General features: G+C 40.6%; 2 protein-coding genes, 1 long non-coding RNA gene and 2 pseudogenes across 7 annotated transcripts; 1 reads left to right on the top strand and 4 right to left on the bottom strand.

Annotated features, from left to right (window-relative positions):
• Positions 1-12,150: 12,150 nt before the first annotated feature.
• OPTN (optineurin) lies at positions 12,151-58,690 on the bottom strand. Of its 5 annotated transcripts, XM_032349422.1 has the most exons (15): positions 56,893-57,083; positions 56,113-56,220; positions 49,832-50,008; positions 49,027-49,229; positions 44,640-44,822; positions 42,144-42,217; positions 39,565-39,699; positions 30,311-30,413; positions 28,517-28,632; positions 27,001-27,150; positions 26,285-26,378; positions 22,549-22,707; positions 16,927-17,057; positions 15,673-15,755; positions 12,508-12,635 (listed from the first exon to the last, which is right to left on the bottom strand). In XM_032349422.1, exons 3-15 carry the CDS (start codon positions 49,995-49,997, stop codon positions 12,508-12,510), a joined length of 1,725 nt encoding a protein of 574 aa, XP_032205313.1. In that variant the 5' UTR covers positions 49,998-50,008; positions 56,113-56,220; positions 56,893-57,083. The 5 variants fall into 5 exon arrangements, with proteins under 5 accessions (XP_032205315.1, XP_032205313.1, XP_032205314.1 ...); XM_032349423.1 differs by lacking the exons at positions 56,113-56,220; positions 56,893-57,083 and adding an exon at positions 58,667-58,690; XM_032349421.1 differs by lacking the exon at positions 56,113-56,220.
• On the bottom strand, positions 38,217-39,536 carry LOC116594255 (annotated as a pseudogene).
• A 67,132-nt stretch (positions 58,691-125,822) lies between the features above and the next one.
• Positions 125,823-244,565, top strand: CCDC3 (coiled-coil domain containing 3). The gene is made up of 3 exons (XM_032349420.1): positions 125,823-126,450; positions 128,794-128,968; positions 241,446-244,565. Exons 1-3 carry the CDS (start codon positions 126,077-126,079, stop codon positions 241,719-241,721), a joined length of 825 nt encoding a protein of 274 aa, XP_032205311.1. The 5' UTR covers positions 125,823-126,076; the 3' UTR covers positions 241,722-244,565.
• Positions 218,784-220,075, bottom strand: LOC116592414 (annotated as a pseudogene).
• Positions 244,566-254,573: 10,008 nt separating the features above from the next.
• LOC116594253 lies at positions 254,574-255,252 on the bottom strand. Its single transcript, XR_004287127.1, has 2 exons — positions 255,069-255,252; positions 254,574-254,785 (listed from the first exon to the last, which is right to left on the bottom strand). It is a non-coding gene; the product is annotated as an uncharacterized LOC116594253 (long non-coding RNA).
• Positions 255,253-269,229: the final 13,977 nt, after the last annotated feature.

Here is a 269,229-nt window from a genome sequence, read left to right as displayed (position 1 = left end):
TCCAAGGAGACTCTAAGCTTGGCCCCTAAATTTTAAAACTCTGTACCTTGGGTCTTTGTTTGTATTCTGGCTCCAGAGTTTTCCAGTGTAAGGAGTGGGCCTGCAGGAAAGAGATGGCCCAGGCAAAGGAGAGTGGTAAGAAGGGAATGGCAAATGTCAGTGGGACAGCAGGACTTCTCCAAGTCTGGCTTGCCGGAGCAGCAGCTTCAGCAGCCCCTGGGAGTTTTTGAGAAACCAAATGCTCATGCCTGAAGCCAGACTTTCTAGATCAGAAACCAAGGGTGGAACCCAGCATTCCATGTTCAGTCTTATGATAACTGCATCTTTCTATAGCAGTGGTTCTAAAACTTCAGAGGATACCAGAGTCATGAAAGGTCCTTTAAAACACATCACAAAACCAGAAAGGGTGAAGTTAGTAGGCTCCAGCCTTCTTCCCCCAAATGCCACTAGGCCCTATGGCTCAGTACCTCCCTTATCACCCCTGCTGGAAGTGCTCATTCTCCAGGTCCTTGTCCAGCCCTCCCTCATCTTACAGATTATCTCTTGCATCTCCTGACCCCACCCCCTCCTCTACATCCTCACTTCTGTGACGCTCCTTGACCTCTGAGCACCTCTCTCTTTTTTACTTCTAATTGATCTATATCCCATCTCATTCACTCCAATCCATTTCTCTTACTGCTCTTGATTATGACAAATTCTTGGCCTGCATTTTCCCTGAACAAAATTTGTCAAGTCCTTCAGTTCCTGTACTCACAAAGTTCTTGCCACTCAGGAACTTGAATTACAGACTTGAGTCCTGCCTACTTTTCCTTGAATCTCAGCTCTTCTCTTTCCACCTGGAACCAGCCTTTCTTCCAACCACACTGAGCTGGGACTTTAATCTTCCTAAAGATTCTGGGCTCTGGCATGCCTCAGAGCCTTTGCACATGCAGACCCCTCTGCTTGGAGAGCCTGAACCCCTGGATCACCTCCTACTCATCCACCCAAGCTCAGTGTAGGCATCTCCTCCTTGGTGAAGACCCTCTGACCCTTTTGACCAAGGATGGTGCTTAGCATAACTTGAGACCAGGAGGGCACATAGAACTTTCACACTGCATTATGGGCGTCTTCTGCTTCTTCTCACCGTGCTGTCCACATCTGGAGACAAGGGAACTGTTCTTGTTCATCTTCCTATCTCTGTCTTCCCTCCTGCTGCTGGTGGCTGACACACAATAAATGTTCCAGAATGAAAACAAATAGAGTATTTCCTCCTTAACAAGTCCTTTAGCATCTGAAGGGTCAGTTTCTTTCTCTGGAAAGTGCTGAGATCAGGATATGGATTCGAGGCTATTTTAGGAGGGCTCAAATGAGAATTTCCAGGACATCTTCACACACCAGTTATCAGCTATAATCACTTCCTGCCTCAGGGTCACACGGGGTTGGACAGAGATGTGGTCCATATTCTAAGAACTTACAGTCCAAAGTGGGAGATGGGACATATGCATAAAAGATAAATAACATAAGGTGACAACCAATGAGCTCCAAAATTGCTGAAGAGGAGGGAACAGAGAGATGAGGTAGAAACATTAAAATGCAGTGCAGAAGATGAACACCAGTCAAGAATTATATTCTGTAAGCAGTGAAAGGATTTGAGCAGGCAGGAGAGGAAGATCGATGTGAAGAAAACAGAGTGGCTAAGTGCTTAGACTTGAATTAATTAAGACTGTGTGGTTGTTAACTGCCAGCCACATACTAACTGTGCAACGTTGGGTCAGTTACTTAACCTGTCTCTCAATTGACTCACCTGCAAAACAGGGCTAGTGATAGTTATTTCATAGGGCATTTTGAGGATTGATGAGAAAAACTTGAGAATATCACATAGTGCTTTTCAATCAACCTAGTGCCTACTTTAAACAATGGGGTATGTTCCTCCATCTAGTTACCTCAAATGATGTTTTCCATAAGGAAAGCCAATGAAACCACCAGCCTTGTTGGTTTTATTTAATTCATAAGACTGTTCAACATATTTCTTCCTTGGTTTTGCAACCCAGCTAATAATATAATAATAACAATTATTATTATTATTATTATTATATATGTAATATATATTGTAATACATATGTAAAATTATATATATATTTATATATGTTATATATATGTAAAATTATTATTATTATATATGTAAAATAAATTTTACCCAGAATTATGGCTCTGTATATTTAAAAACTGCTATATAAACCCATCAACTTACAGAAAATTTCTGAATGAATACTTTTTGTATATTTCTCATCTTTGCAAGTATTTAGCTAGAAAAAAGTAACAAATTACTCAGTGGTGACTAGCATTTTTTGCAACAAGAGTACATAATGTTATTTCAGTAATTTCTAAAACGATGAACTCAGTCAAAGGATTCAAAAGACTGTAAAATTATCTCTACTTTTTGTTTGCTTCTCAGAGAAAAGCAGGTTTCTTACCTTTCATTGCTCCCCTAAGACATTTGAATGTTCGTTCACAGACTTAGTTCCTGTTATACTTAAAAGCTGCAACTAGCTCTTGTATCAGTTTTCCTCCACTGAATTAATGATGGCATAATAAATTTATTTCATTAAAAGCAATTCCAAGTTAGCCTTTTCATTATGGATCAAATGGAAGTGTTAGCCAATCTTCACAAGAATCTTGATTTTATGACATACACAACATATTTTATGTTCATATTAAATAATCTTGTGCTTCAAAGTTGTTTTTTTCATTTTTTTAGAAAATAATGGACTTTTTAAATTGTTTTTTAAAAAGATGTTATTTATTTATTTGAGACAGCCCAAAAGCAGAAGAGATCACAGAGGGAGAAGCTGACTCACCGCTGAGTGGAGAGCCTGATGCAGGGCTCGATCCCGGAACCCCGGCATCATGACCTGAGCCAAAGGCAGACGCTTAACCGACTGAGCCACCCAGGCACCCCGAACTTTATTTTCTGGAACAGTTTTAGGATTACTGAAAAATTGAGTGCAAAGAATAAAAGTTCCCATAAATCCCCTTCCACACACAATTTCTCCTATCACTAACATATTGCACTAGCTGGGACATTTGTTATAAAGGATGAGCCTTATTGATACATAATATTGGTACATAGTTTTTTTGATACGTTATTTTTAACTGAAGTCCACAGTTTACATTAGGATTGACTCTTCTGTTTCACATTCAATGGATTTTGACAAATGTAGCCACCATCACAGTATCATGCAGAATAGTCACTGCCCTAAAAATCCTCTGTGCTCTCACCTACTCATCCCTCCCTCCACCTAACCCGGGGCAATCTGTGATCTTGTTTCCATAGTACTGACTTTCCCAGAGTGTCATACAGTTCAGGTCATATAGCATGTAGGCTTTTCAGACTGGTTTCTTTCACTTAAGAGATATGCATTTAAAGTTCCTCCATGTCTTTTTGCAGTTTGATAGCTTATCTCTTTTTAGCATTGAGTAATACTCCATTGTATGGATGTACCACAGTTTGTTTATGCATTTGCCTATTGAAGGACATCTTGGTTGTATCCAAGTTTGGGCAATTATGAATAAAGCTATTGTAAACATTCGTGTGCAGGTTTTGTGGGGACATAGCTTCCAATTCATTTAAATAGATATAAAGGACTGCACACTTAATTTTGCAAGAAACCACTGAACTCTCTTCCCCCAAACTACCATTCTGTATTTCCACCAGCAGTGAATGAAAAGTTTCTGCTATTTCACGTCTTCCTCAGCACCGACTGGTGCTGTGTTTTGGATTTTAGCCATTTTAATGAGTGTATGGTGGTATCTCATTGTTTAAATCTGCAATTCCCTAATAACATGTTGTTGAACATCTTTTAAAATGTGTTTACCAAGTGCACATCTTTGATGACATATCTATTATCTTTTGCCCATTTTTAAACTGAGTTGCTTTCTTGTTGCTGAGTTTTAAGAATTCTTTGTGTATAGAAAAAAAAAAGAATTCTTTTTTTTTCTTTTTATATTTTGATACCAGTCGTTCATCAGATAATGTTTTATAAAGACTTACTTCCAGTCTGTGGCTTGAGTTTTATTTTTGTGAAAGGTATAAGGTCTGTGTCTAGATTTATTTTTTGCATGTGGAAGTCCACTGTTTGTTCCAGCATCACTTATTAAAAAATACTATCCTTTCTCCATTAAATTGCCTTTTCTCCTTTATCAAAGATGAGTTGACTACCTGGGTCTATTTCTGGGCTCTCTGTTCTGCTCCGTTGATATATTTGTCTATTCTCTCACCAATATCACAATCCTGATTCCTGCAGTTTGAGAGTAAGTCTTGAAGGCAGGTAGTGTCTGTCCTCCAACTTTGTCCTTCTTTTTCAATATTATGCTGGCTATTCTGGGTCTTTTGCCTCTCCATATTAACTGTTAGAATGACTTTGTCAATAACTACAAAATAACTTCTTGGGATTATATTAACTCTGTAGATCAAGTTGGGAGAAACCAAAATCTTGATAATACTGAGTATCCCTATACAGGAACATGAAACATTGGTCCATGTATTTAGTTGACTTCTTTCATCAGATCTTATAAAACATATTTTATTAGATTTATACATAAGTATTTAGTATTTTGGTACTAATAAGTTATTGTTATTGTGTTTTTAAAGTTCTAACCATTCATTGCTGGTATACTGACATTGGCAATTTTTGTCTTCTGTTTTCTTAACCTAACTAGAGGTTTATCAATTTTGTTCATCATTTCAAAGGGCCAGCTTTCAGTTTCATTATTTTCTTTATTGGCCTCCTGGTTTGATTTCATTGATTTCTATTCTAATTTTTATTATTTATTTTCTTTTGCTTATTTTGTGTTTAATTTTTCATTCTTCTTCTAGTTTCTTAAACTGGAAGCTTCGATTGCCAATTTTAGATCTTTCATTCAATGCTATACATTTCCTGCTAAGCTTGGCTTCCACTTCAGTCCACAAACTTTATATTTTCACTTCATTTAGTTAAAAACTTATTTAAATCTCTCTTGAGAATTCTTCGTTAGCCCATGTATTATTTATAAGTGTGTTAAACGTCCAAACTTTTTTTAAAAGTTTCCCAGTAACTTTTTGTTTTTGGTTTCTAGTTTAATTCCATTGTGGTATGACAGCATATTGTGCATATGGCTTACCTTTTTCTAAATTTGGTAAGCTGTGTTTTATGGCTCAGAATATGGTCTATCACAGTGAATGTTTTCCATGAACTTGAGAAAAATGCATATTCTGCTATATTTGGAATATGAAGTATTCCATAAATGTTAATTAGATCTTGCTGATAGTGTTATTCAGGGAAACTATGGCCTTACTAATTTTTTTGACTATTGGGTCTGTTAATTACTGAGAGATTTTGAATTCTCTAACTGTACTAGTAGGTTCATCTATATTTGCTTGCAATTCTATCATTTTTCCCTTAGGTATATTGATGCCTTGTTGTTAGGTACATATGCATTAAGGACTGTTATGTTTCTTGGAGAATTGACCCTTTCACTATTCTGTAATGTCCCTTTTTATCCCCAACAATTCTTTTTTATTTATTTATTTTTTATTTATTTTCAGCATAAGATTATTCATTATTTTTGCACCACACCCAGTGCTCCATGCAATCCATGCCCTCTATAATACCCACCACCTGGTACCCCAACCTCCCACCCCCTCCCCCGCCCCTTCAAAACCCTCAGATTGTTTTTCAGAGTCCATAGTCTCTCATGGTTCACCTCCCCCCCTGCAATTTCCCCCAACTCCCTTCTCTTCTCTAACTCCCCATGTCCTCCATGCTATTTGTTATGCTCCACAAATAAGTGAAATCATATGATAATTGACTCTCTCTGCTTGACTTATTTCACTCAGCATAATCTCTTCCAGTGCCGCCCATGTTGCTACAAAAGTTGGGTATTCATCCTTTCTGATGGAGGCATAATACTCCATAGTGTATATGGACCACATCTTCCTTATGCATTCGTCCGTTGAAGGGCATCTTGGCTCTTTCCACAGTTTGGCGACCGTGGCCATTGCTGCTATAAACATTGGGGTACAGATGGCCCTTCTTTTCACAACATCTGTATCTTTGGGGTAAATACCCAGTAGTGCAATTGCAGGGTCATAGGGAAGCTTTATTTTTAATTTCTTGAGGAATCTCCACACTGTTCTCCAAAGAGGCTGCACCAACTTGCATTCCCACCAACAGTGTAAGACGGTTCCCCTTTCTCCACATCCTCTCCAAAACATGTTGTTTCCTGTCTTGCTAATTTTGGCCATTCTAACTGGTGTAAGGTGGTGTATCTCAATGTGGTTTTAATTTGAATCTCCCTGAGGGCTAGTGAGGATGAACATTTTTTCATGTGTCTGATAGCTACTTGTATGTCTTCATTGGAGAAGTGTCTGTTCATATCTTCTGCCCATTTTTTGATATGATTGTCTGTTTTGTGTGTGTTGAGTTTGAGGAGTTCTTTATAGATTCCGGATATCAATCTTTTGTCTGTACTGTCATTTGCAAATATCTTCTCCCATTCCGTGGGTTGCCTCTTTGTTTTCTTGACTGTTTCCTTTGCTGTGCAGAAGCTTTTAATTTAGATGAAGTCCCAAAAGTTTATTTTCGCTTTTGTTTCCTTTGCCTTTAGAGACATATCTTGAAAGAAGTTGCTGTGGCTGATATCAAAAAAATTACTGCCTACGTTCTCCTCTAGGATTCTGATGGATTCCTGTCTCACGTTGAGGTCTTTTATCCATCCAGCATCCGTTTCTGGTTAAAATGCTTCAAAGTATAGGGATAGAGGGAGCATTCCTGAACCTCATAAAATCTATCTATGAAAGACCCACAGCAAATATTATCCTCAATGAGAAAAAGCTTGCAGCCTTCCTGTTGAGATCAGGAACACGACAAGGAAGCCCACTCTCACCACTCTTGTTCAACATAGAATTAGAAGTCCGAGCAACAGCAATCAGACAACAAAGAGAAATAAAAGGTATCCAAATTGGCAATGAAGAAGTCAAACTCTCTCTCTTCACAGATGACATGATTCTTTACATGGAAAACCCAAAAGACTCCACCCCCAAACTACTAGAACTCATACAGCAATTCAGCAATGTGACAGGATGCAAAGTCAATGTACAGAAATCACTGGCTTTCTTATACACTAACAATGAAAATACAGAAAGGGAAATTAGAGAATCAATTCCATTTACTATAGCACCAAGAACCATAAGATACCTGGAAATAAACCTAACCAAAGAGGTAAAGGATCTGTATTCGAGGAACTACAGAACACTCATGAAAGAAATTGAAGAAGACAAAAAAAGATGGAAGACCATTCCATGCTCTTGAATCAGAAGAATAAATATTGTTAAAATGTCTATACTGCCTAGAGCAATCTATACTTTTAATGCCATTCTGATCAAAATTCCACCAGTATTCTTCAAAGAGCTGGAGCAAATAATCCAAAAATTTGTATGGAATCAGAAGAGACCCCGAATCGCTAAGGAAATATTGAAAAACAAAAATAAAACGGGGGGCATCACGCTGCTGACTTCAAGCTTTACTACAAAGCTGTGATCACCAAGACAGCATGGTACTGGCATAAAAACAGACACATAGACCAGTGGAATGGAGTAGAGAGCCCAGATATGGACCTTCAACTCTATGGGCAAATAATCTTCGACAAAGCAGGAAAAAATATACAGTGGAAAAAAGACAGTCTCTTCAATAAATGGTGCTGGGAAAACTGGACAGCTATATGTAGAAGAATGAAACTCGACCATTCTACAACAATTCTTTTTGCTTTTAAGTCTTCTTTAAATTAATATAGTTACTCCAGTTTTCTCTCTTTTTTTTAAAAGATTTTATTTATGTATTTATTTGGCAGACAAAGATCACAAGTAGGCAGAGAGAGAGAGAGAGAGAGAGAGAGGCCAAGCAGAGAGCCTGATGTGGGACTCAATCCCAGGACCCTGAGACCATGACCTGAGCAGAAGGCAGAGGCTTAACCCACTGAGCCACCCAGGCACCCTCCAGCTTTCTTTTAATTAGTGTTACCTTGCTATTTCTTTCTCCATCTCTTTACTCGTAATCTACATGTCCTTATATTTAAAGTGGGTTTCTTACAGACAGCACATAGGTGGAATCCTGTTTTTTTTAATCCGCTCTCACAATCTGTCTTTTAATTGGCATATTTAGACTAATGATGTTGAAAGTGAGTATTGACATAATGGGATTAATATCTACAACATTTGTTACTGTTTTCTATTCATTGCCCTTTTTCTTTGTTTCTTCTATTGCCTTTCACTCTATTTCTGGGTTTCCTGCTTTTTAAAAAATTTTTATTTTAGCTCTTCATTGTTCCATGATTCACTGTTTATGCACCACACCCAGTGCTCCATGCAATACGTGCCCTCCTTAATACCCACCACCAGGCTCACCTGGTTTTCTGCTTTTAACCGAATATTTTATGTTATTCCATTTTTGCTCCTTTCTTAGCATAACTTAGCATATACTTCTTTAACATTTTTTTCTCAGTGGTTGCACTGGAGTTTGCAATATGTGCGAACATCCTGTTAACAGACTATCCCACTTCCCTGCTCCCATCCCTTATAACATTGCTATTATTCACTCCACTGGTCCATTAGCTATAATCACTGAATACACATGGCTATTATTATTTTGAACTGTTACTCTGTTAGACCAATTAAGAATGCAGAAAACAAAAGTCTTCATCTTCATCTACTGTTTCTCTAATAATTTTCCCTTTTTTATGTAGATCTGAGTTTCTGATGGAAGTAACTTCCATTTTCTCTGCAGAATTTTTCACATTTCTTACAAAGCAGGTCTACTGGAAAGAAATTCCTCAATTTTTCTGTCTATGAAAGTCTATTTCTCCTTCATTTTGTCCAATTTCCATGGACACAGAATTAGAGGTTGGTGGTTTTTCTCTCTCAACACTTTAAGTATTTTACTCCCTTCTTCCTACTTGCATGGTTTCTGAAGAAAGGTCTTATATATTTCTTCTCCTTGCTCCTTTACAGATAAGGTTGTTTTGTTTTGTTTTTCCTTCTGGCTTCTTCAAGATTTTCTCTTTGCCCTTGATTTTCTGCAGTTTGAATACAATATACCTAGGTGAAGATTTTTTGGTATTCAACCTGCTTGGTGATCTCTGAGCTTCCTGATCTGTAGTTTGGTCTCTGTCATTAATCTTTGAAAATTCTCAGCCATAATTACTTAGCACAATTTCTTTTCATGCTGATATTCTCATTGCACATATATTACATTTAAAAAATTGTCCCATGGCTCTGGGAGATTCTGTTTTTATTCTTCTTTCTCTCTGCATTTCAGTTTTGGAAGTTCCTATTGACATTGCTTCAAGCACACAGATTCTCTTGACCATGTTCAATCTTTTCATGAGCCCACAAAAGGCATTCTTCATTTCTGTTACACTGCCTGTGATTTCTAGTATTTCGTTTTGAGTTTTTCTTAGTGTTCCCATCTGTTTGCTTATATTACCCTTCATTTCCTGCATGTTATCATCTTTCCCATTAGAGCCCTTAGGATATTAACCATAGTTGTTTTAAATTTCCAGTCTTATATTCATCACATCTGATGCTTGCTCTGTCTTTTTAAGTTGTGGGGTTTTTTAGTAGTCGTATAATTTCTTGTTGAAAAATGGAAATGATGCAGTAGGTAAAAGGAACTGAGGTAAATAAATCTATAGTGTGAGGTTTTATGTTCACCTGGCTAAGAGCTAGACTATGTTTACTATTTGCTGCAGCTCCTGGGTGTCAGGCTAAAATTTCCTCTGGTGTCCTTGTTTTGTCTCTCCTGTTAATCTTTAGGATTCCCTATATACCTCTTCTTTAATAAACCCAAAGGTGAGCAGTTCTTCTGGTTGTAATCCCGTTATTAGACAGGGATCTTGCTGATATGGTGGTAACGTAGAGCTTGGGGAAAAGAGTTCCACCGTCCTATGATAAGGTCTTGGTCTTTTACTGAGCTTCTGCCTCTGAACTACGACCTTTACAAGTGCTTCTCAGACTTTTTTCTCCTCCTCAGGTGAAAGGAGTAAAGCTAGAAGGGGTGGTAGTTGGGTATTTCCTTTCCCCTGGGTCAGTCAGGTTCTGATATAACCCAGCAGATTAGGGTCTGGAAAAGCAATTTCCCTTGAGGGACGGCATCCCTAAGAACAGAGTACTTTGGTGTATTTCAAAATGGCTTTCCCTCTTCCCCTGCTAAAAGTATGGGAGAATTTTTAGAAATCTTCACTGTGGGGATCTTCTAGGGCTCCTGGAGGTAAAATTCACACAAGTGTGGGGGTGCTCTTCAAAATGGGCTCCTATTAAAGCTTTTAATTCTCAAGTTTGTCCATGCTGAGCCTTTGGCAATTCTTCAATTATAGTTTAAGTGCTCCTACTAAGATACTGGTTCCTACTATGGTTTTTGCTCCTGAGACCCTGATCTGGTAATCTGAGACTCTCTGTATCTGTCTGACTGTCTCTCCAATTTCTGCGCAGTGGTTTGCCCTGTGACGTCAGTTCTCTGAGGGATTTAAAAAGAGTTGGTGATTTTCAGTCTGTTCAGCCTTTTCCTTGTTAAGAGGATGGAGTGATGACTTCCAAGCTCCTTATATGCCAGACTAGATCAAAATTATTTTAAAATACAATACCTGAAGACTTAATATTGTAATCTTATTTAGCTGCAAACTTTTCATTGTCTCATTCTTATTTCTTCCCAATTCTCATGTCCCTATTGCTCCCATTTTCCACACTTGGAGAACACAGGATAGTGGGTTCCAGAGAGAGGCTGACATTCCAATGAAGTGTCATTACCTGGTAACATGGGAGCTGGACCTCTGAAGAGACTCAGTTAGAGAAAACATGCACAGTTTACAAGCTGTTTACCAAACTGTTTGCCTCCCTCAGTACAATGGCTTTAATTTAAACTGACTATATGAACTTGCCTTCATTTGCAATTCTTTTAATTATCCAGCAAACAATTTGATCACAGCTTTAATAAGTCACTCACATTATTACCTCAGAGTTGGAATCAGCTTATATTTTTACTTGAACAACATAAAAGGATAGTCCCTTAACTTCAATGTGAAACCATTTGGGTTGCTTTTCTATTTAAGACACTAGAGAAATCTATTTCCTCCAATACAAAATAGTAAGGAAAAAAATTAAAACTAGAAACTATAATCAAGTTAAAATGAAAATTTCATGGTTACTTTAGACATATCTTTCACAAGCATTCTCCCTGGAATGAGATGGGGGAATCCAAGCTACCAGTCAATCTGTGTGTTCTCTTGGCATGAACACAGAATTAACTGTTTTGATTCCTGGTTTAAAAAACATATATGCATAAATAAACACACACACGCACATACGCGCACACACACGTTATTAAATCAAGTTTGCCTAAGAGAGATTATTATGATAAACCCAGAGTATATCTTTTAAGTTTCTTCTAAATGTTTAGGATATAGACACACAAAGACACTGTTTACTTTGATGACTGGCTCAGTATTAGCTAATCTTGGTAAACTGTGGGTTTACAGAATAGAGCAAATCCCTATCTTTTTACCTCCTTAGCAGGAATAATCTCTAATTCAAACAACACATACTAGTCTCTAGTAAGGGGATTTGCTTGTATCATAGAATTCACCAAACAGATTTGAATAAGCATTAAGTTTATATAAAGCTGAATATGGGAAACATCCCATGAGCTTGGCCAATCATATACGAACAATGTGAACTATTCAAAAGCAAAATTTTATTTTGTAATACCTATTTTTGTGATTATGAGTATACAGCCTGATCCAGGGAAATTAATAGGCAGCTGTTCTTTCTTAGAAATTAATAAACTATCTATTGTATAAGCCCATATACGTGGGGCTACAATGAAACCAGTGAACTTAACGTATGTTCTTCACATACGCCAATACATTTTCACTCATCCGAATGATCAAGTAAAAGCCCATAGCACTCATAGGAAAAGAGCCCCATCCTAAATGGTACAATTAGTGTAGGTGCAATAAAACCACAACATACACACGACCTCATATAGATGTGTCTTAAAGGATGAAGAAAAATAACAATATAATTTATTTTAAAAAAAAAACTCCAAAGATACTATCGATTAAATCTCTGACCACTTCATTTTTCCTGCCTCCTTAAAAGACTCTCAAAGTTTATCTGTGAGGCTTCCTCCTTCAGTTATATTCCCTCTGTCCCCTGATGTCACAAGCTCATTAACTGCGTGAATAGTTCAGCTCACATATGTGAACATTAAAAAAAAAGAAAGAAAGAAAGAATCTATTATCAGAAAAGTGATATGTTAAGGATTCTAAGGAAATCCACAGAAAATGTCCCATTTAGAACATACTCATTTCTTTCTCCTAAAATAAACATAATGAGGCAAAATGTTTGTGTGAAAACAAATAACACAGAAGCACAACTCTTGGAGGAAAAAAAATCTTGATATTTACCAACAGTCTGGGGGGGAAGTGAGATGTGAACACTTAAATGATGCAGTCCATAACATGGATCTGGAGCGTGTCTATGTCAGGCAGAACTTCTCCACATTTGGGGCAGGAATGAATTGGAATATTCCGCTGCTGCTGCTGCCTCCAGTTTCTGTCCTCAGCTCCTGGGAATAGACATTAAAGAAACACTATTCCATTTCTTCCATGTTGTAAGTGGTTTTGTTTGATTTTAATAACAAATGATGAATGTTAACATTTGTTAAATTTTGTAAGTGATACCTAAAGGGGAGTGAATACAGGGAATTTTGGGGGATGGGGTCCTTAAGACATCTACACACATAGAGCAGATCTCCCAGAATGGTACCCGCTTTCCTATTACCTTGAGATTTGGGCTCTAGTCCAAATTGTAGGCATCTGAAAATATGTGGTTTCAGTTCTAGGTGCAGGACAATATGTGCTTTATAATAAAAACAAGAATATCTGAGAGAAAGAATGAGATAGATGAAGATATGAGCTAAAGAGGAGACACTGTGGAGAAAACAGTAAGCAGCACACAGAGAGGCAGCCAGAAAAGTGTGAAGCTTCTCAGAAGCAGAAACAACTGCATTCATTTGGCCCATGCATCTGAGACCCAGGAGGTGGACCAGAGGGGTACAGAGATGGTGGGGACTTCAGGTGAGACAAGCAACAGCAGGGACGTATGAGGAAAGGGCCACACTGTGTCATGCACAAGGCAGGTTAGTGGGAGGACTGAAAAGGGCCCCCTGATGAGACCCATTGCACTTGAGAGGAATTCTAGGTGTAGGTGAGGGCTGCCCAGGCAAAGTAAGTGATGAGAAAGAATGGGTCACGGCATTCCATCCAATTTTAGAACTGGAATGAGGGTCAAGTCTAAATTAAAGAATGCTTGAAATAAGCCTCGACTCTAAGTAGGTCCCACATGTGCAAATTGTGATCGATGCTAGAAGCGACTTCTGACTCCCAGGACATCTCCTTGGTCTGACCTTTTTGGACCAACACAAAGCATTTTGGTCTGAGGACTTTCAGTCAGCCCCTGAAATGTTTGCTTTTGGAGGCTGACAGTGGAGGCAACATTTAACATGGTTTTTGGCTTCTGAGCATATTATCTGAATTGAATAATATGTGAGACAATTACAGATAGTTTGTGTTCAGCAACACCCTTAAACAGAAATACTGACAAGGTGGGTGCCCAGTGGCTCAGTTGGTTAAGCAACTACCTTTGGCTCAGGTCATGATCCCTGAGTCGTAGGATCGAGTCCCACATCGGGCTCGCTGCTCAGCAGGGAGTCTGCTTCTCCTGCTGACCTATCTCCTCTCATGCTTTCTTTTTCTCTCAAATAAATAATAAAATCTTTAAAAAAAAAAAAAAAAGGAAAAGAAATACTGACAAGGCATGAGTTCATGCCCTGAAAGTGGAGGACTTTCTAATGGTCTCATGGCCTTAGATCAGGCGTCAGAGTCAGCTTTTTCTGCTCTGGATGACAACTGGCCACTGACCAGGGACTGTTCATTTTAAAACATTGTGTCCACCTGTGCCTTTTTTTTTGTCCTGGTCTGTGTTTCGAGACTCAGACTTGGGCTGTTTTATTAGTTGGTTAACTAATACCTCCTACCTCTACCTCCTGGCTCTTTGCTATAAAATAAGCTTAGTCAGTTTTCATTGTTAACACATCACCTCCTCTCTGCCTTGGACCTTTTATTCTCACATGGTACTTATGTAAATCCTAGCTTCAAGGTCAAGCTTAAAGTCACACCTTTTCAAGGCCTTTCTCAGCTCTCCTGGCCCCTAGTGATCAACCTGTCCTCTGACCTTCAGCACCATTATTCCTATTACTTAAATATTATCTTGTTTTATGAACCTTCTTTTTATGTGCACATCCTGTCTCTCCAACCAGGCCACACATCACCATGGACCTGGCCAGGCCTTGTGCTCAACTGAGTGTCCCTGACTACAACAGGTGCACTGATGGCCACAGTTGACCATAACAATGAAATACTGTCAAGAGGGGCTACTGTTTAAGGCAGCTTTGTTAGGAAGCTAACAAAATTATAATAATAAAAATAAAATGAAAATCTCAATACAGTCTGTTTGGAATATTGCTTTTTATAAGACAAAAAGCTTATTAGGATAATCATGAATAAATGTGTACTTTGTGATGATTTCTGGATTATAAATATAAGTAGAAGAGTATGTGACTTTTTTTTTTAACATAAATAGGCATTCCTTCTTTAATTACGACAAAAGAAAATCTTCTCCTAAGAAATTAAGGTGCAAGAGATGTTCTTTTTGGACCCAAAACACTGCTACAGACACTTTTGATAACAGAGGTATATGGGTGTTTCTGTGTTACTTAAAACCAGATTAGGGAAAATGTCTGGTGGTGCTCAAGTGGGTAAATACAGCTTTTGGGGAAGAACACAGCTTTACCCTGTGACAGTAAACATGCCTGAGGCCAGTGTTCATGTCAGTGCACAGTAAACTCAGTAAATGTGAACATTATTATGTGCGTAACACCAGGTAATAGGTGAATTTACAAGTTCTGGGAGAGCTTCATTAATGTGGTACTTAGATGCATATTTAGAACACATACGTAATTATAAAATCAAATAGCAGATGAGGACTACAACAGGAAGAAAGTACTTCTGAAATTCAGGAGGGCGAGGTCACATTTTGCTGGATTCCTGGAGATGATATTTGAAATGGGTTTTACAGATGGGGTAGGGGTTCACTGGAAAGCAGTGGAAGGGAGACAGGGAGATGAGTGAGTGAAGGACACTGCATAACCAAGTACACGCAGGTACACAAGCCTAGAGCAAGCTCAAGGAAAGGGGAGTGATTCAGTTGGCTAATAGCTATAGAGAATTAGAGGGAGTTGAAATTAATTAGAGAATTAGAGGGACTCATCATGTTAGCACTGAAGACCTGGTGTTGAAAGTTCGGCTACACCAGGTCTTCAGTGCTAACATGAAGAGTCTGGTGTCTGGATTCAGTTGGTAATGGTAATGGTAATGAAGAAGAGGGTACACAGGAATTAAGGCTGGGGGTACTACATTCTTCACAGTTTGATCTGGAATTTTCATGTAAAATGTAGTGTCTTTACTACATTTGTCCTCAAGCATTCTCTTTACAGGATAGTTATTCCCTGGAACCGTGATCACCTACAATCACATGCAACTCACCTCTCTGAACAAGGTAGGCCTGCTGGTCGGAGTCACTGGTTCTCGCCCCATGACGGCTCTGCATCTCCATCAGGGACTGCCTGCTGGGATGAAAAGCAACAGGATAGTGATGTTCTAATGCCCTGAACTATGACAACATTAGACAGACATTCAACAATGGGATGGAGAAAAAAAAGAGCTGAAAAATAAAAGCAAGGTTCATAGAAACCAGATATTAAGGATTAAGTTGAATGTTAAATATTATTGGCACTAAGACACAGAGTAGTGAAAGAAATGAAAAATATCAATAAGTAAATAACCACACTGTCAACTGATAATGGAATGGATTAGAAAAAAGTGGCATATTTCTAAAACAAGACACTATAGAGCAGTTAGAATGAAATAAACTGCATATATACACACAATCCTCCAACGTTTAAAATCCCAGTGTGAGATAAAGCCAGCTGCAGAATAATGCCTAGTGACCATCCTGTAACTTACACACAGAGAAACAAATATTATGTTGTTTCAAGATATGACATAGGTATTATACTGATACTATGTAGAAGTATACAACAGATGGGGATGTTACCACTCGAGATCCAGGCAGTATAAAATATCCACAATGCAGGGGGGCCTGGGTGGCTCAGTGGGTTAAAGTCTCTGCCTTCAGCTCAGGTCATGATCCCAGGGTCCTGGGATTGAGCCCTACATCGGGCTCTCTGCTCAGCAGGGGAGCTTGCTCCCCCAACCCCTGCCTCTCTCTGCCTGCCTCTGCCTACTTGTGATCTCTGTCAAATAAATAAATAAATAAAATATTTTTAAAAATCCACGATGCAAATCAATGTATATCACTGTCAATTCTGGGTGGAGCACATCATAGCGTGTGACATTCTATCCCTGTATTTTTCTATTTCTATTTCTCTCTGTTTCCAATTTTTCTCAAAATGGACATTTAAAAGACAGAAGTAATTTTAGCCCTATTTTCTTTTAAAACATGTTGCAAAATCGAAGTGTTTATGACTTTGTACCCCTCAGGACAGCAGGACAGGGCTTCGGAACACACAAGGTCATGTCTTCCCAGCATGTCTGAAAGCAAAGAACTTATCACGTTCCCACAGGACACAGCCAGGCCTCGCGGGAAGTCACGCCGAGTGTCAGGGACACAGTCAAGCGAAGTGTGCTCAGCTCATAGGGAGCACCTCAGACAGGCCCCCCATGCTCGGCCTATGCCCTGGGCTGCCAGCGTGCGCTCTCAGCCTTCCTGAGCCTCACCTGCTTCCGTCTTCAAAAACATTATCCTCTTTCAGCAGGACTGCCAGCTGTAGGGCCAGCTGCTCCTTCTCTTCGTGTATCTTCTCTCTCGCTGCTCTTTCAGCGTGGAAGTCCGAACAGTAAACCTCCATCTGGTAGATGTTAGGAGAGACAAAAGTTACTACCTAGACGAACCCATGGATACTCTACAGCCCACTGAGTGACGAGGCACAGGGGGAGTGCTGCCTTCTGTGATTCCCTCATCAGGAACAGGTGTGCACAGTCCTGCTAGAAGCCAGCACATGACTTCCCAACCTTCAGACGGAAGACAAGTTGTGTGTGCGTGTGCATGCATGCGCGCGCACACTTTAGGCAATCAGAACCCAACAGTAACATTGATATAGGTGGTTTAAGTACTGCACATAACATTTGTTCAGTAAAATTCTCCAGTCTTTTTTTTTTTTTCTTTTAGATTTTATTTATTTGACAGAGAGACAGCAAGAGCAGGAACACAAACAAGGGGAGTGGGAGAGGGAAAGTGGGCTTCCTGCCGAGCAGGGAGCCCAATGTGGGGCTCAATCCCAGGACTCTGGGATCATGGCCTGAGCCGAAGGCAGACGCTTAATGACTGAGCTGTCCAGGCACCCTAATTCTCTGGTCATTTTAAAAAAAAATCGTATTCAGGGGCACCTGGGTGGCTCAGTGGGTTAAGCCTCTGCCTTCGGCTCAGGTCATGATCCCAGGGTCCTGGGATCGAGCCCCGCATCAGGCTCTCTGCTCAGGAGGAAGCCTGCTTTCCCCTCTCTCTCTGCCTGCCTCCCTGCCTGCTTGTGATCTCTGTCTGTCAAATAAATAAATAAAAATCTTTATTAAAATAAATAAATAAATAAGTCATATTCAGGATTAGCTTCATATAGTAAATGCTTTATTTACTCTGTCAGGTATATTTACAAAGGCTGGCCTTAAATTAAATTTTAAACAACAATAATAAATAGATGTTATTCATTGCATTCCAAACATGTACAAGGTCTTATGTCAGGTGCCTATATTCTTACCTTACTTCACTTGATCAAAGGTCCTGTGAATGTATAATTGCTATGCTCACTTTACATTCACAAGTTTAACAGCTCTCAGTCTGGGGTAGTTTAGGTATGTTGTCAAGCCAGCACTTGAACCAAGACTGAAGCCTGTATTCTATGCCTCCTTCTCACGGTGGTAGCCAGCCTCCAAGATGGCTTGGGTGATGCTCCCCTCTTGGTATTCACACCCTTCCATAGCCCCCTTCCACAACAAACAGAGCCAACCCATGTAACCACTAGGATATTGCAGAAATGATGGTGCGTGGCTTCTGCCTTGTTCTTCCCTGGGTCACCCGCTGTTGGGGAAGCTTGCTGTCAGGTCATGAGAGTGTGCAAGCTGCCGTGTGGGGAGCCCCACAGGGTGAGGAACTCAGGCCTCCTGCCTGCAGCTATGTGAGTGAGCTGGCTTGGAAACGGGTCTTTCGGTCCATTTTGAGTGCAGCCTCATGAGGGGCCCTGAGTCAGAATCACCCCGCTAAGCTGCTCCTGCATGCCTGACTCACAGAAACCTAAAGATGACAAACACTTGTTGTAGCAGCTGCTAAGCTGGAGGGTAATTTCTAACCTAGAAATATATAAATATTATGTTGTGATAGAGATTTCTTCACTGTTTAAGAATTCTAAAGTAAAAATGAGCTCCTTAATAGTGAAATGAACATTATTCTAATAACAATTTTTAACTTTTTATACTTAAAATTTAGGTTTTCCCCCAAGTTTCATGGTTCTAGGATACAAATATTTATCTCTTACTTTTTTTTAAAAAAGATTTTATTTATTTATTTGACAGAGACACAGCAAGAGAGGGAACACAAGCAGTGGGAGAGGGAGAAGCAGGCAGACGCTTAACGACTGAGCCAACCAGGGGCCCCCTTATCTCTTACTTTTAAAAGTAAAAATTAATAAAAACTTAAATATCACAGTTTTAGTTACAACCTCCCGTCCGCAGCTATGTGATAAAAGGTCCTTTTAAGGGACTTCCTGCCATTTAAGAATGGTCCAACACGGTATGCGATCACTGATGCATCAGGGGAATTTTTGAGACCAATCTCAATTTAAGTTACTGTCTTACTTCTACCAATGATTAGCTTTGAGCCAGTCAGACCTGGGTCATTCTGTCCATTCCTACGTGCCCTGCAGCGACACCAGTGGCTCACATCCCAGGTGCTCAAAAAGAAGTGGCTGAGTGAACGAACGGGATTATCTATCAAAACACAACAAATGTCCGTGTACAGAAGGAAAAGGACATGACAACAATACCATGAGGTACCTGAACAAACAAAATGCTATAAAGGGCTTGGGTTGAAATTCTCTTCCTATAGAAATAAAACTCAAGACCGTACATCCAGTAAATCCAAAGGTGGTTACCTTTGGATTTAATATTTGAGTAATGAGTATATAGGTAGTCACTAGGAAATAATAAACTGTTAACTTTATTATATTAAAAAGAATTTATCTTTATCAGATTGGCAAACATTTAAAAGAATGATGCAAGGAGGTGGGGAAATAGACATTCTTATCTCCTTCGGTGAGAGGATAATTTTGGTTATGCATTTTTGGAAGACAACTTGTTAATATTTATTTAACTTAAAGACAGACATACCCAATAACCCAACCATTCCATGTCTACATCTCACTATAGATTCCACAAGTGCACAGAGACATACATACAAGACTGTTCAGTTCACCATTGTTGGTAATAGCAAGAATATTGGTACAGCCTATACATATTAAAGGACTGGTTAAGTCTATGATGGTAATGCACACTTTGGAATACTATACAACTCTTCAAAAAGATAACAAATGGCTATGAGTACTAATATGGAAGATATCATGAGTGAAGAGTTGTAGTAAAAAAGGTCTACTGCAATCCTACTTTTAATTAAGCAAATAAACAAAATAACAACAAAAGACAAAGGTTCTCTCCCACATTTCCTGTGGTTTTGTATCTCAGGCAGGATTCATTCTCACTGATAACTTTCTGCAAGTCCTCCACCAACTAGAAGCAAGAGTGGGGTCAAATAGTAACAATACGCCATGGTACACAAATTCTTCTCAAGTAAAAGAAGGAATGTATCTCAACTTATTTTCAATAAAACCTTGATATCAAAACCTCAAAATGACATTAGCAAAAGGAAAATTCCAGGCCAATCTTACTCAAGAATATAGACACAAAAGTCCTATGCAAAATATAAGCAAACCAAATCCAGCAATATGTATGAAGGATTATTCAAGAAATGTAATTTGCTTAATATTTAAAAATCAATGTGATTCACCACATTAACAAATTAAAGGAAAAAGGCATGTAATTATCCAACTATATCATTACCAGAAGAAAAAAACATTCCCTCAATAAAATTCAATATCCACTCGAAATAAAAATTTTGGCAAACAAGAAAGAAAAGGGAATTTCCTTGATTCAATAAGTAAGATCAACAAAGGCTATAGCAAACACCATGTACTTAGCAGTAAAATGTTAAAAACACTGCAAGGCTGCCTGCCATCTGCACAACACTTTGTGTAACAGGGGCCCGGTCAGTGTGATAAGGCAAGAAAAAGAAATAAAGCAAAGGAAGAACTGGAAAGGAAAATACCCCAAATAGTCATTATTTAAATGATATGACTGTGAGTGCAAAGAGGTCAAAAGAATATTCAGAGATATTATTAAAATTAAAATGTGAATTGAGCAAGTCTACTGCATACAAAATCAATTTATAAAAATCAGTTGTATTTCTATATAACAGCAGGTGTTAAAAAATGAAGATTTTTAAAAAGGTGCTATTTATAACAGTATCATTGAAATAGAGTATCTATGAATAATTGAATTCTAAGAAGATTAAAAATATTATTTAGAAGGATTAAAAAAATAATACATTATATGTTAATTTAAAAAAAAAAAAGAAAGAAGAAGAATTAAAGAAGGGATGCCCAGATGGCTCAGTCAGTTAAGTGTCTGCCTTTGGCTCAGGTCATGATCCCGGGGTCCCAGGATCAAGCCCTGCATCGGGCTCCCTGCTCAGCAGGGAAGTGTGCTTCTCCCTCTCCCTCTGTCCCTGCTTGTATTTTCTCTCTTGCTCATGCTCTCTCAAATAAATAAATAAAATCTTTAAAAATTAAAAAAAAAGAAGAAGAATTGCAGAAGCTATGCCACATTTTTGCAGTGGAAGAGTCACTGTTGTAAAGAGGTTAGTTACCTCCAAATGGATTGATAATGTATTTAATATAATTCCAGTCAAAGCTCCAGAAGGTTCTTCTGTGTTCCTGTATGTGTGTAAAATACCAAGTGGATGCTAAAATTAAAATGACAATGAAAAAGGGAAGGAAAATATAAGGTCTTCTTGACAAGTATCAATCAATGAGGTAGGAAGACTTACTCTACCAGGTATCAAAATTTTGGTGCTTTATAATAAGTCATGACAGTATGGTACCAGAGCAAGTATATAAAAATAGCTCAATGGAACAGGACAGAGTCCAGAAATAGACCATGGATACCCGAACACAATATACAACCAAGAGGGCAGCACAGTACTTAAGATGACATTATAAATAAATGGTGCCAAGGCAATAAGATAAAAAAATGAGTCTTAACCCTTACCCCACTCTATAAAGAAAAACTAATTCCAGATGGTTTCTAGATATTAATATAAAAGGCAAAACAGTAAAACTTTTAGAATACAACACAGCAGAGTATCTTCATGGCCTTGAGGTAGTGAAAGTTTTTTAAAAGGACACAAGAAGTACTAATTGTAAGCATTAAGACTGACAATGTAGACTACATTAAAATTAAGAACTTCTGTTCATCAAAAGACACCTTTAGGGGTGTGAAAAGACAAATCGCAGAAGCAAGAAACCTGCAACAAATGGAATTGTCAAGGGCTTGTGTCTGGAGTGTAAACACAGAACTCACAAAATTAAGACAGTAAACCAGAAGAAAAATGGGGAAAGACATCTTCAGGCACTTCACGAAAGGGAGCATCAAGAAGACTACTGAACACCCGAGAAAGTACTCAGTCTCATTAGTCATCAGGGAAATGCACACTAAATGAGACACCATTATGTGCCCCCCAGAATGGTTATAAATAAAAGTAAAAATATTGATAATATAAGTATGGGTAAGGATGTGGAGCAACGGGGATTCTGTTGGTTGGAGCGAAAACTGATACAACCACTTTGTAAAAGTATTGGCCACATCAACTAACATTCAGTAATACATGAACTCTAGCAATGTGCTCTTCCACTCCTAGCTAGGTATGTACCCACAGAAAGGAAGGCAGAGTCCAGCAAAGAGAGATACGCACAAGAATGTCAGAACAACCTTAATTATACCGGCCCAAACTGAAAATAATCCAACTACTTATCAACTGTAGCATGGATAAATTCATTGAGCTCTACCCTTAAAAGTTTGGTGCACTTTCCATCCATGATATGCTTTAATAAAAAAAATCTTTAAATATATTGGTGGAAATTATATAACATCCAAAAATATATTTTGAACACCATCACTTTCCCATATGAGAACAGAACCATGGTTGGCCTCACTCAGTTCATGTTTCAGAACGTAGCTTACCTGAGCCCGAAGAACGGTCATGGTTTCCAGGTCCTCCTCCTGCTTGGCGATGGTCTGCTTCATCTCGTCCATCTGAAGCTGCTTGGAAGCCAAGGCCTTCTCTGCCACTTCCAGCTTTTCACTTAGTTCTTGAAGTACCACCTTATCCACTTTTTCAGACTAAAAGAGACAAGATTATTCTAGAAATGACTGTGAAATAATTTAACCTATTTTTTAAAAAAGATTTATTTATTTAGGGGCACCTGGGTGGCTCAGTAGGTTAAGCCTCTCCTTCAGCTCAGGTCATCATGATCTCAGGGTCCTGGGATTGAGCCCCACATCGGGCTCTCTGCTCAGCAGGGAGCCTGTTCTCCCTCTCTCTCTGCCTGCCTCTCTTCCTGCTTGTAATCTCTCTCTCTTTCTCTGTCAAATAAATAAATAAAATCTTTAAAAAAAAGATTAATTTATTTAAGTGGAGAGTGTACATGAACAGGGGTGGGGAGAGGCAGAGGGACAGAGAGAGTCTCAAGCAGCCTCCTCACTGAGCATGGATCCTAACGTGAGGCTTGGTCTCATGACCCTGAGATCACAACCTGAGCCAAAATCAAGAGACGGTTGCCTAACCAATGATGCCCCCCAGGCACCTCTAATTCAAGCTATTTTAGTAAGACATTAAATGAAGTTTTACTTTTTTAAATGCCTGGCTCTAAACTGTTCTGTTAATTAGCAATGATAACTTACTCAGAAAGTTGTACTCATTTAACTTAGAAGAAACACTTAAAGAAGGGAAACGATGACAAACCCTGATCTCAGTGAGGCTGTAACTTGCTGATACTGTTACTTTCCCCACTGATGTTACTCTTAAATGGCGAAGTCAGTAGAAAAACAGAAACATGTTTAAATTAAAAACTGATCACCTCACACCTGCCAGAATGACTAGTATCAAAACCAACCAACCAACCAAACAAAACCCAACAAGTGTTGGCGAGGATGTGGAGAAAAAGGGGAACCCCTGAGCACTGTTGGTGGGAATGCAAACTGGTGCAGCCACTCTGGAAACACTGTGGAGGTTCCTCAAAAAGTTAAAAATAGAACTACCATATGATCCAGTAATCCCACTCTCCAGTATTTATCCAGAGAAAATGAGAACACTAATTCAAAACGATATATCCATTCCTATGTTTACTAGAGCATTATTTACAATAGCTAAGATATGGAAGCAATCTAACTGCTCTTCAACAGATGAATAGATAAAGAAGATGCGATCTATATACGTACACACAGACACACACACGAGAATATTACTCAGACATAAAAAGACTGAAATCTTGCCATCTGTGACAATATGGATGGACCTAGAGGGTATTACGTAAAGTGAAGTAAGTCATAGAAATAGACAAATACTGTATGATTTCACTTATGTGGAATGTAAAAAACATTTGTTTTGTTAAGGAGAGAGACATAGGGGGATGAAGGAGATCAAGAGGTGCAAACTTGTAGTTTGTAGTTATAAAATAAATAAGTCAAGGGATGTACAGTACAGCACAGGAACACAGCTGGCCCTCAAACAATGCACGAGTTAGAGGCACTGAGCCCCTGCAGAGTCACAAATCCACATGTAACTTTTGACTCCCCAGAAACTTAACTAGTGACAGCCTATGGCTGACTGGAAGGCTTACCAAGAATTTAGTGGGCTAACATATATTTTGTATGTTATATGTATTATATACTGTGTTCTTACAATAAAGTAAGCTAAAAAAAAAAAGAAAATGTTATTTAAAAAGTCGTAAGGAAGAAAAAACACGTATACAGTTCTGTATTTTAAAAAATCTGCATATTAAGCAGACCTGTGCAAATCTTTTGTTCAAGGGTCAACTGTACAGTTAATACTATTGTAATAACTCTGTACAGTGACAGATGGTAGCTATAATTATGAATGTTTCATAAGGTATATAAATTTCAGATCACTATGTTGGACACTGAAAACTAATATGACATTGTGTGTCAACTCTACTCCAATTAAAAATAGGTAAGTATAGGGCGCCTGGGTGGCTCAGTGGGTTAAGCCGCTGCCTTCGGCTCAGGTCATGATCTCAGGGTCCTGGGATCGAGTCCCGCATCAGGCTCCCTGCTCGGCGGGGGGGCCTGCTTCCCTTCCTCTCTCTCTGCCTGCCTCTCTGCCTACTTGTGATCTCTCTCTGTCAAATAAATAAATAAAATCTTTTAAAAAAAAAAAAGGTAAGTATATAAATAATGAAAAAATTTTACTAGTCCTAGAGAGGAACAATATTTTTTTTAAAGATTTTATTTATTGATTGGACAAATACAGATCACAAGTAGACAGAGAGGAAGGCAGAGAAAGAGAGAGGAGGAAGCAGGCTCCTCGCTGAGCAGAGAACCCGATGTGGGGCTCGATCCCAGGACCCTGGAATCACGACCCGAGCCAAAGGCAGAGGCCCCAACCCACTGAGCCTCCCAGGCGCCCCAGGAAGAATATTTTATTAAAAAAAATATGTAGTGTCTGGGTGGCTCAGTCAGTTAAGCATCTGACTCTTGGTTTTGGCTCAGTTCCTGATCTCATGGTTGAGGGATCTAGCCCTGTGTCCTCGGCTTTGTACTCAGCAGGGAGTCTGTTTGAAAGATTCTCTCCCTCTGACCCTCCCCTGAAAGATTCTCTCTCTCTAAAAATAAATAAAACTTAAAAAAAAAAAAGGAAAACAAAGAGTCCATTTACAAGCATATAAACTCAAAGATCCCTTCTAATTCAAAGCATTCATGATCTTTACTCATTTATCCCAGCTTTATCCAAGTAAAACTGACAAATTAAATTATAAGATATTTAAAGTGAACAATGTAATAATTTGATATGCATATACAGTGTGAGAGAGTTCCCCCCACCAGGTTAACAGGCACATCTATCACCTCACACATCTTCCCATTTTTAAACTGCCACTCCTTGCTGGTGTTATACTAATATAAGTTGCAGTCCAGTGAGTCCAGGGTCTCAAGGTCACTGGCAGCAGCAAGCTAGCCCTGTAACAGCTCCCTGGAGACAACCCCTCCAGTGGCCACCCATAGTCTCACTGTGCTCTGGTCACGTGGGAACCCATGCTGGTAGCTCTCCTATGAACCCACTCACTGTTAGAAATGCTAAAAGCTGTAACATCTGGGCAGCTCAGTTGGTTAAGTGTCCAACTCTTGGTTTCGGCTCAGGTCATGATCTCGGGGTCCTGGGATAGAGCCCGGAGTCAGGCTCCATGCTCATCAGGAGTCTGCTTGAGATTCTCTCTCCCTCTCCCTCTGCCCCGCCCCACCATACCCCTCCGCACTCTCTCCCCCCCTCTCAATAACTAAATAAATAAATCTTTAAAGATTTTATTTATTTATTTGACAGAGAGAGATCACAGTAGACAGAGAGGCAGGCAGAGAGAGAGAGAGGGAAGCAGGCTCCCTGCCGAGCAGAGAGCCCGATGCGGGACTCGATCCCAGGACCCTGAGATCATGACCTGAGCCGAAGGCAGCGGCTTAACCCACTGAGCCACCCAGGCGCCCTAAATAAATCTTTAAAAAAAGCACATTATACACTGGGGGGAACCTCAGAAGCTATATACACTTAGACATAAGAAATCAATTATAAACCGAAGAACCACCTTTGAAACCAGAGTCAGTTAAGGATTAGCACAACATTTTGCATATAAAAATGTTTATAGTTTCTGTTCCTTATGAGGCTATGAAAGTCATTTTTTTCTACGAGTACCTCTTTCCTTTTCAGTTCCTCCAGTGTTTTCAATGAATTATTGTATTCTTGAAGAAGTTTGTTATGGGTCAACTGAAGAGTGGCTAACTTGGACCTGTTTAAAAAAAATAAGAAATAGAATTTGGGGAGAAAATATAAAAACTTAGTCTTACTTTCCCACCTTCTTCTGAAAACTTGACTAGTAAAACCTTCTCTCCTACCTTTCCCATTCCACTACCTGCTAGCCTTTTTTTACTCTCAAAGAAAACAGTCTTTCAAAAAAAAAAAAAATCAACACTGGGGCACCTGGGTGGCTCAGTGGGTTAAGCCTCTGCCTTCAGCTCAGGTCATGATCCCAGAGTCCTGGGATCGAGCCCCGCAAGGGGTTCTCTGCTCCGCCGGGAACCTGCTTCCCCCTCTGTCTCTGCCTGCCTCTCTGCCTACTTGTGACCTCTGCCTGTAAATAAATAAATAAAATCTTTTAAAAAAATCAACATAGATTACAAGTAACTTAGTAATTTTGTTATAATAGAACAAAGTTTATCTCTTCAAAGAAGTCTCCTGGTACCCCTTCAAATACATAAAAGAGAATAAATACAAATACATAAATACAAATACATAAAAGAGATACATAAAAGAGAAAAATTTTAAACTTATTCTAAATCCTAATTCCAATCTTATGGAAGTGCTCTTCTACCTTCTTGCAGCAAGTGGTCATTCAGCTAGGGCATACTCACTTTTCCTCTTCGGTTTTAGCTTGCTCCATTTTGATTTCTGATTTCATGCTTTCCACTTGTAGCTCCAACTTTTTGTTGTTATAAACAAGCTCTTGCTTTTCATTCAGGTCTGAAGGGATTGCAGAATTTTTCCTTTCAAGGGACTGACATCTAGGAAAGATCATGAGGATAAACAATGATCCTTCATTTCTCAGCGGCTTTTAAATCAAACCCAAGATTATGTAGCAAACACAAAGAAATTTAGGATTGACATTTTCAAGGATTTAATGGTGCAAAAAAATATTTTATACTCCTTGCTTCTTTACTAGAAGCAAATAATATTTCTAAACCCACATGACTAAACGTTAAAAAAATACAGACCTTTTTTTGGAAAAGAAATTTACATATTCCTGAACCCTTATGCCTAACGTTAAAAAAAAGGTACAGATCTAAGGTCAAAGAAGCTATGGAATAATGGCCTTAAGTAGACATGCCAGTATATTTTTGTTCTTCAACACAGACCAAAGTAGTAATTGGCTAAAGGTGCTTTTCATAGAGTGATACATGGATATCTTCAGTATTTTGAGAAGTGTGGGTTCTGTCAAAATGCACAAAGAATATGTCCAAAGATTCAATAAGGGAAAAGGAAGTGTCTTAAGGTCTCTTAAAGATCAGAAAGAGAATTTCGATATAATCATAGGAAACATGAACCACAGTTTCCTAATAGCAAGGCATTAACACCAAGCATGGTAAACCTCTCAATATGTTACAAGGTAGGGATAATGACACAGATTTTACAAATGATAAAACTAGGGCTCAGAGAGGTTAAATAAATAACTTGCTCAAGGTAATACCACAAATAAATTCTAGATCCATGTTTCAACTAAGCCTGTTTGTCCAAAGTCCTTAGCTTTAGCTGTTATGCTCTGCTGATTTACCATAAGATGGTAGAGCCTTGGTAGGCATAACTCTAAGGCAACACACGCTCATATACTGAACTGGATTTATGTTTGCCAACTAATCCAAAAGAACAACATCAACTTAGCTTTTTAAGATTTGGGGTAATTTGCTACATTAAGAAAAATAAACGCAAGTTCTGAATTTAAATATTAGCCTTCATAATTGATTAAAAATGAATTCTTTTTCCTCAAGAAATCTCCCTGAAGTTCTTCTTTCTCTTTGCAGCTTCATTTATGTTTGCTTACATCAATATTGTCAGCTCAGGTAAGTCACAGGAAATCTGGCTTACTGTTTTTTTTTTAATAGGTCATCCCATAGGCTATAGCATGTGTAACCAACATCCTGGAGCAGCGGAATCAGATTTCCCTGGACCCCATTCCCCCACATTACAAGTATTTCATATTTATAAATGAACCTGTTTGTTAATCTAGACATTAGTGTTTTCTGAATTCATATTTTAATTAGGTTTCTATTTTATTTTTAGTAGCACAGTAATGAAACTATGTTTTTACATAATAATATATTTTGTAAAAATGTCCATTTTCTGAAGAAAATAGAATTCATCTCTCATTCTTACTTCTCTTGAAGTCTCTTCTTCATTAGCTCAGCCTCACTGAGTTTCGTATGAGCCTCTTGAAGCTCCTTAAATAGAGTCGTCACCTGAAGGTTCAATGTCTCCACTTCACTTCCAACCTGTCATTCAGGAAATCCCAAACACGCACATGTGATTCGGATCCAGACTAAATGAACCTTTTTGTGAGAAAACTGTGTGAACTATCATTGTCCAACTAAGACTGGTAAATCGATTACAATTTTGACAATTAATGTCGCAAATATCTTCCATGAAAAGAAATGTTTTAGCTACAGCTCTGTTTCCTTATATGTCTACATTTACTAATCATATACATTTTATGTTTCATAATATGTAATTTACAAACATATGAAAATATTCATATATAAAACTGTTTTTCTTACATAACTGATCAATTTGTATGCATTGTGATAATGACTTCATCATAATTTTTTTTTTTTCCTATAGACATGTGTGAAGTTTATTTAAAGGGTAGAAGAATTGTCTCCTTTTTGATTCTGGCAATACAAGAACATCCCCTCTTAAGACTTGTAGGAGTGAAAATTCACACAAACACTCCCAGACGTTAAGGTTCTAGGTTTTGCTAGTTTCTGCTCACCCTCTGTCAGACCTCAGTTAATCCTGTTCATGGTTCAGGGGATCAGAGAGCACAGCAGAGTCAAAGCAAAATCTAATTTACCCAGAGAGCAGCTTATGCTCATAGTCCTTGGCTGATTTATGTTTCTAGTTTACTCCACTCTTTTCACTGAACCGAGTTTTTCCTGGCAGCTCCAGAATGGCTGTCAGTGAGCTTTATGGTGCCTTGGAAATCTCAGTACTCTTCTACTACCAGTTGTCAAATTGGCTTTAGTCCACAACACACTATGACTCCCGGGTTGTCTCTTCATCTCAGTGTTTTCAGTGTTCTCCAGTCTCTTGAAGTAGGAAACTCAGCCCAGAGCATGGAATACAGTAGACACTCAACATGTATTTGTTGAATAAGTGAATTGGCTACAGTGAGCATCTTACAGAAATGTCTTTCATGTGGACGACTACAGCTCTTACAACTTCCTGCCTTCATCCACCCTCCCTAAGCTTAAGACTGAGTGACAGGCTCTAGGGCACAGCTCGGTGCCACAGAACACTGGCTACAGAAACATGAACCTTTACATTCAAACTATTCCATTCAAACCAGTAGTAGGGGAGAACCGAGATCTTTCAATTTTATCCCAAGTTTCTGGGTCATATTCTCAAATAATCTCACTATAAAGTGGGCAAAATTCCTTCTCCACTAGAGGGCCTGTTCACTCACAAAGTTAGGAGCGAAAATCAGCCAAGAAGGGATAGAGCCTGGGTGGTTCAGTAGATTGGACATCTGACTCTTGATTTTGGCTGGGGTCCTGATCCCAGGGTCATGAGATGGGAACCCTGTGCCGGGCTCTGCCCTCCACTGGCAGTCTGCTTTGGATTCTCTTTCTCCCTCTCTCTCTGCCTCTCCCCTCACTCATGTATACTCTCGCTCTCTAAAATAAATAAATCTACCTTAAAAAAAAAAAAAAGGAAGAAGATACAGAGGTGTGATTCCCTAGAATCACTGGGATAGGAGCACATATCACTATAATTTACTAAGGATGAAATTTGAATCAGGTCAAGGAAATATGAGAGAAATAGAATATAATATATCCAACATTATGATTATTTCTATTTCTAAATCTAATGACACAGCACAAGACGCGACTTCAGATATGACTCTTAGGTACATCAGGGGTGTGACAGCAGCCTTAGAACCCAAGTACCTACAGTTTCGAGGCCTTTTTCCTCTTCTTTCTCTTTTTCTGTGCTTCTCTCTGTCTGGGTCTCAATGTCAGAATGATCACTGGCTTTCTTTTCAAAATATGAAACTCTGAAAAATATAGAAAATGGAAAATTTACTTTGTTTTTGGCTTCAACAGGAACAGCAATTGCAGAAGCCCCAAAACCAACATTGTCTGAAATCTGGATGGAAGATCAGGGATTTCAAAATCTCTCTGTATTTGCTATATTATATATTAACCTTTTGGGGTTTAGCTCTCATTCTAAAATTGGCTAGATGTGATTTAAGGGATGAATTCATGTAGAGATAAAAGATGGGCATAAATCACACCAAATACTTACAAAAACTGTCTCTTTCCATGTACAGTAATACACACAAATATCTTAAAAATCTGTGTCTTTGTTGTACATACATGTGTGTGTGTGTTACATGAGTATGCATCCATTTATAAAGATCCAGCAGAGAAAGGAAGCCTTTTTGGACCCATCTAAGTTCACAAGTCCTTAAAAACAAACAAATGTACCAAAATTCTTACAGTGAATCATAACCACACAAAAGCCAGCCCAAGGCAAATGAAACAAGAAGAGATTTCTCGTTAAGGACAGTGAACTGAACAAAGAGATTTCTCGTTAACGACAGTGAACTGAATATATGCACATAATTTTTTTTGCCACTCTGTACTCCACCAAAATGACTTTTAAAAAGCTATCTACATACAAGAACAAAGAGAAAGGGAGAGGAAATAACAGCAAGAAGATTTGGGGAGTATGACTATGATTGGGAACTGACTTGGAAGCCTAGTAAGGCTGGGTCTGAAGTCAACATTAGGGAAAGCCAAACTTAACCTAATTGACACTGTGGGAAGTAGAAGGATCAGGAGTCAGTGACACCAGGTACCTCTGGATGTGGGGATAAAGGTGGGGCCTGTTTAAGAGGGACTGGAAGTGATGTCTGGGTGGCTCATCAGTTGGGCATCAACTCTTGATCTCATCAGGGTCATGAATTCTGCTCCATGTTGGGCTCCAACCTGGGTGTGGAGTCTACTTTAAAAAAAAAAAAGAGGGTCTAGAATATCACAAAATAAGGGCTTTCTGGGTTCAGACATTAGTCAGAAATGAGACATGGGTTCTTCTATAAGAAGAACTTACACACAGAACATTAGGACCCTCAGCCCCCTCATTTACTCATCTCAAGAACCTCCACATTTGAGAAATGCCCTCCAGGCAGGAGGCTGGAAGAGTATCCTCTGGAGTATGTAACCAGGATAAGGGAGAAGATTGAAAGTTTCTGACACAGCACTTCCCCAAGGAAACCTCCAAGCCAGATCTCTCTAGATGTGCACTGAGAGCTTCAATCAGCTTCTGATACCCTGTAATCCTGCTAAATCTAATCAAACAGCCAAGATTACTAGACATTTAAGGAAAATCTTAATAAGAAACAGAAAAAAGTAACTTACTGAAAACAGAATATCCCAGCAGGGAAATAAATGTCAAAAATATCATTAAGATTTTTAGAGAGATGAGGAAACATTACAACCACCAAAAAAAAATGGAACACAATAAAAAGTTACTACTCAAAGGTTCTCCAAAAAAAACTTCTCCTCCACAAAAAAAGGGAAGATGAAAGCTGATCAAATTTATCAGAAAGGAGAAAAAGGGAGAGACAGAGAAAAGGAACAAGGAGTTAAGAAAATTAGAGGAGGGGCGCCTGTGTGGCTCAGTGGGTTAAAGCCTCTGTCTTCAGCTCAGGTCATGATCCCAGAGTCCTGGGATTGAGCCCCACATCAGGCTCTCTGCTCCGCCTGCCTCTCTCTCTGCTTGTGATCTCTGTCAAATAAATAAATAAAATCTTTAAAAAAAAAGAAAAAGAAAATTAGAGGAGAGGAGATCCAATTAAAAAAATAGTAATGCTATAAAGAGAGAACAAAGACAATTGAGGGTAAGAGATCATCACTAAATTAATTCAAGATCATCTCTCAAGAACTGAAGGACATGAGTTTGCAGAATGAAAGATCCTAAGAGTGTCCAGGACAGATGAAAAACAGGCTCACACCAAAGTATGTGAGAAGTCCCCAAAGATGAGGAGCCAGAATGGCAGAGGGTCTTTTTAGCATTAACACCAGAAGCTAGGACACAATGAAGCAAAGCTTTTGAAATGTGGAGGGGAAATTATATCTGATAACAGAATTCTATACCTAGCCCAACTATCCATGAAGTATAAAGGCAGAAGGAGAGATTTTTACATATGCAGGTCTGAGGAAATATACTGCCCATATATTCTTTTTTAGTCAGTTAGTGGAAATGTGGTAAGCTTTGTTTGAGAAAAACAATAACAACATTTAAAAAGAGTAGAAAAGGTGTTGGATTCAGGAAGCAAGTGATGGAACACAGGAGAGCTGAAGGAATTCCTCAGGCTGAAGGCAAAGGGAGACACCATGAGACAGGACCTAGAAAGCAAGTATTCTCCAGAGAGAATATGACTAGACTACTAACATGTCTGAATGCATCTGAGAGAGTTCTGCACTGAAGAAGAGTATGGGGAAACTAAGCAAATTTTAAAGATGTAATTATGCACAGAAGTAAGAAAAAAAAAGTTGTATAAAAAAAGGAAAGGTGTTCAAGGCACAGAGCAGAGCTCAACTGAGTACTCCCTGGGTGCGCCTAATAACGTAAAATGCCGAGTAGTTACCTAACTAAATTTCAGTATAGCCAATTTCGGAGGTGGGGCAGGTAAGTCAGGTCCACAAGCATCTGTGTGTGCAACGGGAGGTCAGTAGATTGTGTTCACAATAGGGGGACAACTCAGTAGCAATTTAAGCCTGGTGCATGGAGGGAAATATCAAAATGGTCACAACGTCACAAATTGCCAAACCTAACTAGTGAACAGACACTATTTTGGGCTAAGCCAGATAAATGGGGTAAGAGCCAGCTGGTGTGGAGTTGATGGATGGGCCTTTTTCAAGCCACTCATGTATGACCCAGGGCTCTACTTTTGAATAATCATTTATCTTACTTTTCTAGGGCAAATTTTCATCTTGGAGTGACCTTCCCTGCAACTTCTTGACTCTCTTGGGCCACAATTCCTACACTCCCCCCAACTTTTTTTTTTTTAAGATTTTATTTATTTGATAGACTGAGATCACAAGTAGGCAGAGTGGCAGGCAGAGAGAGAGGAGGAAGCAGGATCCCTGCTGAGCAGAGAGCCCGATGCGGGGCTCGATCCCAGGACCCTGGGATCATGACCCAAGCTGAAGGCAGAGGCTTAACCCACTGAGCCACCCAGGCGCCCCCACTTTCCCCTTTTTTACTTGCTGTCAGTTTAAATTTGTTTAGAAAGTACAAATCACATGAAATATGAATCCTGGAAAACAATGAGGGAAATAAAAAGACAAATCTACAGTCCCCTTGCCCCACAAATCTCCTAAGAGTTTTCAGAATAAATTTCATGCTGTCTGTATCCCTATTTGATTAATGAAAACAGTTGAAGATTCACTTGTTTGAGAAAGAGACATGTTAGGTCTTGGGATGTGTTTTCATCATATCCTATACAGCATGTACAAGCAAGGCTATCCAGATATCAGGGATTTTATTTCTTGGTTTTCAGTTCTGCCATAGTGAGGGGGAAATCATCATCCTGATACCCACCCAGAGAGCACGGGTCTTTTGACTTACCCGTTGTTAAATACTGAGAGAGGGCTGGCTCAGAGAATGGAGATTTAATGCTATTGAGAAAGCAACCCTTTCTAGGTGCTCAAGGTGGGAGACTAAACACAGCCATCTCAAAGGCATGCCTGACTTCCTAGGGCCATCGGAAGAACTACTGCTACAGGGAGAAGGCTGTGATTATTCTGAAAGCATATATCATATGAATGATGAGGAGGTATAATTAGTAAATTCCTAAGTTGACACTTTCATCATGAAAGCTAATCATGTTGTCTAAGTACAGATGAATTACTGGCTCAACCTGACTTCTGAGAATGATGTGCAGAACACAGGAGGGGTAAAAGTGTCTACGAAATAAAAACATGCTGCTTGTTCATGGCTCCTAAAGGTCTCCTTCAAAGGGTAACATTTTTCCCTTTAAAAATAGCTTGGTAACTAAGGTGTAAAAAGAGTGCTTTTATTTATCTATCTATGCATTATTACTATGTTTTAGGATTTGCTGAAAAGACAGGACAAATATTTTGCTCCATTAGAATACATGCTACTAGTCTCCTAGAAGTCAACCCTTGAAATTTTCTAAGGGACAACAAGAGGATATGGTGTAAACATATAGGATTCAGAGCCAACGTGCCCTCCACACCTTTTGAAATGCGCTGATCATGAAATCAGTCATTGGACCAAAGCCGATGTGTCTTCCAGGTTAACATCATCTGAATAAGGAACTTATGTTTCATATTTGACAAAAGATCTTTCTATAGTTGAAAATTAAAATTGTTTCAGGAGCACCTAGATGGTGCAGTTGGTTAAGCATCCTACTCTTGGTTTCAGCTCAGGTCCTGATCTCAGGATTGTGAGACTGAGCCCTGCCCTGGGCTCCACACTCAGGGTAGAGTCTGCTTGAGACTCTGTCTCTTGCTCTCCCTTAGCCCCTCCCGCCTCCCTCTCTAAAATAAATAAATCTTAAGGTGTAAACTGCTTCAGTTAGAAAGTACTTCTCACAGTGCTATAATTTTAAGATTAATAAGCCATTTATAATGTCTGAGAGAATCAATGATGTCATAGTATATTTACGATTAAATGCTGCAATTGCTGGAGCCTTAAAACTATTGCATAAACTCTCCCATATCCTACATAGTTTAGCACTTTGCATTTCTTTTTTCTTTTTTTTTTTTTAAAGATTTTATTTATTTATTTGACAGACAGAGATCACAAGTAGGCAGAGAGGCAGGCAGAGAGTGAGAGAGGGAAGCAGGCTCCCCGCTGAGCAGAGATCCCGATGCGGGACTCGATCCCAGGACCCCGAGATCATGACCTGAGCCGAAGGCAGCGGCTTAACCCACTGAGCCACCCAGGCGCCCGAGCACTTTGCATTTCTTAAAAGTGCATTTGCACATAGAAATTCATTGACTTCACAACTCTACAGTGTATGAATTTTATCCCAAAGTGGGTGTGTGTGTGTGTTCTCATATATACCATATTCTATGAGGCCAGTATTTCCCTTACACCAAAACCAGACAAAGACATTACAAGGAAAGAAAACTATGGACTGATACAACTTATGAATAAAGATGTAAAAATCCTTAACAAAATTTTAATAACCTAAACTAGCAACATATAGAAAGGATTATACATCCGAGTGGATTTACCCAGGAATGAAAGGTTGGTTTAACACATGAAAATCAATCACTACAATATATCATATTAACAGAAGTTTAAAAAAAACATTAGTTGTGCCCATGGACATGGAAACAGCATTTCACAAAATTCAAAACTCTTCATGATAAAAAGTACAACAAACTAGAAATAGAAGGGAGCTTCTCAACCTGATAAAAGCATCTATGAAAACTTGCAACTAACATCATACTTGATGGTGAAAGGTTGAAGGCCTTCCCCCCAAAACAAGCATGACTGCTTTCTCCACTTTACTTAACATGTGCTAGAGAGTCTAGCCAGGGAAGTCACGCAAGAAAAAGAAATACAAGGTACCCTTGCTGGTAAGAAAGAAAGAACACTATTCCTTTGCATAGGACATGATCTTGTATAAAGAAAATCCCAAGGAATCCACTAAAAAACTATTAGTGCTAATACATGAGTTCTAGCAAGGTTTCAGGATACAAGATCAATGTACAATATACAATATACAAAAAAGTCAGTGGTATTTCTACACACTAGCAAAGAAATTTTTTAAAAATTTAAAAAGAAATTTAAAAAACAATTTCATGTATAAGAGGATTAAAAAGACTAGAAATCATAGTAACAAATTTTGAAAACTAGTTTAAGACCTGTATACCAAAAATGACAAAACATCATTGAAATACATTACAGATGACCTAATGAAATTACGGGTTATCCTTCACGGATCAGAAGATTTAATATTGTTGAGATGGCAATGCTCCCCAAACCAAACTCCAGATTCAATGCAATCCCTAACAAAATCCCAGCTGACTTTCTTTTTTTTTTTTTTTAACCAGAAATTAACCAATTTATCCTAAGATTTATACAGAAAAGCAAGAAGCCAGGACAGCCAAAATAATCTTTCAATTTAAGAACCTACACTTCCTGATTTCAAAATTTAACTGTAGGGGCGCCTCATGGCTCAGTGGGTTAAAGCCTCTGCCTTCTGCTCAGGTCATGATCCCAGGGTCCTGGGATCGAGCCCTGCATCGGGCTCTCTGCTCAGTGGGGAGCCTGCTTCCTCCTCTCTCTCTCTCTCCTGTCTCTCTGCCTACTTGTGATCTCTGTCTGTTAAATAAATAAATAAAACCTTTAAGAAAAAAAAATTAACTGTAGTAATCAAGACAGTGTAGCATATGCAAGGGATAAGCATATAGATCGAAGGAATAAAATTGAAGGTTTAGAAATTAATCTTTACATACATGGCTAACTGATTTATACCAAGGGTGCCAAGGCAGTTTACTGACGGACAGAAGGGTCTTTCAACAAACGGTGTTAGGGTGACTGGATATCCACACACAAAAGAAAGAAGTTGGACCCTGATCTCACATCATATACCCAAATGAACTCAAAATGGATCAGAGACCTGACTGTAAGAGCTAAAACTATAAAGCTCTTAGAAGAAAACATAGGAGTGAATCTTTGTGACCCTGGGTTAGTCAGTGGTTCATTAGACACAACATCAGAAGCACAAATGACAAAAGAAAAAGAGATAAAGTGGACTACATCAAAATTAAAAAAAAAAAAAGTTGTGCTACAGGAGGTAAAGAGGTAATTCACAGAATGGGAGAAAATATTTGCAAATCATATACCCTCAAAAAGGATTTGCATCTAAAATATATAATGAACTCTTAGGACTCAGCAATAAAAAGGCAATCCATTTTTTTTAAATGGGCAAAGGATTTCAATAGATATTTTCCAAGATGATATACAAATGATCAACATGAAAAGATGCTCAACATTATCAGTCATTAGGAAAATGACATCAAAATCACAATGAGACACCACTTTACATCCACGAGGATGGCTGTCATCAAGAAGGCAGATGATTACACGTGTGAAGGAGGACATGGAGAAAAGCAGAACCCTCAAACGTAAAATGGCACAGCTACTGTAGGAAACAGGTCGGTAGCTGCTCAAACCATTCAACACAGAGATGCCAACAGCCCAGCGATCCCACTCCTGCGTATATACCCCCAAAGGGTTAAAAAAATACGTCCACACAAAAAGTGCAAGAATGTTTACAGCAAACGTTATTCACAATAGATAAAAAGTGGGAACCAAAATGTTCACCAACTGTTGAATAAGCAAAATACTGACTAGTCACACAATGGACTATTATTTGGCAACAAAAAGGAAATGAAGAACTGATTTGTGCTACAACGTGGGTGACCTCTGAAAACATGATGCTAAATAAAGTCAATCAACCACAAAAGACCACATGTCATATGGTTCCATTTGGATGAAATGTCCAGAATAGGCAAATCTGTGGAGACAGAGAACAGACTGCTGGGAGGAATGAGGGATCAGTGTTAACAGGTACTGGGTTTCTTACTTGGGGAAAAAAATGTTGCAAAATTATAATGTGGTCATGGCCACATAACTGGGAATATTCTTTTTTTTTTTTTTTTAAAGACACATTTATTCAGTGTCATGATCAGACTATTACATTTAGCAATCAACAGCATGGGTGCAAAAAAAAAAAAATCTACATTAAAACCCCTTGTTGGAATGCTTTACACTTTCCACAGAACAGAAACTAAAATAACCTGTTATACAATTAGTCACAAATACAGTCCTCGAGTTTTTTTGCCCGTACACATGAGTATTGTCTAAAACATGCCTTCTTTGTAGCAGCTAGGCCCTGCCACCACTGTGCTTGGCTGAGTTCACAAATCTGTTGTAACCTGTAGCTTCCCTGTCACTTCTCTGGCTCTCCTCTCCTGCTAAGCTTTGTTTCCTGGCAGTAATTAAAACCTTCTGCCACTGCCATAGCTGCTGCTGCTGCTGGAACCACCATAGCCACCTTGGTTTCGTGGTTTGGTGAAGTATTGGCCTCCACCACCATAAGGGCCAGAGCTTCTGCCTCCAAAATTGCCTCCTTTCATGGGTCCAAAATTTGAGGATTGATTGTTGTATTGCCAAAATCATTATAGCTTCCGCCACCTCCAAAGTTGCTTCCATCATTACCAAATCCGGTATAGCCATCCCCACTGCCACCATAGCCACCACCACCTCGACTGCCACCAAAGCCACCTCGACCACTGAAGTTTCCTCCGTGACCAAAGTTGTCATTCCCACCAAAACCACCTCCACAACCACCACCAAAGTTTCCAGAACCACTTCGACCTCTTTGGCGGGATGATGCACTAGCCATCTCTTGCTTAGAGAGCGCTTTCCTTACTTCACAGTTGTGGCCATTCACAGTATGGTATTTTTGAATGACAATCTTGTCTACAGAATCATGGTCATCAAATGTTACAAAGCAAAACCCCTCTTTTTGCCACTGCCTCGGTCAGTCATGATCTCAATCACTTCGATTTTCCCATACTGTTCGAAATAATCTCTTAGATGATGTTCTTCAGTGTCTTCTTTAATGCCACCAACAAAAATCTTTTTCACACTTAAGTGGGCACCAGGTCTTTGAGAATCTTCTCTTGAGACAGCCCTCTTTGGTTCCACAACTCTTTCATCCACCTTGTGTGGCCTTGCATTCATGGCTGCATCCACCTCCTCCACAGTGGCATATGTGACAAACCCAAAGCCTCTGGAGCGCTTGGTGTTCCGATCTCTCATTACCACACAGTCTGTAAGTGTTCCCCATTGCTCAAAATGGCTCCTCAGACTCTCATCGGTTGTTTCAAAGCTCAGACCTCCAATGAAGAGCTTCCGCAGCTGTTCAGGCTCTTTGGGAGACTCTGACTTAGACATGACAGCGGTGGGAGGGGAGACTTTAACGATGCTTACTCGGCGGCGTACCCGGGCAGAAAGCATAACTGGGAATATTCTAAACTATACTGAAATGTATACCTTAAATGCCTGGATTATCTGGTGTCTTAATTTTATCTCCATAAAGCTGTTTAAAAAAAGCAATGTATGCATATTTCAAGTTACCTATTTCATACCTTTCTTTGGCTTCCTTGAGTGCAATTCCAAGCTTCTCCACCTTCTGGTTTTCCTCCCTTAGACAAAGCAGGAGCTGGCTCACAGTTAATTTCTCAAATTCCAAATAATTCCTGGCACTTTCTGTAGATTTGTTCCTGTACCAAGAACAGAATAAAGATTAAAAGGTTTTCATCAGAAAACACAAATGTCGAAGTGTCTAAGAAAGTAACTGAAACCATGTAAAGGAACTACTTTTTAGAATACTCTCCAAATAATTTTCATCTACAGACCAAACGCAGCTGGCCTGCAACCACCAGGTTCACACTCCTCCACACTGTCCAGGAAAGGGGTAGGGACTCTCAGGTAGCCTCGCCTTGCACTGTACACGCTCGCTTCCTCCAAATAGCCCATATGCCCACTATATCAGACCCCAGAACCCCCAGGAATGGTGGAGCAGAGGTGGCCCCAGTTTCCAGGGCCTGGCCTTCCTAGAGAACTAGCCTCAAAGAGGATCACAGTCATACAAAGTACATGAACACGTGTGCTGCCTGGCAATACCCAGATTGCTGACCTTTCTCCAACTTCATATTCTCAGGTCAAGAGAAGAAGGTACTTTTTGTTTTTGATTTCAAATAACTATAGCAGAGAAATGTAAGCACCACTGGTATGTGAAATATTTTCCTTGATTTCGAAATCTGATTATATCAACAAGCAGGATGATGACAAACAAGACCAGGACCACCGGTATGACAGCTACACTTCCCGGATGACTGCAATGATGCTCACATTCAAGTTCACACATTTCATACACAGCCGGGATTAAATCCCAGTTCCTGACTTTGAACTCCACACCCAGTTATCAATCTCTGACTCCTTAATATACCTTCAAATGAGGTAAGAAAACAGTTACTAAAACATAACTGTGCCTTGGAGTGTCTGGCCGGCTCAGTCAGAGGAGCGTGTGTCCCTTCATCTCAGGGTCGTGAGTTCAAGCCCCACGTTGGATGTAGAGATTACTTAAAAATAAAATCTTAAAAAACAAAAACAACCTATGGCTTAAAAGAGGAAGTAGCTTTAGCAGGTGGCTATAGCCGAAGAGGAAGTGGCTTGGAAATTTCAATCAGGGCCTTCTTCCTTCCCACCACTTCCAGGAAACTCTTTCGATATTAAAAACAGCAGGATGGGGGAAAGCTGAGGAACTGCTAAGCGAGGAAGCAACTTTCATTTATGCTGACAGCCCTGTTTAATGAAAGATTATCTATCACTTATTTTATACTTGATGCAAAGGCTTGGGAGCAAAACTGGGAAAAAAGAAACAGCCTGTTTTTCTAAGTACATTTGTCACATTATGGGAAAAAAGGTATTAAAAGCCCATGAGAGAAGAGATTCCTAGACGAATTTTCAAATAACTGTCTATTTCAAAGAGACTAACCCAGCAGTAATTTGCATCCAGGGGATGAGCCAACAGCCCATTCCAGGTGAGAGCTGTGAATGCCGAGCTCTTCTGTCATCTCTTCTGCCAAACCCCACCCCCCACCTCCACCACCATTTAAAATGTCTGCTTCCTAATGTCTACTTGGAATAGGTCACCTAGATATCTGCATCTTCTTTTTCTTCTTCTTTTTTTTTTTTTTAAGATTTTATTTATTTGACAGAGGGAACACAAACAGAGGGAGTGGGAGAGGGAGAAGCAGACTTCCCGTGGAGCGGGGAGCCCGATGCAGGGCTCAATCCCAGGACCCTGGGATCATGACCTGAGCCGAAGGCAGAGGCTTAACCCACTGAGCCACCCAGGTGCCCCTAGGTGTCTGCTTCTTAATGTCTATTTGGAACAGGTCAACTAGATGTCTGCTTCCTGATGTCTATTTGGAACAGGTCAGCTTGAGACTCCACAGGTAAGACATCTGGCCACGGGGTATGACAGCGTTTTAGAGCACTTACAGTCCTTACTGGAGATCACTCAGGATCAGTCGTCTGGGCTCATTCTGGGGAATGAACAGGGAAGACAAAATGATAACATCCCACTTTATTGAGCTGAACAGCCCAGGCCAGGGCAAAATGCACCAGTAAACAAATCAGCAAGCATGAGTCTTTTGATTAAGAACAAGTTTGTCTTCTCTTCTCATCTTATGGGAGATGAAACACCTCTAAATGGAGTGGTGAGGGTTGAGTTGGCCCACAGAGGGACCACACATTGTTTTTATTCTCTGCCAGCCTGGCTGCAACACTAAATCACATTCAAACCGGACATTCTTAAAAGGTCCTGGCATGGGGCGCCTGGGTGGCTGAGTCAGTTAAGCGGCTGCCATCTGCTCAGGTTAAGATCCCAGGGCCCTGGGATCCATCCCTGCATCAGGTTTCCTCCTTGGTGGGGAGTCTGGTTCCTCTCACTCTGCCTCTCCCCCTTCTTGCACTCTCTCTCAAATAAATAAATAAATTATTAACAACAACAAAAAAAGGGTCCTGGCATCAATTAATGAGAATCAACTTTCACAGCCCAAGATGCTTGACCTCCTAGCGGCGAGCTGCAAGTGACAAGACAGCCTGGTGGAGGGGCGGGGTAGGGGTTGTCCACTAGCCCTAGCCCTTGTCTACATACGTGTCAATGGAATCAGTTCTTGTTGGTCCAGGACTTGTCCTGATTTCTCTCACTGCCACATCTGCGTCTCCTTCCTGTAAAGGCAGAATTGAAAGGGCTTTACCATGATAATGTCCACAAGACAAATTTTTTATCAAAAGAGAAAAAGGCAGTAAGATCAAGAATGTTGATGGCCTGTAACCCAAGGAAGCTACCGACATTTAAATGTGAGATGTTTCAACGAGGTCACTGAAATGGAATGGGAATCTACCCTTCCCTTACTCTGCACATCCTGTCAGGATTATAAATATCTAGGCCCAGGTGTGAAGGTTCATGTCTCATCCAGAAGAGTCAACCTGACCCTGAACACATGAAAACTTATCTCCTCCCTCTCCTTGGCAGTTCGTTCCCTTCTTTCCCAAGTTAAGGTCACATGAAGCTAGCGATACCTCCATCCAGCTTCCCTGTACAGGCCTTTAAAATGCAAAATGTCGGGGCGCCTGGGTGGCTCAGTGGGCTAAGCCGCTGCCTTCGGCTCAGGTCATGATCTCGGGGTCCTGGGATCGAGTCCCGCATCGGGTTCTGTGCTGAGCAGGGAGCCTGCTTCCCTCTCTCTCTCTCTCTCTCTCTCTCTCTCTGCCTGCCTCTCCATCTACTTGTGATCTCTCTCTGTCAAATAAATAAATAAAATCTTAAAAAAAAATGCAAAATGTCAGAACCTGCTGAAGCAATGTTGAAAAATAGGCTGTTTTCTATGGGCAAAGCTCACAAAGCACAACATTGGCTCCTAGCGAAATCTGTATACATCATGGGCCACTTAAGCGTACAAGAAGTCCAAGACCAGTCACATGATAGGAAGGACATTAATATTCCAATGAGCTAGCAGGAAAGTCTTCCGAAAATGCATGAACGAAGATGGTTCGAAACAATTCTGATTGTGTACATTTTTCCTAAACCTTGGGCAGTGTTTTCCAGTTCACAAGAAGCAAGGCAAGAAAAGCATGTTTACACTAAAACTAACTGTCACTCATGGGACCAGTGGAGGAGCGTATTGTGCTCACCATGCGCCCCAAAGGAAGAAGCCTCATTTGGAAACTTCTCATATGCTCCTTGGCCTTCCTGAACTTTGCCAGGTATTTGGAGAAGGTGAAAGCTGTTCGATCAAACCTGCATTTCATTATCTTTGGTCATCTGCAGAAAGGGTACTCTGGCAAAGCGTGCTTTCCATTTGGTATTTCAATTCTCCTGATTTCGGCTGCTATGAATACTCCTGAAGATTTATTAGGGAGCATGGATGGCAAAGTTACTAAGAGCTGTCTCCCCATGCTACTACTCTTCAGTGCAGCAAAGGAACTGGAAAGCAAAGACAGTCACACACTAATAATTCTGACACGCCCAGGAGTTCAGCTTTTTACAAGCTTCCCACACATTACCTACAAGGTCCGTATTTCTCTCTCAGAGACACTCTCTTTTTTCCTGTCTGATGTATGGTCTGATAAAGTTAACATGCCAGCGGGTATCACAGAGGATTTTATCCTTGTGGGTTTTTCTCCCTCAACATTTAATATTTTCTAGCGGCGGTGAAGGAGAGCGGCTCTGGGGCTCACAGACACGGACACCACAGATACTCGTCAGATGTTCAGGAAGGGGCCAGCACACGCCACTTCACTGAGCTCACTTCGTTTTCAGTTCCACAGAAACGTGTCAGACACCCAGGGCTTCACCCTCAGCTCCTGGAGGTGCCCAGGCACCTGCTGTTAGAAGCGGGGGCAAAGACAAGGTCAACCCTCCACCACAACCCCAATGGCACTACTTTCTTTTCTTCACTTCTTGTTTTTAATAAACCAAGGTTCCTCATAAGGCTTGTCTGAAAAGAGGGTTCTATTATTAAAAAGTATTTTAAAGCCATCAGTTTGCCCCATCTTCTCATGAGTCTGTACACCCAAGTGCAGTGCGGGACACAGTGAAGGACCTGATCTGGAAAAGTGTATGTTTTCTGTTTTGTTTTATAGATCAGTCACAAGATATCTGATTTGTCAGTACCTATGGGAAGGAAAAGAAAAACTAACCCAATCCCTTTTGTCATAAAAGATAATCAGTATTCTTCCATTTCAGCCATGATAGCCCTCATCAGTGTTAAGACTTTTTTTTTTTTTTTTTTTTTTTTTTTTTTTTTTTTTTTGAGAGCGAAACAGAGAGAGCACGCATGGGCGAGCAAGGGTAGGGACAGAGGGAGAGAGAGAATCCCAAGCAGGCTCCATGATCCAAGCAGGATCTCATAACCCTGAGATCGGGACCTGAGCTGAAATAGAGTCAGACGTTTAACCCACCGAGCCACCCAGGTGCCCCTAGGATTATGTCATACTTAAAAACGAGAGCCAATTTATCTTGGTGATATTGATGCTGAAACTCCTGCCCTCTTTGGCTTTGGTGTGTTGAAAAGACATGATGGTAATCTAGGTGTCTAGGTGAACTTTTGTAATTTGCTGAAAATGAAATGAAAACCAGGACACTTACAGCTATCCTGATTTCAACAAAGGAGTCTTCAGAAGAGCCCCCCGAATTCAGCTTGAGCTGTAGTTCTGACACAATCCCCAGCAGATCTGCTTTTTCAGCTTGGAGATAGGCCACCTGGGTCTTCAGCTGTTCGAGTTCCTGGTCTGCTTCTGCCTTGGGGACTTTGGGGTCCCCAGTGGGGTCCTGGAAATGATGAGAAGCAAAGTGAATGAGCAAATCAAACTAACACCTGGTCATCAAACTCAAGTGTTCCCACACCCCCTGGCAAGGCAGCTACACTTTACAGAAGAAAATTCTAGCCTTTTCTTGGAGATATATTGTGATACAACATTTCAAATGGAAGATTTTACATTATTTTATTATATTCAAACAATACAAAGTTAAAATAATCTCATGACAAGAAAGAAAGGCTTTCTCAGCATACAGGATAATATGACATGAAAGAAACCAATCAGACTTCGACAACAGTAAAGTTGTCCAAAACCTCAGAAAATAAGGACAAAAAGCTACCAAATCAACCCCTTGCCTTTTTTCTTCCCACACAAAGGGAGACCCACCCTCGCTCTCTCCATACTTGTCATGTATAGTTTGAAGTCAAAGCATCAAGCCCTCTCATTACATGAAACATGAATGGTAAAGACAATGCAAAGTCCTAAATTCTCTCAGGCAGTCTGTTACACCCTATGTTGGTGTTTTTTTAGGCTGCTAAAAGTAAGCCCAGGGAGAAATAAGAAAACTGAAAATTTGGAGGCTGCTATGAAAGGTAAAAAAATTAAATTTCAGCCTATGTCGACACAAAGAACAAATACTCCTATTTACTAATACCAAGTATGTGTTGCGTTCCTCTTGTTACACTTACTACCTGAGACAAAGTCTTAAGAGGAAGGGTCTGTTTAGATGCAGTGTTTTCATCTGGGAGCAGAGAAAACAGATTCCAGTCCACAGCCTGCTAATCACTGTGTATGACATTCTGAGCAGATTTACTTAAAGTCTTGGCCTTGGTTGTGTTGGGTTAGAAAGGAAGACATGGTCCTAAGTGGTCTCTGTGGTCCCTTCCAGCCGTGACCTAGGAGGCCTCTCTGATTCCCTCCACAGGAAACCTTTATTGTGTTTATGGGCATGGTGCCACCAGAAATACACACTTGAGGTTATCAGAGCATTACAACACAGCAATTCTCTCTTTCTCTCTCTCTCACACACACACCCATCTCCATGATAGATTTCCTAAGGAACCAGAAATAGACCCAAAGGCTGTTAGGACAACCAAAAAGCATTAAAAGGATTCACGTAAACCAGCTGGTCCCTGAAATATTGAAATCTGGAGAGAAAGGTATTAATACGCAGCACAGGACTGTCTCTCACACCAGTGAGATCATGTTCTTGCTTCACTGGGAGTGTTCCCTTGCCAGGAAATGACCACAGGCCTGAGAGAAAAGAACTCATTGTGAAGCTGAAGAGTTAGATGTGCAGAGAAAGGTTATCAGCCTGGGCATCCTCTCTTGGTAATGACTCATTCCAAAGAAATGAAACCGTGAAAGCGGTAGAAAGTCAAAGGAGAGGCCCTACTTAGCCTGGACTAGGAAGCAAGCAGGTAAGGGCAAAGTCAGGTTCTATTAGGTATCTTCACATTTTCCTGCTGGACCCCTCTGAGGACATTTTATAGAATGGATTAAAAAAAAATTTTTTTTTAAGAGAGAGTGAGTGTGTTAGTGGAGGTGAGGAGGGACAGAGGGAGGGAGTGAGAATCCTAAGCAGGTTGCACACCCAGTGAGGAGCCCAACTCAGGTCTCGGTCTCATGACCCTGAGATCATGACCTGCGCCAAAATCAAGAGTCAGATACCCAACTGACTGAACCACTGAGGCATCTCAGAATGGATTTTTAAAACCACCTTGGCATAAGGGTAGGAAACAGAGTTTTAAGCAAGTGTCTCATGACAAGGGAAATAAGGCCATGATTCCAGAATCTCAGACTTGTCAGGGTAATCTTCCTTTTTTACAAGGGTGAGGATCTTTTCACTATCCTTGGGAAATTCCTATCTACTTATTTGGCCATAAAATACCTCACAAGGTAACATTTTAAATCTCTCTTTATTTCACTACTGAGACTCCTTTCAATCCCTTCCTAGACTAGAACTCACATGTTTTATTCTCTCTGATCAAACTCAACTCCATGATTTGTTACCTTTCATCAATTTTGAATGCTTGCCCTTGACCTTCAAGCAACACAACGGCTCTCCTTTTGTACTTGTATCATGTCTCCAACTTGCTGTCCCGGAAATCCGCCCAGGCTACCATGCATTTTATAATCCTAGAAGAAATACCCAGCTAATGATCTCTGCCTAGCAATCTGTACCATTAAAAGTTAAAAAGTTCTCTCTACAGATGATAATAATGTATAATTCTGTGAGCTGGACAGAACCATGAAAACCTCAGCCTCACCCTGAGGATCAGAAGGCAGATCTCCAAAAGAAATGCCCTATTCCCTTTCGTTGTGTGGCACAGAACACATGAGAGTCCCTGGTGGCTGGAGGGGGTTCCCTGGAGAGATGCAGCAAGGATGGGTTAACAAGAGTGAGAAAAGGCAGGGGCTGAGAGAGCTTTAAGTCGGGAAGATGACAGCCTAAATTGTACAAATCATCTCAACTGGTCCATGAAATAAAAATTAAAGAAGAGGCAGGGAGGCAATAGGCAGGCCTGGGAGGCACATTTCTGGGGACAGAAGGCTGATGACCAAGGGTATTAAAGAGCTATAAATGTCTCTTTGTCCAAGTACCCATGTCCTCTGTCCCAAGGACTCACTTCTGAGTCCTGCTTATAGCTTGTTTCAGCTATCTTCTGCATTGAAAGAAGCTGTCTGGAGCTCCAGCTTCTTCTTTCCATCTCTTCCAATACTGGGACTTCTTAGGAAAACCCATACACAGATGATTTCAAGCAAACTGCTTCTGGAAGCTTCTTTCTGGGCTTCAATGTGATAGGCTCAAACAGACTGATGTCAACTGTCAGCTCACATCCCAAAAGCCAAAGGAAGAAAACAGTGTAAGATACTTTCTGGGGCACCTGGCTGGCCCAGTCAGGTAAGCATCTGACTTCGGCTACAGTCATGATCTTGGGGTCCTGGGATCGAGCCTCACTTTGGACTCTGAGCTCAGTGGGGAGTCTGCCCTTCCACCCAGCTTGTATACTCTTTCTCTCTCAGGTAAATAAAATCTTAAAAAAAAGATATTTTCTTACAGAGAGTAGAAAATTATTCAGATAGCCTAGCTGATCATTTTTTCAGCATATTCTACCTTGCAAATATTTAGATACCGAGAGATTTCCCCCAAAATAGTAACTTACTGTTTTTTGAACTATAAGACAAGTTGAAGCATTAGATGTGATAGATCTAATCAGCAATGAATCATTTCCTACACAAATGTAAGTTTATTCAAGCAGAATGTTCACACGGTCCCATAAGCAGATATCGATGAGTAAAGCCCTGACAAAAAGCACAATACAGTTCCCTAAACAACTTTTCATTCTTCAGGTTATTCCATATTGTACCCCCCCTTTTTTTTCATCTTATCTTTCTTTGTTTGCATACTTTACCCAAGAAATCAGAGATCAACAGAGTTCAAGGCATCTCAAGGAACATCTCTGAAGTCTGGGTTTCTATCCTCCCTGAATCAAACCAGTGGTCTATCCCTCAGGGGGCTGCTAAGTTCCAGGTTGGGAAGACAAGGAACAGCAGATGCCCAGCCTAAGGAACAACCAGTCCTCAGAATATGGGCAGATGCTTCAAATGGGTTCTGATACATATTTTCTCACTAACATCTTTGGCACCCACTCTTGGCCATGAGCACATTTCTCAGGGTCTTTGGGTCAATGAAAATGTGGCAAACTGACAGCCTCCTATCACAACATGATAAGTATCGCACCATTTCTCAAAAGTAGATGTAAAAAAGAAAAGTAGATGTAAAATGTAAAGTGAGGAATCTCTATTTTAGACTTAGGAAAAGACTAAAATAGTAAGTAAAACTTGGGAGTAATAGTTTTTTTAATGTAATTTTCTATCAAAGACATAAACTAAAAGCTAACACTTGGATGGTTCGAGGCAGAGGTTCTCCTGCGCGGTCTATAATGAATACAAAATACTGATTTATAACCACAACCTTCTTTTGACTATTATCAATATGGTCAAAACCGTACAGATTTCCCTCCCCCAACAGAGACTGCACACGACCCTTGAAACTGTAGCCACCTTCTCAGGAAGAACCGTTCTTTCAAATGATGCAAAATACTCATTTAGCCTGAACCATGAAAGGTTTTGATCTAGAAGTCTAGATAAGGAAGATTCCACTCTAAATATTAATAAGATAAAATAAAATTGCAACTGACTAGTCTGCTCACCTCAAGGGACTTTTCCATTTTCCCTTTTAGTTTTTCAAGTTCTTCCTTCAATTTTTCATTTTCGTGACTCAAAGCCATGAGGCGCTCTTTGGCTTCTTTGCTCTGTATCTCAAAAAAGAGGCGTTCTTCCTTCTGTTTCTCTGTCCAGGCTGAAAGCTCTTCAAATCGCCCTTTCATTGCCTGATTATTTAGCTTCATGGCTTCTGTATGGGGTTCAGAGTGAGAGTGTCACACATCAGACTCGATTTGATGAATCCAACCTCCAACCATCCTCATCACTTAGCTGTGAATCTAAAGAAGCCCTCCTTGGCCTAGACCCCAGGGTTGGCAGGAAATGTAGGAAGTTGAGTGGTTTTTGCTTCCAGACAAGACTCGGGGGCCTAATGTCATTTCTAGTGCTCCAAAGACTCCAGAAAATAAAACTAGTTTGGGTTCCTCCATGATGACACACACGCTAGAGCACTGATTTGAACACAGGTCCTGCCAGAAGCCATGGCCGGAGATCCCAGAATGCGTTCTATGAACAGGGTCATATTTAGAACTCTGTAATTCTTCCTTTCTTTCTAAAGGGACTCTATGTCATTACACCATTTCCCTGGGGTGTGTAAGTACCTTTTATTCTGACCTGTATCCCAAAAGTAAACAATGGAAACAATTTTAGCTTTACCAAAAGCTAGACTCTGTGCTCTTTCTCCCGCTAGTGAAAGAGAGAGAAGGGAATTCACCAACAAGCTTTTTGACAGAGAGATGCTGTTCATGAAGGCCCAGGGTGAATGAAGAAACGTGGTGGCCAGGGGCTTCTCACCTTTGAGCTGATGGTTCTCAGTCAGGAGCTCCTTCATCTGCCGCAGCAGCTCCTCCGGGGTGAACGTGTCCAGGTTTGGGTGAGCCAGGTTGGGGGGCCCATTTCCTGTGGTTTCGTTGGGGCTGTCCCCCTTTTCAGTCAGGCAGCTAAGCGGTTGGTGGGACATGGCTGCAGGACCTAGGGAAACGTCACAGACTGAAGAGAGAGCTGTCTTCCCACTGCAAGGGGCCCCCCTGAGTCCCATAAGTCCATGGGGAACTGCTAGTGTGTATTCCAAAAGTTGCCTCCTTCCTCTCCAATTCTTTTTTGGGCATTTTTGGTTCTTCCCTTTTAAACAAAGAGGTGTATTCTAGCCTCTGTGCGTGTGTCTGTGTGCGTGGGTGCGGCGAGGGCCTGAGGGACGGAGGGGGGAGAGAAGAGCATGAGAATCAGGGATCCTAACAGGAATTCAAGGCTTCCAAACGTACATTTGTGGATATGGGTAAAGTATCATTAAATTGGTTTTCCTATGCAAATCTTTCAAGCTCAGATCTTTTTGTTTTGGGTGAACTGCACATAAAGCTGTTAAAAAATCTCCATATTTTATCTCTTGAATTTTTGGCTAAGAGGAAAGGGAGAAGGAACATTTTTTGGATGCTTACTACATGCTGAATCACCGCAGCCAACACGTCAGTTTCTAATCCTCACTAAAACCCAACTGGATGGCTACTTGACAGGAGACCGAGCTGAGCTCCCAGGCGTGTTAGAGCTCGGCCGAGGTCACTTCAGAAGAGGTATGAACTCTAGGAGTATGAATAATACCAAAACCCAGCTCTGTCATACAATAAAGATGCTACTGAATATTTGGGCTTCAATATTCAATAATTCTGCAAGGCATCCTAAAAAGACTAAGAAACCTTGCTCACTTATTGCATGTTCTGAGAATATTTTAAGCATACCACTTTATTTTTTAGAGGGGTCAATGTGGACATCAATGAGATAGACAAGACAAGACAGACAAGATGGACAAAAATAAGATCCGTTTATGTATGCCCTACCACCCGGGCAAACATACGAATCTCATCTAACAACTGGTGGCATGCTACAGACAAACGTGTTCTTTTCTGCGCTTCATGACAATCACGATAAGCCTCGTCATGGAAGATGAAGAAGGATGAGTGCATTCTTTCTGACACAGCACCGTATCGTTAACAGCTAGGAGAGCTTTCGGTGACTGTCTATTAAACCAAACACACAGGTTGTGGTACAGTGCTTTTCCCCCCACCCCCAGTGGAAGCAATGCCTGGGGTTCTCTGGAGGACCCCTGGACCCAAGAGCCTGGTGATCTGCTTTTGGTCTGAAGGAACCTGCAGGTCATGAGGGGACAGTACCATGACAGGACAGCAGGCTCCTGCTTCTCCCCTGAGCAGCCACCTTAAGGAGAGGCAGTCCCATGAAATGCTTTAAGGAGGATGTCAGTTTCTGAAGTGAAAAGCATTGACGAGGCATACTACTCCACTGTGGGCCTCTGGAAGGTAGCCTATGTTCTACACATCCTAATGCATTAGTAAAGTGGTCTAGTGCTGAGGTGGGTTCCTGGTATTCAGTGATTAGAAAAGACTGCTTTTGGTTTCCCCAATAAAATAATCTGGATGAAATCATTTAGAAAAAAAGAAAATATTTAAAAGAAAAGAAAAAAATAATTTAGAAAAAATAATTTAGAAAAAAAGCCAGTTTCTGGCTTTCTGTAACATTTGTTTATGCACAGTATGATGTTGGAGCTAACCTTTCATAAACATGGGTTTTTACCAAATAATAGGAATACTAAAGAGACCTAAAGATAAAATCCTCACAATGTGCCCCAATGTTTAGAGCAGCAATGTCCACAATATCCAAAATATGAAAAAGCCCAGATGTCTACTGACAGATGAAGAGATAAAGAAGATGTGGTATATATATATACATGGAATATTACTCAGCCATGAAAAAAGAAATTTTGCCATTTGCAACAACATGGATAGAACTAGAGAATATTAAGCTAAGCGAAATAAGTCAGTCAAAGAAAGACAAATACCACATGATTTCATTCATGTGTGGAATTTAAGAAACAAAACAGAAGAACATAGGGGAAGGGAAGGAAAAATAAAATAAGATTAAAACAGAGAGGGAAGCAAACCATAAATCTTAAATCTTAAATCTAGGGAACAAACAGAGGGCTGCTGGAGGGGAGGTAGATGGGGGATGGGGTGATTAGGTGATGGGCATTAAGGAGGGCACTTGACAGAATGAACACAGGGTGTTCTTTATTTATCTAAGATAGAGCACAAGTGGAGGGGGAGGGGCAGAGGGAGAAGAAGCAGGCTCCACGCTGGGCAGGGAGCCTGACACAGCGCTCTAGCACAGGACCCTGAGATCATGACCTGAGCCAAAGGCCGACACTTAGCCAACTGAGTCACCCAGGTGCCCCAGCACTGCGTGTTCTATGCAACTGATGAATCACTAAATTCTATCCCTGAAACTAACAGTACACTATATGTTAAATTGAATTTAAATAAAAAATTTTAAAAACCTTACAATATGTATCATTTACTTGTCAACTGTCCAGTTTGCTTAGGTATTCAAAGATTATAATACACTTTGCAAAAGCAAATGGAAACATTCAACAGATTTTTTTTTAAGTTCCTAAGGAGTTCTCTAGAGATGTGCTTAATTTCATTTTAGTATATACACATTTCTCTTTCATTGCTTTTCCAAGAGACAGGAAAGGGGAGAGAAGAGGGAAGGGCAGGGGAAGCAGGGAAGAGGAAGAAATGGGAGGGGAGAAAACAAAGATTTTCTTTTGAAAATTATCCAGGTTATTTTTCCTCCTCAACTTTCCTTTATACTTCCTTTAGACATCCACAATAAAGTTAAAACTGGTTCTAGCTGTTTTATCAGGGCTTCTAGCTTTTTCAGGTTGCTCAGATTTTAGGACATGAGGGGAAAAAGCAGGGTCATGCTAGGGGACAGTCGAAAAAACACTGGCTGCCTTACCCAGATCTGTGACCTCTTATGATAATTTACTGACTTGTCTAGCGAATGATGATCATTACATTTGCTTTTAGCTCAAAAACCCCATGAAAAGTATTCTTGAATTTCTAGAAAGATCCAACCCCCCCCCAACACATACAACCCAGCACCATCATGGCCATGCCACCGTATGTATTATATGCCTGTCCTAATCACTGCAAACACTTCATTATCCAGCATTGTTAGGGAAAATTATTTGGTAATTCAAATGTCATAGGAAATAAGAAGTTAGTGTATATGCCAAACACAAGCATGTAAATACTTATTACCAAATTGTTACCAAAAGCAACTTAATTGTTTTTTGGTGACCCAAAGAGTATCCTATGATTTTAGGTATTTTGGGGGGCATCATTATGAGTTATGAGTACAGTGCCTATGTGAAATGTCTATTGGTAGAGCACCCTTTAGGGAAAGCTGAATTTTCTAAGTCTTTAACACGGCCTTAAGTACATTCAACTGAACAAATACAGAGATGAATTATAAATTCTTGCACACATTTCTAAAGGTTACAGAAATTGGAACTAAGCCATTTATTCCAAGGTTCTATCCATTAATGGAATTGCGCTTTTTTTTTTTTAAATAACAGAATTTCCCATAAAAATCCAACTAACCTGGATCTGAAACATGTCTCTTTTTTTCTTTCTTTTGTTTCTTTAATATAAGTTCTATGTCCAACATGGGGCTCTGAGATCAAAAGTCACATACTCTACTGAATCAGCCAAGCATCCTTGAAACACGTCATTTCTAAGCAAAGGTGATATTTAACTACAGAAGGGTGAGTTAATTTAGCACAGGATTTATCAAGATTTCACCAGTGAGGAAGACAGCAAACTACCTGGAAGAATTTCCTTGATTTTATTCCCAGTCCTATTTGAATTCTTAAATATATTATCATTTTTAATTCCAGGTCAAGTAGCAATGACTCGACTCTGTGGGCGTGGGCATGAGCTTAAATCTCATTTCTGAGTTGGCCTTACAAATGATCCAGTCCAACTTCTTATTCGATGCAAGAATCTCTTATCTGGTTTCCATGGAAGAGGGTCATACAGACCGGGCCTGAAAGGCTTCAATGACAGAATATATGAGCAATGACTTTGGCAGGCAACACAGCCCATTCTGTTCCAGGACCATTCCCATCATTAGAAAGTCATTCTGTATCGAACAGAAATCTGCCTTATACTGACTTCCACCCTCTGGACATTGGACCAATGGGCATCATGCAGAATAAGTCCAGGCCCTTACCCTGATGTGTTCTAAAGTGGCTTAATAAGCATTCACAGGTTCAATCCCTGCATGAATAAATTAATTTTAAACAGTAAAAACCTATTTCCTGATCAGACCATTAGGTGGCTGAGATTGTAGAATCATGGCCTTATATCCCTCATCCTCAGACACTCGCATAACACTCCATGTCCTACACTTATGCCAGGGTGGGGGGCTGAGTGTGATCCCAAGATTATATCAACTAAAACCATCATCATCCCGGAAAAAGAACTCAAAGCCTGCATCCAATGAAGGGGGAAAAAGAAGCTTCGCTTTTCATGCCAGAAATGGAATTCTGATTTTGAAATTTGCTAACCTACAGAAAATGGAAATTGATTTACCCTTCTCACGTAAGGCATGAGCCTGGGAGTATCCTGATTCTCTCCATTGGAGTCTCATGGGTCAGTAAGTGGCTGGTACTTCCTCCTCCTTCCCATCCTTGCCAGCTTAGGTCAGGCCCTCCGTGTCTTGTCTCAATTACAGTAGCGATGCACTCCACGGAGAACAGGAATTTTGTCTGTTCTGTGCACCACTGTGTCCCCGGCATCGAGAATCCTTGCTGAGTAGTTACCTATGCTGTCTGCCTGGCCTCTTTCTACCGCAGTCCGCCTATCACTACAGATTCTTTCCCAACATGAGGTCACCCTCCTGCTGAAAACCCTTCCCATGCAAGGCAGATTTCCAGCTCCTAAATGAGAAAAACGTGGCCTTTCAGAGTCTGGCCCCTACTTACTCACCGGTATCATCTCTTGTCACCATGCCACTGGCACGCAAGGCATGAAAGAGCTCACAGTTTCCCGCTCTCTTCCGCTTCTTTGCCCTTATCTCTGTTCTCCCCTCTGCACAAAATATCTGGCCCCACATCTGCCCTGGCAAATACCCACCAGACAGCTCCATGTCCAGCTGAGATAGATGGCTGTGTAAAACAGACTGTTCTTTCCTCTCAGTACCCAGTAGCACTGGGCTCTTTCTGCAAAGTTCTATGATCATCCCATTCCAGGAGATCTTCGTCAAACTTCAGGGAAGGTCTCTATTTTATTCTACCTTGGGAGCGGCGCACAGCAGGCTCTCAGTAAATGTTCGTTGAAATGAAATGAAAATACAGTGCAATGAGGTATTTTAAGGTCTAGCACTAGTAAGACACTTTCTGCTCCATAGTGACAAACCCAGCATGCTAGTATTATGAGTTTTTCTACAACTCTACGGCACTCATTCCCTAATTCTTGACCTCAACTTTTAAAACTTGTTTTGAAAATTAGTACTGTTTCTTTTATCATCCCCAAAGGTATCTGAGTGTCATTTCATAACACACATCTTATTATCCCATCCTCCTATACATGTCAAAATGAAAACCTTTAAAATAATATTTTCCTCTGAAAAGACTTCACTTCTCAAAAACAGAGTTTAATTTCTTCCTTTTCCTTTGGATTTACTAATCCCACTGATTCCAAGGAACATATCAAATAGTTCAGGACTCTATAAAATTCAGGAAAAGCAGGGCTTGGAGAGGAAAATACCCATGTATCCTTACTTAAGGAAGAGGGTTCTGAAGGAAGGTAATACAATGGCCAATTTCTTTCAAGAATAAAGTTTGGTTTGTTTTTTGGAGGGGTTAGTTGGACTCCACAGCACAATATGCAACCTGAGATCAGTTACCAAAAAAAGACATTATTTGTATAATGTTGTACATAATATACAAAGAACCATTAGAAGTGGCCCAGTAGAAAAACAGATCAGTCACTCAAAAGATTCCTGTCCTTTACCTCTCTCTCCAGGCCACATTTAAACTTCACTTGCCTTGTCCATTCCTAGGGCAGTTCCTGGCCTTTGCCTCTGCCCCAGGATCTCTCCAGCCCAGCACAAACTGGGCACATCCTGGGTGGTAGCCAGGGTTCCCTAGTTCTTCTCTCCCTAGGCAAAGAGCAAGGGGAGGGGCTGGTTCTTGCGTTAATAGCACTGCTCTTGCTTACCAGATCTGAGGCTTTTGAGGTCCTAACACCACCTTACTGGACCACGGTTCTGTTTTCCACTTTATCCTTCAATAGATCTGGGGCATACATTTCCATACAACAGTTTTCCTGGAGGAGGAGGCCGGACCAGAATCTGGGTTTCGTTTTCTCTTAGCGATGCTGACTCTGCCTCCAGCTTACACATTTCTGACAGGAAAAACAATTCCTCTGGGGTTCTCAGCCTCATGGAGCATTCATGGTCTATGTATGTATACATACACACACACACACACACACACACACACACACGCTCTCCCGGACACAACAGTTTATGAAGATTCCTTTCAGCTGTTCAGGAGTCCCAGCACCTTAGAGAGAGAGGTCACCTGTTCCTTAGTGTCCCTGGGTCACCTCAAACAGCTAGAATACTTTTCATTTCTCAAAGGTATACATTTAACCACTTCCTATATAATGAGGAACTGGCTGTAATCATTCCCAACCTGCGGGAGGATGTCACCCTCAAACAACCTCCGTGACCTACAGAGGAAGTCACTGGCGGCCAACCGGGCCGGTAAAAAAGGGGGGAGGGAGCTTTGGGATGGCCGCCCTACTGCCCTTTCCCACCAGGTCAGAATTCGCCCAGGCCCGGAAACCCTCCCGGGGGAGAGGACGTCCCATCCCTCGCCATCGCCACCCGACAGGCTCCGGCGTCGCAGGGAACGGGGCCGCGGGAACAGCTTCCAAGGCGGAAAGGGAGCCGCCACCTCTCCAAACCCCTGCCCGCCCTCTGCCCCAGCTCACCCCGCGTCCGCGCTCTGGCCTCTATCGGGGTCACTGCTCTCTCGGCATCGTGCCCGCTGGGGGAGGGCTCCGGACCCGGATGCAGACGCGGACCAGGGGACCCGCCAGGGGCAGCGATCCGGGCTGGCAGAGCCTCGGGCTGACTTGCGGCCTCGCGACCCCGCCCAGCGCCGCTCAGCTGACCGCCGCGCGGGCCTCCCTGCCCCCGCCGGGAATTTCCCAGGCCCCGCCCCGCAGTCGCGCCCCCACAGACCCCGCCCCCTCCTCCGGGTGCGCGGTCCCAGCCCCGTGGCTCGCGCAGGTAGGGGTCCCCGCCTGGGAAATGAGGGCTAAACGGGTCCGTGAACGGCCGTGACCCACGGCGCTCACTTAAATAGATAATTAATTAAAGGATGTGCGGAGTCGGTCTCCTCTGCTGGGATCCCTTTACAAGGCCGGAGCCGCAGGGGCTCCCTACGCCCCACGGAAAAAGGGGTACAGTCCGATACATCTTTTGACCGAACCCTGGATCTCAGTTAAAAGCCTTACATCTAATATAGTTAACTGAGCATGTATGGCTTTCCATCCGACTTTGCCCTTAAATTAGACCTTTAATTAAAAACACAAAGCCTGCAGGATGCTTCTAGGGCTCTTTGTTCCCAAGAAGAGGCCAATTGTGGACGCCTGGATAGTTCAAGTGCCACAGGCAGGTGGTATTACTGGATTGACCTGGATTGTTTTGGGAAGTAGAAGTATTGATCTACTTGTCCGGGAGCGGGGAAGATGCCTCTGGATTAGACAGATTTAAGAGGGAGGAAACCAGACGAGGAAGGAGGAATCAGCACAGTAATTTGAGTCCTAAGCACAGCGAGAAGGGTTGCGGAAGGACGCAGACACAGGACACAGAAGGGAACTGATAATGAGATAAAGGTCTGGGCAGGGTCTTGACGAAGGTGGTGAAGCCTGTGCCCCAGAAACAGGACCCCATCAAGACAAGAAAACAGAACTGGGAGAGGGAGAGGGGGAAGAGGGGAGAGTTGTGAAAGGAGAGGGTCTGAGAGTAAGTTTGGGCCAAAGATAAAAAAGGACTTTAAATACCAGACTTACACCCTATCCTTAACCCCTAACCCCAACCCAGCAGTAATCTGGGCTTTTATTCTCTGGAGTCTCTGAACTGCAAAATACGCTAACTCAAACCCCTAACCAAGAAAAAAAAAGGGGGGGTGGATTTCATATGCGGTAAGAACTTGAGTTAGTAATGAAGAAACTGACGCCGCTCGCCAGTAACACGCAGCTTGAGGTTGTGCGTCCAAACTGCCCAAAGCTTGGAAGGCAAGGGGGAAAAAAATCCGAATCTAAATGGGAAAAGGCGGATGCGCCCTCTTCTGGCATCTGGGAAGGATTCAGTTTCACTTTTTACACCGCCTGCTTCAGTCAGGTTCCCCCTGCCTTGTCTTTCACACCACTCTTGAGTTATTAATCTCTAAAATTGGGCGGAGGGGTAGCAAGTCAGTCCCTGCCCCATCCCCAACACCCAATTTCCGAGGGTCCCTCCTGAGCCTGTCTGGGTGCCTGGGGTGAGTCCTACTCCCACTGGGTTTCCTTCTTTTTCAAACCATATTAAGGTAAGATAAAACTAGTGTAATAGGATTTGGGGGCGGGGAGGCAGGGAAGGAAGGTCGTACACAGGCTGCACTCAGCTGGGGAGTAGTAAGTAAGGTTGGAGTTGAATTTTTGGTAGAGAAATGGTCAAGGGAGTTTTCTCAGCAGTCGGGGAAGGGGGCCTCTGGCTTACCACTTAGTAGCTCCGTGACCTTGGGCAGTTACCCGATCTTGCCGTGCTGCATTCTCTTTATCCGCAAAGTACAAGAAGTTCTGAGAACTTTGCCTTTCTTAGTTCATTTGGCGGCAAAATGTGACCTCCACTGATGAAGAGTTATTTACAGTCTTTAGACCACCACTTCATGGGATTATTTATTTCATTGAAGACATTAATTAGTTAGTTTGAGATCTGCTTCGGACACTCTTGGGAAGTTACGTTATACAAATTACATACTTTGTAATACATTCCTGTCTCACCTTTCTAAAATCCAAAAAATTCTGAATTCTGAAACTAGAGCTTGCTCAGACTGCTTTAAATAAGGAATCTGGATCTAGAGCCCCTACTGCCTATGGCCATTGGGAGGATGGGGGGCTAGGACGAGTGAAAGTAACAGGGGGGCACAATGTCATTACTGTTGTTGCTGGTGTTAAGCCTGACTGGTCCGGGGTGGTGCCTCCTTCCTCTCACTCTTCCGGGAGAAGATGGAATCTAAGTGTAGATAAAAAAAACTGAAATTATTATGAGCTTTTAGCTGTTCACTGATGTGGTTTTGTGGTAGGCAAATGCAAAGCAGTGTGGCAGCATAGTCAGTGAGATATTCATTTATTTCATGCTTTCTGTGCTCCTGCCCCTCCCCCTCCCCCGCTGTTTGGAGAAGGCAGCCCATCCTTTCGTGGCTGCTACCTCAAGGGCATTTGCAGGACTCTTGGAAAAACATGCTTTTTATTTCTATTAATTAATTTATGTATTAAAGATTGTATTTATTAATTTGACAGAGAGAGACACAGCGAGAGAGGGGAATACAAGCAGGGGGAGTGGGAGAGGGAGAGCTGACTTTCTGCGGAGCACGGAACCTGAGGCGGGGCTCAATCCCATGACACCGGGATCATGACCTGAGCTGAAGGCAGACACGCAGGTGCCTCAAACAAGCTTTTTTTTTTTTTTTTTTTTTTTTTGAAGATTTTTTATTTTTTATTTGACAGACGAGATCACAGAGAAGCAGGCAGAGAGAGAGGAGAAGCAGGCTCCCTGCTGAGCAGAGAGCCCGATGTGGGGCTCGATCCCAGGACCCTGGGATCATGACCTGAGCTGAAGGCAGAGGCTTTAACCCACTGAGCCACCCAGGTGCCCCTCACACAAGCTTTTATATGCAATCTATCTCAGGTATCCTGGAGGAAAGTGGAGAGAGGCCAGGTGATGTGTGTCCAAGCAAAATGAGCAAGACTTTTAGTTTCTTTAAAAAAAAAAAATAAAGAAGAAAAAGAAGAAAGTTTTATCAGAGCCTAAGTGAGGACAACTTCCCTGGATCCACAATCTTTACAAAGGGGAGAGTGCTCCCGAGAAAGAAGGTTTGATCCAGGATTATATATGTCTTTTTTACATCCAGGGTTACAATTCACCATGACATAAGACCTTTCAGAAAATTATAAACCTTATCTTAGATTTAAGTGTGGACAAGGGTGCAGGCTTCAGAGGTAGGGGAGTAGGGAGAGTCTTACTCTTCTCTCTAGAAATTTTTCTTTCTTTTTTTTTTTTTTTTAAGATTTTATTTATTTATTTGACAGACCGAGATCACAAGTAGGCAGAGAGGCAGGCAGAGAGAGGGCAGGGGTAGAGGTCGGGGAAGCAGGCCCGCTGCTGAGCAGAGAGCCCCATGCAGGGCTCGATCCCAGGACCCCTGGACCATGACCTGAGCCAAAGGCTTTAATCCACTGAGCCACCCAGGGGCCCCTAGAAATGTTTCTTTTAGGTGATTTGCTAATGAAGCAGATGCAAAAAGTGTGCTTGCAGCGGAAATAGTGCCCATGCTCTAAAGTTTGGTCAAATTGTTCTGACCTTGGTAAAAGTTAAAAATACAGCTTCCTTGAGATCCCTGGAGTAGAGCCCACAGCATTAAAAGTTGAAATTTTCTTTATTAGGTGGAGGGCTTTTCAGCAGTTGGAGGGAAGGAAGCGTGACTCCCGCAAAGTGGGAGAGGGATAGAGCTTGGTGGTCTAATGAGCAGCAAAGAGGCTTCACTCAGCACCTTTGCCTATAATGATACTGTGATTGAACCTCATGGTGACCAAAGAAAAAACATTTGTCAGTTTGGTATTGGAAGTTGATATTGACAAGGAGGAACAGCTTTAGGTTCATGGATTCTAAAGTGAACCTAACTACACAAAGAATTTCTTAAATAATTCTGTTCTCTAAACCCACTTTGGCTTCCTTGTGAAACGATTCTCTGCAGTAAACAAACTTATTATTTATTTAATCATTCACACTTCCATTCACATCTGTATGATTGTGGAAAACAAGGAGTATGTAGGCTGGTAACCCATAAGAAAATTGCAGTAAGGTGGTCACAAACCCTGTACCATCTTAACACATTTCCAGTGGAAAATATTTTGTTTTGAATGTTTATTTGTTTATTGTTCAGTTTATTATTTTTCACTTGATTAAATGCTTTTTTGGTTGTATTAAACCATGTATGTTGCAGCTTAACAGTAAAGAAAAGTCTATGGAAAAAAAACCCAATTATACTATAGATCTGTCTGTACCATGATTCCATAGATATGAGATGTCTGGAAAAGGGAAACCAAGAGAAACAGAAGGCAGACCTGTGGTTCCCTGGGACTGGGAGTGGCCTTGACTGCAAGTGAGCTCAAGGGAATTATGGGGGGGTGATGAAAATATTCTAAAACAGGGTTGTCATGATCATTGTACTACTCTATCAGCATAATTAGAATCATTGAGCTTACAATGGGTGAAATTTATAGGGTGTTAATGATACCTCAATAGAGTTGCAAAAACAACACCAAGAAGCACCCTGGAAACTTAAGTTATAATTAATTAATCATGAGGTCCGACGAAGGGTACGTCTGTCCCTTCTTATGAGAATGGGTTCCTCGAAAAAGTTCAGTGGCATTACCACATGACCCTGTAATTCCTCTCCTAGGCACAGTCTCCCAAAGGATTGAAAACAAGGACTCAAACAAGTGTGTGTATTTCCTTTTACAGTTATCTGGCACTGTAGTATCTGCCTGTAAGAGGAGTGAGGTGTGTAGTTGAAGCTTCCGTCAGAATGAGGCTCTGCGAATAGAGTCTAACCTGCCATCAGTTTGCAAGCCAAGTATCTTGAGTGCCGGGAACAATGGCCTTGCTTTATGAAAAGCCAGAGCACAGTGTGTGTAGTCTGTGTATAATTCCTCTCCTTTGCCTCATGTCTATAAATCTTGAAACAGTAATCTCGTTGGGGAGGACTCTGTTAATCTTTTAGGTGATCATTGGTCCTCTGTGAACATTAAAAAAAAACAAAACAAAAACATAGTAATACGAAGTAAAACTGATAAGCATCAGTTACTTCCTGCTCCTGTCCATTATGTACACCCAGAAGTTATCCTAGACTCCCCCCACGTTTTCTCTCAAGGCAAAGCAGAGCGTAGATTACACATTAAATTCTTGTTTCCTTGTTTTGCTATAGAACTGTTAAAAATTCCTGGAATAAAATTTTCTGTTGAGGTACTTCTGAGTCAGACCAGTGATTTTGGAGCATAATCCCTCCAAAACACCACAGCTCTCCGTAATGGTCACCACAAAACACTGCCATTGTCTTTGTCAGATGCCTGGCCAGTGGGAAATGGCCTGGGTGGTTTTCTACATAGTTCCTTGCTTCTGGTTAAATAATTCATCTGTCACTGTTGAAGCCCATGTGATTTGTCTTTATTCCATCTCACTTATTCTTTCCCAGAATGAAATTTCTCCCTTCTTAGAAGGGCAGGGTGGTATCGGGGACCCAGTCCTGGGTATCAGGCTACCTGGGTCTGGCCTGAGAACACATGAAGGAGTAGAATTCCTCGGCTCTTGGCCTCTGTATCAGTGAGGTAGAGAGGCGGGATCAGTGATCTCTTTGCTTCCCTTCAGCTCTGAGAAAGCGCCATTCCTTTTGGTTCATTATATTTGGCATCCTGTCTTAGCAGATGTCAAATGAACTTCATTTCAGTTTAGACTTCTTTTTTCTTATGCTAATTGCGGTTCTCTAGAGAAACAACTGATAGGATATATGTGTGTGTGTCCATATAATTTTATTTTGATTTTGCAATTTGAACTTTATGTATATAATATATTTATTATAAGGAATTGGCTCATGCCAATAAAAGCTGACAGGTTTCTAGATCTGCAGTTGGCAAACTGAGCCCCAGGAGAGCTGCTGGTGTAATTCTAATCCAAAAGATGGCAGGTTTGAGACCCATGAAGTTTCTGTTTCAGCTGGAGCCTGAAGGCAGGAAAAAAATTATGTGTCAGCTCAAGGCAGTCAAGCAGGAAGAGTTTCTTCTTATTTGGGGGGAGAGTCAGCATCCAATTCTATTCAGGCCTTCAACTGATTGGATGAGACCCACCCACACTAGGGAGAACAATCTGCTTTATTCCATCTTAGCCATTTAAATGTTAAACTCATTCCCAAATTCCCTTATGGAAATATCCAGAATAGTGTTTTTTCAAATATCTGGGTACCCTACAGCCCAGTCAGGTTGACACAAAATTAACTGTCATATTTCTATAGAGGCTGGCTTAATGCTTGGCTAGTTAAATGATCACAAATGATGTTGCAATTTGAAAAGTCACAAGTCCCCTGAGAAAAAGTATTCATACATGGCTTTCAAAGAGACTATAATAAACCTGGACAAAAAATCTTAGCTGCAAATATCTTCTCCCATTCCGTGGGTTGCCTCTTTGCTTTTTTGACTGTTTCCTTTGCTGTGCAGAAGCTTTTGATTTTGATGAAGTCCCAAAAGTTTGTTTTTGCTTTTGTTTCATTTGCCTTTGGAGACATATCTTGAAAGAAGTTGCTGTGGTTGATATCAAAGAGATTACTGCCTATGTTCTCCTCTAGGATTCTGATGGATTCCTGTCTCACGTTGAGGTCTTTTATCCATTTTGAGTTTATCTTTGTGTTGGTGTAAGAGAATGGTCGAGTTTCATTCTTCTACATATAGCTGTCCAGTTTTCCCAGCACCATTTATTGAAGAGACTGTCTTTTTTTCCACTCTATATTTTTTCCTGTTTTGTCAAAGATTAATTGACCACAGAGTTGAGGGTCCATATCTGGGCTCTCTACTTTGTTCCACTGGTCTATGTGTCTGTTTTTATGCCAGTACCATGCTGTCTTGGTGATCAGAGCTTTGTAATAAAGCTTGAAATCAGGTAACGTGATGCCCCCAGCTTTATTTTTGTTTTTCAACATTTCCTTAGCGATTCGGGGTCTCTTCTGATTCCATACAAATTTTAGGATTATTTGCTCCAGCTCTTTGAAAAATACTGGTGGAATTTTGATTGGAATGGCATTAAAAGTATAGATTGCTCTAGGCAGTATAGACATTTTAACAATGTTTATTCTTCTGATCCAAGAGCATGGAATGGTCTTCCATCTATTTGTGTCTTCTTCAATTTCTTTCATAAGTGTTCTGTAGTTCCTCGAGTACAGATCCTTTACCTCTTTGGTTAGGTTTATTCCCAGGTATCTTATGGTTCTTGGTGCTATAGTAAATGGAATCGATTCTCTAATTTCCCTTTCTGTATTTTCATTGTTAGTGTATAAGAAAGCCACTGATTTCTGCACATTGACTTTGTATCCTGCCAGGCTGCTGAATTGCTGTATGAGTTCTAGTAGTTTGGGGGTGGAGTCTTTTGGGTTTTCCATATAAAGAAGATATTTGCAAATGACAGTACAGACAAAAGGTTGATATCCAGGATCTATAATGAACTCCTCAAACTCAACACACACAAAACAGGCAAACATATCAAAAAATGGGCAGAAGATATGAACAGACACTTCTCCAATCAAGACATACAAATGGCTATCAGACACATGAAAAAATGTTCATCATCACTAGCCCTCAGGGAGATTCAAATTAAAACCACATTGAGATATCACCTTATACCAGTTAGAATGGCCAAAATTAACAAAACAGGAAACAACCTGTGTTGGAGAGGATGTGGAGAAAGGGGAACCCTCTTATACTGTTGGTGGGAATGCAAGTTGGTGCAGCCTCTTTGGAGAACAGTGTGGAGATTCCTCAAGAAATTAAAAATAGAGCTTCCCTATGACCCTGCAATTGCACTCCTGGGTATTTACCCCAAGGATACAGATGTAGTGAAAAGAAGGGCCATCTGTACCCCAATGTTTATAGCAGCAATGGCCACGGTCGCCAAACTATGGAAAGAACCAAGATGCCCTTCAACGGACAAATGGATAAGGAAGATGTGGTCCATATACACTACAGAGTATTATGCCTCCATCAGAAAGGATGAATACCCAACTTTAATAGCAACATGGATGGGACTGGAAGAGATTATGCTGAGTGAAATAAGTCAAGCAGAGAGAGTCAATTATCATATGGTTTCACTTATTTGTGGAGCATAACAAATATCATGGAGGACAAGGGGTGGTAGAGAGGAGAAGGGAGTTGGGGTAAATTGGAAGGGGAGGTGAATCATGAGAGACTATGGACTCTGAAAAACAATCTGAGGGGTTTGAAGTGGCGGGGGGGGTGGGAGGTTGGGGTACAGGTGGTGGGTATTATAGAGGGCATGGATTGCATGGAGCACTGGGTGTGGTGAAAAAATAATGAATACTGTTTTTCTGAAAATAAATAAATTGAAAAAATTTAAAAAAAAATCTTAGCTGGATTGTCAATGACCTTTTGTACCCACAAAACCTCAGTGTTCCCCTCAGTAGACTACATTAGCCCTTTTCTGGTTTTGTGGACAGAGGTTCTTTTCCCCTGTCATAGGCCAATAGACGGTTATTAAGTTCATAGACATGATAGCCTGCTGGGCAGGAAATCAGCTTTCTTTCGGGTTGGTCTCCTCAGATCTTCACAACTGGACTCCAGGAGCACATTTCTTTCCTAAGCTCCATGGGTCAGTTCTCCAGCAAATAAGCTTTAAATTTTGCAACCAGTGACTCCATTGATATTCCTGCTCTCATCCACTCCTCTTTCTAGTTCCACTGGAAACTAAGGGAAGAAATGACTTTGATTACACAGGAGTTGTTCCAATGTGGAAGTCACATCAAGCAATTCACATAAAGCAGTTCTCCCCAAGTTGGTGTGATCCAATTCCAGGGAGGCGGGAAAAAGTCCCAGCCAAAATACACTTCTTGCAGAGATAATTGGATATTCATGGAATATTATGGCACTGGTGGCCAAGCTTTGAAAAGCTGGCTGTGAAAACTCTAAGAGGAAGGTCTATTTGTGAACTTGGAAGTGCTGAGGCATTATTTCCCACTGCCATGATTTCAGAGATCTTACATAAATGTAGAGCTTTCCCATTCATTGGGTCTTATTGAAATTCTGGAAAACTACTTCATTCTGTTTATTCTAGAAAGAAAGGAAGAGTCTCTGTGGATATTTTTATAAAATAATTTCCTGTCTACCTTGGCTCACATCCTCATGAATTCTTTATTCACCTTCAGTGCAAAAGTATATTTTTGTTGAGTCAGTGCAAAAGTATATTTTTGTTGATTCTGGCTTGGTTGGTCCAAGTGTACCTTGTTTGTCTACGTGTTCATGAAATTTCACTCAGCAATTTCTCTCTGCCCCGGGCACCCTTTCTTCCTGCTCCTATCTCCCACCCTCTGATTTCACACCCTCACTCTCTGTTTGTGTTGTCACCCTTTCCCCCTGGAAGGCTGTGTGATATAGCCATGACACCTGGGTGTGTTTTCAATGCAGATTGTTACCTTTCCAGGGCCTTTTGCATTTAAGATCATTTCTAACATTGTAATAAAAACTTTGTCTATTAGAGGAGCTCCAGGGATCTGCCAGCAGGGGAGGAATTCTTTTTAGGGTTGGGCCCTTCACAGTAAGCTTGAAATTGGACCTACTGGGGACCTCCATCTCAGCTACAAAAATGTCACATAGTTGACTCTGTCATAAAAAGGGGGATACATTTGGGAGTTTTTATAGAGGTGGAGTGGACAGAATTTCAGGATGATGAGATGGGGCAGGTGAGAAGTAGAGAACAGTTGAAGACAATTAGAAATTTCTGCCCTGGGTGACCAGATAGATGGGCAGCAGCATCAGTGGGAAGGCGATTAGTCCTGTCTGAAGAATTTGAAGAATGTGTGGAACAGGTAAATAAAATACCTGTGGGATAACTGTGTGATATCCACAACCATCTGGGGAAATGAACCTCAAGAGAGAGATTAATGTCAAAAGCTATAGTGCCATGAGAAGACTGGGTGCAGAGAAGTAAGTTTGAAACTTGGAGACTTTAGTCAATCAATTTCAAGTTTACTGTGAAGGGCCCAACCCTAAAAAGAATTCCTCCTCTGCTGGCGGATCCCTGGAGCTCCTCTAATAGACAAAGTTTTTATTACAATGTTAGAAATGATCTTAAATGCAAAAGTTCAAAAGAATAAAGCAATAATACTAAAATGTTTGGTTGTGTTCTTTATTTGATTAAATGTACTTACACATGCTAAATAATAAACTCATTATATAAAAATGACTCTACAGATTTGATCATTATATGTAAGCTGCAGGATGTAGTTTATATGGTTGGCTATGTATTTCTTGAATCTTAGTCAAACCCTAGAGAATTTGGGAGATAAGAGCAGGCAAATGAGAGATAACCTGTCTCGTTATATTTACTCGGTGGCTTTGGTTATTTTTATAATGTTATCTATGGGAGATCTGCACCTTCCTGGTGCTCATGTTACCTTTCAATATAAAAAACCCCTTTTTCAACATGATTCATCCTACTTAGTGGCTTGTACTAATTACAGTCGATCTCAACTCCACTGCATTTAGGGGATGTCTTCTTATCATGTTCCTTTCTTGTATTTGTAAACACTGGTTTGCTCATTTCATATTTCCCCCTCCTTTATTCCAAGATTTATATCTCTGTTATGGAATTAGAATCCTTCTCTCTTTGGAATAGCATGTAAATCCTTTTGGTCCTTCCCAAAACTATTTCTAAACTGTTGAATCTTTTCATGATCACTAAGAACCAATTTAAAAAAACGATAAAAAATGACTAAACTGTGGGGCACCTAGGTGGCTCTGTCATTTGGTTTCAGCTCAGGTCATGATCTCATGGGTCTTGAGAGCCAGCCCCACACTGGGCTCTGCACTCAGCGTGGAGTCTGCTTGAGTTTCTCTCTCCCTCTTCTCCTCCCCCACAGCTCACTCGCTCTTTCTGAAATAAATAAATAAATCTTTAAATAAAAGACTAAACGGTGAGTAAGTCTGCCCACACTTTCTGTACATAAATTTGCTAACATGAATTTACTGTGGTTTAGTCTTGCTAGGATTTGCTTGAGGCTGCTCTGCGTGGTTGTGCAGGCTGCTCCTGGCCCAGTGGTGCTTGGTGGCGGGGATGAGTGCAGGCAGCCACACAGCTAGTACTGTAAGCACCAAGCCATTCTTCTCCCTGGGGAAGCAATTTCTTTTTCTAATTTACACGAAGGACCTGCATGGATCAGCAGAGTCCTGGATTTGATCATTTTCTATAGCTCTTCAGGCTACATTACTATATAGACCTTGTCTTCACTTGAGCACACACAGAAAGTCTAGAAGAACCTATCAGTCTTGCCTTCAGCTTCCAGCTCTACATACCAGCCATTATGGAGTCGTGAGGGGTGTGCGGCCACAGGCTCTGCTATGCAGCTAACTCCCTGCTCCCATTCTCCCCTGGTGCTGGACCATACTGGCCCCAACACAGCTAACATCTTATGGTCAGGAGGGAAGACCCTTCCCTGTCAGACCTCCTATTTTTCCCTTCTGTCACCCATAACCCTTCTGTGCTTTTCTCTCACCCACCCCGCTTCCAGGGTTCTGACTCCTGTCATGCTGGTCTGCAGGGATTCCATCTGGTCTCACGGCTGCATGCTCTCTTGTTGATTCTTCATAGGGAGAGGAGCAGAGGTGAGCATAGAGAAGGGACAGGGGCAGCAGTGTCCAAGTTGTCTCTCATGCTCTCCCCTGTGTCAGAGAGGTCTGGGAGCTCTATTTATGAGACTGCCTTTTCACGAGGCTTTGGGACAGGGCTTAGAAGGTGAGTCTGTTCCAGGCTAGGAAACTGTGAGTGCACCAAGTGTGGGGGCTTCAACAGATGGATTTGTGGTCCCTTTCACATTCCTTTGATGGTTCTCAGCCCCCAGGTTGTGGACATCTGTGACCACTGACAATGGTTTTCTATATTTTTCTGACTTCTGGGTGGCAGTTGCAACCTCTGGGCCACAGCTCTGGGGTCAAACCTGGAAATTAGGGGTGAATCCTTGATGCTCATTGTAGGAGCCTTTGTAGGGAATTAGAGTTTTATCCATAACTCCCCAAATATTGAGAACAACTGCTTTACATTTTAAATATCAGTGAGAGTGACTTTGCAAATGATATATCAGATAAAAGGCTGCTGTCCAAGATCTATGAAGAACTTATCAAGCTCAACACCAAAAAACAAATAATCTAATCAAAAATGGGCAGAAGACATGAGCAGACATTTCTCCAAAGAAGATATCCAGATGGCCAACAGGCACATGAAAAAATGCTCCACATCACTCAGCATCAGGGAAATACAAATCAAAACCACAATGAGATACCACCTCACACCAGTCAGAATGGCTAAAATTAACATGTCAGGAAATGACAGATGCTGGCGAGGATGCGGAGAAAGGGGAACCGTCTTACACTGTTCGTGGGAATGCAAACTGGTGCAGCCACTCTGGACAACAGCTTCCTCAAGGAGTTAAAAACAGAGCTGCCTTATACCACAGCAATTCCACTACCAGGTATTTACCCCAAAGATACAAATGTAAGGATCGGAAGGGGCACATTCACCCTAATATTTATAGCACCAATAACCATAATAGCCAAACTATGGAAAGAGCCCAGATGTCCTTCAAAAGATGAATGGATAAAGAAGATGTGGTGTACACACACACACACACACACACACACACACACACACACACAGGAATACTATGCAGCCACCAAAAAATAAAATCTTGCCATTTGCAACCACATGAATGGAACTAGACGGTGTTATGCTAAGTGAAATAAGTCAGTCAGAGGCAGTCAATTATCATATAGTTTCTCTCATATGTGGAATATAAGAAACAGTGTAGAGGATTACAGGGGAAGGAAGAAATCAGAGAGGGAGACAAACCATGAGAGATTCTTAATTCTAGGAAGCAAACTGAGGGTTGCTGGAGGGGAGGTGGGGGGTGATGGGGTAACTGGGTGATGGGCATTAAGGAGGGCATGGGATGTGATGAGCACTGGGTGTTACACACAACTAATGAATCACTGAATTCTGTCTCTGAAACTAATGGTATATATATGGTGGCTGATTCAATTAAAAAAAAAAAAAGAGTGACTTGAAACTGTGGGGCCAAGATATTTGGACATACCTGAAAAGGATAATAACCCGTGTATTTTGCATTTACAGCTTATAAGTTTGGGTCTTCCTTTCATTTATCATTGGCATCCTTGGGACATATTTACCAAGTAAAAGCTACATGAGTATAAACTCCTTGAGGAATTGAGATTATTCTGTTTATACTATTTGCTACTGTTCCCTTTCTTGGGCCTTCCTCCCTAGCAGCATATGGTAGGCCCTCCCATTCCCCAAATAATTCCATCACTAAGTAAGTAAGGCCTTTTTTCTTTATCCTTTCTAATTGGTTTTTTATACCCAGATGCCTTAAGTGATATGGGACTCCCTGAATTTCCATTGTTTTTTGGGGGTGTATTCACAAGGTTTTTGGCCTGGAAGGGGTGATTGTGGATCAAAAAGCCTTTGTTAAGCAAAGCTGAGGAAATTTTTCTTTCCATGGCCTTTAACATGGTGGCATGCATTATTCACACAGAATTCAGTATTTCCTGAATGCTCCTGACTAAGAACCCTTTTGCTCCATCCAAGAGCACTGAGGACCTCCAGTCGCTAAGCTCAGTGGATGTGTAACGGGATGAAGAATTGTTTTTAGCAGAAGAAGCTGACATTTCAAAATGGTTAGCCATTTCTCTCTGTGGCTTGGAACACCTGGGTAGTCTTGGAGCGGACCTTCTTTGTTCTGGAAAGGGTCATGGGAGTTGCCCCTTTTAGTTCCTAAGCTGCAGTGTTTCTGAGGGGAGTGTGCCCTAGCATGTTTACTTAATTTTTCCTTGGGCAGTGGCTGGGTTCCTGGCTTGAGGGAGACCCCATGCCTTAACCATAGCTGAAGATTTCAGGGGGAAAGAGCTTTCGGGGCTGAAGGATGCTGACACTTGAAAGTTTTTTCTTTTTTGTTTCGGCAGGGTCTTGGTGGGAGCTCTGAAAATAAGACCTCTCCTTTCCGTGGCCTTTCATAGGCTGACATGCATTATTCACACAGAATTCAGTTGTTCCCTAATGCTTTTTTTTTAAAAAATTATGTTATGTTAGTCACCATACAGTACGTCATTAGTTTTTGATGTAGTGTTCCATGATTCATTGTTTGCGTATAACAACCAGTGCTCAACACAACACGCGTCCTCTTTAAAACCCATTGCTGGGCTAACCTATCCTCCTACCTCCCTCCCCTATGAAACCCACAGATCATTTCCTGGAGTCCAGATTCTCTCGTGGTTCACCTCGCCCTCTGATTCCATCCCCCTTCAGTTTTCCCTTCCTTTCCCTAATGTTCTCCAGGCTATTCCTTATGTTCCACAAATAAGTGTAACCATATAATAATTGACTTTCTCTGTTTGACTTATTTCACTCAGCATGATCTCCTCCAGTCCCATCCATGTTGATGCAAAAGTTGGGTATTCATCCTTTCTGATGGCTGAGTAATATTTCATTGTATATATGGACCACATCTTCTTTATCCATTCATCTGTCAAAGGCCTTCTCGGTTCCTTCCAGGATTTGGCTATTGTGGACATTGCTGCTTTGAACATTGGGGTGCATGTGCCCCTCCTGAATGCTTTTGACGAGAACCCTTTTGGGGTATCTAAGATCTTCCTCTCTGCCTGGTTTCTGAACAAATTGAGACATAAGAGAGAAGAGCAGATGGAACAATTAGCATTTTCTCTTCTGACTGATTAAGGCCTGGCTGGAGGACATGGCTTATCTACTGGGCTAGCTAAGTTTTTTTTTTTTTTTAAAGATTTTATTTATTCATTTGACACAGAGAGATCACAAGTAGGCAGAGAGGCAGGCAGAGAGAGAGAGAGGAGGAAGCAGGCTCCCCGCGGAGCAGAGAACCCGATGCAGGACTCGATCCCAGGACCCTGAGATCATGACCTGAGCCGAAGGCAGCGGCTTAACCCACTGAGCCACCCAGGCGCCCTGGGCTAGCTAAGTTTTGACAGACCTGTCCACCCAGGCCTGTCCTGGCTACCACACGCTGGGGGCCCTAGAGAAGCAAAGAAGAACTCATGCTCTTGAGGGCAACTCCCTCTGAAGAGGAAAAACAGAAGGGAGGGAATAAGTGTGCTCTGTTGATTCCTCCAAAATCTACCACTCAGGTAAGTCACCCTGCCTCCCCTTGGTTGGAGTAAATAAATGGACAGAAAGATCCAGAAGGGTGACCCCAGTGAGCTCCTTCCTGCCTTCCTTCCTGGAGGAAACACCTGGAATAAGGAAGACATGTCTCCTTGACATGTATTAGCATGACTAATGGAAGAGGGAGAACTAAAACAAGGTCAACTGGTGGGAGAGTACCTGGGGTACCCTGGGGTTCCTGATGGGGGGGCGCTTTCCATGCATGGCGGGTAAGTGATGCTGTCATTGCTTCTGTTTCCAAACACACCAGAATCATGGTTCTTGGGGGAAAAGGACTGCGTGGTATGGTGTGTTCCATGGAGTGGTACATGGGCTCAAGGTAATACTGAGGACACAGGTGATCTTGCCTCCCATGTCCAGAGGCAAGATCGTTGGGCTGGCAGCAACCTCAGATCCCTGGTTTCAAGACTCTGACACAAAACTGGTGGCTTTTAGCAGCAATACCATGGGCCACCTCTCTTGTCCCTTCTCTGTAAAGTGACACTTCTTGGGATGGATATCTTTCAATGGGCTGTTGGCCCTTACAGCTGGGAGCTCACCATCCTGTGGTTTGAATACTAAAGAAATGCTGCTTTTTGTACCTCAAGAGTGATGGAGGCATGACTTCTAGCTCCTTCCCTTGTGTTATTTTCTTGATGCCTCTGCAGCATTTAACACCTGTGATCATACACATAGCTCCTGGGTTCTCTTCACGCTGCCCTGAGTGCTCCGCCTAGCCTCCCTCACAGCTGCAATTTGTTTTCCTGATATTCCTCATCGACATACTTCAAAGGTTAATGCTCAGTGCTCTTCCTTGCCCTGAAAAGTCTCTCTCCCTCTTCTGGTCCTGTGCTTGCTCTTCTCCCATCATCAGACCTTCATAACCAATTACCCACTGCAACCCTCAAAGCACCTCAAAATCAACACATTACAACCCCGAATTCATCATCTTGGCCAAACTGGCTTTCTCTCACTTTCTCCACCTCGATTCATGTTGTGATGTTCAGACAGTTGTATGAGTGAGTCATCAAGACCTGCCCCCTGCCCCCCACATTGAGTTAGTCATCAAGATCTGACCCTTAAAAAAAAACTTCTTAAGAGTTTCTGGAATCTAGTAGCATCTCTGCTTCCATCAGTGTTGTGTTGGTAAGTGACTAATAAACAACTCTGGGGGGAAGCCTTGATTTGGCACATTTGCCTCATGTCTATACTTAAGTACTCCCACCATGGTTGATTTCCCATCCAAGGTTTAATAGTGTATCGAAAATTTCTAGAAACTGCATTTGCTTTTGCAAGATGGCACAAGCCACTCCAGCCCGCACCGGCCCCATCCCTCCTCGGTACTTCTCAGGCCATCCTTCTTCAAACTCCTCTCTCCCCTTAAGCCATTCTGCAGTCAACTGCTACACTCAGTTCTGACCATGCCACCCCCCTTCAGAAACGCTGCTGATGGCTTGCTGGGTGATTCACTCCACCTTATCAGTGCACTGTGCACTGACCCCTTAACAGTGCGCTGAGCTCTTAAGACAAAACCCTGCCTACCTCTCCAGTATCATTTCTTGGCTCCTATCTTTTTTTCCCTTTGAGGCTCGGCTCAACTGAAACCCCCCTCCACCATTTTTCAGGCTGAGTCAGCTGCCCCATCTCAGTAAGTTTTGATTACTGTGCTTATAATCTTGTATTTATGGGGTTTTGCTTTTGGTCTTTCTTACGAGTCTGTAAACTTCTCAAGGGAGAAATCATGTGTTTGTTTTCTTCACCTTGCTTTGTATATATGGAACAGTGGATTTGGATTTCTCATTGAAATTAATCAATACAGAGTTTTTTTTTTTAAATAAGGATTTTTTCTTTCCTTTTTGAAAAGATTTAGTTTATATACGTGAGAGAGAGAGAGAGAGAGAGAGCGCATGCGCACAAGAGAGCACAAGCCCGAGGTCCGAGAGGGTGAGGGTGAAGCAGGCTTCCTGCTGAGCAGGTAGCCCAACTCTGGGTTCTGTTGGATCCTAGGACCCTGGGATCACGACCTGAGTCGAAAGCAGATTCTGAACCAACTGAGCCGCCCAGTTACCCCTGAAATTGATCGATAAATACTTCTTAATTACTAAAGTAAGATTATCAAAGTTCTGCAGGTGTGTGTGTGGGTGTGTGTGTGTGTGTGTGAGTGTGTGTGTGTACTGGGGATGAGGTGGGGGTTTGACATTGTCTATTTACCTGTTGCTGTGTAATAACTTCTCCCGCAGTTGTGGCTTAGAACAATAGCGGTTGTTCTGTTCATGAACCTGGGGTTTAATGGGGTCAGCTAGGCAGCCCTGTCCTAGTTTCTTCTGCAGAAACAGCTGCAGTCAGATGGGAGCTGAGCTCTTAAGACTCCCAGCTGCAGTCAGATGGGAACTGGAGTGGGAGCCGTCTCAAAGACTTCTTTACCTCCACGTCTGGGAATACTCAAACAGTCGGGACTCCTCAGGACTCTGTCCCCACACACAGCTACCTCAGTGGCTGGACTTCTTCTGTATCACTGCAAGTGGACTTCCTCTGTGCACTGCTCCCACCCCCACCTGTCCTGCCACGATGACTGTCATCTGTCTATTCCCATGTTTGGAGGCTGTGGTCCCCCAACACTACAAAATGGCTTTGAGATATGCTTTTCCCGCTTTCAGTGATGACGGACTAAGTTTTAGGTCAGAAGCTCCATGTTTTTCCTTCAGTTCCTGAGGCTGAAACCTTTCCTGGGTCTTTCAGCAGCTGACCATTTGTCTCCTTAAAGTAACTAAAATGGTGACATTGGAAGCCAAGTTATCAAGAGAAAGCCCTGGGAGCTTTGATTGGTGGATCGTAGGTCCAAAAAAAAAAAAAAAAAGAAAGAAAGAAAAAAAAGGTGAGTTTTTATTTTTAAAACCTGCAATTCATGTTTTCCTTCCCTGTCATCCCTCTAGGTCCTGATCTCTGCCACTGGAATGGGTAGTTTCCCATCCCCTCCATTTATCACAGATAACCTCTTCACCAGCAATTCACAATAGTGGAAGGCTTTTTGCACCCTATTTTGTGCAATAGAGAATGTCTTAAAAAGGAAAGTTGTTTTTTTTTTTTTTTTAAAGATTTTATTTATTTATTTGACAGAGAGACACAGCTAGAGAGAGAACATAAGCAGGGGGAGTGAGAGAGGGAGAAGCAGAGTTCCCGCACAGCAGGGAGCCTGATGGGGGGCTTGCTCCCAGGACCCTGGGATCATGACCCGAGTTGAAGGCAGAAGCTTAACCACCCAGGCGCCCCAAAATGCAAGCCTTTAATGATAAAGAAGCCATAAAAATGATCTTCAAGGATGTGAACTAAGCAGGAAACATGCTCGGCCAGCAGTCTGAAGACTCGGGCTAGAGCCTGGCTCCACGATTCAATAGTTACCTCTCGGAGCATCAGCGTCCTCGTGTGCAAAACCGTAACACCTGCCTCGCTTGCCTTCTCAAGCTGAAGGATCAGCTGCGCTCATATACGCCAGCGTGACGGTCAGGGCGTGACGCACGCACGCAACGCTGCACGCTCCAAATGTACCAGGTGAAGGCGGCGAGCGGAGCAAGACCTCAGATCTGAATTCTAGTCCCTGTCGTGTACTGGCTGGTTCTTCTGTTGCCTATTTGGAGGTCTCTCTCCTCAGCAGGTACTCCTCCTGTTGGTGTCTGATGGCTGGAATGGTCAGGTCTTGCTCCTGGGCTCCACTCTCGCTCCAGGGGGCCCCATCATTGCCATGTCTTCAAATCCCATCTCTCTGTGATGACTCCCAAGTTTGTATCTCCCTTTCAGACCTCTTCTTTGAGTCCCACGCTGGTTTGTCCCCAGCCCTACTGGGGTGCTGCATGCGCAGCTCCCGTAGAACTGGGCGAACACGATTCTGATACAAAAGTAACTCATAATAAGCATAATTTTAATTATCTATTTTAAAAAACGTATTGAGCATTTAATATTTCTCCAGTTTTAGGCTAGTTTTCATGGAGTAATTAGAATGCAAAATCCTAGTCCTAGTCCCTCCTGCCTCCCCACCCAGGAGTTTGTTACTGATTTTTTTTTAACTTTATGGTGTTTCATCCCTTAATAAAGATTCACTATATGAGAGGTGGGGAGTGGGTTCCTGGTTAGAAGCTTTTTAGGACTCACCCAGGCAGAGAAGTCTAGAAAACTCTTTCTTCAATTAAAGACATCCACGTGTCCTATATCCCCACCTCAGGTAATACTTGCTTACTGTTGCATTCAGAAAGCCACAAAAACAGCACAAAATCAAGGTCAGAGCTACTACCATGTGCCAGGAAACCCGACTTCCACTGTCTCAATGTTGTTGGTTGTCATGGGGTTCCTTAAGTCCTCATAACATGTTCAACTAAATCAATAAAAGGTGCTTTATGAAACAGCAGAGGAAATAGGAGGTAGTAGAAAAGATCCTTAGCTTTTGAGATATTAAAAGTTGGAGAGATCTGTCATAAAGGGCAGGAGAGCATCGTTCCAGGAGGAACAACTCCAGGTAAACCCTGGGCACCTGATGCACATCAAGCCGGATCGGATGGTCCCCAACCAGCGACTGTTTGTGTCCAGCAGATGGCGCCAAACGACCAGTTATAGGTGGGGTGCGCAGTCTCCTCCAGAAAACATGAAACAGTATTTCTATAAAGTTGGCATCTTAGGGCTCTCAAATTGTCTCAGACCCTTTCATTTCCTTTCAAAAAAAATCTTATTGTTTTAAGTAATCTCTATACACCCAACATGGGGATCACACTTAAAACCCGGAGATCAAGAGTCGTATTCTCTCCTGACTGGGCCTGCCAGGTGGTATCCCTTGAGACCCCTTCTTTTGCTCTCTTTTAGTGTGACTTGTGGAACAAAATAAGAAGTGGACAAAAAAAATTGCTGCGTGTCCTGGAATGTGGTAATGTTGGGTAATAGTGGAAATGTAGGTGAAACACAAGAGATAATCTAGTAAAGTGACATCCAAATATGGAGTGGACATGTGTGTGCATATGTGCGCGCGCGCGTGTGTGTACTTCTGGTGAGAAAGACCTAAAAAAAAAAAAAAAAAAAAGGTAATGAGAAAGTATTTGAAAAAAAACTATAAAGAGAATAAAAGAGTTGGAGAAGATGAAAGAATGTGCTCCAGTGAGCATAGTAGGAAACTTAGTTCTGAAAGTATTACTATGGAAAGTCTGGAAGAAAGGGTCCTATTCCTTTACTCCTTGGAATCCTAGTAGGTGACTTGAATTTCAATAACTATGAAGTAAGTAGAGAATTAGGAAAAAAGACACCAAATTGTCTAGAACTAATTCAATGAAACTCATTTCAAGGGTCTCTTCCTGCACTCTCACAGACTAGGAAGGACCCAAACCACACACAGTGCCAGCTGGGGAAGGGGAAGTCCAAGCTTCAGGTTCTGAAAGAGGACATTCTCTGCTGCAGAAAAGGAGAAAAGCAAAAAGCAGAGTTGAATGGTCATGGTAGACCTACTGAGTTCACTTTCTCTTTAGGCCTTAATAATGTCCCATTAAAGGGAGCCCTGGGTGGCTCAGTTTGGTTGGGCATTTGACTCTTGATTTCGGCTCAGGTCATGATCTTGGGGTTCTGGGACTGAGCCCCGTGTTGGGCTCTGCGCTCAGTGCAGACTCTGTTTTTCCCTCTCCCTCTGCTCCTTCCCCTGTATTTGCTCTCTCTAAAATAAATAAATAAAGTCTTAAAAGAAATTAAAAAAAAAAACCTCGCCCATTGAAATAAAAAGTCTGCATTGGATAAGGCAGAGGCTATGAAGAAGGGGTTTCTTCCTACTGTTCGGGCATCTGTTGCTCAGGTTAGAAGCTGCTTCCAGAGCAGAACCACTGCCCTAGTCTGGAAAAAGCTTCTCTGTCTGTGTCCTGGGACCCCTACCTGGAGATATTTCAAAAGGGAAGACACAAGAAGAGGATCAGTGAGATATTCCAATGATTGTACACGGACGGTCGCTGAAGACCAGACTAAGACCCTACTACAGACCCTGTTACACACAATGTGGCCTTTTGGGAATTGTGCAAGTTAAAAAAGTCTTAAGTAAAATGATGCTACAGGCAGAAGTGTCACTGAAGCATAATAATATATAATTATGGGCTTTGCAATTTACATCACTTCCAATGGATTTACATTACTTGAAGAAAAAGTTAAAAATCCCTTTCTTTTATGAGAGTTGATTTCCTACAAAAAGAGTATGATACCTGGGTTGTTACAAATTTGAGCTTAATCATAAAATTTATGGAGAGGAACAGTGTTTAATCCAGATTATTCCAATTCATCATTCAAAAAATATCTTGTGAATGTATTCGGATAAGCCAGTAGCTCTCAACAGTGGTATGTGAAAGAGTCACCTGCAGGGAGTGCGGGGGCACCTGGGTGGCTCATTCGGTTAAGCATCCTACTCTTGATCTCAACTCTTGATCTCAGGGTCCTGAGTTCAAGCTCCACATTGAGTTCTAGGGCAAGGAGCCTACTGAAGAGAAGAAGAAGAAGAAGAAGAAGGGGTTTTGTTCCACAGGTCACACTATGCTCCAGTGAGCATAGTAGGAAACTTAGTTCTAAAAGTATTACTATGGAAAGCCCAGAAGAAAGGGTCCTATTCCTCTACTCCTTGGAATCCTAGTAGGTGACTTGAATTTCAGTAACTATGAAGTAGTTCTAAGAAGAAGAAGAAGAGGGGGAGGAGGAGGGGGAGGGGAAGGAGGAGGAGGGAAGGAAGGAAGGAGAAGAAAAGAAATCACCTGGGGTTTGGTTGTTAAGCAAATTCCTACCCCAAATCCAGACATTCTGATTACAGAGATTGGGGGTGGGCCTCAGGGATTTGCATTTTAGAGTTAGTTTCTTTTTTTCAAGTAGTTCAGAACAAAAGATGGAAAGACCCTCCTTAGAAAAATATTACTTAGGAGCAAGGCAGGATTAGTCAATCAGAGAAACCCTCAAACTTACTTCCATTCATTCTCTCACTCCCTCCGTTTCTTCTGAATACCTAACGCACTGAACATTTCTGGTTCCCTACCTTTGAACTTGTTACTGTGGGACGTAGTTAATACAAGGAGACTCTGTTCCTGCTTGAAGGCACTTCTGTTTAATGCCTGATACAGATATCCATATCTATACAAATGACAATGTCAGGTTTAAGTACTGCACTTGTAGAAATGATGTGGGTGTCAAAGAGTACCTCAGGGGTCGAGAAGAAGTCTTGTTCATGTGAGCTGGCTGGCACCAGTCTGTGAAAGGGCTGGGACATTGCCTGGGGCCTGAATGATGAGAATGAGCAGGATACTTGAGATGCAGGAACAGCATTGCTGAGTATCCTCTTTATTGTGCAACAATATTATTATCATCCATAAGCTTATACTAAAGATAGCAGAGTGGCAAAGCATGGCCAGGGATTAAAAGTATAATCTCATAAGCTGCTGTCAGAGGAGAAATAAAAGATGCGAAGCCAGAAGTTCCTGAATCAGCAATGTTGTCCCCTTGTTATTTCAATATTCTGATCCCCCCGGACTATTCCTTCCTTTGCTAAGTTGATAAAGAGTAGATATGCTTGACGTGACTTGTTTATGACGCATAACCTGTTTTCCTCATAGATCGGTATCTGTTTCATCCAGCTGCCTTCAAAAAGTTAAAATCATGATAAGACACATGACAGGGACAATTAGTACTGAAGAAGAAGATTAGGACTGTTCGGAGACAGGCGAGGGAGATCGGTTAAATCAAACATCACTTATTTAACAAAGAGATCTGTATTCCTCACACCCCTGTTTAGACATGTATTTTTCTTAGCTGTCTTTTGCCTGTTTCATTATGTGAAAGAAATTTTAATCCAGCTCCCTTGCTCCCCTGCCCCAGCCCTGATTGCCAGTTTCCTACAAAGCATCAAAACCAAATAAAGTTTTAAGTCACTGAGTGTGTAGAGAAGTGGCATTTTTCTACCGCCATACTTTCTGATAAAGGACACAGACTCTGAAGCCAGACAGTTCTTTTTTTTTAAAGATTTTATTTATTTTTATTTGAGATAGAATGAGAGTGAGAGAGAGAGCGCGCGCGCAGGGGGAGCAGCAGGCGGAGGGAGAAGCAGACTCCCTGTCGAGCAGGGAGCCTGATGCAGGGCTCGATCCCAGGGCTCCCTGAGTGAAGGCAGACACTTTAACTGAATGAGCCATTCAGGTGCCCCAACAATTGGATTTTTAACCTTAGATCGATTACTTTCTATTTATATATGTGTGTATCTATCTATATATGTATAGCTTTGGTGAACTTACTTAACTTTTAGAGGCCTCAGTTTCCTTATCTGTAAAGCAGACATAAATAGGATTCTTACCATGATTAATGAATCCATACATATAAAAGCACTTCGAACAGCCCATAGCAAGGGCTCATTCATTGTCAGCTAAGGTCATGAATGCTGATGTTAAGGAAGATACACAAGGACAAGTTTCATAGGATATATAGGTAGACTGGAGAGGTATTAATATATAATTATATATACATATAAATAAATATATAAATATAAAATTATATATTATGTGTATAACATATAATTATAGCTGAAAATTAGCTATAGTATGGGGCTAAAAGTTATTCAACCGCCCCAGAAAATTATATCTTCTCTTGTAACAGATAAACATTTAGACTATAAGAATGCATAATATAAAATCACATAAGACATGTTCTAAATATGAGAATAACAAGAATAGGGATGTAAAAGTACTGGAGAGGAGAAGTCTAGTACAAAAACATGTATGTGGTGTCTTATGTACATGCAATGAGTGGACCACACATTTGCCTCTGAACTTTCTGGTCATCACTGCAAAAAAGGGGAACAGGGTCAGTTACAAGATAAAAAGACACCAAAAAGACACAACTACTTATACAATTACTTGCACCGTTGTGACCCAAGGGGACACCCACCAGATCAGTTTAGGCTGAGAATTAGTGATGCAATATACAACGTCTTCAGCATCTTCTCAGCTGTGGAACTCCAGGGTTTCATGAGGTTGCTCTGATAATGGGGTCCTTGAGTCATCCCCACGGGGCACACAGCAACACAGTTCCAGGACGAGATGCATTGTGTGGCCTGTGTGGACAGGTGCTTGGCTGCCTCACCATCTTGAGTCATTGAGAGGAAGATGCCTGGAATGCCCAGAACTTCTCTCCCCTCCCAAGTTGTTCGGTTTCTTAAAAGCCAATTGCAACTGTTCTTTCATTTAATCCTCAGAAATCTCTGAGAGAGGGATCATCAAACCCATTTTACAGATAAAGACACTGAGTCTGAGAGTACTTGGACAGCTAGCGAATGGTGGGAGAGAATGGAGGAGCTGGCTCCGGAGCTCATCTGGACCCTCAGCTCTGACCCAGTTCTGGATGTCTCTGAGCCCTCCGCCTCACTGCTCAGTCACTCGTTTATCCAACATCGGACTTTTATGCCTACAACTCCATTGAAGCTGCTCTGGCAAAAGCCACAAATGCTATTTTATTTTCAAATCCAGTGACCTTTATCTCAGCTTGCCTTTTTTTTTTTTTTTTTTTTTTTTTAATTTGAAACAATCAGTTATTCACTCCGTGGCATTCTGTTCTTTGGTTTGGGGAGTACTAAATTCTCCTGGTCTTCCTCCTCCTTTCCCTATCACTTCTGTTCATTAGCCCTTATAAGCACCTCCTTTACCTGCCTCCTACACGTTGGGGTCCCCAGGGTTCCATCTTTGGTCCTCTCTTCATACTCTCCAAGAGAGCCCGTCCTCTGGCATGAATCAGCTGCTGTCTTGAAAACGGTAATCCCCTAAAGTACAGAGCAGAGTCACATCCTGTATGAGCTTGAGTTCTAAGATCAGGGTTTGAGGAAAAACAACATTTCTTCAACATGAGTCTTGTTCATTGTTTTTGTTTTTGTTTTCAGTTGAATACGATAAAATAGTTGGCTCAAATTGGGAGCTATTATGTAGAAAAAACTGTTTTGTTACAGACTGGAATTCTACTTGGAACGGTGAGGCGGTAGAGTGAGGACATATGAGGGAAATGAGACCGTCTGAAGGAGGAGCAGGTCCATACTTCCCACTTCACTGCCTGCTTAGAGCCTACTGCTATGGGGTAAAATGGCGAAGAGAAAATTCTTCCCCTCTCTCTGTTATTTATTTAAGACCAAGCACACAGGTGCTTTTGCTGGCATTTGCGATGACTCCATGCGTCTCCATTGTCTGTCCCCTGGACATTTTCCGTTGGCTTTCCCACAAGATTTCAAACTTAACATGCCCACTATTTCTCATCTTTACTTCCCCCTCAGTTTTACTTGGCTAGAACAAGATATCCACTCTCTATTATTGTCATTATAAAGATATTCCCAATTTCAGTGACTTAAAAAAGAAAACTATTTCTCATCTGTGTCCCATTGCAAGGTAGGCCAGGAGGTGGAGGGTGCAATGTGCCCTAGGAGGCCCACTCTCTATGTCATTCAGACATCCGTACTCAAGAAGGTTCTGCCATCTTCCACAGGTAGCTTCCAAGGTTGCTTTGGGATCAACACGCAGTCAGGAAAGGGGGTGGAAGAGAGCATGGCAAGGGCACGTCTGTGTGTTAGTATCACACCACTTCTACTCCCACTCCACCAGACCACCTGGATGCCAGGGGAAGAGTTCCCAACCAGCACCAAGTCTGCACCACGAGAGGGAGCACAGCATCACCTTTCCATGGAGAGGTCATCATCTGTCGTTCTCTTCCCTTCCCATTCCTCATTTGTTCTTCCACCACTATTTTCTGAGTCTTAGTTTTCTCTTTTGTTAAAAGGGCCAACAATTGTGCTCTTCCCAGGGGTTGCTGTGAAAAGTGAGAAAACTTGTATAAAGCAATTAGAATGTGCCTGACTTACCACTGATGCCTCCGAGTGGGTTAACTATTCTTGCTATTAGTTGGTTGCAGGACTTTATCACCTGCCCTGTTATACCAACCTAGAAACTCTCTTGACCTCATCACCAACTGCCAATCAGCCAGTGAGTCCTACTTACCTGGTTAAAAAAATACATAGATATCTATGTGTCTTTAAATGCAAGAAATAGATGTTTCTGATATGAAAATCAGAACATATGGATCTGGATATTTTTTTTAAAAGGGAACAAAAGCCACCCTCCCTGGGGGATCTAATGTATTTATATGGCTTCAACTGCCATCTTTAAAATGGGTCCTGTATGCTAGATGGACTTAACAGATATATTCAGAACATTTCATCTTAAAAAAGTGAAATACAGGGCACCTGGGTGGCTCAGTGGGTTAAAACCTCTATCTTCAGCTCAGGTCATGATCCCAGGGTCCTGAGATTGAGCCCCGCATCAGGCTCTCTGCTCACTGGGGAGCCTGCTTCCCTTCCTCTCTCTCTCTGTCTCTCTGCCTACTTGTGACCCCTCTCTCTCTGTCAAAAAATAAATAAAACCTTTATATATAAAAAACAGGGGAATACGCATTCTTTTCAGGTGTACATGGAACATTCTCCAGAATAGATCACACATTAGGCCACAAAACAAGACTCAGCAAATTCAAGAAGATTGAAGCCTTGCCATGCGTCTCTTTGAACCACAGTGTTATAAAACTTGAAGTAAAAATCTGGAGAGAGCGGGTGCCTGGGTGGCTCGGTAGGTTGAGCGTCTTCCTTCTGTTCAGGTCATGATCCCAGGGACCTGGGATCGGGTCCCACATTGTGCTCCCTGCTGATGCTTCTCCCTTTCTTGTTCCTCCTGCTTGTGTACCCTCTCTCTGTCAAAGAAATAAATAAAATTTAAAAAAAAATTAAACAATCTGGAGAGAGCACAAATACATGGAGGTTGTATAACATGCTATTGAGTCAACCAGGAAATAAAAGAAGAAATTAAAAAAATACACGGAAACAAAGGAAAACAAAAACACAGCAATCCAAAACCTTAGTGATACAGCTAAAGTGGTGGAAAGAGGGAATTTTATAGCAATACAGGTCTACCTCAAAAAGCAAGAAAAATAAGAAAACAACCTAACCTTATACCTAAAGGAGCTAAAAGAAAAACAAACAAGGCCTAAAGCCATCAGAAGGAAGGAAATAATAAAGATTAGAGCAGAAATAAATGATATAGAAACTAAAAAAACAGAACAGATCAATGAAGCCAGGAGTTGGTTCTTTGAAAAAAATCAATAAAATCGATAAACCTCTAGCCAGGCTTATCAAAAAGAAAAGAGAAAGGACCAAAGAAATAAAATTACAAATAAGAGAGGAGAAATAACAACTAATACCACAAAATACAGTTATATGAGAATATTATGAAAAAAGAAAATAGGAAAATATTATAAAAATATTCGAAAGAATATTATGAAAAATACAGTTACAAGAGGATATTATGAAAAGAAGAAATAGGTAAATCCCTAGAAACATATAAAGTACCAGAAGTGAAACAGGATAGAAAATTTAAACAGACGGATAACCAGCAAAGAAATTGAGTCAGTCGTTGAAAAACTCCCAACAAACAGAAGTCCAGGACCACAAGCTTTTACAGGCAAATTCTACCAAACATTTAAAGACGAGTTAATATCTATTCTTCTAAAACTATTCCAAAAAACAGAAAATGAAGAAAAACTTCCAAATTCATTCTATGAGGCCAGCATTACCCTGATACCAAAAGCAGATAAAGACACCACTTAAAAAAAGAACTACAGGCCAATATCTCTGATGAGCATAGATGCATAAATTCTCAACAAAACACTAGCAAACTGAACCCAACGATGTATTAAAAAAATCATTTACCCCAGTCAAGTGGGATTCATTCCTGGGTTGGAAGTGTGGTTCAATATTTGCAAATCAATCAATAAGATGCATCACATTAATAAAAGAAAGGATAAGAACCATAAGATTATTTCAATAGATGCAGAAAAAGCACTTCATTGACCATAGCATTTTTTTTTTTCTAGATATGTCTCCTGAGACAAGGGAAACAAAAACAAAAACAAACTTCTGGGACTTCATCGAGATAAAAAAAACTGCACAGCAAAGGAAACAACAAAACTTAAAGACCACCTACAGAATGGGAGAAGATATTTGCAAATGGCATATCTGATAAAGGGTTAGTATCCAAAATCTGCAAAGAACTTATGAAACTCAACACCCAAAAAACAAATAATCCAGTTAAAAATGGGCAGAAGACACGAATAGATATTTTCCTAAAGAAAACATCCAAATGGCCAACAAACACATGAAAAAATGTTCAGCATCACTTATCATCAGGGAAATACAAATCAAAAACTGCAATGAGATATCACCTGTCAGAATGGCTAAAATTAATAACAAGAAAAAACAAGTGTTGGCAAGGATGTGGAAAAAGGGGAACCCATGTGCACTATAGGTGGGAATGCAAACTGGTGCAGCCACTGTGGAAAACAATATGGCAGTTCCTCAAAAAGTTAAAAATAGAACTACCCTATGACCTGTCAACCACTCTACCAGGTATTTAGCCAAAGAATACACAAATTCAAAGGGACAGATGTATCCCATGTTTATAGCAGAATTATTTACAGCAGCCAAATTATGGAAACAGCCCAAGTGTCCATCCATTGATGAATGGGTAAAGAAGTGGTATGTATACACAATGGAATATTTATTCAACCCCCTCCCAAAGAATGAAATCTTGCCATTTGCAACCACATGGATGGATAGAGCTGGAAAATGTATAATGCTAAGTGGAATAAGTCAGAGAAAGACAAATACCATATAATTTCACTCATATGTGGAATTTAAGAAACAAAACCAATGAGCAAAAATGGGGAGGGGAAAAGAGAGAAAACAAAACCAGACTCTTAACTATAAAGAATAAATGGATAGTTACCAGATGGGAGGTTAGGGTGGGGGGATGGGTGAAACAGGTGATGGGGATTAAGGAGCGTGCTTGTTGTGATGAGCACCAGGTGCTGTATGGAAGTGTTAATCACTATGTTCTCCATCTGAAACTAACATTACATTGTATGTTAACAAACCGGAATTTAAACACAATTTTTTTAAAAAAGGGTCTTGTATGACTGGATTCAAACTCCCAGCCAGCAGGGATCCACGAAAGTCTCCTTGTTCCCTCATTTTAAAGAACTTTATTTATTTATTTGAGAGAGAGAGAGAGATCACAAGTAGGCAGAGTCAGAGAGAGAGGGGGGAAGCAGGCTCCCTGCTGAGCAGAAAGCCAGATTCGGGGCTCGAACCCAGGATCCTGAGACCATGACCTGAGCTGAAGGCAGAGGCTTAACCCACTGAGCCACCCAGGCACCCCTGTTCCCTATGGACTCTGAAAAACAATCTGAGGGTTTTGAAGGGGCGGGGGTGGAGGGGGGGGGTGGGAGGTTGGGGGAACCAGGTGGTGGGTATTGGAGAGGGCACGGATTGCATAGAGCACTGGGTGTGGTGCAAAAACAATGAATACTGTTACGCTGAAAATAAATTTAAAAAAAAAGAAAAGAAAAAAAGAAATGGCACACACACACACACTAAATCATCAGAAGGTCCTTTAATACAGTAGCCAAGACTGAAATTTGAGTTACACCTTTAAGGTCCTATTTGTTTATATTTTTATACACTGAATATTTTTTGATACTTAAATGTTCTAGTTTTTTGTTTTTAATTTTTGTCAACTTCTTTGACAGCTGAAGAAATAAATGATTTCTTCAGACAAAACAAACAAACAAACAAACAAAAAACCAAGGAAACCACAACTGCAGCCTGCTCTTGACAAAGCTGGCACTCAAATCTAGGTCTTTTGACTCGAGTCAAGTGCTCCACTGGACTTAGCGCCTCCCATCTAAGAACGTCCATATATTCCTCTTGATTCTTATCCTGTTTACCTCCTAGTAATGTCACAGAAAAACGAAGTCGGCAAAACCATCTAGGCAACTCCTCTTCCTTGTCCTCATAGTTGTTGGTTGTTGTCTGTTAGATGAAAATGACAGCCTTATGAATGTACTCTAGTCTCCTCTTCTGGGTACACGCCAGTGAAGATTCCAGAGCTCTAAATTCTGCCTCCTCTTAACCGGGTTCCTCAGATCCCCCAAACCTAGGGCCACCTTCCTTCCTGCTTCTAATTCTGACCAGCAGATGGCGCTGTGAGCAAGTCTGGGAAGATACTGAGACCAAACGCACTCAAGCTCCCCGCAAAACCCTGCCTTGATGGCACAGGCAGGCTCACCCACCTTTTCTGGGGTTCCAGGGCTCAAAGCGAGGGTGAGCTGGTCCAGAATGGTGTGGCAGAGGCTGCTGGTTCATCACTGAGCTTGTTGCCTCTCCTCCTGGGCACATGACTGGACTATATCTCTTGGTTCTGTTGTAGTGATGGAGCTCTGGCCAGGGTTGTGTGGGAGAAAGAGATCTTCCCCACTCCCAGCCTTGGCCAATGAAAGTCTCCTGGACTTCCTCCCCCCTGTCCCCCGCCCCATCCTCTAGCTGGGTATCAATGCCCAAGATGACCTTGGAAATCACAAGATGAAGGTGGCAGAGTTGGCACTTACCTGGGTCCCTGAATGATTTCATGGAGCTGAGGACCCTTCCTGATTTGGACCCACACTGGGGTGTTACATGAGTATGAATTACTGAAGTCCCCTTCAGTTGAGTCTGTTGGGTGAGGAGGACCCACTCCCTGCCCTCCTGGAGCTCGTGGCAGAGCAGAAGGAGACAGAAATTCTCACAAACAACTAGTTATTGGAATTGATATTGAGTGGGGGGGCAACACAAGGGAGGCGATCCATTTTTAAAAGCTTAAACTGGGTTTATAAGCTGAGGAGATTTAATGAGTAGCTGGAGGGAATTGCAGGGGAGGAACCTAAGCATTCCAGACAGGGGATGGGTAGGCACATAGACAAGGAGAGGTGAATCAGTGCTGTAAACAGGAGGAATGCAAGTACTCTGTTAAAGCTGGGCCGAGAGCCTGCAAACCAGGTGAGGCTCACCTTTGCTGAGTCTCCTTGTTCTTAACGTGGCTACCTGGCTGTGCCGGGCGCCACACTGTGCCAGATGACACAATGAGTTGTGTGACAAAAACCTGCCTACACACCTTACTAGGAGCAAATGAGGCAGCTCCTGTTTTGGTCTGAGTGGCGTACAGATGAAGTATCGGGCTTGGGTTTGTGAGTGACACAAGAACATTGAGTCAACATCCTTTACTTGTAGCAAATGGTCATCTTTCTGTTTCTATCACTTTGTGTTTTTCTAAAGAGCATTAATGTGGGTTCCATGTGCCTTTATTACCCAAGTCAATGTTTTTCTCTGTCTGATTTTAACCCTCTGGCCTACAGAAACAGAAACAAAAATGCCAACAGGTAACTCCCTTTCAGACTACTGGTATTGGAGAAAGCAAAGTGAGTTGTGATCTTTCTGAGAATGGAAGTGAATGCCCTTCCTCCTGAGGCCACTCCCTATTTTAGGGGTGAGGAGTATCCAAAATTGGGTGTGCAAGTGAATTCACTGAGGGGCAGGACAAAGAAAACACTGAAACTCCCTTTAAAAAAATTATGTAAGAACACTTCCCGTGAGCTCTCCCCTCTTGACAAATTTTGAAGTGCACAATACAGTATTGTTACCTATGGGTAGAGTGTTGTACAAGACATCTCTTTATGTGTGTTTTTTAAAGATCTATTTATTAAGAGAGCACACATGAGTGAGCGGGAGGTGGGGAACAGAGGAAGAGGGAGAGAGAGAATTCTGGAGCAGACTTCCTGCTGAGCGTGGAGCCTGACTCAGGGCTCTGTCCCAGGACCCTGAGGTCATGACCCCAGCCGAAATCAGGAGGTGGTCATTCAACTGACTGAGCCACCTCAGTGCCCCAACTGTGTATGTGTGTGTATGTATGTGTGTTTTTAATCTAAACCATACTTAATATATAATAATGCAAATGAAAAATGTGTAAATAAAAATATGCATATGGAAGGTACCTGATTTTATCAGGTAAGCAATCAACAAAGTTTGGAGAACATATACCCTCATCGTCTGCATGTTCCAGGTTCCTCCTAAAGTCCCACAGGACGGGCGTCCTCTCCTTATGCTCAGGTGAGCAGCTGTACACCTTCTGAAAGGAAGTGAGCCTTAGGGAAGTGAGCCTCTTCTGTCTCCTCCCCTGTGGCCCATTCCTTGGCTCCAGTCCATGCGTGCTTATCTTGTTCTGGCAGAACTTTTGGTCCTGAAGTCTGCTCCTGCCCAGTCGAGTACTGGTGACTTCATCGTTACCTTTCTTCTATCCTCCCCAGCCCTCGCTTCTGCCTGAGGAGGGGCACCGATCCTTACTGGTCTCAGACACACCACCTCCTGACCTCCTCCTGCCCAAATCTCCAGCAGCCAGCTGCTGGCTTCTACCCCAGCCCTGTCTCGAAAGTATCTACATTCTGTCCTGAGGGAGCGGTGCCTCTCCTAGTGAGCATTTCCCCAATTTTGAAGGAATAGTAATTATACAATAATAACCATAGTGACAGCTGCCACCTGTGTGCTGCTAGTGACCTGTACTTTATGATCATCTCCAACGCTGACAACAGCTCTTTGAGGGGAGGTCTGTCATTCCCACCTCTGGGATGACACAGTTGAGGCTGAGACTGTAAGCCTGAATATCTGAGCTGGTTTGTACATAAATGATCTGTCTACTACCAAAGTCTGGATCTTTCTGCCACACCCCAGCCCTTTTCTCACCAGTACGCAGCGTAGTGGGGATTAGTTATGTCAAATCAGGACTCCAAGAGAAATATCCCCTTCCTCTCTAAGCACACGATCTAATTTGCAGGCTGTGATCAAAATAAATAAATTAGATTGGTTGGAAATACTTGATGTTCATCTGGGGTGGACTCAGAATAATATTCCAAAGGAATTCTGAAGTCGAGAGCTTTGGGTAGTCCACAGGATTGATGGGTTCCTCTACATCCAGACAGCGGGTGCAGCAGCCCAGCCCAGCCAGGCTGCCACTGCCTGCAGCTCAGCTCAGCCACACCCACAGCCACGGTCATGGCCACGGGCTGAAAACAGACCCTCCCCAGCCACGGACCTCTGGGGCCACATCACAATGTTTCCCTCTACTCTGCCTCACACCCCAGTTGATACCTGGACGGATTTCACTTTGCACCTTTCAGGTTTGCCATTGTCCCTCCAGTGGGATCCAAACCACAGATTTACTCGATGCTGTGGGTTTAGACCAGACAGTGTCCTTGAGCAACACGTTTCTTCTGTGCTTCCCCCCACCCTTAGCTACTACCTGAAGAATGGAGCTGGTGGAGAGGAGAACATCGTTCCTGGGAAATAGGCAGAAGCATCCGGAAAACCCGCTACAGCTGCTCTCCACACCTGGGATACAGCTAATGAGGACCTAAAGCATCAACTGTCCTGAAACAGGGTGGGCGTCCCTTCCTTGCCAAAGGAAAGGTAACAACCCTGGCTGCTCCCTTTCCTCCACACAGATGAGGATGGCTAGGTGATTGAGGGTTTTAGAAAACATTCTTTCCTTCAAGTGAGTATCTAGCTGATGGTCCTGCTGCTGGTGTTTACTTCCAGGTCCTTCAGGGGAGGCTTTCTCTGAACCTTGGCTCCTAGAATGGAGACCTGGGGTAAGTGGAAGCTCTTATTTCCATCCTATTCCCATTGTCAACGCCCTCTTCAATGGCAGGCCAGTCCTTTGGTTTCTGCTGCCTTTGTCTTCCCACCAAAGGGATTTTGGGGGAGAATTCTCCAAGAAATCTCAAGCGGTTTCAATCAGACACTAGTTTTGATTCTTCTTCTCTTTTCTTGCAGCTATTTTGAGTTTTTCTCTCCTTGGTTTGTAGAGGCTTATAAAAATGCATTAGTTTCCAGCTTCACAAGCGAGAGCAGAGGTTTTTAAGAGCCAGGTGGGTTCTGGCTGAGGCTGGGTCGGTAACCAGCTTTGTTGGCCTTTGGCTCTGTCCACCTTGCTTGCTCTGAGGAGGTGCGTAGCGTGAATGGAGACACAGAAATGCCTTGTGGTTCCTCTATTCCAAGAGCTCTGGAGGGAGCTCCGGAGGCCCACTCTCCAACCTTCGTTTCCACAGGTACTGACTGATTTGTTTGAGTTTTGAGCTCCAGTCGGGAATGGAGAATCTAAGTGGATATCCATGCTAACCAACGTATGCAGGGCTTATGTACAGATTACTGAGTAATTTCTAACTTATCGTCTTGTAGTCTTTCTGGTGAATAAAGGGAAAGGGTGGCAGGGGCCTAGTTTTGTTTATCTTCATTGGTGATGTCTTACAGGGGTCAGATGCCCAAAATGACCCAAAGCAGGAGCCAGGTCAGGTGACCCAGACCTCATTCCCAGGCTGCTCTCTCCAGCTGTGACATGTGAACTCGGTATACTCCTAATCATCATTATGATATAGCTGACTCTTCATGTTTTGCAATGAAAAGATGGAAAATTCAAATTAGATGGTTAAAACCCACGTGGCTATGGATGTAATGAAAAACAGTCTTTTACGGAGACACAGTGTCTCACTCACACACACACACGTCCCATTTATATATGTTTGGGTTTTTACTTTGCATCTAATTATAATCCTCTTTTGGGCTGTTCCATACTGCCAATGACCAGGGGACCCAGAAGGACAGCTGGGAAAGCACCACGCTGACCATCCATGTGTGGCTCTTAGGGAAGCACTTTCAAGTTCATGGACCCAGTGGATGCTAGCCAAAATCAACAGCACAGAAGTCTTCCTAGTATATCAGGGCCTCTACCTAAAAATGGGTGAACTCAGGGCACCTGGGTGGCTCAGCTGGCTAAGCGTCCAACTCTTGGTTTTGGCTGGGGTCATGATCTCAGGATCGCGGGATCTGGCCCTGTGTCAGGCTTTGCGCTTGGGGGGAGCCTGATTGAGGATTCTCTCTCTCCCTCTGCCTCTCACCTGTGATCACACTCTCTCTCTAAAATAAATAAATAAATCTTAAAAATCTTTTTAAGAAATGGATGAACTCAATAGGAAAGCTACAGCAAAAGGTAATATTCCCTTTCTAGATACTGGAGTCCATGGAATAAAGCAATCGGAGGTCTTGTTCCCTCTGGAATGTTTTAGGGAATCTGTAGTTGTCATGGATAAGTCAGGCCATGTAGGCAAGACAGAGGGGATTCAGCTTGGAGCCATCAGGACCAGCGCAGACTACAAAGGTGCCTTTATATATAACTAGGTATTCTTTGTGGGAGAAAGGGGACTGGGTCAAGTTCGTTTAGGAAATTCTGCATTAAATAAAGTGAAACAGGTTTCCTCAGCCTTTAATATTCAGATTTTACTGTAAATCTCTTAAGGGGGGGAATAACAGGATGCTTTTCCCAAACTCTTTTGATCTGGGAATTCCTCTTCCCTGGGAATCTTTGACATTCTGAAGAGCACTAAAATTCTGCAAAACCCAGTTTGGAGAATGCCATTTGGAGAAGTCAGGGAAGCCCTAGCTGCCCAGGGTCACGAACTTCACTGACACTCAGGTCCTAGCCCAATGGGTTTCACATCTGGGTACCTGCCTTGTGGGGGCACACAAAGGTTTGTTAAGAGTACATAAATATATGTGGATTAAAAAAACATTCTAGGTCTTCCACTTCCATGGGCACACTTCCCTCCACGGGCTCTGCAGAGACCTAAACGGCAGGGAGGATCCACGCCCCCTTTCTGATCTTCTTGTACACTGGCAAAGCTTCTTGTGATGCTTCATTGCCCCAAGGCAGACAAATCCCTGGGGGCCGACAAATGTTGCTTTTTTGAGAAAGTCATTGTGCTTATTGAAGGAGTAACCTTTTTGCAATTCAGATGATTTCTATTTCTCTGCTTTCATGCAAATTGAGGGAAGACCTAATTGAGTTGTCAGAGAATTAGATCATTAATAATAATTTTGATGATAGATCCCCATACCAGAAGGGGCTTGGTAATTGACATAGCTATGATAAAACTGTTCCGTTCTAAACTTATTTTTATGAAAATGGTCTCCTGATGCTTACAATATAACAACTGTAATGGCAAGATAGGAATAATGTTAATAAGAAACCCCATCAACTTTACTAAAAACTCTGATGAAGAGTAGTTTTTCCAATGAAATTTTATGACATATGTTGAATAATTATTTATAAAAATAGCATTTTTTAATTTTCATAAATTGTGTGTTAATAATACCTATAAGGACAATTCAGTCCAGCAATATTTTCTTTACCTAGACCTATGGAGTCACAGGAAATTTTAAACTTTAATTTTAAATTAATTAAAATGTACAAGATTAATTTCAAATTATATACAGATTTTTGCTGCACATGATTCTGGGTGATCAATAAAAGGATTTCAGGCAGAAAATATCACATCATACATGTATGTGGAGAAAGTAGAATGCAAATGTAATTTTAGGAGTAAATGAAGTAATTTTTTCCTTGTGTATATTTAAAATGAATTATGATAGATACCAAATTGCTATTGCACTGGAAACATTTTTGAAGGGCATATGAGTTTTATTTTTTAGTGTCAATTATATCCATTCACCAGCAATTATACCCTTTGTAACTATTTAAACTGATAAAGGTATATTTTAGATGTTAACCTCAAAGGGTGTGAGAAGATGTGTTGTTTTCAAAAATTAGTTTCAGGGGTAAGTGAGCGGGAAGTTGAAGGCTCTGTGTCCAATAGCACATAAGGAGAAGGAGAAGGTATGGGTCTAGAGATGGCAGTGTTTCGCCTGAATCGGCTTCGGGTTGTCCCTCCTGCCGCATGCCTACTTTACTCTTCCTTCCTCTATGGAGTCCTCATTCCGGTCTGGCACCCACAACCATCCACCTGGTCTGGGTCCTTTACCTCCCAACCTAATGTCCCACCTTACCCTTGACTTCCTTCCCCCTTCTTCCTCCTCCTGGACCCAGCACTCTTTCCCTTTAGACTTGACAACCGACCATGTCAACTTAGCCTCCAGACACCTCCTAGTCTACTACCTCACACTCCCCACCTCATTCTTGCCCCCATCCCATATATCCTCAGAATCCCACAGCTGATCCTGGCCCCTGAGCCCCAGTCCACCCATCACCATCTCGACAATTAGCTTAATGAGTAGGTTCGCAGTCTTCAAGATTCTTCCTTCTTTATATTCTCTCATTTATTCTTTACCACAACCTGCTGCATTCGATGAAGAAGTTGGGGCTCAGAGGATTTAAGTGATTTGCAAGAAGTGAGGGAGTTAACATTTGAGTCCGGGTCATCCGTCTTTGAAATCCTTGCTTTATCCACGATGTCTTACTGCTGCTAGGGAGACTTTTTCAGCCCAAGTTCAAAGCAAACCAACGGGGATCTCCCCAAAGCTGGAGTGGTCCACCTGCAGGAGATGGTGGGGGGTGTTAGCACAGTGTCCTAGTCTGCCAGGCCCTCCTTGGGGTCTCCATCAAGGTTCTTTGCCAGAAACTTGGAATAGACTTGCAGATGGCGACAGGGAAATCAACACATATGCATGCTTGATGTGGAACAAGATATGATGGTGCGGAGCCAAGATGAGATGAGTATAAACAAACATTCACATAAAAATGCACAAGATTTGCCGCGAGTGGTGTTTTAGTCTGTATAGTTGTACCAGAAATAACACTTGGTTGGATGTCAAAATACCAATCATCTAGCTTCAGTTTTTAGTTTTAATTGAAGACAAAGACTTTCAAAAACCAAGAGCAGGGCTAAATCTGTTTCAATTTAACCTCAAAAAGCCCACATTAATAGGTATTTTTGGCTGAAGAAGCTGACTTTCTCTATGTTTTACATGTTCTTTTGCAAACTTTGGAGGAAAACTTTTTCTTTTTTTTAAATGCACTCAGGCTGCTAGACATATATATATTAGAAAAATAATTACTCCATTTTGGGGTCTTGATTTTTGGTTCCTCAGTGTGAGATGTTTCTTGAAGCTGACCCTTCAAGAACATTATAACTGGGATTTCTGAAAGTGATGGATTCTCTAGGTCATAAAGGAGTAAATGTGTGAAGATATATAGTAAATAATTAACGGCCTCTTAGCACACACAGAAATAATTTACTAACGAAAGGACCGAAGCATTGTAAACAGTCGGGGATCAGCCTCAAAGACCACCTGGAAGTTCAAGGGTGCAGCTAAGTAGGAGGCTAGCCACCTGGAATGTATTAAACCCGTTCTCACTAGTTGGCTCCAGCTGTTTACTTCTGAATAGAGTTTCACGTGACAGTTACTCAGGCTCCTTTGGTAGGTGGGACCTGCTTGCTTTTGTTAGAATTGATCTAGGGCTGGTGAACATGTTAGCACAAGTTGACAGGGTTACAAATACTAAATTATTATATGGATTAAAAGCAAATCTGGGTGAAACAGTGGGTAGGGTCTTTCCTGGAGCAAAATCTGGGTGACCTGAAAAACTTGCAGCTGGTCGTCACCTTGCTGGTTCTCTTTGCTCACCTCTGGTTCTGATCTGCCCTCTGTAATGTCACTGAGCACGGGACAGACTACTGGAACGTAGAACTGAATCCCTTTGTGGCTGAATTTCCCAAGACAGATGTACGTAGTCTGTCACATTGGGAAGGACGTTAGAGGTCATTGACCTGGGTTTGACCACCCAGGGTCGTTTGGGGCTATTGGCATTTGGGGCAAGAAAATCTTTTTCTGCAAAATATTCTCGTGCAGGAGAACAGCACTCTGCCTCTGTCCCTACATCTTAATAATGCATCTGCTGCAGTTCCCGTGACAACATTTCCAAAGATTAGGAGGAGAAGGTCAGAAGATTTTCAGGTGATAGTGCTGTGTATGGGGAGGACACCAGGGTTCAGGGATGGGGAATGGTTTGCCTGAGGTCATGATGCAAATTAGCAGTGGAGTCAGAGTTTTTACTCTGACATCTGGGACATTAATCACCCTACCACTACTATCCATCTGTAAACAAAGAGGTAACATACTACTTAATTTACTATTTACTGGTGGTGTTTGTGAAATGCTTTAAAGTCCTAGGCAAAAGACACTAAATAACTACCCCAAATTATGTTTTTAATCTATGTATAGCACAAGGCACTATGAACAAGCATATACATCAGAGGATAAAAATTTACATGTAATCCTTTAGGGAAGTACTTTTTAGAAACAGATCAGAGATGGGTAGAAGAACACAGCTGTGCCCAGAATGACAGCTGCGCGAGGACAGGTCTGGAATATACTCTTTACACCCCAGTGCTAAGCGGGAAGCCTGGCCTGAAGCTGCCAGTGGGCCAATGTTTGTTCATTGGACCTGAGGCAAAGGCATGTTTGCATTTGAGCTGTTCTTCCAGTTTATCAAAAGGCATCTCTTTGGAGTTTCATTTCTAATTACTCCAGGGGCCCAGGTTGGGGCTTGCTTGGATTGTGGTAAGGAAACTTGACCCTGAAAAGAAGTCCAGATTGAGTGGGAACTAAAGGAGTCACCTGGAAAGCAGGTGTGCAGGAGGTGGCCAAATAAGCCTTTGGGGCTGCTGGGTGGGGTGCACGGAGGAGTCTCCTCGCCAGCCCATAAATCCCTCCCACCTGGGAGTTCTTGCATCTTAAGCAAGGTGCTGCCTGCCAAGTGTTCCAAACCACCTGGAACAAGGTTCTGTACAAATAGCATCCTGGTGATTTCGAATCTGCAGATCCTAGGCTGTGTGTTTTGTTTGTCCAAACATTTCCATTCAAGTCCATTTTCTGAAGTGTCTTCCCAAGTGGTTCCAACACCAGGGTGCCTGAAGTCAAGGAACCATGAATCATATATGTGATTGGTGACTGTAGGACCTTGTTCTTTTCTTTTTTAAAAAAAATAATATCTATTGTATTGAGATGTAAATGGCCATAACATTGTGTTCATTTTAGCTGTGCCACGTAATGATCTGACTGTGATCACTGCAGGAAGTTGGGTTAACACCCATCACCACATATAGCCCCAAAAGATTTTTCTTGTGATGAGAATTTTTAAGATCTACACTCTCAGCCACTTTCAGATAGGTGATACAGTATCGCGATCTGGAATCACCATGCTCTCATTATATCCCCACAACTTATTTACCTTAGAATTGGCAACTTATAGTTTTTGATGACCTTCACCCATTTCACCAACCCCTTCACTCCCTGCAATTGTAATTGGTTCTCTGGGTGTGTGAGTTTGGTTTTTGTTTTCTGATTTGGTATATAAGTAAGGTCATAACAACATTATCCTTCTCTGACTTATTTCAGTTAACGTAATATCCTGAAAGGCCATCCATGTTGTCCCAAATGGCAAGATGTCCTTCTTTTTTATGGCTTCATAATATTCCGTTATCCCATTTATTATATGGACTATTACATGAATAATATATGGAATATTTCATGTATTCTATATACTCATATATAAAATATTTTAGAAATATATATATCACATTGTCTACATGTGTATGTCACATTGTCTTTATTCATCCATCAGTGGACCCTCAGGTGATTTCCATGTTTTGGCTTTTATAAATAATGCTACAATGAACGTGGGGGTGCATGTATGATTTTGAGATAGGAATTTCATTTCCTTTGGATAAATACCCAGAAATGGATATTTTGAAATTGCTGGATCACATGGTAGTACTATTTTAATTTTTTGAGAAACCTCCATATTGTTTTCCACAGTGGCTGCACCAGTTTGCATTCCCATCCACAGTACATATGGGCTTCATTTTTCTGTCTTCAAAGTAATACTTATTTCTTATCTTATATATGTTGATGGAAGTGGGGTATTGAAGTTCTCTACTATTATTATATTGCTGTCTACTTCTCCCTTTACATCTGTTAATATTTGCCTTACATATTTAGGAGATCCTTGGTTTTCTTGATATTTTAACAAATACCTTTCTTAGTATGACTCAAACAAACAGAGTAATCTTGGTTCAGCTGAACATATACAAACACGGTATGTTTCTTGCCGTTGAGAAGCTCACAGGTCTAGCCAAAATGATAAATGTGGAACCACAGGAAAATTGAAACTTTTTGAAAGGGTCCCATACAGTAGGGGGCCTATCCTGGCAAAGTGTTTTTGAAGAATATGGCCATTCTTTCCAGAACCAAGTTACCAGACCATGATAACAGTCATGTCAAAAAGTGGGTTTTTTTTTGTTTGGTTGGTTTTTGGTTTTGGGTTTTTTTTTTTGTCTAGCTTCCAGGATGTTAGCAGAAAAAAATAATGTAAGACACACTAAAGCAGAAACAGGAGCAAAATGCACTGAAGACATGCAGAGCCCATCTGTAAAGTTCCATCTATAAGACTGCTATCAGAAATGGAAAGAGCAATGGTGCTTTCTATTTGGGCACCCTAAAATGATGCTAAGACTGGGTTTAGTAGTATTTCTTTCAGTCATTCGTGTTTTGAATTCAAATGAACAAAACAAAACTGATTTTTGAGGCAATGTCAAAACAGCTTTTCTTATGCCATGGAAATTTCCAGAAGTTTGGGAGTTGGAGGTGAAATCTGTGATGAAGGCTGTAGTATCAGAATATACCACAGCAGTATAAGGAGAGAGGGTGATAACTCATCTGAGTCCACTTTCATCCTTGATCACATACCCACACATTTGGTTTAGTTGTAGAACAGGTTACTCTAAATTAAAGGGAAATTCCAGTCAATATCTGTTGAGAGTTGACAATAAGCTGTCATTTTGTAGGGTGCTATGGTGTGGTAGGGATCGAAACACTGTGCTTCCTGTCCTTAGGTCATTTATAGTCTTTGTCTGGATGGGAAAATAACTTCTTTTTAAAAGAGTAGAACTTGGTTTTGGTAGATTTAACTATTAGTGCCTTTAGATTTTACTGTCGTAATTTGTTTGTGCGTATTTGTATGTCATCAATTCATCTTCATAGGACTTTCATCCAAACCAGTTATTTAGTAGATGAGGCCTAGGATCTAGTAATAGTTTGTAAATTCACTCTACTACCTTTTGTGTGTGTGTGTGTGTGTGTGTGTGTGCGCGCGTGTATGTGAAATAGGACAACCCACTTAAATTCCTAAAGATTTGATTCTTCTCTGTCATCTGTGGGTGCTCTATAAACTGAGAATAGAGTTCTCACATTAGAAAAAAATAAACTTGAAATCCCAGTAAGGTCATTCAAGTGTCTGGGTGGTCCGGGTCACATGTGTTCTAAATTCTGTCCTGAGCTATTCCCCTGACTTATTGGCATTGTGATGCTGCCTATTGCCTCAACTTAGCCATGTAAGCCAAGGGGTCCTAGTTAAACATGTGGTAAACATTCTACTGCAGAATAATGATATCTTCCTAAGAGGAGTGTTGACCTTGGCTTCCATCACTAATTGAGAAGATAGAATATGAGGTTTAAATTCTGGCTTCAAAATTTATTCACTGTATGACTGTGAGAACTCGGGCAAATTAATATAACCTTTCTGAGCTATCGCTTTAATTCATTACCAGTGAAATGGGGCTAATAATATTTACCTTGTAAGGTCACAGTGATGAAATGATACAATACCCAGTAGAATGTTGATGTATAATATGGGCATATGGTAGCTGCTCAATGAATTGTGTCTGTGAATGAATGAATGATTAGAGTTTATTGCAGTGAGAATTCAGAGAGAAAGATGACAAAGGGGAAGACCACGATATTAAGGGATGTGAAGAAATTCCTGATAAATCATGACTAATGGAAACTATTTCTGAAGGAAGCTACTGAATCTCTTTCTCATTAGATTCTTTAATATGACAGTATCCACTTGTTGAGAGTTTGCTGTGGAGTGGATTACCTCCGCAGGTGCACTTTGGGTTCCGGGAAATGCTATTAACAGAAGAATTGCTATTGAAATAATCTGTGAACCCAGACACTGATGCTTCTCATAAACTCATCCCTAATAAAGGTCCTTCTTTCTCACTTGGCGACAGTCTAGCTGGTTTGCCTTTGGCAGTTTTGTTTTCAAGTGTGACAGAAACAGAGATCATATTGAAGCAGCATTTATAGGTCCTTTAAAAATGACTGAGATTACCAAGGAAACTGAAGTCAAAATGACAAAACACCAGGGTGGGGGAATCCTTTGTTAATTGCTTATGAAGATATGTGAAAGGAATGGAAAGTTTGGGTCTGGTAAAATGATAGATCTGTTCAAGAAAAGGAAATGAAAACATAGGTAACAACACCCCTGGGAAGGCCCAAAACAGCACTGCTGGAATCATTGGCTCTGTGGAAGCATTTTGATTAGTTTCAGTTATGCTACCTGTCAGATTTATGCTAGGGTAAAAAAAAGACAGCTTATGTTACATTGACTAGTGTATGATTAAACTGAGAATCTCATGGGAGAAGAAGAAATGGTCAACAAATTTACTTTCTGGTTGGACTTTAAAGCCTTTTTTTTTTTTAAACAAATTCCTGTAATTTCATCAAGGATTAAATAAGAATAGAGAGTGTTTCCTACGTCTCAGTGAATTCAAACACTTCAGATTTTTTCTATTATGTAAAGAAGACATAGCCTACCTATCTAATGCCAAGTATAGACTGCACAGTCTTATAAAACACAAAGTACTCCTATTCTTTAAAGTTGCATTGAAAACTTACATTTGTAGTGGAGAACAAAATTAAACCTCTATTCAAAAAGTATATCTTTGTTCAAATTTTCTTCGTATAAACTATAGGCCTTTCAAAACAAATTTGTGTAGAACTCTCATACAGAAGCAATTTGTAAAAGCTGTAGGTTATTGAGGCTTGATGCAGAAGGTACTATTGTATATAATTTCAAGCCACATCTGGTTATCAGTGCCTAGTCAGCTGCTAGGAGAGTGACCATTTAATTTTTCATAAGTGAAGTTAGGAAACTATGTCAGGATGAGGGCTGATATGTGGGTGCTATTATGATGATATTATTTCTAAGAACCAGGGATACCTAACTTCTGTTTTGTGACTCATTCCTCCTCTGCAAAGGGTTCTTGACTGAAGAGTGAATCTAAGGCACACAAACTAAATGGGCAATAGAATAACCAGAAAAATTTCACTCAAATGGAATCCACATAAAGTGGGGACCAGAATGTCATAGTAGACAATGTAAAAGAGGTTTGATAGGTATGATTTTTGAAAAATAAAATGAAAATTTGTAAAAACAAGTTTATTTTGTCTTATAATTGACAAAATAATTCTAAAATGACAATTAGGCACTAAACATTTGCTCAACCAAAAATAAGTCAAGTATTGGTTTGAGGAGTGTGATACTCTGTTAACTCTGGTAGCCCTCAATGAGCCATTTTTCTTTGTATTTGTATTCTTACGAGTCCTTTTACATATTGATTTTGGACTTGACCAACGGAACATTAGCAAGAGTGATGCAAATGAACGGCTGGTAAATCCTTGCACAATGGGCCTTATTGTCTTGGGAAGCTTCTCAGAACCCATCTACCATGCTATCAGAAAGCAAAAGCAACCATGCGAAGAAGCCCACATGGAGAAGAAATGAGGCCTTCTAGCCAATTCCAGCCAAGTTCCCAGCCAGTAGCCAGTACCAATTTCCAACCACAAATGTGAGCCCATTTTTTATCTTCTAGACATCCTGACTCCAAGCCAAAAACATGTGGCATAATAACCTCTAGGTCAATTCAGAACGTTGTAAGAAGTAGTAAATTGTAATGACTGGTTAAATTTTGGGGTGGTTTGTTATACATCAATAGATAACTAAAACAGAAACTACTACCTGAAAGTGAGGTCTTGCCAAAACTTGAGATACTGATTTTGAGTCTGGTAGAAGGAAGAGAGAAATTTAGAGGAATTACAAGGGGACTGTTAGTAGGGGCTGGAAGTTAGTGAGGAAATTCCCACTGGAGGTTGAAGAGCAGGGAACCTGAGTTATGTATTGGCAGAATAATGATCAAAATTGCTTGTGGTATTATGGGAAATAGGGTACCTAATGAAACTGTGAATCTGGCTAAGGATATTTCTGAGAAGGATGTGGAAAGTGCCATCTGGCTTCTTTTAGCTGCCTATGCTGAAGCATAGAAGGAACATGCTGAGCAAAAGAATGAATTGTTCAGATTTCAAGCAGAATTTGAGCTCAAGAGGAGCTAGAATGTATGAGTTTGATAATAAAATTTTTTTCATCCCCAGTCTCTGCAAGAAAAATTTTCTCAAAGTAAGAAATGGCTTTGGTTTGAAGATGAAATCCAGGGTGCTGGTAGTGAAATATTCCCTCAGGATCAAGGTCTGTGTTAAGGCATATGAAAGATGTGAGGAGTATCTCAAAGATTCCCTCAGCTAGACAGGAAGACTTCTAAGATTCTAAAGGGTATTTTCCCATAGGATTCTGATTTGCAGCCCCAAACAGAAGATTGTCTTAAAGAGATTCCTGTGTGTTATTTTGTTTAATAAGGTACATATAACTTGATATGGAAAAAATACAAAGATGTAATGAAATTATACAAGCCTAGATTAAAAGGACAGGGACAATTCAAAATGAGAAGATGCCTTAAGATCCCCAAACTCCTATAGGGAGGAGGAAGCAAGCTGAGAAGAAAATTCAGCTGTACACTTGGGTCATTTCTCTTGGCAAAATGATAGCTCAGAACAGAGTCTAGAGCACAGAGGGTGGAAGTAAGAGCCACAAAAAGTCACTCTCAGGGAATAGAATTGGGTCATTATCAAGAAACTGGCTACATGTGCCTGGTTGGATTTCAAAATTGCTAGGGACCAGTAACTACTATGTGTTTCCCATTTTCCACATTTTTGAGTAGAAGTACCTATTACAGCTTTCTTTGCCTTGACTCTTCATTGCATGTTGATCATGTAAGGGTCAGAAAACTTGTCTCTTTAGTTCATATTTCTTCAGACAAAAAACCAAACCAAACCAAAACAAAACAAAACAAAAAACCTCAAATCATAAAACTTCACTCAGGAGAATTTGGTTGCTTCTAGACCTGACTTGGATGCTAAGTGTTTGTACTTTATGCCATAATGGGATGAGCTTTGGAGAGGGTATATGTATTTTGGATGTGGAATGGACATGACCCACTAGGGGCCAGAGGGTTTTTTGTGGTAGACTGTACTTTGGTAGACCTCAGTGAATTTTATCTCCTGGTATTCCTTCCTCATTGACTCTGGGCTTGGCTATGTGACTAGCTTTGGAAAATGGAAATTTGGTGTAGTTTGATGCAATAGGAGACTTGATAAGCACTTGTACATTGGGTGTTACTCTCTTGGGACAGTACTTCTTGAAACCTAGACACTAAGTTATGAAAAAGCCCAAGCAACCATGTGGAGGAGAACTGAGACCTCAGAAAAAACTCAAAGCTAAACTCCCAGCAAATGGCTAGTACCAGCTTGCAGCCAGGTGAATGATATCATGTTGGATTTTCTTGTCAATCAAGTCAATAACTTGTGAAGTGGAAGAACTACCAGATTAACTAATAAAACTGTGAGAAATATTACATTGTCATTCTTTTAAATTATTAAATGTATGACTGGTTTGTTACACAACCATAAATAAACCAAGCAGGAAGTTAATAATTTTTAGATAAAATTGTATAACAATAGGAGAAAATATCTTTTGCTTCATATTTGACTTTTATCATATAATCACAAAAGGACTATTTTTGTAAAAATATTCAAAAATTGTATTTAATTTTCCCCAAGTGCCTTGTTAATCCTTTGATAGTTGGATATCTTTATTTTAAGGTATCCCTTATGTTATCATTCTTGTTTATTTTCTCTTTAACTGGATTCTCTTTAACTATATTTTAAATAGTTCTGCAATATTTCTTCTGTCAAATTCATGAAATTCTGCATCTTTGCATTATTTATAATTTCTTTCCACAGTAGACCTCTACCATATTTGACTTATTATTTGCTATAATGGTGAGGTAGATATTGATGTCTTGAAGGGGCTTTGGTTAGAGATTAATTTTATAAGAAGTTGGTTTATTAATACATAGTTTTGCTTTATGATCCTTTGCTTTTCTTCAACAGATCAGATAATGTATGCTCATATAATGAGAGGTTCCGTGTACTATTATATTTATAGCTGAGCAGACCCTGGTACCAGATAATGCTGGGCTCTCTGTTAAAAGCTGAGTTTGAAGCATGTGTGTTAAGCTCATGATCTAAGAGGAGTTTAATATATTTTTTTAAATATTTTATTTATTTATTTATTTATTTATTTATTTATTTATTTGAGAGAGAGACAGTGAGAGAGAGCATGAGAGGCGAGAAGGTCAGAGGGAGAAGCAGACTCCCCATGGAGCTGGGAGCCTGATGCAGGACTCGATCCCGGGACTCCGGGACCGTGACCTGAGCCAAAGGCAGTTGCTTAACCAACTGAGCCACCCAGGTGCCCAGGAGTTTCATATTTTTTACCATGAATTTAGATCATGGCACGACCCAGTCAGGTTAAACTTTGAGGAGGGAGAGAACTAGAGAGATGTCTAGATTCCCAAGTCCATTTTAGCATGCCATTATAGGTATGGAAGAGGTGGGAAAAAGACAGATGAATGCTCTGAGAATTCAGTTTTTTCAGTCTGCACAGGGAGGGGCTAAAGAGAAAGAGGTCTGTTAATCTGTGTAGCCTTTAAAGGCACCAAGAACCTAGTAGATGGGACCTAGTGAATGTCTTGGACTCTCATCAATAAAATTAGTAAATCTTCATCTCTTGTGGGAGGGTGGAGGTAGGGGGGTAGAGAAATAGAAGAGTAGACAGAGAAGACTGATGAATCCCATCCCTCTGCAATATCCATCTTACTAGGGGAGAATCTACCCATTTTGTTGAGATGTCCCCACATCTCATCAAATCACCAGTTGAGGAATAAGGGAGGTCTTACACTGTGAGGGCATATCACTCTGTATTTTTCTCCCCATTTGCCCCCATGGAACGGTGGAGAGAGAACTAAGCAAAGGAATTGTTTCTCTGGGCAGAACCACTTTAGCAACAGACTAAAAGAAGGCGGTCATAGGACCCGAGCTTCTCTGAATTGAAGTTCTCTTAACTTATTGCGGAAAAAAGCTGCAATGTTTATGGACATTGGGGAAGGTATGTGCTATGGTGAGTGCTGTGAAGAGTGTAAACCTGGCGATTCACAGACCTGTACCCCTGGGGCTAATAATACATTATATGTTAATAAAAATTAATAAAAAATACCTTTTAAAAAGCTGCATATTTTTTTTTAATTTATAGCAGCTTTATTCATAATTGCCAATACTTGGAAAAAATCAAGATGTCCTTCAGTAGCTGAATGTCCAAAAACTGCGTTACATCCATGCAATGTTTTTTAAAGCCAAATTTTCCTAAAGTATGGCACTGCGGCTAGGAGGGCATTGACTCCAAGGGAGGCTTGAAATGGAGGGAACAAGTCTTGAGTGAGGATCTGGAGATGGGGACAGGATCAAGCTATGATTGAGAATAGTACAGAGATAGGAAGGAACAGGTATACTTTGAGTTGGTTTCCTTTACACGGTTGTTCCAGGAGAGTTAGATCTATTTTCTATTAGTAAATATTAAACTTAGTTATTCCCACAAAACTCATTTTTGTAAATAAGTAGGAGAACATCTATGTTTCTTTCATAAATTAACTATAATCTACCCCTCAAAGCCCACCCTCCTGAGTTTAAATATACAAATTCAATACACAAGAGAACATTGAAACTGAATAAACAGTTTTAGTGTGGAACAAACTTTTGGAAAGCTGAGGTTGAATCCATTAATTCATTCAACAAATATTGAGCACCTGATGAGTGCCAATCACTATACCTAGTGTTCATATTATTAAAGCAGATTCAGAAAACTTATTTTTTTAATAGCTGTAATGTATAAAATGGGAGGGGTCACTGGCATTAAGTCATAATATTTGTAAATGGAACAAAGTCAGTAACAGAAAATTTGGAAAAAAACAGAAAAACAGATATTCTTCTACAAAGTACTTTACCTTAGGCATAGAAATTGTTGAAATACCACAATTATGCCTTTGCAATGAGATCACAAGTAAACACAGAGGGCAAGTGAAAAATCACTTAAGGAAAAAACACTAACTGTGATGTTTTCAGGGTTTTGTTGTAAATGAATCAATTTGATGCCCCAAAGAAGGGCATGTACTTTCATTTATGTTTCAGAGCAATATTTGTTAAGCCCTTTAATACAGTGCTTTCATAGTAAACGTAATACCCCAATTTCTTCCACACTTTCTATTCATTGCTTAATAGTTGTCACAATGTCCTACCAAACCAAAAATCCTGTGAGATCCTTCCTCCAGAGTAAGAGACCATTTCTCCAACAAGATTTTCAACAGGATTTTAACTCTTCTGTCAACTGGCAAAAACATTGACCCAGCAGACTGAAAACACACAGTGGTATGTATGTTTGGAGTCTTTGTAAACTTTCCCATGCATGCTCTTCCATTGGCTTTGCATATTCCCAGAGCAGATACTGATGAGCTGAGATATCATGCAAGTGCTCAGAGGTGAAAATTGGTCTAGTATGTGCCGTTTGTGGATTTACATTCTATTGAGTGGGCCCAGCTGTGGGCCTTCCCTTCAGCAGGAGGGCTCGTCCCTTTTAAGAACTTTGTTCCACTCCAGCCTCCATGGCTTCTACCACCTCCCCAGGAGACTTCACTTCCTATGGGAAAGAGCCACTTGTTGACAGTATCTCAGGGAAACTCAGGGCAGCTTTATGATAATCACACATATACTCTCTCTCCACCCTTACTTAACTCTGGCTTATTTTTTCCCCATTTCATTCCAAGGACATTGATGTGAAAAGAAGATCAGTGAAAACCAGCTTGTTTAGGTCTGAGGGTTAGTTATACTCAAAAGTAAAAAAGGAAAGTTTGTGTTCTTAGAGACTCACCTGACATCTGGCATTCTTAACCCTACCTTGTCAGTTACACAGACATTTAAAATTCTTTTTTTTTTTTTTTAAAGATTTTATTTATTTATTTGACAGAGATCATAAGTAGGCAGAGGCAGAGAGGCAGGCAGAGAGATAGAGGGGGAAGCAGGCTCTCTACTGAGCAGAGAGCCTGATGCAGGACTCAATCCCAGAACCTGGAGATCATGACCCAAGCTGAAGGCAGAGGCTTAACCACTGAACTACCCAGGTGCCCCATACACCGACATTTAAATGAAGATGTTTCAGAGGATGTGGAACTAGATTTTCAAGGTGTTCTTTTTTAGATAAAGGCTACGCCTTCAAAGGTGATTTTTTCTCTCCTCAATTAATAAATGTACCAGTTTAACTTTGAGCACAGAGTCTTTGTTTTATTCATTTCTATTCCCTCAGGGACTTGAATAGTGCCTGACACATAGTAGTTGAAAGGCAAAGGTTGAAAGCTATTTGTTGAAATAAATACGGAGTGATGATTGTAGAGTATAGAGTATAAAATGCTCAACCCATACGTCATATTTCCATTTAGTGTCTAAAAATTTATACAAGAGAATGTTGGGAACTTGATTTGATGGACTTAAAAATATCACAGGAATCTTGGAGCCTCATCTTGATTACTTGAAAAATCAACTGTTTCTGTTTTGCCAACTGTGAAAAGGGCTGCTGGGAGTGTCTTCATCAAGGCAGTAGAGTGAGGAGGGAAGCATAGCGCATTGTTATGGGGTGCTTGTTGACCCCAAACTTAGCTCGATTTTCCCCCCTGAAATGCAGATGCCAAAATGACACAGATTAAGATGTCTATTGAGAGTTTAGTTTCCTGTTTCTGTCCTTTCCTGACAAGACTCATGGACTCAAGTCATAGACTCATGGTCACTGGAAGGGTCATTTGGGCTAAATATCTATCTCTAAATTGAATGTATTTTCAACTAAGTAGACAGTGGCTACATGTTTTAAACCCATCTCCTGAAAATGTACCACGCATTAATGTTTTTTCTCAGCAGTCCCATAACTTTCCTGCAATAGAGCAAGATTCCAACAGAGTTTTAACATACAAAGTTATCTCATGAGGAGGAGGCCCCATTTGGGAGCCAGGGGGCCCCAGGCAGGGATTCCTAACCCCTTGCCCCATTCCCAGCACCCCTGACAGCCTATAGTTATGTGACCCCGGGTAAGGCATTTCACCTCTTGGGATTCCAGCTTCTTTATCTATGAAATAACATTGGCTTCCTGCCTCCCAAGGATACCAGAAGGAAGAATGAGTTAACATTTACATAGCTGCATTGGGAGCCTCCAAGAAAGGCACTGCATGAGTAGGAAATATGATATAATAGGAAGAACATCTTCTATTTTTAAGTTGATCTATGGTTAATCTTTCAGGGTTGATTCCCCATGTATAGTAGTAAAAGAAGAGGCAAACATAAAAGAAACTTCTGAACCTAATTCAGGTAGGATAATTCTGAATCATAGCTGCTGGGGGGGACGGTTGTTCATTTGTTAACTTTGAGGTTAGGTAACTGGATTGCTGTTGGGAGAAGTATTTGACTCTGGACTATATTTAGGTAAAACAGAGAGGCACTCCTGTTGGAGAACAGCAGTAGGCATAGATGGAATGGCCTAAATTTGGAGTTCATCAAGATGGTAAGCTCCTGGAGGGTAGGAATTGTGTCTTAACATCTTTATGTCTCCAGTATCTTTCCAGAACCTTACACAGACCTGCAAATTAGTGTTTCTCTAATGAGTGCACTAGGATCTGAATTGCAGCTTCATTTACCAATATTGTGCCCCTTTTCCTTAACTGTAAATTGGAAGTAATATACCCTCTTTTCAGGCTACCGTGAGGGCTAGGTGAGTGATACCTGCAAAGTGCTCAGCTCACTCTCTGACACTTTTAGGGGCATATAATCACAGAAACTGTTGTGATGTAACCCAGGAACTGTTGTCTTTCTTACCACTAACATTGGTAAGGATTGTGCTGTAGCCAAAGCTCAGAGGAGTCTGTATCCTGGCCTTGGTATCTAACAGCTCCCAGAGAGAAATGGTTTAACTTTTTTGGAACGTGGTTCCTCATCTGTGTAAGAAAGTATGGAAATTTGATCTGCTTAGCATATTTGAAATCTAGTCCAGTATGATAAAGGGTCCTAATGTCCTTTAAAGATCTTTTGTTGTAACATACATCAGGACAAATCGTAGGACAGGGTTATGAAACAAAATTAATGACCATATATGGCTACCACTATAGTCAAGACACGGAATGTTACCAGTACCTGAAGAACCCATCACGTGCACATAGATCATTTCTACTCTTCCCTCACTTAACATTACATCGTGTGCTTGTCATTTGGAATTTGTTAAATTATATTTAATTGTGATAAATCTATAAATGTGTGACATTTTATAAAGCAGTCCCTGATTGTTGGCAATTTGGGTCATTCCCACTTATTGTATTAAGTTCTTATAAACACAGATCTCTTTTTTTCTCCTGATATGCCAGTTGCTTCCTTGCATAGTTACCACCCTTTCAAGCATTGCAGCTGTGCAATATACTTGAATATCTAGAAGGGCAAATTATCCCTGCCAGTCCTTATTTATTTATTTATTTATTTAAGAGAGAGAGTGTGTGTATGTGCAAGTTGGGGGAGGGCCAGAGGAAAGGGGGGAGAGAGAGAGAGAGAGAGAGAGAGAAACAGGTTCTGTGCTGAGTGCAGAGCCCAGTGCAGGGCTCAAATCCAGATCATGAGATGATGACCTGAACCGAAGTCAAGAGTCAGATGCTCAACTGACAGTGTCACCCAGGCGCCCCTTCTGCCAGTCTTCTTTTAAACATATCTTAGCTATTCCCCTTATTAATTTTCCTTCCCTTTTTTAGTTTGAAACATCTTCAAATCAACAGAAAAGTTGCAGATTCAGTACTAACAAATTTTTTTCTGGAACAATTTGAGAAAAATTTGGTTCATAATGTCCCATTACCTGAAAATGTATTAGTGTGCGCTTCCTACAATCAAGGCTGTAGAAATCGAAAATTAGCTTTGATGTATTATTATCTTTGAAATGTCAGATTCTACTCAAGTTTTGTCACTTCTCCCAATAATGTCCTTTATACCAAAAGGACCCAGTTCAGAATCATGTTTGCATTTATGTTTTTGCATGTCTTTTTCATTTCCTTCAATCTGGAACAGCTACTGGATCTTTTGCTGATTTTTTGTGAACTTGACAATTTCAAAGACTAGAGACCAGTTATTCAGTAGGGTATTCATCAGTTTTTTTGATATTTCTTCACTATCATATTTGTGTTACATACCTTCATTAGGAACATCATAGAAGTGATGTTGTCATTGCGTTTTATCAGGTAGCATGTGATTTTAATGTGTCTCATTACTCAGGATGTTTATTTTGATGAAGGTGGTATCTGCCACGTTTTTTGAATCATAAAGTTATTCTTTTTTTTTCTTTGTAATACATAAATATGTTGTTGGGAGCTATTTGTAACTAGGTAAATGTCCCTAGAATGTTCTGTTTATTTATTCATGCATTTACTATTGTAAATAGTAAGCTATTTATAATTACAATTATCATAAATAGTAAATTATAGGTTGTAATCCATTGTTATCATTATTAATTTTAATTGATGACTGGGAGTTCCTTCAGTCTAGATTGTATGTGTGTGCATGGGTGTGTGTGTCGATATGTCCGTGTTATTCACTGAATACTCTCTTACTTTTTTATTTTTTTGGCACAGCAATATTCCTGGCATGTTCTCAAAACCACTCTATGGAATCAGTCATTTCTCCAAAGAGCCCTGGTTCCTTTATTGGAGGATGATAGTTAGAAACCTAGATCTGTCACTAGGTGCTCCTGGCTCTCTCAGTGGACAGAGCTGGGGAATATGTGTGTGTGTGTGTGTGTGTGTGTCTGTGTGTCTGTGTGTCTGTGTGTATCAGGGTGTCCTTACATCTTAGTGTAGTCTTAGGTTTTAATAACTTCAGAAGTGCAAGAGCTACAAATAAACAAAAATCACTGGGAAGGTTAGTTTCTTATACTTCTTTAAATTTAGTTTTTTGAATTTTGAATAAAAAATTTTTATTTAAATGTTTTATTTGTGATAGTTTTATGGATGAGAATTTCTAAGACCAGTGAATTGGTTCTCAGTAGTGGGGGTTCCCTTGTTTGGCCACCCCGTCACCTATCTATCTCCCTTAAACTTTTTCTTGTGGGATCACATCAAAACTGTCATGAATTCATCAAAACAACATTCTTCCAACAAACTAGATAATCTAGGTGAAAGGGACAAATTGCCAAAACTGACTCAAAAAGAATTAGAAAATCTGAATGGGTATATATCAGGTAAAGAGATTGAGTCAGTGATCAAAACTCCTTCCACAAAGAAAAGTTCAGGTAGACATGATTTTCCTGGTATATCCTATCAAACATTTAAAGAAGAACTAATACCAATAAATCACAGAATCTTCCAAAAAAAAAAAAAAAGTTGGGAGACTCGCTCACTCATTCTATGAGACCAGTCATACCTTGATACCAAAACAAAACAAAACAATGAAAAACCCCCATCACCCCCAAGAAATGAAAAATACAGACTGATATCTTTTGTGAGTATAGATGCAAAAATCTTCAAAAAAAAAAAAAAAGACTAGCAAACTGAATCCAGCAACAAATAAAAAGAATTGTATACCTTGACCAAGTAGATTTGTCCTGGGAATGTAAGGTTGGTTCAACCCATGAAAATCAATACACCATATTAATAGAAGTAAAAGAATACATAATCAAATCAATAGACAAATACATTTGGCAAAACACAACACCTTAAAGAAAAAATACAACAATTAGAAATTACAAATTGGAGGGGACATCCTTAATGTGATAAAGGGCATCTGTGAAAAGCTCACAGCTAACATTATATTTAATGTTAAAAGACTAGGAACTTTCTGTCTACAATCACGAAGAGACAAGGATTTTGTCCTTGCCCCTTATATTCAACATTGTATTGGAAATTCTAGCCAGGCTAATTCAGTAAGAAAAAGAAATAAAAAGGCATTAAGATTGGTAAAGAAGAAGTGCAACTACCTTTATATGCTAATGACATGGTATTTTATAGAAAAATCCTAAAAAATTGACAAAAAATATTAGTGCAGATATAGGAGATCATCCAGGTTGTAGGATGCAAAATCAATATACAAAAACTAGTTGTATTTCTACACAGAGCAACGAACAAGCAAATCATGAACTTAGAAAAACAATTCCATTTACAAATCATATCAAAAAGAATAAAAGGCATAAGAATAGATTGGATCAAACAACTGCATGACTTGCACACTGAAAACTACAAAACATCTATAAGTTTTAAAAAATTTTAAAAATTAAAAGAAATTAAAGGCCTAAATAAATGGAGGGGCATCCCATGTACATTGAATAAAGATGATAATAATCCCCAAAGGGATCTACAGATTCATCCTAGGAATGCAAGATTGGTTTAACACACAATTGCTAGAATAAAACACAAAGACCAATGTTGCTGAGGATGTAGAGAAATATGAGCCCTCATAGATTGATGGTGGGATTGTAAAATGGTGTCATTTCTTGGGAAAACAGTTTGGCAATTCCCCAAATGTTAACATATATTTGTCTTATGACCCAGCAATTCCATGCTTACGTTTTACCTGAAAGAATTAAAGACATATACTCATACAAAAACTTGTAAATGAATGTTGACAGAAGCATTGCTCATAAGAGACAAAAAGTGGAAATAACCTAAATGTTCAGTAATTAATGAATGTATAAACAAATATGGTATATCCATACAACAGAATATTATTCAGCCATAAAAAGGAATGAATCACTAATTCATATTAAACATGCATAAACCTTGAAAGTATTATGCAAAATCAAAATAGCCTAATACAAAAGGCCACAAACTGTTTAGTCCATTTAGTCCAGAATAAGAAAATGATAGATATAGAATGTAGATTATTAATTGCCAAAAATTGAAGAAAGAGGAAATTGGCAGTGACTGGTAATGGGTTTGGGGTCTCATTTTGGGATGATGAAAATATTTGGAAATTACATAGCAATGGTTATGTAACCTTGTGAATATACTAAAAACCATTGAATCCTGTACTTTAAGGGGATGAATTTTATGGAATGTCAATTATGTCTCAATAAAATAAAGCAAAACCAATGAGTCCAAAGCCCTTATTTTTTTGTATGGTCTGAAAGCTAGAATTAAAAGGAAATCTTTTATGTTATTGAGGAATAGCTGATGAAAGTTTTACACAATTTGAAAATTGACTAGAATTATGTATAGCACAATATAGTAATTATGTGAATTTAAAACACAGTTTTCAATGTGGTCCATATACACTATGGAGTATTATGTCTCCATCAGAAAGGATGAATACCCAACTTTTGTAGCAACATGGACGGGACTGGAAGAGATTATGCTGAGTGAAATAAGTCAAGTAGAGAGAGTCAATTATCATATGGTTTCACTTATTTGTGGAGTATAACAAATAGCATGGAGGACATGGGGAGTTAGAGAGGAGAAGGTAGTTGAGGGAAATTGGAAGGGGAGGTGAATCATGAGAGACTATGGACTCTGAAAAACAATCTGAGGGGTTTGAAGTGGTGGGGGGTGGGAGGTTGGGGGAACCAGGTGGTGGGTATTATAGAGGGCACGGATTGCATGGAGCACTGGGTGTGGTGCAAAAATAATGAATACTGTTGTGCTGAAAATAAATAAAAAATAAATAAATTTTAAAAAATAAAACACAGTTTTCTTCATTGCCATTGACATAAACTAAATTGCACATATTAAAATGCACAACTTGGTAAATTTTGGCATGTGAATATACGCATGAGAATATAACCACAATGAAAATAACTAGCCTATTCATCATCATCCCCAAAGGTTCCTTTATATCTCTCTGTAATTCTCACATCTCCCTAGACCCTAGGCAACACCTATATATTAATTTGTATTTCTTAGAATTTTATATAAAGAAGCCATATGATATATTCCTTTTGTAAGAATCCAGTGTTTTTCATTTAGCATAATTACTTTGAGATTCTTCCATGTTTTGTGTGTATTAATAGTTCATTCTTTGTTACTGCTGAGTAATATTTCATTGTATATCATTTTACTCATTCATCTGAGGATGGACATTTGGATTGTTTCCAGTTTTATAAAAATTTCAAATAAAACTGTTATGGACATTGATATACAGATCCTTGTATGAAATATGCTATAATTCTTTTGGGTAAATACCTAGGAGTGGAATGGCTTGATCATATGTTTCGCTTTTTAAGAAACTATCAAAATGTTTCTCAAAGTGGTTGTAATGTTCCCACCAGCAGCGCATGAGAGTTCCAATTTTTTCCACCTTTTCAGCAATAGTTGGTCTGGCCAGTCTCTTTAACTGTTGCCATACTAGTAAGTTTGTAGAGTATCTTGCAATGGCTCTAATTTGCATTTCTGTAGTGACTAACAATGTTAAGTATTTTAATTTGCATTTCTGTAGTGACTAACAAAGTTAAGTATTTTTCTGTGTATAGTTAATTGCCAACCTTACATCTTCTTTGGTGAAGTGTCTGTTCAAGTAGTTGGCCATTTTTATATTGGGTAATTTATCTTTTTTTAATTGGGTTTTTTACTGGGTTTCAGTGTTCTTTTTGTATCTGGATATGCATCCTTTATAAGATATATGCTTTGCAAATATTTTCTTCCAGTCTATAGCTTGATGTTTCATTCTTTTAGTGGTGTCTTTAGAGAAGTAGAAGTTTTAAATTTTGACAAAACCCAATATTTGTTTAACCCAAGTTAGCAGAGGTTTTCTCTTAAAAGCTTTAGAGGTAATTTTTGTATATGATGCAAGGTATGGGTTGAAGACTTCTTTTTCTATTTTGTTTTGATTTGTTGTGGTTTTTTTTTCTTTTTTGCATACATATATCCAATTATTCTAGCACCATTTGTTCAAAACACTACCATTTTTTCAATGACTGCCTCTGTATCTTTGCAGAACATCAGTTATAGAAAATCATATATATGAGTTTTTTTCTGCACTTGTTATTTTGTTTCATTGACTATGTGTCTGTGTTCACAACAAAGCACACATGATTGATTTCGCTAACTTTATTATGTCCTAAAACCAGATGATAATGTTAGCCTTCTAATTTGGCTCTTTATTTTTTTAGTAATTTTGGCTATTCTAAGATCTTTGCATTATTTTTTTAAAACGATTTTTAAAATTTATTTGACACAGAGAGAGCACAAGCAGGTGGAGAGGCAGACACAGAGAGAGGGGAAAGCTGGCTCCCCACTGAACAGAGGGCCTGATGTGGGTCTCAGTTCTAGAACCCTGAGATCATGACCCAACCCAAAGGCAGATGCTTAACCAGTTGAGCCATTCAGGCACCCCTAAGTTCTTTGCATTCTGTATCAACTTTGGAATCTGCTTGTTAATTTATATTAAAGAGTCCACCGGATTTTGATCGGGATTGCATTGAATTTGCAGATCAATTTGATTAAAATTGGCACTGTAACAATACTGAATTTCCTAACCTATTAGCAAAGCATGTATCATCATTTTTCAATGTTTTCTCTCACTAAATATTTTGTAGTTTTCAGTGTACAGGCTTTCACTTTTTTTCCCCAGATTTATTTCTGGATATTTTATGTATTTGATGCTACTGTATTATTTTTTAAATTTCAATTTCCAATTGCTCATTGTTAGAGTATAGACTGATTTTTGTATATCGGTCACACATTCTGCATCTTGTTAAATTTGCTTATTAGTCCTAGTAGCGTTTTTCTGGATTCACTTGTATTATCTACATAGATGATTATGTCAGCTGTAAATAAATGGAATTTTAGGGGCACCTGGGTGGTTCAGTGGGTTAAGCCTCTACCTTTGGCTCAGGTCATGGTCTCAGGGTCCTGGGATTGAGCCCTGCATCCAGCTCTCTGCTCAGCGGGGAGCCTGCCTACCCCCTCTCTCTCTGCCTGCCTCTTTGCCTACTTGTGATCTCTCTCTCTCTGTCAAATAAATAAATAAAATCTTTAAAAAAAAATGGAATTTTACATATTCCTTTTCACAATGCTTTTTATTTCTTTTTATTGCTTACCACTGTCTAGAGCCTCTAGTAATGTGTTGAATAGAAGAGGTAAGAGAAGTCTTAGGTAGAAATATTCAATCTCTCGCATTAATGTTAGCAATACATTTTTCACAGATGCTGTGCCTTGGGTTTAGGAAATTCCTCTCTACTGCTAGTTTACTGAGAGGTTTTTTTTTTTTTTTTTTTTTTAAGAGTTTATTTATTTGAGAGCGAGAGGAGGAGGAGGAGGAGGGAGAGTAAGAGGGAATCTGAAGCCCACTCTGCCCTGAGTACAAAACCCAGTGTGGGGTTTGATCCTACAACTGTAAGATCATGACCTGGGCTGAAACCAGGAGTTGGACGCTTAACTGAGAACCACCCCAGGCGCCCCTATTGAGAGTCTTTAATCAAGAATTCTCTCTCTCTCTTTTGTAAGCGTGTAACATGTATATTTCTGAGTTTACTAAAACTCAAAATTGCACTAAGACTTTGAGACAAAGATGTAAATCCATACATGCACAGTCATACACCATTATATTTTTACATTATTTAAAAACAATTTGTATTATATCGAGGACCATGAACCACATGCTTTATTCTGTTTTTCTCTGTTTTCATATTTGTAACTCCTTTCTCTCACAGTAGAAACCCAGCTTCCATTATCCTTAAGATATTTGCTTATTTGGTCAACTTCCTGTGTCTATCCATTCTCCCACCACTGTACCATCCCATACCTCTTGCAGATGTGCTTGGGCTCTGACACTCACTGGACTGCTGGTGCCTTCCCTGATATGGACACTCTCTTTACCTTGCTAAGCCTCTGACTCCATGCCCTGAGCTGCTCTTCTGTATGGTCACCACCTTACTCTGACCTTGCTTTGACATTCTGCACTTGTTATCACCTTCTACATAAAAGCCCTCCCCACTGGTTTATGCACTGACATCTTGTACCAGACAATTATGTGAATGTCCTCACCCCGTTGGCTTCTGAAACTCATGTTGGGCTATACCCCTATAGAGCTTCTTCTTTGCCCTACTTAGACATGCATCTTTGCAAAGACTGCTTTCCCCCATGGTTATCTTCCTCAGCTTCTTGGGCTCCAGAGTCCCATAACATACAGTTTATAAGCAGAGACTCCCTCCTAACCTTGCTGGAGCTCTGATATCCTGTGCTGGGCTTCTCCTTTGCATGGAGCTGTCCTTACCCTTTGTGGCTTATTCCTGTGATGGGCAGCTGTATTCAGAAGACTACTTATTTTGTTTGGCCTCCTATATCCCGTTTCCCACACCAACTTGGACATATAATGTGGTTTGGTCCCATGGGGTTTAGGACTGAGTTTTTCAGGAAATGATATGAAGAGGAGAAAGAATGGAAGAACTCACTCATTTACTTATTGTGATTAATTTAGAATAATTTTTAAAATTCAAACTTTAAAAATTTCCATTGTGCTTTTGATTGGGATTTTGTTAAACTTATTTTAGAAGGAAATGACATATTGGCAGTACTGGGTCTCTCCATCTTTGGATGGTCCTGCTCAATTAGTGCAGAAGAGTCTCCCATAGGGCAGCTGTAGCCACAGTTAAAGTTAAAGTCAGTTAAAGTCAGCTAGAGCTGTAATTAGGTCAAACCTCAGTATACTTCAGTGGACAGGTATGACTATGACCCAGAAGGAAATAGCCTACACACTAAAGGAATTGCAAGATTTTGCCAATATGTATCAAGAGAATCTGGACAGAACTAAGGTGGCAGGGGTGTAACACTATTTCTGGCCAAATTTATTGATATTGATGTATTTATTAGAGAGTATAGATTCAGTGTACTGCTAGAGGTGGCTCTAAGAGTTTTCTTGATTGGTTGATGAAAATTTAGATTCAATGATAGCATATATTTAATGAGGCTGAGATGTCAGAGCTTCCATGGCTTAATGTGGAGGAGATACTCCAAAGGCTTAAGAAGTTGGGAATATTGAACTGAACGTTTATGTGACCTGCACATCCAGCTCCCAATTATATTTCACAAGATGGCCCAAAGACACTCCCTTCACAAAAGCAATGAAATATAAATGAGGGGAGCCATTGCCTCCCTAAAAATCTCTGTGCCTGCTCTCCTTTCTAGGCAAGGTCTGACTTTAGGGGATGCCACCATTTATTTGGGTTCCCTGATTTTTTTTAATATTTCATTTTTTAAAATTAAATTAATTAATTTATTTTCAGAAAAACAGTATTCATTATTTTTTCACCACACCCAGTGCTCCATGCAATCTGTGCCCTCTATAATACCCACCACCTGTTACCCCAACCTCCCACCCCCACGCCACTTCAAACCCCTCAGTTGTTTTTTAAAAAAGATTTTAGTTACTTATTTGACAGACAGAGATCGCAAGTAGGCAGAGAGGCAGGCAGAGAGAGGGGGGGGGAGCAGGCTCCCTGCTGAGCAGAGAGCCCGATGTGGGGCTCGATCCCAGGACCCTGAGATCATGACCTGAGCCGAAGGCAAAGGCTTTAACCCACTGAACCACCCAGGCACCACTGGGTTCCCTGATTTTAAAGGGGGTGATGGGATTTTGAAGTAGCAGGGGACAAGCAATCACATTTAACTGCCTAAGGTAAGGTTAGCACCTATATTATAAAGGACAGGAGGTACATACTACTAATCAGAATGTTTTGAATGTTGGAGATCTTTGGCAGTGGCTAGTTGATCATGGTGTCCCTCAGAAGTAATTACAAGGAATCTACTAGAATATTGCTTGAGCTACAGAACAGGAAAAACTGTAAGCCTCACAGTAGAAAGCCAGACTTAAGTTGCCACCAAGGAGGCTTGAGGTCTCTTACCCAGTTTCCAGATATAGGTAAAGTCACAGAGACAGAGACCTTTGATTGAAAGGTAGACCAGGTACCCTTGAGGAAGGACTCCACACCACTGCCACCAACATACATTGTAATTATCTTCTAAGATTTCTTTAAAAGGACTGGAGGCAATTTACTAGAATGACTGTCCATTGGAAAAAGGAAATACCAAGATGTTTTGGGGATTTTTAGAAACCAGTTCTGAAATGATCTTAATCCCAGAGGTCCCCACAGCCAAAGTGAAATTTTATGATGTTCAGATTATAGATGATGTGTAGCTCAAATCAGACCCATATTGGGCCACTTGGTTCAGAGACTCAGCTAGTGCTTATTTTCCCAGTTTCTGGAGGTATACATGGAATAGACAGGGTTGACAACTGGCAGAATCCCTACATGTGCTCTCTGACCCTTGGGCGATGGCTACTAGGGTAGGAAGGGTTATGTGGAAGCTCCTAGGATTTCCAGTCATAACAAGAAAGGAAGTCAGAAGTAATACTGCACCCCAGGGTGATGCGGGGGGCAGGGATCATAAAAATAATGCTGCTGAAGGCATGAAAAAAATGCAAGTCGTGGAAGACATGATAGTTATTTTTTTCTTTTTTCCTTTTTGTGATGCATATGTCTGATTTAAGTTCTGATGGCTGAAGCATGCACTTCATAGAGGCCTGCACTTCAAAGACAGGGATCTTGAATAAATACAGTGCCAGCCACAGGGCTAGATGAAGAATCAAGCTGCCCCCAGGCTCCATTCTTTTTAGAGATCTCAGTTGATTTTGATAACTGAGCATTGGAGCTGTTGGTTTTTCTAGTCACAGGCTATAAATTTCTGCTCTTGTGTTTTAAATTCACTGATGAAGAAGGAGACTGCTAAACACTAGGCAACCTATTCTCAACTCCAATAAAAGCAGAACTCCAGGTCCCTGCTCTTTTTCAACCCGTGACCTTGCTGTGTAGCCTCAGGTGTGCTATGTAATTTGCAGGACTTGTAAGTAACAAACTTGTTTTTCAAAGTGTCCTGATGGTTACTGCTGAGGGCATCTTGCAATCAATAGGAGAACCACATGGGGTTGGTCCAGACCCTGGTTTCCAGCTGAGACTGACACAAAACACGATACTTAACACATCTCCATTGAACTCATCAGTTTGGCCTGGGCAAAAATCACATGCATCTTGAAAAAGGAGCAACTTCTACTGCAAACTATTGAGGTGGTAACTAAAATTTCACATGCTAACCCAGGTATAGTATCTTTCCTGGGGCAAATTGACATGTTCCTTGACATTTGCTTTGCCACTGTTGACCTGGCATATGTCTTTTTCTCTATACCAATTTGTGAAGACCACCAGAAATAGTTTGCCTTTTCTTGTCCGGGCTAACAGTATACTTTCCCAGTTCTGCCCCAGGCTAGGCCAATTCTGCTCTTTGTTGCATTTATTCTGCCAAGACCCTGATTGTCCTGACATGTTACAAAACATCAAACTCTACCTTGCTGGTGACATTATGATGATTGGCTCTGATGTTCACAAAGTAGCAGATACTTGAGGGGCCTTCCTAATGGGAACTAGAAGGTAAGAGATAGATCTTAGAAAAATTCATGGGCCTGTGACCTGGCGAAGTTTCTGGAAGTTTAAATGTCACTTTTCCCGAGGGATGGTTGAGTTGCTGTTCTTTGAACCACCTACAATGAAAAAAAAGGCAAAATTCTTGGTGAGCCTTTTTGTATTTGGGGAGCAATATATACATTATACACAGCATTTGCATGTGCTATTTGGATCATCTACAGAATCAACGATAAGGCTACCAGTTCTAAGTAGAGATGAGCAAAAGAATGCTCTGCCACTGCCACAAGTTCAGGCTGTAGTATAAGCCACTTTATCCCTTGGGACATTTTACCCATTAGGTCCAATGATACTTAAAGTGTCTGTGACAAATGGTTATGCTATAAGGAGCCTGTGGGCAAGCACTGACCATATAGTCACAACACCAAGCTCTAGGATTTTGGAGCATATCTATGCCTTGTGCTGGATATGACCACTTTCTTTTTAAAAAATAGTGGTATGTTTATCAGTCTGAGTCCCAGGCACTGAGAACCATGGGAACTAATGGTGTAAATTCTGAGGGTAGGAGAAGATGAGATGAGATGTCCCAGCTAAAGGAGTGATGCAGGGAGAAAAAAGACAGGGTTGCAAATTCCTCCTTCCACTTTCTGTTCTATTTAGTCCCTCAGTGGATTGGATAGGGTCTGACCTGTACTAAGGAGGGCTGCTTACTTCGTTGAATCCACTAATTCAAATGCTAATCTCATCTGGAAACATCCTCACACACACACACTCAGAAATGGTTAATCTGGGTGCTCTGTGGACCATTTAAACTGATACATAAAATTAACCATCACAGATCGCTAGGTACTTGAAAAAAGAATAGATTTGGAAAATGGGTGACAAGGATGTCTGGGGAGGAGGTCTGTGGATGGACCTCTTAGAACATCAGATTATAAAGATGTTTGTGTCCCAAGTAAATGACGACCAAAGACATTCACTGAAGAGAAGCTCTCAGTAATTAGGTGGACAAATCATGTATTCTGTGGGTGTCATTCTCTTTTCCCACCCACTTGCTTGCTCAATGGGTGCATGAAAAGAGCAGCCATGGTGGTAGGGATAGAGGCTATGCATTGGTTTGACAGCATGGATTTGCTCTTACCAAGGCTGACCTGGCAAACACCACTGCTGAGAGCCTACTGTGTTAGCAAGAGACCAGTAGTGATTCCCTACTATGGTCCCCTTCACTGGGGGAACCAACCAGTCACCTCATGGCAGGCTGATTACATTGGACCTATTCCATCCTGGAGAGGGCAGAGATTTGTCCTCAGTGGAATAGACATGTTCCGGACCTGAATACACCTTTCCTGCCCGACAATGCCTCCGCCAGTAGCACTGTCTATGGACTCACAGAACACCTTACCCCCATCGTGGTATTTCCCGTAAAACTGTTTCTGATCGGTGATTTCCATAGCACTGCTTCTTTTATAGCAAAAGGAATGCAGCAATGGGCTCTTGGCCATGGAATTAACTGGTCTTCTTCATACTCCATCAATTAGAAGCAATTAGGCAAATTTTGAAAGCTTACTAATGTAATAGAATGGCTCACTGAAGACTCATTTGTGTCAGTTGAGAGGCATGCCTTGAAAGAAATGGGTGCTATATTAAAGAATACCAAGGGCTGCCTGAGTGGCTCAGTCAGTTAAACATCTGCCTTTGGTTCAGGTTATGATCTCAGGGTCCTGGGAAACAGAGAATAATCCAAGGTGGTGTTTCCCCCCAATCAGAACATATGGGTCTGGGAATCAAGGAGTGGAAGTGGCTCATTGACTTGTAAGCCTAATCATTCACTGGTAGAATTTTTGCTTCCTACCCTGGCTGCCTTGTGTTCTACTTGTGTGGAATTCTTAGTCTGCAAAGAGAAGATGCTCTCCAGAGGACTCCCTATGGCCCCAGGTGAATCACCCCAGTCACTGTGGCGCTCTGCCAGACCTGACTGAGGAGAAGAGAAGCATCACTGACATTTCTGTGAAGAGTTCAGGAGAAAGACAATCTCTCAAAGGTGCTCATTTCTGGATAATACATTCTGGGTAGTATTGGAAGAGTTTGGATTCTGTCAAGTTTATACAAGAAGAGAGAAATCAGCCATGCATACAGATTTTTTTACTTGCTTGTCTAAATGGAAAGAAAAGTCAGGGTTTCAAGAACTGTTGACGTGGACAAATCTTGCCCAGGCTTCTGAGACTTTTGAAGATGCAGTTGAAAAGCTTGCATACCATCCTATCTGTAAGTTATGGCATAAGACTAACACAGAGCTGGGTTGCTGGTTAACACAAAATTAATGTTAGTCTGGTGACATACTGCTTTAGCCATCCCTGGTGTTTATGCTAATGTTATTACTATGCAAACATTCTAGATGAATGGCCCACTTGCACCTTTATTTTTTAAAGATTTTTGTTTATTTATTTGACAGCCATAGATGGAACACAAACGGGGGGGTGAGAGAGGGAGAAGCAGGCTTCTAGCTGAGCAGGGAGCCTGATGCTGGGCTCCATCCTAGGACCCTGGTCAGGACCTGAGCCGAAGGCAGAGGCTTGACGATTGAGCCACCAAGGTGCCCCATTTATTTTAAAGAGTGGGGTGAGGAGGGAGAGAATCTTCGAGCAGACTCCCTGTGGAGCATGGAGCCGGGTGTGGGACTCGATCCCATGATTCCAAGATGGTGTCCGGAGCCGAAATCACCAGTTGGATGCTCAACCAAGTTAGCCACCCAGATGTCCCTCTTTGCACCTTTACAACAGTGCCTCTTTCATCTGTATTCTCATGTTGTAGTTAAATGCACCTATTCTGGTGTCTGATACTGGGGTTTGAATCCTGGCTCAGTCACTTTCCAACTCTGTGATCTCGTGTATGTCAAGTAACCTCTCTGTGCCCAACTTTCCTTATCTACAGAACAAGGATGATGGTGGTATGTACTTCGGAGTGTTGTTTGGAGAATTAATTAAGATAACACATTCAAAGTCCTTACAGTAGTGCTTGGCCCACAGTAAGCAATGAATACACTTTAGCAAGTAATATAATCATTTAGCCATGCTTGCTCAACGTCTGCTTGCCAGGAATACAGACCATTTTATATCTTCTATCTCTCTTTCTCTGGCAAACCTTCAGAATGCCTGCTAAATATCTGTAACGGACCAAATTGTGTCTCCTTCCCTCTCCCCCCAGATTCACATGTGGAATCCTAACCCCCAAAAAGATTGCATTTGGAGATGAAGACTTTAGGGAGGTAATTACTTCTTTAGGTCACATGGGTGGGCCTCTAATCTGATAGGATTGGTGTCCTTATACAAGGAGGAAGAGACATCACATCTCTCTCTCTTTCTCTCCATGCAGGGAAGAAGAGGCGACATGAAGACACAGAGTGTGAGGCAGCTGTCTATAAGCCTGGAAGAGAGCCCTCCCCAGAAACCAACCCTGATGATGTCTTAATCTTGGACTTCTGGCCTCTAGAACTGCAACAAGAGAAATGTCTGCTGATTAAGCCGTCTAGTCTGTGTATTTTGTCATGGTGGCCCGAGTGGTCTAAGAGCAAGACATGATGAAGTTTCCTAACTTACATGCTAAGTGAGACAAATGAGCAGTGCTGATATATGGTGTCCAAGATCATCCTTGAACACAATTTACCCATCGTGTGAAAGTCTGGTATCTACCATGGGGTGTGTTGGGGGGGTCATATACACTATCAGGACTACTGTTCACTTGATTCCCTCTAATGATAATTGTTTTTTTTTTCCCTGCAAAATTCATCAAAGCCCTAGGCTGACTACTGGATATATAAGTACTAGTTATTATCTGTGAGAAGCTTCACTGTTACTTCTGTCTGCTTTTAGGCTCATCATAGAGGACTCTGTAGGAATAACTTGGTTGACTGAGTCACTGATCAGATTCTGGGCTAATGTGATTGTGGGGCAACTGGAGCCTCCCATTCCCTTACCAGCTGGGCAGTGCTGAGTGAAATCCTGATCATTCCAGTTCTGGGGGTGCCTGAAGCCCTCCCTTGTTTGTCCCCTTTTGCCCGAGCCTGCCCTTCTCACGGTTTCTTCCTCCAGTTTCAGTCCTATAGGGCTGGACGACAGAGTTGCCTTTGAAAGACTACAGTCATAACAAGCATTCACAAGTTAAACTGCACTAAAGATTTAAGGATCAGAGGAAGAAGATGGGGGCCTTAGGGAGGTGAAGCCCAGCCTTGAAACTTCCTCTCCTACTGCTTTATCCTCTTTTCTCCTCACCTTTCCTTACAGAATTCCCTAAGAACTTTCCCTTCAAGACATGGAAAAATTTAGCTGGGCTCCGAGACTCACACTTGCAGAAACCCAAGTAAATAAGATGATTAGGGCACAAGGAGTCTTCCATGTTAAGGCAGTTCTGCTTACATATTTATTATAAATATATATTACATACAATATGTAGGACAAGTACCATGGAATGCATATTACGTGCATGATTATATGCATGATGTAATGCATATATAAAATATTATATAGTTATAAATAAATGTCCTCTTTTTTCTTTTTCTTACTATATCAGGAACACTTAGGGCCATTTGGACATAAAAGGAGCTACTGAGTTGAGAGAGAGAGAGAGACTGCTGAGCCTGAGTCTCATCAGACTCACGCACTGACTTGTGAAAAGCTGGTTGAAATTTACTTCGTAATTTATTCCTCGGATGTAGGGTGTTCAGAATCTGGAAGTAGGAATTATATAAATCATGTCGCTTTAGCAAAATCAGGACAAAATGACTTTTCAGATCTTTTATTAAGGCTTTTCTAAGATTATCATGAAATAAGCGACTTGAAGGAGAGCAAAAGAGAGATCTCCAAAAAAGTTTATTAGCCCACGCTGAGTTTCCGAATGAACCTCCGTGAAACAGAAGTTGATTTCTACGCATTTTGACTCTAAAAGAATGACACAGAAAATGTAAACGCGTCTGCCGAAGACTCATGCAAAGCCACAACGATTGTCGTCTGCAGGCCACTTTGGAGCAGGCTTTCCGCTTGGAAAGCTTTGACCCAGCGCATCCGCGGGGCCAGGGAGGAGGGCTGGGCCGCCGCTCTGGGCAGCAAGTGACCTTCCCGCGCAGGCTCCGCACTCCCCCGACTCCGCGCTGGGCCTGGGGGTACGGACACCGCACTCCGCGGCTCCCGAGCGTCCCTGGCCAGCGGCCCACGCCCGCCCCGGCCGCCTCCCCGCCCTCTCCCGCCGCCGCCCACGCCCCGTCGCGGGGGGCTGGGCAGGAGGCGGGCATCTGGCCGGCCCCGAGACCCTTTAAAGCGTCGCGGGCGAGGGCTGGGCGCGGTAAGCTCGGCTGCGGAGAGAGCGGCTCCGAGCGCAGCGCTCAGGGCTGCCCTTCGCCCGCCGGCGGGGCGGCGCTGTCGGCCGGGGCGGGCGCTCCGGGCTTCCCGACGCCTCCTGTTCACCGCGGCCGTGCCACCCCGCTCTGTCCTGCCAGTCCCCGGCGTCCCTGCCATGCGCCCAGGCTAGTGCGCCTAGGGCGCAGCGCCGAACCCGGCAGCGCCCGCCGCCAGCTCCCGCCGCCGGCATGCTGCGCCCGCTGCTGCTCGCGGCGCTCTGCCTGGCCGGCCGGCTCGGGGCCGCCCGCGGCTGCCAGCTGCCCTCCGAGTGGAGACCCCTGAGCGAGGGCTGCCGCGCGGAGCTGGCCGAGATCATCGTGTACGCCAAGGTGCTGGCGCTGCACCAGGAGGTGCACGGCCTGTACAACTACCTGCCGTGGCAGTACGAGGCCAGCGACGCGGGGCTCTTCTACTCGGCCGAGATCGAGATGCTTTGCGACCAGGCGTGGGGCAGCATGCTCGAGGTGCCCGCAGGCTCCAGACTCAACCTCACCGGCCTGGGCTACTTCTCATGTCACTCCCACACCGTGGTCCAGGACTACTCCTATTTCTTCTTCCTCAGGTGAGCGCGGCACCTCCCGCCCACACCTCCTCTTCCAGCTATTTCATGACCTCCCGAGGGCACCGTTATCTGGAGCCAGGCCCGGAACAACAGGGAATCCTGTCCTTGCCATTCGGGAATACGCCTTGGGCTCCTTTTCCCTCCTCTTTATTCTCTCCTGCTCCGCGGGACGTCTGACAAAGGTCCTGGGTGCATTTGGCTAAGGCTGTTAAAAACAAACAAAACGAGGTTTGATTTCTGTGCTTAAAGCGTAGAAGATTGTTTCAGGCAAAAGCCCAAGGTGGTTTCCAAAAATCCATTTGACTCTTCTCCTTTAAATTTATACTTTTAATTGGATTCCCTGGGAGTAGCTTGGGATGGTGAGGAGGGGGAAAAAAACCCCAAAGTTTGAAATCAGACTCGTTGGAATTCTGGCTCTGCTCCTCCTGCGATTTTTTTTTTTTTGAGAAAATTGTCTTTTGAAGAACCTCCCTATCCTCACTTCCATAATGTGAGAAACCAGCTCAGTTGAGACTAGCGCACAATTACGCAGAACACCTGGTGCAGGTTAGATGTGGAAGGAATAGTCCCTCTTTCCCCCACCTGCTGAAATGCCAAGATGGGCATGGTGTGGAATGCAGCCCAGCTGTTCCTTTGTTTGACTATCCACCACCATCTGACCTCAGCTCTGGGCTTTGCACAATAGCAAAGGTTTCTGTGGGGGCCTTCTGGAGGGGTGTCTGGTTCAGAGTGCTTTGAAGAGTATAGGTGAAGCAGGCAGGCGGTGCTCTCTGACTGGAGGCTCCTGGAATCTTGTTAAGTTCCATGAAAGTTGGCCTGCAGTCAAGACGGAATTCACATGTATAAGAATTCAGTCAATGGGTTTGCAGTTTGAAATGGAGAACAGGTGGAATCAGGGTGATATAGAACAGCTGAGTGAAGCCTTGAACTAGTATGTAAACTCCATATTAAACTAGTGAGGGAATTAATCCACAGTTGAGACTGGTAATGGTTCCAGTTTTCCCAGTCTGTGAAGTGGCAGCAAGGACAGTTGGAATGACTGTGACCCCAGTCTGCAGACTCAATTTTTAGTTCTTGAGACTTCACATCCTGCTGAGAAAGAAAAAAAAAAAAAAGTAAGATGCACCCGGGGGGCGTTCATAAGCTCATGGCAACACATGTTTCCCGTATTGAAGCCAGAACCTCTAAGTTTAGAATACGTGGCGTGCTTCGTGTTGGCTTGAGTGGTTTAGTGAGATTAAGGTTTTTTTTTTCTTTAATTGCTGAGGAAGTATAGTTTCTAAATAAAGTCAGCAAGGAGTGAGATAGTATCCTTGATGCAAAGAAACTTAACTCCGCTTTTTCATGTGTTTCTTTAGGAAGGACACTGAGACCTCAGCTATAAAACTATTAATCACTGAAACTTTCTTTTCCAAAGAAAAAAAAAAGAGCTGGAGAACTTGAGCAGACATGATTTTTTCCCTGATTTTTATCATGAAAGAGCTTTGTCCGGTGGCTGTGTGGTGGTCAGCCAGCTCTTTCATCTTTCCCTCTGACATATTTACAAAAAGTTAGGGCAGAAATAGAGTCAACTAGTAGTCTGACAGATTTCCATTTCACAGGGCTGTGTTGCCCTGAAGTGCGTTAACAGCCGCATACAAATCATTCCTCCCCTGTTATTCTGGGACCCAGTGAGATGAGAACAGATTCTGGGCAGTGTCACAGGGGAAAGTGGCAGTGGAGGCTCCTTGGCGAGGCCTCCATCCCTTCTTAGTACTGAAGGGTAACTTCGACCTCCTCTTCCTCTATGGGATTTCTTTCTCTTTCCAACACACAGTTTACTCTGAGCTCTATAAAAATGTTAAGATCTCTACTGTACTCACTCTATACCAGCTACTTGATCTAGTGCAGTCCTTCCACCACCAGCAAGAAGGTGTTATTCTCTTTTTACAGACTGGAATAGTGAAGCTTAGCTAATCGAGGAAATTCAACTCTTGACAGAAGAGCAGTAGCAATGGCAGGATTCGAACCTGGGTCATTAGAACTGGCTTTCCTTTGGTCAAAAAACGAGGAACACTCAGTGAGAAAGAAGGCCACTTGGGAGATCTACAAGTAGACAAACCTATATGCACCCCCCCACCCCCACAACCCTTCACCCAAAGTCCCCTTTGGGAAAACCTTAAGGATTTTACCTCCTGTAATGTGAGGCAGAGAAACATTTAGAAATGGTAAGTCCTCAAATGAGAGCCACGTGAGAACTAGTGTAATGGCGAGATTGCCAGTCTTTACAACTCTTGATGAAAGCTGGTATGCCCTATGGCTGTCCAGTCTAGAGTTGAGATTTTCCTTTTTTTTCCCCATTAGGATGGATGAGAATTATAATCTCTTGCCTCACGGAGTCAATTTCCAAGATGCCATCTTTCCGGACACTCAAGAGAACCGAAGGATGTTTTCCAGTCTTTTCCAGTTTTCGAACTGTTCTCAGGGGCAGCAACTGGCAGCTTTTTCCAGCGACTGGGAGATCCAGGAAGACAATAGGGTAAGAATTGGCTGTTCCCTGTGTCACAGCAAAGTAACAGACTAGCTACATGTTGTCTGAATATTATGACCAAAGGAGTCAAGTGTACTCGTCCAGAAGCCCAGACCAAAGAGTATTATCCCTCCTGTTACCCTGCGGTTAAAAAAAAAAAAAAGTTAAAAAAAAGAACACTGTTCATAAACTGGATTCCTGAGGCTTGACTAGTGGTTTGGGATTCCTCATAAAGTGAGAGAACAGATGGAATGAAATTTGGCAACAGCCTCAGTTTCCTCTCCTGTAAAATGGAAACAATCTACATCATAGAGTTGATGCAATATGACTTAACTTTATTTAAAGAAAAAAAGTAAAAAAATGAAAATGTTAAAGCCTTTAACCTAGTGACTGACAAAGTACTCAGTACCTGAGAGCCGTTATGACTATTATATCATTACTTTTATTGATGGCATAATCTAGGGACTCTTCTAAGGGTGAAGAGAAAGTCCTCAAGGAAATGGTTGTCTTAGCTAACACGTCCACGATCGTTAACTCTAGTTATGAAGACTTCAGAGGTACAGGGTGGCCAAAGCAGGCTGGAATGTAAGAGTTAAGATAATCTGAAAATATAAAAGGGATCTGCCCATCTGAGACCGATGCCAAAGCCGGGAGATTTTAAAGACTGTCCCTTTCCCAAATGGCCTTGCTATACTTGAGCTGGGATGATCGTAGGACTGGGACTGTAGAGGAAGTGGCCAGGCCCAGTCTCCCATCTGAGATGTTTTTAGGGCAGTGTGACAGATGGTTGGGAGCATTCTGATGTGGGGTTTTAAGTATCTAATAGGACAAGGACTATCTTGATGGATTGATGAACTAGTTTGCACATGTTAAGAGGCTCACATGGGTCCCCAGATCTAGAAGTGTTAAAATGGTAGTGCTGTGAAGTGTGTAAACCTGGTGATTCACAGACCTGTACCCCTGGGGATAAAAATATATGTTTATAAAAAATAAAAAATTAAAAAAAAAGTGGTGGGGTCACCTAGGTGAGGGACTATAAGACCTGCCAGTTCCCTCTCCAGGAGAGTGTCTAGGTCTGCTTTCCTTTTGTGGGCACCTGTCTTTATGCTATTGCTACATTCCTTTGAAGTCTAGGAAGCAGCTTGTTTCTTTATGTTCTGTGTATCATTCGGTCTCAACGGTAGTATTAGGCCTTCATGCTCCTTAACCTAGGTTATTATAATCTTTCAATGAATAGTGTTTAAGAATGACTATTCCTGCCCCCATTGAAAATCATCTGATTTTTTCACCAAAACCCGTGACAAAGAGGAGGAGGAGAATGTGTGCTGGGGGCAAAAGGGTTTAAGAGGGCTAAATGCTCCCCTTCATAAGAGAAACTCAATTTATAATTTCTAAAACTGAAGAATCAGGAACTAAAATTATAATTGTGTTACTTAGAAATATGGTGGCAATACCAAGAGAAATATCTAAAAGAACGGAAAGTCATTGCCCTTGGAAGCAGGACTTAAAGTGAAGAATAAGAGGTCAAAGTAAAGGTCTGCTATTTTTCATTATAAGTCTTACAACATTATTAAGCTTCATAAACATACTAAATGCATGGCTTACTTTGATAAAAAATTAATTTAAAAATTACTAGCTCATTTACCTATTAAAAGTCTAAATAGTCACTTTCACCTTGCCTAAAATAATTTATTAAATAAAATCTTACTATAAATACAAAAAAAAAATGGTAGTGAGGTTTCTCTCCCTCCTCCTCTTCCAACCAGTAACTACTGTTACTTGTTTCTTATAAATGTTAGAGCATTTTCACCCAAAAGATAATTCAAACTTGTATTATTTACTGTAGTCTTTGACACAAATGGCAGCCCACTATGCACACTTGGCTATATGTTGCTTTTATTCACAAGTATATCTTGAAGATTTTTCTACATCAATACGGATAAAGTTGCCTTACAGGCTGTGTAGTATGTTCTGTTGTGTGCATATGTCGCAATATATTTAATCAAGTCCTCTGTTAATAGGTGACTAGGTTGGTTTCCAGTATGTTATTCCAAAGAGTGTGGACATGTAGGATATTATACATACCTCATTTGGTAGGACTGCAAGTGTCTAATCTTTAGCCTATATTGTGTGTCCACTATACAGCAGCTACTGTATTAGATGCTAGTTTTTCAATGTTGAAAACCTTCCACCACCAGCAAGAAGGTGTTATTCTCTTCTTTTTATGGACTGGAATAGTGAAGATTAACTAATTGAGGAAATTCAACTCTTGGCAGGGGAGCAGTAGCAATGGCAAAAATACAAAGTCCCTGGTCTCCTGAAACTTATAGTCCTAGTGTTGATGGACAGAATCAGAACATCCTGCTAATTATTGGGTAATTTTAAATGGAAACCTATGCTCCAAGAAAAAGAAATTGGGGAATCTGACCTGGACTTCAGAGTAAAGAAAGCCTTCTCTGTTGAACTGATACTGGATTTAAGAGCTGATGGGCGAAGAGGTGTCCTAGCTACCCCTGGGATCAAGGAGAGATGAGTGCAGTCCAAAGAAAGACAATCTGTGCAAAGTCCCTGTGGTGGCAGAGTGCATGGTGCCTTTGAGGGAATGAAAGAAAGCTACTTGGCTGGAGCAAAGGGAGTGAGTGAGAATGATGGGACAAGAGCTGGAAGTGGTGCCAGACCTAGTGAGGATTTGCATTTTGTTCTAACTTTAATGGGAAACCTTTTATGTTGTGAAAGGCAGTAGTGATGGGGGTCAAATTTACATTTTGAAAAACCAACTGGGTTGGAAGGAATCAAAGTGATGTGAACAGGTAGTAGTTACAAAGCTACAAGGTAGTTGATGGACTAGGTAGAGGCAGTAGGGATAAAGTGGAAAAATTTGTAAGTTATTTAGGAAATAAGTAGGTATTCTTGATGGTTTGGTTGCAAAGGAGGTGGAGGATGGTCAAAGATAACTTCTAGCTTTCTGTCATGTGAACTTCATGACAGGACCGACACTGAAAAATGTGAATAGAAAAGGTTTGCAAGAGGAATTTGTATGTCAGATGCTGAACATAGAGTTGAGCTCTTTTTGAGTCATCTGAGCCATTTGGTGCCAAGTGAGATCTTGAATAGTGGTTGCATCTCTAAGTTTGGAGCTTTGAGAAGAGCTCTAAGTGGAAGATAGACCTTTGGGATTTAACAATAATTGGATGTCAGTTGAGACTGGAAGTGAATGAGATTTTCAAGAGAGAGCACATAGGGAGAGCAGAGCGTAGGCCCCCGGGTAGGACTGAGCCTTGTGGAATGCTAATACTGCTTGAGAAGGAAAATTAAGAGAGGTAGGAGAGTCTAGGGTACACAGTGTTTCTAGAAGGATGAGAGATTATCAGAGTCAAAAGCTGTTGAGAAGTCAAGTAAAATGATGACTGAGGAGTAACCTCTCTTTGGTGACTTAAATGAGGACAGTTTCCATAATATTGAGGGAGTTGGGTGGTGGGCATGAATGAGGGTAGACAACTCTTTGATGAAGTTTGCTGTGGATGGTTTAATACATAAAAAGCTTCAGGTGAAGGGAGTAGAACAGTGGAGGGGCAGGGCTCTGTTATATTTAAGGATGGCAGCCATGGTATTCACACCACTTGGTCTCTGTTTTCCTACTCTTCAGATACTGTCTACTCAAGTTGACTGAACCACCCAAGGACAGGGATGTCTATTTTGTTGACTGTTTATATTTGGTGCATTTTTAAAAATGGGTCTTAAATGGTTGTTAAACGAATCCTGTCTCCAATCCAGAGACAGCTGATGTCTAAGGAAGCAGAAGAAGCCTCTTCTTTCTGTCTCATTTTCTACATTAATAATAAAAATCCATATACAGTAAAAATCACTCTCTTACATATGCTGTTAAGAGTTTTGATGAATGCACATTGTTGTATAACCACAACTACAACCACAGTGTGGAAAAGTACCATCACTGTAAGAACCTCCCTTCTCCCCTTTTTGCCTTCTCAGGGGGACCGCTGATATGTTCTCCAACACTAGTAGTGCATTTTCCAGAGTGTCTTATGAATGGAATCATATAGTATGTTGCTTTTTTTTTTTTAGTTTGGATGCTTTTACTTAGGATAATACATTTGAAATTTATTTGTGTTTATTGGTAGTTCACTTTATTTTTATTTGTGGGATATTCCATTGTAGGGATGTACCATGGTTTGATTTACCCAGTCACCAGCTGAGAGAGATTTAAGTTTATGAATTTAGGCTACTAGACCTTCCCTAAAGACACATGTACAGGTTTTTGTATGCACATAAATTTCAGTGTGTCTTCTGTAAATACCTAGGATGGGTTTGCTGGGTCATATAATAGGTGTATGTCTAACTCTTAAGAACCTGTACAACTGTTCTGGGAATTGAAGTAATGTTTTGCATTTGCATTAGCAATGTATGTAAGCTCCAGTTCTGCATCCTCATCAGCACTTGTTATGGTCAGAAAAAATAGACTTTCTAATAGGTGTGTGGTAGTATTTCTGTGTGTGTGTGTGTGTGTGTGTGTGTACTTGGTTTGTTCTTAGATTCTACATATAAATGAGCTCATATACAAAAGTTGGGTATTCATCCCTTCTGATGGCTGAGTCATATTTCATTGTGTATATGGACCACGTCTTCTTTATGCATTTGTCTATTGAAGGGCATCTCCACTCTTTCCACAGTTTGGCTATTGTGGACATTTCTGCTGTGAACATTGGACGCATGTGGCCCTTCTTTTCACTACATCTGTATCTTTGGGTGGATATTAAGGAGGGCATGTGTTGCACGGAGTGCTGGGTGTTATACATTAACAATGAATCACAGAATATTACATCAGAAACTAATGATGTACTGTATGGTGATTAATGTAACATAATAAAAAAATAAGAAATTTTAAAAAATGAGCTAATGGGGCACCTGGGTGGCTCATTGGGTTAAGCCTCTGCCTTCGGCTCAAGTCATGATCCCAGGGTCCTGGGATGGAGCCCTGCATGGGGCTCTCTGCTCAGTAGGGAGCCTGCTTACCCCTCTCTCTCTGCCTGCCTCTCTGCCTACTTGTGATCTCTCACTCTGTCAAATAAATAAAATCTTAAAAAAAACTCATCTGGTAATTGTCTTACTCTAACTTATTTCACGTTATATAATGCACTCAAGGTCCATCCTTCATCCATTGTTGGAAATGGCAGGATCTCCTTTATGAAGGCTAAGTAATCTTTGTGCATATATATACCGCAGTTTCTTTATCCCTTCCTCTGTCAGTGAACATGTAGGTTGTTTCCCTGTCTTGGCTATTGTGAAAAATGCTTCACTGAACAAGGGAATGCAACTAAGCCTTCAAGGTACTGATATCATCCAGTTTGGGTTTCTACCCAGAAGTGGGATTGCTGGGTCATTTGGTAGTTCTATTTTTAGTTTTTTAAGGAAGGTCCATACTGTTTTTCCATAGCAGCTGTATCAGTTTACATTCGCACCAACACTGTTTGAGGGACCTACCTCTTCTCCACATCCTTGCCAGCACGTGGTATCTTCAAGGTTTGGATAAGAGCTGTCCTAACATGTGGGAGGTGATAATTCATGGTGCTTTTGGATTACATGTCCCTGATGATTAGTGATGTTGAGCATCTTTGTGTGTGTGTGTTGGCCCTCTGTGTGCCCCTGGAAAAGTGTCTAGTCAGGTCCTCTGCCCATTTTTTCTAAAAAATTTAAATTCAATTTAGTTAACATATAGCATATTATTAGTTTCAGGGGTAGAATGTGGTGATCGATCAGTTGCATTTAACACTCAGGGTTCATTATGTCAAGTGCCCTCCTTAATGCCCATCTTTCCAATTACTCCATTCTCCCACCAACCTCCCTTCCAGCAACCCTCAGTTTGTTTCCTGTAGTTCATAGTCTCTTGGGATTTGCCTCCCTCTGTTTTTGTCTTATTTTATTTTTCCTTCCCTTGCTCTTTGTTCATCTGCTTTGTCTTTTAAATTCCTCATGAGTGAAATCACGTGGTATGCCTTTTTCTGGTCCGTCTTTCAGCCTTTTCATGGTCAGTCTTTCTGACTCTTTTGCTTAGCATAATACCCTCTTGTTCCATCCACAACGTTGCAAATGGCAAGATTTCATTATTTTTGATGGCTGAGTAAAATTCCATTGCATACATATATACACCACATCTTTATTCGTTCATTGGTCAGTGGACCTCTGGGCTATTTCTGTATTTTGGCTATTGTGGACTTTGCTGCTATAAACACTGGGATGCGTGTGCCCCTTTGGATCACTGTTTTTGTATCCTTTGGATAAATCTCTAGTAGTGTAATTGCTGGGTGGTAGGGTAGCTCTATTTTTAACATCTTGTGGAACCTCCATACTGTTTTCCAGAGTGGCTGTACCAGCTTGCATTCCCCCCAGAAGTGTAAGAGGATTTCCCTTTCTCCACATCCTTGCCAACATTTGTTGTTTCCTGAGTGGTGAATTTTAGCCCTTCTGACTGGTAGGAAGTGGTATCTCCTTGTAGTTCTGATTTGGATTTCCCTGATGCTGAGTGATTTGAGTGTTTTTTCATGTGTCAGCAATTTGTATGTCTTCCTTGGGGAAGTGTCTGTTCATGTCTTCTGCCTATTTCTTCACTGGATTTTCTTAGTTTTTTGGGTATTGAGTTTGGTAAGTTCTTTATATATTTTTGGATACTAGCCCTTTACCTGTCATTTGTAAATATGTTCTCCCATTCTACAGGCTTTATTTTAGCTTTGTTGATTGTTTCCTTTGCTGTACTCTGCCCATTTAAAATCCAATTGGTTTTTGGTGTTCTGCGAGTTCTTTGTATGTTTTGGCTATTAACCTATTATTGAATATATCCTTTGCAAATATCTGCTTTCATTCAGTAGGTTGTCTCTTTGTTTTGTTAATGGTTTCCTTCACTGTGCAAAAGGCTTTAGTTTGATGCAATCTCAATTTTTTATTTCTGCTTTTTTTGCTTTTGCCCGAGGAGACTTCCACAAAAATTCTGCTCAGACCGACGTTTAAGAGTTTACTGCTTGTTTTCTTTTAGGGGTTTTTTAGTTTCAGGTCTTGCACTTAGAGTTTTTAATCCATTTAGAGTTTATTTTTGTATGTGGTGTAAGGAAGTGGTCCAGTTTCATTCTTCATGTAGCCGGTCACTTTTTCCAACACTATTGAAGAGACTGTTTTTTCCCTATAGCATATTCTTGCTGTTGGCATTTTGATAGGGATTACACTGAACGTGTAAATTGCTTTGGGTAGTATGGATATTTTAACAATACTAATTCTTCCAATCCATGAGCATGGTATATCTTAACATTTGTGTCTTCAACTTATTTCATTAGTGCTTTATAATTTTTATAGTACAGATGTTTCATCTTCTTGGTTAAATTTATTCTTAGGTATTTTATTATTATTACTTTTTAAAAAAAGATTTTATTTATTTATTTGACAGAGATCACAAGTAGTCAGAGAGGCAGGCAGAGAGAGATGGGGAGAAGCAGGCTCACCGCTGAGCAGAGAGCCCGATGCAGGGCTTAATCCCAGAACCCTGGGATCATGACCGGAGCCGAAGGCAGAGGCTTTAACCCACTGAGCCACCCAGGTGTCCCAATGTTTTTTTATTTTTGATGCAATTGTCAGTGGGATTGTTTTCTTAATTTCTCTTTCTGATAATTCATTATCAGTGTATAGAAATGGAACAGATGTCTATATATATAAATTTTGTATATTAGCATTTCCTATATATATTGTCCTATCATTTGCACAAAGAGACCATTTTACTTCTTCCTTTCCAATCTGGATGCCTTTTCTTTCTTGTCTAATTTCTCTGGTGAGGACTTCCAGTACTATGTTGAATTAAAGTGATGGGAATGGACATAATCTTGTCTTGTTCCTGATTGTAAGGGTGAGTTTTCAGCTTACCTGATGTTACCTGTGGTTTTTCATATATGGTTTTTATTATGTTGAGGTATGTTCTTTCTGTACTCACTTTGTTGAGATTCTTTATCATAAATTATCATGCTGGTTTCTGTGGATGTTGGATCATTCCTGGAATAAATGCCAATTGTTTGTGGTGAATGGTTCTTCTAATAAAGTTTTGAACTGGGTTTTGTTAATATTTGGTTGAAGATTTTTGCATCGCTGCTCATCAGGAATATTAATCTATAATTTTTTTGTAGTGTTTTTGGCTTTGATAACAGAGTAATGCTGGCTTTGTGGAATGAATTTGGAAACGTTGCTCTAATTTGTGTGAATAGTTTGAGAAGGATAGGTATTAACTTTACTTTAAATGTTCACTAAAATTCACCTGTGAAATTGTCTGCTCCTGGAATTTTGGGAATTTTTGATTATTGATTCAGTTTTGTTGGTAATAGTGCATTCAGAATTTACATTTCTTCCTAATTCAGTCCTGGAAGTTTATATGTTTTTAGGAATTCATCTGTTTCTCCTAGTTTTTACAATTTGTTGGTATATAATTGTTGGTAGTCCTGTCTTATCCCTTGTACTTCTATGGTGTTAACTGTAACTTCTTTTTCATTTATCAGTGTGAGTTCTTTTTTTTTTTTTTCCTTGATGTCTTGGTTAAAGGTTTATCAGTTTTATCTTTTCAGAAACCCATTCTTAGATTGATCTTTTCTATAGTAATTTTAATCTCTATATTATTTATTGCTCCTCTGATCTTTATTTTCTCCCATCTTCTAAATTTGGGCTTTGTTCTTCTTTGTCTAGTTGCTGTAGGTGTAAATTTAGATTGTTTGAGGTTTTTGTTATGTTTTGACATAGGCCTGCATCACTATAAACATCCCCTTAGAACTGCCTTTGCCATGTCTCAGATTTTTGAACACAGCGTTTCTATTTTCATTTGTCTCAAGGTATTTTTTGATTTCCCTATTGGATTCGTAGCATGTTGTTTAGCCTCTATGTGTTTGTAATTTTTTGAGTTTTTTTCCTTGTAATTTCTAATTTCATATCTTTTGTGGTCAGAAAAGATGTTTGAAGACGTACAAATGGCTATCAGACACACAAAAAAATGTTCATCATCACTAGCCATCAGGGAGATTTAAATTAAAACTACATTGAGATACCATCTTACACCAGTTAGAATGGCCAAAATTAGCAAGATAGGAAACAACATGTGTTGGAGGGGATGTGGAGAAAGAGGAACCCTCTTACACTGTTGGTGGGAATGCAAGTTGGTGCACCCTCTTTGGAGAACAGTATGGAGATTCCTCAAGAAATTAAAAATAGAACTTCCCTATGACCCTGCCATTGCACTAGTGAGTATTTACCCCAAAGATACAGATGTAGTAAAAAGAAGGGCCATCTGTACCCCAATGTTTATAGCAGCAATGGCCACGGTCACCAAACTGTGGAAAGAACCAAGATGCCTTTCAACGGACAAATGGATAAGGAAGATGTGGTCCATACACACTATGGAGTATTATGCCTCCATCAGAAAGGACGAATACCCAACTTTTGTATCAGCATGGATGGGACTGGAAGAGATTATGCTGACTGAAATAAGTCAAGCAGAGAGAGTCAATTATCATATGGTTTCACTTATTTGTGGAACATAACAAATAGCATGGAGGACAAGGGGAGATGGAGAGGAGAAGGGAGTTGAGGGAAATTGGAAGGGGAGGTGCACCATGAGAGACTATGGACTCTGAAAAACAATCTAAGGGTTTTGAAGGGGCGGGGAGGTTGGGGGAACCAGGTGGTGGGTTCAATAACCATTGGAGAGGGCACGGATTGCATGGAGCACTGGGTGTGATGCAAAAATAATGAATACTGTTACGCTGAAAAAATAAAAGTAAGAAAAGATGTTTGATATAAATTTAGTCCTTTTAAATTTATTGATACTTGTTTTGTAGCCCAACTTGTAATGTATCCTGGAGAATGTTCCATGTGCACTTGAAGAGAATGTGTATTTTGCAGTTCAATGAATTGTTCCATATATGTCTGTTCAGCCCATCTGGTCTAACGTGTCATTTAAATCCACCATTTCCTTATTGATTTCCTGTCTAGATAATGTACCAATGCCATAAGTGGAGTGTTAAAGTTGCACTCTTAATGTATTACTGTCAATTTCTTTTATGTCTGTTACTATTTACTTGATCTATTCAAATGCTTCTATGTTAGGTGCATAGGTATTTATTATTGTTATGTCCTTTTGTTGGATTGATTTTGTTATGCAATGCCTTTCTTTGTCTCTTGTGACCGTCTTTGTTTCAAGTCTATTTCATCTAGTAAGTATTGTTACCCCAGGTTTTTTTTTTAACTTTTCATTTGCATGGAATATCTTTTTCCATCCCTTCAGTTTCAGTCTATATGTATCTTTAGGTTTGAAGTGAGTCTCTTGGAGGCAGCATATAGAGTCTTTTATTTTTTTTTAATCTATTGTTACCATATGTTTTTTGATTGGAGCATTTAGACAATTTATATTTAAAGTAATCATTGGTAGCTATGTACTTTTATTTTGTTGATTTATGGGATTTTTTTTGGTAGTACTTTAGTTTTTTAAAAAATATAACTAACATATGATGTTATATTTGTTCAGTAATTCTCTATACTTCTCAGTGCTTGTCATGATAGGTGCACCTTTAATTCTCTTTATCTATTTCACCTAGTCCGTCACTCTCCTCTTTGGCAACAACCAGTTTGTTCTATGTATTTAAGAGTCTGTTTTGGGGTACATAGAATGACTCAGTTGGTTAAGCATCTGCCTTCGGTTCAGGTTGTGATCCCAGAGTCCTGGAATCGAGCTCCACCTCAGGCTCCCTGCTCAGTGGAGGTATGGGTTGGGGTGGGTGTCTGCTTCTCCCTCTCCCTTTGCATCTCTCCCTGCTTGTTCTGTCTTTCTCGCTCTCTTTCGTGTGCTTGCTTTCACTCTCTCTCAAATAAATAAAATTAAAAAAACAGACATTTTGTTTTTTAATTTTTGTTTGCTTGTTTTCTTAAATTTCACATATGAATGAAATCATATGGTATTTTTCTGACTAATTGATTTCACTTATCATATCTTCTAAATCCATCCATGTTGTTGTTAATGGCAAGATCTCCTTGTTATGGCTGAGTGATATTCCATTGTGTCTATATACCCGTCATTTTCTGTTAACCTGTGAATGGACACTTGGGTTGTTTCCATATCTTGTTATAAATAGTGCTGGAGTAACATAGGGGTGCATATATCTTTTTGAGTTAGCATTTCTGTATTCTTTGGGTAAATACCTGGTAGTTGAATTACTGGGTCATGTGGTAACTGTATTTTCTATTTTTGGAGAACCGTTCATACTGTTTTCTACAGTGACTACATCAATTTGCAGTCCTGCTAACAGTGTATCAGGGTTCTTTTTTGTCCACATCCTTGCCAATGCTTGTCATTTCTTGTCTTTTTGATTTTTAGCCATTCTGACAGGTATAAAGTGATAGCTCATTGTGGTTTTAATTTGCATTATGCTGATGATGAGTGTTGTAGAACATCTTTTCATGTGTCTGTTGGCCATTTGTATGTCTTCTTTGGAAAAAAGTCCATTTAGATCTTTTGCCCATTTTTAAATTGGACTATTTGTTTTTTTGGTGTTGAGTTGTTCTTTTATATATTTTGGATACGAACCCCTTATGAGATGTATTATTTGTGAATAGCTACGTTCACTTGCCATATTGTTTTGTTGTTTCCATTGCTGTGTAAAAACTTCTTATGTTTATATAGTCGCAATGGTTTAGTTTTGCTTTTTTCCCCTTTGCCAGAGGAGACATATCTAGAAAAATGTTTCTGTGGTCAATGTCAGAGAAATTATTGCCTGTATTTTCTTCTAGAAATTTTATGGTTTCAGATTTCATATTTAGGTCTGTAATCCATTTTGAGTTTATTTTTCGTATATGGTGTTTTTAATAGTTCTTCTGTTGCTTTCTTCCCTTGTGCTTTGATGACTTTATTGTTATGCTTGGATTTCTTTCTCTTTGTTATTTATGTATCTATTAAAAGTTTTTGGTTTGTGGTCACCACGAAGTTTATATAAAATATCCTATGCAAAACGGTCTATTTTAAGTTGTCAGTTGTATAGGGTCTAACACATTCTAAGAGTACTACATTAATATCCCCCACATTTTATATAATTTATGCCATATATTAAGTTTTTAATTTGTGTATGCCTTAAATAATTACTATAGATCTAGTTGATTTTGCCATTTGTCCTTAAATTTTCATAATAGTTTTATAAATAGTCAATACACTACCTTTATGTTTGCTTTTATCAATGAGATTTTTCCTTTCACAGTTTTAAGCTTGTTTATGACCTCTTTTCTGCTTCAAGAAGTACTTTAACATTTCTTATAAGGCCACTTCAGTGATGATGAACTCCTTTAGCTTCAGCTTCTCTGGGAAACTCCTTCTCTTTCACTTCTGAATGATATATTTTACAAGGTAGAGTATTCTTGGTTATAGTTTTTTTTTTTTCTTCCCTTTTAGCATGTAGATTATACTTCGCTGTACTCCCTTCTGGCATATAAAGTTTCAGCTGAAAAATCTGCTCATGGTCTTAGGGGTGTTCCCTTGTACATAACTAGTTGCTTTTGTTGTTGTTGTTGCTGCCCTTAAGATTCTCCTTTATCTTTCACTCTTGACATTATAATTTTTATGTGTCCTGGTGTGAACATCTTCAAGTTCATCTTGTTTGGGGCTCTCCAATTCTTGGACCTGGATGTCTGTTTCCTTCACCAGGTTAGGGAAGATCTCAGCTATTATTTCTTTAAACAAGCTTTCTGCCCTTCCTCTTCTCTTTCTGGAACCATATAATGAGAAAGATAATCTCCTTGATGTTGTCCCAGAGGTTCCTTAAACTAGCCTCATTTTTAAAAATTTGTTTTACTTTTTGATGTTCATCTTGTAACATTTCCACTACCTTCTCTTCCAGATCACTGTTCATTTCTTCTGTGTCCTTGAATATGCTGTTTATTCCTTCTAGTGGATTTTTCATTTGTTGTCATATCCTCTCTTTTTTTTTTCATTTATTTATTTTCAGCATAACAGTATCATTTTTTCACCACACCCAGTGCTCCATGCAATCCGTGCCCTCTATAATACCCACCACCTGGTACCCTCTCTTTGACTGAAATTCAATTAGCCAACATAGAGTACGTCACTAATTTTTGATATAATGTTCAATGATTCATTAGTTGTGTATAACATCCAGTGCTCATCACATCATGTGCCGTCCTTAATGCCCATCACCCAGTTACCCCATTCCCCCATCCACCTCCCTTTCTAGAACCTAGAGTTTGTTTCCTAGAGTCAAGAGTGTCCAATAGTTTTTCTTCCTCTCAGATTTTTTCCCATTCAGTTTTCCCTCCTTTCCCCTTTTGTCCTCTGCACCATTCCTTATGTGCCACATATGAGTAAAATCCTATGATAATTATTATTCTCTGATTGACTTATTTCATTTAGCATAATGCCCTCCATTTGTTTTCTTCAGCTCTGACTGCTTTTAAATATTTTCTTTTTGAAGTTCTGTTTGTGTTCATCCAGTCTTCTCTTAAGTTTGTTGAGCATCTTTATGATAATTACTTTGAATTCCCAAGAGGTACATTGTTTATCTCCATTTCATTTAGTTCTTTTTCTGGGGTTTTGTCTTGTTCTTTCATTTGGAAAATTCTCCTCTCTCTCCATTGTGCCTAGCTCTCTGTGTGTTAGCTAGACAGGTAGATATGTTGTCTCTGCATATTAGGTAGATCAGGAAGACATTTCCTGAAGGAGACAGGAGACATTTCTTGAAATGAAAGACATTTCTTGAAGGAGTCCCATGGAGCCCAGAAGTACAGTTCAACTGGTCCCCAGAATCATGTGTGTTCCAGGGGTGTCCCCTGAGTAGGTACATGCACCCTCCTGTTGTGGCTGGGCTGAGACATGTGGGCTATGATTGCAGGTGGAGTTGACAAGTAGAGTAGCTAGCCGAAAGTCCTATCTGCACTTGTAGTGTGCACTGTTCCATAAGGCTTTATTCCCTCTCCCTGGGCAGGAGCTGCTTTGGAGGAGCACTGGTTCTGAGGCCATTTGGCTAGGTATGGGGGGACAGGAGCCACTTTGTAGGGGTGCTGGTGCCAGCTGAGACCACCTGCTGGGTGCGGCCAGCCGGATAGGAACTGAAGTGGGGGGCATGTCTGACACAGTAGGAGCTGATGGGGGGTTACTGATTTTGGCTGGGGATGTGTGCTTGGTAGGAGGTGGTTTCAGTGGGGGGAGGGGCATTCTGTCAAGGCCACCTTCCAGGTGTGGTGTGGCTGGAGCCGCATTGGATGGGTACCTGCTGGAGTGGGTGGGTTGGGTAGGGCATATTTGCAGTGGAATGCAGGGGTAGGGCCAATGGCACTAGCAAGGAAGATGAGAAGTGTCAGAACTCATTTCTGTCCAGGTCAGGCTAGCTAGGCAGAAGGAGAGCAAGAAAAATGGCACCTGCCAACAATTACATTCCTGGATAAAATTCCTTTAGATCCGTGCCCTTCTGGCACATGCCCTAAAATTGGTCAACGAATGTCCTTCATGTGTGGTCCAGGTGGTTATCAAACTGTTTTCTCACAGCTGGGTCTTGGAACAAGTGAGTTTATATATGGGCCCTTTAAGAGTGGAGTCATGGTGTTCAATATAGCCCTTCTCTCCTAGAGTTAAGCTCCACTGATTTTTTTTTTGTAAATATTTTGTTTATTTGAGAGAGAGAGAGAGAGAGATTGATTATGAGCAGGGGGGAAATGGTAGAGGGAGAAGCAGACTCCCTGCTGAGCAGTGAGTTCAATGCAAGCCTCCATCCCAGGACTCTAGGATCATGAGATGAGCTGAAGGCAGATACTTAATTGACTGAGCCACCCAGGAGTACCCCCCCCCCGCCTTTTTTTTTTTTGAAAGCCAGACATTGTGGTGGCTTATCTTGGTGTGGGTCCCTAGGATGCCCTATATGGAGTTTGAGACCCTCCCTTCTCATGGAGGACTTCAATCCCGTGATAATCCCTTCTGCTTGTGTGATCCCATGGTAGGGGTATGGGTCCTGACTAGACTGTGTCTGCCATTCCTACCCTTTTCATTGCCGTCTTTATATCTTTGGCATGGAAGAGTTGTCTGGTAGTCTTTAGGTTATTCTTTGAGAGATTTGCCTATATGTAATTGCAGACTTGGTGTGTTGTTGAATGAGGTGAGCTCAGGATCCTCCTCTTCTGCCATCTTGATCCTAATCCCACATGCTGTGTTCATAATGTCACGATTACTTTGATAAATAAAGTCGTTAACAAAATTTAGTTTTTGTTTCTAATACTTCTGCTTTTTAGCTTTTATAGAAGTAGGAGTAATTTGTCTACCATTTTTATATTACTGTAGTATTCTATTTTTGTCTATATATTTACCTTAACTAATGTGTTTTATACTTAATCCTTTAGGTTTCTGTTAAGGGTCTTTTATTTCAACTTGAATTTTGTTTAGCATTTTTTTTTGTAAGGCATGTGGTGAATTCTCTAAGCATTTGTTTGACTCAGGAAGTCTTTATCTCCCTCTCATTTTTGAAAGTTATTCTTAGTTGGCATTTTTTTTTTCAGTCCTTTGAATATATTACCTACTTGTTTTTAGCCTGCAAGTTTTCTGCTGAAAAATCCCCTGATAGTCTTTTTGGCAAGGGAGTGTCACAAGTCACCTTTCTCTTCTTGCTTTCAAAATTCTATCTTTATCTTTAAATTTTGACAGTTTGATAATAATGTGTTGTGGTAGGGGCTTCTTGAGGTTTATCTTATTGGTATTTGTTAGGTGTCCTGGATCTGGATATCTATTTCCCCAGGTATGGGAAATTCTCAGCCATTATTTCTTTGAGTAAGCTTTCTGCCCTTTAATCTCATCCTTTTGGGACTCACATAATGCATATCAGTTAGTCTTCTTAATGGTCTCTTAAGCTATCTTTGCTCTTTTTAATTTTTTTCTTTTTGTTCCTTTGTTTAGATGATTTCCACTGATCTGTATTCAAGCTTACCAGTCCTTTCTGGCACTTGTTACTGTCTGGTATTGAGCTACTTTATTGAAATTTTCAGTTTCAGTTATTGTATTCTTTAGCTCTATGATTCCTCTTTAGTACTTTTACATATTTAAAATTGCAGCATACAGATCCTGTACATTCTTTATTAGCTCTATACCTCATTATTTATTCATTATTTATTGTTGTTATAATCAATGGTACTCCTTTTAAGGTTCATTTTTTGTAGTCTGTTGCTTGTCTATGGAAATACAATTGATATATTTTTCATAGTAACCTTGTAACTCACAGTCTTGGTAATCTCGCTTATTAGTCTAAAAGCTTTTTATAGATGGCATTTTCTATGTACATGATCATTTTGTCAATGAATAGTTTATTTCTTCCTTTCAGGTCTGTGTGACTTTGTTCTGCATTGGCTAGGACTTACCATATGATCTGCATACTGTTGGTGAGAATGGACTGCCTATGTTAGCTGTAGTTTTTTTCTGTAGATAATTTTTATCAGGTAAAGGATGCTCACTTTTCTTTCTAGTTAGATAAGAACTTTAACCATGAGTTGAAGTTGAATTTTATTTGAAGGTCTTTCTGCATCTGAGATGATCATGAGATTTTTTCCCCCTTACTTTGTTAATAAAGGAAAACTACATTGATATTCAAGTACAGAAACACATTTATATTCTTAGGATAAGCCCTGCTATTTATATATTGATGGACTTACTTTGCTAATACTTTGTCAAGGATTTTTTTTTACACCTCTGTTCATGAGAAATATTTGTAGTTTTCTTATACTCAAAAAAGGGTATTAGGGTAATATTAACTTCACAAAATGAGTTTTGTTCCTTCTTCTTGGATGAGATTTTAGATTTAAGATTTTTTTGGATGAGATTGTGTAGATGTGTAGAATTGATGTTTATTGTTGTTGTTGTTATTATTAAATATTTGTGTACTAGTTTGCTAGAGATACCATGACAAAATACCATACAATTGTTGGTTTAAACAATAATTTTTTTTCTCCATTCTGGAGGCAAGAAGTCAAGATCAAGGTGCCAGTAGGGTTGGGTTTCTTTGAGGCTTCACTTCTTAATTTGCAGATGGCTGCCCTCTTGCTGCCTCTTCACATGTTATTTGTATGTGATCATCCATAGTGTCTCTTCAGGCAGCCTCATCTCCTCTACTTAGAAAGATACCATTCATGTGGGATTGGGGCACACCTGAATGGCCTTCACTTCTTTAAAGGCCTTGTCTCCAAAGAGTCACATTCCGAGGTATTGGGGGATCGGGGCTTCAAGTTACAAATCTTGGAGGGACACGATTAGGTCCGTAATAAGTTTGATAGAATTTTCCAGTGCGTTATTTGATCCTGGAGTTGTTGGAAGGTTTTTAATCACTCATTAAATTTCTTTAATGAATCTGTTCAGGTTACCCATTTTTACTTCCCTTTATCATGATGAGCATGCAGACCTGAGGCTGAGTTAGAAGAAACATGAGAAAAAGAGAAGAAATACAGAGACTTAGTCTGTGCTGTTTTGTACACTGGGACCCCTTTTCTGGGTCTTCTGGATAGGAGTGAGGGATTTGTCCTGGCGTAAGTGTTATTTATTCAGCCTCTGAATAAGTGATTCAGCCTCTGTTGGTTCAGGTTTCATTGTCTCTAACTGTGTAGTTTTCAGAGTCCTCAGGTGGTTGCCTTTTGTATTTGGTGCAGAGATTTTAATGGTAATCAGGAGGAGCCTGATAGGCTGTGTTCAGCTTACTTTGTTTTGAATGGCACTGGAAGTCCATCTTTGATTTGACCCATTAAGAACATCTGGTCAAGCTTGAGTAAAATATTGCAGGGAGGGAAAGAACAGCATTTACTTGATTTCCCCCTCCCATCTTCATGATCAAAAGCAAATAGAAATCGGAAAGAGGATCAGTAGTTTTTAAAGTTTTTAAAGGTTTGAGTCCACAGTTAATCAAGAAAATAATAAAATCAAGAAAATACCACATCAGAACTCAAAAAGTGGGTCTCCTAAAAGCTAGCTTCAGTGCTGAAACTGAAACCTTATCAATGAACTTTTTGTATTCCTACAGGAAAATCCATCTTCAGTCTGTTTCGCACTTTAAATGGAATTTTTTTGACCCATGTGTGATTTTTGTAACAACGAATTGACTATATGGAAAATTAGTTCACAGAGTTACACAGATCTTGCAAATGTTGAGACTTTTAGTTATACAATATTAAAAAATCCTATGAATATCATCATCAATCTCATCAAAGTCTTAGAGCATTGGGAAAATAAGCACACAGAGGCAGGTTTCTTAAAATTCCAGTTTTTGCTTGAAATCTCGAATTTTGTCACTGGCAACAAATACTGTGAGTGTTTTTCTTTGAAGTGACAGGCTTTATCCATTTTATTTTTATTCATTTATTTATTTATTTGACACAGAGAGAGAGATCACAAGCAGACAGAGAGAGGGGGAAATAGGCTCCCTGCTGAGCAGAGAGCCTGATGTGGGGCTTTATCCCAGGACCCTGAGATCATGACCTGAGCTGAAAGCAGAGGCTTAACCCACTGAGCCATCCAGGTGTCCCACTTTATCCTTTTTAAAGAGAATGTCTATTGGATATTCAAATTTGAGTAAGTATGGTTTGCAATTTTTTAAGTGAAAATAGTGTTTCAGGAAGAAAGCCACTAGATCAGCTCAGAACCCAGTCCCATATACCAGTTAGAATGGCAAAAGTAATCATTTTCCTTGAGATCGCCATTGTGCTTTGATAAGCAGCAGTGGTGCTTTATGTATACTTCTGATTTCTTCACACACAGTATTAAACAATGTGTGTTCAAGGGTCAGGATTTAATTAATGATTTTACTGCTTCATCAAAAACATTAAGCGTGACTTTTCTTTTCTGCCAACATAGCACTGAAGAATACAATTAACTATTAGTATAACTTGTCGCTAGTGCCTTGATTTGTACCAGGTGCCAGTAGTTTTACTTAACTTTGCTTCCGTGTCAATAGTGCAAATCTCAGTACAGTGACAAAGACCTCTCAGTATTATACTGAAAATAGTTTGATCTCTTGGATGCACTGAAAGGATCTTGAGATTTCCCCAAGAATCCTCACGCTTTGAGAACCACCGCTATAGACCAACTTAGTGATGGGAGAGTAGTACAAGAGGAAGTGATAGTTGAGCGCTCAAGGGTGGGGGACATTTCAGTCTGAACTGTAAAACTATGTGACCTCACGTTGGGGGCCAAAATTTCAGAAGACCTGGAGTAAGCATTGAGCTGGGGGTGATTTCAGCAACTGGGCATCCAGGATTGAGAATAGTGGAAAAGTGCATAGTTATGGTTGGATCACATTGTGGACGACCTTGGATGCCTTTGGAAAGAATCCAGGGCTAGGATTCGAGAGCTAAGGTTTCTAATTGAGACACTACCTACTAACTAATGTTAATCTTGGGCAAAGCCATTCACCTTTATGGATCTTTGTGCTTAGGACATAATAATATATGCTTAATATTCTTTGGAATTACTTCATCTCTAGAAAATGAAGGGGTTTTATTCTTTAGAGGGTTCTACAAACACTAAACATTACTTCTGTTCTTAATAACGCCATTGAATCACATGAACCTGGACAAGTCAAGTGGAATGTGGGAAGTAGTGACAGAACTGGAAGTGAGACCATGATCTCCTTACTTCAAGTCAATGTTATTTATGATCTTCATCCTTCCTGCTCAGTGGTCTCTTGCCTCCCAAATCTGCCTGTAGAGTAACTGTTATATCTCTGACCCACTTTGTACTTTCTTTCCTTCCTTTATCCAGCTGGTCTGGGTTTGTCCTCCAATTATGCCATTGGCACAAATTTAATTTTCTTTGAGGTACTTATTGCAAATATGATTAAGTAATCATTAGTGTAAATACTGTTTTAATACCTATGTCTCCCATCCACAGTATAAATTCTACATAAACTACTAATTCATTGTATTTCCAGGACCTAGCCCAGTTCCCTCACATGGTAGGCCCTCCTACTGTGGTGCTACTTAATCTCCAAATTTACATGACTGTTGATGAAGACAATAAAAGCTTTAGAAAGTCAGAGAAAGAAGGGATCAGTAAGGTCTTGGGGTCTAGGAAGAGTTCAGAGATGAGAGGGGGCTTGATCTGGATGTTGTAAGATGACCTGTAATAGACTGTGTTCAAAGTGTTTTTGAGGTATGTAGTGTCATGTTACTCACTTACCTTTTTTTTTTAACGTATCTCTTTTTAAAAATTTTTTATTGTGTTCTGTTAGTCGCCATAAAGTACATCATTAGTTTTCGATGCAGTGTTCCAAGATTCATTGTTTATTTGTAACACCTAGTGTTCCATGCAGTACGTGCCCTTCTTAATACCCACCACCAGGCTCACCCATCTGCATCCCCCAAAACCCTGTTTCTCGGAGTCCACAGTCTCTCATGGTTCATCTTCCCCTCCAATTCCCCCTCCCTTCACTTTTTCTTTCCTTCTCATAATAGCCACCATGTTATTCCTTATGTTCTACAAGTAAGTGAAACCATATGATAATTGACTTTTCTGCTTGACTTGTTTTGCTCAGCATAATCTCCTCCAATCCCATATACCAGTTAGAATGGCAAAAGTTAACAAGGCAGGAAAAACCAAATGTTGGAGAGGATGTGGAGAAAGGGGAACCCTCTTACACTGTTGGTGGGAATGCAAGTTGGTGCAGCCACTTTGGAAAACAGTGTGGAGATTCCTTGAAAAATTAAAAATAGAGCTACCCTATGACCTGGCAATTGCACTACTGGGTAGTGCATACTACCAGATGTAGATACAGATGTAGTGAAAAGAAGGGCCATCTGTACCCCAATGTTCACCCAGCAATGTCCACAATAGCCAAACTGTGGAAAGAGCCAAGATGCCCTTCAACAGATGAATGGATAAAGAAGATGTGGTCCATATATACAATGGAATATTACTCAGCTATCAGAAAGGATGAATATTCACTTACCTTTTAGGTGAAAACTCTTAACTTATTCTCAGACTATCATTAATAGACCATTTCTTTGGCCAGAAAGAGCCAAAACTGAAGTACATAGAGTGGTAGTCTCTTTCATTCATTCATACCTTTATTTGATGCATATTTATTAAATACATATCATATGTGAGGCACTGAGGATTTAAAAAAAAACACAAGAGATAAAGGCCTGATATCCAAGATCTATAAAGAACTTCTCAGACTCAACACTCAAAAAACCAATAACCCAGTCAAAAAATGGGCAGGAGACATGAACAGAAACTTCTCTAAAAAAGATAAACATATGGCTCACAGACACATGAAAAAATGTTCATCGTCATTAGCCAGCAGGGAAATATAAATAAAAACCACATTGAGATACCACCTTACACCAGTTAGAATGGCAAAGATTAACAACACAGGAAACAACAAATATTGGAGAGGATGTGGAGAAAAGTAACCCTCTTCACTGCTGGTGGAAGTGCAAGCTGGTGCAGTCACTCTTGGAAAACAGTATGGAAGTTCCTCAAGATGTTAAGAGTATTATAGAGGGCACGGATTGCATGGAGCACTGGGTGTGGTGAAAAAATAATACTGTTTTTCTGAAAATAAGTAAATTGGAAAAAAAAAAAAAGAATAGAGCTACCCTAGGACCCAGCAACTGCACTACTAGGTATTTACGTGAAAAGAAGGGACATGTGTACCCTAAAGTTCATAGCAGCAATGCCCATAACAGCCAAACTGTAGAAGGAGTTGAGATGCCCTTCAACAGATGAATGGATAAAGAAGATGTGGTCCATATACACAATGGGATGTTACTCAACCATCAGAAATGATGAATACTCATTATTTGAATCGACATGGATGGAACTGGAAGGGATTCTATTAAGTGAAGTTAGCCAAGGAGAGAAAGACAATTATCATATGGTTTCATTCATATGTGGAACATAAGCGATAGCACGGAAGACCATAGGAAGGGACAGAAATCTGAAGGAGGAGAAATCAGAGAGGGAGATGAACCATGGAGACTATGGAACATGAGAAACAACCTGGCAGTCTTGGGAGGAGGGGTTAACAGGGTGATGGGTATTGAGTATGGCACATGCTGTGGTGAGCACTGGATGTTATACATAATTAATGAATCATTGAACACTATATCAAAAACGAATTATGTACTAAACAGTGGCTAACTGAATATAATAAAAAACAAACAAACAATAACAACAACAAAAAAGACAAGAGGAAAAGAGCTCCCTGCTCTTTTGAGGCTTACATTACACTGGAGCCAGCAAGGGAGGGACAGTCAGTATATATATTGATACCTGGGTCAACAAGAAAAATGTCAGATAATCATAGGTGTTTGATGAAGAATTAAGAGGATGGTATGATGGACAAGAACAGGTAGGTACTTAAGGTTGAGGAGATAACAAACTGAAATCTGAATCCCACAGGGCCAGCCATACAAAAATCAGGCAGAAGAGCATCTCAGGTAAAGAAAAAACCAATGTCATTAGCCAAGGCTGAAACTGCTTGACATACATGAGGGATGGGAAAATGAGAAGGGAGTATTGCTGGGGAAAGAATGGAACAAAGTTAATTAGGAGAGGTGAGCAGGAGCCAGACTGTTGAGAGTTGCCCAAGCAAGGGTAGGAAGGGTAACCCTTTGTGCTCTGGGGAGCCATTGAATGGAGAAATCTGATCTGAGTAATAATAGCTTGATTAGGGGACAGCAGTGGCACTGGAGAGAAATGGCTGGATTCAGAGTATACTTTGGAAGTAGAGCGTGTTCTTCCAATCTGCTCTTGATTGGTGCAATCCTCTGTCCCTACTTTTTAAGACCTCTGCTGTGTGCCTTAGCCATCATCAAGGTGTTGGCTAAATATACTATTTTGTGCAGCAAAATGTTACACTTGCTTTAAGATCTGCATCTACCAACTAATAATTTGCCTCCTTAAAAATAAAGCTTTAAGACCAATACCATGTGACTTCACTTATATGTGGAATTTAAGGAACAGAACAAAGAAACAAGACAGCAACAAACCAGACTCTCTTTTTAAAAAAATTTAATTTTTTCAGTGTTCCAGGATTCGTTGTTTATGTATAACACCCAGTGTTCCGTGCAGTACGTGCCCTCCATAATACCTACCACCACTCACCCATCCCCCGAGGGCCCTCCCCTCCAAAACCCTCAGTTTTTTTCTGAGTCCACAGTTTCTCATGGTTCGTCTCCCCCTCCAATTTCCCCCAACTCACCTCTCTCCATCTCCCAATGTCCTCCATGTTATTCCTTATGCTCTGCAAGTTAAGTGAAACCATATGATAATTGACTCTCTCTGCTTGACTCATTTCACTCAGCATAATCTCTTCCAGTCCCCTCCATGTTGATACAAAAGTTGGGTATTCATCCTTTCTGATGGAGGCATCATACTCCATTGTATATATGGACCGTATCTTCCTTATCCATTCGTCCGTTGGAGGTCATCTTGGCTGTTTCCACAGTTGTGGCTGGACTGAACCCTGTGGCTTTATTATGATTCAAAATGGACCTCAGCAACAACCATGAGGCAACTCTGGGTGGGGGAAGAGGGAGCCCTGGGGTTTATTGCAGTTTCTGGAGGACACAGCACACTGAGAGCTACACAGCAAGGTCACAGGGATAGAGGGAGAGAGAGGGGAGCATGGATCCAGGGCTCTACATTTATTAGGGTCTGAGGGCAAAGTGGCTCCGGTTTTAAAGGTTTATTCTTCATTGGGCAATTGAAAACATAAGAACAGGAACTGGGCATGGGAAGGGGAAAGTGGGGTCACTCACATGGCTGTTTATCTAGATTATCCAGGGCTTTATAGAAGGAGAACTTAATGGTGGGAGAGCAGCCTGGTTTCTTTTTTTTTTTTTAAAGATTTTATTTATTTATTTGACAGATAGAAATCACAAGTAGGCAGAGAGGCAGGTAGAGAGAGGAGGGGAGGAAGAAGGCTCCCTGCTGAGCAGAGAGCCCGATGCGGGGTTCGATCCCAGGACCCTGAGGTCATGACCTGAGCCGAAGGCAGAGGCTTTAACCCACTGAGCCACCCAGGCGCCCCAGCAGCCTGGTTTCTTATCTAGTTGTTCAGCTAGTTGTTTAGCTAGTTGGCAGTGTATTTATTCAAGATGGAGGTCTTTGAAATGGATGCCTTGCCAACCAAAAGTTAAATGTCAGAAACTTTCATGATATTGAAAAACTTAATGTCAAGAATTTCCACTGTGTAGACTCTTACCAGACATATGATTTACACACATTTTCTCTCAGTCTGAGGGCTGTCTTTTCACTGTGACCTTAACTTGTATTTCCTTAATGACTAATGATGTTGAGCAACTTTTCATCCATATTTCACCCAAGAAGCCATATCTATTCAGGTCTTTTTATCTATGTTTGTCCTTTCTTCCTACTACACCTATGGCTGTAGACCTTTCCCTTTATAAATTAAACATCCTCAAACTTCTTCTTCTTCTTTTTTTTTAATTTCTTTTCAGCATAACAGTATTTGTTGTTTTTGCACCACACCCAGTGCTCCATGCAATCTGTGCCCTCTCTAATACCCACCACCTGGTTCCCCCAACCTCCTACCCAACCCCCCCCGCCACTTCAAACCCTCAGATTGTTTTTCAGAGTCCATAGTCTCTCATGGTGCACCTCCCTTCCAATTTCCCTCAACTCCTTTCTCCTCTCCATCTCCCCTTGTCCTCCATGCTATTTGTTATGCTCCACAAATAAGTGAAACCATATGATAATTGACTCTCTCTGCTTGACTTATTTCAGTCAGCATAATCTCTTCCAGACCCGTCCATGTTGCTACAAAAGTTGGGTATTCATCCTTTCTGATGGAAGCATAATACTCCATAGTGTATATGGACCACATCTTCCTTATCCATTCGTCCATTGAAGGGCATCTTGGTTCTTTCCACAGTTTGGCAACCGTGGCCATTGCTGCTATAAACATTGGGGTACAGATGGCCCTTCTTTTCACTACATCTGTATCTTTGGCGTAAATACCCAGGAGTGCAATTGCAGGGTCATAGGGAAGCTCTATTTTTAATTTCTTGAGGAATCTCCACACTGTTCTCCAAAGTGGCTGCACCAATTTGCATTCCCACCAACAGTGTAAGAGGGTTCCCCTTTCTCCACATCCTCTCCAACACATGTTGTTTCCTGTCTTGCTAATTTTGGCCATTCCAACTGGTGTAAGGGGGTATCTCAATGTGGTTTTAATTTAAATCTCCCTGATGGCTAGTGATGATGAACATTTTTGCATGTGTCTGATAGCCATTTGTATGTCTTGATTGGAGAAGTGTCTGTTCATATCTTCTGCCCATTTTTTAATATGATTGTCTGTTTTGTGTGTGTTGAGTTTGAGGAGTTCTTTATAGATCCTGGATATCAACCTTCTGTCTGTACTGTCATTTGCAAATATCTTCTCCCATTCCGTGGGTTGCCTTTTTGTTTTGTTGACTGTTTCCTTTGCTGTGCAGAAGCTTTTGATCTTGATGAAGTCCCAAAAGTTCATCTTTGCTTTTTTTTCCTTTGCCCTTGGAGACATATCTTGAAAGAAGTTGCTGTGGCTGATATCGAAGAGGTTACTGCCTATGGTCTCCTCTAGGATTCTGATGGATTCCTGTCTCATGTTGACCAAAGAGGTAAATGATCTGTACTTGAGGAGCTACAGAACACTTATGAAAGAAATTGAAGAAGACACAAAAAGATGGAAGACCATTCCATGCTCTTGGATCAGAAGAATAAACATTGTTAAAATGTCTGTACTACCTAGAGCAATCTATACTTTTAATGCCATTCCGATCAAAATTCCACCAGTATTTTTCAAAGAGCTGGGGCAAATAATCCAAAAATTTGTATGGAATCAGAAGAGACCCCGAATTGCTAAGGAAATGTTGAAAAACAAAAATAAAGCTGGGGGCATCACGTTACCTGATTTCAAGCTTTACTACAAAGCTGTGCTCACCAAGACAGCATGGTACTGGCATAAAAACAGACACATAGACCAGTGGAACAGAGTAGAGAGCCCAGATATGGACCCTCAACTCTGTGGTCAAATAATATTCGATAAAACAGGAAAAAATATCCAGTGGAAAAAAGACAGTCTCTTCAATAAATGGTGCTGGGAAAACTGGACAGCTATATTTAGAAGAATGAAACTTGACCATTCTCTTCCACCGTACACAAAGATAAAATCAAAGGATAAAAGACCTCAGCATGAGACAGGAATCCATCCTCAAACTTCTTGAAGTAACACTTTAAGTGGATCAGAGACATAGCTGTGAAGCCACTCACAGCTATAAATTTTTTATGGTGGTACAAAATATATACCATGAAGTCTATCCTGTTAAAACTGTACTGTACACCCTGATTTGTTAACTATATGCATATTGCCTTATAGCAGATCTCTGAAACTTTTCATTTTGCATGACTGAAACTCTAGGCCCACTGAATAGCAGCTCCCCATCCCTGCCTCACCCGTAACCCTTGGTACCACCATTTTTGTAACTTCTAGGAGTTTGATACCTCATATAAGTGGAGTCATTCTGTATTTGTCCTTCTGTAATTGGCTTATTTTACTTAACATGTTGTCCCCAAACTTTATCCATGTTGTAGCCTGTTACTATAGCTGCGGATTTTGAACCATGCTAGGTCAATTCTCATGTTTAATTCAGTGATAAACACACGATCTCAACATGACTCTGTTCCTCCATCAGCAGAATGGGCCATGGTGGGTCATTATGGCATGGAACGTAGAAGTAATTAAACTCAGAGCTTTGTACATAATTTGTGCTCTGGTCCTGTGGACTGCCTCCCAGATGCCATCAGTTATAGCACCCATTCCAGAAAGTCGGAAGTCAGACAGACAAATGCTCATCCTAGTTTAAGAAGCTTCACTGAGTGGCTTCATTTCTTCCTTAATTCTTCATTTCTTCCATAATGAAGTTCACACTTCAATCCCAAAACCTTTCTAGAGTACCTCCATCTCTGTATACTGATATGGAAAGAGTGGGAATCATGGGAGTGTGATTCTTGAAGGGACTGCTGCGCCCTTTTGGTGGAGAATCCTCTAGCCAGCCTCTACTTGGCCATAGGAGGCACCATGGTCATGGAGAGTTACTATGGAAATGTGCTCCAGGATGGGAAGTGAAGGAAATAAAGCATTCCTAGAGTCTTGCAGGCTGGGAAATAGAAGTTGTGATTTCTATTCCCAAAGTCTCCTGCAGTTTCTTTGTTTCTTAAATACTTTCTTAATGTTTCATTGTCCCCCTGTGGACAAGGAGGCTGAATGTGTTGACTGTCTGTGCAGGGGCTTTGCAAAGAGGCACAAGAGTTTTGTAACATCTCTGGCCATCGGGATGTGGTTTTCAATAAAAAATGGTGATCATTTTTCCCCCTTCTGTCTTAGAAGTGGAAAATCTGCCACCATCTGAGCTCTCCCTGTGGATGTCTTAGCTCATGCAAGGTTTCCTGCAAAGGCGAAAAATCTCTTTGCCTTAATCCCCACACCCCCTCCTCCTCTCTGTAAGCCCTTTGCTTCTGCATTTTCCTGCCTGACAACACATCAGCAGCTTCAGCTCTCGTTTCTCTCACACACACTGTGGTTTTGCAGGGGAGGGGACATTTCTGGGGGTTGATCTCAGTGGTTAGAACAAAGGCTGCTTGTGAATCTTGAGCCATAGGAAGTCTCCCCTGTGTCCCCCATACTGCTCTGGCTGTCACTGGACAGACCCTCAGGGACACTGTCAAGCTTCGGTTCCCCTGGCTGGTTCTCCTCTTTCAGTTAAATCAGCTGTGACACAGGACAGAGCCATGCTTTCCCTCCTGGGGCTTGGGCAGACCTAGATGCTGCCAAAATGTTCCGAGGGTCACTGTCCCTGGGGTGCACTCAGGGTCAGTCCATTTTTTTTTTTTTTTTCCCTGCACAGATACAGGATGAAGAATGTCAGGGGCTAGAAGGAGCTGAGAAGCCACCTAATCTGATCTCTTAATGCAACATCACCAAAGAATTTCCTAGGAAAACAGACCCACCCACAGCTATAACTCTTAGCATGTGCCCTACTGATGTTATTTTGATTTTAAATACAATGATCAAAACTGAGTGATACAAATATTAACCAATTAGAAACTAATACAGGGTTCCAAAAATGTGCAAGCCTTTTTCACAGCTTTGTAGTAAAGCCAAACAGTCATAGCAAAGGGGGAGGTGAACACACACACGCACACGTACACACACACAAAATCACACATGTGCACACAGCCACCCACATGCACACAAAAAGTAAAGGAGGGACATTTTTTGCACAGTATCAGATGGTAACTCTGTATGTGCTTTCTGAGTTATGTCTCTTTATTTCCTCTGAGGAGAGGGTCCTTTTCCACTTGTTCTCTGGCTGGAGAGAAGGGTTGATGTCTCTGTTTTCTGAGCGATGGTTGTATTTTCTTGGAGACAAGGTTGGGCTCTGTGCTATCTGTCTGGTTTTCCTCTCTGGAATCTCCCCAAAGACCTAGGTTGGCTGCCTGCTGGATGCCCACGGCTTCCTGCCCTGTCTCTTTCTCAGCATACCATTGTCCAGCATCCCCCGCCCCCCAACCCTGCACTTGGCTGATCCATGTGGTATAACCCCTAGGCTTTACTGGACACTTGAACTCATCCCATGGAATTGGTCAAGGTTAAGTGATAAAACGGTAGGAGGGATGTTATTTATTTGCTTTCTGTAAAATTGTAGATTTGAAAGCTTTTGATACTTTATTTTTTTTTTTTAAAGAATTAAGGTAAGTAGAGCAGGTCTTTCAAGAAAGAGGGGAAAAATAGCTTTTCTTGATACTACAATGGGTCACTCAAGCCATATGGCTGATCCAGTGATGCACAGTCCAGGCCTGAGTCTTTTTCTCTAGGAAAAAGGTTATTCCCCAGGAATATTTAGCCACATTTATGCTAGGTGTGTCTTTTATAAGAATCTGTATAATTAGATTATAAGCTACTAAAGAGCAGGAATCCTATGTTTTAAATGTGATTCTTTTCATGGACAGTAGGAACTTAGTATGTATCTACCAATGATGAACTAGTAATATGACTGAAGGAGTCACAAGGAGTCTTTCCGTGTGTTTGCAAACTGTGTATAAAGCCTGATTGGAAAGACCCCATGAAGGCTTGGATTTTATGTTAGAAGAAACATTAATTCATTGAAATCCTCTAGTGAAGGTCATTTTTCCCCCCTCTAGTCAATTCATGTTGCTGATAGGTTTCCTTCACAGCTAGAATGTTCTGCTTTATGGAGACCTGAGGAAATTAGCTTTAGATCGTTTTGTCAGCATTTTGATCGGCTACTTAGTGGGGCAGTGGGTTTGCTCTCCTCATCAGTGTTGATCTCACCAGGCACTAGGGTGATTGAGGAATAATACAGAAGGTGCAACTTGGGCTTTTTTGTGTACATTTCAAGTGATGTGTACCATCTTAAGTGATAGACTAAGGCAGACCCAGTGACTGAATCTTAGTACCGGTCCAAACTAATTGTGTGACGGTAGGCAGGTCATTCAGCTTCTCTGAGCCTCAGCTGCTTTATTCACAAAACTGGGATCACGATCTCTTTTCACAGGATTATTTTGAGATTTAAATGAGATATTTATGCAACACATGGTGCAGAATTAGAAGTGTCTAGCTGGTGAATGGGAGATCTATAATTTGGTAAATCCCCAAATGGCATGCATTTTGGGTCATTTAGTCACCATTTTAGAATGTGGTGTGTGTGTGTGTGTGTGTGTGTGTGTGTGTGTGTCTGTGTGTAGACCTTGCAGATCAAGAAACTTGGGACTTCCAAGGGGACATCTCATCTCTTTAAATCTTAGACCGCCTCCCCCCCAGATGGTAGGCAAGGTAAGTGGTCCTATGTAGCCAGCAATTGTGCTGGCAACTTTCACTTGGAATTCCTTACCTCTACGACTGTGAGAAGTAAATTTTTATTTATAAGCCACCTGTGTAGTCATTTTTTTAAAAGTTTATTGTAATTTGTTAGTTAACATAGTGTTGTATTGGTTTCAGGTGTACAATATAGTGATTAAAAAAGTCCATTCATCACCTGGAGCTCATGGCAAGTGTACTCTTTAATCCCATCACTGATTTAACCCATTCCCCACCCCCACTTCCCTCTAATCATCAGTTCTCTATAATTAAGAAGCTATTTCTTGATTTGTCTTTTCCTAATTTGTTCATTTGTTTTGTTTCTTAAATTCTATGTATGAGTGAAATCACATGTGTTTGTCTTGGGCTAATTTTGCTTAGCGTTATACTCCAGCTCCATCCATGTTGTTGCAAATGGCAAGATTTCATTCTTTTTTATGGCTGAATAATATTCCATTGTATAGATTTATCCGTTCTTCAGTCGATGGACACTTGGGCTACTTCCTTACCTTGGCTATTGTAAATACTACTGCTGTAAGCTTAGGAATGCAAATATCCATTTGAAGTAGTGTTCCTGTATTCTTTGGGTAAATACCCTGTAGGGCAATTGCTGGTAGTTCTATTTTTAACTTTTTGAGGAACTGCCATACTGTTGGCCAGAGTGCCTGCTCCAGTTTTTATTTCCACCAACAGTGTGAGAGGGTTCTGTTTACTCCACATCCTCATCAACACTTTTTGTTTCTTGTGTTGATTTTAACCATCCTGACAGGTACGAGGTAAGATCTCATTGTAGTTTGATTTGCATTTCCCTGATGATTAGTGATGATGAACAGCTTTTCATGCCTATTCATGTATTCTGCCTATTTTTAAATTGGACTATTTGTTTTTTGGGTGTTGAGTTTTTAAAGGTTTTCTCTATATTTTGGATACTAATCCTTGATCAGATATATCATTTGCAAATATCTTCTCCCATTCCATAGTTTTGTTTCCTTTGCCATATAGAAGCTTTTTAGTTTGATGTAGTCCAAAGAGTTTATTTTTCCTTTGTTTCCCTTGCCTCAGGAGACAAGATAAGAAAGCAGTTGCTATTGCTGATGTCAAAGAGGTTAGTGCTAGTGTTCCCTTCCAGGATTTTTATGGTTTCGGGTCTTCCATTTAGATCATTCACCCATTTTGAATTTATTTTTGAGTATGGTGAAAGATGGTGGTCCAGTTTCATTCTTCTGCATGTTGCTGTCCCGTTTTCCCAGCACCATTTACTGGAGAGAGTCTTTTTCCCATTGGATACTTTTTCCTACTTTGTTCAAGATTAGTTGACCATTTAGTTGTGGGTTTATTTCTGGGTTTTCTATTCTGTTCCATTGATCTATGTGTCTGTTTTTGTGCCAGTACCATACTGTTTTGATTACTACAGCTTTGTAATATAACTTGAAGTCTGGAATTGTGATGTCTCCAGCTTTGCCTTTTCTTTTTTAAGACTGTTTTGGCTCTTCAGGTCTTTTGTGCTTTTTGAAAATTGTTTTAGTTCTGTAGAAAATGAGGTTGGTATTTTGGTATGGATTGTAGTAAATGCGTAGATTGCTTTGGCTAGTTCAAACATTTTAATGATATTCTTCAAATCCATGAGCATGGAATGTTCATCCATTTCTTTGCGTCCTCTTCAATTTCTTCTATCAGTGTTTGTAGTTTTCAGAGTACAGGTTTTTCACCTCTTTGGTTAGGCTTATTCCTAGGTATCTTATTTTTGGTGCAATTGTAAATGGGATGGTTTTCCTAATTTTCTGCTGCTTCATTATTGGTGTATAAAAGTGCAACAGATTTATGTATATTGATCATGTATCCTACAACTTTAGTGAATTCATGCATCAGTTCTCGCAGTTTCTTGTTGTTGTTGTTGTTTTAATGGAGTCTTTTGGGTTTTCTATATGTCATATCCTGTCATCTGCAAATAGTGAAAATTTTACTTCTTTCTAATTGATTTGGATGCCTTTGATGTCTTCTTTATTGTCTGATTGCTGTGCCTAGGAGATCCAGTCATTATGTTGAATGAAAGTGGTGAGAGTAGACATCCCTGTCTTGTTCCTGACCTCAGGGGGAAAGCTCTGTTTTCCCCCATTAGGGATGGTGTTAGCTGTGGATTTTTCACATATGGCCTTTATTATGTTGAGGTATGTTCTGTCTAAACCTACTTTGTTGAGGGTTTTTTATCTTGAATGTATGTTGTAGTTTGTCAAATGCTTTTTCTGCATCTGTTGAAATGATTGTATGGTTCTGATCCTTATTTATTGTGATGTATCACATTGACTTTTGTGAATATCAGATCACCCTTGCAACTCCCACTTGATTGTGGTGAATATTTTTTTAATGTATTATTAAATTCAGTTTATTGATATTATGTTGAGAACTTTTGCATCTATGATCATGGGGGATATTGGCCTACAGTTCTCTTCTTGAGTGATATCTTTATCTAATTTGGTATCAGGATGATACTGGCCTCATAGAAGAAATCTGGAAGTTTGCTTTCCTTTTCTATTTTTTTTTTTGGAATAATTTGAGAAGAATAACTATTAACTATTTTTCAAATGTTTTCTAGAATTTGCCTGTGAAGTCAAGTGGTTCTGGACTTCAGTTTGTTGAAATTTTTTTTGATTATTGATTTGATTTCTTTGCTGGTTATCAGTCTGTTAAAATTTTCTATTCTTTTTTCAGTTTGGGTAGTTCATGTTTCTAGGAATTTACCCATTTCCTTTAGGTCATCCAATTTGTTGGCATATGGTTTTTCATAATATTCTCTTATGACTGTATTTCTGTGGTGGTGATTGTTATTTCTCTTCTCTGATTTGTGATCTTATTTATTTGGGTCCTTTATCTTTTTTCCTTGATGAGTCTGACTAGAGGTTTTATCAAAATTATTTTTCAAAGAACCAGCTTTGGGTTTCATTGATCAGTTCTATTGTATTGTTTAAGATTCTGTATCATTTGTTTCTGCTCCAATCTTTATTTTCTTCCTTTGCTGGTTTTAGGTTTTGTTTGTTCTTTTTCTAGATACTTTATGTATAAGGTTAGATTATTTATTTGTGATTGCTCTTGCTTCTTGAGGTAGGCCTGTAGTGCTATAAACTTTCCTCTTCACACTGCTTTTGCTATATCCCAAAGGTTTTGGACTATTACATTTTCCTTTTCATTTTTTTTCAGGTACATTTTTATTTCTTCCTTTCATTTCCTGATTGGCCCTTCATTGTTTAGTAGCATGTTATTTAACCTCTATGCTATTTGTGGTTTTTCTAGATGATTTCTTGTGGTTGGTTTGTAGTTTCATAGCACTGTGTTCATAAAAGATGCTTGGTGTGACTTGGATCTTCTTGAATTTGTTCAGGCTGGTTTTGTGGGCTAATAAGTGATCTAGTCTACAGAATATTCTGTGCACTTGAAAGGAATGTTTATTCTGTTTTAGAATGGAATGTTCTGCATATATTTGTTAAATCCATCTGTTCCAGTGTGTCATTCAAAGCCATTGTTGCCTTGTTGATTTTCTGTTTAGATGATCTGCTCACTGGTGTAAGTGGGGTATTAAAATCCCCAACTATTATTGTATCATTATTGATTAGTTCTTTAATGTTTGTTAACTTTTTTATGCATTTGGGTCCTCTTATGTTGGATGCATAAATATTTACAATTGTTCTATTTTCTTGTTGGATCTTACCCTTTATTATTGTATAGTGTCCTTCTTTGTCTCTTGTTACAGTCTTTGCTTTAATTGTCTGATATAAGTATTGATACTCCAGCTTTCTTTGGACATCCATTTACATGATAGATATTTCTTCATCCCTCATTTTCAATCTGTGGGTGTCTTTAGGTCTAAAATGAATCTCCTGTAGGCAACTTGTGGGTAGGTCTTATTTTTTTATCCATTCTATCATCCTCTCTCTTTTGATTGTTTAGTCCATTTATATTCAAAGTAATTATTGATAATATTCTCTATTTAGTAATTTTTAAAGTAGGCTAAATAGATTAAGCCACATATCAATATTATGGTCCAATGGTCTTACTGGATTTTTTTAAAAAAATTTTAATTAGCTGACATACAGTACATCATTAATTTTTGATGTAGTGTTTAGTGATTCATTAGTTGCATAGAATATCAACTGTTCATCATTTCATGTACCCCCTTAATACCCATCACCCATCTCCCCATCTCCCTTCCCACAACCCTGTTTATTTCCCAGAGTCAAGGGTCTCATGGTTTGTGTCCCTCTCTGACTTCTTCCCAGTTTTCCCTCTCTTCCCCTGATTATCTGTGCAGTTTCTTCTATTTCACATATGAGTAAAACCATATGATAATTGTCTTTGTCTGATTGACTTATTTCACTTAGCCTAATACTTTCCAGTTCTGTCCATGTTGATGTAAATGGTAGTTATTCATTCTTTCTGATGGCTGGCTGAGTAATATTCCATTGTATATATGAACCACATTATTTTTATCTATTCATCTTTTAAGAACATCTTGGCTCTTCCACAGTTGGGCTGTTGTGGATATTGCTACTATGAACATTGTGGTGTAGATGCCCCTTCTTTGGTGTAAATATCCAGTAGCCCAATTATTGGGTTGTGGGATAGCTCTATTTTTAACTTCTTGAGGAACATCCATACTGTTTTCCAGAGTGGCTGTACCCGTTTGCATTCCCACCAACAGTATAAGAGACTTCCCCAAAAGAAGGGGAAAATGCTCAATTTTTTAGATCAGTTTCAGGTTCACTATAAAATCAAATAGAAGGAACAAATATTTCCCATATAACTTCTGCCCCAAAATAGGCACAGCCTCCTCCATCATTAACATCTCTATCAGAGTTGTGTATATGTTGCAGTTGATGAACCTATATTGACTCATCATCATCACCTAAAGTCCATAGTTTACATTAGGGTTCAGTTTTGGTGTTGTACATTCCATAGGTCTGGACCAATGTACAATGACATGTGTCTATCATTATAGTATCAAACTGAGTAGTTTCAATGTCCTAAGATTTCCCTATGCTCTGTCAATTCATTCCTCTCTCCCCCTCAGTCTTACTGGATTTCTTAGCAAGAATTAAATGATTTTGCATATTGGACAGGGCATATTTAGATATCTATGTATCTTTTTTATCTATTTGCATTGTGAGATTATGAATAAAAGTAGGTTAATGGATCAGATGAAGAAAAATAAATTTTATAACCTGTTTCTTTGTGGCTGTGGATTCTTATCTTGATAATTAAACTTAATGTGGTAGAATTCTTAGAATTCATAGTTACTGCTGTTTCTCATCTCTGCCACTCCTCAACTTTCACTTCTCTATTATAGTACATAGTCAAGTGTTAGGGACCATGTCTTCCTCATCTTTGTCTCCTGGAGCTTAACACACAGCAATTGCTCAGCAAATGCTCAGTAAGCGAGTGAGTGAATGTTCACCTACCAGCTCCTAAATTGTCACTTGCTTTCATTGAAGCTTCTCCATAATCTGCTGACCATAGTCTGCCCTTCCCTCACTTAAGCTGCTGCCATTGCTCATTTTTCTACCATTTCATCTAAGGGAAACAGGGCAGAGGCCCGAGTTTCCAGAGACATGAACAAGGTTTCTTCTCAGCAAACCAAGGCACATGGCTTTGAGTGAAAGCAAGGGCGTGAGTTGGTTGGGATGGCATTGGTCCATTGTCTGGACCTCTTCTGGGGAGATATAGGGACTTAGCTGCAAATAATAGCAATCTTAGCCTTTTGGGGATTCTCATTTGTCTTTAAGTCACTAGGAAGCAGTATGGGAGTGTATGTTTTAGGGATTAAGTTCCCATCACTGCACCCTATCCCGAATTTCTAGCCTACCTCATTGAAACCTGGGGAAGTTAAATTTTGCATATGCAAACTGGGACTGGGTTAACTCTATGACCCTCAGTAACATAGTTAAAGGTTAATAAGAGTGAAATGCCTTAAGGTAGTTCTGTGAAAGTTGTAGGTTGAAGGTACCATGTGTCCATTTTTTCCGTCAACTGCTAGGGGCACCCTTTTGAGTGGCAGAGGGTGTTGGCAACAAAAGAACTACTGTTAGCAGGACTTGCCCACCTGAGGCCTGGCAGTGGGCACCTGCCTTCAGAGCTTCCTGCTGCAGGTTTGGTCCTCTACACAAAGGAAGATTTTGAGTCCCAAGACCAGGGGAGCGGTGGTTCAGTATTGTTATGCCCTTACTTTCTCTAACTGAAAAGCAATAAAGGGTAGATTGGTTTGGTGGATTTGCTTTCTCTTTAATCCTTTTTCTTCAAAGCCTCCTGAAGCCCATTGTTTCCTATTCCTTTATAAGGCTGAACTAATGCCCACATAGCAGGGGGAGTGGGAGCTGAGCAGAATATGGGAAGGTTCTTGTATGTTCAGAACTTGGGCTGGTGGCTCAGCCCCCCCCCCCCCCAATCCTTGGTTTGTTTCTATTGGAGGGCTTACAGAGTCCTGGCATGTGCATGTGTGTGTAAGGGGTTAGTGGGAGGGTTAGTGAGGACCTTCCTCACTAGCCCCTCTGAGATGGGCCAAGGACAGAAAGACTTGGGTGGAAGATATTTATGTGGGGTGGGGACCAGTCCCTGCTGTCTGCCAAGTTAGGGGCTTGGGAAGAAGATGTGAACAGGGGGTTAAAGCCTATAGCACTAGACAATGAAAAATTTTTTAATTTATTTTGGAGAGCATGTGAGCAGGGGGAGAGGGAGAAGGAGGGAAACTCAAGCAGACTCCCTGCTGAGGGTGGAGCCCAAAGTGGGGCTTGATCTCATGTCCCTGAGATCATGACCTGAACTGAAACCAGGAGTTGGACACTTAATGGTGTAATCCGGGTATCCCAGCACTAAACAATTTAAACCTATGGGTGGGAGAGATCAGAGAAGCCCATATAATGATAATCATTTAGGATAGAGCTGACTCCTGACCTTGCTAGCTTTTTGAAGGGAGAATCTCTTAACCATGAGAGCCTGAGATTCTTCATTTGTCAAGAGACCTGCAAGGAAGGTACAATAATACCTACCTTGATAGGGTTATGATATCATGAGCTAGTGTATGTAAAACACTAAATACCACAAGTCTCTGATAAAATTACCATTTTTAAACACTTCCTGTCAACTCTTAAACTGGGGGAGGACTGTTAGATGTGTTACAGAGGAGACTATGCTCTAACTCTAATGAAATCTCAGGAAGACCCATATCTGGTCATCAGTCATTGCCCCTGGATAGGATTCAAGAATATGGCTGTGCTTTGTGCTTTACTGAGACTCAATTAGGAATCCAAGATATCAAGACCCAAAAGCCCACAGAAAGCCCAAAGTTGGGCAGTGATCTAAAATGATGGGACCCCACCCATGTAGTGGGCAGCAAGGACCCAGGAGCTCAGAAGGGGACGTGCTTCTGCTGGTGGCTCAGAACCAGAGGGTGCACCAGGGCTGCTCAGGGCTGCATCTATTTCTCTCACCTACAGACTTACAGAAGCTTTCAACAGCAGCATGCCATGCTCCCATTTTGTGACACAGAATGGCATTTCAAGACATACTACCATTTTCTATTTGGTTACTCATAGTGACAGTTAATCACGTCTTGGAAGTCTCAGGGGTATTTTTTTTTTTTAAAAGACCTGTGAATGTGAACCATGAATGTGAATGTCAGTATGAGCTCTGGGATCAGTCTACTAATGTGGAAAGATGGGATGATATAACCTACTTTATATTAACTCATGCATATACTTAATGTACTTACAGTAAGGGTTCAGTGAATAATGGCTCTATTTTTATTACTGTGATTATCTTTTATCTTCTCCCCCATACTTTCATTTTCTCCTTCCATTACCCTACTTTCAGTTTGGGTTTCAAGAAGTTTCCAGGAAGGGGTGTGGATTGTTTGGACCAGTTGCCTTGTGGATGCTGTATTTATCCTGCCCCTCTTCTCTCCCCCACCCATCTCTGTTGCATTGAGTCAGCCCAGTTTTCTTCCCATGTGCCTGGGAGAAATCAGATCTTGCTCTCCATAATGTAGTTTGCTACCATTGTAGGAGCTGGTAGAAATGTGTCCTTATGAGACCTTGAGGAATAGGCCTCTAGGGCAAGAAGGAAGCAAGCAGACCATAGGCTCGGATACACATGGGGCTTTTCTGGGCTGTGGGAACAACTCTCTTAAAACAATACACCGGTTTCTTTTTTGGGATTCAAGGGGGAGATCCTATTACTATCAAAAACTAGTTCTCTTTAATGACCCTTTGGCCTACCTTCCTTTCTCCTCGAAAGCTGGGGATATCCTGTTGGCTTGGGAACACAGTTCAGTTTGGGGCTTCCTAACTCTGAGCTAGGTCTCAGTGCCTAGGTCTCAGTGCTCTTTGTTGACTCACAACCAGAGCTCAGTCTTTGCCCCATGCCCTTCACTTGCCATTACCTCCTGTTGTGGCTGGGTCACTATTCCTTTCCTCCTTCCCTGCCCTCCACACCCCTCTATCTTTTCAAGAAAGTTATGAGGCCAACTTTCAGTGGATACAAGGCCACATGTGTTTTTTTCCATATTCCATATGATTGCTATCACTTAAATATATCAATCTACTATCAGTCAGCTCCATCCCCTCTGCTGGTAGAGATAACAACTGTAAAAACAATTTCACAGAACAATGGGAGGAGAGGAATGTGGCCAGTTCCTGCTAGCAGGATAGCCATTTTGGTGGTAGTGGAAACCTGTGGCCTGCCCTGAACTGTCCTCTTCTTATATTCTGTTGATGACGCTTTTCATGAAGCATGCCAACTGGCTTGGCCAACTGACTTTCTGCTTCAGAAAGCAGCCCTTCTAATAAATGGAAACTCCAGACAGAAAGTTTGAGAACCTGGCCCTGCACGGATTTCTGCATGGATACAATTATTACTTTTTTCAGTGTACCCAACAGGCCTTTCCTGTCCAAAAAATTTCATTGTAGTGGCTGAGGTTATTTCAGATTTGGGATGATCTGGCCATTGCTCCTTCTTCTCTACCATTAGAAGGGCTGCTGGATGTGTTCTTTGACCATCTTGGACCTTTGTGGCTGTCTGCTTATTTCTTGGGTGTTTTTACTTTTCTTTGGAACTTCACAACCACAGATGACATTAGAGGTGAGAACCTGGAAGTAAGTGACCTACATACTCCAGATCATACAGTTTGGTAACAGGTAGGAAAAGAAATTCAGATTCTCTAATGTTTTATTTGGTGCTTTTTTATTTCCTTTTTTCAACATCATGCTGCTTGGAAAAGAGCTAAGGTATCATTTATAAGAGGTCTTGGGCATATGAGACCTGGATCATGTTAATCTGGAAATTCAAAGTCCAGTACAAGTTGGGAAACTTCGTGCCATGAGTGAGAGGCTACCTCCTCATTGACATGGAAACAGCAAGTTTTCAGGTGGCACTGGGAGCCCGTAAGATAATCACTGCCTCTGACCTTTTGGAGGAAACTTCCATATTGGAAGGATATGCTTGCTTCCCTACCTTCCTTGAACAGACAGTGCCAGTCCAGACAGACAGACAAAGACCAGTGGCCTTCCCCAAAGTATCTCCTGAGGGAAGAGGCCAAAATGTGTTGCTTGTTGTCCTGCTCTTTTCCATTGCTTTGGTCTCCCACCTTGATTGGACTCTTTGTTGAGCCGCCTCTGTTCAGCCTTGTAACTCACCTTGTGGGTTGGGCTGCTGCAGTGGACCCTGTACCAGGATCCATGCTGGGTTAGGTGTTTGTGTTGTGCTATGGTATTGTGCTTCTTACACACTTAAGGACAAGTCTCAGCTAATCTCCTATTCCCACTGTGATCCAGCAGACTGTTTATTAGCACAAGAGACCTCAGGTCTTCAAGAAATGAAACAAGCCGTAAGCTTTGCTTTGTCTACTCTGGGTCCCTAGCTGTGCACAATTAAGGGCTCCATAAATAATAGTTGCTATCATTGTTCTTAGGATTTCCTTTACTCCTCACAATTCTGAAAGCAAGGTTGGTGTTGTCCCATTTCACAGATGAAGAACCAGGCTTGGAGAAGTCTGCCCAGTCACATTCGTAAGTGAGTTGCATCAGTGGGATTCAAACCCAGGTCAGTCCAGATACGAAGCTGGCGTTCTTCTGTACCACTCTATTTCCTTCTGCTGTACTGTTCACCCCAGACTGAGCTGATTTTTGGGGTTCCACATTTTAAAGGAATCTGGGGGTTCTAAGTGACTATGGGATAGTTTTTTTACCTTGGTGGGTAGGGACTTGGCAAGAACTAAGACAGGGCTCCAACAATAAAAGGGATGTAGCTCAGGGTAGGTAGTGAGGTCCAGCAGGGCATCTAGAATGCCAGGCTGGAGAATAAGGGAGAAGCTCAAATAAATGGCCCAGCCCTATGGCGGAAACTGGAGGGCATTCAGAGTTTGGTTTGGAAATTGAGGGTAAGGTGTGAATGAATCCTGAGTACTCTGTGCTTTCTTGGAGTGTAAGCCTGTGTGGCTGTGAATATAATGACAAAAAATACCACAAATGAAGTTGGGGAGGGGGGCTGCCTTGGAAGCCTTGGGGTGGAAATAATGAGCTTGGTCCAGGTTGTGGATGGTTTAAGGTGACGGTTTGATAATGAGGATTGCTTATAGGCAGTGGGGATGAGAGGTGAGAAGATACATTCCCAGCCTGGGAGAGAGATGGTTGGAGCCATGAGGAAGAGTGAGTCCATCTCAGAGAAGACAGGGAAGAACGCAGCTTTGGGGCATGGCTGCAGCTGGGGCTGAAAACAGGGATAAGACTCAGCAGACAGTTGGCGACCCATGAGAACCATGGGTGGATGAGCAGAAGACCACAGTGTGGTGGCATCCACATATGGAGACAATCAGGAGGAAGAGGGCAGTAGTGTCAAGAACTGAAATTCAAGGCATGGATAGGACATTGGATTTGGCAAGAAGAAAGTCATTTAAGACCCGAGGGGACAATTTCCCAGTTTTTGAAAGCTCTACCTACAGTGGTCTATGATGAGAAGTTGTGCTCTGAGAGTGGTCTGAGGTCCTCAAAGAGAGATTTCTGTTCACTGTGCAGGACCTGTTAGGACAAAATATCCTAGTTCATTTTAGAAAGGATACTAGCCACTTGTGTCTTCTGCCTAGGCATTGGTGCGGCTAATCACAATGGCCCCTTTCCCATTTAATTAGCAAGGTAGTTTTACTCCATGGTGTAAATAGAGTCTACGAGGCTTTACCCAGGGATGGCAGGGAGGCAGTAGATAACTTAGTGTCTGATGCCATGTAATGGCTGTCAAGGACTTCCCTTTAAAATATGCTAACTTAGTCGATTTCTGTATTTGAGAGATGAGCCTTGACACTACACCTGTAAGTAGATAGATTCTCAATTTAAATTATGACACCAAGAAGTTGAGAAGTTAGGATTTAATGATTTACCAGGCTTTTCAAAGTGCTTTATAATTACTTAGTTTATTAGTCAATTTATAGAGTGACTTTTAAAGAACTTTGTAAGAGTCTCTAATTTGTGTAGAGACATACTGATTAAGAATGAAAAATAGGTCACTTAAAGTGACACAAAAAGTAATTTAATTATCTTTTTTGCCTGGTGGAAGCCTCTGAAGCTTGCAAAACTCTGAAGCTTGCAAAACTTGGGGATTCTGGTAAATTAGGCTATTTATGAAGTGGCACTAAAGTCAATGCATTATGTTATGTATTGAGGTAGCCTTTAAAAAGAAGAACTTCTATTTTGGGGAGTTGAAAAGAGCCTGTGTCCACATCTTGCATAAGTCACTCAGCTCATTAGACTCTTATGGTGCTAGAGGAAGCTGGGAGGGAAAGCTATTCCAGGAAAAAAAAAAAAAAAAAAAAAAAAACAACCAAGAAGCATGGAACATTGAGATCTGGAACGTTGTGTGGAACTCTACCCTGGACAGATCATTTAAAATTTCTGGGTCTCCATTTCCACATGGGTGTCCAATTGGGATAATAAAACCTGTCTTCCTCCCAGGTTTGTTGAGATGGTCCAAAGAGATAAAATACCGGAGATTGCTTTGACTGCCATCAAGCACTATACAAAAGCATGGTGCAGTGAAGCCTCTCCATTTTTGGAAAATGTTGAGATTTGGATGAACTCAGTAAGTCATCCTTGGCTTCTTCATCCAAGTTCTGACTTAAATGTGTAGAAGATTGTTTTAAAAAAGTTCTTTTTTAAATGATCAAGATGCTATTGGAAAATGGCATTCCTCTTTGTAGGTGAGTGGTCTGATTCCCAAACTCGCGATTCTATGGATTGGCCCACCCAGGTGAGCGCAGGCAGCCCTGGAAAACCATAGCCCATGTCTGTGGGCTCAGATGCTGTAACAGTTTCAGCTTTGATGAGAAGACTGGACTGGCAGCTCCCTGTGATCATCCAGCTTTCAAGAGGATAAGGGGTGAGGGTAGGGTAGAATGATGCATGCTCACTTCCTGTTCCTGAACACACCAGTGAGAATTCACTCCCTGTGCCTAGAGCAGTGTGAGTGAGTGTCCCAGTGGAGACCAGGAACTATATCTGATGAAAGACCCTCTACAGAGAAACTAGACATCAGGGGAGAGGAGATTCCTCCTATATATAGCACCATTTAGAAGTAATTGATTGCCCAAGAATAGATGCTATGGGCTCTGAATTCAGTGCAGCTGATTTAAATCACTTCCAGATGCTTCTTGTCTATAGACCATGACAGGTATATTGAGACATGACTGTAGGAACATCTGGGAAAAGGCTTGCAAAGAAGACCTATATGAAAAATGCCTGGATGGGAGATGCACTTTCTGTGCTGGAGACTCTTAATGATATGAACTTTTTATTCATTTTCATAAAATTCAGTGATTGATGATCCAAAGCAAATGGTATTCTGAATCCCATTTGCTGCCCACTTGAGTCGGATCTCCTTTTTCCACATGTTATTTTTATAGTTAGTATATAGTAATGAAGTCTTTTCTTTAAAGATGAGTACCCAGAAGTTAATGACTCATGATTTCAGGAGAAAAGAAGCCTTGATTAACAGAAAATTACTGCCTGTGTATATACTTTGCCTATCATGGTTAATCACTTGTTAAGATGAACTGTTAGAGTCAAAAGCATTAGAGTTTAATAACAAATGATGATATATTTGCCTTCCATGTGCCTTATGAGACCTTTAGTGGCTTATATCTATTTTCTCTATCACACCCAAACACACACATACACACAACCAATATCTAACAATCTTTAGAAATAGGAATCAAATATTTATTGAACCCTAGGTGATGAACTTGCTAACCATAATTTCAAGATTAGTGTGTATATTTGTGTGGTCGCAAAATTATGCATACATGCATATATACAATTTGTAAAATGTTGTTATTTGAGAGTCCTTCTTTTATCACCTTTTAGAATAATTTTATATATATACTTTAGTCCTGAAAGCCCATGTGTTCTTGGCACATTTACTAGTAGTGCAATTTTCAGTAACCACTCGCCCTCTTAGTTTTTCTTTCTTTGTCTGTAGAGTTAACTATGTCATAAAGGATACCTTTGGCTGCATGTAAAAGAGAAATCAACTAATGGAAAAACAATGAGGAAATGTATTATCACATGAGGCAAGAACAAAAGCTATGGCAGCTCCAAACACAGTATAATCAGGGCTCTGGCTCCTCCCAGGCGATTCTCTTGGTTTGGTATGCTGTCTCTGGTGCCCTTGTCCTCAGACTAGCTTCCCTCATCATTGCAAGAAGACTACAGCAGTTCTAAGCATCAACTCCAGATCTAACAGGATCCAAAAGAGGGAGACCTTCTCTCATTCTATGTGACTTTTATTAAAAACAAAAATTATTCTCACAAACAGCCCCCCTTCCCCACAACCAGCAGGCTTTCTCTCGTGTCATTGGCCATAACGGTGTCACATACCTGTACCTAGTGGGGTCTCCTTAATTAGCTTGGAACAATAAGACCTACCTCCTGGGAGAGCCCCTCCAGAAGTAATGGCCAAGAGAAAAAGGGTGGAACTGTAACATTAGGGTTAATTAGGGTGGGGAAAAGATTGAACCAACCAATAAAATAAACCCAGTGGATTGTGAAGACTATGTGGCATAACGTATGGCTTAATGTGTGAACACATACAAAACTCTTCAAACACTGCTTGGGACATGGGAAGTGCTTTACATGTGTGTGCCTATTGTAATGAGTTTACATGTTGGATACTGAGTGCCTCACCAATGAAAAATAACATTATGAGTGGTGGTGTTTTATTAGAGATAAAAGAGGTGGGTGGTAAAGGTAAACGAGAGGAAATCTAGTTGATACTTGGAGGCGAAGAGGAGGCCAAGTGAGCAGCTGGCCCATATTTGGTCATCCTCTTTCCATCAGGAGGAGTTAGCACAGCCTTCTAAATAAAGGAAAAATGCTATTGCCCAAAGTGTTAATGAGTTCCAGTCCTACTAGTCTCTTTCCCACAGCTATTTTCTTTCACTGGTTGAAAATGGTATTTAACAGCAGAAGTCTTTAAGACAGACAGAGGCTTTTTAGCCAAATAAAAACTTCAGACTTTATTGCTTTTCATGGAGGGTGAGGGGAGAACGGAGGTAAAAAATCATGTGTTATATGTCTATACGTGTAAATTTAAATACCTTTTTATGAGATGTACACACACACACTGAAAGGAGCCATGTAAAAACTATAGCTGTCTTAGCCAAGAAAAAGGAAAAGAAAAAAAAAATTGGCTCTTGAAACTTTTTAGCTGTAACTAAAAATAATCTTTCTGGTCCACATTTGATGCATTCGTTGAGAAATCGCCTCTGTATTCTGAATTTTAGAGTTCATTTTCATGCTGTGTGACTTAAAGAGGGTCCCTGTTGTATCTGCTGGCATTTGATGCCACTTGGGTCTTAGGTTTTTGTTGTGGCTACTTGATATGGAGTTTTTTAAGTGTGACAGGTGACAACTGTAAAACTATTTCTTTAGAAGACCGGAAGCAGCAGTTCTAAACGTAAAAACCCATTTCACACCAATGCATTGAGTTTTATTCTCACAGCCTTGAAGAGATGTTTGAGTGTTTTTCTATTATGTGTTTTTCTTTTTTTTCTTTTTTTTTTTTAAAGATTTTATTTATTTACTTGACAGGGAGAGGTCACAAGTAGGCAGAGAGGCAGGCAGAGAGAGAGAGGAGGAAGCAGGCTCCCTGCTGAGCAGAGAGCCTGATGCGGGACTCGATCCCAGGACCCTGAGATCATGACCTGAGCCGAAAGCAGCAGCTTAACCCACTGAGCCACCCAGGCACCCTATTATGTGTTTTTCTTAAATGCAAAGCAAATGACTTTAAAGGAAAGGCGTCCACCTGACAGTAGAATGTATCATGTCAAATCCTTCTACTTCAGGAAGGCCAAAGAAGCCAGGGAGAAATCTTGGAGGTCTTACTCTGGTGTGAAAACTGTGGTTTCTATTTTCATACTTTTTTACTTTGAATCTTATCGGAAAGTAATGCCCCATTTTTTATAATCAATGGTAGGAAATCTGATGTTTGCCACTATATCTGGTTTGGCACTTAGCATCTACGAATCCAAATAATCATCCTTTATCAGAGGCTCACGTTTCTTCCTACTTATACCCTTCAAAAAGGGATCAGGGATGTTTCTCTGTTTCTGGAATAGTCTCTTTGAAATTGAGACGGCAGCCAGCTATTTGGAAGCTTTGTTAGAGGGTAGTTAGAGCAAACCTCCAACACCAGGAGAGGGTTGAAATGGGAACTGTACTGATTTCAAGCTGCGTACTTGGGGGTGGGAGAGGCTTTGTGTGTCTACTGTTCTATGAGCATAAAATCCATTAACTTCCTGATGCAAAGCCCTCCTTTGGAAATCAATCTAATGGACTTCACCAGCTGTACTAAGTTGCTGTAGGCTTAAGAGCAAACATGGATGGGAGCTAGGATACATGTATGCCATGGTCCCAGAGTCTTTGGGAAGAAGCAACAGGAAAAACACCTGAAATTATGTATGCCAACATCTTTGCAAAGGCTCATAGTGACCTTTTGTATTAATAGCTTTGCTACAAAGACTGTAGCTAGGATAATTTGACATGACACATTCTACTGTCAGGTGGACACCTGTAGCTAGAATGATTTAAGACAGATAAAAGATTTTCCCCTTCCTCTACATGCTATTTGGGTTTATTCTTATTTTTTTTGGCTTTAAAGGAAATACTAGTCTTAAGAAACGAGTTGACCCATCTGCTCTATTCTGTCCTGATATGTTCTTGGAAACGGCACATAGTGCGGGTAACGGTCACTTGTAGGGCTCTAGTGATGCTACGTTTTCACAACAGCCCTGTGATGTGTATACTGTTGTTAGCCTCATACTGTAGATGTAAAAACAGAGGCATGATAGGGTTAAGCCACTTGCTGAAGCCACTGAGCTAGTGAGGGCAGAATCTTGCCTGGGGATTGGGTCTGTGGGATTCTAAGCCCATGCTCATTCACAGCATGACATAGAGCTATTTCCTGGTGGCAGTGCTCTCTGCCAACATCTTAAAGAATATCCATGTTGTTAAGTGGACGGTGTATTTCTAGGCTCCACCCCTGCTGTTATGCACTTCTGTTCCCCCTCCTACCTACTTTTCTCCCACTGAGATACTATAGTCTAAGAATACCAACTCAAATCGTGAAGGATAAGAAAATCTAATTGTTAGCAAAACTCCCTTGTATTTGTGCAGAACACTGTTTATCCTATAGAATGCTTTTCCTTCTACTGTCCTGCTTGGTTGGGTCAGTAGGGCTCATTCTGGGAGTCAGGGCAGATATCCCAACCTTGTGATATGGTGGTTGGAGTTTGGGCAGCAGTGGTACTTGGGATCAGTATTGACTTTTCTAGACCCTAGGGCAGGGTTGTGCAAACTTGACCCCTTCTGGGGCTTCCTAGCCACTTCCCACAATTTTTGCCTCTCCCACCCCCACTGCTGTGTTCCCCTTCCCCACCTTCTATTTTGATTCTGTATAGTTTGTCATTGTGGTGGAAAGCTCTTGAGCCTTGTACAAAAGCTCTGGACACATACTGAGTGTTGCAGACTTCCATTTGTTCCACATAGGTCAGGGTTGGAATGACCTATAAATCTCTTGTGCCTGGCAGCTGCCTGCCCTGAGTCAATAAACAGATAAGCCTTGAACCAAGGGATGGGGGGATTTCCATGTTCTGAGGCACCAGGACTCAGACGTGTGGTTTGGCTCCTCGTGATCTATCTTGCCCAACCTTCCTCCATTCTGGCTTTTCTCCCGACCTCTTCCCAAACGCACAGAAACAGGAAGAAACAATACAACAATGCCAAAGTCTGTAGAGCTAAAGGATAAAAACACAACAGTTATTCAGAAGCCTTATGTCTGTTCTTTTTATTTCTTTCGCTCCAAGGACAGTACGGTTATGCTGAGAAAACTTTTTTAAGAAAGCAAAGGAAATTCTACTTTTCCTTGAGTCTCACATGAATGTGTTCTGGGCACCATGTGACATCATGGTAAGCATTGGGCTGGAAGAGGCCCCAGCCCTGACTTTTGCCCTGACTAGCCTTGAGAATAAGGCCATAGCACTTACCTTCTTGGGCTCTGGTATTTGTATGTTTTTTTTTTTTTTTTAAACAAGGGGTTTGCACTAGAAGATTTTTGAGGTGTCTTTCAGCTCTGACATTCTGTTGTTTGAGTGGAGGCGATACTCTGTCCATAAAGATGACTTCCCATGGGCTGATCTTTGGCTCAACCTCACCCTAGTATATATAGAACACTTGGGTAATTAGTATTTGCTGAGGAATAATAAAGCATAGTCCTATTCTTCGTAGCTTATAAAATAATGAGGATGAATGGAATGGGAGTGGTGGCCTGCTGTAGTTGATGATAAATTAGGGCAGTTGTAGTATCATTAGAACCTAGGATTGAATTCTTTATTCCCCACTTGTGGACAGCTGCTGCTTCTGTCTGCCTTGTTTTGGGTAATGGCACCCTGCCTTTCCTTGGTTGTCCCTTTTCACTGGGTTGATCACATCTCTGATCTAGGTCTGGCCAATTTAGAACCCTATTCCCTGGCCATGTTCAATCGTTAAGAAATGGGCAGAAACCTAAGCTATTTCTTCAGAAACCCAAGCCATGAGATTTGCTGGAACTGCAGGGAGAGAGGCTCTCTGTTCCCACTGGGGTTGCCAGGCAAGAGGAATGAACCCCTGATGCTGTTGGTGGTCACCTTTACCTTGAAATGGGATGGACTTACTGAGAGTGAGGTTGACACTGGGGGAAAGAGGAGAGGAGAAGAGGGGGCTTTTGAAGGCATCATCAGCTCTTGAGCCCAGCTCCCTTGAGTCCAGCTATGTCAGAATGTAAAGTGGGGCCTGGACTTGTCAGTTATATTGGCCAATATATTCTTTTTTCCCCTGTTCAAATTTTGGATTGTCTGTCACCTACAGTTGAGTCTTATTCAGTATAACTCTTCAGGCACTATTGTCTTTCTGTCATGTCCTCTGGGTAGCTTTTTACCAAGTGGGTTCAATCAAGATCTATTGACTTCAAGACTATACCACAGTAGCTTAAACAGGCAGGGTATTTATCAGTCTTCTACAATAAGGAGCCCCAGGCTGCATGGGTCCAGGATTGGTATTTAGGGTCATCAGATGCTTAGGTTGTCTTCTGCCTCTCTGGCTTGGCCCTTAAGGTTGTCCCCCTCATGGTGCAAGGTTGCAACTCTAGTAATTGCCTCCTCACATGGCTGCTTTATTTTAAATGGAAATTTCTTCCCAAATTCCTTCACTGTTTTGAGTTGTTGTTTTATTGGGTTTGTTTACTTTTTTGGTTCCATTTTTGTTAAGATCAGAGGGAATAAATTCTCACAGCCCTTTAGAAGACTTACCTTTATATTTCTGTTAAAGAAAAGCAAACCCCAACACTAGTTAAGGATGGTAAAGGCGGATTTCATTCATTGCCTTTGCAATAGGGGAAAGAGATGCAAGTGCACATCTGATCTGTGTAGAGGTGACTGGGTATTTTAAAGGGAGAATGAGGGGGATGAAGTGAGGGTTGAACAGAGACAGACAAGTAGAAAGTAAAAAAAAACGGATACCAAGGGCCTTGGTCAGTGTGATAGGACATCTGGACTTGCTAATGCGTGCTTATCGAAGTTAACCACCTACTGTCCCATAGAGACTAGGTTATGGGGTCCTATCCTTCCTGATAATAATGTTTTAAAGGAATAAGTCTTTCAGGTTGTTGAGAAAGATATGCCAGGGTTGTAGGAGATACATACGTATCTTAAATGGACAGTGGAAAGAATCACAATTCTAAGTTTTTAAATACATTATGAAAAGCAAGATCAGAGGCCTTTGAGGTTGTTGGATGGAAAAAATGGGAAATTCTTCTGAGATCCTTGAGTTTTTGTGTGTGTGTGTGTGTGTGTGTTTTTCCCCAGACAGAAACTCAAGGGAGACTGGTTCAAGCAAGGGACATGATAGAAGGCAGCTAGAAGCCATGTTAGACTTTGCTTGAGTTTTCTGGTGTGGTAGAGTGGACCAAGTCCTTTGTGCCTAAAGTTGCTGTTTTTTGAGCATAAGATGGAGGCCTGGGTGGGCAGGGCTCCAAGGTGCATGACCAAAAGCTTGCTCAAGGAGAGGTCTTTGCCATTTCCTTGGCTAGAATTAAATTACCAGTCCATAATAGATGAAGCCCTAAGAAGCTCCAGGCTTATACTGTGGCAAAAGGGAGGTGATTTCTGTTATTAGCATAGAGTCTAAACTTAGACTGCTCGGGATTCTCTCCTGGAGCTGGAAAAGACTGTTTTTCTGAGCTGGTGAACAAAATCTGAGTTCCATGGGCTGGAAGAAGGGGATGAGTGTCAGCTTTGGGTCTCCCAGTGGGTCTCTATGCCAGTTCCCCAGCTGTGATGCGCAGAAGGCCTATTACTGTCCCTTAACCACATTCCTGTTCCACAAAAATTCTAGAGGGAGGAAGAATGGTCTAAAGAGCCTAATTTGTTTTGCTTCCTCAGGGACAGCCCAATATATCTTGAAAGGCATAGAATGATGGGGTAAGAATGTTTTCTTCTTTTTGACACAGGGATGGTGGTTTGGCAGAACAGCAAGGTAGTAGCCACAAGTCACTGAAACAAGGATGAAGTTACTGAATCTGGGTCTTAGTTGCAAAACAAATGATCCACAGGCCTCACTTTGAACTGACCCCCTCTTCACTCCCAGCACCCTGCCCTGTAATAACTCTGGATAGGCATGAGTAGTGGAATCCTAATTGGAGAACAAGTAAGAAGATTTTCTTAAGCAAAAGACTACAGGTTGCCTAAAAAATATGTCCTTGAAAAGTTAGATTTTGAATTAGGAGAATTTAGTATTTAAAGGGATCTCATAGTGACTCTTTATGGAAATAGAAGTAAACAATTTTGGTGAATCATAACTCTGTTTGGTATATCAAAAAGTCTAAAGGCCAGACACATCTGAACAATAATAGAATTATTCCAAACATTTTAAAAAATCAGTGACAATTCATCCCCCCAAATTTGAAAAACAGTCTGCTGTCGTGGGTGGTGTGTAGTGATCGCGCGAAGTACTGGGCTGGTGAGTGACAACTGGTGATGTCTAGGTGGGCTAGTCAACAGGCTAAAAATGGAGAGGCAGATGGTAATGGATGTTGGCAGGGCTCTCATGGCAGTCTCACAGGTGACAAATGCATCGTGACTGTATAGGTCCCTTAAGTTTTTCCAAATAACAGTCATTTTGGAGTGTTAGATTATAATTGGGCAAATATATTTTATATATCCTATCCAATAATCTATATCATTGAAGGACACATAAGACCATTCAAAATAAATGTTTGGATTGCATGAAGTCTTTCATGAATATCATGTTTGTTTGGATTTAAAATATCCAAGTTCTGGAAATACCGATAATTTAGAATAGATCAGATAATGGGCATTTTGGGTAAACTGCTACAGTATTTGTTTTCTGACTGAGGGTTTTCAGATATTATTATGTATCAGGACTTCACACTAGACCAGAGATTGGCAAACTTCAGTCCACAGGCCCATACATGGTGCACTGGTTACATCTAGTCCACTGCCTATTTCTGTATGACTCCCAGCTAAGTACGGTTTTCACAATTTTTAATGTAAAAAAATATTTTATGATACATGGGAACTGAATGAAATTCAAAATTCAGTGTGTTTAAATAAAATTTTATTGGTTCACAGCTTTGGTCAATTGTTTCCATACATCTTGTATATGGCTGCTTCTATGTTACAATGGCCAAAGTAAATAATGGTCACAGGCCACATGGCCTTCAAAGCTGAAAACACTAACTTGCCCTTTACAGAAAAAGTGTGCCTATTTCTTCACTAGAGTCTTTTAATGACTTCTGTTGTTCTCTTCTTCCCACATAGGAGAAGGAAGCTCCTTTCTCTTGGGGCCAACCTGTCTGAGCATTCCCTTGGGCTGAGTGCCCATGAGCTCCTGGGGCTCCTCCCAAATTACAACCACACAGGGTTAAAACCTGAGTGAGCCCTCCTTTTAGCTCACTGTTCCTCAGCAAATGAAGAGGGAGACTCGGGGGAAGAATTTTCCCTGTCCACATTTACATAGTTGATGCCCAAATAGCAGATGAATAACATCTCCATGGTATTCCTGTGAAAACATGAATAATCATTTACTTCCTATTTTCCTTTTGCCTCCGGGCATATGAGTATTTTATTTGCATGTGTATATTTTAATCATTTAATTTCCTCAGTATTCCCCCACATATATAACTTACAGGGATATGCTGAGGAAGGCTACTTAAGAGTGGGCAGAGAGGGCTCCAAGAGGACTGACTGGATCATTCATTTATTCAAGCCTCTTGTAAAAGCTTATTGAAGAAGATCCAATGTGACCCTCAGGAAACTCAAAATCCCATAGGGGAATAAAACCATAACCAAATAAAGTGCAACAGGATATACGAAATAAAATGGATATGAGCACAGTGCAGAGATAGCATGGACGAGAACTTGGTTTATTCTGTCGAGGCTGGAGTTAAGGGCATGTGGTCAGGAAAGGCTTTGAAGAGTCATACCTGGCCTGGGACTGCAGGATAGAATGGACTGCAGGATAGAAAGGGCAACAGTTTCAGGCAAAGGATACCGAATGTGCAATGGCACTAAGTCTTAGAAAGACCCCATGTGTTTGGAGAATTCAAAATAGTTCCTTATTGCTAAAGAATAAGTTTTAAAATGGAACAAGAGGGAGGATAAAGGTGCCACTAGAAAGGTCGATGGGAACTAGGAAGGTAGGAAGAAGTGTCATGGGCCACTTTAGTGTTGAGTCTAAAAGATGCCAACCAAACATTTTAAGCTAGAGGCAGATAATCCTCATTCTGTTCTTAACTAGTTTTCTAAATCTAGCTGAGTATATTTGTTACACCTCTGTGAAACATGATGTCTTTGTAGGTTTAGGTAAATGTTTGTGTCAGTAAGTAATTATTTTGGGGTTTGGGGATTGTCCTAATTTCTTTATTCATTATTCATTCAAGTGACAATTACTGAGGTCAGCTTTGTGCCAGGGACTATGGTAGGAACAAGGGATAGAGCAGTGATCTGAACAAACTTTTCCCTTGTGGAACTTATGTTTCAGCTGATGCCCATGAGCTGTCTGTGGTCCTTCATTGTTTGACCACCTAGAAGGTTTGGGGAGAATCACACTAACCTGTTGTTTGGTTTTATCTGTGTTGGCTCAACCATTTTGGCTCTCTGTGTCGCCACAGGAAGTCATTTTCTGTTTTGTACTTTTATCCCTTTTCGGTCAAAAGGGTATCCTCATGACTGTTTTGGTGCAAAAACCAGAAGGATGGTATCTGTCATTCTACAGGTCAGGGCTGAATGCCATGGCAGGTGAACACACATGAAACATAAAAGGAAAAGTTCCCAGGAGAACATGGGCTGATCCATTATTTGCTCAGTCTGTGGCTTCCGAAAATTTTCTGGCTGTGGCTCAAAGAACAACATTTTAGATCCAAGAAAGAAGTTTCACAAAGTCATGCAAGTGATGCCCCGAGACTTCCTGTCTGATCCTGCTTTACTTACAAATGTTGGCAGGGACCTGCCAAATTGATTTCACAACCCATCGCGACTGGGTCACTGCCTCCAAGCTAAGAAACACTGCATGAAATTGAACGTTCCTTGTTGGCTGACATGGGGTTTTAAACTTTATTTCTCTCAGTTCTCACTAAGTAGCTGTTGACGAATTGTTTCAGCTTCTACTTGGCCTTTTAGAACCCAAGCAACTGTATACAAACTGAGCTATAGATCATTGAGTCTTTGTGTTACCGGAGGAAACCAGCCCCTCCTTGCCCTGTTGCAGACTCTGCCCCTAGTGGGGTAAGCCAGGCTGCTCTATGGTAATGACTTTGGGCATTAAACAGACTCAGATGTGGTGGGAAAGTAGCGGCCTCGCCACACTCTGTTCCTTAGAGAGGGCCTCACGGTTAGGTCTGAATAAATAAATTATCCTGACAGAATACTTTTCCCCAGAGAAGACTGTAGGTCTGAGCTTGTGTGTTTGGCTCCGGTTGGAGTACATGGACTCTTTTAAGGGTTTCTGATATGGGTGAGGAGGAGGGAAATTTAGAAATGTTTGCCTCCTCTATTATAAAGGTGTTCAGAAGATTTACCCAGAAAATCTAGGATAAGAGGGGGAAAATGATAAATACGCATTTTTCTGGGGATCACCAACCCTGACATATCCAAGGATTTCATGTGGTTTTAATAGAGAATACTTCACCTCGTTCTGCTGTTTGCTCCTGGACTAATCTCGGTGGCAATTGCTAGAATCTGATAGGATGATGGATGGATTCCTTCCTTTGGGCTCTTGCTTAGCATTTCTGCAGTGTCCTTTATTTTCAATTAAAACAATCCCTTAGGCAGACCAGCTTGGTGACTCCTTGGATTGATTCTCTCTCTCCGATATACACACTTGCAGGCTTCTGGGGGATGCTTTGAATAGAGTTTTCTGTTAGCTTGAACTTCTCAGGTCTGAATTCCTATTGATCATATTTAGTTGGTTTTGATAAGTATTTGTCGAGCTTTAGCTTGTCAGAGGTAGCCCTTGGATTGGTCAGTGCACAGATGAGAGCTTCTGGAAGGATGGATGAGAAAAGGACCTGCTTTCAGGAGGTGATGTGGCTGGATCTTTCTTGAAGAAAATAGATGCAGGAAGGGGAAGTCAAAAGGTTCTGAGGAGGAGAGAGCCAAGGGACATAGGAAGTGCTGGTGCGTTAGGAGAGAAGTCAGATGAGCGCATGAAACATGTTCAGACCTACAGTGCGATCCCCAGTGCATTCTTGCCATCTTTTTGATGCATAAGTCTCTGGGCCTACACAATTACTAAACATCATAACCTCAACCTGGTGTGAGTGTTTCCTTTCTCGACAGTCTCTGCACTGATTGTGATCTGCTTTCAGAGCAGTCCATGGTTATACTTGTCTGGTCAGAAAACCTAGGCATAGCGGTATTCATTGAATAGTCTTTTGTCTAAGAATTTACTATGACCTCAAAGAGCCAGGCCAGGCTATTACTTCCGTTGACTTAGAATAGTGAGCCTGTTGTAACTTCTTTCACAGCAAGCGAGCCAGTCATGTCACATTGGGTCAATTGGCCTGTATTCTATAGGAGTAGGTTCAACTCAAGGACCAGAAAACTCAGGAGGCTGAGAGAGAAGTTTGTTCCTCTCTCATGCAACAGTCATTAGACAGTCCCGTACTGGAACAGTACTCCATGGGGTCAAGGCCTTCCATCTAGTTGCTGCACTATGCATAACCTCTACTATGGAGTTTACCTCATGGTCCAAGGTGTCCACTCCATCTCCAGCCATCATGTCTGCTTTCCAGCCAAAGGGAAAGAGAAAAGGGTACACACATGCTTTTTCTCTTTATGAAGCACTTCCCAGTAGTTGTGTACAGTCCTCCCACTAACATCCCATGCTAGAACTTATATACATGGCCACATTTGGCTCAAGGCTGGTGGAGATATGTGGGCTTTATTCTGGGCAGCTGTATGTCCAATTATGCGGTGACTTCCAGACTTTCCCAAGGCCATTCCCTGTTGTTGATCATTTCTTTCTTCAGAAGTAGGAGTAACACCACAAGTTAGGCTACAGGCTTTCAAGTCAGGAGACAAAGGAGAGGGTCAATTATCTACCTTCTGTGTACACTTGACTTACGTCATTAGCTTAATCCTCACCACCAATGTAGGGAGGAAATGTGCTTATATGGTCAGATAAGGATCTGAGAGATTAAGTGAGTGGTTGTCAGGCAACTAGTTAGTGGCTAGGCAGGATTTAAACTCGGATGTGTCTGACTGCACACCCTGGATTATTTCTGCTACACTTTCCCCCTAGGGCTGTGCAACTCAGGATACTTCTGCAGACTTGAAGCCCTCGAGGGTTATGTGGTGGGAAGGTCCTGCAGAACCTGTCATTGCAGTCTCCTGTGTGCCAGCCATATACCTGAAAGGCAGCCGCTCTGTCCATGTCACGTGTCCTGGTGGTATAGTCTCACTCCCGGGAGAAACAGGGAACAGGGCTGTGGCTTAGGGAAAAAACTATTTCAATGACTCTTTTCCCAGATGCCTTACTTTTCTTTTTTGCGTTGTTGCTTCTGTAACTGAAATAGTCTGGTGTATTTTGAGCTGTTTTCTTTTCTGTGTAAAACATCTGCTAGCAGGGTCCTGTGCTTTTCAGAAAAATCTGCGTATTTCCAGACATTTCAGTCTGGTGTATTCATGCAGAAGAAAAATTAGAAATGGTGAGGGTCCTAAGACGGGCCTTTAATCCATCCTGGCCAGGTCTATGCTACTTTTAAAGGCCTCCAACCTCCTTTGGTGAGTTGTGCTGGTACCAAACAATTTTAATGTTCTGGAAATTCTTAGGATTAGCCAATTAGTTAATATTTTTATTAAGTCATTCTCTGTAAGAAGAACTGTTTTTTGTAAGTCTTAATGCGATTGACCAGCCTTGAGTTTGTCACTCTTTTCATCATTACGATTTGGTCAGAATCTCTGTGAAGTCATGCAATACTTTTTTTTATATGGCTTCCATGTGTGAGATGGACCTTCACAATTTATTCTAATTTATTAATTTATTCTTAGAGGCCAGCTGATGTCAGGACAGAATTAATCCACTCTTGCCATTTATTACCTACTAATAATCTTAGTTATAAAATATGAAGCTTCCTTCTCACAGAGCTTAAAAGCTACAGGTCTCAAGAGAAACAAAACAAAAATAAACTATTGGGACTACACCAAAACGTTTCTGCAAAGCAAAAGGAACAATCAACAAAACTAAAAAACAGTCCACTGAATGGAAGAATATATTTACAGATGACATATCCAATAAGGGTTAGTATCAAAAATAGATCTTATAAAACTCAACACCTAAAAAGCAAATAATCCTATTAAAAATGGGATGACATGACATCCCGTGAGCAGACATTTCTCCAAAGAAGACATAGATGACCAACAGACAAATGGAAAGATGCTCAGTATCACTCATCATCAGGGAAATGCAAATCAAAACTACAATGAGATATCACCTCACACCTGTCAGAATGGCTAAAATCAACTACACAAGAAACCGGTGTTGGCAAGCCTCTAGAGAGAGGGGAACCCTCTTGCTCTGTTGGTGGGAATGCAAACTGGTGCAGCCACTGTGTAAAATAATATGGAGGTTCCTGAAAAAGCTAAAATGGAACTACCCTACAGTTTAGTAATTTAGTAAATTTATTTTACTAAAATGCTAATCCAAAGGGATAAATACATCCCCACTTTTATTGTGGCATTATTTATGATAATGAAATTATGGAAGTAGCCTGAGTGTTTGATAGATGAATGGATAAAGAATATTATTCAGCTATGAAAAAAGAATGAAATCTTGCCATTTGCAATGACATGGATGGAATATATAATGCCAAGTGAAATAAGTGAGTCAGAGAAAGACAAATACCATATGATTTCACTCATATGTGGAATTTAAGAAACAAAAGAGCAAAGGAAAAAGAGATGAACCAAAAGTAGACTCTTAATTTTAGAGAACAAACTGATTATCAGATGAGAGGTGGGTGGGGGGAATGGATGAAGGTGCAGAGGATTCAGAGTGCTCTTATGATGAGCACTGAGTAATGTACACAATTGTTGAATCACTATATTGTACATCTGAAACTAACATAGCATTGTAGGTTAACCATACTGGAATTAATTAAAAAGCATAAAAAGACTAAAAGGAAAAGCTACAGATCCAATGGGTTAGACAGAGGTTGAGCACTGGAGTAGAAACTGACCTTACTCAAAAAGAGGATATTTTTTCTACTAGAATGGGAAGATTAGAGGATGGAGATACATTTAGAGAATGGGGAAGAAAGTTGAGGGGCATTTACTTCTGTATGTGTTTGTGTATGTGTCAGCCTTTATTTCTCTGTAAAGCGGGAAGCAAAGTTATCTGCCAAGACATCAGTGTTGTCAGGACCAGGAAAGAGAGTTGGCTAGACACACAAAGGAATGACGGGCAGAGCTGAAGTTGTGTTGAATGCTGTCAACAGGAGTAAGAAGAGAGAAGAAACACCCCAAGGTGTTTTTTTGTTAGATCTAGGGCTGGTGTATTGTCGAGGGTGTCCAATAGAAAGGACCAAGGAGAGCTAAAGATATGGATAGGAATGTAGTTGGAAGCCAAAGATCATTGATTCATTCATCCATATTTGTCTAATATTCATCAGAGACAGTATGGCTGGCTAGGGAAGGAGCTAAAGATAGGAGTAAAAGGATACTATTGAAGAAATGGAGGACTGGGAGATCAGAAGCCTCGCAAGGTTTGAGATCAACCGAGGAAGTGAGGGCATGAGAAATCTGAAAGTACAAAAATGGAAGCCAGTGTTTCAGTAGTTCTGTTTTTGTGCCAGGCACTATTATGGATGTTTTGCACACAAACTCATTTGAATCTTTTAGTAACTCTATGGGATAGAACTGTTATTACTCACATTTTACAAGCATGGAAAGATCAAGTAATTTGTCCATCATTTCCCAGTTAGTGCATTGTGGTAGAGCTGGGATTTGAACCCAAGGAGTCTGGCATCAAAACTCAGTATTTCCATACTGTACTGTCTCTCGAAGCTTGTGGTCAGAATGGGATGCAGGATGTTACAGGTGGAAGATTCCAGGTGATGTTGCAGTAGGAGAAAGTGCCTAAGGCCAAGTGTGGACTTGTATAAGATTGCACGGGCCTCAGTGCAGGCCAAGGGCTCCCTACCAGCTTTCGTCCAAGGGTACCAAGTAGGCCTTCCATCTGAACTGGACCAATGAACACACTTTCCACAGGACCATCAGCTCTCCCTTAGCCACAGCAAGAAGCTGTGAAATGGGCTTATTCTGACTTATACTCCATCCCTACACAACAGGATTTTTAATCCTGTGTTCTTAAGCTCCTTGATCTTGTAGCTCTTGACAGTCGCTAATGGACCCCTTTTCAGATGACTATTTTAAAATGCATCAAATGAGATACCCAGGATTACAGAGGCAACCAATTTAATGCACATAGGTTATCAGATTATGAAAAACAAATTTGCAATGTAGAAAGGCACATGCTTTATTACTAACACACTAATTACTAAGATAAGAACCAGCAGCAGGTCTAGTAACAATTAAAATTTCAAAAAAATGATGAACATAAATAATAAGATATAACATTGACATGAAGATTTCTGTGATTCCCCTCCCCCCAATCCTGAGAGAGAGCATGTGAGTATGAGCAGAGGAAGGGCTGAGTATGAAGGAGAGGAGGAGAGGAGAGAGAGACTTTAAAGCAGGCTCTGCGGTGTGGATGGAGCCTGAGGTGGGGCTCATTCTCATGACCCTGAGATGATGACCTGAGCCAAAATCATGAGTCAAAGGTATAACTGACCGAGCCACCAGGGTGCCCCAAGATTCCTGTGATTTTTATTGCTGACAAAATGTCAGGTGTTGTTCATACTGCTGTGGTCTGTTCACTACATGCATAATACAGTGAAATGCTCTATTTCAGTTAGAGATTAGTGAAAAAAACTATGTAATATTTTTCCCACCCAGATCCACATCGCCTCTGAATTCTACTCACAGACCCTTTGGGTGGTGAGAAGCCCAGATTAAGAACCCAGTGTAGAGGAAGCTCACCAGTAGGACCATATTCTTGAAATGCTGACATTTGAGGATTTCTGGCTTTTCCCATTCCACTGTATCAACCATACATTGTAAAGAGCTAATTAGAAACTAATATAGCTGATAATGGTTGCATTTAATGGGTGGACCTCATTCATAAAATGTTGCAAATACAATATCATTATCAGAGCTTTAGAGTGATTTGTGTCCCTCACTGTGTAGAATCAGAGTGAGACCAGAGCCTGGGACAAACACAGGTCACAGGAGTTCACACTGAAGCCACATTCTTACAAGTCCCTCCTTTGCTCTATGCTCCAGATCTCTTTCTAGGATGGGGATTCTCAACCTTAGCACTAGTGACATTTAGGGATGGATAATTCTTTGTTGTGGGGCTGTCATGTGCATTGGGGATGTTTGGCAGTAACCCTGATCACTCCTGGCAAGTAGCATTATTCCCCAAGTCATGCCAACCAAAATTATCTCTGAATGCTGCCAAATGTCCCTTAGGGACTAAAATCCTTCCTGATTGAGAGCTGTTGCTCTAGGACACATTTTCAGCTGTTGACTCGATTGTCACAGCCCCTGTTTGCTATGGCAGTCATTTTCACAGGAAGACAGCTCTGCATATTTTGGAATGACATCCATCCCCTTTGTCATGTTAACCTGTTACTAATAACACAGGGGAACACTGACAAACCAAAGGGCACTGTTACTCTGATCATGTGTAGAGCCTGTTTCCCCCTGTTCCCAGTGTTCATCACTAGAAATTAGGTAACGCTTTTCCCTCCAAATAACAGATGATTATACTTACCACTGTTAAATGTTTGCAAACTGCTTTTGTGGTGATAAATGTTTTTTGAGGGCATGTTGCAAGTAGATGAGCTATTGTCCCGGAGTAGGAGAGAAACAGAAATATTGGGAAAATATTGACAATTTTTTTGTAAAAAAAACTTGACAATCTCCCTTTCCTGGACAGTTTTTTTAAATAAAAAAAGATTAGAGACCTATTTGATGAGAATGATTTGGCTGAGGTTTGGCCTGGAGCAGGAAGGAGCTCCATGACATCTGGAATTCTGTTCTAACTCTTCAGTTACGGAACACTAAGAAAATGATCATTGTAACTTGCTCCCGAGTTAGCATCTCTTGTCTATACATATAAAAGCATGTGCAAACAGTGATTTTTATTTGAAAATGTAACTGTTAATTGTCATTTCTCATTTTATGTTTGCAAACCACTTTCTACTGCTCTTTACCTTTCCATGTACTCATTACTAAAAGACATCTCAGGGGCCAGGTAAAAAACAGAACATTCTTTCTCATTCTAGCTTTTCTCCTATTGGGCCCTGCAGAGGATTACGTTACCCCTCCCACTTGGATTTCTTAGCCTGCTTTTGTATAGCATTATACAGTTTTCAGAGACCTTCCATACACTTTTCCATGTTGGATACTCCCCCGAATTCTATCAGACTGGCATCATTACTCCCATTTTAAATCTACAGAAAGTGTCTCAAGAAGTAGAGTTTAGGCGTACCTGGGTGACTCAGTTGGTTAAGCAGCTGCCTTTGGCTCAGGTCATGATCTCAGGGTCCTGGGCTGGATCCTGGCCTTGGGTTCCCCACTGAGCAAGAAGTCTGCTTCTTCCTATCCCTTGCCCTTTTCCTCTGCCATTCCCCTCTACTCTCATGCTTGCTTTCTCTCTCTCTCTCCTTTCTCCCAAATAAATCTTTAAAAAAAAAAAAAAAGAGGTAGAGCTGACCAGCTCAGGACCGTGGTGTTGGATTGTCTAAATGAGGTCATTCTTGAGGTATATTGGTCTTATGCACCAGTGGAGAAGGGGTAAACCAGTAACTGGGGTGCCATGAAGGATGAGGCAATCCTGTGGGGGTCAGTGTCATATGGCTGACAGTGGTAGAGAGAAGCTTTGGCAGAAAGGGAGTGGAATCTAACCAGCATCTGTGTACATGGGGGTCATCACAGGGAAACCACAGAGTTACTGAAGCAGGGCAGCTGTCTTGTTGGGCCCCCAATGTTGGGTCCCCCAATAATGGGTCCATGGTCAAAGGAGCAAGACTGATACAAAGTGAAGGTCAAGCAAAGCTTTATTTCACACCAAACATCAAGAATCAGACCGACCATCAAACAGACTGGTCGGGGCCATCCCTTACAGAGAGGACGACCCATCCCTACCTCACAGACTAACTTTTATAGAGCAAAGGCCATGTGGTTGGGCCTGGCCACACACAGGTGGCCAATGAGATTGCAATACACAAAGGAAGCTGCACAGTCATGCTAGGTCACACACCGGTGGCCAATTGAATTACAATTCACTCCATAGTAGACATTTGCACTAGCTTATCACCTTGGTGAGATTTGGCACCCAAAAGGCAGGGACCACAGTCCTTGGTAGCTAGGAGACAGTATGCGCCCCCACTGATTGAATGTCTCCACCTGACCTGACCCACCCTTGTATTTGGGCTGTTACCTGGGACTGGTTTCCCGGACTTGCTTTTAAATAAGTTCCCCTGGGGTGTGCAGGGTCAACTTAAGTTTTACTGCATAAACAACAAAATGGCTGTTCAACCGAGGTGGGCTGCTCTGGCAAAATAGACCCTTACAGTCTTACCCAGGCCCCCAAGCTCTGCTTTGTAAAAGGGCCTTGTCAGAGCCCCATGTGGCCTTGGCACATCAAAGTTTGTGACCTTAAGAAAACTCAGAGGCAAGTTAAGTAGTTTGTCTAAAATGGCATGGTGCAAAAATAAAACTTGGAGTTGGGTGGGGTCCTGTTTAGGCAACATTCCCCCTGTAGAACTTGAGAATTCTCTTTTAGTTTGATGGTCCCAGTTGGCTGGGTCCTCCGTGGGGATATCAGAGTTCTCTAGAGAAACTGAACCAAGAGGAATATGGGAAGACTTCTTAGAAGGGGTTGGCTCATATGATCTGTCTTCTGGAAGCTGAGGGCCCAGGAGAGCCAGTGGTGTAATTCCAGTCCAAACCCGAAAACCTGAGAACCAGGGGACCAGTGGAGTAAGCCTCAGTCTTGAGTGTAGGAATCAGGGGACGGGAGAAGGTGAACATCTCTGCTCAAGCAGAAAACAAGCCTTTGCCCTTCCTCCGCCCTTTTGTTCTAGTCAGGCCCTCAAGGGATTGGATGATGCCCACCCACGTTGAGAAGGGTGATCTTTACTCAGTCCACCAATTCAAATGCTAATCTTCTCCAGAAACTCTCTGAAAGTCACACCCACAAATGTTTTACTAACTCTGGGCGTCCTTCAGCTCAGCCAAATAGGCACATAAAGTTACCCATCATACTCCCCTCCAGTTGAGGTCAAGCAAGTGCCCATCAAGTTGTTGTTACCCACTCTGGGGCAGGTGCCAAAGAGGCTCCTTTAACAATGGTGCTTTGGTGATAGAGACCCTCTCTTGGATGTTGGAGGAGTAGCAATGTCCTCAGTGGAACAGGACCTCCTTGCCATGTCAGAATCAGCTCTGCAGGGAGGGGTGATGCTTCACAGTTACTGCTCTGGGCATGGAATAGGGGTCAGAGAACAGATGATCTAGATACCTCATACTCCATTCCAGCCGGGGCTCCTGTGTGCAGAATCCCCTCCTTTAGGGAGGCATGCAGGCAGACTGGAAGATCAGGTGATACAAATCCAAATTAAGACTTGACTATTGGTATAAATTACACATCCCAAAAAGGAGTTCCAGGGGGAGCTTACTGAGGTTATGCAACCTTCCTTATTTAAGAGACCACGTCCTGTTTGGTGACTGCTTGCAGTCCTGCCAGTGGGCAGGAGGAGGCATGATATGTGGCTGTTGGTTCACTTCTTCAGTTCACTGATGCAATCTACTGAGGCTCTCAAGCCTTACAGTTCCTGAAAAAAAAAAAAAAACAGATACTCAGCAGGAAACAGTCAGGAAAAGGCAGTCTTTGTCTTTCTTCTCTTTTCTTGTTTTCTTTCATGTATTTTTCTCTTCTGGGCCTGGGCCTTTTGAACGTTTTCTTCCCAAGATTTTGGCTTTCTAAGCTCTCTAAGAGAGAATAAAGTTTGGGTTTGCTGTGGGCAAGTGTCAGAAATAGTTCCTGTGGTGCCAGCTAGCTAACACCGCATGCCTTGGGCCATGGTTTTCATAGGCAATTCTTCCAAGCTCTGAGTATGTCTGTATGAAGCTATGTTTGAAAAGCATGGAGATGCCATTTCCTTGGCTGTGTTTGAACACGCTGAAGCCCTGGGTGTGCACACCTGCATTCCTTGATGGCTCCCATATGCCCCAGCAGGCCTTGAGGTTAGAAGAAACTTATTTAGGACTTGGCAGTGTTCATCTCTTCAGACTTAGGGGGCTCTCTGAAGACCTTGCTTTATTATATTTTCTGGAATTTGCTTGTAGTTTGAGATAGATAGAGCCTAATGCATCTCATTAGTGCTTTTGAAATGCAGATGCAATTTCACTTGAGATTGAATTGAAAAAATGTCTCTGCCCTTGATGATTGGAGTGGGGTCTAAGGGATTCCAGTGTGGTTCAAATTGAGTTAAATAGTTTTAGTGTATTCCTTGTGAAACAAGAAGCAATCTCTTTGGAGTGTTTTGGAACAAAGAGTATGTATTAAAGAATTCACTCTTTAATTTTCATATTATTGCTCTTTATTTATGTGGTGGTAGTAATCATCTCTAGATGAGATAAAAAAAATCACATTCTGATTTTTAAAAAAATCAGAAAGAGCTCTTTTTTGTACCTTTTGGTATAAACGAGCCAGTTTCTCTTAAATCAGTGGGCATTAAAAAAAAAAAAAAAAGGAAAGAGGATTATTATAGCATAAAAGAAGACTCAGGAACTCAAACAACCAAATGCAATATAGGGGCTTTATTTGGATCATAAGTTGAACAAACCAAAGAAAAAAAAAAGACATCCGTGAGGCATTTGTACTGGGCATTAGCTAATAGTAAGGAGTTGTTATTCTATTACATTATAGGGGTTATGCTTTTTTCTTTTTTCTTTTTTTTTTAATTTAAAATAGACTCCATGCTAGGCCCAACACAGGGCCTCAACTCAGGACCTTGAAATTAAGACCTGAGCTGAGACCAAGAGTTGGAGGCTCAATCAACTAAGCCACTAGGCACTTGTGGTGTTACACTTTTTAAAAAATGCCTTTATCAGCTAGGGAAGCCTACAAAAGTAATTGCAGGTTAGATTATGTGATATCTGGGATTTCCTTTAAAATACTTTTTCAGAAAATAGTAAGAGAAGGACCACTGGGTAGATAAAACAGAAAAGGTAAATTCTGGGGAGTGTTGAAGGCCAATGATGATAGGTACATGGCAGTTCACTATACCAATCTTTCTACTTTTATGTGTGCCTGGAAATTTCCATAATAAAAGATTTTTTAAAAAAAGATTCCTTTTCTGGGTGGAGATGGAAAATAGGAGCTGGCAAATATCACATCAGCTGATAGGAAGAAGACTGGGATATTAGGGTGCTTTTTTTTTTTTTTTTGCTGTTAATATCTACTTTGAAAGTCTTTAAATACTTAGGGGTTTTTGTGTGTGTGTGTGTGTTTGTAATTTTTTTATTTACAAGATGGAAGTTGCTCTGGGGAAGTGACTATGTTTTACTAATCTTCTAATGTCCTCAGTGCTAAATCAGTGTTTCCTGACTTGGCATAGTTTTTTTTTGTTTGTTTGTTTTTTGTTTTTTGGGTTTTTTTTTTAAGGAATATAAATGTCTTTGATTATAGTATCTTCACGTTAAGTGAAGATTAATGTTTTGTTGGGTACCCCAGTAATGGGTCCGTGATTAAAGGAGCGAGACTGATACAAAGTAAAGGTCAAGCAAAGCTTTATTTCATGCCAAGCATCAGGAATCATACCTACCGTCAAACAGACTGGTCGGGGCCGCCTCTCCAGAGAGGACGACCCCTCCCTGCTTTCCAGACTAACTTTTATAGAGCAAAGGCCATGTGGTCGGGCCTGGCCACACACAGGTGGCCAGTGAGATTGTAACACACACACAGGAAACTCCACAGTGATGCTAGGCGACCAACTGAATTACAATTTACCCTAGTAGACATTTGAACCAGCGTATCATACTTGGTTAGGATTGGTGCCAAAAGGCTCCCAAAAGGCAGGGGCCCATACTCCTTGGTAGCTAGGAGACAGCATGCGCCCCCACTGATTGAATACCTCCACCTGGCCTGACCCACCTTTGTATTTGGACTTTGTTACCTGGGACTGGCTTCCAGGACTTGCTTTTAAATAAGTTCTGGGGCGGGGGTAGGGGTGGGGGTGGGCAAGGTCAATTTAAGCTTTACAGCAAAATGGCAGTTCAACCATGGTGGGGCAGCTCTGACTGAATAGGCCCTTACAGTTTAATATTAATGTTTTATATTTCTTATATAAATATCCTTTATTTATATCCTCTATTTTGATGAAATATCCTCTATTATCTTGGGTAATAATTTCATGTGCTGGAGTCTACTTTCCTGATAACACTATAGCCACACCAGCTTTTTTTTTTTTTTTTTGAGATTTTATTTATTTATTTGACAGAGAGTTAGCACAAGTAGGCAGACCAGCAGGCAGAGGCAAAGAGAGAAGCAGACTGTCTGCTGAGCAGGGAGCCCGATGGGGGGCCCAGGACCCTGGGATCATGACCTGATCTGAAGGCAGAAGCTTAACCCACTGAGTCAGCCAGGGCCCCCCACCTTTTTTTCTTAAGAGAGAGAAGAGAGCCTGTGAGTGGGGTGGGGGGGTGGGTAGGAGGGGAGAGAGTGAGGGAGAATCTGAAGCAGGCTCCATGCCCAGCGTGGAGCCCGAGGCAGGGCTTGATTTCACAACCCATGAGATCATGACCTGAGCTGAAATCAAGAGTCAGATGCTTAACTGACTGAGCCACCCAGGTGCCCTGTGACACCAGCTATCTTATGCATAGTTTCCAGGATATGCATGTATGCATTTTCTGTTGTTTTACTTTGAACTTATTCATGTCTGTATACTTACAGCTCATTTCTTGTAAATAGTATATATAGTTGGGTTTTGCTTTAATGTCCAATTTGATCATCTCTGTTGTTTTAAGTAGCATTAGCATTAGTCCTAGGCCTTCCTAGCTTTTCTCTCCCTGCTCCTTCTTTCCTCATATATAAGGTTTGTGCTTTGACACCCGTCGTCAAACTATCTTTCAGTACAATGCTCAGCTCTGGGCACCATATCAGGATGACTTGGAGAATTTCTTTTGATGTAGGGTCAGACCATGAAGGGTCTGGAAAACTCTGCTGAGAAATGGTCCAGATACTCAGGGGTGTTTACCACAGAATAGAGAGGACATGGGGAAGGTAAGATGTGTGTTCAAACCTTTGGCATGCTACCTTGTAAAAAGGAAATGGCTTTAGTCTGTGTGACTCCAGAAGCAAGAGGCAAAACCAATTATATTACATTTTGTCATAAGGTACATGGGTATATTCACCTTTGGGTTAGGTTGTTGTGTTAGAAAAAAAATAGTGGGCTGGATACCAGGTGTGCCTGGATTGTCTTGCCACAGGAGACTGACGACTTGTCAGAGGAGATACTGAAGGTTGCCTTCGCTGGGTGAGAGGTTGCCTATGGGACCTTGAAACATGTGATTCTCTGGGTCTGGATGTTGAAATTATTCTTGATTAACTGTGGGCCACAAAGGATTTTGTGGAAATGAAGTCTTGATGTTCTTTTGACTAGGATCAGTTACTTGTTGAATATAAGCTAGAGAATCAGAGTACACCCCAGTTTGGGGACACGTACAGGCCCCCACTGGATGTATTTCTCAGTACCTTGAGCCATCTCTGCACACTTTGCTGCTTATAGCCTTTCTGGGATCCCCCTCTGTACCAACCTGTTTTCTAATGGAGAACCTCTGGGTTGTTGCTCCCCGATTGGACTCTCCTGAGACTATACGTCTTATTTACACTATCTCTCCCTCCCAAACCTACCTTGCCCCATGAACAGCATGGGTGGCTCCCTCTCCTTCAGCACACAGAAGCTTCTAGAACTTTAGGCTAACCCCATCCTCTACACCTGTGACAGTGTTTCCACTGTCCTCTGCGGGCTTTTCCAGAACGGTAAAGTTTTCCTTGAAAATCTGTAGCTACTCTCAATTTATTTTCTCCCATTCTCATCCATGGTCATCCTGCATGCTCTCAAGACCTAAGCTTCTCACATATTTTGGAGAGTCTCACCCCTATGCATACACGCAGAGAATGCATCAGAAAAGTAGGAGTTAAAGCCTGGATACTCCAGTTTGAAAGCCTGCGTCCCAACAATGACATTGTGAGGAAGAAGTCAGGTATTTTTTTTTTTTTTAAATCCATAGAAAGGCAGGGGATTAAGAGCAGGAAAATGGATGTTAACCTGGGCCCCTTACAGTGATCACACCTGGCTGTCTCATTTAGCCTTTTCTCAGAACCATCAGGTTTTAAATATTCTCAGGCTGAGTGAAACGTGACAGATTGGCTGCCATGGCAACTGAGTTATACATTTGTTTTATCAACGAATTTCTACTTCGGAAGGCATTCTAGGATTTCTACTTCAACCCACAAGCTTAGGATTTCCTAAAGCATAACATATAACAAGCTTGTTTCTGCTCAAAAGTCTTCGCAGGCTCCTGGTGCAACATGTTTCGTGTCTTAAGCCACAATGTATGGGCAATTGGTTTAAAGTTGTATTGGAAATAAGGAATGTCCAGCTCTTTGACTTCTTTGCAGCTTTCTGGGCAATTGAGAAGGGATCTAAAAACTCACAGTTTCATCAAGGAGGTTGTATAGCCTAAGCTAATGATGCCAGATAGGTAAAGCAGAAACTGAGGTCATGGCAATTCTCTAGCATCTGAAACCAGTCTCTTCGAGGGCACAAACTTGGACTCACACATCCATCTCAAACCAGAACTAGTGTTTCATCAGCCGAAGGGAGGAAGTTCTCATCCCTCTTGGTTTCTGTGCAAAGTGCAGCCATCCCGTGGGGATGTGAGCCTTGCTGAGCTCAGGTGTCCTTATCAATGTTGGCAAAAATCCACGTGGCAGGGGGAGGTTGTCCACAGGTTGTAGACTCAGAGTAGAGCTATGACTTGCAAAGCTAGATACAGTAAGATTTCTTGAGCCCCCAGCACGTTCCAGGCATGGAGTGAGGTGGTGAGTGAGGAAGACATGAGCAGACACACTTGTTGCTTTGGAAGAGCTGATGATGGAGTGTAGAAGAGAGGAACGAGGTGTACGTGACCGTGATGTCTATCCCGAAGGCAGACCTATGTATCTGATAACAAAATAGAACGGAATTGGTTTTCTTTTTTTTTTTTTTTTCTAAAGATTTTATTTATTTATTTGACAGAGAGAGATCACAAGTAGGCAGAGAGGCAGGCAGGCAGAGAGAGAGGAGGAAGCAGGCTCCCCGCCGAGCAGAGAGCCTGACGTGGGACTCGATCCCAGGACCCTGAGATCATGACCTGAGCCGAAGGCAGCGGCTTAACCCACTGAGCCACCCAGGCACCCCGGAATTGGTTTTCATCGTTGCCGACGCAAGACAGATGCAAACAGAGAACCTCCTAGTGCCATGGGGTTCAAAGCGAGTAGATTCCATGCAGCGGAGGGATCCCGGAGAGACTGCAGGTGGCTTCCGAGTCTGGCTGAGGGGAGGGTGCTGGCTAAGCTGATGGCGGCGGAGAAACGTGCCGGGCGGAAGAAGCATTGGAGTAGACTCAGGGGCGATCTTTGGGGCATGCTTAGTTCAGTGGGCCTGTAACTTAGTGCTTGGGAAAGAGGAATTTTAAATCAGGAAGCTAAGTGACGATCATCTCCTGGCAGCTCTAACTGCCTTTGATGATTTCTGAGCAGAGAAATGACCTAATGCCAGTGACCAGCATCTGTTCCCCCAAACAAGGGAACATCACCCAGAGATTACTTTCCCTTCTAGAAGATTAAAGTTACAGACAGTGGGCTCATGGGACGTCTGTAGAAGGCCTTTCCAATCTGGTTTTGTCTACTCATTTTCTTTCCTGTGTTCTGAGGCTTTCAGAGGCTCTGGATCATCTCCTCCCCCCCCCCCCCCCACTGACTTTTAAAAATAAACGATTTATTCTTCCAGTCTGTCAAGGGATTGTCTCTCTTGTCTCATAAAGAGGGAAAGTAAAGAAAGGTTGTCAGAAGTCTGAATATCAATGGTTTGGCAAGAATCAGAACATGAGTACATTTTCCAGAGCCTCGAAGGCTCCCCTTCTAGGCTGTGAATTGGCTTTTGGGGAATTGGCCCTATTTGCATATTCTGCCTAAGTGGGCACTTTTTTTTTTTAACCAGATTCTGCCTAAGGGAAGAGGTTGGAAAGGCAAGCTCATTAGGGTTCAGATAACTGAGAGATTTACTTTCTACACCTCCTGGGATGCCTTGAACATGGGGGTGGAGTGGGGGGGGGTGTCCCACCAAAGGGGAGTGAGTGGGGCAGTCGGGAGGAGAGCAGGGAAGGAGGAAGATGAGAACAGGGAGGAAAGTGATGGACCAGAGTGGGAGCAGGAGGTCTCGGCTATTGGACAGATAGGGCAGGACATCAGGATCTGATACAGCTGCCCCAGTGCCTGAACTTGACACCCCCACTCCCCGCCCCAGCTAGATATGGTGGCCTCATTTTGGGGAGAGGTGAATAGGCTCCACGAGGTTCTGTCAACTGCCCAGGGCCATGCAGCTGCTCAGGAAGGTGCTGGACAGTAACCTGGGGCTCCTGGTGCAGAAGAGCCTGGAGGAGGAGGAGGAGGAGGAGGGTGGGTGCGGGGCCTGGCCAGGTGCAGGTGGCAGCCCCTGAGCCCTCTGCTTGGGTGTGGGGGGTGGGCAGTGTCAAGCCGGGTGTGCTGGTGGAGCCGGGGCCATGCAGGAGCCTGTGCAGCGTGGACTGGTCACAGTGTAGGCTTCACTTACAAACACAGCACCTCTGTGGAAACCAGAGAACCATCTGGAGAAATGGACCAAATGAGAGCGGTTAGGGCAGGATGGAAACACTTTAGGAGTCTGAAGGTATGGCCTGGGGAGGGACGATGATGGCAGCTGCACAGCCCCAGGAACACACCAAATGCCCATGAACTTCATACAGACAAAGGATTCAAAGGGTGCTTTTTATATTCTCTGTGTTTTACCACAATAGAAAAAAAAAATCATTAAAAAAAATCAACGCCTGACTTTTCCACTGGGCAGTGAAGTCTGTCAGTGGGTGGGACTTTCTGGCTCCCTGTTCAGTGAGTGGCCATGTCGGGGTGCATGGGGGCGCTGCTGCCTGCTCTGGGCTGCCCTCATAGCAGACAGCATCAAGGCGCAGGGGCGGCTTTGGCCACAGAGGGTGTATCAAGTTGATGAGACCAATGGTCACGTTTCTCGGGGACGGGCGTGGAATTCTGTGTTCCTTAACTGAGTTTTTTAAAGTTGGGGCTGACGTCCTTCCTCAGTCAGGTTTCTGTCCTAATTTGTTTTAAATGGAATATCCAGACGGCTCGCAAGTAGGATTATGGAACAGGAGGAGAAGGCGGTCCTTGGGAATGGTGGTTTCAAATTTTACTTTCTGGTAATTAGAACCACTGTCTCCCAAGCGAGTATCCTATGTAGTTTCTGTTTTCAGGGGAGCAGCTGGGAGGGGGTAGTTGTGCAAGAAGAGTGTGCCCTTGTGTTTGCTGTTGGGGGTTGGGGAAAAGCCGAGACAGGAAAGCTAAGCCCCTCTGGAAACTCCATGTGAGCTTCAGGTTTGCAAATAAATCTCCTTCTTTGAAAACCTCGGTAGTTTAGGGGAGAAGTGCAGAGCACGCCTTTTAAGACAGATGGTCTGATTTCAAGTTCAAGCTCCATCCCATCGCATGGGGCCCTAGGTCAGTTACTTCAGCTATCTGGGTATCGTTTGTATAATCTCTAAAATGGGGGAAAGAGTGCAACCTACTGTAGGGGTTGGATGTCAAAATTTATTAAGAGAATATATCGCAGACCTCAGGACAGTGCCTGGCACATAGTAGATGCTCAGTAAATGGCCCTTACTGTTACTCTTTGTTTAACACTGGCATATAGTGAAGATGAAGTCCCAAGTCTGGGGATCTTAGTGCTTTGAGGGAAGGAGGTACCCATATCACCATGGACACCCTCCAAGAGCCATTAACCGGCTCTGACTAGGCATTGATGGGCTGGGACAGTTAGCATGTGCAGCAACTGTTCATGACCCATCTGTTGGTTAGCCTAGATGCCACTTGTGCCAGGCTCCCAGTCACTGGGCAATCCCTTCTCTTTACTGATCCTGGTTTTCTTACCTAAAATGACAGAGTCTTTTGTGATTCCTGCAGGGTGAGGACTCTGTCCTAGCACATCTCCCTGGGGGCTGAATGTCTGCCTCTGCAGAGTGTTCACGCTGTGGGTGCTCACCAGGGCAGAGCTGGTGCTGAGCGCCCACAGAAGGACCTGCATGGTGCTGTGGCATCGAGGTATATGTGAGAGTGTGTGACCCAAGAGCTGATTATTCCTTCAAAGAGCATGACCTCTAAATATTGAATGATTTCTTTTTTTTTTTTTAAGATTTTATTTATTTGAGAGAGACAGACAGACAGAGATAGTGAGAGACTGCATGAGCAGGGAGGAGAGGGAGAAATTGGCTCTCTGCTGAGCAGGGAGCCCAACACGGTGCTCCATCCTAGGACCCAAGGATAGTGACCTGAGCTGAAGGCAGATGCTTAACTGACTGAGCCATCCAGGTGCCCCTATTTAATAAGGTCTAATTGCCCATGTGAGAAGGTTTGAATACATTATCTGTGTAAAAAAAAATGTGTTGCAAATAAAAGTACAGCTTCCTTTATACACTCAGACCCAAGCTCCTCCCAAAGGCAACCTTACTAATGGTAAGGATCTTTCTAGATCTCTAAGCAGGGCTTTATATACAAATCTGTGAACCTTAAAGATAATTTTTTTAAAGATATTTCTTTATTTATTTGACAGACAGATCACAAATAGGCGGAGAGGCAGGCAGAGAGAGAGGAGGAAGCAGGCTCCTTGCTGAGCAGAGAGCCCGATGTGGGGCTTGATCCCAGGACCCTGGAATCATGACCTGAGCTGAAGGCAGAGGCTTTAACCCACTGAGCCAGCCAGGTGCCCCCTTAAAGATAATTTTTGGGCTTTCCCTCCCCAATAAATGGTATCCTACAACATGAATGGCTCTTGAACATGATGGTTTTTGATAGCTTGATAATATATGTTGAACTCTGTCCCCTTTTATGCTTTATTTTCCATAGCATTTCATGGGGTGGATGGGCTATAGTTTATGTAGCTGTTCCTTTATAAATTGATGGGCAGGAAAGTTGTTCCCAATTTTTCAGTCCTACAAAGAATTCTGCAGTGACCACCCTTGTTTGTGTCATTAGGAACAACTGTGCATATTTTTCTAGCTAGGGCATGAGAAGAGGGGATTATTCAACTTTTATAGGTTATATCCGGTATGAAACATAAAATTCCCTGGCTTTATTCCCTCCATAGGAACAAGACAGAGATAGAATCAAGAGTGTATTTAAAGAAAAGTAATGGGCAGGGAGATGGATCAGAAAAGAATATACTTGAAGCTAATTTTAATTTTTAATTTTTAAAAATTTAAATTCAATTAATTAACATAGTGTGTTATTCATTTCAGAGGTAGAGTTTAATGATTCATGAGTTGTGTATAACACCCAGTGCTCATCACATCACGTGCCCTCCTTAATGCCCATCACCCAGTTACCCCATCCCCCACCCACCTACCCCCCAGCAACATAGCACCTCACACCAGTCTGAATGGCTAAACTTGGAACTAATTTTTAAATTTATGTGAAATTAAATATTAGTCTATAGTGTTTGACTTACTCAAAATATGTACAGAGAAGCATAGGTCCATTTTAAGGGTTTTTTTTTTTTTAAGATTTTATTTATATGACAGGGAGAGAAAGATCACAAGTAGGCAGAGAGGCAGGCAGAGAGAGAGGGGGAATCAGGGAGCCTGACATGGGCCTTGATCCCAGGACCTGAGCCGAAGGCAGAGGCTTAACCCACTGGGCCACCCAGGCGCCCATCCATTTTAAGGTTTTTCACGCATCCTTCTGGATTTAAAAAATTGGGCCCCCAAATTTATGCAGTCATATCACATATACCCACATAAGCTCTAGGTAAATTGAGGAAATACATGTGAAAAATTAAATTTTAAACAAACACAGTGCTTTTAGAAAACAATTTGGTAACAAAGTAAAATTCTTTGGAATGTTTATTTACTTAGAATCTAATCTAATAATTTCATTTCTCTTTAACATCATTTGAAATAGTACAGCATTTAGGCAGGGTGTATACCCAATATAAGGAGTATGGATCAGTAAATTAAATAACTTTATTAAAAATAGTTAATGAAGGGGCACCTGAGTGGCTCAGCTGGATAAGCATCTCTTTTTAAATTTTATTTTATTTATTAATTTGAGAGAGAGAGTGTGTGTGAGAGAGAGCACAAGCCAGGGGAAGAGACAGAGGGAGAGGGAAAATCGGGGAGGCCAATGTGGGGCTTGATCTCAGAACCCTGGGATCATGACCTGAGCTGAACGCAGACACTTAACTGACTGAGCCACCCAGGTGCCCCAAGCATCTGACCCTTGATTTTGGCTCAGGTCATGATTTGATCAGTTATGATCAGTCAGGGTCACCAGGATCAGTCCTTCACTGGGCTCTGCACTGGGCATGGAGCCTCTTAGGATTGTCTCTCTCTCATTGATTGCATTTACTATTAGCACCAATAACCATAAGATACCTGGGAATAAGCCTAACCAAAGAGGTAAATGATCTGTACTCGAGGAGCTACAGAACACTCATGAAAGAAATTGAAGAAGATGCAAAAAGATGGAAGACCATTCCGTCCATTCCAAATCTTCCGATTCCACACTCCTGGATCGGAAGAATAAACATTGTTAAAATGTCTATACTGCCTAGAGCAATCTATACTTTTTAATGTCATTTTGATCAAAATTCCACCGGTATTTTTCAAAGAGCTGGAGCAAATAATCCTAAAATTTGTATGGAATCAGAAGAGATTCCGAATTGCTAAGGAAATGTTGAAAAACAAAAATAAAACGGGGGACATCACGTTACCTGATTTCAAGCTTTATTATAAAGCTGTGATCACCAAGACAGCATGGTACTGGCATAAAAACAGACACATAGACCATTGGAACAGAGTAGAGAGCCCAGATATGGACCCTAAACTCTGTGGGCAAATAATCTTCGACAAAACAGGAAAAAAATATACAGTGGAAAAAAGACAGTCTCTTCAATAAATGGTGCTGGGAAAACTGGACAACTGTATGGAGAAGAATGAAACTCGACCATTCTCTTACACTATACGCAAAGATAAACTCAAAATGGATAAAAGACCTCACCGTGAGACAGGAATCCATCAGAATCCTAGAGGAGAACATAGGCAGTAACCTCTTCGATATCAGCCACAGCAACTTATTTCAAGATATGTCTCCAAAGGCAACGGAAACAAAAGTGAAAATAAACTTTTGGAAGTTCATCAAGATCAAAAGCTTCTGCACAGCAAAGGAAACAGTCAACAAAACAAAAAGGCAACTCACGGAATGGGAGAAGGTATTTGCAAATGACAGTACAGACAAAAAGTTGATATCCAGGATCTATAAAGAACTCCTCAAACTCAACACACACAAAACAGACAATCATATCAAAAAATGGGCAGAAGATATGAACAGATAGTTCTCCAATGAAGACATACTAATGGCTATCAGACACATGAAAAAATGTTCATCATCACTAGCCATCAGGGAGAATCAAATTAAAACCACATTGAGATACCACCTTACACCAGTTAGAATAGCCCAAATTAGCAACAACATGTGTTGGAGAGGATGTGGAGAAAGGGGAACCCTCTTACACTGTTGGTGGGAATGCAAGTTGGAGCAGCCACTTCGGAGAACAGTGTGGAGATTCCTTAAGAAATTAAAAATAGAACTTCCCTATGACCCTGCCATTGCACTCCTGGGTATTTACCCCAAAGATACAGATGTAGTGAAAAGAAGGGCCATCTGTACCCCAGTGTTTATAGCAGTAATGGCCACGGTTGCCAAACTGTGGAAAGAACCAAGATGCCCTTCAGTGGATGAATGGATAAGGAAGATGTGGTCCATACACACTATGGAGTATTGCCTCCATCAGAAAGGATGAATACCAACTTTTGTAGCAACATGAACAGGACTGGAAGAGATTATGCTGAGTGAAATAAGTCAAGCAGAGAGAGTCAATTATCATATGGTTTCACTTATTTGTGGAGCATAACAAATAACATGGAGGACATAGGGAGATGGAGGGGAGATTGAAGTTGAGGGAAATTGGAAGGGGAGGTGAATCATGAGAGACTATGGACTCTGAAAAACAACCTGAGGGTTTTGAAGGGGAAGGGGGTGGGAGGTTGGGGGAGCCAGGTGGTGGGTATTAGGGAGGGCACATATTGCATGGAGCACTGAGTGTGGTGCAAAAACAATGAAATCTGTTATGCTGAAAAGAAATTAAAAATTAATTAATTAATTTTAAAAAGATTGTCTCTGTCTCTGCCCCTCCCCCCCCACAGGCACACATGCATGCCTCTGTGTGTGTGGGGGGGTGGTGCATGCACACGTTCTCTCTGAAATAAAAAAAATTATAAAAAATATTAAAGTTAATGGAATAGAATAATGACATTCTTAGATTGTAATTTTCTTAAATGTAAGTTTTACAAGCAAAATTGAAAATTGAAAATAAAGCAAGTTTATAGCCAGGTTAAGAAAAAATCATGCACTGAAAAAGAAAGTTGTCTTCAAGGGTGACTTTTTATTTTCTTTCTGTTTTTCAGTAGCTTCCAGTTTTTAAATGAATTAGCATGTAATAGTTTTATAGCTTGTTGTCAGCCAACAGTTACTCTTTGGAGCACTTACTGTGTGCCAGACACGGTATTAGGCAGTAGTGGTATAGCGGTAAAAATGAGAGAGGTCCTCGTTTTATGGTGTCGTGGAGGAAAGAAACCATTAACCACTGATAAGCGGACTTGATAGTGCTGTTGGGAGCCTAGGCAGGGCGCTGAGATAAGTGATGAGGGAGGTGACAGACAGGGTGGTAAGGGAACACATCTGAGGAGGTGGTATAGGAACCAGAACGCTGCAGATGAGCTTGCCATGCAGAGTCATGGAACAGCATTCCAGAAAGATGGAACAGCAAATTGTTGAAGAAGGTGGCTAAGAATAACGTAGGTTTCTTATCTAATGGAATCCTCATGAAGGCATATTTAAAATTTCTCCTTGCAGCTACTAGCCACTTTTCATTTGTCACAGAGTCTGTAACTGTGCTCTGGGCAGAATTCTGTAATGTCATGCCTTTCACATGTAAATTTATCCTGGACCATGTTGCTGAAACTTTCAAGCTAGCAAGGACTTGTGCCAGATACCACACCGGAAAGGACAGGCCTTGAAAGTTGGCAGAAACCCATCACTGCTTTAGTATCTATTTGTCATCTGTTCTTTAAAGGTTTTCCAATATTTTTACCTAATATTAACTGTGAATTGATTCTGGGACATGAGCTGATTGAGCCCGACAATGTGTAGGAACACTAGTCGGCATTTTGTGGCTTTAAGGCTCACTATGTCTGCGCGTATTCTCACCAATATTATCGGTAGGTCTACTTGACAAAAGAAGGAAAACCTCGATGTAGCCAGCAAATGGCAGAGCCAGGTTTGAAGCTAGAGCCCACCAAATCCCACCCCCAGCTCTCTCTACTCGAAGAAGAGACTGCTCCAGGGCCCCCTGTCTTGATTCAGTAGCAGAAAAACCTGTTTCTGGGTTTGATAAACTCTCCCAAATGGACAGACTTCAGGCTGAGTCAGGCCCTGGTTGAGGCCACGTGGACAAGTCACCGGTCACTGAGAAGTAAACAGGAGCCACTCAGAGCTCGTAAATCCCCGTCACATTCCCCAGTAGGGTGGGAGGCAGGAGCTCTCTGGGGTTTTCAGCCAGTGATGATGCCAGGAAAAGTAGAGCCTGGTCCCTAGATGCCCTTTTCATGCAAGAGCTTAAAGACTGACTCCCAAGTATTCAGAACCCAAGACCTTGAAAGACAGTCCGTGAAATGAGCATCAGATTAGAGGGGAGCCAGGCTGCTGGTGCCACTGGGGAAAGAGCAGGGGTGGAGCAGTCTGGCTCTGGGTTCCCCTCCTCAGTAGGCAGCCAGGGCCATGGCCCAGCCCTCTCACTCTGAGCATCCTCAGGGGCAGGCACTGAGATCAGAGGGGACTGTCTTTAGATCACCCTGGATCAAGTTCAGAGGCCCAAAGAGCAAGGTGGAAGATTTGACTTGTTTAATGACCTCCCGTTCCCTTGGGCACAGTAGTGACCCAAGGTGTGGAGATTAAGTAGCTCAGTGCATCTCACTCAGAATCAGCACCCCCAGGCGGGAGCAGGAAGGGACTTGGCCCCTTATCCCCAGTTGCCAGCACATCTGTCACTAGCTGGGTTTGGGGGAGGAGGTTGCGTTATCAGGCCCTTTGCTTTCCTTCCCAGAGTCTGAGATGCCATAGAGGCTGAGCACATACACATCGGAAAGCAAGTGGTCAGATATTTACAAAAACCTGAGATGCCAGTGACCACGAACAGCACTCATCCCTCCCCAGGGATTCCTGGCATCAGCAAGTCTATAATGGGCCTACTTGGGAGTCTTGTCTCCACTGCACCTTGGAGAGTGCATAGCATTTGCTGAGAGCTGCTGGCAGTCTTCTTACTCAGGGATCTGTGAGGTCACTCTTTTCCCCCTTAGTAGGTCTGGAAAAGCATTGAGAATTGGAGTCTGTACTCTGTGATCTAATGCTCTCCAGTCTCCTTTATGTCCTAGACAGTGGAAAATGATACTGGCCAAACTTTCTGGAGGAATGCAGATTCACCCACAAGAAACTTAGCAACTAGATTGAAATGTCACAACGGGACAAGTTCGGTTTCCATCGTGAGGTCCACTTGCATGCAATTATGTAACATTTATAGAGAAAGAACAGTGGGGCTTTAATGAGGAAATTCATTCATCTTATGTATGAATGGAAATAAAAATGTCTTCAAAATTAATTTTAAAAGTTACTGAACTCCTAGACTCATGGCATTTTCCAACTACATCAAAGGATTTTTGTAGTTGACCTTAAACAACAGTTCCCCAGGGGAAATGCTGTGGGCTGCAGGGGACCTGCAGGCAGCTCTGGGCGCCTCCCTGGCCAAGAGGATCCAAGTGTCCACACCCTTGTAGTCTGTTCTTGCTGTCTGTTGTTGGGCTCTGCCATAGTCGTCTAAGATTTGGGGTAAAACAGAGTTATAAGAGGTGTATTTAATGTAGGACTCACGTGCATGGCTAATATGTTAGTGTTACATCAAAGAGAGAGACCTCATATGCAGCATTTCTTAACTTTTTTGACCAAAAAAAAAAATCCCTTTGTCCCCATGCAAGCATCTCAGGAGTTGAGAAGCCCTTTGTAGTCTTCACTTGGGGCAACACTTTGTATTGAAATTATCTCAAGATAGAACTTTACTTCTCTGTAACTGAACCAATAAATTTACCCTTTCGTGATGGCAGCTAGTGACCTAAGGCAGCACAGAAGTTTCTGGTTTTAATTAGGGTTAGTTGAGGAGTTAAGCCCTGGCTCTCTACGGGCCTGTGCCCGTCCTATCCCCACCCAGCCATGGCTGCTCCCTGGAGCCAGTTTCCGAAACAGGTTAACCTAGGTGTCCTGTAGCTCAGTATTACTTCTTAAAACTAACGGTCTTTTCTCCTTCTTATTCTGCTACTTTTGTGGGATTTGGTATGGGGATATAGCAAACAACCCAGCCAGCTGGGTGGATGGGGAGATCAGAAAAGTGAAATGCATTAATTTCAGCAGTTCCTGATCGTCCCAGAACAGGTAGTCAAACCCGACTTTCTTAAGAATCAGGACTTCAGAAAGATGATGATGTAAAAAAATAAAAAATTTTAAAAAATTTTAAAAAATTAAAAAAAATAAAATAAATAAAAAATTTAAAAATTTTAAAAATTAAAAAAAATTTAAAAAATAAAAAAATAAAAATAATAAAAAATAAAAATTAAAAAAATTAAAAAAAAAAGAAAGATCATGATGAGCTCAGTACCCCCTTTCAAAAGGTAGCTTCTGCTTCTCTGTTACTCACTTTTAAGTCCTTTGAACTTGTTTCTGTTTCAGTCTGCATACTTCCCTTCCTTTATTGAGTGCATGCTGTGTGCTGGGGTCCTGGACACAAAAGTTGGAACCATTGTACTCGAGGGGCTCATGGTCTTTGGAGAAACTTGGGCTTGCCAAGAGAGCACAATGGGATAAACGTAATGGAATCAGGGAATGGTGACAGGGCTCTGTCTGGAGCAGTCAGGAAAGGCTTCACTGAGGAGGTGACTCTTGAACTGAGACTTGGAGAAGCCAAAGAATTCTATCAGTAGGATAAAAATGTGAGGAGTGGGTTGGTGGAGATTTTCCATGCAAAAAAAAAAAAAAAAAAAAACCAAAAAAATACATGTGCAAAGGCAGAGCTATGGGAGGGAGCCCAGTCTGGCTAGGGAGCAGTACTTTGATTAGGAAAGCTCAAGTGCAGGTGAATAATAACTAGTAAAAGCTCCATTTCTTGTTCACTGTATGCTAGGTGCTGTGTCAAATGTGTTTTACATACTACCCGATTTCACCTTCCAAGTAAGTCCACGGTGGAGGCGTTCATATCCCCACGCTCCTACCCAGGATACTAACCACCTCCTGCTTGCCTGGGCAGCGTGGGGGGAGGGGAGGTGGGGGAGCAGGGAGAATCAGGCGGAGGGGGCGCCGTCTGCTCCTGCCCCAGCTCCCTCTCCTGACCCCTGCCTTTGCCCACACCCCATTTTGCCAGTCCTCTCTCCCTCCCCTTCCAGCCACAGCCTGTTTGGGACATCCACTTTCCCATCTGTTGGGCTTCTGGCACAGGGAGGTGACTCTTTTGACTTTGGGTGGAGCCAAGAACCAGGCGCCAAGTCAAATACGGTTGTAGGAGTCTCAGGTTGTTTCTCCAGAGAGTCCTCAAAAGAACTGCCCTGTTGTCATTTCCATGGCTTGGGAGGGTTTTTTTTTTTTTTTTTTTCTCCCAGTAGCTCTGGGTCTCATCCAGCCTTTTGGTGCTGAATCATTCAGGAAACCATTCTGCATGGACTTGGCCCTGCTGCCCACTTCCTCACACATCTCTGTCTCTCAGGGGTTTAAAATAATGACAAGGAACAAATGATGGAATAATGGAACAAAGACAAGGGCAAAGAGACCTTGGACAATTTGGGCTGAGGCTTACCCACCCCTGCCCTACTCCCCCCCCCCCCCCCCAAGAGTTCCTGAATCATACAGAGAATAAAAGAATCCCTCCTTCTGCCCTTGCCTGGGTCAGAAAACACAGCACAATGTAAACATTCAGAACTGACAAATTGTATGACCATCTGATCCCTGGATCTCCATACCGATAGTGAACGTTCCTGAGCAGTGCACCTTTGTAGGTTCTAGAGAACTTATCTTTCCAGGGTCTCCCAGGAAGCATTTTAGAAAAAGTTGGGTAATCATTTTGCAGAGAGCTGATCTGTTCATTTCTGCCTGGAGGTTTGTAATTGGCAGCAGTCCAGTAGATGGCGTGAAAAGGATCCTTGACAGGGATTGCTGAGAGCTCGGACTAGTAATCATAAATCGGTGATCTGAGAGTGGTGTGAGAAGGGCGAGGTATGAGCAGTGAGGAGCTTGGGGGAGGGGGGAGGACTTGGGTATCGGGTGTTTTTCCTGTCCCTTGGCTCTCCCTTCATTCTTCAGTTGCAGGCTGTTTCCCCTCCAAACCCATACAGTTGTCAGCTGTTGTCTTTGCCTCTCCATTAGTCCAGGACCCCTCTGGAGATTAAGGCTTGGGAGATTTTCCTGCAAAGGGCCAGATAATAAATATTTGAGGCTTTTTGGACCATGCAGGCTATGTTGCAATGACTCAGCTCTGCTACCGTGGCACAGAAGTAGCCACAGACAATATGTAAACAAATGAATGTGGCTGTGTTCCAATAAAACTTTATTCGCAAAAGTAGGCAGGGGGCCTGATTTGGTCCACTGACCGTAGTTTGCTGCCCCCTGGTTGAGATTTTAATCCTTTCCTTTTTTTCATTCTCTTATTTGAATCCTAAGAACAGGAACAAAGTGTTAAAAAGGAAAGCTGTCGGTCTATGTTGTTTCTTTTGGACTTGCCTTCCCTCATTTTTAACATTTCAGAAAGTACACTTTGTCTTGTCTTTATAGGTGGTTATTTAAATTGAAAGCAGCTGTGGAAGGCAAGAATCCTAAGTATTTGCTATGTCTGCTGCCATGAAATAGTAATTTTTTTAAATTTTTTTTATCTTTTTTTTTAAATTTTTATTTTTTATAAACATATATTTTTATCCCCAGGGGTACAGGTCTGTGAATCACCAGGTTTACACACTTCACAGCACTCACCAAAGCACATACCCTCCCCAATGTCCATAATCCCACCCCTTTGAAATAGTAATTTTTAATGCACTTTTTGTTTAGTTACATACAGAGTTTATTGGTATATCACAGAATAATTCAGGAAAATGTTATACCATACATTGCCAGGCATGGTATAATAAGTGCTTCTGGTTGGAATGAGTGCATTTATAGGAGCTGAAACCGTTTAGAAATTTAAAAATCATTTAGAAGTGACTTGATGGTATATGGATTCTCTGTGGTGATTCTGTGTGGTCAATCTAGATGGTAACAAGGACGCATTCCTTTATCTTTCACATTCTTGTGAAACATTCTTCTAGCATCTGAGAGTCCTAGGGGAAGTGGAGAACACATAGAAAGGTTTGAGGTAGAGGCACAGGTAAGAAACTGTCCAGGTTTGTCCTGTTGTGGGAGATAGGCGACCACCCCAAAGACCGTACTAAGAGCTCTCAGCCTCACAGACACAGGGAGGCCCATTCTGGCGGCCTTCCCTGTCAGCCTGTGGTCCTAAGGATAGAGGAGGATTAGCAACTAGTGAGCAGTCTTGTAGTTCATGGTAGCTGGGCACAACCACCCGACTCCCCCCTCCCCCAGCTCCCACTGAAATGCTCAATGGCCGCGCGCAGAAGAATGTCCTGAAACTATTTAAGACAAAATGCCAAAGGGAAACAATTAGAACTGATGGCGTGATCCCAGTGGCTTGTTCTCAGTCTAACGTGGCATGATCCCAACTCTGTTTAAGTATTGACCTGTACCCACAGACACAGTCCTAGGATGAAATACATTAAAATGTTAACAATGGCTATCTCGGTACAATAGAATGACTGACGATTTTCTCTTTCTTGGTCCCATAGTTTAAAAAAGTTTTTCTGTGATAAACAAGCATTGCTTTTATGGTTCCAAAGGTGTTATTTTGAAAAGATGAAGAAGAGGTATCTTTAGTCCACCTTTGGTCTCGCTGAGAATAAGAGTGTAGGCTCCCCATCTACCCTGAAGCAGGCACCCCATTGGTAATGTAAAGTTTCCCTGAGGAAGACATCCCTGCCATAGGCTAATGCTGAGCCACACAGAACTCTGCTGGGCGAGTTCTTTCCCCTCCTGAGCCAGTCAGTGCTGGTGATTAGGAGTCTGTTGTTTTGGGGTCCTGATAGTATCGTTTGTTTCTCTTTTGTTCTTCTTCAAAGAAGATCTGGCAATACCTAATTCAGCTTGACTCATTCTTTCCCCACCTCAGCTTACCAAAAGCTACCACAAAGCTAAATGAGCAAATGACATCTTTTCATATATGTTTTAAAAGCAAATTTATAAAGAAATTAATTTCATTTGGAAAGCAGCTCATTTCTTCTTAAAGAAACACATGTATTTGAAAGCATAGCTCTTGTGTAGAAATTCTTGCTGCCTTAAGAGGTGATGGGCAGGATTCAGGCGGCTTCCTTGAGAAGCTGTTGATAATGGCCTCCTCACTTTGTAGGGTTAGCCTTATTCTTAGGGCGAAGAGTCTCTCCACTTGCAACCATAGCCCACTTTCCACACAGAGAAAGACCTTCTGCCTGGGAATGGGTCCTGGGTCACAGTTTGGATTGGTGACATTGGACAAGTTACCAAGATTCCTTCTGTGTCTTTCTGCTCCGACTCAAACCATATCCAGCTCAAAGAGAGGCTGCGGGGATCAGGAATGACATATTCACTAAGGAACTCCAGTCCCCCACTCCATCCCGTCTTAACTACCCCTGCCACATAGTACCAAGTGATCCTTCATTCCATCTTGGTTTCTTCAGGCCATTGTCAAAGTAGTCTTCCTCTTAGAAAGTGGTCTAACTTTTTAGAGTAGGGAACACCTGGCCCCTTGGAGAATGTTGATGTCTTAGCAGTGATCACTGCAGTGCTACCAAGAGGACAGATCTCATTGCATCCCACTCTGTCTGCTTTTATTGACTGTTTTAAAATGTAGTTTTTGAAGAATGTCATAAAATAGAACTTAACCTTCTCTTCGATATTATGTTGCAACACAATATTGGATTCTGTCCTTCTAAAGTTTGAACAAACATGTTAAAACCCAGTACTCTTGTTGTAATAGAATTTGCTTAGACGCTTTGATCCTGTTCTTGGTTGAAGAATCTGCTGTACCTTCTAGAAAGAGCATGACTTAATGAAAGAGTGGGTATAAAGTGCTTCCCCTGGTATGTGGCCATAGGAAAGCCTCAGTAAGTTATACAGATAATGTCTGGTCATATATAACATAAAAAGTCCTGTGACGTCACCTGTGCCCACCTTCCTTTCTCTTCAAAGGGGCTCATTTTGGCCAGAAGAGGGCACTATTGAATGTGTGGTCTCCCCCTTGCTAAGGGTGGCAGCTCCAGGGGACCAAAGCCTTCTATTAAATGACAGATGTTTTGGAAATGCTTAACTGGGTTCAGATTTTTCAGGGTATGATTCAAATGGCCAGCATGACAAGTCTACAAGGGCAAAGGTAAAGCAGGCCTTGAGGGGTCTGTCATGTGACAAGGGCAGTGAGTATCTTGCCAGTGTCGTGTGATACTTGGTGTGTGCTGTGCAGATGTGATGTATGGTTGGAGGCTCTGTGGAAAGTAGCATGGACATGGTCTGGGGAACGGTTATAGAACTTCCAGACACAACTGGGCAAGCCCAGCCCTCCAGGAGGAAGGAGGAACATGGCAGAGGCCGAGAGATGAGAAAAAAGCAAGACAACCAGGAGCCAGGTTGTTCTGAGCATAAAGTGTGTGAACAGAAGAATGAAAAGTAAGATGGGAGATGTTGGCTGAGTCCAATCACAAAGGTTAATTAAGGATTTTAAAGATTGACCTTGATATCAGAGTAATGGCTAACATCTAGTGAGCATCTATGCTGGACCAGGAGGTCTTCATCTGTCAGAAATGCCATAATGAAATTCCACAGACTGGGTGACTTACAGGCAACAGAAATGTATCTTTCTCCTTTTGGAGGCTGAAAGTCTGAGATCAAGGTGACAGCCCCATTGGGTGGGGAGCCTCTTCTGGGTCACAGATTGCTAGTCAGAACCTCATGTGATAAGAGGAGCAAAGGAGTATCACTCCCATCTGTGAGGGTTCTGCTGCCAAGACCTAATCATCCCCAAGGGCCCCACCTCACAGTACTATCATATTGGGCATTAGGATTTCAGTATTGGAATTTTGGAGGGGATACATTCAAACCATAGCATGGGGTGTGGTTCTAAGCATTTTACAAGTAAAACTCATTAAATCTTTGAAACAACTCTGTGAGCCGCCACTATCCCCACTGAGATAAGTAGGGCAGGTTGGGTTCCTGTTTTTTTTTTTTTTTTTTTTTAAGATTTTATTTATTTATTTGACAGAGAGAGAGGGATCACAAGTAGACAGAGAGAGGGGGGGAAGCAGGCTCCTGCTGAGCAGAAAGCCCGATGTGGGGCTCGATCCCAAACCCTGAGATCATGACGTGGGCCAAAAGCAGAGGCGTAACCCACTGAGCCGCCCAGGTGCCCCTGTTTGCGTTTTTTTTGGAGATTTTTTTAGGTTGAGATTTTTTAGGTTGCTTCTGGAGAAGGGGTGGGAAGGAGAGGAAAGAGCAGGATTGGGCAGAGGAAGCTGGACTGCAGTGCAGTCTAGCAAAGGCCGTAAACTACCCCATGGGGAGCTCCAAGGCTGAGTTCCCTTCGGCCATGTTCCCTTCAGCCATGTTGGATGCGGGTCCTGCTCTTCATTCCCTTGTGTCAGCCAGTCATTGGATGTGGGTGCCCAGGAATGAGGTGCGGCGACCTCTGGTGAGGTGGCTGTCTGAGGGCAGGGGCAGTTTCTGGAGAGACTCAGTGGAGGGCTGTAGGGCCAGCAGGATCTGGGTGGTATAGCACAGATCCCACCACCCTGAGTTTAAGAAGCTTGCTCAAGGTCACACCACTCATCAGTGGAAGAGGAGGAACTGAAACTAAAGTAGCCTGACCTCAGAGGCTGGCCATTTCACCATTGTACTATACTGCAGTATATACAGTGGGTTTCGATGGAGATTTTGAAGTAGGAGTAAACTGCAGCTCAAGCCTTACTTTGGCGACCTAAGTCTTAATGGTGACATGAAGAGTAAGTAGGGGAAGAGGGATTTGAAGGTTTGGTTTTATTTTGTTTTTACAATAAAGGGAATACTCACATAAAAGAGAAAATTCTGAAAGTATGAAAGCATGCACAGTGAAAATCTCCTCACTCCTGTTCCCTTGATCCCTGGATACAGCCATCCTCACCAATTTCTTCTGTCTGCTTCCAGACACAGTGTATGTATACTTGGGTATAGACAGATATGGATACCTTATTATATTTTCATACTCTTGTATCACAAGATTCACACTGCTCCAGGCCTTGATTTTATAATCAGAACATAACCTTGATATTGCTACAGTACCAATTATATACAGCTGTCTTTTTCTTTCAGATGGAAGAGGTGTTTCCGTTGTATGATTTACTATAACTTATTGAACCATCCCTCTTGATGGGGAGTTTTGGATTGCTCTCAATTTTCTTCCTGCCACCCAGCTTTATTGAGATAGAATTGGAATCTAACATTATATAAGTTCAAGGTGTACAGCGTGTTGATTTGACTGCTTTATATGTTGCAAAATGATTACCACCTGAGCATTAGATAACACTTCCATCATGTCACATAATAACCCCTTCTCTTTTGCAGCAAGATCATTAAAATCTACCCTCTTAGCAATTTTCAAGTATATAATACAGTATCATTAACTAAAATTACCATCTTTACATTAGATTCCTATAACTTATCATCTAATAACTGGAAGCTTGTAACTTTTGACAACACCTCCCCATTTCCCCAACCTCCCAGCCCCTGGTAACTACTGTTCTGTTTCTCAGAATATGTTTTAGCTTTTTTTATATTCTACATGTAAGTTATATCATACAGGACTCACCTTTCTCTGACTTATTTCACTTAGCATAAAGCCTTGAAGGTCCATCTGTATTGTCAGATTGCTAGATTTCCTTTCTCACAGTGGGAATAATAATCCATTGTGTATGTATACCATATCTTATTTATCCATTCATCCTTCGATGGACACTTAAGTAGTTTTCGTATCTTGACTATTTTGACTAATGGTGCAGTAAACATGGGAGTGAAGATACCTCTTTAAGATAGTTTTTATTTCTTATCTCTATATACACAGAAGGGGAATTGCTGGGTCCTATGGTAGTTCTATTTTTAATTTTTTGAGTAACCTCTGTGTTTTCCATGGTGGTTGTAGTAATTTATATTCCCACCAGAAGTACGCAAGTGTTCCCTTCTCTCCACATCCTCACCAACATCTGTTATCTTGTCTTTTTGATAGTGACCATTCTAACAGATTTGAGGGGAAATCTCCTTGTCGTTTTGATTTGCATTTCCCTGATGAATAGTAATGTTGAGCACCTTTTTGTGTATCTGTTAGCCATCTTCTTTGGAAAAATATCTATTCAGATCCACTGTCTATTTTTTAATTAAATGGTTTTTTGCTATTGAGTTGTAGGAGTTCTTTATATATTTTGGTTATTAACCCCTTATTTGATAAATAATTTCCAAATATTTTCTCCTATTCCATAGGTTGGCTTTGTTTTTTTATTTTAAAAAATTTTTAATTGAAGTAAAGTTGATATATATTTCCTGCATACAACATAGTATTTCAATGATTATATACATTATGAAATGCCATGATAAGTGTATTACGATATTATTTACTGTATTTCCTGTCCTCTACTTTTAATCCCTGTGACTGACTTCTTTTATAATTGGAAGTTTGTAGCTCTTAACCCTCCACCCATTTTGCCCATCCCTCTATTTCCTCCACTTTGGCAAGCACCAGTTCTCTGTATTTTTTCAAATTCTCTGCCCATTTTTAATTTAGATTATTTGCTTTTTTGGTATTGAGTTGTAACAAGTTCTTGATATATTTTGGATATTAATCCCTTATCAGATAACATCATTTGCAAACATTTTCATCCATTTGGTAGATCACCTTTTTATCTTGTTCATGGTTTCCTTCACTGAGCAAAAGCTTTTGTTTGTTGTAATCACAATTTGTTTCTGCTTTTGTTTCCCTTGGCTGAGGAGACAGGTCCAGAAAACTAACTGCCAAGGTCCAATAGATTACTGCCTTTGCATTTTTTTAGGAGTTTTAAGACTTCCAGTCTCATATTTAGGTCTGTAATTCATTTAGAGTTTTTCTTATGCATGTAGTTGTCCAGTTTTCCCAGCACCATTAACTAAAGAGACTTTTTCCGCAGTTGTATATTCTTGTTTCTTTTGTCATAAACCACACATATATGGTCAATTAAGTTATTTCTATGCTCTCAACTCTGTTCTATTGATCAATTTTTGTGCCAGTACCAAATTTTTTGTGCCTATTTTTGTGTCAATTTTTGTGCCAGTACCATACTGTTTTGATTACTATAGCTTTGTAGTATATCTGGAAATCTAATACTGTGAAACCCCCAGGTTTGTTTTTTCTTAAGGTTGCTTTGCCCATTTGGGGTCTTCTCTCCACACAAATTTTAGGATTCTTTTTTTTAAAAGATTTTATTTATTTATTTGACAGAGAGAAATCACAAGTAGACAGAGAGGCAGGCAGAGAGAGAGAGAGAGAGAGAGAGAAGCAGGCTCCCTGCTGGGCAAAGAGCCCGATGCGGGACTCGATCCCAGGACCCTGAGATCATGACCTGAGCCGAAGGCAGTGGCTTAACCCACTGAGCCACCCAGGCGCCCCCAAATTTTAGGATTTTTTTGGTTCCAGTTCTGTGAAAACACAACTTGTATTCTTTTAAAAGATTTATTTATTTGAGGTGGGGGGCAAAGGGAGAAAAAGAGAAAATCTCAAGCAAATTCCATGCTGAGTGCAGATCCTGACTCAGGGCTCAGTCCCCTGACCCTGAGATCATGACCTGAGCAGAAATCAAGAGTTGGATGCCTAACCGACGGAGCCACCCAGGAACTCCAACACTATTTGTATTTTGATAAGGATTGCCATTGAACCTGTAGATTACTTTGGGTAGTATGGGCATTTTAATAATACTCTTCCAGTCCATGAGTATAGTATATCTATTTATTTGTGTCACTTTTGATTTCATTTATCACTGTCATAGTTTTCAAAATAAAGGGTCCTTCTACCTACTTGGTTAAATTTATTTCTAAGTATTTTATTTTCTTTGCAGCTGTAAATGTGATTGTTTTATTTCCCTTTCTGCTATTGCTGCTATTGCATTATTAGTGTACCAGAACACAACAGATTTCCTGTATTGATTTTGTATCCTGCAACTTTAAGGATTTATAAGATCTAATCATTTTTTGGTGGAATTTTAAGGTTTTCTATTTATAGTGTCATGTCCTCTCAAACAGAGATAAACAATTCTTCCTTACCAATTTGGATACCTTTTGCTTTTCTTGTCTGACTGTAATGGTGAGGATTTCCAGTACTATGTTGAACTAAAGTTCCAGTACTATGTTGAGTGGACATCCTTTCCTTGTTTGTGGTCTTAGGGAAAAGCTTTAAGCTTTCACCATTCAGTTTGATGTTAGCTGTGTGTTTGTCATATATAGCCTCTATTCTTTTGAGGTATGTGTTTTCTATACCTATTAAGGGTTTTCATTATGAAGAGATAGTGAATTTTGTCCAAAGCTTTTTCTGCATGTATTGAAATGATCATATGCTTTTAATCCTACATTTTGTTAATGTGGTCTATCACTTTAGTTGATTGGGATTTATTGACCCATCCTTACATCCTGGGAATAACTCTCACTTGATTATTGTGAATGAAACTTTTAATATATTATTGAATGTGGTTTGCTAATATTTTGTTGAGGATTTTTACATCTATGTTCATTAGGGATATTGGTCTAATTATGCTTTTTTTGGAATGTCTTTGTTTTGTTTTGGTATCAGGGTAATGCTGGCCTTACAGATTATATCAGGGTAATGCTGGCCTTGTGGAATGCTGGACTTGTGGAACAGCTTTTCTGTTACTTATACTTTTTGGAACAGTTTGAGAAAGATAGGTATTAACTATCCTTTAAATGTTGATAGAATTCACATGTGAAGCCTTCTGGTCTGGAATTTTTTGATTACCCATTGAATTTTGTTACTAGTAATTAGTCTTTTCAGATTTTCTGAGATCATATGTAACAGGCAAAAACATTTAAATTTTCTTATTGCCTTTGTAAAAGAATCAGTGCATATCTAAATAAAACTGAATTCGTTAGACAAACTTTTGCATATGCTGTCTTCTCTTTCTCTTTCTTTGCTTTTATCTTTTGTTTGACTTTCAGCAGTTCTGCCTCAATAGCTTTGTCTTCCAGTGCTATCTCCTGAGCTTTCTTAAGATCAGCCAATGCTTGATCATATTCTTTTAATCCTTGCCATCCTTGAGCTCTACGGTACAGTGCTTTGGTATTGAATGGGTCTACTTCAAATGCCTCCAAATAAATGTTGATGGCTCCCTGCCAATTTGACATGTTCAGTTTACAAGCACCAATATTCAGCGTGCCGCTTAAAGCTATAGGTTACCGCTTTGATCTATCCGCTGGCTCAATAACAGTCTTTGAGTCCTCCACATATATTAAAACTTTTGTGTATTTTTTTAAAGATTTTATTTATTTATTTGACAGAGATTACAAGTAGGCAGAGAGGCAGGCAGAGGGGGTGGAGGAAACAGGCTCCCTGCTGAGCAGAAAGCCTGATGGAGGGCTCAATCCCAGGACCCTGGGATCATGACCTGAGCCAAAGGCAGAGGCTTTAACCCACTGATCCACCCAGGCACCCCAAAGATTTTATTTATTTATTTGACAGAGAGAGAGAGATAGCAAGCAGGCAGAGAGATAATTGGTGGGGGTGGAATTTTGTGTATTTTTTAAATAACCATCTCCCAGTTCTGAGATTTGAAAAAAGTATTCCCAATATTTTTTGTCTTCTGTTATTTACTTTTGCAGGTTTTTCACCTTTCACTTCTACATTTTCTAGTATCCTTGCCACACCCATTCCTTTAATTACTTGGCCAAATACCACATATTTCCTATCCAAGTGAGGAGTCAGGATGGTTGTGATGAAGAACTGAGAACCACTTATATACTGCAGCTTGCATCTGCCATGTTTGAAAAACCTTCCCAATCACACTAATAGAAATTTTTATCTTCGAATTTAGCACCATAAATACTTTCTCCACCTGTCTCAATTTGATTTGAGAAGTCTTTGCCCTGAATCATAAATTTCTTAATAATTTGATATTAAGAGCATCCTAGGAAATGGACAGTTTTCCCGGTGGTGGGTCCAATGCCTTTTTCTCTTGTATGCAATGTGTGGAAGTTTTCTGCAGTTTTGGGTACATATCTGCAAACAATTCTGAGACAATTCAACCAACTTATTCACCTCTAGTGTCCATGTCAAGGAAGGCTCTGAGGTTACTGGGGTTGGAGGGCGTAGTTTGGGGGGATGAGAGTGACATTTTGAATTGCAGATGCACTTGGGAGTGAACTCGGAGAACCTTGTGCACAACCAGCAGCTCTTTTCTCATCCTTCACTTGCAGTCTGTGTCTTTAGGTGTAAGGTGAGTTTCACATAAGCAGCATACAGATGGGTCTTGTTTTTTTAATCCTTTTGGTCTGTATGTCTTGAGTCCATTTATATTTAAAGTAATTATTGATAAGTATATACTAGTTGCCATTTTATTCATTGTTATCTGGTTGTTTTGTAAATCTGTTTTTCTCTTTTGCTCTCCTGCTTTGTGGGTTGATGGTTTCCTTTACAGTTATGGTGGGCTCCCATGTTTCCTTTCTCTTATGTATTTACTTATTTATTTTTGTATCTCTTACAGGCTTTTGGTTACCCTCTGGTTTATGTATAACATCTTATGTATATAACAGTCTATGTTTAGTGGCTGGTCACTTAAGTTTGAACCTATTCTAAAGGAACCCAATTTTTATTACTGTCTCCACATTTTATGTATATGTCACGTGTTACATATTTTTACTTTGAGTATCTTCTGACTAGATTTTGTAGATGTAATTATACTAGTTTTGTGTGTTCACCTCTATACTGCCTTTATAAGTAATAAATCTATTACTTTTTCTATGTGTTTGCTTTTACCTGCCAATTTTTTTCCTTCTGTAACTTTCTTCTAGTTATGGCCTTTTCTTCTCCAATTAAATAAACCTGTCAGGTAGAGTATTCTTTGCTGTAGGTATTTTGCTTTCAGCACTTTGAAAATGTTGTGCCACTCTCTTCTGGCCTGCTAAGTTTCTGCTAATAAATCACATGATAGCCTCAGGGAGTTTCCCTTATATGTAACTATTTTTCTTTTATTGCTTTTAAGTTTTTGTCTTTACATTTAATCTTAGTTATTTGAATTATTATATGTTTTGGTGTGGACCTCACTGAATTCATCTTATTAGGGGTGGTCTGTGTTTCCTGGACCTGGATTTCTGTTTCCTCCCCCAGATTAGGGAAGTTGGTAGCTATTAGTTATTCAGATAGGTTTTCTGCTCCTTTGTCTCACTCTTCTCCTCCTGGGACCTCTAGAATGGGAATATTATTATGCTTGATGAGGTCACAGAGGTCTCTTTAACCTACCCATTTTAATATTCTCTTAAGCTTTTGTTAGTTTCAGGTGTATATAGAGTGCTTTACCAACTGCATACATCACCAGCTCCTTCCCAGCAAGTACACTTTTTAATCCACATCGCCTGTTTAACAATTTCCTTCCCATCCCCAACCTCCCTTCTGGTAACCATCAGTTTGTTCTCTAGTTAATGTATTAGTTTGAATCTTTTTCTTCCCTTTGCTCATTTCTTAAACTCCACATCAGTGAAATCGTATGGTATTTGTTCTTCCCTGAATGATTTCTTTCACTTAGCATAATATTCTGTAGCTCCATGTTGTTATAAATGGCAAGATTTCATTCCTTTTGGTGGCTGAATAATATTCAATATTACTCATACATAGATGTATGTATATATCCATCTCACATCCTCTTTAGCCATTCATCAACTGATGGACACTTAGGCTGCTTTCATATCTCCACTATTATAAATAATGTTGCTATAAACATAGGGGTTCAGGTATTCCTTTGAATTAGTGTTTTGGTATGCTTTCAGTATGAGTAGTATGATTTCTGAATCATAAGGTAGTTCTATTTTTAACATTTTGAGGAGCCTTCATACTGTTTTCCATAGTGCTACACCACCAGTTTTCATTCTCACCAACAGTGAAAGAGGGTTCCTTTTTCTCCACATCCTTGCCAACACCTGCTGTTTCTTGTGTTGTTGACTTTAGCCATTCTGACAGCTGTGGGGTGATATCATGGTTTTGATTTGTATTTCCCTGATGATGAATGATGTTGGGAATTTTTTCATTTGTCTGTTGGCCATCTGGATGTCATTTTTGGAGAAATGTCTGTTCATGTCTCCTGCCCATTTTTTAACTGGACTGTTTTTGAGGTGTTCGATTTTTGTCAGTTTTTTTAAAAAACATATTTGGATACTAACCATTTACTGGATATGTCATTTTCAAATATCTTCTCCCATTCCATAGGTTTCGTTTTAGTTTTGCTGTTTCATTTTTGTGCAGAAGCTTCTTATTTGGATGTAGTCCAAAAAGTTTATTTTTGCTTTTGTTTCTTTTGCCCCAGGAGACCTATCCAGAAAAAAATTGCTATAGCCAATATCAGAGAAGTTACTGCCTGTGTCTCTTCTAGGATTTTTACGGTTTCAGGTCTTTGGATCTTTAATCCGTTTTTAATTTATTTTTGAGTATGGTGTAAGACACTGGCCAGGTTCATTCTTTTGCATGCTGTTATCTAGTTGTCCCAATACCATTTATTGAAGAGACAGTATTTTTCCCATTGGATATTCTTTCCTGCTTTCTCAAAGATTGACCATGTAATACTGGGTTTATTTCTGGGACTTCTGTTCTTTTCCATTGATCTATGTGTCTTTTTTTGTGTGTGCCAGTGTCATAATGTTTTGATTACTACAGCTTTGTAACAGAACTGGAAGTCTGGAATTGTGCTATCTCCAACCTTGCTTTTCTTTTTCAAGGTTGCTTTGGCTATTTGGGGAGACTTTTGTGATTCCACACACATTTTGGGGTTTTTTGTTCCAGCTCTGTGAAAAATGCTGTTGGCATTTTGATAGGGATTGCATTATATGTGTACATTGCGTTGGGCAGTGTAGACATTTTAACAATATTTTTCTTCCAGTCCATGAGCATGGAATGTCTTTCCATTTCTTTGTGTCATCTTCAATTTCTTTCATCAGTATTTTATAGTTTTCAGAGTACAGGTCTTTTACCTATTTGGGGTTAGGTTTATTCCTAGGTATCTTAGTGTTTTTGGTATGCTTGAAAATGGCATGGTTGTTTGATTTCTATTTCTGCTGCTTTGTTATTGGTGTATAGAAATGCAACAGTTTTCTGTACATTGATTTTGTACCTGGTGACTTCAATGAATTTGGGCCAGTTCATCTGTTTTTTGGTGGAGTCTTGGGTTTTCTATATATCCTATCATGTCATTGGCCAATAGTTAAAGTTTTACTAATTCTTTGTTGATTTGCATGTCTCATCCCTTTTTGTTGTCTGATTGCTGTGGCTAGGATTTCCAGTACTATGCTGAAAAGAAGTGGTGAAAATGGATATTCCTCTCTTGTTCCTAACCTTAGGGTAGGTCACTTTTTCCCAATTGAGGATGGTGTTGGCTATGAGTTGTTCATATCGGGCCTTTATAATCTTGAGGTATGTTCTCTCTAAACCTACTTTGTTAAGGGTTTTTACCATGAATGAGTGTTGTACTTTGCCAAATGCTTTTCCACATCTATTGAAATGATCATATGGTTCTTATCCTTTCTCTTACTGATCTATCACATTGATTTGCAAATATTGAGCCATACTTGCAGCCCAGGAATAAATCCCACTTGATTGTGGCAAATGAATTTTTTAACGTATTGTGTTTGGTTTGCTAGTATTTTGTTGAGGATTTTTTAAACATTTATTTATATGAGATGGGAGTAGGGGTGGAGGGAAAGAGAATCTCAAGCAGATTGCTGAGCATAGAGCCAAACACAGGGCTTGATCTCATGACCCTGAGAACTTGACTTAAGCTGAAACCAAGAGTTGGACACTTAACTGACTGAGCCACCTAGGTGCCCCTTTTGAGGATTTTTGCATTTATATTCATCAGAGATAATGGCCTATAGTTATCCTTTTGAGTGGTGACTTTATCTGGTTTTGGTATCAGGGTAATGCTGGCCTCATAGAATGAATTTGGAAAAGTTTCCCTTCCTTTTCTGCTTTGTGGAATAGTTTGAGAAGGATAGGTATTAACTCTTCTTTAAATGTTTGGAATTTGCTTTTGAAGCTGTCTGTTCCTGGAGTTTTGTTTGGGAGTTTTTTCATTCGTGATTGAATCTCTTTGCTGGTTATCAGTCTTTTCAAACTTTCTATTTCTTCCTAATTCAGTTTTGATAGTTTATGTTTCTAGAAATTCATCAATTTCTTCCAGGTTGTCCAACTTGCTGGCATAGGTTTTTTTGTTTTTTGTTTTTTTAAAATAATATCCTATTATAAGTGTATTTCCGTGGTGTTGGTTATTCTTACTCTTCTCATTTGTGATTTTATTGAGTCTTTTCTCTTTTTTTTCCTGGTAAGTCTACCTAGAAGTTTTTCAATTTTATTGATCTGTTCTATTGTTTTGTTAGTTCCTGTATAACTTATTTCTACTCTAATCTTTATTATTTTCTCTTTTCTGTTCAGTTTAGTTGTTCTTTTCCTAGCTCCATTATGTATATGGTTAGGTTGTTTGAGATTTTTCTTGCTTCTTGAGGTAGGCTTCTATTGCTATAAACTTCCCTTTTTGTACCACTTTCACTGCATACCAAAGGTTTTGAACCATTTTTAAAATTTTTCATTTGTTTCCATGTACTTTATTTCTTGTGTTATTTCCCACTTGACCCATTGATCATTTAATAGCATTTATTTGTGGTCTTTACAGATTTTCTCATGTGGTTGAATTCTATTTTCATAGCATTGTGGTCAGAAAAGATGGCCTATATAACTTCAGTCTTCCTGAATTTGTTGAGGGTTGTTTTGTGGGCTAATACGTGATCTATTCTGGAGGATATTCCCTGTGTACTTGAAAAGCCATTGTTTTCTTATTGATCTTCTGTTGAGATGATCTATTGATTTAAGTGGGGTGTTAATGTCCCCTACTATTACTGTGTTATTATCAATTTGCTCCTTCATTACCTGTTTTTATAATCTGAGTCCCTCCATGTTGGTGCATAAATATTTATAATTCTTATTATTATCTAATGTCCTTCTTTGTTTCTTGTTACACTCATTGTTTTAAAGTCTGTTTTATCATCTGAAACTAATGATGTATTATCTGTTGGCTAAATCACAAAAATAGTCTGTTTTGTCTGATGGAAGATTGGCTAGGCTGGCTTTCGTTTGACATCCATTTGCATGATAAATATTTCTCCATCCCTTCACTTTCAATATGTGGGTGGGTTTAGGTCTAAAATGTGTCCCTTGTAGATAGCATATAGATGAGTTTTTAATTGTTTTTATCCCTCCTCTCACCTTTTGTCTTTTGATTTACATTCAAAGTAATTTTTTTAATCTTTCTTTTTTTAAAAAATTTTTTAAAATTTATTTATTTTCAGCATAACAGTATCATTATTTTTTCACCACACCCAGTCCTCCATGCAATCCGTGCCCTCTATAATACCCACCACCTGGTACCCTGACCTCCCAACCCCCGGCCACTTCAAACCCCTCAGATTGTTTTTCAGAGTCCATAGTCTCTCATGATTCACCTCCCCTTCCATTTACCCAAACCCCTTTCTCTCTAACTCCCCATGTCCTCCATGCTATTTGTTATACTCCACAAATAAGCAAAACCATATGATAATTGACTCTCTCTGCTTGACTTATTTCACTCAGCATCATCTCTTCCAGTCCCGTCCATGTTGCTACAAAAGTTGGGTATTCATCCTTTCTGATGGAGGCATAATATGTATTTACTTTTTTAAAAGATTTTATTTATTTATTTGCAGAGAGATCACAAGTAGGCAGAGAGGTAGGTGGGTGGGGAGAGAGATGGCTCCCTGCTCAGCAGAGGGCCTGACTCAGTCCCAGAACCCTGAGATCATGACCTGAGCTGAAGGTAGAGGCTTAAGCCACTGAGCCACCCAGACGCCCAAAAGATATTTATTTATAGCCATTACTTGTTTTGCAGTTGTTTCTGAAGATTTTCTCTCATCCTTTCTTGTTTCGATTTTTTTTTCTTATTTGTTACATATTTATTTGTGGTTTTTAAAAAAAATTTGAGAAAGAGACAGAGAGTGCTACCAGGGTAGGGGGTTAGTGCGAAGGGAAAGGGAGAGAGAGAGAATCTTAAGCAGATTCCCTGCTGAGTAAGGAGCCTGACTTGAGGTTTGATTTCAGAACCCTGAGATCATGACCTGAGCCAAAATCATCATTTGGATGCTCAACCCACCCAGATGCCTCTTATTAGTGGTTTTTGGTTTGTGGTTGGGTTTTTATGTAACACTTTCTGTACATAGCAGTCTATATTAAGTTGAGGGTTGTTTACATTTGAACCCATTGTTTACTCCTCTCCATGTTTTTGGTATATGGCTTCATATTTAAAAATCTTTTATTTTGTGAGTTCCTTTATTTTTTACAGAAACACTCATTTTTTTCCCTCCTGGCTTTTGTGTTTCCTACCTTTATACTATCACTCCTGGATTTCCTTTCTACTCAAAGAATCCCCCTTAATATTTCTTGCAGGTCATGAACTCTTTTAGTTTTTGCTTGTCTAGAAAGCTCTTTATCTCTCCTTCTAGTCTGTGTAATATCCTTGCTGGAAAAGATATTCTTGACTGCAGTTTTTCCTATTCAGTACTTTGAATATATCATGCCACTCTCTTCTGCTTTGAAAGTTTCTGCTGCAAAATCCCCTGCTAGCCTTAAGGGGTTTCTTTTGTGTATTAATGTCTTCCTTTGCTTCTTTTAATATTTTTTGTCACTATATTTTGCCATTTTAATTACAATATGTTTTGGTATGGATCTGCCTTTGTTGATTTTGTTGGGGGTTCTGTGTGCCTCCTAGATTTGAATATCTGATTGTTTCCCCAGATAAGGGAAATTTCAGCTATTATTTCTTCAAATAAACTCTCTGGCTCCTTTTCTCTCTCTTCCTTGGGTACTCCTATAATGTGAATATTGCTGCATTTGATGAAGTCAGTCATTGAGTTGCCTGGGTATTCTCATTTTGCATAATTTTCTCTCTTTCATTCAGCTTGATTACTTTCCATTACTCTGGTTTCTAGGTCATTATTTCTCTGCTTTGAAAGTTTCCAGCCTGCTGTTCTCTTCACCAAACATGTTTCTCATTTTGTTGATTAAGTCCTTTATCCCTGCTATGTTATTCATCTCTGTTTGTTGGTCTCAGTGATGCCTTCTACTCTTTTCTTAAGTCCTGTGACTATCTTCTTGATGATTACTTTAAATTCTCTATTAAGCATTTTACTCATATCTGTTTCACATATGTCTCTGGTTGTGGTCCTGTCCTGATGTTTCATTTGGGACAAATGCCTCTGTCTTCTCACTTTGTCTAAGTCTCTGTGCCTGCTTCTTTGTCAGGAAAGTCATCTAGATCTCCTGTTCATGAGGGTAATGGCTTTATGGAGAAATTCTGTAGCTCCCTGATAAAGTGTTCCTTATTCCTCAGGGATTACCTTCAGGGAGTATCTCCAGTGTGTGCTGTGTGCACTGTGTTGTTTAGCACTTGCCCCTTTGTCTTTCAAGCCAGTCACCTGCAGAGGCTCTATCTGTGGGCAATGTTTTGTCCCTGGACTGAATGAGGCAATTTTTAACTAGCTATGTTCTGACCTGCTAGTGAAATGACATTTGTCACCACCACTGTCAGAACTGATGTCCTGCAAAGTTCCTGGGTCAGGAAACATGGTGTGGGTAAGGGTTTGGGTTGATCTGGGGAATAGGGCCTGCCATGCTGGGACTAATGCAATCATGACTGGGAAGGCACTTCCACTGGAGTGGGTCGGGGGAAGTTTGGTGTAAGCAAAGTAGTCAGCCAGTGTCTGCACTACACGGATTCCTGCAGGTGGTCCTGTGGTTATGCCATGGGACCAGGGAGGGAAATGGCATCTGCCAGTTCCTTTGTTCCCTGTGAGGGATGTCTCCATGAATGCTGCCTCTCTGGGATATACTCAGAGAGGTACAAATAACCTCCCCACTGTGTTCCCAGATGCTCTTCAGATCAGTTTCCATGCTGTATATTGTGGGCTGTTTTCCCTGTCTTCACTCCAAGAGCAGCAACTGGGCTCTCTCAAAGCAAAGCCTAATGACCTTTAAAACTCCGGACTTTAAGCCCATGGGTTTCCAAAAATCAGAAAATTTGGCCTCTCTCGCTTTCTAAGCCACTTGCTGTGGGGATTAATTTCCCCTATGCCCCCCTGCCTTTCACCCTTCTCTGTGTCCATGGTGATCACTATCTGTTTCTCTCTCCAAACTATGTCTCTGCACTTTCCATCTTCTTCAATGTGGCCTTTTCTCTACCTTTAGTTAAGGAGTTTGTTCTGCCAGTTTTCAGGCTTATTTCTGGGGTATGTAGGATGATTTGATAATTATCTAATTGTATTCTTGGGGTGGGGCAAACTAAGGGTCCTCTGCCTGCTGTCATATTCCCTTCTCCTATAATATACTTTCATCTTTTGGCTGCTCAGCTTGATTACTTTCCATTACTCCATCTTCCAGTAAGTTGATCCATTCTTCGGCATCCTCTAATCTCTTGTTGATTCCTTCTAGTATACTTTTCAATTCCATTCGCGTATTCTTTGGCTCTGTTTTATATTGTCCCATTGTAGAAGTTCTCACTGAGTTAATTTACTTTTCCCTCAAGTCCAGTGAGTATCAACCATATTACTTATCTGTTTCATTTTGCTCTTTTTTTTTTACTTTTTTTTTCAGTGTTCCAGAATTCATTGTTTATGTACCACATCTAGTGCTGCATGCAACACATGCCCTCCACAATACCCACCACTAGGCTCACCCAACCTCCCATCCCACTCCCCTCCAAAACCCTCATTTAGTTCCTCAGAGTCTACAGTCTCTCATGGTTCATCTCCCCCTCTAATTCCCCCCAACTCCCTTCTCATCTCCATCTCCCCATGTCCTCCATGTTATTCCTTATGCTTCATAAATAAGCATATGATAATTGACTCTCTCTGCTTGACTTGTTTCACTCAGCATAATCTCTTCCAGTCCTGTCCATGTTGATACAAAAGTTGGGTATTCATCCTTTCTGATGGAGGCATAATACTCCATAGTATATACAACAACATCTTCTTTATCCATTCGTCCATTGAAGGGCATCTTAGTCTTTTCCACAGTTTGGCAATTGTGGCCATTGCTGCTATGAACATTGGCCCTTCTTTTCACTACATCTGTATCTTTGGGGTAAATACCCACTAGTGCAATTGCAGGGTCATAGGGAAGCTCTATTTTTAATTTCTTGAGGAATCTCCACACTGTTCTCCAAAGAGGCTGCGCCAACTTGCATTCCCACCAACAGTGTAAGAGGGTTCCCCTTTCTCCACATCCTCTCCAACACATGTTGTTTACTGTCTTGTTAATTTTGGCCATTCTAACTGGTGTAAGGTGGTATCTCAATGGCTGGTATCCAATATCTATAAGGAACTCCTCAAATCAACAAACACAAAAACAGATAATCATTTTGGTCTTTTACTGTGATTATTTTTTAAAATTTGAGATACATGTCTCTGTCTCCTCATTTTGTCTCTCTGTGCTTCTTTTTATGTATTAGGTAGGCCAAATTAAGTTTTGAAAATAGTGGCTTTATGTATATGGGATCCTATAGTGCCCTGTGGTCTTGTTCCCTCAGGTCACTAGAACCAGGTGCTCCAGGGGTGTCCCCTGTGTAGGCTGTATATGTGCTCTTGTTGTGGCTGAACTATGATTGATGTGAGCAAGCTCATAAGTGGAGTTGGCCCTCAGCTCAGCTGGCTGCAATGACCCACTTTACATGCTGTGGGCACACTGGTATATAGGTGTTCCTTCCTATGTGCAATTTAGAGGCTGGCTGGCTGGTGGGTGGGGTTGGTACTTAACCTGAGTTACCACTAGGTACTTACCACTAGGACTTAATACTAGGACAGCTGTGAGTATACTGAGGAGTAAGGCTTGCTCCCTGCACAGCCAGTGAGAGGCTTGGCTGCAGTAGCTGTGGGTATACTGGTGTGTGGTGTTAGCTAACCCCCACCTCAGGGCAGGAGTCACTTTGGAAAGGTGCCAGTCCCATCCAGGGCTGCCTGATGGGTGTGGTGGTGCAGGAGCCACTCTGGAGGACTGCCTGCTGGGGTGAGATTTGCAGTGCTAGCAAGGTAGACGTGACAGCCAGTGTTAACTCTCTCCAAGTGTCAGGCTGCCTAGGCTGGGGAAGGGCAGGAAAAACGGTACCTGTCAGCACTTTTGTTCCTGGAGGAATCTGCAGGTGGCTGCACTTCTGGCCCTCATCTTAAAATTAGTCAACATATTTTTTTTCACATATATCCTAGCTGCTTTTCAAACTGTTTGGGCTGAGTTAGTTGGAATGCTGGCTATCCTTGGGCTAATAATACATTATATGTTAATAAAAAATTAAAAATTAAAAAAAAAAACACTGACTTTCAATGCCAGACATTATGGGGATTTGTTTTCCTAGTGTGAGTCCCTAGGGCAGGGGATTAGTGCCCCATGTGGAGTGTGATACCCTCTCTTTTCCATGCTTGTGATATTCCCTAATTTTGTGGTTGGTTGCACCAGGGTTTTAGTTCCTGATTGCATTTCTACCCCTTCTTACCCCTTTCAGTATGGGCTTCTCTCTACAACTAACTGTGGAGAATCTGCTCTACCTGTTTTTCAGGGAGAGTTGCAATACATGTGGTGGTTGTCTCTGTGGGGCAAGTTGAGTTCAGGATCCTTGTACTCCACCATCTACCCAGTCTAGGTGGTTTATTCATTCTGTTCATGGTTCTTTTGCTGTATAGAAGCTTTTTAGTTTGATGGAGTCCCACTTGTTTACTTTTGATTTTTTTTTAAAGGTTTTATTTATTTATTTGACAGACAGAGATCACAAGTAGGCAGAGAGAGAGAGAGCGAGAGAGGAGGAAGCAGGCTCCCGCTGAGCAGAGAGCCCGATGCGGGGCTCGATCCCAGAACCCTGAGATCATGACCGGAGCCGAAGGCAGAGGCTTTAACCCGCTGAGCCACCCAGGCGCCCCTACTTTTGATTTTGTTGCTTTTCCGTTTTGGTATTAAATCCAAAAATTCATTGCCAAGACCAGTGTCTACGAGCTTACCCTTTGTGTTCTTTCAGGATATTTTTATTTTCAAGTTTTTCATCTAAGTATTGTTATTAATTTTGAGTGAATTTTTGTGTATGGTGTAAGATGGGGTTCCAGGTTTCTCAGCACCCTTTATCAAAGAAACTGTCTTCTCCCTACTACTATATATTTCTCTCTCCCTGTTGTAAATTGATAGTATATGCATAGGTTTGTTTCTGGACTCTCTTCTGTTGATCTGTGTGTCTGTTTTTATGCCAGTATCATACTATTTGATTACTGGAGTTTTGTGGTACAGTTTGAAATTAGGAAATGTGTTGTTCCATCTTTGTTTAGAATTGTTTTGGTTATTCAGAGACTTCTGTGGTTGCATACAAACTTTATGATTATTCCATTTCTGTGAAAAAATTCATTAGAATTTATATAGGGACTGAATTTACTTTTACAGTGTTTTGGTGTACAGGCCTTTTACCTCCTTGGTTAAATTTATTCCTAGATTTTATATACCCTTTGGTGCGGTTCTAAATGGGTTTTCTTAATTTTACAGAACTTTTTTATTCTAACAGCTTGTGACATTTCAGAGTTTTCTAAATGTAATTATTATGTCCCCTGTAAATAGATAGCTTTTTCTACTCCAATTTGAATGCGTTTTCTTTTTGTCTAATTGGTATAGTTAGGACTTAAAAGTGGTAAGAGTGGGCATCCCTGTCTTGTTGCTCATCTTGGGGGAAATCTTTTAGCATTTCAACACTGAGTGTGTTGTTAGCTGGGAGCTTCTCATGTATGGCCTTTATTATATTGAGGTATATTCCCTGTGTAACACTGAGAGTTTTTAATCATGAAGGGATGTTAAATCTTGTCAATTTCTAGTTCTATGTTGAGATGATCATATGGTTTTTATCCTTCATTTTATTAATGTATCACACTGATGGATTTACAGATGTTGAACCACCTTTGCTTCCTTGGAATAAATCCTATTTGATTGTGATGTATGATCTTATGTTTAATTTCATTTGCTAGTAAGTTGAGGATTTTTTCACAAATGTTCATCAGGGATATTGACCTGTAATTTGTTTTCTGTAGTGTCCTTGTCAGATTCAGTATCAAGGTTTGCACAAGGTGTGGTATTAATATTTCTTTAAATGTTTGGTAGAATTCATCACTGAGGCCATACGATTCTGGACTTCTGGGAGGGGGTGATTAAAGATGACTGATTCAATCTCCTTGCCAGTAATCTGTTCAGATATTCTATTTACTCATGAATCACTCCTGGTAGGTTTTATGTTTCAAGGAATTTATCTATTTCTTTTCATTGTTCAGTTTCTGTGGTAAAAGTTGAAGCATCTCTTTGGTTACTGATCTATTCTGTTTGTTTCACTAATCTTTTTTTGTTGTCTTTTTATTCTCTAATTCATTTATTTCTGGTCTGATCTTTATTATTTCCTTCCTTTCACTAACTTTGTACTTTGTATTTTCTTCCTTTCTTAGTTCCTTGAGGTGTAAAGTTGGGTTGTTTATTTGAAGTTTCTTGTTTCTCAGATTTTACTGCATTCTGTAAGTTTTGGCATGTTTTTGTTTGGTTTGGTTTTGATTACCTTTGGTCAGCATGTTTACTTTTGTTTTGTCAGCAGCATGTTTATCTCCACATATTTGTGAATTTTCCAATTTTTTCTTGTAATTAATATCATTTTGGTTAGAAAAGCAGTTTAATCTGAACACTGAAAATAAATTTAAAAAAAATAATCTTAATACAGGGTTGATCATGGAGAATGTTCTATGTGCATTTCAGAAGAATATATATTCTGTGGTTTCTGGATGAAATGGTCTATATATATTGCTTAAATCCATCTGGTTTAACATGCAGTTTAAGTTGAGTGTTGCCTTCTTTTTCTGTCTGCATAGTCTACTCATTTTTGATGGAAGGATAATAAAGACCCCTATTATCATATGACTATTTATCTCTTTAGGTCTATTATTTCTGTTATATATTTGGGCGCTCCTCTGTAGGGTATATAAATATTTGCAGATGTTATATCCCTTTGATGAATTGATTCCTTTATCATTATATCATGATCTATGTTTATTATTGCCTTTCTCTTAGAGTCTATTTTTCTGATAACCATGTAGTTACCCATTTTTCCATTAGTTTCCATTTACATGGGTATCATTTCCCATCTTTTCACCTTCGTCTGTGTGTTCTTGCTGCTGCCCCACGAACAATTTGTTACTTAAACTGTAACCCCTGGAGGATTTTACTAGTTGCCAAGCACATTTAGATATGGCCTTTAGAAAAACGTATACTGGCAACGGGTCTTTGGGGAGAAGGACGATATAGGACCGTGAAGCTGGGCAGCTGGGGATGCCTGGCTTGCTCAGGGCGGAATGCCGCCCCTTCACAGAAGCCGGGCAGAGGGAAACGCCCCACCCGCCCCGGGCAGAACACCGCCTGCTTCAGGGAAGCCGGGCACCCGGGAAGGGAACGCCAGGTCAGCTCAAGGTGGAAGGAAAACCGCCTGCTTCCCTTTTCCATTATCGCTCCTTTCTCTTCCCCAAAGCGAAGCGCCTGTTGTTAGTTAGATGAGTCCTTTGAATGTGCTTGTTTAACTATTAACTTTATCCTTCTCCTTGATTGTCTGCAAGACAATCCCGTTTGACCTTCATCAGTCCTTCTGTTGGCTATTGTTTCTATCAAATAAAAGTGAGACTGTGGAGTTGCTCGTGGCAGCAGTCCTTTTCGACTGGTGTCCCCTGCTCCCAATCTCTTGCAGCTGACTTATTTGTGCCTAATTCTTCTCCCATCACCGACTGGAAGCAGCAGTTCTCAAAGCTGAAGTGAGTCTTTTGTAGGCAGCACAGCACATAGATGGGTTATGTATTTGATCCATTAAACCATTCCTTTTGATTAGAACATTTAGGCCATTTACATTTAATAATTGATAGATATGTATTTATTGCTATTTTGTTAATGGTTTGCTGGTTGTTTTGTAATTCCTCTATTCCTTTCTTTGTCTTTTTAAAATTTAATTATTTCACTGTTTTAAGATTCTTTGTTTATACACCACACCCAGTGCTCCATGCAACACATGCCCTCCTTAATACCCACCACCAGGCACATATTGCATGGAGCACTAGGTGTGGTACATAAACAATGAATCTTAGAACACTGAAAAATAAAATTATAGTAAAAAACAAAAATCCCCACCACCAGTCTCACCCATCCTCCCACTACCCCCTTCCAAAACCCTCTGTTTTTCAGAGTCCACAGTCTCTCATGGTTCATCTCCCCCTCCAATTTCCCCAATTCACTTTTCCTTTTCTTTTCCTAATGTCCTCCATGTTGTTCCTTATGCTTCACAAGTAAGTGAAACCATATGATAATTGACTTGCTCTTCTTGATTTATTTCACTCAGCATAACCTCCTCCAGACCCGTCCATGTTGATACAAAAGTTGGGTATTCATCCTTTCTGATGGAGGTATAATATTCCATTGTCTATACGAACCATATCTTATATATCCACTTGTCTGTTAAAGGGCATCTTGGCTCTTTCCTCTGTTTGGTGATTGCGGCCATTGCTGCTATGAACATTGGGGTACAGATGACCCTTCTTTTCACTGCATCTGTATCTTTGGGGTAAATACTCAGTAATGGAAATTGCAGGGTCATAGGGTAGCTCTATTTTTAATTTCTTAAGGAATCTCCACACTGTTTTCCAAAGTGACTGTACCAACTTGCATTCCCACCAACAGTGTAAAAAGGTTCCTCTTTCTCCATGCCCTCTCCAACACATGTTGTTTCTTGTCTTGTTAATTTTGGCCATTCTAACTGGTATAAGGTAATATCTCAATGTGGTTTTTATTTGAATTTCCCTGATGGCTAATGATGATGAACATTTTTTTCATTGTCTGCTAGCCATTTGTATGTCCTCTTTGGAGAAGTGTCTGTTCATATCTTCTGCCCATTTTTTGATGTAATTATCTGTTTTATGTGTGTTGAGTTTGAGGAGTTCTTTATAGATCTTGGATATCAGCCCTTTATCTGTAGTGTCATTTGCGAATATCTTCTCCCATTCTGTGGGTTGCCTCTTTGTTTTGTTGACTCTTTCCTTTGCTGTGCTTATCTTGACAAAGTCCCAAAATTCATTTTTGCTTTTATTTCCTTTGTCTTTGGAGACATGTCTTGAAAGAAGTTGCTGTGGCCGATGTCGAAGAGATTACTGCCTATGTTCTCCTCTAGGATTTTGATAGATTCCTGCCTCAAGTTGAGGTCTTTTATCCATTTCAAGTTTATCTTTATGTATGGTGTAAGAGAATGGTCAAGTTTCATTCTTCTAACATAGCTGTCTGATTTTCCCAGCACCATTTATTGAAGACACTGTCTTTTTTCCACTGTATATTTTTCCCTGCTTTGTCAAAGATTATTTGACCATAGAGTTGTGGGTCCATATCTGGACTCTCTACTGTGTTTTACTGATGTAGGTGTCTTTTTTTGTGCCAATACCATGTTGTCTTGGTGATCGTAGCTTTGAAGTAAAGCTTGAAATCAGGCAACATGATGCCCTCAGGCTTGTTTTTTTTTTTTTCAACCTTTCCTTAGCAATTCGGGGTCTTTTCTGGTTCCATACAGATTTTAAAATTGTTTGTTCCAGCACTTTGAAAAATGCCAGTGGAATTTTGCTTGGGATGGCATTGAAAGTATAGATTACTCTGGGCAGTATAGACATTTAACAATGTTTATTGTTCCAATCCAGGAGCATGGAATGGTCTTCCATCTTTTTGTGTCTTCTTCAATTTGTTTCATGAGTGTTCTGTAATTCCTTGAGTAAAGATCCTTTACCTCTTTGGTTAGGTTTATTCCAAGGTATCTTATTGTTTTGGTGCTATAGTAAATGGAATCAATTCTCTAATTTTCCTTTCTATATTTTCATTGATAGTGTATAAGAAAGCAGCAGAGTCAGTTGCTTTCTTATTCCTTTTTTTTTTCTATTGCTCTTTGTTATTTGATGATATTCTGTAGTGGTATGCTTAGAGACATTTATCTTACGTATCTACTATAGGTTTTTGTACTGTAGTTACCATGAAGTCTATATAAAACAACTAAAAACTGTTTTAAAGACCATAAGAACTAATTTTTGAAAGCATTCTAAATCTCTATACTTTAACTCTCCCCTTCTATTTTGTTTTTGATATCACAATTTACAACATCATTTTAATCCATTAACAAATCTTTACCACTTTTGTTTTTTAACCTTTATACAGGCTTTATAAGTGATTAACCCACTCCCAAACTTACTTGATTTTGAATTTTAGTTTATATTTATCTGTACCAGTGAGATTTATACTTTTATATATTTTTACCTGCCTCTTTTTTTTCCAGCTTAAAGAATGACGTTTAATATTTCTTGAAAGTTGGTTCTAGTGGTGATGAATTCTTTGTGCTTTATGCTTGTCTGGAAAATATTCTCTTTCAATTCTGCAGGGCAGTTTTGCTGGATAGGGTATTCTTGGTTGGCAGTTTTTTTCTTTCCACTCATTATAGGTATACCTCTGAGATACTGTGGGTTCTGTTGCAGACTACCACAATAAAATGAATGTTGCAATAAAGGAAGTAAAATGAGAGGGGTTTTTTGTTTCCCAGTATATATAAAAGTTATGTTTACATTATATTGTGGTCTGTTAAGTGCACAATAGTATTATATCTATATCTGTCTATCTGTATACCTTAATTTAAAAATACTTTGTTAAAAATTGCTAAACATCACCTGAACTTGCAGGGAGTAGTAATCACTAATGGCTACTAACTGATTACGGTGGTAGTTGTGAAAGGTTGAGGTGACTGCACAATTTCTTTAAGATGACAGTGAAGTTTGCCAGAGCAAGTGACTCTTCCTTTCATTCCTCTGTAGCATGTAATGCTGTTTGATAGTGTTTCACCTGTAGTCGAACCTCCTTGTCAAAATTGGAGTCAATCCTCTCAAACCCTGCTGCATATTAACTAAGTTCACATAATATCCTGAGTCATTTATTTTCATTTCAACAATCTTGATAATATCCTCATCAGGAGTAGATTTCATCTCAAGAAACCACTTCCTTTGTCCGTAAGAAGTAACTCCTCATCTGTTCAAGTTTTATCATGACTTTGCAACAATTCTGTCCAATCTTTAGGCTACAATTTTTTTTTACATTTTTTATTGTATTATGTTAGTCACCATAAAAATAATTAGTTTTTGAAGCAGTGTTGTTCCAAAACTCATTGTTTCTAATTCTAGTTCTTTTCTACTTCCACCTCATCTGCAGGCACTTCCTCCACTGAAGTTTTGAACCCTTTAAAGTCATCCATGAGGTTTGGAATAAACTTTTTCCAAACTCCTGTTAATGTTGATTTATGACATTTTCCCATCAATGATGAATGTTCTTAATGGCATCTAGAATAGTTTTTATTTTGCCTAGATTATCAGAGGAATCACTGTCGGTGGCAACTATAGCCTTATAAAGTATAGTTTTTAAGTAAGTAGACTTGAAATATGAAGTGACTCCTTGATCCATGGGCTGCAGATGGCTATTGTTTTAGTAGACATGAAAACATTAATCTCTTCATACATCTCCATCAGAGCTCTTGGGTAACCAGCTACATTGTCAATGAGCAGTAATATCTTGAAAGAATTTTTTTTTTCTGAGCAAGTCTCACAGTGGGATTAAAATCTTCAGTAAACCATGTTGTAAATGCAAGTGTGTTCAGCTTGCTTTTTTGTTTTATTTATAGAACACAGAGTAGATTTAACATAATATCTAAGAGCCATAAGATTTTCAGAATTGTAAATGAGCATTGGCTCCAACTGAAAGTCACCAGCTGCATTAGCCTTTAACAAGAGTCAGCCAGTCCTTTGAAGTTTTGAAGCCAGGTATTAACTTCTCCTTGCTATCAATGAAAGCCCTAGATAGCATCTTTTTCCAATAGAAGGCTATTTCATCCCCATTAAAAATATCTTATTTAGTATAGCCACCTTTATTAATTATCTCAGATCTGGAGAACTTGCTGCACCTTCTACATCTTCACTTTGTGCTTTACTTTGCACTTTGATGTTATGGAGATGGTGTCATCCTTAAACCTCATGAACCAACCTCTGCTAAGTTCACACTTTTCTTCTGTAGCTTCCTCACCTCTCTAACTTCATGGAATTTAAGAGAGCTAGGACCTTGTTTTGGGTGAGGCTTTGGCTTAATCCTGTGGCTGGTTTGATTTTTTTTTTCTCCAGATGACTAAAACTTTCTCCACATCAGCCAAAAACCTGTTTTTCTTTCTTCTCATTTGTGTTGACTGGAGTAGCACCTTTAATTTTCTTCAAGAACTTTCCCTTTGCATTCACAGCTTGGCTAACTATTGAATATAAGGGGCTTAGGTTTCAGCCTGTTTCAGATTTTGCCATGCCCTCCTCACTGAGCTTAATTATTTCTAGCTTTTGATTTAAAGTGCGAGGTATATGACTCTTCCTTTCACTATCCACTTAGAAGCCATTGTAGGCTTATAAACTGGCCTAATTTCACTATTGTTTTGTCTCAGGGAACAGGGAGACCCAGAGTGAGGGAAATAGATGGGGGGAATTGCCCCCCATTTGGGGGAGCAGCCAAAACACATACATTTAAATTTGCCTTCTTATGTGGATATGGAACAAATAAAAGTAACGTCAAAGATCCGAGGTCACCATGACATATAATAATGGAAAAGTTTGAAATAGTTCAAGAGTCACCAAACTGTCACAGAATTACCAAAGTGAAAAAATGTTGGAAAAATAGCACCAATAGACTTGCTTAGCAAATTGCCACAGATCTTCAATTGACAGAAAATGCAGTATTTATGAAGCACAACAAAACCAGGTATTCCTGTATACATCATGCAAGTCTCTATGGGCCTGGAAAATTTCTGAAGAATCTGATAGTCTTGTGTGTGTGTAGGGGTCCCCTCGTATGTAAGTTTTATTTTTTTTCCTGTTTTTAAGATCCTCTCCTGTCTTTGACAATTTGATCACAGTGTATCTCAGTGCTAATCTCTTTGGGTTCATCTTATTTCATATGCTGTTTAATATTCTGGCCATCCTAGATCTGCATGCCTATTTCTCCAGGTTAAAGAAGTTTTTAGTCATTATTCTTTAAATACATTTTCTACCTCTTTCTCTAGTCTTCTTAGGGGACAACATTAAGCAGACCAACATTCACATTATGGGGTCCCCAAAGTTCCATCAGCTATCTTCACTATTTTTTAATCTTTTTTTTCTTTTTGCTGTTCTGACTGGATAAGTTACACTGTCCTGTCCTTTGAATTCATGGATCATTTTTTTCTGTGTTTTCAAGTGTGCTGCTTAACCCCTCTGCAGTATTTTCCTCTTCAGTTATTGTGTTCTTCAGCTCTGTCCCTTTTATTAAGTACTTTCTTTTATATTTGTTGAATTTTTCACTTGGTTCATGTGTTACCCTCCTGAATTGAGTGGACATCTTTATCACTGTTATTTTGAACTCCTTGCCAGGTACATCACTCATCTCCATTTCATTAAGATCTTTTTCTGGGGTTTTCTCTTGTTCTTTTGTTTGGAACATATTCCTCTATTTCTTCATTTTGATCTATTCTCTGTATTGATTTCTATGCATTAGATAAAAGAGTCACATCTCCCATTCTTCTCTGGCTTATTAGCTCTTGGCTGTCTCTCAACCCCTGTGACTGTCCAAGCAGCTTACTTTATTTTTAGTGGCTTTGAGAAGTGGAGGTTGTGCCAAGACCTTTCACTGTCTCAAAGGGGAGGATCTCAGTCAGCATCTGGATTCATGCTGATTGGAAAGCAGAACTTCAGGTAGCAACTTTTATAGTTTGCAAATGCAATTGATTCTCTAATTTCTCTTTCTACAGTTAAATTGTTAGTATATAAGAAAGCAACTGATTTCTGCGCATTGATTTTGTATCCTGCCATATTACTGAATTGCTTATTGTCACTATCTTGAACTGGAACCCTATCTTCTGTCTTTTTGATAATAGCCCTTCTAATAAGTAGGAAGTGATGATAATTGTGGTATGAATTTTCATTTCTCCAATGAGTAGTGATGTCTAGCACTGTTGCATATACCTATTGGCTGTATTTATGTCATCTTTGGAGAAATATGTTGAGGTCTTCTGACTGAGAGACCCTGGAACTGGTTCCTAGGTAGAAATGAGATCTCTCTGATACATAAGTGGCCCAGACTCCTCCTGAATCCCTTGGCATATGATGCTAGATCCCATAGGTCTCCCAAAGGCACGAACATTTAGTAATGGATGCTCATTTATTGTTGCATTGAGGGACAAAAACGAGGGATATCTTAGGCTGCTGTGATGCTAATATCACTCTTCAACCTTAGGACAGTATTATTTGTTGTAGGTATATGTTGGTACAAGTGGGAATATTACAATGGGATGAAGTTCCAAAATGACTAGGTCATGGTGTATATGTAGTTTTCATTTTTGTAGATAAAGCCAAATCACTTTTTATAGAGGTTTATACTCTATCCACAGTATAAGAGTGCCTATTTCTCTAATAATTAACTTTTTGATTTTGTCAGTCTGAAAAATAGCAATTCATTATACCTCTCATTTGCATGTATCTTTATGCTTCCTTTCCAGTGAACTATCCCAATTCTTTGTGAATTTTTAAAATAAAGATATTTTTAAATTAATCTGTACACCCGTGTGGTGCTCGAACCCACAACCCCAAGATCGAGAGTCACATGCTCTACCAGCTGAGCTAGCCAGATGCCCCATTTTGTATATTTTTGTTTGGGGGCCTGGCCTTTTGCTTATTGGTTTATTGGCATAACAAAATTTAGAACATCTTTGTTTTCTGTAAAAACAAAACAAAAACCATAAAACCACAACAACCAAAAGAACCAAGGTGGCTTTGTTAAGAAAGAAAAACTTTGTTTTAAAAAGTGCCTCTTCCTTCAAGCCGATCCTGCCATGACCAAAATAGTTTGCAGAGTGGGAATATTTGATGCATAGTACAGCAAAGCCCTATAAGTAGAAATACCTTGAAGACCCTCTGTGGCTGATCCTCACACTCCGGCTCCCCTGGAAAATGTTTTAAACTCAGGTTAGAATTCAATAGGCAAAATTGCTGAATCAGAGAAAAAAGTGAAGACTCACCAACCCCCTCAGGGAATCAGTAGTACACAAGCTGGTAAACATGTAAAAAGATAAACCATTTAATAGCTTTTAAAAATTAAACTATGGAAGTACAGAGAGGGTCCTTTGTGTTTGCTGAGAGGGCAGGGTTCACAGGGTGAAAAAAGAAAGGCGCTTGAGGGTTGTCCTCTTCCTGGGGCTGGAGCCATTGGCTGTCAGAGTCTGTGTTGTTGGATACTTGATAGCACCCAGGGAAATTGCTCTAGGGAAGTTTTATGAACCTCACCTGCTTCTCCCATGGCATTTTCCCCCACAGCTCATGTGTTCATCAGTGCAGAAGGCTCTGTTTGAGGAGGAGGACCATGTCAAGAAGCTGCAGCAGAAGGTGGCCACTCTGGAGAAGCGGAACAAGCAACTTCGGGATCGGGTGAAGAAGGTCAAGAGGTCATTGAGGCAGGCACGAAAGAATGGTCGCCACCTGGAGCTGGTGAACCAGAAGCTCAGTGAGAAGTTAGCAGCTGCAGCAGGTGCCCTCCCACACATTAATGCCCTGGGGCAGGAGCCACCAGGTGCCACGTACCTGCGGGGGTAACAGCCCTTGAGTAGTGGTCTTGCCTGACTCTGCTGGAACATGTTGCCTCTTGCCAGGGATTGTAAATTAATGGTAGGTTTTAATGTGCACATAGGTCAAAAAGTCTTGTAGATGTTTTAAATATGCATTTGGTAGTGGCTAGTTACTTGAAGGGGCAAGTCTTGTTATTTTCTTAGTTGCTGGGCTCCTTCTCCTCCCTGCTTTGCTCCCAGACTCAGTGCTTACAAGTCCAGAGGCAGCACGATCCTGGAATGTCATGTGCTCTCCTAGGGCCTGTCTTCAGCTTTCAGGAGCACACTGGAAAGTCTGGGGAAAAAATATTTTAGAATCTTTAGATGTACAAGAATCAAGGGGCTCAGCCTTATTGCAGAAGAGGCTGTGAGATCTCCAGCTCTGAGCTCCAGGACCATCATTGGTTTTGAGAAGGGATCTGCAGCAAGTCTTGGATCTTTTGGAAGGTGGATGGCAACCTTGCAAAGCACCCAAGGATGTCTGTAAATAACCATGTGCGTGGTGTCCCTACTCCAGCCAGCTGAAGCACAGCTCGTAACAGTGCAGTGGGGAGAGAGGGGTAATTGAACAAGATGAATTATACCTGATTTCCAAGACCAGTTACCCAGAGTTAAAGAGGATACCTATGGGTCACTTTAATCTAAAGGGGAATTGCCTTTGTGGACTGGTCATGTTTTATCAAACTGTGTTGCTGAGTTGGCAAGAGCCTGCACAATATCTCAGCCCCTGCTAAATGCAAACTTACTGTCGGCTCATTAACTCCTTCCAGCTGCTCTGAATTTGAGGTGAGTTGACCCAGTACACTGTTAACTTCTGCAAAGATACCTCCTTACCTATTGGAATCAAGTGACCTTGCCTCATTCCCATCCAGGCACCCAAAGAGCTTGTTCCAGGTGGTTCTACAGAGGCTTGATGCAAGCATTTTCACCACCTAACTAAACTGGCTGTAAGGTAGTTTTGTTCTCAGAGAGAAAATAACTGTCAATAGAGACATGAAAGCAAACTAAGTTTCATTTTTATATTACGTGAAGCTTAGCCCTCCTAGTAGTCTATGACTAGTCTACATAGTAGTTTTAAAACAGTGGATGATAACTCCATATATCAACTTGATAGAAAATACAGTAACTGGGAGTGTGAAATAAGACTGGAAGGCCAGATTGCATACCATACTGTAATAGATATCAGTTATAAAAATAACTGAGATATATAAAAAACATAGATTATCAGTTATAAAAACTCAAATGCTTTACAGCTTTTTTGTCTGTCCCATAGAACTTCTGAATGTCTGTCGCCAGACATGTATCGTTATGCTAAGAATGAACAGTCATGTAGACATCTTTCATAATGTAATACAAAGCTCAGTTACAAACATGCATCCTAGAATTTTGGAAAACAGATACTTCTCTTGGACATAATGATGAAATTAGTAAGGTCCCTCTTGTATTTTTTGTTAGTTTATCTTTTATGGCCAAATTGCCTTCTGCCCAATGAGTTATGCAGTGAAAATGCTTATGGTGGAAATACCAGACAGGGTTCCAGGCATTCCAGTCTCTGCTTCTGTATGAAAACACCTTCTACCCACCAGGACTGCCCACCCCTGGGAGTAATAATGTTTGCACATGAGCCCACCTGTCAGCATATCAGGTTTTGTACATGACCTCAGAGCACTTCCCCCTGTTTGGAAAGAAACCTGTAAAGACAGTACTGCCAGTAAGAAGGGTATCCACATATAGAACAGCTGAGCCCTTAATTTAGGTACATTTCATCCAGTGGCAGTTGGGTTCTTAAGAAGGCAACCAAGTGGTCATCTTGTGACTACCTTCTGATGGACCTTCAGATCTCGAAGTCCCTCTTGCTTTTCCAGATAGAACTTTCAGGTTCCTCATCAGGAAATCTGCCCCCAGACCACTCCAGACCACTTCCACCACTGGAAATGGCAATTACATGGTCAGATTTCCCTTCCACTGCCTTTAGGAAAACCACATTTTTTGGCTCGGGCAGCTGGTTGGGAGGATGTACCTGTGTCACTCGAGGCTACTGCTTAAAGGGGGTTGTCTGCACTCTGGACTGGATAGAATGGCAGTTTTTGCTTCATTTCCAAGCTTCTACTACTCCTTTATTAGCTGTATCCTTCATAGTACAATAGTTTAGTCTTTCTGGGGCCATTTCATTAAATCATTTTGGCTTCCACCCAAGGGAATGACAAGCCTAAGGGTGATTTACAGCTAATGTTTTGAGAACTGTGGAACCTGGATCCCTACAGATGCATTATGTTCTGCCTTTTTAATAAATACGAGCAGTATTCCAGCCACAATGGTAAGGTGATGTGTGTTTCTTTGGGGTCAGGGAGATTCCAGCTTTGGCCTGGAAAAGTACTTTTTAGATCCTTCTGGGGAAGCATCTGTGAGTAACACCTGGGACACATAGAAGACTGAGCTCAAATCTCTTGATGTTCCTGTGGGGGGATATGGCTGAACCTCTCTGTCCCAGGGTTCCCACCTTTCAACCCACCTGCAGAGAAACAGTGGTATCTGCTCCTCATAGGGGAGAAGAAGCTTCATTAATCAAGGTCTGCAAAAATATATTTGAATCTGTTGCCAAAGGAGGAAGCCCCCCAGGTCCCTGTTATCTGCTGCATTGTCATCTTACTGGAGCCCTTTCAACCTGTTTATTGTACCCACAGGAATTTTTTATGCAAGAAGAATCCAAGTACTTCAAAATTGATAATGCTACAACAGGTTGGTTGAGCATATCTCTGAGATGCAGACCACTGTTGAGCTCTACTTTGGAAAAGTCACTTGGCCTTCTCAAACCCCAAAGTCACAAACGAAATGAGGCAGACAGAATCTAGAATCTTTGTCAGAATCTGGAATCACAGGTCACCATGTGAGCTACAGCTAGCGTGGGGTAGTTCTTGGGCCTCCACTGTGTGTTTAAATATGAATGTCCAGACCACTGTTCCTACTGATTTTTTTTTTCTTTTGATGTCACACTTTTCCTGGTACCTGCCCAGTAACAGGGATTCTCACATCTGTGATGCAAGGCCCCATCTCTCTTAGGGGAGAGATAACCTAAATTGTTGATTCAGCAGCAGTCCATATTCTAAAATAGTCTTAAAAATCAAGCACCTAGTGTGTACTGGGCTCCTTTACCATATTCTCATTTACTATTTCTTATAACTTTATAAAATAGTTGTCATGTTCCCCATGCTTAAAGAGGAATCTGGAGTTTCAAGAGATTAATTGCCCAGTGAAACACAAGTAGTATAAAGTGGCCAAAGATTCAACTCCATCTTGATTTCCCTCTTTATACTTGTTCATGTAAAATGAGGCTAGTAAACACTTCTCCCTCAAAGGCTGTTCAGAAGATTGAATAAAATCATTCCTTTAAATGCTTAGCTTGGTTCTTGACACTCTCCAAGCACTCAAGATAGAAGTGTTGTTTCTACTATTACCCACAAAGACCCAATGCAGGTCATAAATGAGATGTTATTTGGTTGGATTCCATGTAATTTTCCTATTAACAAGAGGAGGGATAAAAACTTTGATCATCTCAATAGATACTGGAAAAGTGTTTGGCAAAATAAACATCCATTTATGATAAAAACTACAACAAAGTGCATCTGGAGGGAATATACCTCAACACAATGAAGGCCATATATGAAAAACCCAAAGCTAATATCATACTCAATGGTGAAAAATGGAGAGCTTTTCCTCTAAGATCAATATTAAGACAGGGATATTCACTCTTACCACTTTCATTCAGTATAGTACTGGAAGTCCTAGCTCTGGCAATTAGACAAGAAAATGAAACGAAAGGCATCCAAATGAAAGACATCAGATTGGAAGATGCAAAATTGTCAATACTTGCAGATCAGATGCTGTTATATATAGAAAACACTAAAGAGGCCACCAAAAGCTGTTAGAATAAACAAATAGCATGACACAGAATTGATAAGCAAAAATCTTTTTATATACTAATATAGAACTATGAAAAAAATTAAAACAATGCCTTTTATATTTGCATGAAAAAGAAAACCTAGAAATATATTTAACCAGAGTTAAAAGATCTGAACACTGACATTGCAAGACATTGGTGAAAGAAATTAAAGATGAGTATTATGCTAAGAAATAAGGCAGACAGAAAAGGCAAATAGCATATGATCACTTATATGTAGAATTTTAGAAAATGAAGAAAAAACCAGAAATGGACCCAAGATACAGGAAATGAACTGTTGGCTATTTAAGGGGGAAGAGGATAAAGTTGAGTGAAAGAGGTAAACAGGATTAATATATCCAAATGTCCAGTTACAAAATAAATCATGGGGATGTAATATACAGTGTAGGAAATATAGTCAATAATATGGTAATATACTTATGGTGACAGATGGTAATTGGACATTGTGGGGATTTTGTAGTATATAAAAATATCAACCACTATTACATATGAAAATAATTCAATGCTGTATGTCGATATACTTCAATTTTTTAAGAAAGTCATCCAAATTGGAAAGGAAAAAGTAAAACTGTCACTACTTGCAGAATGACATGACACTATATATAGAAAACCTTAAATCCTACACCAAAAAACTATCACAACTAATAAGTGAGATAAATAAAAGTGCCAGATAGAAAATAAATATAGTAAATTCTGTGGCATTTATACACACTAATAAACTATCAGAAAGAGAAATTAAGAAAACAATTTCACTTACAAGTGCATCAAAAATAATAAAATACTTAGAAGGGCCATATACACTCCAATGTTCATAGCAGCACTATCCACAATAACCAAACTGTGGAAAGAGCCAAGATGCCCTTCAACAGATGAATGGATAAAGACGATATGGTCCATATACACAATGGAATATTACTCAGCCATCAGAAAGGATGAATACCCAACTTTTGCATCAACATGGATGGGACCGGAGGAGATTATGCTGAGTCAAATAAGTCAAGAAGAGAAAGACAATTATCATATGGTTTTACTTATTTGTGGAACATAAGGAATAGGATGGAGGACATTAGGAGAGGCAAGGGAAAAATGAAGGGGGAGAAGTCGGGAGGGGATGAAAAATGAGAGACTATGGACTCTGAGAAACTGAGGGTTTTAGAGGGGAGGAGGATGGGGGATGTGTTAGCCTGGTGATGGGTATTAAGGAGAACATGGATTGCATGAAGCACTGATTGTTATAAGCAAGCAATGAATCATGGAACACTACATCAAAAACTAATGATGTATGGTGTCTAACATAATAAAAATTTTAAAATGTTGAGTGAAATAAGCAGAGAGAGTCAGTTGTAGGGTTTCACTTATTGTGGAGCATAAGAAATAACATGGAGGACATGGGGAGATGGAGAGGAGATGGGAGTTGGTGGAAATTGGAGGGAGAGATAAATCATGAGATACTCTCAGAAACAATCTGAGGGTTTTGGAGGGGTGGGGGTTGGGAGGTTGGGTGAACCTAGTGGTGGGTATTATGGAGAGCACATATTGTATGGAACAATGGGTGTGGTGCATAAAAAATGAATTCTGGAACAATGAAAAATTTAAAAAATAAATAAATAAACAAATACAAAATAAAATTAAAAAACAAAGAAAAATTTAACCAACAGAACAAAGACCCATAATCTGAAAAGTATAAAACCTCCTGAAGGAAAGATTCATGCATTGTTGGTAGGAATATAAATTATAGTAGCTACTATGGAAAACAGTATAGAGGTTCTTCAAAAAATAAGAAATACTATACAATCCACCAATTCCACTTCTGGACATTTATCTTAAGAAAACACTAATTCAAAAAATTATATGAACTATGTTCATTGGAGCATTATTTAGAATAGCTAATACATGGAAGGAAACTAAATGCCCATCAATAGATGAAATGGACAAAGAAGATGTGTGTGCATGCACACACATGGAATATTAAATAATATTAAAGAATGAAATCTTGACATTTACAAAAACATGGATGGACCTAGAGGGTTTTGTCCTAAGGTCAATAAGAAATATTAAAATATTGTGATTTCACTTATATGTAGAATCTACAAAACCAAACACAGAACAAACAAAGCAAAACAAAGACAGACTCATACAGAGAACAAACTGATGATTGCTGAAAGGGAGAGGTATGAAAGGATGGATGAAATAGGTGAAGGGGATTAATAGGTATCCTATTAACAGGTAGAATACTCCAATTATAAAATATATAAAACACTGATATAATGTATGGCATAAGGAATATAGTCAATAATATTGTAACAAGTTTGATGGTGACAGGTGAGAACTAGATATATTGTGGTGCATTACTAAAGTACATAAATATCAAACCACTACATTGTATACTTGAAAATAATACAATATTTTATATCAGTTACTCAATTAAAAAAATTGTTGCCTGAGAAGCAGTTTTTGGTTTAGTCTCCAGGGAGGAGCTGTGATCCTCCTCAAAGACCAAGGAAACCAGTAGACACAAACTCTGCTCTCTCACACTAGCCCTCTCCAAGTTACCAATATCCCTATAGAAAGAACTTCTATACACATCTAAGGCCCCGCTTCTGTGGCTGCTGCCAACAGACAGGTCTCTATGTCACCTGACTCTGATAGCCAATGGGGCTACCATTCAGGAATCCCACAGAACTGTCAAGAAACAAAAAGGTAATTTTTAGCCCCTTCCCCCTCAAACTCAGTATAGAGGAAGTAGACACACATGCCCATCTTCCAGTCTTTCCCTGAAAGGGGTCTATTTGCATACTTCAAAAGCTGCTGCCTGGGGGGCCAGACTTCTAATTTACAGTGCACCTAGAGGCTGACTGGAACCTCTTTGAAGACCAGGGATGCCAGCAGACATCTGGTATCTTGGCCTATCCCTCTACCTGCTCTAAGATCTCCCTAGAATGCACTTGTACATGCTTCTGGTCCAGCTTTTGTGTTTGCCACCTAACGGATGGGCTTCTCAATCACCAGGGTCTCATAGAGAATGAGGCTTGCATTCATGAGTCCTACTGTAGCATACAAAGCAGTTCTTAACAGGCTCAGGAGTACCCTTACACACACAGCTATATTCCTAGGCCCAATGCAAAGAGAGAAGCAAAAACACCCACCTTCCATTTCTCCCTAAATTGAGCCCCCAAGTACATACTTTCCCAGGTGCTGCCTAAGGATCCAGTTTCCAACTTGCTTGCAAGTAGGTGCTGACTGCAATCCTTCCCTTTGGAACCCTGACAAGTTTTGGCAACCCTCAACTACTGGGAGCTAGTAGGAATAAAGATAGTGGCTTGAACATTCACAATGATTAAAAAGACAACCAGGAACATGGACTAGGATGATAGATGAATTTTGTCTCCTACAATGAGACCACTGTTAAGACTGATTTAGGTGGCTGTTTTAGCTAATGCACAGGAACGAACACAGAGTGTCAAGGGAAATGATGAAACAAACTATATCCCCAACTAAAGAACAAGATGAATCTCCAGAAAGATCTTAATGAAACAGAGGTAAGGGAATTAACTGATAGAGAAAGGAAATATAATAAAATACCTGACAGATTACAACGCTGATGGATATAATTACTGAACTTAAAAATTCATTAGAGGCATTGAACAGCAGACTAAACTATAAGAAAAAATTAGTGGACTTGAGACAGGGAAGTAGAACTCATCCAATCATAGGAGCAAAAGACAAATGATTAAAGATAGCTTAAGGGACTTAGGGGACATCATTAAACTGACCAACATACATATTTATAGGGGCCCAGGAAGCAAAGAGAGAAAGAAGGGGCAGAAAGTCTATTCAAAGAAATAACGGCTGAACACTTCCTTAACCTAAGAGACATGTAGATTCAAGAAATGCAGATTTAAAAAAAGATGACTACAGAGTAAAACATTATAATTAAATTGTCAAAAGTTAAAGACAAGGAGATAATCTAAAAAGCATCAAGAGAAAAACAACTTGTTATGTACAAAGGAGCCCACATACTATTTTCAGCAGGTTTATTAGCAGAAACTTCACAGGCCAGAAGGGATTGGGATGATGCATTCAAAGTGCTGAAAGCCATTCCAAAGCAACAGAGTACGCATTCTTCTCTAGCACACATGAAACATTCTCCAGAATAGATCGCATCCTGGGTCACAAATCAGGTCTCAACTGGTCCCAAAAGATTGGGATCATTCCCTGCATATTTGTAGAACATAATGCTCTGAAGCTAGAACTCAATCACAAGAGGAAAGTTGGAAAGAACTCACATACATGGAGGCTACAGAGCATCCTACTAAAGAATGAATGGGTCGGGCGCCTGGGTGGCTCAGTGGGTTAACCCACTGCCTTCGGCTCAGGTCATGATCTCAGGGTCCTGGGATCGAGTCCCGCATCGGGCTCTCTGCTCAGCAGGGAGCCTGCTTCCTCCTCTCTCTCTCTCTCTGCCTGCCTACTTGTGATCTCTCTCTGTCAAATAAATAAAACCTTTAAAAAAAAAAGAATGAATGGGTCAACCAGGAAATTAAAGAAGAATTGAAAAAATTTATGGAAACAAATGAAAATGAAAATACAACTGTTCAAACTCTGGGACACAGCAAAGGCGGTCCTGAGAGGAAAATATATAGTGATACAAGCCTTTCTCAAGAAACAAGAAAGGTCTCAAGTACACAACCTAACCCTCCACCTAAAGAAGCTGGAGAAAGAACAAGAAAGAAAGCCTAAACCCAGCAGGAGAAGAGAAATAATAAAGATCAGAGCAGAAATCAATGAAATAGAAACCAAAAAACAATAGAACAAATCAACAAAACTAGGAGCTGGTTCTTTGAAAGAATTAATAAGATTGATAAACCCCTGGCCAGACTTATCAAAAAGGAAAGAGAACGGACCAAAATAAATAAAATCATGAATGAAAGAGGAAGGATCACAACCAACACCAAAGAAATACAAACAATTACAAGAACATATTATGAGCAACTATACACCAGCAAATTTGACAATCTGGAAGAAATGGGTGCATTCCTAGAGATGTATAAACTACCAAAACTGAACCAGGAAGAAATAGAAAACCCAAACGGACCCATAACCAGTAAGGAGATTGAAGCCGTCATCAAAAATCTCTCAACAAACAAGGACCCAGGGCCAGATGGCTTCACAGGGGAATTCTACCAAACATTTTAAGAAGAATTAATAGCTATTCTCCAGAAACTGTTCCAAAAATAAAAATGTAAGGAAAACTTCCAAACTCATTTTATGAGGCCAGCATTACCTTGATCCCAAAACCAGAAAAAGACCCCATCGAAAAGGAGAATTACAGACCGATATCCTTGGTGAATACAGATGCAAAAATTCTCACCAAAATACTAGCCAATAGGATCCAACAGTACATTAAAAGGATTATTCACCACAACCAAGTAGGATTTATTCCTGGGCTGCAAGTTTGGTTCAACATCTGCAAATCAATCAATGTGATACATTAATAAAAGAAAGAACAAGAACCATATGATACTCTCAATAGATGCTGAAAAAGCATTTGACAAAGTACAGCATCCTTTCTTGATCAAAACTCTTCAAAGTGTAGGGATAGAGGGTTCTTACCTTAATATCATCAAAGCCATCTATGAACAACCCACAGCAATTATCATTTTCAATGGGGAAAACAGAGCTTTTCCCCTAAGGTCAGGAACACGGCAGGGCTGTTCACTATTACCACTGCTATTCAACATAGTACTAGAAGTCCTAGCATCAGCAAACAGACAACAAAAAGAAATAAAAGGCATCTGAATTGACAAAGAAGAAGTCAAAAACTCTCACTCTTGGCAGATGATATGATACTGTATGTGGAAAACCCAAAAGACTCCACCCCAAAACTTCTAGAACTCATACAGGAATTTAGTGAGGTGTCAGGATATAAAATCAATGCACAGGAGTGCCTGGGCAGCTCAGTGGTTAAAGCCTCTGCTTTCAGCTTGGGTCGTGATCCCAGGTTCCTGGGATGGAGCCCCACATTGGACTCTCTGCTCAGTGGGGGACCTGCCTCCCCCCTCACCTGCCTCTCTGCCTAACTGTGATCTCTGTATGTCAAATAAATAAATAAAATCTTTAAAAAAATCAATGCACAGAAATCAGTTGCATATCTATATACCAACAGCAAGACAGAAGAAAGAGAAATTAAGAAGTCAATCCCGTTTACAATTGTACCCAAAACCATAAGATACCTAGGAATAAACCTAACCAAAGAAGCTGTATTCAGAAAACTATAAAGTACTCCATGAAAGAAATTGAGGAAGACACAAAGAAATGGAAAAACGATCCATGCTCATGGACTAGAAAAATAAATATTGTGAAAATGTCTATGATACCTAAAGCAATCTACACATTTAATGCAATCCCTATCAAAATATCATCAATTTTTTTCAAAGAAATGAAACAAATAATCCTAAAATTTATATGGAACCATAAAAGTCCCTGAATAGCCAGAGGAATGTTGAAAAAGAAAAACAAAGTTGGCAGCATCACAACTACAGACTTCAAGCTCTATTACAAAGCTGTAATCATCAGGACAGTATGGTACTGGCACAAAAACAGACACATAGAACAATGGAACAGAATAGAGAGCCCAGAAATAGACCCTCAACTCTATGGTCAACTAATCTTTGACAAAGCAGGAAAGAATGTCCAATGGAAAAAAGACAGTCTCTTCAACAAATGGTGTTGTAATTGGACAGCCACATGCAGAAGAATGAAACTGGACCATTTCCTTACACCATACACAAAAATAAACTCAAAATAGATGAAAGACCTCAATGTGAGACAGGAATCCATCAAAATCCTTGAGAAGAACACAGGCAGCAGCCTCTTTGACCTCTGCCACAGCAACTTCTTCCTAGAAACATTGCCAAAGGCAAGGGAAGCAAGGGCAAAAATGAACTATTGGGACTTCATAAAGATCAAAAGCTCTTGCACAACAAAGGAAACAGTTAACAAAACCAAAAGACAACTGACAGAATGGGAGAAGATATTCGCTAATGACATATCAGATAAAGGGCTAGTATCCAAAATCTATGAAGAACTTAGCAAACTCAACACCCAAAGAATAAATAACCCAATCAAGAAATGGGCAGAGGACATGAACAGACATTTCTGCAAAGAAGACATCCAGATGGCCAAAAGACATATGAAAAAGTGTTCCACATCACTCAGCATCTGGGAAATACAAATCAAAACCACAATGAGATACCACCTCACACCAGTCAGAATGGCTAAAATTAACAAGTCAGGAAATGACAGATGTTGGCGAGGATGCAGAGAAAGGGGAACCCTCCTACACTGTTGGTGGGAATGCAAACTAGTGCAGCCACTCTGGAAAACAGCATGGAGGTTCCTCAAAATGTTGAAAATAGAGCTACCCTATGACCCAGCAATCACACTACTGGGTATTTACCCTAAAGATACAAATGTAGTGATCCAAAGGGACAAGTGTACCCAAATGTTTATAGCAGCAATGTCCACAATAGCCAAACTATGGAAAGAACCTAGGTGTCCATCAACAGATGAATGGATAAAGAAGATTTCGGATATAAATATATATATATATATATATATATATATATATATATATATATATATATATAATGGAATACTATGTAGCCATCAAAAGAAATGAAACCTTGCCATTTGCAATGACATGGATGGAACTAGAGGGTATTACGCTGAAAGAAACAAGTCAATCAGAGAAAGATAATTATCATACCATCTCCCTGATATGAGGAATTTAAGAGACAGGGTGGGGGGCTTGGGAGGTAGGGAAGGAAAAAAATGAAACAAGATGGGATTGGGAGGAAGACAAACCATAAGAGACTCATAATATCACAAAACAAACTGATGGTTGCTGTGGAGGGGGAGTAGGGAAAGGGTGGTTGGGTTATGGACATTGGGGAGGATATGTGATATGGTGAGTGCTGTGAAGTGTGGAAGTCTGACGATTCATAGACCTGTACCCCTGGGGCAAATAATACATTATATGTTAATAAAAATAATTTTTTAAAAAAGTGCTAAAAGGAAAATCTACTAGCCAAGAATACCCAGCAATGTTGTCTTTTAGAATTGAAGGAGAGGACGGTATTACATATTAAAATCTCTAAAGATCACACACACACACACACACACACACACACACACACACACACAGAGTTATAGACAAATTCAGTAAAGTTGCAAGATATAAAATCTTCATGTAAAAATTAGTTGAGTTTACATTATCCTTCATAATTGCAAGAGAGTTTGCCAGACAAACAAAAAGTGAGAGTTTCAGCAACACTAGACTGACCTTATAAGAAACGTTAAAAAGACTTTAAGCTGAAACATAAGGGCATGAATTCATAACAGAAACATATGAAAGGATAAATGGCACCGATAAAGATAAATATATAGTTAAATTCAGAATAGTCTAATGAGATTTTATTGGTGAGTTAAGTACTTATAAAACCAATATGAAGATTACAAGGCAAAAGTATTAAAAATAACGGAAACTATGTCGCTCTCGCCAGCAAGAACGACCAGGAGACACGGAGTGACAAGCTTGCGAATCTTTATTGTTCTCTCCTTACCCGGATCTTTACCCCTTATTTGTATCCCCTCTCCTCCCATCAGCAGACTGTACATGTGAAAGGAAGCCTGATAGCATGATAAAAAGCCCGCAGTGTCCTCGGGCTTCCTGTTCTGGGCATAGCCAGTCATCTTTCAGGTGGTGCGCAGGTCCTCTGTTTAGCCACAGGCACAAGCGCCATGTTGTCTGCTATGTACATAGCTGCCCCCGGCAGCTCCCCCTTTTCTTTTATATATATGGCAGGGACTGTGCCTGTCTTAGGTTGCCGATCCTCACCTACTATGCTTACCCGTTATCGAGTTCCCCCCCCCGGTCGAGGAGCCCCTGTCTTAGGTTGCTATGGATGTGGGACCAGTCTTACCCGTCTTTGACTACCGGTCCAGCATGCTGAGCCATATTTGGGGGGAGGTACCAGCCTTGAGGGCCATCATAGCTTGTACAATCATTTCTCGTTGATGTCGTTGTTGGCGGCCTAGACGGCAGAGGTATTTTAGCATAAATATAGACGCTCCCACCATAAGGGCACAAAATACCCCTATGCCTGCCCATTCCTTCAAGAAGGACAATGAGCTTTGGAAAAATTTTTACCCAGTCTCCCACAGAAGCCAGGGACACTTCCAAAGTCCCTTCTAGGTTGCAGAAACACAGGCAGCTCGTCTGTGTTAACCAACACCGGCATAGGAATGTATGTTGGTATTCTTGTTATCAAAGCAGAGTCCCCTGTTGAGCTGTTCCAACATTCAGACAACCAGCACCTGTCACCCAAGGCACGCCGGTAGTAGCATTGGTGGCGAAGATAGGAGGGAGGATCTCCGACTCATTTGTCAGTGGCATCGGGACAGGCCAGGCCTTCACCAGTGCTCACATCTGTCATTGGCTCGCCTCTATCATGCTGTCCTGGCTCAGGATCATCACCATCGTCATCCACAGGCTCCACTGCCACCATCCTCGTGAGCCTCTCAGGACCCACACTGGAGTTGCAGCATCCTGTGGAAAAACACAGAGAGATCCTCGGTGCCACCGGTGCACCGGGTCCAGGCCTTTCCATATCCCGGTAAGGATATCTTTCCATTTAACCATCATCTGTGACTGCTTATGCTGGCCCCAGTGCCTTTCTACGGCGGACAGGCCATCCATATCTAGCGTCAGAAAATTTAAAATAAATGTTACTAAATTGGTGAGATCTCTGGGGTGGTGTATTCTTCCCCTACTCCCCCTCTTTTTATTTTTTGTAATGTGGTCTTGAAGGTTAAGTGGGCTCTCTCCACTATTCCTTGCCCTTGTGGATTATAAGGGATTCCTGTGCTATGTTGAATACCATAGCAGGCTAAAAAGCTCTTGAATGTTTTAGACATATAAGCAGGCCCATTATCTGTTTTTAAACTTTTAGGTACACCCCAGCATGCAAAGCTTCGTAAACAACGGGTTATTACATTTTTAACATTTTCTCCTCTTAGTGGTGCCGTTACTACTCCTGAGCAAGTATCTATGGACAGATGCAGGTATCTCTGAAGTCCAAAGGAGGGAACATGTGTCATGTCCATCTGCCACAAATGATTGGGGAGCAGGCCTTTAGGGTTAACACCCCATGAGGGCATTGGAAGATGTACAAGAAACGTAAAAGGGGGGCGAATACAAACAGGAGTAGGCAAAAACTTGATATTTTTAGAACAAGTTTGCACTTTCAAACATTTGGGAAAAGTTGTGCTTTTAAGAGGAGTTACATAATAAATTAGTAGTTAAGAGTGCGGGGTAAGTAGCAGCTTTTGACAATTGACCCTGTAAATCACCTGTGTCTTGTATGGTTTTCCACGCCCTAGTGGCAGCAGTAGCAGTTTGCAAATACACTACAGGTGGAAAATTGATCTGATTTTGATTTCCCGAAAACTGTCCTGTACCAGTCAGCATTCCAAGCTCCATTCCCAGCTCCCGCATTACGGCGAGCAGTTTCCGCACAGCCATCCTGATCTGCCATCCTCCACACAAGATATTGCCCTCCAGACAAGCAAGCTCGCACCAGACCACTCCAGTCCAAAGGCACCAGGCCTTGCCCCGCGACCCCATGGCGCGCAAGAACACCCGAGCAGCCCCCATTCCCAAAGGAGCTCCACCCGCCTCCAGCAACTCCCGCAGAGGCCCCTCCACACGCACTCCCGAGACCTCCGAACCCACAGTATATCAGAAATAAATAGTCAAGAAGCAAAGAAAAGACTAGTCTGCTATCGTCACTAAAACAGTGAGCTTTCTCAAGATTGTCACTAACACCAATGAGCTTACTCTGCTATTGTCACTAAAACAGTGAGCTTTCACGTTGCAATCGTCACTATAATCAGTGAACTTTCCTAAAACTTTTCTGGCCAGATTTTTCTTCCAAAGGTCCTTCCATCCTTATCCTAGATACCTCGTTTCCCATTTTGGAAAGCTTTTCTCTCGTCCTTACGGAACTTCCCTGTCAAAAGACAGACTCTAGGTGCACACTTACCTTCTCGTTGTCAATCCCCTGTCTCCTATACCGAATTTTGAGGTTCCCGGGTCTCGGCGCCACTTGTCACTCTCGCCAGCAAGAACGACCAGGAGACACGGAGTGACAAGCTTGCGAATCTTTATTGTTCTCTCCTTACCCGGATCTTTACCCCTATTTGTATGCCCTCTCCTCCCATCAGCAGACTGTACATGTGAAAGGAAGCCTGATAGCATGATAAAAAGCCCGCAGTGTCCTCGGGCTACCTGTTCTGGGCATAGCCAATCATCTTTCAGGTGGTGCGCAGGTCCTCTGTTTAGCCACAGGCGCAAGCACCATGTTGTCTGCTATGTACATAGCTGCCCCCGACAAAACTACATTGACTTGTTAATGGAGAATCAAGATAAAAAGTGTAAATTGTGACATCAAAAATAAAAATGTGAAGGGGGAAGCAAAAATAGAGAGCCTTAGAATACACTCAAACTTAAGTTGTTACCAGCTTAAAAGTGACTTTTATAACTTTTAGGAGTTTGAGATAAGCTTCATGGTAACCATAAAGCAAAACCCTACAGTAGATACACAAAAGATAAAGAAAAAGGAATCTAAGCATACCACTACAGAGGAATAATCTATTTACAAAGAAGAAGAGAAGAAAGGAACAGAAGAATTACAAAACAGCCATAAAACAATTAACATATGGCAATAAGGTCAAATCTATTAATAATTACACTAAATGGAAATAGACTAAATTCTTAGACCAAAAGTCATAGAGCAGATGAGTGAATAAAAAAACAAGACCCATCTCTATGCTGACTATAAGAGACTCACTTTGGCTTTAAGAACACACATAGGCTAAAAATGAAGGGACGGTAAAAGATATTCCATACATATAGAAACCGAAAGAAAGCTCATGTAGCCATAGTTGCATTAGATAAAATAGGCCTTAAGACAAAGACTGTAGTTAGAGAGAGAAGGTCATTATATAATCATAAAGATATTAATCCAAGAAAAGAATACAATGTTTATAACTATTAATGCATTCAGCATAGAAGCATCTAAATATAAAAAAATCAACCAATATTAATAAACCTAAAAAGAGAAATATACAGCAATATAATAACAGTAAGGGGCTTCATACTCAACCTTCATCAATATATAGGTTATCCAGGAGAAAATCAGTAAGGAAATACTGGACTTTAATGACACATTTGACGGGATAGACTTCATGAACATTCAAAGAATATTCCATTCAATAGCATCAGAATACCCATTCTTCTCAAGCACACATGGAACACTCTCCAAGACAGACAACATGTTAGGCCACAAAACAAGTCTTAATAAAGATCTAAAATTACATCATTTTTTCTGGCCACAGTGATATGACTAGAAGTTAATTAGAAGAAGAAATAAATTAGAAGACAACACATAAATTAGAAGAAAAGCCACAAATATGTAGAGATAAAACAACATGGTACTAAACTATCAATTGGGTCTAAGAAGAAATCATGAGAGAAATTTTAAAATATCTTGAAACAAATGAAAATAGAAACACAACATACCAAAAAGTATGGGATGCAGCAAAAATGCTTTAAAAGGGAAGTTTAAATGGCAAATCCACACATTAAAAAACAAGATAAATGATTATCTCAAATAATCTAACTCTCCACCTCAAGGAACTAGAAATAGGTGAAAAAGTTAAGCCCAAAATTAGTAGGAGGAAGGAGATAACAAAGATCAGAGCAGAAATAAATGAGAGATCAAAGTCACAGTATAAAAGTTCAGTGAAACTAAGAGCTGGTTTTTTGAAAGATACATAAAATAGACAATCCTTCTAGAGTCATCAAGAAAAAAGACACAAATAAAATTGGAAATGAAAGATGGAACATTAAAACTGATACTATAGAAATATATAGGATAAGAGACTGCTATGCACAATTATATGCCAACAAATTGGACAATGTCGAATTAATGTGAAAATGCTAGAAATGTAACACCTACCAAGACTGAATTATGAGGAAATAGAAAATCTGAAGAGACCAATTAATAGTAGGGAGATTCCATCAGTAATCAAAAATTTTCCCAAAAAGTCTGGGACAATCTGCAGTATGCTGGTCAGCTTTTTAAGATGCTGAAAACTCCAGTGGGGAAGGAAATGTTCACAAACTCGCTGTGTTCCCTTCACACTCCTCAGGTCCTATATCAACTGGTTTAACACAGAGCAATAAATCTGACTTTGTTATTTTTTTAAAAAGCCCAAGGGAGCACCTGGGTGGCCCAGTCAGTTGGGTCGCTGCCTTTGAATCAGGTCATGATTGCAGGGTCCTGGGATTGAGCCCCACATTGGACTATTTGCTCAGCAGAGATTCTACTTCTCCTTCTTCTCTGCCTCTCCCCACTGCACATGCCTCCTATCTCTCAAATAAATAAAATCTTAAAAAAAAAAAAAAAAGGACTAGATGGGTTTGCTTGGTTTATTCTTTCAAAGAATTTAAGAACTAATACCAATCCTTCTGAAACTCTTCCAAAAATAAGTAAAATAGCAAGATACAAAATCAATATACATGTGTCAGTTGTATTTATATGCACTAATATTGAACTATCAGAAGTAAAAGTAAGGAAAGCAATCACACTGACATTTGCATCAAAAGGAATAAAATACCTAGGGATATATTTCACCAAGGAGGTAAAATGTATGTAGGCTGATCCTGTAAGACATTAATGAAAGAAACTGAAAAAGACACAAATAAATGGAAAGATATTCTTTATTCTTATATTGAAAGAATATTGTTGAATGTCCTTACTATCCAAAAGGATCTACAGGTTCTATGAAATTCCCATCAAAATTCCAATAGCATTCTTCACAGAAATAGAACAAGTAATTGTAAAATTTGTATGGAACCATGAAAGACCCCAACTAGGTAAAGTGATCTTGATTAAAAAGAACAAAGCTGGAGTATCATGCTGCCTGATTAAAGCTATATCCTAAAGCTATAGTTATTAAAACAGTATGTATTAGCATAAAAACAGAAACAAAGAACAACAGAACAAAATAAAGAACCCAGAAATAAACCAACCTATTTATGGTCAATTAATTTATGACAAAGGGACCAAGCATATACAACTGGGAAAGCAGTCTCTTCAATAAATGATGACAGGAAAAGTAGACAGCCACATGCAAAGAATGAAATGGAACCACTGTCTTACACACCATACACAAAAATTGATTAAATACTTGAATGTTATTTGAAACCATGAAACTCCAGAAAAAAAAATAATGGATAATCTCCTTGACATTGGTCTTGGCAAAGATTTTTTTGAATTTGTCCACAAAGGCAACAAAAGCAAATATAAACAAGTCAGACTACATCAATCTAAAAATCTTTTGTACAGCAAAGAAAACCACCAATGAGATGAAAAGGCAACCTATGGAATGGGAGAAGGTATTTGCAAATCATATAAATGATAAGAGGTTAATATCCAAAATGCACTATGAAGTCATACAACTCAGTAGAAAAAGGGCAAACAATTGAATTATCATGTAGTCAGAGAAACTGAACAGACATTTTTCCCAAGAAGACATACAAATGGCTAACAGGTACATGAAAAGGTGCTCAACATCACTAATCATTAGGGAAATAAAAATCAAAGCCGCAATGTATGATATCTCACACCTGTTAGAATGATTAATATCAAACAGACAAGAAATAGAGAAAATCCCAAGATGGTAACGTAGGAAGATCCTGAACTCACCTCCTCCCCAGACACACCAAATCTACACCTATTTATAGAGCAATTCCCCCTGAAGAAAAACTAAGGGATGACTGAACAGTTTCTGAACAACAAAAGATAGAATGGAAAGAGAGACAGTCACAGTAATGAAGACACCCTCCCCAATGCTGCTGCAAACCAGAGTGGGGAGGGATAACCCTGAGGGATGGGAAACAGATTTGTCTACTCTGGATCACACACATATAAAAGCCGTGATTTAAAAGAGCAACTACTACATAAAAGAGTCAGCCTTTGCACTTCACCAAATGGTGGAAGAGCTGTTGGAATTCTCTCTAGGCTGGTGGGCACCACAGTTTACACTTTCCCTCTGCCTTGATAGCATGAAAGGGAGAAGGGTCTCTTTGCCCTATGTGGGCTCCTGCCTCAGTGAGCCCTGGGCTCCTAGCCTGCACCAGCTCCTGTTGTCTGACAATGAGAGTCCCTAGGATGGTACACACTGGGATACTCCTGGTCCCTGGTCAGCCTTCACTACAACTCCTGCTGATATGCCAAGGTAGTACAAGTGCAAAGAATCCTGGAACATGCCAGGTCTGCACCACTTCAGCTTCAGATGGCTTGGTAAAGCACCTCTTGCACAGAGTGCTCTGGAACCTCTTGCTGATTTCTGCCTTGGCTTTAGCCACCCTGCCAGGGCACTCCCTCTGTGGTGTGCCCTGGAACAACCCAGCCTATACCTAGTTTAGCTTCAGCTATCCTGCCATGAGACCATTTGTGTGGAAAACCCCAGGACCCCCCAGCTTAGACACTTCAACTTCAACTATCCTGCCAAAGTGACCTCTACACATAGAGCCTTAGGATGCCCCAACTCCCATCTACCTCAACTTCAGCTGTCCTGTCAGAATGGCCTCTGTGCACAGAGCCAGGGACCTCTTTGGCCTGCACTCACCTCATCTCAGCTATCCTGTTAGGCTATCCTCTTAATGTAGGGTCCCAGGACACCCCTGGTCTATACCTACTTCAGCTTTAGTTGTCCTGCCAGGATACCCTTTGGATGGAGAGCCCTGGGGCCTCCCAGCACAGCATGTTTGGCTCTAGCTGGCCTGCCAGGGCACCCTCTGTGCATAGAGATCCAAGATCCACCTGGCCTACACCCACCTAGCCTCAGCTATCCTGCCAGGGTGCCCTCTGTATGCTGAGCCCTGGGGGTCATTAGAGCTTGCATCCACTTCAGTTGTCCTGCCAGCATATCCTCTATGTGTGTACCCCTCAGACTCCCAGGGCCTGCACCCATGTCAGCTTCAAACTGTGTAGAGAACCTGAGGACTGTCCTGGCCTGCACTCACTTTAGCTTTGGACATCCTACCCAGGGAAGCCCTAGCATGGAGTGTGCCATGAGCCCCAGCACACACCAGCCATACCTCCATTCAGCCAGTGAAATTCATTAGGCACACACAGTCTACCCAGGGGATGGCCATACAGAAGACCATTCCTTCAAGTGCAGAAGTAACAGTTCTACCTAATTCTTAGAAACAAAGAAAGTCAAGCAAAATGGGGAGACAGAGGAATATGTTTCAAACCAAAGAATAAGGAAAAAACTCAGAAAAAAGACCTAAGTGAAATGGACATAAGCAATATGCCTTAAGAGTTTTTGAAAATTTTTTTATTATGTTATGTTAGTCATCATACAGTACATCATTAGTTCTTGGTGTAGTGTTCCATGATTCATTGTTTGCATATAACACTCAGTGTTGCATGCAATCCATGCCCTCCTTAATACTTATCACTGGGCTAACACATCCCCACGCCCTCTCCCCTCTAAAACCCTCAGTTTGTTTCTCAGAGTCCATAGTCTCTCATGTTTCATCTCCCCCTCCGATTTCTACCCCCATCCTTTTCCCCTTCCTTCTCCTAATGTCCTCCATGCTATGCCTTATGTTCCACAAATCAGTGAAACCATAAGATAATTGACTTTCTCTGCTTGGCTCATTTCACTTAGCATAATATCCTCAGTTCCCGTCCATGCTGATGCAAAAATTGGGTATTCATCCTTTCTGATGGCTGAGTAGTATACCATTGTATCTATGGAGAGTTTAAAATAATGATTATAAAGATGTTTACTGGGTTAGAGAGAAGAATGGAAGAACTCAGTGAGACCTTCAAAAAAGAGAAAATGTATAAGAGAACCAGTCAGAGTGGAAGAAGACAATAAATGAGATGAAAAATACACCAGAGAAAATTAATACTAGATTAATTAATACTAGATTAATACTAGATTAATACTGATTATGGATCAGCACTTTGTAAGACAGTGTAATGAAGTACAAGCTGAACAGCAGCAAAAAAGCAAAAAAGAAAACGACAGGCCAACCAATGGATCTCTTGGATAACATCACAAGGAAATGTATTTACATTATAGAGATCATCAAAGGAGAAAAAAGTATGTCCACACTGAAAACAGTGTGGGGAGGTTCCTCAAAAAATTAAAAATAGAGTTACCCTATGACCCAGCAATTGCATTACTGGCTATTTACCCCAAAGATACAGCTGTAGTGAAAAGACAGGCCATATGTAACCCAATGTTCATAGCAGCAATGTCCACAATAGCCAAACTATGGAAAGATCCAAGATGCCCTTCAACAGATGAATGGATAAAGAAGATGTGGTCCATAGAAACAATGGAATATTACTCAGCCATCATCAGAAAGGATGAATACCCAAAGTTTGCATCAACATGTATGGGAGTGGAGATTATGCTAAGTGAAATAAGTCAAGCAGAGAAAGTAAATTATCCTATGTTTTCACTTTCTTGTGGAACATTAGGAATAGCATGGATGACATTAGGAGAAGGAAGAGAAAAATGAAGGGCGGGGGGAATCCGAGTGGGAGATGAACCATGAGAGACTGGACTCTGAAAAACAAATTGAGGGTTTTAGAGAGGAGAGGGTAGAGGTGGAGTGATAGGTTGGCCCAGTGATGGTTATTAAGGAGGGCACAGATTGCATGGAGCACTGGGCATTATACATAAACAATGAATCTTGGAACATTACATCAAAAATAATGATGTACTGTATGGTGATTAACATAACACAATAAAAAAGTAAGAAGCTCACATAAACAATTTAACATTACACCAAAAGGAACTAGAAAAAGGAGAACAAAGCCCAAAGTGAGTAAAAGAAAGGAAATAATAAAGATCAGAGCAGCAATAAGTGACACAGAAACTAAAGAAACAATAGAAAAAAAATCAGTGAAAACAAGAGCTGGTTCTTGAAGAGATAAAATTGATAAACCCTTAGTCAGACTCATTAAGGAAAAAAAAAAAAGAAATGATCCAAATAAACACAATCAGAAACAAGAGAGAAGTACAACTGACATCACAAGATGTACAAAGGATTATAAGAAAATGCCATGAAAAATTATATGGCTATATAATTCAATTATTTTTTCCTGAATTCAAGAATGGTCCAATAGTCACAAGTCAATCAACTTCACATAGCCCATCAACAAAGTGATTCAAAACTTACATGATTTCAATAGATGCAGAAAAAGTATTTGACAAGATTCGTTATCCATTTATGATAAAAAATCACAAGAAAATGGGGTTAGAGGGAACATACCTCAACATAATAAAGGACATATATGACAAACATACAGCTAACCTCACACTCAATGGTGAAAAGTGGATAATTTCCTAAAGATTCTACAAAAAAATTAGACTAAATGCATTTAGTAAAGTCATAAGATACAAAATTAATATCCAGAAATTGGTAGAGAAAACTCCTAGACTCTTTCTATTAAGCCAGAATTACCCTGATCCCCAAACCAGGCAAAGACCCTACCAAAAAGGAGAATTTCAGACCAATACCACTGATGAATGTGGATGCTAAGATTCTCAACAAGATCCTAGCAAATAGGATACAACAGCACATTAAAAAGATTATCCACCATGACCAGGTGGGATTCATCCCTGGGCTACAAGGATGGTTCAACATTCTCAAATCAATCAATATGATAGAACAAAGAGAAGAGAGAAGAACCACATGGTCCTCTCAATTGATGCAGAAAAAGCATTTGATAAAATCCAGCAACCGTTCCTGATTAAAACGCTTCAAAGTATAGGGATAGAGGGAATATTCCTGAACTTCATCAAATCTGTCTATGAAAGACCCACAGCAAATATCATCCTCAATGGGAAAAAGCTCACAGCCTTCCCACTGAGATCAGGAACACAACAAGGATGCCGACTCTCACCACTCCTGTTCAACATAGTATTAGAAGTCCTAGCAACAGCAATCAGACAACAAAGAGAAATAAAAGGTATCCAAATTGGCAATGAAGAAGTCAAACTCTCTCTCTTGGCAGATGACATGATTCTTTATATGGAAAACCCAAAAGACTCCACCCCCAAACTACTAGAACTCATACAGCAATTCAGCAACGTGGCAGGATACAAAGTCAATGTGCAGAAATCAGTGGCTTTCTTATACACTAACAATGAAAATACAGAAAGGGAAATTAGAGAATCGATTCCATTTACTATAGCACCAAGAACCATAAGATACCTGGGAATAAACCTAACCAAAGAGGTAAAGGATCTGTACTTGAGGAACTACAGAATACTCATGAAAGAAATTGAAGAAGACACAAAAAGATAGAAGACCATTCCATGCTCTTGGATTGGTAGAGTATCTAAACACTAACAATGAAGTTGCAAAAGGAGAAATTAAAAAAAAAATAGAAAAGTATATTGTCAAAATAATATACCTCAAAATATGGGCCTTTAGAAATGGCAAATGGAAAATTTGAAAATAGAAATACGTATAGGAATTAGAAAAGTACATTTGACAGTACCATAGACACTGAAAAAATAAGCAATTTATAAGAGAACATTACTTGTATTTTTTCTGAGGACCATACTTTATTGATAACTGGTTTTTTGCTTATTTTAATAATCTGGGCATATTTGCTTCAGCACTGTTCAGCAGACCCTCAACCCCCCTCTCAGTTGGTACTTCATTTTGTTCTGGCAACTTTCTTCATAATACTAAGGTACCCTCATTGTGTTACACTACTTTCATCTTTCAAACAGTACTGCTTTATATTCTTTATTTTTATTTTTTAGAGATTTTATTTATTTATTTGGCAGAGAGATAGATCACAACTAGGCAGAGAGGCAGGCAGAGAGAGAGATGGGGGGGAAGCAGGCTCCCTGCTGATCAGAGAGCTCAGTGCGGGACATGATCCCAGGTCCCTGAGATCATGACCTGAGCCAAAGGCAAAGGCTTAACCCACTGAGCCACCCAGGCACCCTAAAAGACTGTTATAACTCATTATTTCTGCTACTCAAGGTAAAGCCCACTTTTTCTTTAAAACAGAGAAATACGGTCATGAATTTTAATACTTCTGTTTTGCAAGACACATGTCCACTGTATCTTATTTTGTGTTTTTTGTTTTTCTGTTCCTTTAGAGCATGTAATTAAAATAGCTACAGTAAAAACAAACAAACAAACAAAACAAAACAAAAACAAAAACACCACTTACAATGGCACCAAAAAGAATAAAATACCTAGGAATAAACATAACCAAGGAAGTAAAAGACCTGTACTCTGAAAACTACAGAACACTGATGAAAGAAATTGAAAATGACACAAATGGAAAGATAAGTTCATGCTCATGGATTGAAAGAATCTATATTCCCTAAACCAATCCACAAATTCAGTGCAATCCCTATCAAATTTCAACATTTTCCCAAAGCCAATAATAATACTAAAATTTATATATAACCACAGATGACCCTGAATAGCCAAAACAATCTTGAGAAAGAAGAACAAAACTGGAGTTATCACAATTCCAAATTTCAAGATATACTACAAAGATGTAGTAATCTAAACAGTATGGTTCTGAAACAAAAATAGACATATCAGTGGAACAGAACACTGAGACCAGAAATAAACCCATGTTAAATACTCAATCTATGACATAAGAGGCAAAAATATACAATGGGGGAAAAGACAGTCTCCTTAATAAATGGTGCCGGAAAAACTAGACAGCTACATGCTTACATGTAGATTCTTACATCATACATAAAGATAAATTAAAAATAGATTAAAGATCTAAATGTGAGACTTGAAATAATAAAACCCTTAAAAAAAAAAAAAAAAACACGGCAGCATTCAGATTTGGCTGTAGCAACATTTTTCTAGATATGTCTCCCAGGCAAGGAAAACAAAAGCGAAAAATAAACTATTGGGATGATACCAAAATAAAAGCGTCTACACAGCAAAGGAAACAAAATGAAAGGCAACTTACTGAATGGGAGAATGGCAAATTATATAGCCATTAAATGTTAATATTTAAAATATATAAAGAACTTATACACCAATGCTAAAAAAGAACCTCCCCAATCTGATTTAAAAATGTACAGAAAACCTGAATATACATTTTCCCAAAGAAGACATAGAGATGGCCAAAAGACAGGTGAAAAGATGTTCAACATCATTAATCATCAGGGAAATGTAAATCAAAACCACTATGAGATATCACTTTATACATGTCAGAATGACTAGAATAAAAAAGACAAGAAGTAAGTGTTGTAAGGATGTGGAGAAAAAGGAACTCTTATACACTGCTGGTTGGAATGTAAATTGGTGCAGCCTCTGTGGCAAACAGTATGGAGAATCCTCAAAAAATTAAAAATAGAACTATCATATGACTCAGCCATTTCACCTTTAGCTATGTATCCAAAAACAAAATCACTATCTGAAAAAGGTATCTATATCTTTATGTTCATTTTGGAATTATTGACAATAGCAAAGACATGGAAACAACCAGAATTCATAGAGATAGAGAACAGAGGAAGGAAATATGCTGTGTACATATATACAATGGAATATTATTCAGTCATAAGAAAGAAGGAAATCTTAGCCATAACATGTCTATGTCTAGCCATAAACAACATAGATGGACCTTGCAGGCATAATGCTGAGTGAAATAAGTCAGACATAAAAAGACAAATAACATATGATATCACTTACATGTAGAATCTAACAACAAACAAACTTATACAGTGAAGAGTTTGGCGGCTACCAGAAGCAGGGAGGAGATTAAATGGGTGAAGGTGGTAGAAAAACTCATGCTTCCAGTTAGTAAGAGCAGTAAGTCCTGGGGATGTAAGGTACAACATGGTGACTATAATTAACAATATTTGTTCTGTATTTTTTTTGAGTTGCTAAGGGAGTAGTTCTTAAAAGTCCTTAACATACACACAAAAATTTCAACTTTTTTTTTTTTTGGTGTTGGATGTTTAACTTATGGTGGTAATCATTTTACGATAAATACATGTCAAATTATTATGTTGTAACCTAAACCTAATGCAATGCTATATGTCAAGTATATTTCCAATCAGTTGCCTTTCTATACACTAACAATGACTTATCAAAAATAGAGATTAAGAAAACAATCACATTCACCTTTGCATCAAAAACAGTGAAATACTTAGAATAGGTTTAATCAAGGAGGTAAAAGATCTGTACACTGAAAATTATACACTGAAAATTTACATTCATAAAATGAAGTGAAGAAGAAACAATTAAATGGAAAGATATTCCATGCTCTTGGATTGGAAGAATATTGTTTAAATGTCTGCACTACCCAAAGTGATCTACACATTGAATGCAGTCAGAATTACAATAGCCTTTTTTCACAGAAATAGAACAAACAATGCTAAAACTTGTGTGGACTCACAGAAGACCCAAAGAGCCAAAGCAATCTAGAGCAAGAACAGAAAGCTAAAGGGATTACACTCTATGATTTCAAAATATATTACAATCACTAGAATGAGGAGACAATCTACTAGATGGGAGAAATATTTGTGAATTGTGCCTCTGATAATAAGTATATAAAGTATATAAGTAACTCAGACAATTCAGTAGTTTAAAAAAAAAAACATTTAAAAATGGGCAGAGGATCTGAATAGACATTTCTCCAAAGAACACATACAAGTGACCAACAGGTATATGAAAAGATGCTGAACATCACTAACCATCGGGAAATACAAATCAAAACCACAAGACATTACCTCACATCTGGGAGAATGGCTATCATCAAAAAGAGATAACAAGGGGTGGCGAAGGTTACCGCTGTGTATTTGTTGATAGGAATGTAAACTGTTGCAGGCTGTATGGAAAGCAGTATGATGGTTCCTTAAAAAATAAAAACTAGGGCGCCTGGGTGTTTCAGTTGGTTAAGCATCTACCTGTGGCTTAGGTCATGATCCCAAGGTCCTGAGATTGAACCCTGCATCAGGCTCCCTGCTCAGTGGGAAGTCTGCTTCTCCCTCTCTCTGCCTGGTTGTGCCCATTCTCTTTCTTAAATAAATAAATAAATAAATAAAATCTTTAAAATAATTAAAAATAGAGCTACCATATGATCCAGCAATCCCACTTCTGGGTATATATTTAAAGGAAAAGAAAACAGCATTTAGAGAGACATCTGCACTCCCATGTTCAATATACACGATAGCCAAGATATGGAAACAACCTAAGCGTCTTTCTGTGAATGAATGAATGAATGAATGAATGAATGAATGAATGAAGACGATGTGGGGGTTGGTGTATGTATAGTGGTTATTCAGCTGTAAAAAATGGAGGGGAAGAAATGGGGAAATATTGGTCAAAGATTACAAACTTACAGTTGTAAGATGACTAACTGATTTGGCACATTTGACA

The sequence above is a fragment of the Mustela erminea genome, chromosome 6 (assembly GCF_009829155.1).
Source record: "Mustela erminea isolate mMusErm1 chromosome 6, mMusErm1.Pri, whole genome shotgun sequence".
Taxonomy (NCBI): domain Eukaryota; kingdom Metazoa; phylum Chordata; class Mammalia; order Carnivora; family Mustelidae; genus Mustela; species Mustela erminea.
Note: the sequence above shows the minus strand (reverse complement) of the source record. Positions and strands in the feature narration are given on the sequence as shown.

Coding starts and splice junctions, on each gene's coding strand:
- OPTN (XM_032349423.1), bottom strand. CDS start 49,997: ATGTCCCACCAACCGCTTAGCTGCCTGACTGAAAAGGGGGACAGCCCC. Junction 44,823..49,026: donor AAATGGAAAAGTCCCTTGAG/GTGAGCAGACTA, acceptor CATCATTTCCAG/GACCCCACTGGGGACCCCAA. Junction 27,151..28,516: donor AAGAAGAGACTTCAAGAGAA/GTAAGAATGAGA, acceptor GATCTTTCCTAG/ATGTCAGTCCCTTGAAAGGA.
- CCDC3 (XM_032349420.1), top strand. CDS start 126,077: ATGCTGCGCCCGCTGCTGCTCGCGGCGCTCTGCCTGGCCGGCCGGCTC. Junction 126,451..128,793: donor TCCTATTTCTTCTTCCTCAG/GTGAGCGCGGCA, acceptor TTTCCCCATTAG/GATGGATGAGAATTATAATC. Junction 128,969..241,445: donor AGATCCAGGAAGACAATAGG/GTAAGAATTGGC, acceptor TTTCCCCCACAG/CTCATGTGTTCATCAGTGCA.